At 41.6% G+C, this 283,194-nt stretch overlaps 2 protein-coding genes and 1 pseudogene across 8 annotated transcripts in view; 2 read left to right on the forward strand and 1 right to left on the reverse strand.

The window, feature by feature from the left end:
* Positions 1-41,258: 41,258 nt before the first annotated feature.
* On the forward strand, positions 41,259-236,135 carry chd1 (chromodomain helicase DNA binding protein 1). 2 transcript variants are annotated; one of them, XM_043709918.2, is made up of 37 exons: positions 41,259-41,454; positions 42,461-42,661; positions 120,823-121,033; positions 121,132-121,233; positions 122,118-122,194; positions 129,828-129,956; positions 146,807-147,069; positions 147,865-148,090; positions 149,537-149,637; positions 153,782-153,960; positions 161,008-161,135; positions 166,799-167,015; positions 170,421-170,510; positions 172,497-172,687; positions 174,640-174,828; positions 175,365-175,527; positions 177,044-177,196; positions 179,141-179,212; positions 182,528-182,677; positions 182,953-183,101; positions 191,174-191,270; positions 192,592-192,687; positions 194,479-194,646; positions 200,908-201,065; positions 203,108-203,149; positions 203,277-203,404; positions 206,146-206,284; positions 211,341-211,491; positions 213,352-213,471; positions 215,425-215,559; positions 215,974-216,231; positions 219,644-219,775; positions 222,199-222,377; positions 227,090-227,189; positions 230,097-230,148; positions 230,327-230,543; positions 233,295-236,135. In XM_043709918.2, the coding sequence occupies exons 2-37, from the start codon at positions 42,609-42,611 to the stop codon at positions 233,656-233,658; spliced, it is 5,379 nt and encodes a 1,792-aa protein (XP_043565853.2). In that variant the 5' UTR covers positions 41,259-41,454; positions 42,461-42,608; the 3' UTR covers positions 233,659-236,135. The 2 variants fall into 2 exon arrangements, with proteins under 2 accessions (XP_043565853.2, XP_043565860.2); XM_043709925.2 differs by having other exon boundaries at positions 122,121-122,194.
* Positions 236,136-264,168: 28,033 nt separating this feature from the next.
* Positions 264,169-264,410, forward strand: LOC148151946 (Nuclear RNase P; annotated as a pseudogene).
* Positions 264,411-266,077: 1,667 nt separating this feature from the next.
* rgmb (repulsive guidance molecule BMP co-receptor b) overlaps positions 266,078-283,194 on the reverse strand; it is a 191,389-nt gene continuing 174,272 nt past the window's right edge. For all 6 annotated transcript variants that reach the window (XM_087998938.1, XM_087998927.1, XM_087998929.1 and 3 more), the window contains 3 exons: positions 272,067-272,239; positions 270,570-271,108; positions 266,078-268,536 (listed from right to left, as the gene is read on the reverse strand). In XM_087998938.1, the coding sequence (XP_087855064.1) occupies positions 267,871-268,536; positions 270,570-271,108; positions 272,067-272,239 (1,378 nt within the window). In that variant the 3' untranslated portion in view covers positions 266,078-267,870. The remainder of the gene's footprint in view (positions 268,537-270,569; positions 271,109-272,066; positions 272,240-283,194) is intronic.

Here is a 283,194-nt window from a genome sequence, read left to right on the forward strand (position 1 = left end):
CAGAACATTACAGTGCTGTACAGGCCCTTTGGCCCTCGATGTTGTGCAGACCTGTGAAACCAATATGAAGCCCATCTAACCTATACTATTCCATTCTCATCCATATGCCTATCCAATGACCATTTAAAGTTGGCAAGTCTAATACTGTTGTAGGCAGTGCTTTCCACGTCCCTACTTCTCTCTGAGTAAAGATACTGCTCCGACATCTGTCCTATACCTATCACCCCTCAATTTAAAACTATGTGACCTCGTACTAGCCATGGCCATCTGATGAAAAAGGCTCTCACTGTCCACCCTATCTAACCCTCTGATTATCTTATATGTCTCGATTAAGTCACCTCTCAATTTACTCTTTAACAAAAACAATCTCATGTCCCTTAGCCTTTCCTCATAAGACCTTCCCTCCATACCAGGCAACATCCTAGTAAATCTCCTCTGAACCCTTTCTAAAGCTTCCACATCCTTCCTCTAATGCAGTGACCAGAACTGTACGCAATACTCCAAGTGTGGCCACACGAGAGTTTTGTATAGCTGTAGCATGACCTTGTGGCTCCGAAATTCAGTCCCTCTATAAAAGTTAACACACCATATGCCTTCTTAACAATCCTATCAACCTGGGTGGCAACTTTCAAGGTTCGATGGACCTGGACACTGAGATCCTCTGTTCATCTACACTACCAAGAAGCTTAGCATTAGCCCAGTACTCTGCATTCCTGTTACTCCTTCCAAAGTGAATCACCTCACACGTTTCCACATAAAACTCCATTTGCCACCTCTCACTCAGCTCTGCAGCTTATGTATGTCCCTCTGTAACCTATAACATCTTTTGCCACTATCCACATCTATACCAATATTAGTGTCATCTGCAAATTTACTAATTCATCCTTCTAGCCCTCATTCAGGTCATTTATAAAAATGACAAACAGCAGTGGACCCAAAATAGATCCTTGCAGTACACCACTTGTAACTGAACTCCAGGATGAATATTTCCCATCAACCACCACTTTCTGTCTTCTTTCAGCTAGCCAATTTCTGACTGAAACCGCTAAATCACCCTCAATTCCATGCCCCCATATTTGGGCAATAGCTTAACGTGGGGAATGTTATCAAACACCTTACTGAAATCCATATACACCACATCAACTGCTTTAAACCTCATCCACCTTCTCAAAGAACTCAATAAGGTTTGTGAGGCACGACCTACCCTTCACAAAATCATGTTGACTATCCCTAATCAATTTATTCCTTTCTAAATGATTATAAATCCTAATTCTTATAACCTTTTCCAATACTTTACCGGAGAAAGTGAGGTCTGCAGATGCTGGAGATCAAAGTTGAAACTTTATTGCTGGAACAGCACAGCAGGTCAGGCAGCATCCAGGGAACAGGAGATTCGACGTTTCGGGCACAGGCCCTTCTTCAGGAATAAAAATGACAAACAGCAGTGGACCCAAAATAGATCCTTGCAGTACACCACTTGTAACTGAACTCCAGGATGAATATTTCCCATCAACCACCACTTTCTGTCTTCTTTCAGCTAGCCAATCCTGAAGAAGGGCCCTCCTGAAGAAGGGCCTGTGCCCGAAACGTCGAATCTCCTGTTCCCTGGATGCTGCCTGACCTGCTGTGCTGTTCCAGCAATAAAGTTTCAACCAATACTTTACCCACAACCGAAGTAAAGCTCACGGGTCTATAATTACCAGGGTTGTCTCTACTCCCCTTCTTGAACATTTGCTATCCTCCAGTCTTCTGGCACTATTCCTGTAAACAATGATGACATAAAGATCAAAGGCAAAGGCTCTGCAATCTCCTCCCTGGGTTCCCAGAGAACCCTGGGATAAATCCCATCTGGCCCAGGGGACCTATCCATTTTCACACTTTCCAGAATTGCTAACACCTTGTCCTTGTGAACCTCCATCCCATCTTGTCTAGTAGCCTGTATCTCAGTATTCTCCTTGTCAACATTGTCTTTTTCTAGCGCTTCCCCCTCTCCTCTGACTCCATACACAACTTCACAGTACTATATTTGATTGGCCCTAATCTTATTCTTGTCATTCTTTTATTCCTAAAATACCAAAAGAAAGCCTTAGGGTTCTCCTTGATCCTAACAGCCAACAACATCTCATGTCCCCCGGCTCTTCTTAGCTCTCTCTTTGGGTCTTTTTTGGCTAACTTGTAACTCTTAAGCATCCTAAATGAGCCATCATAGATCATCCTAACATAAGCCTTCATCTTCCTCTTGACAAGAGATTCAACTTCCTTAGTAAACCATGGCTCCCGCACTCGACAACTTCCTTCCTGCCTGACAGGTACATACTTATCAAGGGCCCGCTGTAGCTGTTCCTTGAATAAGCTGCACATTTTAATTGTGTCCATCCACTGCAGTTTCCTTCCCCATCCTATGCATCCTAAACCCTGACTAATCGCATCATAATTGCCTTTCCCCCAATTATAACTCTTGCCCTGCGGTATATACCTTTCCATCACTAAAGTAAACATAACTGAATTGTGGTCACTATCACCAAAGTGTTCGCCTACCTCCAAATCTAACACCTATCCAGGTTCATTACCCAGTACTAAAACTAATGTGGCCTTGCCCCTTGTTGGCCTGCCTACATCCAGTGTCATGAAACTCTCCTACACACATTGGACAAAGACTAACCCATCTAAAGTTCTTGAACTATAGTATGTCCAGTTAATATTTGGAAAGTTAAAGTCTCCCATAAAAACTATCCTGTCACTCTTGCTCCTATTGAGGATCATCTTTGCTATCCTAATCTTAAGGGCAGCACGGTGGCTCAGTGGTTAGCACTGCTGCCTCACAGCACCAGGGACTTGGGTTCAGTTCCCGCTTTGGGTGACTGTGTGGAGTTTGTACATTCTCCCCGTGTCTGCATGGGTTTCCTCCGGGTGCTGTGGTTTCCTCTCACATTCCAAAAGATGTGCAGGCCAGGTGAATTAACCATGCTAAGTTGTCCATAGTGTTGGTGCATTAGTCAGGAGTAAGTGTAGGTAAGTGTGTCTGCGTGGATTACTCTTCAGAGGGTCGGTATGGACTTGTTCCACACTTAGGGAATCTAATCTTCTGCATCTCTGGAATTATTCAGAAGCCTATAGAAAACTCCTGACAGGGTAACCTCTCCTTTCCTGTTTCCAACCTCAGCCCAAACTACCTCAGTAGACAATGCCTCAAACGTCCTTTCTGCAACCGTCATACTGTCTTTGACTAACAATGCCACAGCCACTGCCCCCCCACTTGACTATTTTCTATATTCTTACTGAAACATTGAAATCCCAGAACCTGCAATAACCATTCCTGTCCCTGCTCTACCCATGTCTCCGAAGTGGCCACAACATCGAAATCCCAGTACCAACCCATGCTGCAAGCTCACCCCCCCTTATTCCGGATGCTTCTGGTGTTGAAGTAGACACACTTCAAACCAACTTCTTGCTTGCCAGTGCCTTCTTGCGACCCTGCAACTTTATTTTGGACCTCACTACTTTCAACCTCCTATATACTCAAACTGCAATTTAGGTTCCCACCCCCCTGTTGAACTATTTTAAACCCACCCGAACAGCATTAGAAAATTAGTCCCCAGGATATTGGTACCCCTCTGGTTCAGGTGAAGACTGTCCTGTTTGTAGAGGTCCCAGAAAGACCACCAATTATCCAGGTATCCAAAACCCTCCCTCCTGCACCATCCCTGTAGCCATGTATTCAACTCCTCTCTCTCCCTATTCCTTGATTGGCTTGTACGTGGCTTAGGCAACAAACCAGAGATAACAATTCTGTTTGTTCTAGCTCTAAGCTTCCACCCGAGTTCCCTGAATTTCTGCCTAAAATCCTACCTTCTCTTCCTACCTATGTCATTGGTGCCTATGTGGATCACGACTTGAGGCTGTTCCCTGTCCCCCAAGGATCCCGAAAACATGATCCGAGACGTCACGAACCCTGGCACCTGGGAGGCAACACACCAACCATGAGCCTTGTTCACACATAACCTCCTATCTGTCCCTGTAACTATGGAGTCCCCAATGACTAAAGCTCTGCTCCTCTTCCCTCTTCCCTTCTGAGCAACAAGGACAGACTCTGTACCCCATTGCTTACCTCTGGTAAGTCATCCCCCCCCAACAGTACCAACAGTACCAACAGTATCCAAAACAGTATACATGTTGCTGAGGGTACATCCACAGGGGTTCCCTCCATTGCCTGTCGGTTCCTTTCCATTCCCTGACAGTAATATCTACCTTCTTCTTTTACCTGAGGTGTGACTACCTTCCTGCAACTCCTCTCAATAACACCTTCCGCCTTCCAATGATCTGAAGTTCATGCATCTCCAGCTCCAGTTCCCTAATGCAGTTTTTGAAGAGCTGGAGTTGGGTGCACTTCCCACAGATGCAGTGAGCAGGGACACGAGTGGTCACCCTTACCTCCCACATTCTGCAGGAGGAACATTCAACTGCCCTAACCTCCATTCCCAATGTTGTAAATTCCCAACGAGACTATTGAAACTAGTCACCTTACCAATCCAGCACACCGAACCTTTTTTTATTGTTTGAGGATGAGGATGGGCAGTAGTCACTTCCCGAGTAGTGTTTCGGGTAAAGCAACCACCCAAATATAAAGCCTCACTTACCCAGCAGTCCTGCGTCCACTCCTGCTCAGACTAACGCACATCTTTGAATACTGTGGGCAATTTAGCATGGCCAATTCACCGAACCTGCACATCTTTGGACTGTAGGAGGAAACCCATGCAGACAGTCGCCCGAGGTTGGAATTGAACCCGGGTCCCTGATGCTGTGAGACAGCAGTGCTAACCACTGTGCCACCCTAATAACATATGAATATTAATGAAAAGATAGATTAAAAGCAAATTTGAATTTGCTTTTGGGGAAAACACGTCCCCAAGGCTTTGCGCAAAATCACAATGAGCTGGGTGAAATTACGATTATTATGGAATAAATGCACTGATACCTTATTCAAAATCTAAGGAGAGATGAGAGAAAAGAAGCCCATATGAACATGCAATCAAACAAACTATAAAGGATATGGGGGAAGAAAAGCCAGAGGGACTGCCATTTGTAAAGTTTGTCTTCGTCAAGGGCACTTCTGAAGTTTGTGGTTGGAAGGGGAGGGGTTTATAGGGGATGTGAAGAGATATATATTCAAATAACAAAAAAACACTTGGGGAGACATACTGCTTCACAGTCACTAGTTGCCAGTGTTTGTGCCACCAGAGATAAGAAATTAAACCAAGAAAATATTGTGAAATCAGTCATGAACAGGAGAAATGATTTTAAAAATTCACGATGAATACCCTGAAACATGATAAATTGGAGTGTCCCAAGTGAATCATAAAATACAGTACTGACTTCATCTGCTAATGAGTGCAAATACAAGTCCTCTTCAATGTGTGTAAATAAGCTGAAGAATATTTTGGTCTCCCATGTCAATTATACAATTAATGCACAATGGGTCCCAAGGGTAAAAATCACTTGTGAAACTCGTTTTGAAATACATCATCGGGGGAGAATTATAATGACAGGATTAAATAAAATGTTCAACTGATGTCACCTGCAAATTTATCTTAGCTTAAAAATGATAGTGCTTGTGGTTTTCTTGTAATTGAGGAATGTTTAAATGGGATATTGTGATATGAGAAATGAATTATACATTGACTTTGGAATCCTCTGATTCAGAATGCAGTGTCGACAGGATAATTGAGTATTTTAAAGACGGATCAAAAGGTTTTGTGTTTTAGGCAGGCAATCAAGGGTTAAGGGGGTAGATGGGAATGTGGAATTTGAAACAGTTATTCATGATCTTATTGAATGGCAGAGCATGCTCAAGGGGAAAATAGTCTACATCTGACCTTGTTTTGTTTATTCACATACTTGTAAAAATAAAAAAAGTATAAGATGAATCACACAACCAACCTTTGCATTCCTCTCAAAATTTGTGAGATGCAGACCAAGTCCTCACAAAGGATTTCGGCCTGAAACATTGACTCTCCTGCTCCTTGGATGCTGTCTGACCTGTTGTGCTTTTCTAGCTTCACATCTATTGACTCTGGCTTCCAGCATCTGCAGTCCTTACTGCTTCCACAGACTAAGTCCATCCTTCTCTTCCTGGCAATTTTTGATATTTAATGTTATATTTGACACTGAAATAAACTTGCAGCTATAAATCTAGGGTGTCACCAAGACTACCTACTTTGACACCCTTTACATGACCCAACATGTGTCAGGTGGTCTACTGCTGAAATTTTTGCCCATGTCTAAGTTACATTTGGGGTCAATTATTCCAATGAACTCTAAGGTCCCTTCCCACATTCTATACTCCATAATCTCTGAGGTCAACCAAACCTCTGTGGTCCATGTCCTAACTCGCAATAAGCTCTATTCACATATCAACTTCATGTTTACAATGGCTCCTTGATTTTAAAATTCTCGTCCTTGTTTTGAAATCCCTTCTTGACTTCACCATTCCCTATCTGCTATCTTCTTTAGCCCTATAACCCTCGGAAATATTGTCTTTCCTCCAATTATGGCCCCTTGAACATTTCTTAGTCATTCAGCACTGGCTTCAGCTGCAAGATCCAAAGCTCTGTAATTCTCTCCCTGAGCTACTCAACCTTTACATCTCTCTTCACATTCTTGATCATCAGGTTTACTAGGCTTGGTGTCAAAATTTGTTTGATACTGCTCCTTGTGAATAATCTTAATATGCATGACCACATTAAAGATATTAAATATACTGGCAAGTCGGTCTTGTTAGCTCTATTGCCTGAATATTGCTATATAAAACAAGTTCACTAAGCTAGCATATTAGCATCAAGGAACATTGAGAAAAAAATACAGAAGTCATAGAATCATAGTCATCTCTTTAGTTGTCCATGACTGTTATTTTTTTCTGTGAAATAGAACATTTCCCTCTCAGGGTATAAACTACTTTAAATAGTTAATTAAACATCCTCCATTTGATCTTCAATTGTTTATCCCATTAGTAGATTTTCCCACTTTACTGCGAATATTCTCTGTCTCATCTCATTAAAGTCAGCCTTATCTAAATGTAAAAATCCAAGTAGCTGTTTTGTGCTTTTCACTTTCAAATGCAACATTGAACTCAATATGATCACCATTTGATAAATGTTCTTGCACAAACAAGTTACTAACATTGGATCATCATTCATTATTAAATCCAATGCAGCTTTCTCCTTGTTTCATTCAGGACATATCGCTAAAGGAAATTATACCGGACACATTCCAGAAATTCACTACCTTTCACACTCCTTGTCTATTTCTCCTAAACTAGCATAATAATATCATAAGAAATAAGAACAGTAGTAGGCCTTTCTGTCTCTCGAGCCTGCTCTGCTATTCAATAGGATCATGGCTGATCCGACATTCGTCACATCTACTTTCCTACCTATTCCCCATAAAGACTAAATTCCCTGACTGACCAAGAATCTATCTATTATAGCCTTAGATACATATTATTCTCTGTGGCAAAGAGTTCTAAAGACACTCAACCCTCTGAGAGAAGAAATTGCCCTCTGGTCCTGGACTCTTCCATGAGGGGAAACATCCTCTCAGCATTTACTTTGAAAAGCCTCTTATGTTTCAACATATATTTCAATGAGATCAACGCTCATCCCTCTAAACTCTAATGAGTAGAGTCTCAACCAGTTTAACCTCGGCTCATAAAATAATCCTGCCATTCCAGGATTATCCTAGTGAACCTTCTCTGAATTGCCTGCAGTGAAACAGTATCTTTCCTCAAATAAAGGGAACAAACTGCTCACCATACTCCAGCACCTTGTACCATTGCAGTGAGAATTCCCTACTCTTATACTCCACGCCCTTTGAAATAAGGACCAACAACCCATTTGCCTTCCTGATGACTGCTGCACCTATGTGCTAGCTTTCTGTCTTTCATGTACAAGTACCTTCTGCAGCTTGTCTCGATTTAAATAATACTGTTCTTTTGTTCTCCCTTCCAAAATGATTAACTTCCCATTTTCGCACATTATAGTTTGTCAACTTTTTTGCCCACTTACTCAACCTATTATTATCTCTGTAAATGTTTGTACCCCTTTCTCACCTTGCTTTCCCACATATTTTTAAAATCACATTCTCTCATGGCTGTCCCAGGAAATACTAATTCAAAGGCACCACTGCACTTCACCCCTCTAGAATAATATGGTCAAGAGTGTTTGAGGCCTATTGACATACTCCAGTGAGTGAGGTTCACCTATCAATATCTCTGTAAACTGTTTGTATCCTCCTGTCACTTGTCTTTCCACCAATTTTTGTGGCAGCTACAAATTTAGCTATATTACCTTTGCTTTCTTCCTCCAAGTTATTAATATATATTGTAAACAGTTGTGGTCCCACTGGTTACAGGTTGCCAAGTTGAAAAAGAACCATTTTCCCCATATGCTGTTTTCTGCCCATGAGCCAATTCTCTATCTATGGCGTTACCTGTGACTTAAAGTTATGTGAAGTACCTTGCTGAAAGTCTTCTGGAAGTCATAACACAACAAATGTGCTTGTTTCCCGTTATCCCTCTGGAGATTTCCTTGAAAAATTAGTCAGACACGATTTACCTTTCATGGATTTAGTTCCCAGTCTCAACCTGCATCCATGTTTCAGTAGTAGCTACTGCATCATAACTTCCGAATTTATGTCTGCAGCTCATTTAATTTATTCCTTACACTCCATGCGGTTATATCTAGAACTCTCATTTGGGCCATACACTGTAATCTATCCCTCAGTACTGATGCTTTATTCACCTATTTATTATTTCTCTCATCTGGTTTAACCAATGTACTTCTTCTGTACTATTTACCTGCCATACCTAAAGTAGGATTCCTGACTCTTTCTTTACTCTCTGTCCTGTTACTTGTTTTTGAAACTGTATTGACCTCCCCAAGCCGTCCCTCCCATTTACTAGTTTAATGTCCATGTGATCACAATTGAAATGGCTCACTGATAGCAAAGGACAAACAGGATGTTAGCATGGAGTGTGTTGATCTTATTAAAGTTGTGAAGGTACCATCCTATGCTATAGCCAAAGTGTTAGGGAACACTTCCTTGAGATTTCCCTCAATTTCTTCTAATCTATTTTCCTTCTGAAGATTCCTGAAGAGGACTACCCCCTCCAAGGATCACCTGACGATGACTGCCCTCTGACCCTGAGCCCCTATTTCTAAGGGCTAGTAGTTTACATTGTCTGAACCATCCATTTAATCCTCCTAACCAATGTACATGGGACTGCAACTCATGATGTCAAGATAACCATTCCCCATATATGGTGCCATATAGTCCTTTAATCTCAGCGACTGGAACATTGTGGCCTTGGCGGTTTTCATTGTCACCTTTCTTTTGACTTATTTATGATAAACTCTTTAGATTTGAGGTAAGCTAACAGCAGTTAAGTGAGATCTCATGCTATATAGGAAATACTGGAAGAAAACCTGCTTTGAAAGGACACCAATTTCCAACCGATCTCATTTAATACTAATTGGAAAATCTAGTCATGTCTGGTATGACTACAAGCTGTTTGTTCACTTAAATAAAAATAGTAACCTATTGGCATTTTCACAAATGTAAGTACAGGGGAGCAGGAATGTGGTGTGGATGTTGATGGGAAAATTAAGAATGTTGACCTATTGGTAGCTATCACTATTGAAGTTGCAGCCACTGCAAAAGAAACCTAAGTGAAGCAAGCCCAGCTCCTGTTTCATTGCTCAAAGGCTAGTTTTATACAATGAATCTTAGGCCACTCATTAATTTATGCAAAGGCCGAAGGTTTGTGTTAGCTTGCTGTCTCAGATGTTGGGAAAATAGGCCATTTAGCAGCAGTGCAAACACAAAGGAGATGAGTACTAAAACTTCCCAGTTTTAGAATTGGCATTCTTGTCTTTGTTTTACAAGAGATAAACAGATGTAATGCACAGTGGTTTTTTAACGCCGTATGGGTGCCTATGACTGTAAAATAAATTACTGCTGACAACCTTTGCAACAGCAAATCATAGGAGAAACCAAGGACTCCAGATGCTGGAGGGTCGGAGTTTGATAAAGTGTGGCACTGGAAAAAAAACAGTAAGTCAGGACTGAAGAAGGGTCCTGCCTGAAACGTCGATGCACATGCTCCTTGGATGTTGCCTGAGCTGCTTTGCTTTTTCCAGCACCATGCTTAATAATCAGCAATTCATTTGAAGCGCCCACAGGGCATCTCTGCAATAACCCACGGGTCTGGTTATGCATTTGGCAGTTTATTGGCACCAGCCTGAATCGACATGGAGCAGCAATCATTGTCAGATTGTCACTCTGCTCCAATTGTTTTTCCACAATAATGCAATAGAGATCCACATTTCTCACTGGAACTTCCAAACACGACTCTTCCAAGACACAGAATATAATTCAATTCAGAGTACTTCCTCATCATTGGTTCATTGGAGAAAACCATGCCACATTTAAAAATATAGGCCTATATTGGTAAACTTATTAACTAATACATTGCAAAGCTTTGGGATATTTGGACAACTTTTCACTGTGTTGATGAATGAGATGATTACATAAATGGATCTAATGGTGGTGAGGTTAGGTAAGAGGGAAGGAGGATCCAGGCGATATGAGTTGAGTGACTATGGGTGGGGAAAGAATCAGTGGGGGTTGAGGCAGACAATCAAGTATTCTTGGTACAAGTCAGGATTACAGGGAGTTGGAAGGAGAATCATAGATTGGTGGATGAGCATTTGGAGGGTTGGAGTTAGAGGGTCAGGGTGTGAATTGGAGGTTAAGGGTTTGGAGTAAGAGTTTGTAGTATGGGGAAACTTAGAGGGTCAGTGGAAGTCGGGGAAGGGGGTAGGTTTGGTGGTTTATGGGGCCTTAGGGGAGGGGTGTCTGAGGAGGAGCTCTGGGAGAGTCAGCTGCTCAAGATTTGGACATGATTTTAACCTGTCTTATATTTCCAGGATAATTATCCAGGTAAGTAGATCAGAATTATTTGAAGAGTGTCAGAGACCTTTTTTAAAGAGTCCCAGGTGGCAATATAATTTTGAACATAAGGTCAAATTTCCAGAGCAATTCCCATGGGAATACTATGGATCCTATGTCTGGACTCCAACTATCTGAAAGCCAGAAAACGTGGGTCACCATTTTTGGGAGCACAACAGAGTAAATTCAACTTTGCGTGAACACCAGGTAGTAACATTACAGTGTGCAATAAATGACAACCAGTTGATCTCCCCCAGTAAACTGCAGAAACTTTACACTTGCTTAATGTACTGTTCTTATGTGGCCATTATGCAATTAATTTATGTATCAAAGTTAAACATGATATTTTTATTTGGGGCAGCACGGTGGCACAGTGGTTAGCACTGCTGCCTCACAGCGCCAGAGACCTGGGTTCAATTCCCGCCTCAGGCAACTGTCTGTGTGAAGTTTGCACATTCTCCCTGTGTCTGTGTGGGTTTCTTCCGGGTGCTCCGGTTTCCTCCCACAGTCCAAAGATGTTAGGTGAACTGGCCATGCTGAATTGCCCGTAGTGTAAGGTGAAGGGGTAAATGTAGGGGAATGAGTCTGGGTGGGTTGCTCTTCGGAGGGTTGGTGTGGACTTGTTGGGCCGAAGGGCCTGTTTCCACACTGTAAGGAAGCTAATCTAAAATTCTGGTCTCTTCAGAAGAATTTGATGCAAATTGATGGCATGGATGGTATTACAAGATGATTAGGGGTTTAGATAGGGTCGACAGTGAGAATCTTTTTCCACGTGTGGAGTCAGCTATTACAAGGGGGCATAGCTTTAAATTAAGGGGGGGTAGGTATAGGACAGATGCTAGGGGTAGGTTCTTTACTCAGCGAGTCGTGAATTCATGGAATGCCCTGCCAGTAGCAGTGGTGGACTCTCCCTCATTATGGGCATTTAAGCGGGCATTGGATAGGCATATGGAGGATAGTGGGCTAGTGTAGGTTAGGTGGGCTTGGATCGGCGCAACATCGAGGGCCGAAGGGCCTGTACTGCGCTGTATTCTTCTATGTTCTATGTTCTATAATGCTTGCAATGATCCGTAAATGGAAGAACCAAATTTACTGAATGGCCCCCAAGAAATTAATAACAAGTTTTGAACTTTTGTAACTTTTAATTTAACATGAACAGGAATGAGTATGAATTAAATTGAATAAGCAAATCACAGTCAGTATGAACTATGAAATGCACATAGAATTGCCAGTAATCAAAGCTTATCTCATGATGTTAATCGGTAGTCTATATGTTCCCTTTGTCAGCCCCATAATCAATCAAGCAGAACTCCAGTCACTTTCCTTCAAGCTCTGAGGTGATACTCCTCAGTTAGTGGTTCATTTGTAAATAGAATTTAGCCGATGCAATTTCCCCTATATAGTTTAGAACTTTGTGGACCCTCCTAACCTCTTAGCTCCTGCTGGTCATGATTTCCTTCCTGCGGTTACTGTTTCCAGATCAAGGGTGACCAGGTTACATGTAAAAGTCTTCCTTTTGATCCAAAAATTACAATTGATCCCTTTACAAGTGATACAAACTCTCAAAATTCTTTTTCAATTTTTTCCTTTTACAAACAATTGCAATTGAGTTAACTCATTTGTTTTACAAACATCAATTGGTTTCTGTTTGGATTACTCTCCCCATGGCAAGCTGATCAGATGGGTGTGTTTCCAAGTTAAGGTATTTATCTAAATGCCCTGCTTTAATTTACATAAGATGTGTATTTCAAACCATGACCAGCTTGAAAAGTTCAGTATGTATGATAACAAGAAAACTTACTTCTTGCTGGAATGGATCTTAAGCACTTTGTGAATTGCAAGATGACAAGTTGAGGACTTTAAGGATTACCAAGATACAAGATTTGGAGGTAGGTGAGCACTTTGGTGATAGTGACCACAATTCAGTTATTTTTATTTTAGCAATGGAAAGGGATAGGTATATACCCCAAGGCAAGAGTTATAGCTGGGGTAAAGGGAATTCTGATGTGATCAGGCAAGATTTAGGATTCATAGGATGGGGAAGGAATCTGCAGGGGATGGGCACAAATGAAATGTGGAGCTTATTCAAGGTACAGCTACCTTGTGTCCTTGATAAGTATGTACCTGTCAGGCAGGGAGGAAGTGGTCAAGCAAGGGAACTGTGGTTTACTAAAGATTTGAAGCTCTTGTCAAGAAGAAGAAGGCAGCTTATGTTAGGATGAGACATAAAAACTCAGTTAAGGCACTTGAGAGATACAAGTCAGCCAGGAAAGACCTAAAGAGAGAGCTAAGAAGAGCCAGGAGGGGACATGAGAAGTCATTGGCAGATAGGATCAAGGAAAACCATAAGGCTTTCTATAGGCATATCAGGAATAAAAGAATGATGAGAGTAAGACTCGGGCCAATTAAGGATAGTAGTGGGAAGTTGTGCATGGAGTTAGAGGAGATGGGGAAGTGCTGCATGAATATTTTTTGTCAGTGTTCACACTGGAAAAAAACAATGTTGTTGAGGAGAATACTGAGATACAGGCTACTAGACGAGATAGGATTGAGACTCACAAGGATGAGGTTTTAGCAATTCGAGGAAGTGTGAAAATAGATAAGACTCCTGGGCCAGATGGGATTTATCCTAGAATTCTCTGCGAAGCCAGGGAGGAGATTACCAAGCCTATGCCTTTGATCTTTACATCGTCATTGTCTACAGGAATAGTGTCAGAAGACTGGAGGATAGCAAATGTTGTTTCCTTGTTCAAGAAGGGGAGTAGAGACAACCCTGGTAATTATAGAGCAGTGAGCCTTACTTCAGTTCTGGGTAAAGTTATAAGAGACAGGATTTATAATCATCTAAAAAGGAATACGTTGATTAGAGATAGTGAACACAATTTTGTGAAGGGTAGGTCATACCTCACAAATCTTATTGAGTTCCTGGAGAAGGTGCCCAAACAGGTGGATGAGGGTAAAGCGGTTGATGTGGCGTATATGGATTTCCATTAAGGTTCCCCACAGTAGGCTATTGTACAAAATATGGAGGTGTGAGATTGAGGGTGATTTAGCAATTTGGATCAGAAATTGGCTAGCTGAAAGAAGACAAAGAGTGGTGGTTGATGGGAAATGTTCATCCGAGAGTTCAATTACTAGTGGTGTACCGCAAGGATCTGTTTTGGGGCCCCTGCTGTTTGTCATTTTTATAAAAAACCTAGATGAGAGCGTAGAAGGATGGGTTACTAAATTTGCCGATGACATTAAGGTCGGTGGAGTAGTAGATAGTGTGGAAGGATGTTGTAGGTTACAGAGGGATATGTAGATAAGCTGTGGAGCTGGGCGGAGAGATGGCAAATGGAGATTAATGTCGAAAAGTGTGAGGTGATTCACTTTGGAAGGAGCAACAGGAATGCAGAGTACTGGGCTCATGCTAAGGCTCTTGATAGTGTAAATGAGCAGAGAGATCTCAGTGTCCATGTACATAGATCCCTGCAAGTTACCACCCAGTTTGATAGGATTGTTAAGAAGGCATACGGTGTGTTCGCTTTTATTGTTAGAGCGATTAAGTTTCGAAGCCATGAGGTCATGCTGCAGCTGTACAAAACTCTGGTGTGGCCACACTTGGAGTATTGCTTACAGTTCTGGTTACCACATTATAGGAAGGATGTGGAAGCTTTGGAAAGGGTACAGAAGAGATTTACTAGGATGTTGCCTGGTATGGCGGGAAGGTCTTATGAGGAAAGGCTGAGGGCCTTGAGGCTGTTTTTGTTAGTGAGAAGAAGGTTGAGAGGTGACTTAATTGAAACATGTAAGATAATCAGAGGGTTAGATAGGGTGGACTATGAGAGTCTTTTTCCTCAGATGGTGATGGCTAGCACGAGGGGACATAGCTTTAAGTTAATGGGTAATAGATATAAGAGAGATGTCAGATGTAGTTTCTTTACTCAGAGAGTAGTAGGGGTGTAGAACGCACTGCCTGCAACAGTAGTAGACTCAACAACTTTAAGGGCATTTAAATGGTCATTGGATAAACATATGGATGAAAATGGAATAGTGTAGGATAGATAGGCTTTAAATTGGTTCCTCAGGTCAGCGCAACATCGAGGGCTGAAGGGGCCTATTCTGCATTGTAATGTTATATAAGAAGTATATATAAGAATCTCCACGTTCTTAATGAAACACTTTTGTTTTCTTCATTGAACTAAAAGTGCTGTGCAATGCATTTGTCATACCCTTCATTATTTTGGAGTCCAAAAGATTTGACCATAGAAGTAAATTGGAAACGACCCTAGCTGTGGCATATAGCTCAGAAGGATTAATATTGATTGGGTACTGTAAGTACCACACACTGTGGTGATGACATGGAGGCTGGAGGAGAGATTAATCTTGAATCTGTCAGATCGAAGACCATTCTCTGCATTTATACCATGTCCTTGTAACATCTAAATATTTGCATAAATACAATAAAGAATATCTCATTTTCTGCAACAGACTCCTCTAATTAGATCTGAAAGTATCTATCCTCATCTCCAAATGAGCATGCAGGGCCTGAGGAATTGTATCAGTGTCAGCACATACAAATGGTGAGGATCTGAAGATTTCTTCCGTACAGCATGGTGAGAAGCATTGGTGATCTGAATGGAATCTGAAGACAGATCTGCCTCTTCATACAACATAAGAGCAACTATTGAAGATCATCAGTAGAGACTTGAAGTTCAGATAACCACAGAGAAGGAAACCTTGAGGCAACACTGAAGAATACTGCAGAGAATAACTGAAAGCATTTGAAACCAGATAAAATAATTGCTGGATCAGAAAAAATCTGCAGGTCAAAAGCAGAGGTACAGGCTACATTGCAAAATGATAGTTTGTAGGAGCAGTCCTGAACTTGAGATAAGCCAGTGAGTGAATGAACATTGGAGAATACATGAGTCAAAGTTAAGAATTTCTTGTATAAAGGGGAAATGTTGAACAATGCCAGTAAAAATGACAAGAATTCCTTGTATAAAGGGGAAATGTTGAACAATGCCAGCTAAAATGACAAGAATTTTTTTTTGAAGTGCAGCTCAAATTCACCATTGCTGCCAAAGTATGCAGATACCACAATGTATGGCAAGAGAAAATGGAAGAAAGAGAACGAATGAGAAACTCAACGTGAGATTGGAGAGTTGGAAATATCACAAAATCAGTTGTTAAAAGCAGATTTGCTTTGGGCAAATGAAAGATATGAGCAATCCTTGTCTAACAGAATTTTTTCGGAATCTTTCATTAAATCAGTGAAAAATGGAAATCATCTGGTAAAATCACAAAAAAAGCACAAAAGGAAACCACAGCATCAGAAATAGATTTAATTTCAGGGATCGACCAACTAGAACATAACATTAGACATCATGAAGAAAACATTTTTTGAGATATATCGAAGCTTCTAAATTAAATACCAAATGAAGTTCAAAAAAGTTGTATTTATTGATCATTTGGGAGTACAACAGATGACTCACTAAATTGCCAAGGAAGAAATAAACATATTCAAAGAAATAAAAAAACCAAAAGAACTGTGGATGCTGGAAATCTGAAACAAAGACAGAAATTGCTGGAAGATCTCGGCAGGTCTGGCAGCATCAGTGGAGAGAAATCAGAGTTAACATTTTGGATCCAGTCACTCTTCTTCAGAACTGATGGAGGCTAGGAAAAGGATGGTTTATGTACAGAAGGCTAGGGGGAAGTGATTCCTGATGAAGGGCTTTTGCCTGAAACATCGATTTTCCTGCTCCTCGGTTGCTGCCTGACCTGCTGTGCTTTTCCAGCATCACTCTAATCTAGGGGGAAGTGAGCAGAGTAAACAATAGATAGAGAGCCCAAAAAGAAAGAAACACATTCGGACAGACAAAAGGGTGGCTAAAGGTCAGTTTTTGGGAATGAGTAACTGTTAATGGGGACAATTAAGGTCTGACAATGGATAGTATGTGATAGCAATACATGTGTAATTACCAGGTCTTGTGTGTGGTGTGGGGGAAAGTATCCACTACAAATCAACCAACTCCCACAGTTACCTTGACTGCACATCCCCATGCCCTGCTTGCAGACTCTATTCCATTCTCCCAGTTCCTTCATCCCCATTGCATCTGTTCTGATTATGTGAACTTCGGCAAGGAGCCCTCCAAAATGTACACCTTCTTCCTCAACTGCGGATTCCCCAGCACTGCAGTTGACAGGGTTTTCAGCTGGATCCAACACATCTCCTGCACTTCAGCCCTTACCCTTCTCTTCCCACCCACAGCAGAGATAGGGTCCCCCTTGTCCTTCCATTCCACTAGCATCCACATCCAAAGGATCATTAGCTACCATTTCTGCCATCTCCAGCAGGATGCCACCATCAGAGACACATTCCCCTTCCTTCCCTTTTCTGCCTTCTGTAAGGACCATGGCTCCAGGACACCCTGATTCACTCCTCCTTCACTCCCAACATATCCCCAAATTCACATGATACCTTCCCCTGTAATCATTTACTTCCTCCCTCCTCACTATCCAAGGTTCCAGATACATCTTTCAGGTGAAGCAATGCTTTACCTGCACTTCACTCAATCTTTTCCGATGTATTCGCTGCTCAAACTGTAGTCTCCTCTACATTGGGGAAATGAAGCCTGGTCTGGGTGACTGCTTTGCAAAATATCTATGTTCTGTCCACAAAAAAAACCCTGAGCTTCCAGTTGCTTGCCATGTCAACACACAACCATGTTCTCTGGCCAACATCTCCATCTCAGACTTGCTGCTGTGCTCCAGTGAAGCTGAATGCAAGCTGGAAGAACAAACCTTATTTTCCGCTTGGAAACTCTACAGCCTTCTGGACCTAATATCGAGTTCAACAATATTAGGGCTTGAGCACCTTTCCCCTTACTTTCCCCCAACCCCATACACCAAGTCTTGTCATCACATGGGCTTCTATTACACACTACCCATTGTTAGCCATTAATAGTCCCAATTAACAACTATGCATTCCCTCAGACTGACCTTTAGCCACTCCTTTGTCTGTTCAACTATATTTCTCTCCCTTTGGGGTCTATCTCCACCTATTGTTATTCTCCACACTCCCCTATCCACCCCATCTTCTGTCCAAAAACTATCTTTTTCCTCGCTACCGTCAGTTCTGAAGGAGGGTGACTGAACCTGAAATGTTAACTCTGATTTCTCTCCATTGATGCTGCCAGACCTGCTGAGATTTTCCAGCACATTTGAAGAGATGCTGAAAGCTTTTGACAATTATTTCAACCTCAGAACTAATAATTTTTACTCTTCCAGGAAATTTAACCACAGAATGAAGCATCCAGGGGAGTCCATAGATGACTGCATTCATAATTCTACAGACTAGCAGCATTCTTCTAATTTTCTTTCCAACTGCACAGCCTCCGAGGTGGGTATGCAACAGCCTTTCTGTTCCGAAGTCAGTGCTGTCATTCACATAGGTGGAGCAGCTGTGGCAGCTTAGAAGGAACATTGCAGACTAGTAGATAATTACTTTGTTAGAAGTTGTAACCATACCTGTATCAAAGAAATATTTTCTGATGCTGCCACCACTGAAGAGAGTTCAAACTCCAAGAGCCAGCAAGCCAACTTAAGCAAATAGAATCAATAAACTGCATACTTGAGACAATTGAAGCATCTGCAACTGAATTAAGTCAGATTGCAGCAAAGCACAGTGAACAACTAGTTACGACAGTCTGACACAAGATGTTAAGGAGACTTGGAAGGCACAAATTCAAGTGAATATCTGACCTCCTTAACTTCTGCAGGAGGATCTCTAATACCAATTATGGAGATGACATGAAGCATTGAGGAATTGAACATGTTGATTTAACAGAGTATTCAATTGTTAAAGGTAAATAAAAAAGTCCAAAATAAATAACAAGTTTGAATAAAAAGTCGATCACCTTCTGCACAAATCTACAGGCAGATTGAAACAGAGATCCATGAACACAGATTTAAGATGTGGTGCATATAGCTCCATGGAAGATACCACTAAGAAGACACAATAAATGTGCAAAGATTTGAGATACTGCAAAGAAAAAAGAATGCCTGCTATACAAGGGACCACAACAATAGCAGTAAAGAGTAGGGTAATTAATGAAGTCTTCTGGGAAAGAAATATGAGGTTAAAGATCCTTCAGTTGAAGGGAGAACTACAGATATCAGACAACCAGGAAGAAAGTCCAAATCAAATAACACCTACCCAACAAAGTGCTGTTATTCCACGTCTGAAAAGTGAACATTCTGGGAGAATCTAAATTTGTGTAGATTTAGGGAGAGATGGGTTGGTAGTGAATGTAAAAACATAAATAAATAAATAATATGAAGGCGGTGGAAAAAGACTTGGGGTAGCGGAAATATTTGCCTGAAAAGATATGGAAGGGTTTAATAGATGATTACAGTAACCCCATACACTGATCATGTCACAGAACATGAGCAGAAGAAAAGGAGCTGGTTGGAGACAGACATAAGGGTAGTGGGCTGCTAGTACTCAGTAACATGACAGTCAATTCATGTAATCTGTAAGTAGTTTCAGTGATGCAAAAAGCTTCATATTATTTACTGAACAAAACTCTCTTGTTAGATTAGAAAGATAGCTATCCTATTTCTTGTTGGACAATTTAAGGCATGAAGGAACTCACTCACACAACAGCTTGACTTTTCAAACCAGCACCCTTTGACCGAACATAAGAGGTACAGTTGGCTATTTTTAAAGGTCTGGTTCGTGGAGATTGGAATTCTTCCACCTCTACCCACCCCAGCTGGAGCTGCAGAGTATGCTGATGGATAGATTGTCTCTAAACAGTGGCTGAAGGTCGAGTGAGAGGATAAAGTCTACTTTGTGAAAGGGGCTGGATGTAAGTGTGCACATGTACTGTAACGACTGGTAAGAAGCATGTTGAATATTTATGAAAATATACATTTTGCCAAAGCTTTTCATTTTGCACTCATTGGGAAAAATGCAAGACTACCACATTTTAAGTCAATACAACAATTTATACTGGAGGAGAAAAGTGTACTAATTGGTTCATAAGTTGACTCTGGCCCTTGCTTTGCTATGGAGAAATTAATGGGGAACTATAGGCTCATCAAGCTCCTGGCAATTCAAAATGGTGCAAATCTAGGAGATAGTTATTTGATGAAGAATTGGTCCCTGTGTACGAATCTATGGCAGTTCTTGCATGCATAAATGAACTATATAACAAGTTGATTATCTTAAATTGTTTGTAAGTGTAATTAATAGAATGAGTGACACTTGCTGAATAATCATACAATCACATTGAACAATAAATATTTTAATTTGGATCTTGCAAGTGTAGACTGGCGGAGCATGATCTGTACTTTGTCTATCATAATTAATCAAAGGACAGTGCTGTTTAATTTGATCAGCCAATCATTGGGATATATAGGCTATTATCTGGCACTAGCACTGAAATTAACATACCTGATATTGCTCAGTTGTACAGTAGGCATAATGTATCTGAGTTATCTGCAAAACCATTGATATCCTGATATGATCATTGTTTTCTATATTGTACAAACTCAAATATGAGCTAAACTCTGTCTCTTGAGGGCTCGAAAAGTGCCAGCTGTACCTCAAATTATCCTGGAAAGGCGAACTATCTCAAAGATCTGATGATCATCTTAAACAAGCACATTGCTACTGTCAATAGTCGCATAACTGGTGTTTTCACTATCAGGTCCAAAAAAGATATTTGGCATACCACAATATTGAACAACATTGTAGATAAATTTCCATATCAGTGAGGTGTTGTGTGTAGGTTGTACATACCAACAATTCATTGAATCAAACAGCATATTCCTTCAGTCTTTGTATTCAACAAACCCAAACTTACAAAACTTGAAATAAAATGCTTCCTAATATTTCATTAGGATTATGCAGCATTTGCTGAATAACCCTGCATATGCTTAAAAAAATACACTAATGACCATTTTAACATAATTAGTCAACTTCTAAGGTGGCTCATTTATACTCTATAGGCATTCATTCCTACGCAGGGATTTGTTCTCTGCAAGTATTATGTTAACATCTTTTTTTAAATTATCTAGGAGCTGTGCTCGACTATTTGAGGAGTTCCTTGTTGTTTCCATTGAAACATCTGAGCCAATCATAGCTTACACCAAAAGTGTAAACCTTTGAGATTGTTTGTTTGAAATTTGACATTCTTGTCTTTGCCCTAATAAATGCAAAAAGCACAGCAATATTCGGGTTTTGGGCTAGCATTGATTTTTTTTCTATGAGACTATGTTTGGAGGTCAATCTCAAACAGGAATTAGAGCTTTTTCTCTATCTCCTATACCTAACTTGAGCAAATCTCTTCTACAAGGTCTGTGGTGTCTACAACAAATCTTTTTTTTAAGTTACATCGCTCATTTAATGTAATAAAATATCCTAAAGCAATTTATCAGAGAATTTGAAACCAAATTTTCGCTGAGCTAAACAAGACAACATAAGGACAGAAGGCCAAAGCTTGGTCCAAGAGGTAGATTTTGTCTTCAAGGAGGGAAAAAAAAGTTGAGGCAGACTGATTTAAGGAGGAACTTTCAGAGCTTGGGCTTAGACAGCTGAAAATAGTTGGTTATTCCTAGGTGTTCATCTTTTATATTTCCTTATCTTTCAAGCCTCCGTCATTTAATCTTCCCTTGTTTCTTTCATGCCTCGATTGTGAAAATATATATGGAACTGACAAACCCATGTTAACAGATTTGTGTCAGAGGATAAGGAGCAAAACATTTCCCCAGCTGCTGATTGATAGCTTGCCAAAGTGCTTTCTTGGTAGCAGAACTGTGAAAATATTTTTTTTAATTGCTTCAGGCAAAGCCAACGTCTCTGACAGTTTGCGGACAATAAACCACTTCCTGGTTTAACAAGTCATGCAGGTAAGCAGTCTCCTTTTCTGCGAGCTTAACTTGAAACAGGTGCAATTCTGATGTAAACGGCATGATTTCTGGGTCAGAAAATGCTCTCCTCATCAACCTATCATTTTGCTATGTACACAGCATAGCTCCTTAGAGACAGCAACTGTTTTGCCAGTAACTGCTTCTGCAGAAATTGGGGTGTATTTTCAAATACGTGTATTTGCGTCATATCAGTCTGTCAACCTAAATTCCAGTCCTGCACATCAGAAGCACATCACTTGTATATAAATAACTATTACATGTACAGAAATCTTTAATGTTTTCACATTAATGCCTTTCAAAACCGATTTGTGTGACTTCCTGCCTCTTTTGGAAATGTGTCACATAAGAGAAACGAAAGAAGTAACATGAGAACCAGAATGACATTGTCGCAAATACCTAGTTCAGTGCCTATGTTCTGCAAATAGGAAGTGAGCATAATGGAAGTTAATTTTAGGGAAGAAAGCCCAACACCAAAACAAGTGTGAAAGATATCCAAGCACACATTGGATTGGGTTATTTTTCGGCTATACCAGATGACAATCTAAAACAATTGTTCAGCCCTTTACCCTTGTAATTCAAGTGATTAATGCCTGTTTAGTAGCCTTATTGGATTGCAATGACTGACCCAGACCCAAACCAACTTTGCTCAGAATATTTTAGGAGCTGAGACACTAGCAAGCAATGACTCTTTTTTTCACAAAATACTTCTAAACTTTATGTTGTGGGAGCCATTAGGACTGTACTCAATTAGCTTTTCCCTGTACCTGCAAGCTACTGGGCCACACTTAGAAGCCTTGAGCCAAACAAGCTGACATTCATCCATTTAAAATAATCAAGCTGCCAGCAGAGGCAATGACATGTGGTAACAAGTTGCATGAGTAATGTAAATTAAGTTGGAGGCTTAATTTTGGCCTTTTTGTTTTTATGCCTGGAATAGGTTCAAATCAATTTTGATCACCAAACTTTTCTTATATTGCACTTTTTTTTTACAATTTAACACATGAAGGCTGTTTTTATTTGCAAAATAAAAACAGCTACTGATGTTAGAGGAACATGAAAGTGGAACCAAAAGAATTGTATTTTCTTCAAGTACAAATATTATGGATATCCAATATTCAATTGGAGAAATTTTAGGAAGTTTATAATAAATAACTACGAGAAAATAGATTACTTTAATCTATTACATATGTGTGTGTATCTTTTATGTATATGTGTGTGTGTGTGTATTTTTTTTATCCATTTGTGAGATGTGGGTATCGATAGCTGCCAGCATGTTTTGGCCGTCCCTAGTTGGCCTTGAGAAGGTAGTGGTGAGTTGCCTTCTTGAGCCGCTGCAGTCTACCTTCTATGTGTTGACCCACAATGCCATTAGGGAGGCAATTCCAGAATTTTGACTCAGTGATAGTGAAGGATCAGCGAAGTATTTCCTAATCACGATGATGAGCAACTTGGAGGAGAACATAAAGTTGGTGGTGTTCCCATATACAGTATCTGCCACCCTTTTTCTAGATGGAAGTATTGTAGGTTTGGAAGGTGCTATCTGAGGATCTTTGCTTAATTTCTGCTGTGCTTCTTTTAGATAGTACACACTGTTGCGTTGGTAGTGGAGGGAATAGATGCTTGTGGATGTAGAGCCAATCAAGTGGGCTACTTTGTCTTGGGTGGTGTCAAGCTTCTTAAGTGTCCTTAGAGCTGCACTCATCCAGGCAAGTGGGGAGTATTCTATCACAGTCTTGACTTGTGTCTGGTAGATGGTGGACAGGCTTTGGGGATTCAGGAGGTTTGTTACTTGCCTAGTATTCCTAGCCCCTGACCTGCTCTTATAGTCACTCTATTTATGTGGTGAGTCCAGTTGAGCTTCTGATCAATAATAACCCCCAGGATATTGATAGTGGGATTTCACTGATGGTAATGCCATTGAATGTCAAGGGGTAGTGGTTGGATTGTCTCTTATTGGTGCGGTTATAGTCTGGCATTTGTGTGGTGCGAATGTTACTTGCCAGTTGTCAGCCCAGGCCTGGATATTGTCCAGGTCTTGCTGCATTTGGACAATGACTGCTTCAGTGTCTGAGGAGTTGTGAATGGTGCTGAACGTCGTGCAATCATAGTGAATATCCCCACTTCTGAACTTGTGATGGAGGGAAGGTCATAGATGAATCAGCTGAAGATGGATGGGCCGAGGATACGATCCAGAGGAATTCCTGCAGAGATGTACTGGAGCTGAGATGACTGACCTCCAGCAACCATGACCATCTTCCTATGTGTCAGGTATGACTCTAACCACTGAAGAGTTTGCCCCCAAAACCTATTTGCTAGGATTCCTTGATGCCATACTCAGTCAAATGCAGCCTTGATGTCAAGAGCTGTCATTCTCTTTCATGCCTGGAATGCAGCTCTTCTGTCCATGTTTGAGCCAGGGCTGTAATGAGGTCAGGAGCTAAGTGACCCTGGTGGAACCCACCTGAGTATCACTGAGCAAGTTATTGCTGAGCAGGATCTGCCTGATAGCACTGGATGACACCTTCCATCACTTTACTATCATATATATGTTTACATATATAGAAAAGCGCAATTTAGTAGCTCACTGATCCACTTGTTTAGAATAGGGGACCCTCGCCAGCATTAGTGCACGAGTGCTCATTTCTGTTTTTGATTGACTCTGAAGACACAAGCAATGTGGTTGTTATCTTCTTAGCATACTATCTGCAGGCATGTACTCAAAACCTGCTGAGGAAAGAGAGGTGGAAGATGATGTGAAATGTGGCACCAGTGCCCAGTTGGCAATAGTTCTAACAGATCCTCTGATATTAAGGCAGCTCACACAGTCAATCTCTGTATGAAAAGGTTAGGTGAGGTTTCAAGATGTTTTCCAGACTCTGATCTTGGCATGGAACCCCCAGTTGGAACCATGCACATCTCTGTATACAGTGACCTGTATGCCATGTTGTTCCTAGCATCTAAATCACAGGACACAAAGTCTGCAACTGAGGAATGTCCTTGCATGTCAAGCAACCACCCCCCTCCCCACCTCTGCATCCATTTCCTCTGCAATCAGGAGTTATCTTTGGTGTATACAGCATTATAGAGTTGAAAATCATACAACATGAAAACAGACCCTTAGGTCCAACGCATCCACATCAACCAGACATCCTAAACTGATCCAGTCCCATTTGCCCAGCATTTGACCCATATCCCGCTAAAGTCTTCCTATTCCTATAGCAATCCAGGTGCTTTTTAAATGTTGTAATTGAAGCCCCCTCCACCACATCCTCGGCACCTTGTTCCATACACCCATCACCCTCTGCATGAAAACATTACTCCTCAGGTCCTTTGTAAATCTTTCCTCTCACAATTTAAATCTCTGCCCTCTAGTTTTGGACTCTCTCACCCTTGGCTATTCACCCTATCCACATCCCTCACTATTTTATAAAGCTCTAAGGTTACCCCTCAGTCTCCGGTCCAGAGAAAATAGCCCCAGCCTGTTTAGTCTCTCCATGTAGCTCAAACTCTCCAGTCCTTGCAACATCCTTGTAAATCGTTTCGGCACCATCTCAAGTTTAATAAAATCCTTCCTCTAGGAGGCTGACCAGAACTGTATGCAGTGTTCTAAAAGTGGTCACACCAATGTCCTGTTCAGCTGCAACATGACGTTCCAACTCCTATACTCAATATTCTAACCAATGAAGGCAAACATGCTAAATGCTTTCTTCACCACTCTGTTCACTTGCGACTCCACTTTCAAAGAACTATGCACCTGCACCCCTAAGTCATTTTGTTCGGCAACATTTCCCAGGGCCCTGTCATTAACTGTATAAGTCATGCCCTGTTTGCTAAATGCAACACCTCACACTTATCTAAATTAAACTCCATCTGCCTCTCTTCAACCCAGTGGCCCGTTGTACTCTGAGATAATCTTCACTCTCCACTAAACCATCTATTTTGGTGTCATCTGCAAACTTACTAACCATACCTCCTATATTCACATCCAAATCATTTATATGATTGACAAAAAGCATGATGGGACCCTTCTCGTCCTCCCATCACCACACCCCATCTCATCCCACAACATAAAGAATTTGTGCTAATGCTTAACTTCACTAAGAAACTTCACTTAGTATCATGGCTTATTTCAGGTGAAGAAAAACACTTCTTTAAAATGGTTTAAAAATTAATTCATACAAATGGAATGACATGCTTGTAAGATCACACAGATATAATGATCTTGGAGAACACTGTTTAAAAGCTTGTGTTCACAGGTTCTTCGGTTGCTTCCAAAAAAAGTAAATTCTTATCAATCCCCACATCCTCAAATATCTCTAACAGTTCTGCCACCTCAGGCTTCAACACAAATTTCCTGCCTTTAGCCTTACAAAAAAGATTTTATTATGGACATAGCCCAAATTGCTGATAGGAACCTCGGAACAGGATTTGGCCATTCATGTCATTAAGGCTGACACACCATTCAGTATAATCGTGGCTGATTATGCACTTTAATGCATTTTACTCATAACCTTATAGGCCACCACTGATAATCAGAAATCTATCAATCTGTACCCTAAACCTACTCAAAGACTGAACTTCCACACCCCTCTGTGATAGAGAATTCCAAAGGTTCACAGCCCTTTGGATAAAAAAAATCCTGCTCAGCTTCAACCTTAGTGGCATCCCCTTTATTTTTTAATTATGCTTCCTGCCTCTTGATTTGCAGCCTGGGGAAATATTCTACCTGTATCTACCTTGTCTATACCTTTGAGTATTTTGTGAGATCATTATCTCATTCAAAACTCTCGAGAGTGTAGGTTTAATTTGTCAAATCTCTATATAGGACAATCTCACCATTTGGGAACATGTATAGTGAACCTTTGTTGCACTTCCTTTATAACAATAACATCTTTACTGAGATAAGGAGATTACACTGCATACAGTGTTCCATATGCAGTTTAACCAGCTTCTTTAAATTTGAAGCAAGATTTTATTATTCCTATACGGTGGCTCAATGGTTAGCACTGCTGCCTCACAGTGTCAGGGACCCGGTTACAATCACAGCCTCGGGTGACTGTCCGTGTGGAATTTACGCACTCTTCTTGTGTCTGTATGGGTTTTCTCCAGGTGCTACAGTTTCTTCCCACAGTCCAAAGATGTGCAGGTTAGGTGAATTGGCCATGCTAAATTGCCCATAGTGTTCAGGACTGTGTAGGCTAGGTGCATTACTGAGGGGAAATGTAGAGTAATGGCTTAGGGGAATGGGTCTGGGTGGGATACTCTTCGGAGGGTCTGTGTGAACTTGTTGGGCCAAATGGCCCGTTTCCACACTGTGGGGATTCTATGAAATTATCTTGCAAAAAAGACTGATATTCCATTAGTCTTCCTAATAGCTTATTGCACTACACAATAGGCTTTAGAGACTTAGCAACAAGGGAACCTATTCCTCTTTATCTATATTTTCCAGCCTCTTACCATTGAAGAAAACTCTGTAGATCTGTTCTTCCTACTAAAGGGGATAACCTCACATTGAGTTTATACGGGATAAAGGTGAGAATCTAATGTGGAAAACATGATAATCCATTTGTTATGCTCTTGACGACTCATTTAGCCCATGCAAATCCTGCTGTAGCTGTTTCACATCTTTCTTACAATATATGTTCCCACTTAGCATTGTATAGCCGCAAACTTGGAAATATTATATTTGGTCCCGGACTGCCAATCATTGATATATATTGTGAACAGTTGGGACCCAATACAGATCCTTGCAGTACCTCACTAATCAGAGTCTGCCAATGCAAGAATGACTCAGTTTTTCATATTCTCTTTCCTGTACATTAGCCAATCATTAATCCTTGCCAGTACATTGCCTCCTAGCCTACATTCTCTCTAAGCTCTGAGCCTCACAGCTGCTCTGCTGTTCCGTACACAGTCATTGGCATGCCAAAGTGGATCGCAGCATTGATTTCCTGTTCCAGAAATTGTTGCTGGGCATGGAACTTGGAGGTCAGCACAGAAGAAAAAATATGGAGAGACTGCTGCTTCTATCCTATGTGCTTTAATTTTTCTAACCAGTCGCCTATGGGGGAGGATGTGCTTTGTGAAAAGCTATGTCCCTAGGCTCTCCTTTATCAATTTTGCTAATAACATCTTGAAAACTAATTTGTTAAACTTGATTTTCCATTCACGAATCCATGCTGACTGCACAATCTAATTATTATCAATCTGCTGTCTATTTTTCCCATTCTTTATGATACATCCTAGCAATTTCCCTACAACTGATGTAAGGATAACTAATCCATAGTTTCTTTTTTCTCTCTCATTCCCTTCTTAAAAGTTGAGGAGATATTTTCTACCTTCTAAATTGCAGAATCTGTAGAATATTAGAAGATAATCACCAGTGCATGACTATCTCTACATCTACTTCCTTCAACACTTTGGTCCTGAGGATTTATCACAGCTAATGTTAGCCACTGTCTATCAATTTTTGCAAACATGGCCTGATTGGGTATGATTAGTATCGTGCAAACAGCCAAATGGACATGCTGTTCAATATGATCTACCAGTCTTTGGGACGGTCAGCCTATATGCCTGGCATCACACCAGCACTGAGATTCACATACCACATTACTCATTTGATTGATAAGCGGGCTATTTGTATTACTACTGCTATTTGCCAACTAGTCAAAATTCTCATCTCATGCAGCATAAATGCTGGTTTTCACTTTGAATTTTATACTTGAAAAATGTCCTGATGAGTTCAAAATGAAAAGCTTAAACAATATGTTTTTTTTTCAGTAACACTCTAGTTCTGTACTACCAAACAACTATTTGTAAGCATCATCTTTTTTAAAACAAGTGTTTCTTCTTGTTAAACTACAGGGTTTTTTTTCACTACCACATGCCCTTTTGATCCCAAATATCTTTTCATCAAATTGCCTGTGGTGAGGATCCATGATACAACATGATACCTGAAAATGTTTACTCTCTTTTTCTCATTAAGGAGAAAATGTTCTGCGTTTATCTTAAATTTCCAATGCACCTTTCTCTTACACTATGCCTGTAAAGCATTTAAGGGTTCCTCCATTGTTCCTTCTCTATTCTGTTCCTTTTAATCTTTGTATCTTCTTTGACCACTTGCATTTGTTTTCCATTTCTCTCCTTTTTGCTCAATGCCAACAATTTAATTTTATATCATATTACCTCAAAAACCTTATGTATCTTTATTTTTGCACCACACTATTCTTTCCTCCCTTTTCTACTCTCTTGTTTCCTCTTTCCTCTCTTTTTCCAGCATTTTTTTTTTCATTTCCGTCTCCACTTACATTTTAAGGTCCTTTCACTGGCATAATCAGTATATTCTTTCTCATGTGTCACTTAAGCTCATTTAATGCATTGTGTTGGTTATTATTGCACTGTTATTTGTAGGACCTTACAGGAAAGCTACCATGTATATGATATTACAAAAATGATTATACTTGAAAATATACTTTCTTGGATATAAAGTGTTTTTGGACATAGAGTTATTGTTGGATGGATAAAGAACAAGGTCCATTTGGTTCACTTTCTACCATAATGATGGCTATGTAATACAATGTTAATATAATGCTGACTAATCATAGCAATTAATCTTTATTGATTGACCTGCAACAGACCCAGAAACAGAACAAAGAAAACTTGAGGATAGTATGTTGTCTCCCTGGTAACAGGGTAAATTATGTTACTGAGTAACTGGAATCCACTTTCAGGGGAGACTGTGTGAACAGCCAGAGATTATGGTTTATATTTCTACTAACAACATGGTAGAAAGAGGGTAGCAGTCCAGAGCTAGAGTTTGCAGTGTTACGAATGAAAAAAATTACTGGTTACTCTTGGTACCGTGCATCATTTTTGTATACAGACAGAGGAAAAGAGCAGAAGAATTTGTGGCTGAAGAAATGGTGTAGGAGGGAGGGCTCTAGATTATTGGGATAAAGGGACTGGGGAGGTGGGGGTGATAATTGGCGGGGAGTGGGGGGGCTGGTCTGCTGCATAAATCAGGACTCAAAGTTTAAAATCCCTTCCAAAAAGCCGTGAAATGTCCTGGAAAATTCAATCGTGGGGTGATCAATTAAAGAAAAATCACCTCCACAAGTAGAATGGACAGAGTTAGTGAGGAGATGCTCCTCCAATCATAGGTTCACTATAGAGAAACACAGGAGGCTGGCAGTCACAAACATGGGAGAGAAACAGTCTGTGATTAGAGGAGTAGCAAATACAGAAAAGAGTTAGTGAGGGAGTTAGCCAGGTAGCCAGAGTCGCTTTTGAACCTGGTGCAGGGCCTTATGAGGCTCTTGTGGGGAGTTCTCAGGGTTTTTGCATTGGGCTGTGCCTTTTGCCAGACTGATTGGGGGTGGGGGGATCATCTGCCATGAGTTGTTGGAGGAGTGGGGAAGCTGTAACACTGAGGGGAGGAAGCTGTGAGGGGCAGGGAGAAGAGAGGGTGGCTGCAAGGGGGTTGGGGATGGGAGAGAAGCTGCAAAAGAGGAGGAAGAAGAAACTGTAAGTGGGAGGCAACGTAAAGCCAAAACGCTTGGTCAAATCTTCAACTCACTTCAAATGTAGCAGAAATGGAAAGCCAACACAAAATGAGTAAATTCAAAACAGAACTTCCTAACTTAAAGGCCTTGAGAACCTGAAAAGAACCTTTCATGTCACCTTGATACTAAATGCCAATCTGTTATGTTCACTCCAAAAAATGTTCCATTTCCATTTTTACAGGAGGTGAAGCAAGAAATTGTACCATTGCTGCATCAAAACCTATAAGGTGGTGTTCAGACATGGTTCCAGGCTGAAATCAAAGATTTCCCTGCAAACCCATGTTGACTTCACACAATTAATCAAAGCAATGGTAAGGCAGAATCACCCAATGGCCTCTGTGGATGACAATCCAACAAAAAGCCTATTTTTTACAATTTCCACCATTTGTATTCCATGAATAGTTTGGACAGGGAATCCAAACTACTAATAACCTTTATCACACTACTCTGAAGGTACTGTTTCAATCTTTAGTATAACATCAGCAAAAAAGATTTTTCAGGGAATTATGACAAGGTGCTATATGGTAGACTCGGAGCCAGGGGCAGTTGCAGTAGAGTCTGGGCCTCCTGGTCGTGGGGCGAATGTGGGTCCAGCATGGGATTCAGTATCGGCAGCCCATCAGCGAGATGGCGAAAGTGAGGACTGCAGATGCTGGAGATTAGAGTCAAGATTAGAATGATGCTGGAAAAGCACAGCCGGTCAGGCAGCATCCGAGGAGCAGGAAAATCGACGTTTCGGGCAGGAGCCCTTAATCAGGAATGAAGGGCTCCCGCCCAAAACTGCTGTGCTTTTTCAGCACTACTCTAATCTAGACATCAGCGAGGTGGCCCAGCGATGAAGAGATGGCACCTGAATAGTGGTGACTCCATTGGTGGGTTCAATGCAGGCGAACAGAGGGGTGACTGCGTAGGTGTCATCGGTCAGCTCAGAGCTCAGGACCCATGGCAGAGGCAGCAGACAGTTGAAACTTGCCATTGTATTTTACTGTGTTGTTCATTGTAGAGTACAGGTGACAATAAATCATCATTCATCATTCATTTCAAGTCTTCTTGAAGGATTAGAAGGGACATATTGGTGATATCCTGATTCATTGTTCCACTACATTACAGCATGATTACAGAATCAGAGCAGTGTTGCAAAGCTTACAAGAAGTAAGATTTATCCTCCACAACAAACCTGGGTTCTTGCAAGTAATCATTCATTTTCTGGCACACATTGTTTATGCTCAGGCATCAGGACTGATTCTCCATAAACAAAAGCAATCAAGATTTTTGACCGTGTCTCAATGTCCTGATCTTCAATGATTTATGGGAAAATAGGAAAGTTCTTATTCAATTTATCCCCGTAATTGAACACTGTGACAACTGTTTTACAATTGCATGGTGCTGGGAAGAAAATCAGCAAATTTTCTTTGAAAAAATAAAAGTGATATTCATTTCAACAGATATGTATGGCTCATTATGACCCAGAACAACTGTTAAAAGTTGCTGAGGGTATATCAACTAGTAGGATCTTAGTACATTTTCAAATTCAGAAAGATGAGAAACGTAGACTGGTGTACAGCACATTTTAGATTTGTGACTGAAACAGAAAATATACACAGCAATTGAAAGGAAACATTACCAGTTACGTGGACTCATAAGATGATTGCAGACTGTGTCTTAGGTCTAAAGTTCACCATTGAAGCAGACACAAGTGCTCTTTCACATTGTTAAATACCAAAGTGTTAGTAAAGATGCTGCCAAGAGTGAAAGAATTTTGATACAGATTGGTGAAATTTTATTCTAAAGCTTAATATATTCAAAGAAGAAACCAAACTTAAGCAGGTTCATTGTTGCAAATTCCAGTTGCAAATCAGACAAGAGGACATAAGTTTTGTTGAAGATGTGGAGTCATATTCTTAATTAACCATAAAAAAATCTATCATACAAAAAGTTTAAGAGTTAGGTAGATGGTGGCATCGTGGCAAAGTTACTAGACTAATAATTCAGAACCCCAGGCTAATGTTCTGGGCGCATGGATTGAAATCTCATTTTGCCAATGCTAAACTTAAAATTGAATAAAACATCTAGAATAAGCAACTAGCCAATGGTGACTGCCAACGATTGTAATTCAGAACCCATCTGATTTACTCACACGCTTTAGGAAAGCTGCTGTTATTACCTGGACTGGCTTACATGTGTAGATCCACAGCAATGTGGATGATGTTTAATGAGAAATGCTGGCCATCAGCAATGCCCACATCTCATTAATGAATGATTTAAGAGAAAACATTGAGAACTTGAATCATCAGCTTTCTCCAAAACAGTTGATACCAAGATCCAGGAGATTGGTGAAACATCAATAGTCATCTCAGTAAAGCAGAAATGAAGTCAGAAACATGGAGGTGGGTGTAGCGTGCAGAGTTAATGTTAAATTTGGAAATGAGACTGTCTACATCATCAAACGTGTGAGATTTCATGACAGCAGAATCAATTGAGAGACGTGATGCCTCATATTGAGCCTTGGATTATATGTAGTTAGGAGAGAGTGCTCAATGAAAGTTAAATTATGCCAGCAAATTCACATCCCACAGTGTCTCTATCAATTCTAATCAAGGGCATAACCTAAACCAAAAAGCAAAACAAAGATGACAGAGAGTCATGTGTTTAGATTAGATTAGATTAGATTACTTACAGTGCGGAAACAGGCCCTTCGGCCCAACAAGTCCACACCGACCCGCCGAAGCGCAACCCACCCATTCCCCTACATTAATCCCTTTTACCTAACACTATGGGCAATTTAGCCTGGCCAATTCACCTGACCTGCACATCTTTGGACTGTGGGAGGAAACCGGAGCACCCGGAGGAAACCCACGCAGACACAGGGAGAACGTGCAAACTCCACACAGTCAGTCGCCTGAGTCGGGAATTGAACCCGGGTCTCTGGCACTGTGAGGCATAACAATCCAAGGATAAATGTCCTTGTGGGTTGTCTTGATACTACTATGGGGAAAGATTTAATCTAACTTGACAAATGATTGGATACCAGGATATAACGTCAGAAAGGAAAAGCAAAATGCAGAAAGGACTGGGAGAGACTGTTAGCACTAATGGAAGAAATAGTAGGTGCTGGGGGTGGGGGGGTGGGGGTGGTGGTGGGGGCGTGGGAGGGAATGTTCAGAAGAAGCAAGACTAAAATATGGTTTCAATTGTGTTTACAATGCAGGTACGTGGATACATGCAGTGTCGTGAATAAAATTGGTGAGCTGTAGACACTAGAGTACAATAGGAGAAAGTGAGGACTGCAGATGCTGGAGATCAGAGTCAAGAGTGTGGTGCTGGAAAAGCACAGAAGGTCAGGCAGCATACAAGGAGCAGGAGAATTGACATTTGGGGCAAGAGCCCTTCAGCAGGAATGGAATTGTATATGGATGGTTTGGTATATAGGAGACCTAAAACAAAAAGGGAAAATTGGAAACTAAATACTCTTGGGTACGATAGGCTGGATTTTGTTTCAGGGCCCCAACATCAGGACCAAATGGAGCTCCCGAGCTTTTTTAAAAATATTCATTCATGGGGTGTGAGTGTTGCTGGGTAGACCAACATTTATTACTTATCTCGAATTGCCAAAAGGGCAGTTAAACATTAACCACATTGTTGTGAGTTTGGAGTCATATGTAGGCTAGACCAGGTAAGGATGACAGATTTCCTTCTCTGAAGGATATCAGTGAATCAGATGAGTTCTTCAAATGATTTCATGGTCATTGTTAGACTCTTTATTCCAGAATTGTTTTCAACTTGAATTCAGTTTCCACCATCTGTCATGGCATGATTCAAACTTGGCCCAAAGAACATTACCTGGGTCTCTAGATTAATAGTATAGCAAAAATATCATTAGGCCATCGCTTCCCCCTTCACTTCCTGGTGATGAAACTAGCAGAAAGGCATCAGGGAACCATCACAACATGGCTTTCTCTATTTTGCGGACCCTCCTGCCTTGAAAGCTGCGTGAACTTAGCTCAAAGTGTTGAGGAAAAATAGGAAAGGAAAAGGAGGAAGATTTAAAGAAAATATCACAGTACTGGGGAGAGGGATATTCAATTGGGGTCAGAGACAGAATCTATTTGGTTTGAGCTAACAAAAATAGAGGTACCTCCACAGGGTATACTTCATAGGACATCAACAAGTGGGAAAGATATAAATGAACAAAATTACAAGGAAGTTATAGAGAGGAGCATGAAATATATGTTATTTTCGGGAACGCTTCTTATCCTAATATAGAATGGGATGGTTATAGTGTAACGAGTAGAGAAGGGGTCAGGTTTCTGAAGTGAGAAAGTCAAGACAAATTTCTATATCAGCGTTTTTCTGGCCTAATGAGTAAGGAGCCATTGCTCGATCTGGTTGTGGGGAATGAGGGAAGTGTCAGATGAATATTTATGGGGCAGTGGTCATAATATTATAAGATTTAGGTTAGCCAGAGAGAAGAACAAGGATCAATTCTGCGGAAAACAACATTAATTGGTTATGGAAAATTTTGGCAGGACTGGTCTGTCCTGGTTAAATTGGAATAGAATATTGGTAGATAAAATGTTCAGAAAAAATGGGCTGCCTTCACATAGTTCAGATACAGTCAAGGTGCACTTCCGTGTGTGGAGCAAGTCAGACAAGTACAGCAGAGCTCTCTCACTGATGAAAGAGACAGATAAAACAAAAAAAGACGCAATGTCAGATGTCATAGGAATAACATAAGTGAGAACATAGCTAAATATCAACAATTTAGAATGGAAGAGATAAAGTAATTATTGGGGCAAAGGGAAAATAAGAGAAGACAGTGATAGCCAATAGAAAAGAAAATCCAAAACTCAATGAAAGTGGCAGGAGAGATTAATGAGGTGATTCTAAAGATGTTCAAGATCCTGGGCTTTAGAAATATCAGCTTATAGTATAAAATAGAAGCTATCAGGAGCCTTTTATAAAGGTCTGTTCTGGTATCATTTGGAGTATTGTATTCTATTCTGTGTACTTCACGTTAAGAATGATGTTAAGGTATAGCATGGATGCAAAAACGATTTATGAGCACTTCAACACGAAGATAGATTGGAGAAATTGTGGCTGTTTGCCTTAGAGAATGTTGAAAGAAGAGTTAGATTTGTTTAAATGAAGAGGGATTCATACAAAAGGAGAAACCATTTGCATTTGCAGGGGGGGTTGACAGCCAGAGAATATTGACATCAGGTGAAGAACAAGGAATCAAAGGTGACATGAGGAAACACAATTTTGTGCAGTGAGTGGGATGAACTGACTGAAAGTATAGTCAAAGCAGATTCAACTGTAGCTTTCAAAAGGGAATTGGATAATTATTTGAAGGAAAAATAATTGCAGGCTCGGGAGAAAAAGCTGTGAGCTATGGGAGTAGTTAATTTGCTCTTGAGGAAAGCTGGCTTGAACATAATGGCCAAATAGTCTCCTTCTGTACTGCAAATACCTTATGATTGTAGTGGAGTGATTTTGAAACTACAGGTCCCTTCCCCCAACCCCAAATCTTTTTACTTTTGGTTAGCGGGAACAGCTTCTCTTCCTCACATAAACCTGTCATAATCTTGTATGCCCTGATCAGATCTCTTTTCAATCTCCTTTGCCTATAAGAATAACCCAAGATTCTCCATCTACCCTTTATAGTTAAATCGTCTCATTCCTGTCATCATTCTGGCAAATCTCCTGTCACCTCTTAAAGGTCTTCACACCTTTCCTTGAGTAAAGTGACCAGACTGAACACAATGCTCCAGCTGTGATTTAAAAAAAACTTTGTTTTATATTTAGTATCTCCTATTTATGAAGTTTGAGATCCCATATACTTCCTAATGACTCCCTCAATGTATCTTACCACCTTTAAAACAACATACACCAACCCCTAAAGTTCTTCAAGTCTACTGTTTAGAACAGAGCTATTAAGTAATTATTACTTCATTGTAACCATTCTGTTGACTGTATCCCCTCACACTTCTCTGTATTAAACTCAAACTGCCTGTCATCTGCTCATTCTGCTAAACTATCTACATTCTTTTTCAGTTGACTGATATTGTCCTCAACTCTTTATCCCACCTCAAAGCTTATCATTTACAATTTTAAAATGTATATTCTATTACAGTATCCAAGTAGTTTATATAGATCAAAAAAGCATTGAACCTTAGGGAATACCACTGTCTCCACTTCCATGTTCGAAAAATAATAATTTACCATGACTGTGTTTCTCTCCTTTAAAGTAATTTTGATCCAAACTTACAATGACCCTCCTATTCCATAAGCCTCAATTTTGTTAACCAATGTTTTAGGTGGTACTTTGTCAAATGCTTTCTTAAAATCTATATAGACAAAATCCACTCAATTCTCTTAAGAAATCTTTTTTGTAACTTTATCAAAAATTCAATTAAATAAGTCAAACACAATCTGCCTTTTACAAATCTATGTGGACATTTCTTCATTATTCCATACCTTTTCCAAGTGATTGTTTTCTTTCTATTTGATTATTTCTGTATCTTACCCAACATTGATGTTAAATTTACTGGCCTGTTGTTGTTAGGAATTTTCTTCGATCCTTTCTTGAACAATATGCCCTACTTGCCACTTTTCAATCCCTTACACCTTTCCATATAGAGTTATACAGCATGGAAACAGACCGTTTGGTCCAACTCGTCTTTGCAGACCAGGTTTTCCAAACTAAAATTGTCCCACTTGCCTGCATATGACCCATATCCCTTCAAACCTTTCTTATTCATGTACCTATCCAAATGTTGTAACATTACCTGCATCTACAACTTCCTCTGGCAGTTCATTCCACATATGAACCACACTGTGTGAAAAAGTTGCCCCTCGGGTCCTTTTTAAAATATTTCTCCTCCTATGTTAAAAATACACCCCCTAATTTTGAATTCCCCCATCGAATGGAAAAGATCTTGGATATTCACCTTATCTAGACCCCTCATGACTTTATAAAACTTCTAAAAGCTCACCTCTCAACCTCCTCCGCTGCAGTGAAAAAAAAAGTCCCAGCCTATCCAGCCTCTCCTTATATCTCAAACCCTTCAGTCCCAGCAACATTCTTGTTAATCTCTTCTGACGCACTTCAGTTTATTAATATCCTTCTTATAGAATGGCGGCCAGAACTGTAGACAGTACTCCAAAGCTGGCCTCACCAACCTTCCCACTCCTCACATCTCCTTAAGCAAATTGGGATAGAAATCATCAGGATCAAGCAATCTCTCCATTCTAAGCACTTGTGGCATTTCTGTACATCATGCCTATTAATTTTTATTTTTGCTTAAAAATGTGTTGCTGGAAAAGCGCAGCAGGTCAGGCAGTATCAAAGGAGAAGGAGAATCGATGTTTCGGGCTTAAGCCCTTCTTTAGGAAAGGCTTCCTGAATAAGGGCTTATGCCCGAAACGTCGATTCTCCTTCACCTTTGATGCTGCCTGACCTGCTGCGCTTTTCCAGCAACACATTTTTAAACTCTGATCTCCAGCATCTGCAGTCCTCACTTTCTCCTTATTAATTTTTATTCTCAGTTATTTCTAGCATCTACTGATACTTCATTTCACATCCATCTCTTCCATAGCAAATCAATTATAACATATTCCAGCCTTACCTTGTATACCAAAGCACATATCATTTTTTTCTTTAATAGGCCAACATCCCTGCCTTACCACCTGCTTACTATTTACTTGATGTAGTAGATTTTTGGGTTATATTTTTATAATGACTGCCATTCTATTTTCACATTCTCTCTTAGCCAGTCTTTACTTCTTTACCTCTATTTTCAATGTACTGTATTTGATTTTAGTTCTCATGTGAATAATTCACTTGAAGTACATTATGCACTTTTTTTTGTTTCAGCATATTCTTTGTTTTTCTTGTCATCTATAGATACTTGGCTTTCATTCTCCTATATTTCTATCTTATTAGAATGTATGTCCAGTTTCAGGAGTCTACTCCTGGAAAGATTTATTTCTAAAAGACCATGATCGAACCTCTTCATGATCTTTGATTTGATTTATTACTGTCATGTGCACCGAGGTACAGTGAAAAGTGTTCTCTTACATGCTTTACTGGCAGATCACACTATGCAGGTACATCAGGGTAATAGAACAAAGTGCAGAATAAAATGTTACAGCCACTGAGAAGATGCAGAGAGAGGTTAACACTGAAGAGATCCATCCAAAAGTCTGATAACAGTGGGGAAGAAGCTGTTCTTGAATCTGATCATATGTGTTATCAATTTTTTTTACCTTTTGCCCAATGGAAGAGGATGGAAGAGAGTACAACTGAGGTGGGAGGGGTGTTTGATTATGTTGGTTGCTTTCCTGATGCTGGAAAAGCACAGCAGGTCAGACAGTATCTGAGAAGCAGGATAATTGATGTTTCGGGCATTAGCCCTTCATCATTCCTGATTCTTATGCCCAAAACGTTGATTCTCCTGCTTCTCAGATGCTGCCTGACCTGCTGTGCTTTTCCAGCACCACACTCTTGACTCTGATCTCCAGCATCTGCAGTCCTCACTTTCTCCTGCTTTCCTGATGTAACAAGAAGTATAGATGAAGTCAACGGATGGGAGCCTGGTTTGCATGATGGACTGGGCTGTGTTCACAACTCTCTGTAGTTTCTTTTGGTCTTGGGAAGAGGAGTTGCAACCCATGCTGTGATGCATCCAGATAAGATACTTTCTATGGTGCAAGTATAAACATTTGTAAGAGTCTTTATGGTCATGCCAAATTTTCTTAGCCTCCTGAGGAAGTTGAGGTGTCGCTGTACTTTGTGAACAGTAGTAGCAACAAGGTTTGTGAAGGTTTGCAGCTCAAGTTGAGGTTTAGTGTGTAGGTTTGCTCGCTGAGCTGTAGGTTTGATATCCAGACGTGTCATTACCTGGCTTGGTAACATCATCAGTGGCGACCTCCAAGTGAAGCGAAGCTGTTGTCTCCTGCTTTCTATTTATATGTTTGTCCTGGATGGGGTTCCTGGGGTTTGTGGTGCTGTCATTTCCTGTTCATTTTCTGAGGGGTTGATAGATGGGATCTAGATCTATGTGTTTGTTTATGGCATTGTGGTTGGAGTGCCAGGCCTCTAGAAATTCTCTGGCATGTCTTTGCTTAGCCTGTCCCAGGATAGATGTGTTGTCCCAGTCGAAATGGTGTTTTTTTTCTCTGTGTATAGGGGTACGAGGGAGAGAGAGTTGTGTCTTTTTGTGGCTAGCCTGGTGTTCGTGTATCCTGGTGGCTAACTTTCTTCCTGTTTGTCCCACATAGCGTTTCTGGCAGTCCTTGCATGAACTTTTGTCCATGGGATGTACTGAGTATTTTAAGTTTGTTAGTTTTTGTTTGAGAGTGTTGGTGGGTTTGTGTGCTACTAGGATTCCGAGGGGTCTTAGTAGTCTGGCTGTCATTTCTGGGACAACACATCTATCCTGGGACAGGCTAAGCAAAGACGTGCCAGAGAATTCCTAGAGGCCTGGCACTCCAACCACAACGCCATAAACAAACACACAGATCTGGATACCATCTATCAACCCCTCAGAAAACAACAGGAAATGACATCACCACAAACCCCAGGAACCCCATCCAGGACAAACATATAAATAGAAAGCAGGAGACAACAGCTTTGCTTCACTTGGAGGTCGCCACTGATGATGTTACCTAGCTAGGTAATGAAATGTCTGAATATCAAACCTACAGCTCAGCGAGCAAACCTACACCCTAAAGTAGTAGCAATGTGGGTGGACCAGGACAAATTGTTTGTGATTGTCACACCTAGGAACTTGACAATCTCCACCTTGGCACCATGGTGCAGTCACAAGCGTGCCATCCGCTTTGTTTCCTGAAGTCAATGATCAGCTCCTTTATTTTGCTGATGCTGGTGCAGAAATTGTTGTCTCTACACCATGCCATCAAGCACGCTATCTCCTTCCTATATCCTGTCCAGTCTTTGTTTGAAATCTGACCAACAATGACAGTGTAGTTTTGAGTTCTTAAGTTCTGTACATAAAAGGCGAGATCTTGGCAATTATTTTCTGATCCATGGATAAGTAGGGTGATTCTTTTGGTGTTAATTTGATCTCCACATGAGCTGGGGAGCCAACTGGGTTGAGTGGTAAACAGCTGGTAACTCCTCATGTGCCTAATGAACAGTCTGTTTGATTTTCTTTTCTGTTGATTTTGGGCTTTAGGTTGAACAAAAATCAAAGATTTTGTAAGTTCCATACATCAAGCTGAATCCAGGTTGATCTATTATGTTACATTATCTCCAATTTTTTTAAAGTGGCATTCTTTAAACATACAAGCTGGTAGTCAACACTGGGTCGGTTCTGTTATCGCTGGCCAAATCACAAATTTATTGGTACACTTCATTTGTTTTTTTTGGGGGGGGGGGGTGGAAATTGGCAACGATGAAATCTTGAGGTGCAGCGGCTGAATTCAATGTCTGTGCAGGTGGCAATGACTGACATGGGTGTGGAATTCGACTTGGGGATCCGTGCCCTAAAAGACTTGTTACCAGCGCCTATTTTAAATACTCTTTCCCCCCTATCAGTTTGCAATATTTCAGTGCAGGGTTATGAGAGAGTAAAGTTGGATGTTGCTGGCACTGTCTTGCGAGTTAATGTTCGGCTGCTGGAGCTTGCAGCCCCTCCCCTGCCTGTCAGCCCCGGGCAGTGGCTCCGTCCCTCGGCGTGCGGGTGACGTCATTGCCTAGCCCGTCACCGTCCCGTCCTGGCCCGAAGTGTGAACGCGAGTCATGGCGGCGGTGCCTACCGGCAGGGACAGACTATAGTGGATGTGTACAGGGGGTATTGGGTACACAAAACTAAAAAAAAAAGACTGTTGTGGTCGACAGTCCAACTGAACAATAAAGAGGGAGAAATAATACGAAGGAAAACAAAAACAAAGTAGAAACAGGGACACGGCAGATAAGGAGAAGAACCAGAGGCGCCGGGTGAGCAATATCCTTCCTCGCTTCCTGCTGGAGTTTACCTCCGATTCCACCCCCCCCCCCCCGGGTTCACGCAGACGGAGGGACAGGGAACAGGCAGATGGAACTAGAGGAGTGGGGCGCGAGCTCCGGGCCAGCGTTCGGCCGGGGGAGGGTGGGCGTTCGAATGGAACGCGCCGGCTCTCGTGCCCCAACACGGCTCGCGCACATTCCATCAGCTGCAAAGCGTCTCCTTGGCCTTGTGCGCCGGCGGCGGGGGGTGGAGAGGCAGGCGGATTGCTCCCCGGCACAAGCTCATACACACTCACACACACACTCTCTCTGTGTCTGCCCCGACCACCACCAGCCGCTCTACAGCGCACTAGGCCCCAGCCCCGGGCCTGGGGATGGATGTACACTGTAATCACACTGCCTGACCCAGGCAGGCGCTTTGTTGGCTACCGAAGGCCCAGCATACAACCGCGCCGATATTACACCACGATGTTTTTAAAGAAAGACTGCAGGCGTTTACAAAAACGATATAACACCCCCCTTCTCCCCCCCTCCCAGTTCTGAGATTTCTGTCTCCACACCACCTTTTTGTCTGTCTTGTTTTCTTGCCCGGAATCGGGGAAGCTGTGCTCGATGACGAGCGAATGTGGTATTGCTGTTCTCCTGCAAAATGACTATTTTCGTTAGACACTAATGGTGGAAACGACATTTACAAGGTGGTCATTTGTTGCGATTATCGAGATTGTCTTTTACAATTACATTTATTCAGCAAGTCGCAGTCAACAATCGGCATGGTAATCTCACACCGTATGAAAACGAAACCTAGACAATTGGAATCGATCGATAAACGAAAGCAGCACATTTCCCCCCCCCCCCCCCCCCATGACCTGTATGCTCACAATCGATGCCAGTGACTTGGTTTTGTCAGACAGCGATTACTGTGTCATAATACGCGATCCGCGCTCATCTGTAATTTGAGACGGTCGAATCCTAAAGTCCTAAATGTCTCTTCCTACAGAAACGTGGGATTTTCATTTGGAGGATAAGCAGAAGTTTCAGAATCACTTTGGAACGAAATATAAGTTTTTTGTTTCGGAGGAGGATCTTAGAAGTTTCCAAGCTTCAGTGAAGGTTTTCCTGTGATAGTTTCCTTTTCAGCCCTGGAAATGGAGGGTCACGGTGACGAGGACAGCGTCAGTAACAGCAGTGGAGACTCCAGGTATTAGACGCTTTATTGTAGAGTTTGTAAGCAGTTGAAATGTGTTCTGTACTTAATGCACGACAGCAGTCGGATGTAAATCTGTTTTAGTGGCAGATTTGTGGCTGTGCATATTAAACGAGCTTCTCAGTGCCTAGTAACTAATACAGTTCAACACTACAGCAAATTCTACATTACAGTAAATATTAATGTGGATACTGATGTCAGAAGAAGATGCAAACTTTGGTGTAATTGGCACTGAAAAACATCAAAACATATTTGTCTCCAACACTATATTGCTATTTTAGGTTTGTTTGCTATTATAATTGGACATAATGTCCCTGCAAGTATTATTGTCAGACATCAGGAGTTAGAAGTAGGCAATTCAGCCCCTCAACTTGCTCTACCATGTATGTTCTCATTGATCTCATTTCTACTTTCCTACCTGTTGTCTGAAACCCTTTAGCCCATTACTAATTTAAAATCTATCTCCACAAATTTATTTCGTGTCCCAGCATCCATTGTACTCTGGGGTAGTGAATTCCACAGATACATAACCTTTTGAGAGAAATAATGCTTCCTCATCTCTTTTAAAAATGCCAACCTTAGCCTAAAACTATTACCTCTCGTTCTCGAGGGTCATTGAGATTTTTAAAGCACCAAAAGAGGCCCATCGTGTCCATGCAGATATCAAACATCCACGTATTCTAATCCCATTTTCCAGCACTTGTTTCAAGTGTTTATTTAAATAGTTCCTAAGTGTCTTGAGTGTTTTTGTCTCTACCACGCTTTTTAGACAATGAGTTCCAACTACCTACAACCTTCTGGATGAAAAACATGCTCAAATCCCCTCAAAGCCTCCTTTTCCTTAACATAAAAGTTCCCTTAGTTATTGACCCCTCTACTAAGAGGACAAGTTTCACTCTATTTACCCGGTCTATTCGCTCAGAACCTTATACTGCAATCAGATCCCTCTTCGTCTTTCTCTGCTGTATGGAAAACAACACAGCCTATCTAGTCTCTCTTCATAGCTGAATTGCTTCAACCAGGGCAACATCCTAATCAATTTCTTGTGCATAAGCTCCAGTGTAATCACATCATTCCTGTTGTATGGTGATTAGAATTGTACAGTATTTCAGCTGTGGCATTACTAATATAATATACTCCATTATAACTGACTTGCTCTTATATTCATTGCCTTGACTAATAAAGGTAAGTATCCCATATGCATTCTTAACCACCTTGCCTACCTATCCTGCTGTCTTCATGGCTTTCTGGACATACACATCCAAGATCCCTCTGATCATCTGTATTTCTTAGGGTACTAACATTTAATGTATACTTCCTTGCCTTGTTACTCCTCTCAAAGGTATCATCTCAAGCTTTTTGGGATTTTGCTTTCCACTGTTTAACCATCTGTCCAGTACATCTATATCGTTCTGTAGTTAAGGATTTCATCCTTGCTATTTACCACACCAAGAATTTTCATGTCATCTGCAAACTTTGTGATTTAATTTCTGCATTTATGTCTGGATCATTTAAAAAACAAGGGATCCAGCACTGAATCTTCTATTAATGCCACTGGGCATAGGGTTCCATCACAAATTGCATTTGAGCATCACCCTCTGCTTCGTGCCACCATGCCAATGTTGGATCAATGTTGCAAATTGCCTTGGGACCCATGGGCTCTTAGCTTCTTATTCAGTCTGTTACGCGAGTCCTCGTCAAGAGTCTTAATGAGGTTCATGGAGACTACATTAGCTGCACTACCTTTAATTATACACCTAGTTACATCCTCACAAAATGCTATCAAATCTTTGATTAGTCCTTGCTTTTCCAAGTGGAGATTAATTTTATCCCTGTATTTTTTCCTATAGTTTCCTCATCACAGCTATTAGATCACGGGTGTAGTTTCCTGATTTATCCCTACCACCCTTCTTGAAAAATGGTATAGCATTACCTGTCCCCCAGTTTGATGGTACCCTTCCTGTGGCCAGAGCGGATTTGAAAATTAATGTCCACATTTTTGCGATCTCTTCACTTGCTTCCCAAAACAGTCTGGGATTCATGTCATCTTAAGCCTGGGGATTTATCCACTTGTAAACCTGCTGAAAATAATCTTCTAAATCTACAATGCTAATTTGTAATATTATGGTCCTCCTCCCTGATTTCTATACCTACACTGTCCTTTTTTTTTCTCTCTTCAGATATTGAATTGAATTGCACCCACAGGTATGATTTGTCAGAAACAGTATTCTTGTATTCGCCATTCTTGGTGGAAAATTGCTGACTGGGCCATTCAGAACTTTTTCTGGCTTTCTTGCAACTTCAGCATCTGGCTACTTTGTTCACTGACTTCTGAGATCTGACCTTGCAATGCTTTGGCAAAATATTTCAGCAGCTTCTCATCAAGCAAACAAGAAATCATTGATGTGGGCCTTTTGCTCCTTCCTCATAATTTAAATAAATTCATGGGGTGAGAGATTAAATCATGAAAATGGGTTGTTACAGAGTCTAGAAACAGAACTTTCAGCTCACTGTGCTTATGTCAACCAAAAAAACACCAAACTACACTAATCCCATTTACCTGAACTTGGTCCGTAGCCATACTATGCCCTGACATTTTAAGTATTCATACAGATGCTTCATAAATGTTGAGATGCTTTCCTCTCAGGTGGAAATTTCTTTATCAGATCTCCTTTAAACACTTAATCCTCACCTTCAACATCTGCTTTCTAGTCTTAGACATGTCTGCCATGGGGAAGAGATTCTCTATCTCTCTACTCTGCCTATGCCTCTCATAACTTTGTATACTTCAATCAGATCACCTTTTAGCTTCCTCTGCTCCAATGAAAATAAACCCAGCTTATCTAGTCTTTCCTCATAGCTGAAACATTTCATCACAGCCAATTTTGGATTTTACCTTTTGGAGCAGCATTCCATGTGGCACTTTGTCCAGAGGCCTTACTGACGTCCATGTAAACCGCATCAGCTGCACTAACCTAGTCAGTATATTTGTCACCTTTTCAAAGACTCAATTAATTTAGTTAGACAGGATTTCCCTCTAACAAATTCTGTCGATCTCTGATTAATCCTTGCCTTTCCAAGTATTGGTTAATTTTTTTTAAGATTCCCTACAGTGTGGAAACAGGCCCTTCGGCTCAACAAGTCCACACCGACACTCCGAAGAGTAACCCACCCAGTCCCGTTTTCCTCTGACTAATGCACCTCACACTATGGGCAATTTAGCGTGGCCAATTCAACTGACCTGTACATCTTTGGACTGAGGAAACCGGAGCACATGGAGGGGACCCATGCAGACAGTGGGAAAACATGCAAACTCCACGCTGCCAGTGCTAACCACTGAGCCACCATGCCACCCCATTTGAGTGAAACAGCTGAGTGATGTGAATGTGGCACACCCTAAACATGTTAACTCCTGCAGCTGGGTATTGCCTCTATAATATCCTGTGATCTATGTAAATTCAAGTTTCAAGTCACCAAGCAATAAGATTTTTTCAATAATCTACTGACTATTTTACCTAAATTCCCAACCCAGTGCCACACCACTCCCCTTGCAGGTTGAATAAGACCATTACAAATTCTCAGAAATACATACCTGAACATTTATAAATTTAAATATAGCTGTTCTTAGGCTTCAGTCACATGAAACTGTTATACATTTGCTCTCATATTGCCATACGTTTAGTGAATTTGTGGTCCTGTGACACAATCATGGTTGCTGTAGTTGCTTCTATGGGCAAGCACTATGGGCAATTTAGCATGGCCAGTTCACCTGACCTGCACATCTTTGCATTGTGGGAGGAAACCCATGCAGACATGGGAAGAATGTGCAAACTCCACACAGACAGTCGTCCGAGGTGGGAATCGAACCCGGGTCCCTGGCACTGTTGCGCAGCATTGCTAACCACTGAGCCACCATGCTGCCACTGTCCTCAATAATCCTGTCCCTAAGATTTTTTTCCAATAACTCCTCTAACTTTGACATCACACTAATTGGTCTATAATTCATTGGCTTATTCCTGTTGCCCTTTTTGAATGAAGGAATTACATTAGCTATCCTCCAATCATCTGGCAGTTCACCTGTGGCCAGTGAAGTATCTGCCAGAACCCCAGTAATCTCTTCCCTTGCCTCTATGGCAGCTTGGGATACATCTCATCAGGACCAAGGGATTTATGTGTCTGTATGCCCATATATAAAGCATCTGATACCTCCTATTAATTGTAATGTTCTCTGGAACCTCACCATTCCAGCTGAAATCCGCAGCTACACTGTCTTTCTCCTCTGTGAGTACAGATGAAAAGTATTTATTTAAGACCTCACTCACACTCATTGGCTCCACACATAGGTTGCCCCTTGGGTTTCTAATAGGTTCCATTCTTCGCTGGTAATCTTTTAACTATTAGAAAGCCTTCAGGTTTTCCTTTATCCCATCTGCCAAAGATATTTTGTGGCCTCTCTTTGCCCTCCTAATTTCTTTTTTAAGCACTACACCCTTCATACTTTTGAAGGATTTCACCTGTGTTTAAAGCTCTTTAAATAAGCTTCCTTCTTTATCGAACTCTTGATATCTCTTGACCTCCAAGGTTCCCTGGTCCTTCCCATAAGAGGAAAATGCTGGATCTGAATTCACATTATACTACTTTTTAAAAAAATAACTTCCATTTTCCAAATGTAGACTTACCTGCAAGAAGCTGGTCGCAGTCTTTGTTTGCCAGGTCCTGACTAATGATACTGAGGTCTATCTTCCGCCAATTTAAACGCAACTTCTGCGCTGTCCTCGTCCCTTTCCATAATGATTTTGAAATTCAGTTATGGCCACTATCCTGAAATCCTCACCCACTGAAACTTCAACCACTTGACCAGCTTCATTCCCTAGGATAGCTCTAGCACTGCCAATCTCTGGTAGGACTATTTACATATTGACACAAAAAGCTGTCCTAAATGCACTTTAAAAATTCCACCATGTGTAATCCTTTCTCACTAAGGTGATCCCGGTTAATTGGGGGATGTTTCCTGATGAAGAGCTTATGCTTGAAATGTCGACTGTCCTGCTCCTCAGATGCTGCCTGACCTGCTGTGCTTTTCCAGCAACACACTTTTTTACTCTGATCCCAGTTAATGTTAGCACAGTTCAAGTACCCTACAACTATAACCCTGTTTCTCTTGTACCTTTCCGTGATTTGCCTACATGTCTGCTCCTCTATCTCCTTCTGTCTGTTGGAAGGCCTGTTGTATAATCCCAGCAACTTAATCACCCCTTTATTTTATTTCTGAGCTATACCCAGGTGGTCCCATGATGGTTTCCTTGATCAATAATGCCTCCCTTATCTAGCTTATTTCTCTCACTGTGCCTGAAACCTCTATACACTTGAATGTTGAGCTGCCAATCCTGTCTTTCCTTCAGACATGACTGTGATTGAAACAATATCATATTCACACCTGTTGATCAAAACTGTAAGTTCTGCCTTGCTAGTCAAGGTTCTTGAATTAAAATGGATAACTTTAGCTTTCTAGATCTCCCATGTGCCTTAGTGTGCTTACTGGACCAACCTAATATTCCTCCTTTATCTGGTTGGACCTTGCTCCTGACTTTTCAATTACTCTGTGCACCCTCCCCCTTCCAGATCAATTTCAAACCTTCTAGCAAGGATATTGGACCCATTCCAATTCAGGTGCAGCCCATCTTGCTTGCACAGCTCCCACCTACCCAAGAAGCTGTCCCAATGATCCAAAAATCTAAATCCTTCCATCCTATACCATCCATTTGGCCACACATTCATATGACTTAGCAGGAATGACAGTGGAGGAACAATGGCAGATATTTCTGTGTATAATGCAGAAGATGCAGGATCAGTACATTCCAAAAAGGAAGAAAGATCCTAGGAGGAGGCATGGGTGGCCATGGCTGACAAGGGAAGTTAAGAAACATATAAAGTTAAAAGAGGAAAAAGTATAACATTAGCAAAGATGAGTGGGAAAACGGAGGACTGGGAAGCTTTTAAAGAACAACAGAGGATTACTAAGAAGGAAATACGCAGAGAAAAAATGAGGTTCGAAGGTAAACTGGCCAAAAATATAAAGGAGGATAGTAAAAGCTTTTTTAGGTATGTGAAAGGAAAAAAAATGGTTAAGACTAAAATTGGACCCTTGAAGACAGAAACAGGGGAATATATTACGGGGAACAAAGAAATGGCAGAAGAATTGAATTGGTACTTCAGATCTGTGTTCACTGGAGAAGACACAAGCAATCTCCCTGAGGTAACAGTGGCTGAAGGACCTGAACTTAAGGGAATTTATATTTGCCAGGAATTGGTGTTGGAGAGACTGTTAGGCCTGAAGGTTGATAAGTCCCCGGGGCCTGATGGTCTACATCCCAGGGTACTGAAGGAGGTGGCTTGAGAAAACATGGATGCGTTGGTGATTATTTTCCAGAGTTCGATAGATTCGGGATCAGTTCCTGCGGATTGGAGGGTGGCTAATGTTGTACCACTTTTTAAGAAAGGTGGGAGAGAGAAAGCAGGAAATTATAGACCAGTTCGTCTGACCTCAGTGGTGGGAAAGATGCTGGAGTTAATTATGGCACATCTGGATAGTAGTAACAGGATAGGTCAGTCAGCATGGATTTATGAAGGGGAAATCATGCTTGACTAATCCTCTGGAATTTTGTGAGGATGTAACTCTGAAGATCGACGAGGGAGATCCAGTAGATGTAGTGTATCTGGACTTTCAGAAAGCTTTTTATAAAGTCCCACATAGGAGGTTGGTGAGCAAAATTAGGGCGGATGGTATTGGGGGCAAAGTACTAACTTGGATTGAAAGTTGGTTGGCTGACAGGAAACAAAGAGTAGTGATAAACGGCTCCATTTCGGAATGGCAGGCAGTGATCAGTGGGGTACTGCAGGGATCAGTGCTGAGACCACAGCTTTTTACAATATATATTGATGATATAGAAGATGGTATTAGTAATAACATTAGCAAATTTGCTGATGATACTAAGCTGGGTGGCAGGGTGAAATGTGAGGAGCATGTTAGGAGATTACAGGGTGACCTGGACAGGTTAGGTGAGTGGTCAGATGCAATCAATTTAGGTAAAGGGGCAGTACAAAGAGATTTGGGTGTTCTTGTACACTAGTCAATGAAGGTAAGCATGCAGATACAGCAGGTAGTGAAGAAGGCTAATAGCATGCTGGCCTTCATAACAAGAGGAATTGAGTATAGAAGCAAAGAGGTTCTTCTGAGCTGTACAGGGCCCTGGTGAGACTACACCTGGAGTATTGTGTGCAGTTCTGGTCTCCAAATTTGAGGAAAGACATTCTGGCTATTGAGGGAGTGCAGTGTAGGTTCACGAGGTCAATTCCTGGAATGGCGGGACTACCTTACGCTGAAAGACTGGAGCAACTGGGCTTATATACCCTTGAGTTTAGAAGACTGAGAGGGGATCTGATTGAGACATATAAGATCATTAAAGGATTGGACACTCTGGAGGCAGGAAACATGTTTCCGCTGATGGGTGAGTGCCGACCCAGAGGACACAGCTTAAAAATACGGGGTAGACCATTTAGGACAGAGATGAGGAGAAACTTCTTCACCCAGAGAGTGGTGGCTGTGTGGAATGCTCTGCCCCAAAGGGCAGTGGAGGCCCAGTCTCTGGATTCATTTAAGAAAGAGTTGGATAGAGCTCTCAAGGATAGTGGAATCAAGGGTTATGGAGCTAAGGCAGGAACAGGATACTGATTAAGGATGATCAGCCATGATCATATTGAATGGTGGTGCAGGCTCGAAGGGCAGAATGGCCTACTCCTGCACCTATTGTCTATTGACTTATCTTCCTATTTCCAGACTCAGTACCATGTGGCGCTGGAAGTAATCCAGAGATTACAACTTTAGCAGTCTTCATCTTTAATCAATATCTAATTCTTTCAATTCCTGTTGCAGGACTTTATTTTTAAAAATTCATGTTGTTGGTACTGATGTACCATGACAGCTGGCTGTTCACTGTCTCCTTTCAGAATGTCACACAGCCACTCTGGAACGTCCCTGACCTTGGCACCAGGGAGGCAACATATCTTTGCTGTTGCTGCAGAGCCATCTTTTTCTCATTTGTGTGCGCTCCTGGCTGGCCGGCCAGCAATTTTTGCCCATCCTAGTTGCCCTTGATAAAGTGGTGGTGAGCTGTCATCTTGAATTGTTGCAATCCATTTGCTGTGGGTTTTCCCACAATGCCCTTCGGGAAGGAATTCCAGAATTTTGAGCCAGTGAGTATGAAGGATGGCGATATATTTCCCAGTCAGGTTGGTGAATGGCTTGGAGGGAATCTAGCAGGTCGTGGTGTTCCCATGTATCTGCTGTCCTTGTCCTTGCAGATGCTATGTAAGGATCTTCGGTGAATTATGACGGTGCATCCTGTAGATAGTACACACAGCTGTTATTGAGCATTGGTCGAGGGAGTGGCTGCTTGTGGATGTGCCAATCAAGTGGGCTGCTTTGGATAGCTTTAGGCTTCTTGAATGTTGTCAGCGCTGCATTCATCCAGGCAAATTGGGTGTATTCCATCTCACTCTTGACTTGTGCCTTGTCGACGCTGAATGCGCTTTGGGGAGTGGGAAGGTGATTTACCCACTACAGTATTCCTTGCCTCTGACCTGTTCATGTAACCACTGTGTTTATGTAGCAACTCCAGTTGAGTTTCTCCACTTAGAATTGAATTTCCTATCACCAAAGCTCTCCCAGTCGTCTTCCTGTGTTGCTGTGCAGTAGAGACAACCGTGGTGCCACAAACCTGGCTGTTGCTGCTTTCCCTCGAGAGGGGTTTTCCCCAACAGTATCCAAAATTTATATCTGTTCGAGGGGGGAATGACCCCAGAAAGCTCCTGCACCTCCTACCCACACTTGAGTCTTTCTGGTGGTCACGCTTTTCTGCCTGTGTAGCCCTTACTTATAGATGCTAATCATGCTATTCATGACATCCTCAGCATCACGGATGCTCCATGGTGAGACCATCTGCAGCTCTGGCTGTTTCATGTGATCAATCGGGCCACTAAGGGTACTGATTTCCCACATGTTGCAGGAGGAGAATTCCATGGGGTAGAGTTTTCCCACTATGAACCTTATCAACTACAAACGTTAAACTAGAAACCAGTTACCTAAACTTGTCTGCTACTCACTAAAAGCAGATTTCTTTCTCTAACTCAATTCTCGTCCAACTACAAACCACAACTCTCTTACTTCTTGGATGCTGCGTGACCAGCTTTGCTTTTCCAGCACCACATTTTTTGACATAAACCATAAAATTAAAGATATTACCCAGTCTTTAAAGTTGGTCCCTAAACAGCAAACCCATCACTGACCCTTGACTTTGTCTCTCCTTCTGGATTCAGATTCATTCCACACCCCTCCCATTGCTGCTCTGACCGAGTTTAAACTGACCCCAGATGGTTTTTTTTGTGGAATTTATTTATTTTACTGGTAAATAAAACACAATTGTAGTCAAGCTATCATTATATATATGTGTTCATTATTTGCAGTATCTTTGACAGATTGTAAAATATCATATTACTTTAGGCCATATCATGCTAATGCATGGGCTTTATATAACTTTATTTGTGGTTTAGAATGTCAAAAGCCAGAAAATGTCCCATGTCTGCAACCTAATTTTTTACTTGAAAACAAAAAATGTTACATATATGCAGGTGATGCAGCATCTCTGAAAAGAGAGGCAGAATTAATGTTTAGGGTCATTGTTTCATTTCAATTTTACTCACTTCAGCTAATTTCATTTGCTGCTTTGAAAGTATATATTTTTGTTTGATGCAGACTTTCCTTTAATTTTAAAATGAAGAAAATTAGATGTTTAATTAGGGAATGTGGGTGTCAGAGGCAGCAGTGTGTCTCTTAGCCAACATACGTGTCATATTAAACTTCTATTTAAATTCTGCTACCACTAGTTGAGAATGAGTGTTATATCACTTTCAAGTTCTGGAATATGACATTGTCGCAAGGTTTATTTTCTCAGAAGTAGGAAATAAAAATCTACAGCTCTTTTTATTGTAATTAAGAAAGCATTGGAGACTCTGTGGAGAAGTGTGTACTTCAGGGTAATGTGTACAGAAGGCACCTCCCAAACTAATGGTTATTGCTATAATGAGAGGAGAGGGAAAGCAACCTTGTTTCTGTTCTTCTTTTTCCTATCTTAAGCAAAAATCAAGAACCAGTGGCCACTTGAATAATGTGCTGGAGGATATGGTATTGTGGAACACCCTTATGTGAAATCGGAGTCATAGAGGTATACAGCACAGAAACAGACCCTTCAGTCAAGCTCATCCATGCCCATCAGATATCCTAAACTAATCTAGTCCTATTAGCCGTTTGGCCCTTATCCCTCTAAACCCTTCCTATTCACATACCCATCCAAGTGCCTTTTAAATGTTGCAATTGTACCAGCCTCCACCACTTCCTCCAGCAGCTCATTCCATACACTCACCATCCTCTTGGGTCCCTTTTATATCTTTCCCCTCTAACTTGAAACTTATGCCCTCTAGTTCTGGACGCCCCCACCCCAGGGAAAAGACTTTGTCTATTTATCCTACCTATGCCCATCATGATTTTATAAACCTCTATAAGGTCACCCCTCAGACTCTGATACTCCAGGGAAATCAGCCCCAGACTATTCAGTCTTTGCCTGTAGCTCAAATACTTCAACCCTGGCAACACCCTTGTAGATCTTTTCTGAACCTTTCCACATTTCACAACATCCTTCCAATAGGAAGGAGACCAGAACTGCATGCAATATTTGTGCCTAACCGACATCTTGTAGAGCTGCAACACGACCTCCCAACTCCTATACTCATATGTGCTGATGAAGAGAGAATATTGCTCATGGCTGTTGCTTTTTTTTTGGGGCGGTGGACCTACTGTCATTTTAAATAGGAAGAGGTGTATTAGGGTTATTATACAGATAATTTCTGCATTTGTAGTTATCCATAAATATACATTGTAAATATAAGGCAATAACTAATAAGTCATGCAATAAATTCAGGAGAGTTCCCCTCTTCCCAGAGATTGGCTAGAAAGTAGAACTTGATTGCAAATGGAGTGATTGAGATAAATAACATACATAAATTTAAGGGAAAGCAAATGAAGCACAAGGAGAACACTAATGGAATCTTAGGAGTGGAGGCTCATGTGGAGCATAACACTCTTGTAGTCAAGTTGTGCCAAAAGGATATTTTTGAACTGTTACTTCTATGAAATCCCATGATTTATTCACAAATTGGTTCAAATGATTCTTTTTGTTTATTCCTGTGGATCTACTCTATATCAAAGGGAAGAGAAATATTGGATGCATTATTAATGATGCGTCAGTTAATTAAAAAAAGGCATCACTGTTTTGAACAAAGGCCTGTGGGGAGGGGTGGGTTTGAAACAAAAAAAAATCAGGTAATGCTCTCAAATAATTTACTGAATTGATACTGGCAATGGACCACTACTCTAAAACAACTGAATATGATTGAAGTAAATGCTAAAATAAGGATGCACAGAATAACTGTGTATACTATTTGGGTATTTCAGTATACAAATGTATCTCCTCTCGAAGGGCAACAGTTTACTACAATATTTATCAAAACACAATCAGTACTTTCACACTTCAGCTACGTTCAACTAACAATGTAGCGATTTAATTTAAAATCTACTTATTTACAAAACAATATTAGTTCTCGCAAGGATATTCTCTTTCACTTCTTAAGATACCAGAAGGGTTCAGAAAAGATTTACAATGATGTTGCCGCGATTGGAGGGATTGAGCTACAGAGAGAGGCCGAATAAGCTGGGCTATTTTCCATTGAGTGTTGGAGGTTTATAAAATCATGAGGGGTAGATAAGCTGAATAGTCAAGGCCTTTTCCCCAGAGTTTCCCCATGAGGGGGTATAGGTAAACTGGGAGGGGAAAAATTTAAAAGGAACTGAAGGGACAACTGTTTCAAACAGAGGATGGTGCATGTATTTAATGAACTGTCGGAGGAAGTGGAGGAGGATGGTGCAATTACAACATTTAAAAGGCATCTGGATAAGTTCATGAATAGGAAGGGTTTAGAGGGATAAGGGCCAAACGGCTGGCAAATGGGACTAAATTAGGTTAGGATATTGAGTCAGCATGGACGAGTTGGACCGAAGGTCTGTTTCCGTGCTATGACTCTATGTCAAGATTCTTTCAGGAAAAGAAATGTCATGAAAATAAAGTTGGGTTTGAGTATTTCAGGGTTTAATATAAAAAACAAAATCTTGTGGATGCTGTAAATCTGATTTGAAACAGGAAATCCTGGCAATATTTAGGTCAGTTAAGATGAAGAGAAAACTAGAAGTTGTTTCAAGTTATCCTTTAATCAGAACCTCTTTGAGAATTCATTGGCCTCAAACAGCAACTCTCTCTCTCCATCAGATAATCCCTGACCTACTGAGTATGTCCAATATTTTTTTAATTTAAAATTTGGTGCATTCTGATGGTATGCAGAATGATGACATTAATTTTAAGGTAGAAACATGTTTCAGTTAACTCCAGAGTTGCATCACAGCTTGTAACTTGTTGCATCATGAAGGTTTTGTATATTATATATTGGCTGAATTAACTTTTTAATCTTTTTTATCATTTATAATTATGGTTATTGTTACGTCACTAAGTATTTTCAACACTGACAGCGACAGATTTTTAATGCTAAGGAAATCAAGGTTTGTAGGGAAAAGACCAGAAAGTAGAGTTGAGACTGTTAGATTAGCCAGGATCTCATTGAATGGCAGAGCAGTATTGATGGGTTGAATGGTCTCCTTCTGTTTTTGTGTGTTATGGCCTTATAGAGCTTTGGATTCTATCAGAAGATGCCATCAGAAGGTGGCATATTTTGAGGCTTCTGGAACAAGACAGTACAGTCATAATTCAGAAGGATTTCTGATAAAACCAGATGTATGATAGGATGTCATTAGTTATATTGATGGGTAATTACAGAACTACCATGTAATGAAGTTGATTTGGCTTATTTAACACATTACTCTTCAGTTGTGTATTGCTTTTGACCATGAACGACTAATAAACTTGATCAGCAATTTAAAGTATTGTCTAGCAGAGTAACGATCAGGATTTCATCTGAGAAATTGAACTCTTGTCGTAAGTGTTGTAGGTGTGTCTACACCAAATCAATTGTGATGATTCAACAAAGTAACTCGCAACTGCCTTCTCAAGGGCAGTTAAGAATAAGGAATGAATGCTGGTTCAGCCAATGGTGCTCACAACTTGTCAAAGAATGAAAAGATTCTTTAGGAACGCTTAGTATTGCTAGTAACATTATGGTGAAAGATCTTCTAAAAGGTTTGTTGTACATTTTTCTTTGACAATAAACATTTGATAATTTGCATGCTTTTTGTTTATTTCACTGTAAAAAAAAATGGTATTCTAAATGTTACAATACTTTATCTTTGTTGGTTCATGCATTCTTTATATATTTAAAGACTTGAGCAATTTGATTATGTAGAGTAATGAAGTTCTGTGAAGAGGTTGAACTGATGTGCATGGACTTCTGAAAGGCATACAACAGACTTGTAAACAATTCAGGCTTGAATACAAAGGACAGAAGTAATGTGGCTAAATGGGTTGAGTTAAAAGAAATCCATCTTGGGTCGGTGGGTTTGTTTATGCTGTTGGGAATTGAAACAAGCTTGGCAGGGAGAGGGAATCGGAATGTTCATAAAATAAGTGCACATCATACTTTAGTAAAGGAACCAAGGCCCAGGAAGTTCAGCCTTGTTGAGCTTAAAGGGAATAAGGCAAGACTAGATGGCCCCAACTTCAATGTGAGGCATATTATAGGTACAATAGATGAGTTAAGAGCCTGGATTGACATGTGGAATTGTGATGTTGTCCTAACAGATATGGTTGAGGGAGGGCGAGGCAACTCTGGGGTATAAGATCTTCGGGCAGGACAGGGGCAAGTGTAAAAGGAGTAATGTCAAATTATTTATTAAGGATTCAAAGTTTGTGCGAAGATTTGTAGCTCGGGTGCTCGTTGTTGTGGTTCTGTTCGCCAAGCTGGAAGTTTTTGTTGCAAACGTTTCATCCCCTGGTTAGGCGACATCATCAGTGCTTGGGAGCCTCCTGTAAAGCGCTTCTTTGATGTTTCCTCCAGTGTTTATAGTGGTCTGTCCCTGCCTCTTCCGGTTGTCAGTTTCAGCTGTCCGCTGTAGTGGTTGGTATATTGGGTCCAGGTCGATGTGTTTGTTGATGGAGTTTGTGGATGAATGCCATGCCTCTAGGAATTCCCTGGCTGTTCTCTGTCTGGCTTGCCCTATGATAGTAGTGTTGTCCCAGTCGAATTCATGTTGCTTGTTGTCTGCGTGTGTGGCTACTAAGGATAGCTGGTCGTGTCGTTTCGTGGCTAGTTGATGTTCATGTATGCGGATTGTTAGCTGTCTTCCTGTTTGTCCTATATAGTGTTTAGTGCAGTCCTTGCATGGTATTTTGTACACTACATTCGTCTTGCTCATGTTGGGTATCGGGTCCTTCGTTCTGGTGAGTTGTTGTCTGAGCGTGGCTGTTGGTTTGTGTGCCGTTATGAGTCCTAGGGGTCGCAGTAGTCTGGCAGTCAGTTCCGAGATGCTCTTGATGTATGGTAGTGTGGCTAGTCCTTTTGGTTGTGGTATGTCCTCGTTCCGTGGTCTTTCTCTTAGGCATCTGCTGATGAAGTTGCGCGGGTATCCGTTTTTGGCGAATACCTTGTATAGGTGTTCCTCTCCTTCTTTTTGCAGTCCTGGTGTACTGCAGTGTGTTGTGGCCCTTTTGAATAGTGTCCTGCTGCAGCTTCGTTTGTGTGTGTTGGGGTGGTTACTTTCATAGTTTAGGACTTGGTCTGTGTGTGTGGCTTTCCTGTATACTCTTGTAGTGAATTCTCCAAGAATTGGTAAGAGTATAGGCCCTTTCGAGTAAGACGTAGGAGCAACAAACCCGGAGAACCCTGGATGTCCAGGAATGTTCAGGACTTGTTAATAGGAAAAGAGGGGGTTTTAAGGGAACAAATCAACAACAACCTCTGGAGTATAGAAAGTGCAGGAGAATCTCAAAGCAATTAAGACAGCAAAGAAGGAGCGTAAGATATTGGCGAATTTCAAGGTAATCTGTAAGTATATGAAGGGAAATGGGAAACAGGGAAAAAGAGGACCCACTAGAGACTAAGGGGATAATCTGTGCATGGAGGTGGAGGACATTGGTTGAGATTAAAGGAGTACATTACATCTGTTTTTCCTTTGGGCTGACTGGCTGTCTCATTTGCCATCACAATTCAATGTATGACAATTGGTGAGCTGTGTGTTTTTAAAAAAAATGTTTTGTCATGAAATTCCAAAATCCTAGCTGAGTTTCTGTCATCTTGAAAGGGATGTTGGCAATGGTGGAGCTGTTGGGGAGAGGGTGTGGTGATGAATCTGGTAGTGCTACGTAGTTTAACCCAATGTAACTTTGGCCTCTCACTGCTTCACTCTTAATGCTCTCTGGATTAAGCTCAAGCTATGTCACTGAAAAGACAGCTGACCGTTACTTTCTTTGAACAACGTCGGGGTGGACATGAAATGTAGCCGTGCTGTTCCTGATTTAAAAGAAACAAGCAATTGCATCTATTACTTTGGGAAAACACATGCAGGCTCAGGTACTAAATTACTAATTTGTATCGGTCACCAGTAAATGAGAATGCAGCAGTGTGGCACTAAGAGAGGAATATCAGTGTTGGATAGGATGATAATGGATAAGGAGGAAATGCTTAAAGGTGGCAGTGGCCTGTTGGTCCATTGGATCAAAATTGTGGTGTTAATTCTTTACACTAAATTAGATATGTTAGCACTTGTGCCCACAAAGCATCATGCTTCCCCTGCTTGAGACTGCTGTGTTGCTGTCTCTGTCTAGCAGCCTCACACTTCCTTTGGCGATCATCTTGCCTTGCCTTCCCCTTCTGTTCTATCTCATGAGCTTTAGGCCATATAAATACCACATCATACTGTATGCATGTTGACATAGTTGTTGTTCGTGGCCTTGTGGCATCCCTACCTGCTGTATTGCTTGAGCATTAGCTTGAACAAAGAAAATTGCAGCACAGGAACAGACCCTTCGGCCCTCCAAGTCTGTGCTGATCCAGATCTCTATCTAAACCTGTTGCCTATTTTCTAAAGATGAGTATCCCTCTGCTCCCTGCCCATTCATGTATCTGTCTAGATACATCTTAAATGACGCTATTGTGCCCGCATCTACCACCTCCACTAGCAACACGTTCCAGGCACCCAACATCCTCTGCGTAACGAACTTTCCATGCATATCTCCCTTAAACTTTTCCCCTCTCACCTTGAACTTGTGACCCATAGTAATGGAGTCCCCCACTCTGGAGAAAAAACTTCTTGCTATCCACTGTGTCTGTATCTCATGACCTTGTAGACCTTAATCAGGTCTCACCTCAACCCCTGTCTTTCTAATGAAAATAATCCTAATCTACTCAACCTCTCCTCATAGCTCATGCCCTCCACATCAGATAACATCCTGGTCAACCTCCTCTGCACCCTCTCCAAAGCATCCACATTCTTTTGGTAATGTGACAACCAGAACTGTACGCAGTATTCCGAATGTGGCCGAATCAAAGTCTTACACAACTGTAACATGACCTGCCAACTCTTGTACTCAATACCCATCTGATGAAGGAAAGCGTGCCGTATGCCTTCTTGACAATTTTAGCAACCGGTGTTGCCACCTTCAGGGTACAGTGGACCTTAACACCCAGATGTCCCTGTACGTTAATCTTTCCGAGGGCTTTTCCATTTACTGTATAGTTCTCTCATGAATTGGATCTTCCAAAATGCATCACCACGCATTTGCCCGGATTGAATTCCATTTGCCATTTCTCCGTTCAACTCTTCAATCTATCTATATTCTGCTGCATTCTTTGACAGTCCCCTTCACTATCTGCTGCTCCACCAATCTTAGTGTCATCTGCAAATTTGCTAATCAGATCACTTATGCCTTCCTTATATCACAAATAACGGTGGTCCTAGCACGGATCCCTGTGAAGTACCAGTGGTCACTGTTCTCCATTTTGAGAAATTCCCTTCCACTACTACTCTCTTTCTCCTGTTGCCCAGCCAGTTCTCTATCATTCTAACTAGTGCACCCTGAACCCCATGCAACTTCATTTTCCCATGAGCCTACCATGGGGAACCTTATCAAACGCCTTCCTGAAGTCCATGTATATGACATCTACAGCCCATCCCTCATCAATCACTCAAATAATTCTATTAGGTTGGTAAGACATGATCTTCACTGCGCAAAACCATGTTGCCTATCACTGATAAGTCCGTTTTCTTTCAAATGGGAATAGATTCTATTCCTCAGTAACTTCTCCAGCAACTTCCTGACCACTGATTTCAGGCTCACTGGTAATTACCTGGATTATCTCTGCAACTCTTCTTAAATAAGGGGACATTGTTAGCAATTCTTCAGTCCTCCAAGACCTCACTTTTCACCAAGTTGCAGATGGTTTTGGGCCAGATATATTCTCTGGTGCAAGACTCTGCTGTTGGTCAGGTATTGTGCAGGAGATGCCTCAATACCATCTTTCTGTGAAATTTGCTCATTTGGCCTCTTAGCTCTGCATGAGTAGTTTAGCCTCTCCATCCTGCCTTGCAAGATGCTCTCACAAACAAAGCAAAGAATTCACACTTTAGTCAGATTACACTTGTGTACTTTTGTCTAACTTTGCATGTACTATGTCTAAATCAACTACCAAGGATTACTCACATAGCCAATGAAGTACGGGCTAGTTTAAAAATGATCCACATCTGTAACAGGAAGATCAAGTGTTGCAGCAGAAACAGCAGCAATGCTGCATAGAACCATGATGTTGTCACAGATATTCCTCCATGTTCTTGCCTGACCCGCTGTGGTCTTCAGCATCTGTTGTTTTCAGTACAGATTCCAGTATCTGCAGTAATTTGTTTCTAATCTTTCTTCTTGGCTGTCTGGAAGAAGTATGCTCCATTTTCTTCAAATATTGATTGAAAAGAACCCTTCATTGGGAAAAGCAAGTGATGCACTCCTATCGCAGCTTTCTGCCTTCAGTAATTTTGAAATTTTAATTGTTTTCTTACTTAAACCATTCCTGCACTTGGCATTGTTCCAAGTGCAGTCCATAATGGCTAATGCAGTGCTTAAAAAAAAATTGATGCAGTGAAAATTCCTCTAAATCCAGGGATTATGGTTGGAAGTCATGGTAATCAGTTTGGTGCATCACACTTCCCTTTGGAAAGCCCCAGTAAAGCCCTGTTTGTATTCCCGCACCAAAACTGGTTTTGCTAACCATTTATTTTGAGGATTATGGTAGTTGAATTTTAATTAGCCTAATCAACTCTGATCATGACGATCATTTTGCAGTGTCGCGCTCCACGTCAAAAAGCGCTCGTAGTACTCCACAGAAAATGCGCTATTTCCATGCTGTATCATTCAATGAATCCACACGCACACTTCATCTACATGGAAGATTCAAAGCAGAAAGTCATGTGGTTTGGCTAGGATGCATCCTCGATTACTGCATAGAGTAAGGATAGGAATTGCAGAGATTACAGTTTTTCAATTCAGCATGAATATGTAGATCATGCCAAAGGGCTGAAGAGTTGTAAATGTTTATACCTTTTAACAAAAAAGGTAATGAAGGCGACCTAATGGAGAGTTAGGGGAACATTAATGTAAAATAAATTAAAGTTAGTATGAATTGTTCAAGGCAAATTGTGTTTAACTTACCTGAGTGATTTCTTTGAGGTAATAGTGTTATTGGAGGAGTGTGGTTGATGATGTGTGTACCTTTATGTTGGCATCTAATGGGCATTTGACAAAGTAGCGTATAGACTTGTTAACATAATTAAAGCCCATGTGATTAATTGTGTAGATAATTATGTAATTGTATTTTTAAGAATTTAAGTGAAAAGCTAAGGGTTGACTTCACATCAGTAATATTTTTGAGATTGCATGTGTGCTTGATTGGGCCTATGTTAGTGTTCTGTAGATGGATTGCCTAATTAATTGAATCTATTAATTGACCATTTATCTATAGTCTGTTTGTATGATATGGATGAGTCCCTCTGGTGAGGATTGGTCAGCCACAGTTGTAAAAATTGTTTTTAACTTGTTGAGTTTAGGTCAGTAGGTTGAGGTCATTAGGTTGCTCAGTTGTGGTTGTGCCTCCTTGGGAGCACTGTGGTTTAGGTTGTCCATGAAGGTGGTGTTACTTGAACATCAGTTTATGCAGTTCCTGGTGGACAAGCAGATTGATGGTAGGCCTTTCCTCAACACTATCTCCTGACTGCCACTGCTTTGTTTTGTGTGAGAAAGGACCTCGAAGTCTTGGGAAAGGAAAGGCATCAGAACAACCGATAGACTTTATGTCAACTTTTACTTGAACTCTCTGATCAACTGCAAAATTATAAACTAAAGTTCATGGATTGGCTTTTACATGAGCTCGATTAAATGCGATAAATGGATGGGGTGGCAATATGGCAGCAGCATTGGCTGGAAACATTATTTTCCAGGCATCGATATTAGGATCACTGATCTTTGTGATTTAAATTAATGACCTAGCTTTGAGTATACAGGGAATAACTTCAAAGCTTGCAGGTGGACGTGAAATATCGATATGTAGTAAATAATGAGAAGAGTGGGAACAAGCTTCGGGAGGACCTGGATAAGCAGATAAAACGGGCAGACACAACAGATAATTGTGCAACTTTTAAAGGGTGTACAGGAACAGGGAGGTAGAGAATCGGATGATACAAAAAAAGGTTGGTGATGCATAGCAGGTGAATACTTCAGGTAAGAGGCGGCACGATCGCTCACTGGTTAGCACTGCTGCCTCACAGTGCCGGGGACCCAGGTTTGATTCCAGCCTCTGGTGATTGTCTGTGTGGAGTTTTTACATTCTCCCTGTGTCTGCGTAAGTTTCCTCCGGGTGCTCCCACAGTCCAAAGATGTGCAGGTCAGGTGAATTGGCCATACTAAATTGCCCGTAGTGATAAGTGCATTAGTCAGGGGTAAATGTAGGGGAAATAGGTCTGGGTGGGTTATTCTTCAGAGGGTTGGTGTGGACTTGTTGGGTCGAAGGGCCTGTTTCCACACTGTAGGGAATCTTTTAAAAAAAAAGAGCCACGCCAAGTATGATAGGTTGACAGAAAAAATGATGAGGCAAGTAAAACTGGCAGAGAGTGAAGATAAGAATCAAACAGTGGATAACCTCGGTTGAGAAGTTTCAACTTTTGGGCAGAATTCAGACTTTTGTACCTGGAATTCTGACTTTTGAAATGTTTTACTACTTCCCTACTGTATAGTCCCTTATTTTGCTTCACATGCATAATCAGCATTTCTGTGTTCTCTTGTTATTATGGACATATTTTACATGAATGCACTAACTGAATTGACTTCTGAAATAATGTGGTCACTTTGCTGAATTAATGCAGGTACATGGGTCCACAGTCTTGATAATAGAAGGTACGCAAAGGGAAATTAATATTTCTATCCACTTGAAGTAGCCCAGGATAATTTGCATTCATTACAGATCATAAAATGTGTGACAATTTTCTGACTCCTCACACTGCAGTCACTTTGAAGCTTTGTGCTCAAAATTGATTTGTGATTCCTTATCACAAAATTTTCAGACTTTTATGACTTTCATCCCTATAAAAGTGAATGCAACACTCTATCACCATCTAAATTGTAAAAGGGGAATAAGAGGTGGGTTGGAACCAATTATGAACAAAGAATCTGCTTTGTACTTAAAGATGCAAATCATGGCAAGATATTTACTGAGTATTTTGTTTTACTGTTTTCTAAAAGGATGCTGAAACTAATATTTGTTGAATGGGCGATAGTAGAGCTAATACATGGGATGAAAGTTGATGGGCAGGATGTATTTCTACTAGAAGAAAGTAGAGAGGATAAAGTTGGCTGGTCTTTCTGGCTTGAATCCCAGGTTGCGAAGGAAGATGCAGTTGAAGAAGGTGGATGGGCTTTCTATAATAATCCTGTCCTCTCTATGTTCCTGGAAAGTATTGGAGGATTTAAGTGCATGTGGGTGATGGGGTGAGGTTTTATAACTATAATCAACGAAAAAACTAAAGAGGCACTTAGAGGTTTGAGTTTGTTAAAGGGTACCACATGGCTTTTTAAAAGGTTTGTTATGTATGATTGATGACATTTTTGTTGGAGTAGTCTGGAAGGTTAAGAGAAATACTGTGGGTATTGTCTAAGTAAATTTTAAGAGGGTTTGACAAAGTATTTCATGAAAAACCAATTAACAAAACAGAGGTTCACAGGTCAGTGTCAACTTTGAGAAAAAGTTGGCTCAAGGACAAAAGCATTAAGTTGTGATCGTCACTTTTCATCCCACCAGCCTCCACACTCAAAGGATCGTTCTCCGCCATTTCAGACAACTCCAGTAAAACACGGCCAGCAAGCATGTCTTCCCCTTACTCCCCCTGTCTGCATTTTGCAGGGATAGTTTCCTCTCGGACACCCTAGTCCATTCCTCCACCACCAACACCACCCTCCCTTCCCATGTAACCACAACACCTGCCCTTTCACCACCTCTCTGCTCACCATCTAAGGGCCTAAACCACCTTTCATCTGTACCTCCTCCAATCTTGTGTATTGTATTCGCTTCATCCAATGTAGCCTACTCTACAGTGGGGAAACCAAACGCAGACTTGATGACGGCTTTGTAGAAGATCTCTGGTCAATGTGCAAGCATTGTGCAAGATCTTCCTATAGCCACTCACTTTAACACAATGTCCTTGCTCACGTGCCCAGATGTCTGTTTTCGGCATGCTGCAAGGCTCCGATGAATCACAGTACAAACTGGAAGAGCAAGATCTCATCTTCACACTAGGCACTTTACAACCTTCTGGATTTAATATTGAATTCAACACCTTCAAATTTTGAACCTACCCCCATTCCTTTCTTTTAGTTACATTCTCTGTTGCCATGTGTAGCATTCTCTCCATGAGTGCTGCCTGACCCACTGTAACCTCCAGCAATGTTTATGTTTAGAGTTGTGGTAAATGGTTGATATTAACTGAGGGATAGTAGGCAGTGGTGTACACAAAGGGCCACAGCTTATAACTATCTTGGGTATGGAAACAGTGAAATTTTAAAATTTGGCAAAGAGTGGAGATGATACCTATCAACTGCAGCAGGAGTAGACAAGCAGATTGGCTGATTGTGGTTGATGAGATTTAATTCTGAGAAAATAAAGCATGGCAGAAGGTTTAGTAAGCGACAATATCATGGGTATGCAAGATCGTAGTGAGGAAGGGGTTCTTGTGCACACTTTTTGGTGGAACAACATATTGAGGGAATAGTTAACAATGCATATGGATTTTGGTCCTTCATAAATAGTGATGTTGTATACAAAAGTAGCAAAGTTAATGTTTATTATAAACTGCTCTCTATGGCTGCATTCTATGAATGATGTGAGGGTGTACTGGAAATTTATCAGAAATTTTCCAGAGGTGAGGGATCTCGCTACAAGAATAGGTTGGAGATACTGGGGTTCTTGACCTTAAGACAAAGCACGTTGGGGGGACATTCTTATTGAGGTGTACAAGTTTAAGTAAGGTACAAGTAGTTAAACTGTTCACGGAAGCTGATGGTACAAGGTCTAGGGGACACTGGTTTAGGGATTTTGTCAAGCAGTTTGAGGGGGAATGTGCAAAAGAATATTTATTATACAATGAGTGAGTCCTCCAATCTGAGTCTAGTTAAAGTGGAGATGATCATCAATTCCAAAGGAAATTTGAATGGGCACTTAAGGAATGTAAATTTTTCAGGATACAAGGATAGTATGTAGGAATGGAACTGACTCTGATTGCTCTACAGAAATTCTTTGGGTTGAATAGCTGCCTGTTGTATCCTTATGGCTATGAGTAGAGAGACCTAGAGTTATATGTACTCAAATCGTTGAAGCTGTCTTTAAGTCTGTTAAAAAGCACAAGATATCCTTGATTACTCTCATAGAGTCAAGTGGAGGTGAGGAAATTAGTTATAGTAATGTGGGGTCACCGGGCTAGGGTGGAATGTTGTGCCGAGTGTTGGTGCAGACTTGATGAGCTGAATGGCTTTTTTCTGCACTGTCAAGGTTCTATGAAGTGCAGGGAGGATATGTTTTATAACAGCAGTTAGATCTCAGCTGGAGTGTCGTGTTCTGGTTTGGATAGCACAGTTTGGGTTGTACATTTTGGAACCGAGAGAATTATGAGATTTGATCAGCATGTTTGAAATTGTGAATGAGATTCTCACTAAGGGGAAGCTATTTCTTGTGACCGAAGAGCTATTAATTAGAAGACAGAGTTAAAGTGAACGGCATATGATAAACAATAGAAATTAACTTTTCATGAGCTCATTGCTTTCAATCACAACTCTGGAATGCACTGCCTGAATGAGTGGTGAAAACAAATTCATCAATTTTCAGAAGATAATTGGATAAACACCTGAATGGGATAAGATACTGGTTTGTAGGGAGATGCATAAGGTGGGTTTAATTGGATAACTCTACTAAAGAGGCAGTGATGAAGCATTAATGTCCCAGGATTTGTAATCCAGGGATCCAGTCTAATGTTCCAAAGGACTGGTTCAAATCCTACCAGACAGCTGCTGAATTTAAATCTGGAACGTAAAACTATTCTTAGTCATGGTGACCAGGAAACCTTCATTGAGTTTCATAAAAAACCATCTGGTTCACTTAATGTGCATATGAAGTGGTCTGGTCTGCATATGGCTCCAAACCAACAACAATCTAGTTGATGCTTAACTGCCTTCTGAACTAGCCGAGCATGCCAATCAGCTGAAGGGCATTTAGGGACTGACAACACATGGCATCTGCAGTCCCTGAAAGAACAGGTTAGGGAAAAGACCTGGCACAGGTAAAATGGCAGCCGAGCAGATTATTTCTTGTGTAACAAGGTAGCGATAGAAATGTTGTGTTTTTGATTGGATTAAGTTAAAACTTTTCTAATGAATAACCCAGTGTATATTTTGGCATCTTTTAGCCATAAAAGATTAGTTAAATTTCTTAACTTGGATAAGAAATTTCTGACCTGTTTTTATTTAAATTGTGGCCATTTCCTATTGTGTATTAATCTTGTATTAAACAGGTTCATAACTCCTTGAAAGTGCAGACACAGGTAGATAGGAAAGTGAAGGCGGCATTTGGTGTGCTTTCCTTTATCGGTCAGAGAATTGTGTACATTGGGAGGTCATGTTGCGGCTGTACAGGACATTGGTTAGGCCACTGTTGGAAATATTGCATGCAATTCTGGTCTCCTTCCTATCGGAAAGATGTTGTGAAATCAGAAAGGGTTCAGAAAAGATTTACAAGGACAGGGTTGGAGGATTTGAGTTATAGGGAGAGGCTGAACAGGGTGGGGCTGTTTTCCCTGGAGCGTCGGAGGATGTGGGGTGACCTTTTATAGAGGTTTGCAAAATTGAGGGGGTTGGATAGGATAAATAGACAAAGTCTTTTCCCTAGGATGGGGGAGTCCAGAACTAGAGGGCATAGGTTTAGGGGGAGAGGGGAAAGATATAAAAGAGACCTAAGGGGCAACGTTTTCATGCAGAGGATGATACATGTATGGAATGAGCTGCCTGAGGAAGTGGTGGAGGCTGGTACAATTGCAACATTTAAAAGATATTTGGATGGGTGTATGAATAGGAAGGGTTTGGAGGGATATGGGCTGCGTGCTGGCAGGTGGAACTAGATTGGGTTGGGATATCTGGTTGGCATGGATGGGTTGGACCGAAGGGTCTGTTTCCATGCTGTACATCTTAGACGGAGCATGTGCATTTCACAAATAATTTTTTAATACGGCAAATAGATCAGGGTGTCTGATCAGCATATTCAGCATTTACTAGTAGGATATGACTTTGAATCTCTGATCTCTTCTGTGGTAATATCTGGTTTACACTCATATTTGCAAGAATAACACCTGACTCCAAATGAAGGCCTTTTTTTTAAATGAACAAGTTAGTTTCTGTTTTAGTACCTTATCTACCTTCCTTCCTGCTGCTCAACACCATATTCCACAAATTCACTTCCACTATTGAAGCTCAGTAGCAGCAGTGTGTATTAACTACAAGACTCCCTGCAATATTCACCATGGTTCCTTAAAAAGCAAAACCCAACATATGACTACTATCATCATGAAGGACAAGGACCACAGATACAAGACAACACTACCACCTGCAATTTCCCCCTTAAATCACTCACTATCCTGACTTGGAAATATCATTGCCATTCCTTTAGAGTGCAGCTTTGTCCTGGATGGAGTCAAGCTTCTTGACTGTTCCTGGAGCTGCACTCATCCATGCACGTGGGGAGTATTCCATCACACTCCTGACATGTGCCTTGTAGATTGTGGATAGGCTTTGGGGAGTCAGAATGTAAGTCACACTCTGCAGTATTCCTATAGTCTGACCCGCTCTTGTAGCCATCGCATTTGTATTGCTGCTCTAGTCCAGTGTTTGGTCAATCGTAACACATAGTCTCTTGGGAGTTTCAGTGATAATATTGCAATTGAATGTCAACGGGGTGATGGTTAGATTCTTTGATGATGATTACTGCCTAGTGTTTGTATGACAAATGTTACTTTTCACTTGTCAGCCCAGGCCTGGATGTTATCCAGGTCTTGCTGCGTTTGGACATAATGGGCGGCACGGTGGCACAGTGGTTAGCACTGCTGCCTCACAGCGCCAGAGACCCAGGTTCAATTCCTGCCTCAGGCGACTTTCTGTGTGGAGTTTGCAATTCTCCCCCTGACTGCGTGGGTTTCCTCCGGGTGCTCTGGTTTCCTCCCACAGTCCAAAAATGTGCAGGTTAGGTGGATTGGCCACGCTAAATTGCCCGTAGTGTTAGGTGAAGGGTTAAATGTAGGGGAATGGGTCTGGGTGGGTTGGTGTGTACTTGTTGGGCCGAAGGGCCTGTTTCCACACTAAGTAATCTAATTTAACTAGACATGGACCACTTCAGTATCTGAGGAGTTAAGACTGGTTCTGAACATTGTGCAATAACCAGTGAACATCCCCACTTAGAGCCATAAAGATGTACAGCCCATCCAGATGTCTTTTAAATATTGTAATTGTACTAGCCTCCACCACTTCCTTCTGACATTTTATGATGAAAGAAAGGTTATTGAAGTAAGTGAAGATGGTTGGGTCGAAGACACAACCCTGAGAAAAACCTGCAGGTGTCCTGGATCTGAGATGACTGACCTCCAACGGCCACAAACAGTTTCCTTTGTTCCAAGTATGGCTTCAATCAGTAGAATGGTTTTTCCCTCATTTCCATTGACTGCAGTTTTGCTAGGGTTCCTTGATGCCTCTCTGTCTCAAAACCACCCTTGATGTCAAGGGCAGTTACTCTTATCTCGCCTCTGGACTTTAGTTCTTTTTGTCCATATTTGAACTAAGGCAATAATGAGGTCAGGAGCTGCTTGGTTCTGGCAGAACCCAAAAAGTCATCAGTGGAGTTACTGAGAAGCAAGTAATATTTGGTGACACCTTCCATCATTTTAGACTGATGGGGTGGTAATTGACCAGGTTGGATTTGTACTGCCTTTTGAATGCAGTATTTACCTGGGGATATTGTAAACATTTCAGGACTTGCATCCTCTTACAGGTTTCTAAAATCGACACACCTTTGACTGAGAGTTAGAAACTGGACATCGTGACACAGGATACGTGCTTTAAAGCAGATATGCCAACTTCAAACCGTCTTTTTAAAAAAATCACTTTTTTCAGCTAGTTCAGTTAGTTTCCTCAATCTTGACAACTTGAAAAATTATATGGCAATTGTAGCAATAAAGCTGATTAAAAATCGGGCATCGGAATTTTTGCAAAGGAGAGATGGTTAACCAAAGAAAAATCCTCCTCCTTGTGCTTTGAGGACAACTGCACATATTTATTGATGCCATCAGAACAATGAAATAATTCTCCATTTAAGATAATACAAATGGAGCTGTAACATAGCTATTGTAAAGTTTATAACAAAAGGAAGGTGTAGTACTATCAGCTGGAGTCAATGGAAATGAGGGAAAAACCATTCTACTGATTGAAGCCATACTTGGAACAAAGGAAACTGTTTGTGGCCGTTGGAGGTCAGTCATCTCAGATCCAGGACACCTGCAGGTGTTTCTCAGGGTTGTGTCTTCGACCCAACCATCTTCACTTACTTCAATAACCTTTCTTTCATCATAAAATGTCAGAAGGAAGTGGTGGAGGCTAGTACAATTACAATATTTAAAAGACATCTGGATGGGCTGTACATCTTTATGGCTCCTTGGAAGAGCTAGACTGATAAGGTCTGTTTGAAGTCTGAACTACTTGCAATGAGAAAAAGGGAAGAAGCTTGTGTTTTAAAACTATTTTTTTAAAAAGATAAAAGTCTTTAAAACATGCGCAGTCTGAACATTCAAGAAGTTAATCTTTGAGATATTTTTGAAACGTGGGCCTCACTGACAAGATCAGCAATAATTATGCATTTCTAATTGTCCTTCAAAAGTTCTGCTGAACCACCTTCTTGAACCACTTTAGGAAGGTATTTTCAGGATTAAGATGTATGACGGTGAAGGAATAGCAATTATAGCTCCAAATCAGATTGGTGAATGATTTGGAGGTAAACTTGGAGATGATGACATTCCCGTGTGCCTACTGCCCTTATTCTTCAATGTGATAAAGATTGCAGGTTTGCAAAGTGCTGTGAAAGAGCTGAGTTGATACAATGTAGCTTATAGATCATGCACACTGTTACCACTCTGTTAGCAGCGGAGGGTAGGAATATTTTTTCTTTTATAATATTCACTCTTGGTCATGAGTGTCATCAGCATTTATTGCCCATCCTCAGTTACCTTTGAGAAGGTGGTTGTGTGCTGCCTTTTGAGCTACTGCAGTCTATTTGGTGTATGTAGACCCACAATGCCATTAGGGAGGGAGTCTCAGGATGGCGGTGAATGCATGCTAATCCAGCACAGTTTTGCCCCAAATGGACTTCAGCTCCTTTATATGTTGTTGGAACTGCACTAATCCAGGAAAGTGGAGACTATTCCCCCACTTTCCTGAAATAAAAACAAAGAGCTGGAGTCATTCAGCGCGTCTGGCATCATCTGTGAAGAGAGAAACAGAGTTAACATTTCAAGTCTCACTGGTCTGCAGAACATTCCTGACTTGTGCCTCATGGTGGTAGTCGATTTGGAACATCAGACAGAGTTACTAGCTACTTAATTCCCAGCATCTGGCCTGCTCTCATAGCTACAGTATTTATATAGTTGCTGCTTCAGTTAAATTTCTCATCTGTTGTTACCCCAGGATTTTGGTGGTACGGGATTCAATGGTAATATTGCTGTTCAGTGTCGGGGTATTTGACCATCTTGTATATTGTTGGAGCTGAGGATCATTTTCTGGCATGGTTGCTACTTGGTACCTATCAGATCAAATTCTGATGTTATCTAGTCTTGCTGTATTTGGACAGTGAGTGCTTCAGTATCTGAGGGTTTGCAAATGATCTTGAAGATTGTGCAATCATTGAATGTCTCCACTGGTATGAGCCACTTCTTGTCAGCATGCACAGTGTCCTGGTGCTGAGATAGTTGACTTCTGTCATCTAATGCCTGTCTTGATGACAAAGCCAAATGATCCAAAACAAGCTCTGTCTAATGGTCCAAAAACCAAAGCAATCCTCTTTAGTCCAGTGAACATTTGTAAACCTCTGGCTTTGACTGTCACCATCACACAAAATGTAACACAAATGTAGCCAATATGTACAGAACCTAGGCTTGTTGTTTGACCATGATCTCTAACTCTTCCCTCATATCTATCTGTCAAAAAAGTCTCATTTCTATTGCCTCCCAGAGATCCTACACTATTTGAGACCCTCACTATAATACTTATCTGCCTCTTGTGTTTGTAAATTTCAAATTATTCATAGTTTTGTAGCCTCTGTTCTCAGCTGTACTTTGATTTGCATTCATATCCTTCTTGCCGTCCAGAAATCCAAACTTCAAAGACAGTATGTGCCTGTAGAATTGACTTGAAGCCTATTGTTTTGCTTTCAAATTGCTCCACAGCTTCCTTGATCTGTTTGTCTGTACTCTCTGGACTCCAACCAACTGCTTCCTGTCCCATGATGCTTTGCTCCACTGTAATCTAATTACTGGAACTTCCTCCCACAGAATTTTCTAGTGGTTTTTCACTCTGCCTTTTAAACTTTAAATCTTTTGCCTGCTTTGCTGTCAACTTGCTCGCAAAGCATTCTGAAACCTGCGTATCCATGTGATACTCATCCAGGTTAGACTTAAAAGTAAGGTATATTGAGTATCCTAAATTGCCTTACAGCAAGATCTGGTAATCACACCTATGTACTCAGTAAATACATATTCATTGCAGATAGAATAAACTAATTTCGCTTTTTATACTGAGGTGTATTGATATTTCTCACTCCATGGACATCATGAGAACTCGCGGTATCAGTCAAACGTAGGCAAGGAGATATCCTGCTGATATTAACCCCACATCACTCCTGTGGCAGCTGATGAAATCTGCTCTTCCATGTTGAACACTACTTGGGGAAGCAAGAAGGGTAGAAATGGCACAAGTTGTTCTCTGGGTGGAGGACCTGAGTGTCTCAGCATCACTACTGACAGCTGCTAAAGAGTGTTGCAGCTGGACTGGTTTGTGACAAATGTTGAGGGAACCAACGAAGGAAAACCATACTTGGCCGCATTCTCATCAACATGCCTTCCCACAGATGTGTCTGTCAATGACGGTATAATTAATAATGAACACTGTATAATTTTTGTGAAGCTGAAGTCCCCACTTCCCAGTGAGAATACCCTTTGTGTTATGCAGCAATATCACCGTACTAGTCTTTGAACAGATTAAACAACTTAAGGCTGGGCACGCATGAGGCATTGTGGGTCAACAAAACCAACAGAATTGTATTCCAACATAACTTGTAACCGAATGGCCCAGCATATCCCTTACTCTATCATGACTATCTAAATCAGAGAATCAACCATGGTTGAATTGCCATCAGTGTTTGTGACAAATGGTCTGCTCGAATTGAAAACCCTGCATGTAAGCTGAATAGCAAAAATATTTAATGCTAAGCCACTGAATATAGTATGTACCATTAGGTCCTGATGAAGAGCTACTGGACTCGAAACATCAACTTTTGCTTTCTTCCCACAGATGTTGCCAGAACTGCTTGGTTTCTACTGAAAATTCTGTTTTGTTTCAAATCTCCTGCATAACATTAGCTCTGGTTTGTTGGCTGTGATCAGTGATTTTAGCTTAATACCATTTTGAAGGAAATGCTTTGAAATATTTTGGCTTTGAAGTTTGGAACTTTTGGAATATTACTCAATGACAGGGCGCCAGGAAACTCAGAAGAAGAGAGGGATATTGGGGTGCTCGTCCACAGATCCCTGAAGGCAGCAGAACAGGGTAATAGGTTAATTTAAAAGGCATATGGGATTGTAATGCAGGGAAGTTACGCCGGAGCCGTACAAAACTTCTGTTAGGCCACAGCTGGACTAAGTGTGTGAGGTCTGGTCCTGTACTATATGGAGGATTGCACTGGAGGGAGTGCAGAGGAAATTCGCCAGTATGTTGCTTGAGATGGAGCAGTTTGGTTGTGAAGAGAGGCTGGACAATCTCAGGCAGTTGTCCTTAAAGCAGAGAAGGTTGAGCCGGGTGTATAAGCTTATGAGTGGCCTGGACCAGGTGGGTAGAAAGTAGTTGTTGCCCTTTGTTGTAAGCTCAGTAACAAGGGGCATCATTTAAAGTGAAATTCAGGAAGTATAGAAGGGTTTTGAGGAGAAGAAATTTGCTCACAGGATGGTAAGCATGTGTAATGTACTGCTTGGGAGGATAATTGAGGCAGGAACTCTCTCAATCTCTAAACAAGATGCAAATGAGCACTAGAAATGTCACAGCCTTCAAGCCTCTAGGCCAAGTGTTAGAAAGTGGGCTTAGTGTAGATAGGTTGGTATAGACATGACTGATTGAAGACCCAAGCAAAGATAGCAATTGTTCTGTCCCAATAAAATGCCACAAACACACCAGATAAATGGCTTGTTGATTGGTATTTTTAGAAATGTGTTGGCCTTGTAGTGTGGTGGATTTGCATGTGTTAGAAGCTACAGGACCTTGATTTACATTGGCAAAAGAAATTTGTACATACATTGCACCTTTTCATAAAACAGAATAGATCGTGGTGAAAGCCAATCTCTGTTGTAGTCCCATAGCACCCACCCTGACCAATGAGAATCTTGGTCACTGGCTAGTCTCAGAAATAGTTGACTGTTTTGGTAGAATTTCCATGCCAATGATAGTCCAATCAATGGTGCCCTTTTCTTAAGCTGCATATAATGATTCCCCTTTCTTCAAGTCTCTTTGTTGTATCATACTCCTGATGAGTGCAAGACAAAGCAACTTCACCTTGTCACCTTTTAGCAAAGTTTAAGTTCTGTACTGCCAGACAGTCATGGATATGTGATGGGGGAAAAAGTGTTCGCTAGGTTGCTGAAATTTTTTGATCCTTTCGAAATGGCACTTTAGGTTCGACCTATGGAAGCAGATGGAGAATAGTAGCCCTAACAATATCACATTCACCTACTGCTGTATTGAAGTGTCATCAGCAGGTTTATCTGCATGAATCCTGATTTGTGGCTAGACCCTACAACCTGTGACCCAGGGGTGTTTTGATCAGCAGCAGCAATGTTATTACTGGTATAATGCACGACAGTATTCCAGTAGCAGCACCAGTCTATTTGCTGTGGCCTCTCTTCATACTACTATTTGTGGCAGATTTTACATAATGCTTCAACTGATATATGGTTAGGCTGTTCTAAGTTTCTAATCAATTAATCAAGCAATTGCTTTCATTCACTATGGAACATGCAACTTTTGTAGTTTTGTTCTAAGTTTAAACCTTGACACTGTTGATGACAATATGACTATATCTGAAACTCATTTTAAAGTATTTGGAATACTATTTTAATTCTTTAAAGATGCAGATAAATTAGATTATTTTCCCCTCAGAATGGTTTTTCTAAGTAGGAAATAAATTTGTTTCATAATGCAGTTTGTATTTTGGAAAATAAATCAGTGGTCAAAAACTTTACCGTGAATTGGAGAATTTCAGTGACTGTCTTAATTTCCGAGCTGTTGCATCCTCTACTCCATATTGTTGGGCATATTGCTACTGAAACTCTATGGCTAGTGAAGAAGGCACAATTCTATTGGGAATAAAGTTAACTGATAGAGATAGGTGAATACTCATGCGAAATGTTAATTTGAGACTATATTGCTTATGGTATCTGTGGCAGGGGCTCCAAATTTGTTGCGAAGAAATTGCATCCACAGTTAAATTTTGTTTACGTTAATGACATTAACTAGGAAGAAGTAAATCATTTTTTAAAATTGTTGATTGCTGTGCAGTAGCTGAAGGCACTCTCCATTTTTTACAAAGAAATGTTGCTGTGACATTGAGTCGGGGCAGATTCACAGGTAAACTAGGAGGTCCAAGAGTTCTTGTCCGGTTTGCACAGTTTCATTGGTGGCTTCATGATTATGGTATCTCATTGTCGAACACACTATTGAAATATACTAAATGGAGCAAACCTGCTTGATTTGAGTATGTACTTGACATCTAGTTCACGGTAGCAATTTTGTAAATTATAAATAATCAACATGAGAATTGTTGGTTGTGTGGAATGATGATCTGCCTATTTCTGATAACTAGTCTCAGAATGAAGCATTTCAGGTCAGGTTAGGTACGGCTTCCTGAAGAATGTTGGTTTAACACAATAGCAGATGAATAGCTTCTGTTTGTACCAGCGTGATGTTTGTTTTCCCCATTTCCCCCACGAGCCATCAGTGTGGAATTCAGATGTTTTGTACTGTCAGCGAATCATGGTTTCAACTAATTTCACAAGATCCTTATTGTCATTTTAATCTGCATTAGACTTGAATCTAGGTCACAAAGAACAATACAAGAGCAGGACTGTTACGCATATGCCAGTTCTGGCAAAGGGTAATCTGATCTGAAATATTACGTCTCTTTTTCTCACTCCCGGTAGATGCTGTCTGACTCCGTATTTCTGCGATTTTCAGATTTTATTTTACAGATCAAGATTCAACTAACTCCACAGCTCCATGGCCTTTATATGAGCTTGTAACTGGCCAGTTCTGTTAAGCAGACTGTATGACCCATAACAACAGAGGGACATGAGATTATATCCTGCTTGATTTCTGAGGACACCAATGTTTGCAGATAGCTTCCACTAGCCTCCAAAGAACATTAACCTAATACTTATGGCTCAGATTCTATTCTCGAAACACATTGTTTCCTGCTTGTACCCTCATTGTCCATCATACCTCCATCCTGTAGCTTTTGCAGCTGTCATCCTTCTGATTTAAACACAATTAACAATCAGTTCGAATGTTAGTTTCTGTTTATTAGACTGACTCTCTACCTATGACGCCATTGTTATCTTTCAAACAGCACTTTGTTGCTTGGATGGGGTGATACGATTTCTAGCCTTTCATTCCTTTTCCTCCACAGTGTCGCACCAGATAAATGATTCCATTTTTCTTTAGCTTTGTTCATTATTCTGTTCATGCTGCCTTTGGAGGGAAAATATTTTTTCAGGAGGTTGACATGTAGTAAGTGTTGAGACTTGTTTGGACCTTCCATGTTAGATAGCTGCTATTCATTTTCAGTTTCTGGAGTACAGTGATGCCATGTAAATGTCATTAGTAATCTAGAGGCCCAGGCCATTGCTCTGGGGACGAGCTCAAATCCCAACATAGTAGCTAGGAGAATTTAAATTCAATTAATAAATATGGAATATGAATCTAGTTTTACTGATGGTGAGCAAGAAACTATAATCAGTTATCATAAAAACCATCTCAATCATGCATAGCCTTTTGAGAAGGAAATCTGCCATCCTTACTTGGTCTGGCCTACGTGACTAGGTTTACATCACTCTGGTTGCATTTTAGCTGCTGTCTGAAATGGCAGCTGGGTTCAGTGACAATTGATGGGCTCAATTACCAGCAACGTTTGGAATCTTGACATCACATACTATTTTTAATAAACAATCGATTCATTAAATGTACATATAGTGTCTTGGAGTATTACTCTTGCTAACTTGGAAGCTCGTATTATAATTACTGGAAAAAAAAGTCTAGTTATAGTTAGACTTTAAAATTATATTTAGTTTTAATACAATTGTAAAGTAATAATGATCCACAATTATCATAATCCTTTCAGTATACTGAGTACAAGCTCCAAACAGCGAGGCTAGAGCTTTATATATTCAATGCTGTATCTCAATTAGTGAGACCAGGAATTTACTGGGAAGATGAAAATGTTACAAATAATCATTCTAGCAATATATTCAGTTTTAAAAACTTTGATTAGTCAAAATTAATGTATTCTATTCAGAATGGCTGTTGAGGTAAAGATGTGTTTATTATCCACCAGTTTACTGTGTATTTGCTGACTGTTTTTATTGGTGTACTAATAGCTGGGAGTAGAATAATGTACTGTGCTACACTGAAATCTAAATTCACTCAGTAATAGCAAAAAAAAACTTTAACAAAGCAAAGGCAGTTAAACCAGTAGAATACAATCAGACGATACCTTGCTAAAACTGTACATTACTCTGTTCATATAACACTTGGATTACTGTGCAGAGTTTGGCCACTGGAACATAAAGGCGACAGTCAGACACTGGTGATGACCGATACTGATGAATAATATTAGATGTTGAACTATGTCAGAGAAAACAGAGAAACTTCAGCTTTTTATCCTCTTAAGTGAGGTGATGACGACGGTAAAATTGACATTTCAAGGAAACACAAGATCAGATTGGCAACTGGCTGTCAGGAAGTTTTTTGCAGTGTGTGAGATGGAATTGAATTCTGGGTGAAGTACTGGAAACAAAAGCACTTGAGTCATTTCAGAAGTAGGCATTATGGTGATGTTACTTTGTTTCCCTATGGATCAGCTACAGTGGGTCTTTTGGCACTTCTTACCAGTGAAAGGGAAATTTCTTGTTGGGTTGCACTTTTATCGAGATAAGATGCTTATATTAAAGGATTTCTCTGATAGATGATTGTTAGTGAAACACTTTTATTACAAATAACCTGCCAGGGCTGTTGAACTGTAATTAATATTTTGAAAATTGTTAAAGACTATGGCATTGCATTGTAGGGAATTTTTTAATACTGTCTTCTTTAACAATTTACTCTAAAATTTTATTCTTGACCTACTGCCTATTACAAGTGGCAAATTGTGTTAATTTACAGATGGATTTAGACATAAGTAAGCCTTGGACTGGCTTATTTATGTAAGGATATCAATCAGAAAGATCATTGGTATTTGTTTTTCACTTCCTGGCTGTATTCAGAATGAAGAAGAAATATCAAAATAAGTCTGTGTGCAAGACTTTTGTTACAACGCTGGTAATAAGCTAGACCAAATCAGACTCACTAACACTGGATTTGCAACAAAGTAAAGTTAAAATATTCAGTGGCTTGCCAAATTGCCCAATGGTTCCTAAGATGTTAAGAGTAACAGATATCAATTTTATAACTTGAAATTAAAGTAACTATAAGATATTGTTATTGTAGCAGAGTAATGCTGAATAACAAGGTACTCCAGTTAAGGTCTGTGATTTAAACAAAATATACTTTGATTGTACCCCCCACTCTTGCAGTCAAACAAATAGACATAGTTAAGGGATAAATTGAAAAGAAAATAAGAATTGTAATTTGCCAGATCGAAGTAACTTCACTGCATTGTTTAACTACTTTTGAAATGATTGCAATGATTTTGTTTCCAGTACTTCACCCAGAATTCAATCCCATCACACATTCTGCAAAGAACTTCCTGACAGCCAGTTGCCATCCTGATCTTGTGCTTCCTTGAAATCTCACTTCTGTTTGATATTGTGTTCTCTACTCGTTGCTATCACCTCACTTCGAGGGTCAAGAGCCCAAGTAAATTAATGTTTCAACCACAAGTACGAGGCTTTCTGGAATCTTTGAGCGATGTGTTGTATTACAGTCGCATGGGATTGTATTTTACTTAAATTCAGTCAATTCAAATTGCTTCCTGCAGGTTCTGAAGAATATTCACTTCTTTTTCAACTGAGATTGTTTCTCAGAGCATTTACCACTTCTTTAATTGAATATATAACTAGCAGAGTAAAACTCAAACACAGCTTCTCAGTCCAGCAGCTTCTGAGTACACAGCCTTCTATCCAAAAAACCTGTCAAAATCAGTTCAATTTATTGTTTGTCTTTCTCAACATCCTCTAGGTTTTAATCTGTCTAACATTTTCGTAAGTCTCTGACTGTAATGCTGAGATATTCATGGAGAATTCTGGAAGTAGGGCAATTGCTCAATGGGAGTTTAAATTTCCCAGGCAATTCCCACTTGGGTTTGTGCGCTAGGACTTTGGCAGGGTCCTAGCATGCACCTTCTCTCTCACATCTGGTCTCTGACAATCCAGATACCAGAATATTTGAGCTATGGTCTTGTATCATTTGGTGTTAATGTTTATCTGATTACATTGCCATGAAGTGGTTTGGGCATCTTGTAATATTAAAGTTTCTGTATAAATGTTGTCAATAGGTAGGGATATTTTGATAGGTTCTGATTCTCCAAACTCTTCCACATTATTTGATCTTCACTTATTGAGACTAAAGTCAGTTTTCAAAAATATTACATTACAATACTCATTGAAGTCATTGGCTATGAAGATCGGCGATGTTGGCTCCAGATGTAGGGATGTGGGAGGACTTATTAAAAAAATGCCTTGCGTAAAGTATTTTTCTGATCCCACCTATTTACTGGACCAGTCAGATCCCAGATTGCAATCAGGCTTGCTAATCACTTTTTTCTGTTTGACAAGATGATCTTTACTGAAACACCACACAATGCTGCAGATTTCGTTTTAACAAGTTTACTGTACAAAAAAATTAATAATAAAATAGAACAAATTAAACTTAATTATAAATAACACAAGATTAAAGATTTAAATCCCATTAATAGCAATAGCACAACTTTGCTGACACCAGAATGAACTCTTTTCCATCATAGCTGTTGAGCTTGACTCAACTGTGATTTGAATTCCCAGCCTTGAAAATCTAGTAGTCTTTTCCTTTGAATCTTTGTGCAACTGAGCTTAGCTGTTAAACAGCTTCAAGTAACGCCTTTAGTGTTTTAACTACCATTTCTAGTCTGAAACTTTCAAACTAAATTGAGGTCACCTATTTCTTAACAGTTCTAAACTGTCTTCCTTCTTCAGCACATCCAGCTTCAAACAAGACTTCAGCGAACCTGAAACCCCAAAGGGCTTTCCCAAGTCAAAAGCAATTCCAGAATCTTCTAACTGAAGCCAAATTCGCATCACTGCCTATTCTGTTAATTTGTAAAACTCTCCCAATGTAAACAAAACCCAGTAACTCTCCAGGAAGTCTATCTCATGCTGCGTTTTCAAAGACGTATTTACAAGTTGGTCCTTAAACCCCTTCATTGACAAACAGATCAAATCCAATATGCCACAGATTCACAAAATATGAATAATTCATACACCTTGTGTCATTATATACACCTTCATTTTTAGTTTGGTCTTCAAATCTGGACGTGTCTCACAAGGCTGCATATATTGTCCATCTTTGTAGCTAGCCATAACAAGGTTAGTGAGTTCTGTTTAGCTAATTCGTTTGTGTCAATAAGAAATGTTTAAAATGAGAATTCCTGTGAACTGTTTTCTTCTCCATTTGTTCTTAAATTTCTGGCTAGGTTTTCTTTCACTTTTCAAAAAATATCCCCTGTCTTGGTATTTTGTACACGGCTTTCTGCTGATCTCTGCTTCCTTTCTGAACCTAAGCAGCTGCTTTGCTCTCCTATCTTAAACAGTTTTAAAAAAAAGTATGTTCCTCCAACCATTGTTCTCTTTGCACAGCAGCACTTTTATCAGTTATGAAACTGCAAATATCAGGTGGACTTGCGGAAAGAAACAAGTGTCTTGAGGACAATACCTCAGATTCGTTACCAGACAAACATATTGGGGCATACAATAGATAGCAACATGTTTCCTGGAAAATGTTAAAGAGTAGAAAGAGTTGAATATGTGTCACCCAGTTCAGGTGACTTCTGTCACATAATCACTGTAAAGCCACTTGTTTCCTTTCCTTGTAGAAGCTGCTTTTCCTCCTTTGTTCTTTTTCTTTCTTACAATAAGTTTTCATGAATGGCTGTACCAGAAGTGTGAATATTGTTCCTTTATTTTATTGATGCTGCCAGCCATGTTGTGTGTTTCCTATATTTTCTGTTTTTGTTCAATTGGAAACTTTGTTTGATTATCAATTTAAATTCTATTTTGACTGGGAACTGGAAAGATTAATTACTGCTTTACTCAAATAGTAGTTTCCCACCAAGATTCACTTGGGGTACCAAGAGAAACCTGTAAGACATTGCCTCTGGTTGTTCCATGCCTTTGATGACGAGGGCTTGATCTTATGGTAGTATTTTATTTTATGGACTTCAGCAACTTGAGTCTTCAACAAAGATTGATGTACAGCATGAGTAATGATTCTTAATTTCTGACAACTTGGTATAAATTTATGAAGAATAGCAAATTGTTTTCATAAATTTGGAGAAGATTGAACAATGAAGCAAAAATACTCAGCATTTGTGGACAGTTTAGATATTAGTGTTTTATGATCCTAGCTGATGGTACTGCTGAGCAAGCTAGATCCAAGAATGAAATATGGCTAGATTGTAAAGTTTTAGTTAATGTGAACTAATTCACTGAAATTTAGGCCGAGAATGCTGCAAATTTCCTTTAAAAACGAAGCAGGTCATTAATGAAACATAAAAGGAATACTGTAAAATAAAACAAACTAAGCCTACTAAATACAGTGGAACCTCGATTATCCGAACGTAATGGGCGGGTGCTATTGTGTTCGGATAATCAATTATTTGATTAATCGATTAAATGCGTTTCCTGTAGGACTCAGTTTTTTAAAGTCTGCTCCTCGTTCAGAAGACTGCAGCAGCACACAGCGCGCGAGACCCCCCCTCAACACTGCCCACCGCACCCAACACTGCCCCTGCCCCCAAAACTGCCCCCAACCCCATCCAAGCCCCCCGCTTCCAACACCACACCCCCCACCCCCATCCAACACCACCCCTGGCCAACGTGCCCCCCCCCCCCCCCCACCCCAAAATCCCTGTATACACACCTGCCCCCTCTCCGGGCAGCTGGACTGGACACCAACAACAAGATTGCTGCAGCTGCTTTTGTGGGGGTAAGTCTCCAAACAGTACACACACACAGCCACAGTCACGCACACAACTTTTTACTGCAACTTTTTGGCAGGTTCCACCTTTGCCCTGTACAGGGCAATGTTGGAGAGATTATGTGCCGAAGGGGGGTTTAGGGTACACCCCTCCGTAGAACTCCAGGGAAAGTGTGGGAAGAGAGAGGGCGGGAGGTCAGTCATTTGGAGACCGTGCCTGGTTAATCATTGTAAACAAAAGACGCGATCACTGTTGGAAACACATCTTTGATGTAATGTTTCCGTTGGGACCTCGAGATCTCCTTCGGATAATCCAATTTTCAGATAATTGGTATTCAGATAATCGAGGTTCCTTGTATAGAACACAATTTGTAAGATTGTAAAACACGCAACAAAACAAACTCTCATTATGTCCCTAACATTATCACTTCACAGAATTTCAAATCCAACAAAATTACCTTTCTCCATCAACTCTTTAACTCAACTGCTTCTCCCTGGTTAAGTCCTGTGGACTAGGAAATCACCTTATATAAATGCTCACAAAAAGAAAAAGCTTACACTTTTTCTCCAATCTTTTAATAAACTGCTGATTTCTAGCCAAGCATTCCTGGTCTGAAAGTTTTGTGACTGAAACTTTCATGACCAGGTGTGGTGTAAAATTATGTCCCAATACATGTGTGAATCATAATGTAACACATGTATTGGGCCAAGCAGTGGAATGTGGTGAAACGGTTAAAAATTATGTCCCAATACATGTGTGAATCTAACCGGAATGAAGGTGTTGCTTAGTCCCGTGTGAATCTTATTACACACCTCCCTGTGTGAATCTTCTTATCTGTATGTAACCAGAATGGAATGTGTTTTTTAGCCTTGCTCTGCTGTTCACATGAATGTTTATATCTGGAAAAGAGTATATCAGCTGGAAAAGTCTCCAGTTCGGTGAGTCTGCTCCGGGGTTACGTTTAAACGCCGAGCGTGGGTTGTTGGCAACCGCTCTACGAGAACTGACGGCTCCCAGTTCCGGTAACATGTAGAGTGAGTATAAGCCAGACCCGGGAGTCTGCTCCGGGGTTACGTTTAACCGCCGAGCGTGGGTTGTTGGCAACCGCTCTACGAGAACTGACGGCTCCCAGTTCCGGTAACATGTAGAGTGAGTATAAGCCAGACCCGTTGTAAGTATGAGACCTGGTTGTGGCGACGCTGCGGGGAATAAAATGCTCATATTCTAGCAGACTCGCCTCTTGGTCGTTTGTTCTGTGTCAGACTACTCTCCTACGAACCTGACCTTGAGAATTTTTTAAAACACCAGGTAACTGAGCTTTTCCTAAACTGTCCTATATTCTTTTCAAAGAGAGAAACTATATTTGTTTCTGACCCGACTCAGGTCTCTTCCAAAATTACCCCAGAATTTTCAGTGTCTGGGTTTTCTAAGCTAATATCAATCCTTGATTGATCGTAATTAAAAGTAAGCCTTCCAATGTTTATATTCCTTGTTGTAAACCCCACAATTTTCTATTAACACTCCAAGGGGTTTTGAAGTCAACTGCTTTTGACACATTCTGGATTAGATCATGGCTCTGGAAAGGGCTTAACCTTTACCTTAAAAAAAATCCTTCAGGTAATCAATAGCCATATCCCAACTAGTTTGAAATCCAAACTCTCAAAAATGATAATATACGTTATATCATGTGCCTTTTATTGTCGTGTTGAAAATGCATTAGGGTTTTTGATCATTTACAATCAGGTCTTGAAATTAAGACCACAGAACTGATGTCTGATTTTTTTTTTTAAAAATGCTCAATTTTTGTACTGTGTACTCCTCATGTACCTGGACATAGTTTGTCCTCATAGAAGTGTGTGTGCCCTGATATATTAATGTTTGTACTATTCGTGTGTTGTAGAAAAGTTGTTCTTGCTAAAGTTGCAATCTGAAGATCCATTGGTATTCTTCTTAGGTCAGTTACCAGCAGTGCAGATACAGGCATAATTCTTAATTATTTTTAGGTTATGTTTATTTGTGCTGCAACACTAGGAGAGCACTTCTTATACATGTGCAGAGCAGTGTAAATTGCAGTAATTGAGAGATGCTTTGAAATGTAGCTGCTGTCTTATAACTCATTTTATCACTTGCAACAAGAAGGCATTCTCAATTGAGATTTGAGATGCAAACTGAAGCCTGGTAATAAGGATTAAATTAGAACAGAATTATATTAAGATGCAATGTTCTCCAAAATGTTCTGTTCATTTGCTTGGGATCATAATTAAAATTCTTATCAGAAATGCATTGGAGTGTTGTTTTTATTAATAAGACTTTGACAAGATGCTATGAAACAGACCTATTCCATTATTAGTAATATTTGGATAATGTTAATTTTTAGTATTTACTATAATGAATGTATTGTTAGTTGGGCTGTCCTGTCCTAAGAATGCCCGTTAACTCTTTATAATTCTGGTGCCTGAGATTATTACCTTGATTCACCAGAAAAATAATAAAAAAGATACTCACCCAGTGCAAGGTTTCCGAGAATGACTTTCAGATTAAAAACCCCATTAACTGTCAAATGTTATCTGGGTAGTACAGAAATTGGGCTTTGATTTGATTTATTATTGTCGTATGTGCCTCGGTACATTGTAAAGTTTTAACTTGCATTCAGTACAGTCAGATCAAAGTGTGTAAGGGTAATAGAACAGAACAAAGAATACAATGTAGGTCTGCAGAGAAAGCAGAGATCAACGTTACATTTAAAATTTGTGAGGTCTATTCAGAGGTCTAATAATAGCGGAGAAGAAGCTGCTCTTGAATTTGAATGTGTATGGAAACTTTTATATCTTCTGCCTGATGGAGGAAGGTGGGAGAGAGTATAACCGGGATGGGAGAGGTATTTGATGACGTTGGCAGTTTTTCCGAGGCAGCAGGAAGTATAGATGGAGTCAGTGGATTGAAGGCTGACTTGTGGATGGACTGGGCTGTGATGTCTTTCTGTAGTTTCTGGGGGGCTTGGGAAGAGCAGTTGCCAACCCTTGCTGTGATACATTGAATAGGATACTTTGAATGGTGCATGTATAAAAAATGGTAATTTTCCATAACACTGTTCTACCTACTGCTGATAGGAAAGGTGTTGGATTCAGTTGCACGTGTGCTGGTGCCCACAATTCAAATGGTAAGCAGCAGGAGACAGTGTCATTGGTTTCTGTGTCAGATGTTTATTACCAGCAATAGTGTCTTGCTGTGTGCAAGGTGTTCAGCCAGTTTGTAATTGGGCACAAGGATCAGTTGGATTTGATTTTTTTCAATAGCAAACATTTATATAAAACAGAAGTTTCATTTCAATTTCTGGCATGCAATAAGGTTTTCACCTGTAATGACTGAAGATACAGTATACTGGTTTGTCTAATACTTATTTACAGGTCTCAACCAATCTGTTGTTCACTGGCTAAGTTAGACTGTAGTAGTTGTAATTGTTTGGTTCTTTTCCTGAGGATTCTCTCACGAGATGCAATTCGTGCACACAACTTCTGCAAACAGTTAAAGTTTAATAAAGCCTGTACAGGCTAGGTGAACCCCTTGGACATGCTTCACAGGCGTGTGAAGTTGAGTCAAAAGAGGCTCCGAACAAAGGAAACACATCCCCTTTAACAGGTCAGTTGGTAATGCTCCCAGGTAGTCTTTTTCTCCCCCATCTCCTCCCTCCCCCCCCCCCCCCCCCCCCCCCCCAAAAAAAGAACACGTTACCCCAGGTACAATGGTAGTATGAGATCATCCTTAGAGGTAATGTAAGTGCCCTAATCCTGGGGAATCATTATGCAAACAATTTCCTGAACCAGTGATTCCCCAAGACAATCCAGGTGTGATATGTCCAAGCTTTGGGGTGGCCCTGCAAACGTGTTCTGGCTGTGCTGGTTCCTCGGACAGTGAAGGTGTAATATACTTTGCTGTCCCATTTCCTCCCTCAGTCGAAGCAAAACACTCAGAGGCACAGTATGGTTTTACCTCCTTCATCTTTATTCCAGGCCCTGGAGGGAGAGAGAACGATCGCCCACGTGCACAGGGCCATGGGTTCCTAGTCTTCTCTGGAACAGCAATTTCTCATTGAACTTATATAGTCATTTTGTCCCAGATGGGAAAAACATTCACCAGTAGAGTTCTTAAATCCGTAGTCCTTTGGGACCACTCCACCCCTCCAAGTCGAGTGGAAACGAGCCAGTTCTCCCAAATCTCCTTCAATAAAGTCCAAACTGAAAACAAAATTTAGTCTGTCCTTGTGTGTCACTTGACGGAGAAATCTGAATTCTTAGATAAGGGCAGTTAAATATTTAACAAAGCTGACGAAACTTGCATCCTTAGATGGAGGATACCAGTGCATCTGAGCATGCAGTGCAGCAGCAGGCTAGGTGAACACAGCATTTTCTGCTGCTTCTGCTCCTGCCCTGCTGTTAAGTGTAACAAAGCCAACCGGCTGTTGTGGTATTAGCTTGATCAGTGAACCTTCACATCCCTTAAATGATCAAAAGACAAGGTAAAGTTCATGTGGTTTAATGTCCATAGGAAGGCCACTGACATAAAGCGTGCCAATCTCCTCTTCACTATTGCTAGCTTCTTCGCTTTTCATGCTCATGACTGAGGAACTGATTGAATCTGTTGGATCAGGTTGTGGAGGGGTGGGCGGTGGTCCGAAGGCCAGATTTATGTGTGAATGGAGAAACTGGAGAGAAGGTGTTAACTGATGAAAGTATCCTTGCATTTCCTCTCTCATTCCTTACTTACCAAGGTGGAAATCAGTATAAAGACAGTCACACATTTATTTACACTAAATTGTGTCTGCCTATTTCAACATTCTTTGAATTCTTGAAGTCTATTATCTGTTCACTATTTATGACATTATCAAGTTTTATACAATCCATAAACTTCTAAATTGTACTGTCTAAACAATTCTGTCAATTATAAACAACAATCAATCGTCCTAAAATCAAATGCCCAGAGATACCACATTCCGGTTATTCAAAACTTATTTTCTTTTAACAAATTGATACTTGGCTAATGTGAAAGCTGAAAATGTGTTGCTGGAAAAGCTCAGCAGGTCAGGCAGCATCCAAGGAACAGGAGAATCGACGTTTCAGGCATAAGCCCTTCTTCAGGAATCGAAGGGCTCATGCCCGAAACGTCGATTCTCCTGCTCCTTGGATGCTGCCTGACCTGCTGCGCTTTTCCAGCAACACATTTTCAGCTTTGATCTCCAGCATCTGCAGTCCTCACTTTCTCCTAATGTGAAAGCTGTCAGGAAAAGTATTTAAAAAGCCTGGAACAGCAAGAAAACAACAAAATGTTTCCCTGTGCTTTAGCAATTAAAGAGGCAGTTTCAGTTCAGATTTAAATCTCAAATATTCGTGGAAAACAAATGGTGAATATTTTAAAATATGTTCTCCAAATGAAATTTCCCAAATAAAACAGTCGGAATTACAGTGGCAACTTTGGTAGGGATTGACATTCTTTGAGTTTGTAATATGAAGGGGGCCAATGAAGTCTTAACAATAATTAACAGAACTGAAACAGCTCAGCCTCAAGTTCTCATATTCTCTTGAATCTTAAAACATAAAACTCAAAATGCACCCTTCTTTTTGTGAATACTCGGCAATAAAAACACAGCAGCAAAGATATCTTCAGTCAATACTCTTATTTGGCTAAAGCATGGCTACTGACCCAAGGTTTTTAAAACGGGCATTGTAGAATTTCAAGGAAATCAGGGGCTCAAGGCACTCAATCAATTTGTTTTAAGGTTGCAATTTTGATAATTTTAAAAAAAAACATAATGTTGTACAATTTCAATGTGAAAACAAAATCTGCCCCATTCCATACCCGCAAAGAATATTGAATTGAGATCTTGATTCAAATAAGGCATAACAGGGTTTTCTAAACCAGTATTTTAATAAAACAAAGGTTTTTAAACATCAAGCACTCTCAGCATGGCGCAGTTTACATTGAAACTTTCCTTTTTCAACCCAAGTCTTTGTACAGCCTTAGTTTCAGCGTTTCTCATTTTTTGTTTGCATCCTCGCGATGAAATGACACTTATAAAAAGAGTCCACGTGGCATCGCACTCCAAGCCACTCTCTTCCCCAGAACAAAGACTTGCAGAGCCTCAAATTTTGCCACTAGGGGACTTTAACCCCTTTCTCACTTTGCTCGAATTCCAATCAAACACATGGAGTTCGAAGCTCACTTAAACACAAAAAGCTTGAACTTCAAACACAGAGCTCGAAGCTCAGAATAGTGCGGAGGACATGAACCTCAAATCTACCCACCCAGTGGACTTGAATCCCAGTACTGCACAGAGGACTTGAACTTCAACCGAACCCACCCCAGGGGACTTATACCCCAGTACAGAGTAGACTACTCTAACTTCAGTCATTTCAACCCCCCCCCGGCACTCGAACCCCAGTAATGCGTAGAGGACATAAACCTCAATCACACTCCTCTCCCCCCAATGTAGCACAGAGGACTTGAACCTCTGCCTGCCAGCACACTTGCGAAACTGTGTCTCTCGACCGAACTGATTACTGTTCAAGAAATCCATATATAGAGCGTGATTGAGTGAGGGGACCATTTCCGGCACACACGAAGATCAAGAGGGACCAAGATTTAAAATCTTACCTCGTGGGCCCTTGTGTCTCGAGACACTGATGTTCCAGGCAGCCATTGACACTGTTCGATCGTAACTATCCGTTTGGATCCTGCTAACTATGCCAATATTGTCCCGTTTTCCCCCCTCAGTCGAAGCAAAATGCTCAGAGAGACAGTATGGTTTTACCTCCTTCATCTTTATTCCAGGCTCTGGAGGTAGAGAGAACAATTGCCCACGTGCACAGGGACATGGGTTCCTGGTCTTCTCTTGAACAGCAGTTTCTCAGTGAGCTTATTTTACAGGGAGGAGCATTCAGATAAGGCAACATATGTATTGATTGGGTGACCATTACAATCAGCTAGCATCAACAATAAAGATTAAGCCATCTGCTGTTACACAATAAATAACTGGCTTCACATAATGAATACTTTTAACCTTATTAACTGACGTTACATACTGAATGCTTCTAATATTGTTAAATGGCTCTACATAATGAATGCTTTTCCACCTTGTAAACCTATTACACTTGCTTCCAACACCCCATTGTTAACTAAGTTTTTATCTGATCTGAGTCATGCTCAGCTGAGTCTCTTATTTCACAAAACCCTGATCTGAGTCACGCTCTTGTTTCAGAAGACTCAGAACTTAACTCTTTCCCTGCCTGCTTATACCCTGGACATGTTCTCAACTTCAGTATTGGGTGATGATCACGCAAACAAATTTGATTGGCTGGGGGATGGCTCCGAAAGAATTTCTGAATGGAAGGCACTGAATGAGTTTAATTTGATAATAGCAGTAGAATAGTAGTAAATGACTACTGGAATGAAGTGTGGATTACAATGGAGAGTCATCCACATTCCTGCATGCTTTCTGTCACCCCACACCCACTTCCAGAATGTTCAGCTTCTTGAAGAAAAACAGTAGTTTAACCCTTTAACATATATTAATGTCCAGAGAGAGAGTACAATTTAATCTTTTAATATTACGTAATCATCTGTTATCATCTGTAATGTGGAGTTGCCCTTTTTAAATTGTATCCCAAATTTTATAGGAATGGTATATCAGGATTTTCAATGCATGTCTTTCCTTGGAACATTGTGGCTGAATGTAGTGCTTTAATGATTCTAAAGTCAGCGGCAGTTGGTGGTGGGGCCACTTTTTGAGGTTGGAATCATACCTAGCACAAAGGAAGATGGTTGCAGTTGCTGGAGGTCAGTCATTTCAGGGCATTTTTGTAGGGTAGAGTGTTCATTTCCAATCAGCCAGTTCAGAACTGCTATTTCCTACCTCTTGAGCAGGTGGGTCTTGAACTGAGGCCTCCTAACGCCGAGGGATACTACCATTGCATTACAAGAGCCCCTAAGTTCCACATAAACAAAGAAAATAGAAACAAGAGTAGGCCATTCGGTTCTTTTGAGCCTGCTGTGCCATTCAGTATGATCATGGCTGATCATCCTACTCAGTGGACTGTTCCTGCTTTCACCCCACACCCTTTTTCCCTAAGGACTATATCTAACTCCTCCTTGAAATGTTCACTGTTTAGTGCTCAACTATTTTATGTGGCAGAGAATTCCACAGGCTCACCACTTTATGGCTGAAGAAATTTCTCCTCATCTCAATGCAAATTGGTCTACCTATATCCTCAGACTGTGATCCCTGGCTCGGGATTTCCAGTCATGGGGAACATCATTCCTGTGTTTTCCCGTCCAGTCCTGTTCCAGTTTCATACATTCCAAAAAGCTCCCCCTCATTCTTCTAAACTTCACTGAATGCATCCCTAACTGATTGTCTTTTTTCAGATGTCAGTCCTGCTGAGAATTTGTACAGGGTATAAGGAGGAAGGGAAAGAGTTAAGTTTTGAGTTTTGTGAAACAGGAAGTTTGGCTGAGCATAACTCAGATCAGATAAGAACTTAGGCAGCAGTGAGTACTGCAGATGCTGGAAATCAGAGTCTAAATTAGAGTGGCGCTGGAAAAGCACAGCAAGTCAGGCAGCATCCAAGGAGCAAGAAAATTGACGTTTTGGGCAAAAGCCCTTCATCAGGAATGAAGCCCTGATGAAGGGCTTTTGCCCGAAATGTCAATCTTCTTGTACCTCGGATGCTGCCTGACCTGCTGTGCTTTTCCAGCACTACTCTAATCTAGACTCAGATAAGAACTTAGTTAACAATGGGGTTCTGGAGGCAAGGGAAATGGGTTAACAAGGTGGAAAAGCATTCACTATGTAGAACTATTTAACAATATTAGAAGCATTCAGTATGTAAGGTCAGTTTAACAAGATGAAAAGTATTCATTATTTGAAGCCATTTAAGGTTTAGAGCATTCATTGTGTAACAGCAGATGGTTAAATCTTTACTGTTGATACTCGCTGATTGTAATGGTCACCCAATCAATATGTATGTTGCCTTATCTGGATGCCCCTCCCTGTAAAATGACTATATAATTCATTACGAAACTGCCATTCCAGAGAAGACCGAGAACGCATGTCTCTGTGCACATGGATGATCGTTTTCTCTCCCTCCCAGGGCCCGGAATGAAGATGAAGGAGGTAAAACTACACTGTGTCTGAGCGTTTTGCTTCGACTGAGGGGGGGAAACGGGACGACCATGCCAGGAGTAGCCATGGGCACCCTCATGGGCCCCAGCTATGCGTGCATCTTCGGAAATGTGGAATAGTCCATCTTTTGCAGCTACACTGGCACCAACCCCCATCTTTTCCTCCGCTACATTGATGATTGTATTGGCGCTACCTCGTGCTCCCACGAGGAGGTTGAACAGTTCATCCACTTTACTAACACCTTCCACCCTGACCTCAAATTTACCTGGACCATCTCAGACTCCTCCCTCCCCTTCCTAGACCTCTCCATTTCTATCTCGGGCGACCGACTCAACACAGACATTTACTACAAACCGATGACTCCCACAGTTACCTAGATTACACCTCCTCCCACCCTGCCCCCCTGTAAAAACACCATCCCATATTCCCAATTCCTTCGCCTCCGCCGCATCTGCTCCCAGGAGGACCAATTCCACTACTGAATAACTCAAATGGCCTCCTTCTTCAAAGACCGCAATTTCCCCTCCGTGGTCGATGATGTTCTCCACCGCATCTCCTCCACTTCCCGTACCTCCACCTTGAACCCCGCCCCTCCAATCGCCACCAGGACAGAACCCCACTGGTCCTCACCTTCCACCCCACCAACCTCCGGATACACCATATCATCCTCTGTCATTTCCGCCAGCTCTAAACAGACCCCACCACCAGGGATATATTTCCCTCCCCACTCCTATCAGCGTTCCGGAGAGACCACTCCCTCCGCGACTCCCTCGTCAGGTCTACACATCCCACCAACCCAAGAGAAGATCCATTAAATTTATCTTGACTATAGAGGCATTTTCATGTGAGGAGAGGTTGAATATGTTGGGGCTGTACTCAGTAGAGTTAAGAATAAAAGATGACCTATTTGACACATGAAAGCATCTAAGAGGGCTTTGCAGGGTAAATGTGAAGAGATTGTTTCTGAGAGAGTCTTGGACTAGAGAGTATAATTTCGGAGTGAAGTGTTGTCCATTTAAGACAGTATGGAGGAAGAATTGCTTCTTTTCGAGGGTACTGAATCTGTGGAATTCTTCACTGCAGAGAACTGCAGAGGTTGTATTATGAATAATATTCAAGGCTGATCTATGCAGATTTTTAATTGGGGAAAAGCTAAAAAGAGTTGAGGATTATTAGATCAACCATGATCTCATTGAATTGCAGAGTAGACTGAATGAGCTGAATGGCCTACATCTGCTCCTATGCCTTATTGTTCTTATGGTCTTACCAACCAAGCTGGCTGAATCCTAAAGGACAACACTGTTAGACTGGGCCTGTGGCATATAGAGAGGGAACCACTGAGAAGGGAAAAACTCACGAGATCTCATCTTCACCAGTCTAACTGCAACAGATGCATCTATTCATGACAGTATCTGTAGGGGTGGTTAACACTCAGTCCTTCTGGATTCACAGTCCTGTGTTATGGAGACCCTCCATTGTGTTGTGGGACAAAAGCTGAATGGAATAGATTTTGAACAGGGCAAGCAACTCAAGTCAGGGATTAGAGGGATATGGGCCAAATGCTAACAAATAGGACTAGATTCATTTTGGATATCTGGGGGGCATGGATGAGTTGGCCCGAAGGGTCTGTTTTCACGTTGTTCATGTCTATGACTTTGTGTCAATTGACCAACAGCTTTGCCCTGGATGGCGTTGAGTTTCTGCAGTATTGTTGTATTCAGTGATGTTCACATCACTAAATCTGCTACTATTAACACTGAAGGGTCAGGATCGTTCAGAAACCCAATGTCAGCTGTCATAAGTCACTATGGCTGCAAGGATAGATCAAGAGCTGGATATTATCAGGGTCTCTCACATTTTCCTTTTTAATGTGTAAACTGACTTAGGGTCAGGCACAGCTCTATAGTGAGAATTCTAGGAATGTTTTGCAACTTGAAATATCAAATGCGATTGTGATGTCCATTTTCAGCTGGACTAGACTGCTGCTTTGAAGCAGTGATGTTATTACATTATTGAGACATGGCATGCCAGGAGTCATTGATTTTTAGGAAGATTAGCTTGATGATAGCCCTCAGATTGATCCAGTTGCAGTTTAATACATATCTGAGGGCAGTGCAGTCTGAAACATACAGATCTGACAAACTGAGAGCATATCTCTCTATCACTCCCCCTTGTTTCTGAGTAAAAAGTTTAAAAAATAACTAGAAACTCAAAAGAAAAAGTTTGAATTCAAGAAAAGAACAAGGTTCACCCATCAGCTAGCAAATTAAAGAACACCTGTCACTTTATGCATAATATTGTGTTATCATTGCTAAAATCAAAAAACCTACGAAATAATTATCCATCTCCTGGATCTGGACCTTTGCACCACAGAAGTAGTTTTCCCTGTCTACATTTGTCCATCTGAAATATTTGTGTCAAACTGTCTTTTGCCTGTATTATTCTGTGTTGGGAATTTATAGAGGTATAGTTTAAGTCGCATAACTTTGATGTTTCCCTTCTCCCATTTGTTAAATAATTTTATTCACAATAAAGTTAGTTTCCTGTTAATTGCAAAACCTGATTTGAATTACTTTTGTCCTGAATAGCAGTCAGTCTGGCAAATCAGTCAGCTTTGTTCTATAGTTGGATATTTACACATTGTGATAGCTTGTGGAACAGCAGGGCAATTATCAGTGCACTTTTTTCCATTGATTTACAACACTTTTTTTCAGTAGGCGTCTTACCACCTCAGTTTCCAAAGTTTCACTGCAATTTACAAGTGATTGCTGTGGGATACTCTGAACTTGCCTTGACAAGTAGTAAATTCTCTTTTATTGGATATATAATTGACAGGTACTTGTGTGACATGAATATTAATTGGCACCTGCAGTCCAGCTCTGGGTATTGTCTTGGCGTTGGTGCATGTGAACATGGACAGTATATAACTAAACACTGAGGTAAAAACAATGACTGCAGATGCTGGAAATCAGATTCTGGATCAGTGGTGCTGGAAGAGCACAGCAATTCAGGCAGCATCCGACGAGCAGCAAAATCGACGTTTCGGGCAAAAGCCCTTCAGGAATAAAGGCAGAGAGCCTGAAGCGTGGAGAGATAAGCTAGAGGAGGGTGGGGGTGGGGAGAAAGTAGCATAGAGTACAATAGGTGAGTGGGGGAGGAGATGAAGATGATAGGTCAGGGAGGAGAGGGTGGAGTGGATAGGTGGAAAAGGAGCTGGGCAGGTCGGACAAGTCAAGAGGACAGTGCGGAGCTGGAAGTTTGAAACTAGGATGAGGTAGGGGAAATGAGGAAGCTGTTGAAGTCCACATTGATGCCCTGGGGTTGAAGTGTTCCGAGGCGGAAGATGAGGCGTTCTTCCTCCAGGCGTCTGGTGATGAGGGAGCGGCGGTGAAGGAGGCCCAGGACCTCCATGTCCTCGGCAGAGTGGGAGGGGGAGTTGAAATGTTGGGCCACGGGGCGGTTTGGTTGATTGGTGCGGGTGTCTCGGAGATGTTCCCTAAAGCACTCTGCTAGGAGGCGCCCAGTCTCCCCAATGTAGAGGAGACCGCATCGGGAGCAACGGATACAATAAATGATATTAGTGGATGTGCAGGTAAAACTTGCCTCCTTCACCGCCGCTCCCTCACCACCAGACGCCTGGAGGAAGAACGCCTCATCTTCCGCCTCGGAACACTTCAACCCCAGGGCATCAATGTGGACTTCAACAGCTTCCTCATTTCCCCTTCCCCCACCTCATCCTAGTTTCAAACTTCCAGCTCCGCACTGTCCCCTTGACTTGTCCGGACTTGTCCGACCTGCCTCGCTCCTTTTCCACCTATCCACTCAACCCTCTCCTCCCTGACCTATCACCTTCATCTCCTCCCCCACTCACCTATTGTACTCTACGCTACTTTCTCCCCACCCCCACCCTCCTCTAGCTTATCTCTCCACGCTTCAGGCTCTCTGCCTTTATTCCTGATGAAGGGCTTTTGCCCGAAACGTCGATTTTGCTGCTCGTCGGATGCTGCCTGAATTGCTGTGCTCTTCCAGCACCACTGATCCAGAATATAACTAAACACTATTCTATAATGAGGTTGTAAACAACCTTTTGCAAAACAAATCTTCTCCAAAATCTCAAGCTGTTCCATACTGTTGGATAAGTCTTATTGCTGTCTGGAATTGAAGCCTACAAGTTGTTCTGGAGTATATGTCTTCAAAGCTATAGCTGGAATGTTAACAGGACCTATAGCCTTCATATTCAAGTGCAGTAGACCTTCTCCTGTTACCACGTTGAGTGAATCAAGTTAGGTTAAGGCTGATCTTTGTGATAGAAAGTTAACAACTAGGAGCAGGAGTCGGCCGTTTGGCCCTTTTTGAGCCTACTCTGCTATTCGTTATGATTGTAGCTGATCCTCTATTTCAATGTCATTTTTTTTTGCTTTCTCCACTTACCCCTTGGTGTCTTAATAGCTAAAAACTTATCAGTTTCTTTCTAGAATATATTCAGTGACTTGGCTTCTACAGCATTGTGTGGAAGAGATTTCCACAGGTTCACTACCCTTTGAGTGATAAAATCTTTCCTCATCTCAGACCTAAATGTCTACCCCATATCCTGAGACTGTGTCCCCTGGTTCTAGAGTCTCCAACCAGGGCAAACATCCTCCCTGAATGTTATCTGTCCAACCCTGTTCTAAATTTATAAATTTCAATCAGAGCCTCTCTCATCTTGCTAAATTCGAATGAATACAGGCCCAGTAAAGCCAATCTCTCCTCATAGTTATGCCATCTTCGGTATCACCCAAGTGAATCTCTGCCCCATCTGTGACAAAAATAATCTTTCCGAGGTAGCAGAACCAAAACCAAACCCACTATTCCAGGCACGATGTCACTAAGGCCCAGTATAACTGCATTAAGGCATCCCTACTTCTGAACACACATCCTCTTGCAGAGAAGGCCACTATACCATTTGCCTTCTGAATTCCTTGCTGTACTGGCTGGACACTTAGGTCCCTTTGTATAGTACATCACTGTTTAAGTAATACTCATTCTTGGGTCTGAAGAACAGAAAAAAAATAACTTGGAGATGTATTGCATTTGCCATGTGCTTGCTCACTTGCTGAACTTGTGTAAATCTCCTTGAATTTGCCTCACAACTCATAATCCTGTCTCAGCAAACTTGGAAATGTTGTATTTGGTTCCCTCATCCAAGTAATTCGTGTATATCATAAATAGTTGGAACCCAAGCACTGATCCTTGTGGAACCCTACTAGTCACTGCCTGCTATTTGAAAAAAGATCCATTTATTCCTACTCTATTTCCTGTCTGTCAACCAATTCTCAATCCATGCCAATATATTTATCTCCTATCCTGCGTGCTTTAACTTTGCCTACTGCTTCTGAGGAACTGTTGTCAAAAGCCTTCTGAAAATCCAAATACACCACGTCCAGTGGTTACCATTATATATTCTTCTAGTTACATCCACAAAAACACCAGTAGATTTGTTGAGCATAATTCACCTTTCATAAACCCATACTCACCTTGTCCAATCCTGATAATGCTTTCCAAATGTCTGTTATCACATCTTTTGTACAAGGCTCAAATATTTCCTCCATTACTGATGTTAGGCTTCTGTATTTTTTTCCTCTTCCGGCCTTCTACATAGTAGGGTTACATTTTCCATTCCCCAATCTGTAGGAACTGCCTCAGGCTGTATAGAATTGTGGAAGATGACCCCCAATGTATCCAGTATTTCAAGGCCACTTCCTTTTCTTACTCTGGGATATGGATAGGCTGTGTTGATTTAGCAGCCTGTAACCCCAGTAATCTCCCCAGCACAATAATTTTACCAATACAGATTTCCTTCACTTGTACTGTCACTACACTCTTAATTCCTTAACATTTTTGGAAGGTTGTTGTATTCTCATTTGTGAAGATAAAACCAATGTATGTGTTCTTCTGCTACTACTATGTTCTCTTTTACAATTTCCCCGACTTCAGATTGTATGGGCCTGCAATTATTTTACTCATTTTTTTCTTCACATATTTAAGAAGTTTTAATTGGTCTGTTTCTATGTTCCCTGCAATTCTTACTCTCACTCTATTTTGCCCTCTTGATCAAAGATTTTGTTCTCTTTTGCAGAATTCTAAAATAATTCTAATCTCTAGGCTTGCTGCTTTTTCTGGCAATTTTGTATGTCTCTAATGCAATCCCTAATTTCTTTTGTAAGTCATGATTAAGCTACCTTTCCTCTTTTAATTTTGAGGTATACAGGATGAATAATTATTGTAATTCATGCACACATTCTTTAAATATGAATCATATACCTATCTACCATTAACCCCTTTAGATTCCCCAATTCATTCTTGCCAGTTTGCACCTCATACCCTTATAGTTGCCTTTTCATGCAGTACCTGAGTTGAGAATGAGTCACAATGCAGCTCACTATAAAGTAGCTGTTCGTAAGTCAGTGAAGTGTTCCTGGGGAATCTTTAAAATCGCACCCTTGTATAGGGTTGAGTTTGTAAGTATGAGGATTTGTAGGTCGGACATTGGTAAATCTGGGGCATCCTGTATTTAGTTTAGAACCCTTGTGTCTGATTCAAAAGAACTCTATCATGTTATGGTTGCCTTCCCCAAGGAGCCCTGTACAACAAGATTGCCAGTTAGTCATAGAGTCATAAGAGTCATAGAGATGTACAGCATGGAAACAGACCCTTCGGTCCAACCTGTCCATACCGACCAGATATCCCAACCCAATCTCGTCCCATCCACTAGCACCCGGCCCATATCTCTCCAAACCCTTCCTATTCATATACCCATCCAGATGCCTTTTAAATGTTGCAATTATACCAGCCTCCACCACTTCCTCTGGCAGCTCATTCCATAGATGTACCACCCTCTGTGTGAAAAAGTCGCCCCTGAGGTCTCTTTTATATCTTTCCCCTCTCACCCTAAACCTATGCAATCTAGTTCTGGACTCCCTGACCCCAGGGAAAAGACTTTGACTATTTATCCTATCCATGCCCCTCATGATTTTGTAAACCTCTATAAGGTCACCCCTCAACCTCCAACGCTCCAGGGAAAACAGCCCCAACCTGTTCAACCTCTCTCTAGAGCTCAAATCCTCCAACATCCTTGTAAATCTTTTCTGAACCCTTTCAAGTTTCACAACATCTTTCTGATAGGAGGGAGACCAGAATTGCACGCAATATTCCAACAGTGGCCTAACCAATGTCCTGTACAGCCACAACATGACCTCCCAACTCCTGTACTCAATACTCTGACCAATAAAAGAAAGCATACCAAACACCTTCTTCACTGTCGTATCTACCTGCAACTCCATGTTCAGGGAGCTATGAACATGCACTCCAAGGTCTCTTTGTTCAGCAACACTCCCTAGGACCTTACCATTAAGTGTATAAGTCCTGCTAAGATTTGCTTTCCCAAAATGCAGCACCTCGCATTTATCTGAATTAACTTCCATCTGCCACTTCTCAGCCCATTGGCCCATCTGGTCCAGATCCTGTTGTAATCTGAGGTGACCTCCTTCGCTGTCCACTACACCTCCAATTTTGGTGTCATCTGCAAACTCACTAACTGTACTTCTTATGCTCACATCCAAATCATTTATGTAAATGACAAAAAGTAGTGGACCCAGCACTGATCCTTGTGGCACTCCACTGGTCACAGGCCTCCAGTCTGAAAAACAACCTCCACCACCACCCTCTGTCTTCTCCGTTTGAGCCAGTTCTGTATCCAAATGGCTAGTTCTCCCTGTATTCCGTGAGATCTAACCTTGCTAATCAGTCTCCCATGGGGAACCTTGTCGAACACCTTACTGAAGTCCATATAGATCACATCTTCTGCTCTGCCCTCATCAATCGTCTTTGTACTTCTTCAAAAAACTCAAATCAAGTTTGTGAGACATGATTTCCCACACACAAAGCCATGTTGACTATCCCTAATCAATCCTTGCCTTTCCAAACACGTGTACATCCTGTCCCTCAGGATTCCCTCCAACAACTTGCCCACCACTGAGGTTAGGCTCACTGGTCTATATTTCTCTGGTTTGTCCTTACCACTCTTCTTAAACAGTGGCACCACGTTAGCCAACCTCCAGCCTTTCTCATTGTGCAGTCTACCATAGTCAGTTCTCTAGTTGGTTCCTTAATGTGTGGTCCATTAAATCCTCCTTCACAGTACCGTTGCTAGTTTGGTCTTTCCAATCTGTATATGGTTGTGGTGCACACAGGAGGAGACAAAGAAGGTTGATCTGTTTTGACACACTTTGTTGAAGGTGGCTGTAACCATTGAGCCTTGTATTTTACATGTGTTGGACTCATATCTATTTTTATAAAAAAAGAGGATGATTATGGGCTTCGTCACCCCATTTGCTCTGAATTATCTTCCTCCATTCATGATGACGCTGACTGGGTTGGAGAACCTTGACCTGGTCTGTTGGTCGCTTAACATTGCTGTGTATGTTCTGTCTAAACTTTTTTTTGGTTAACCATCTCTGTGATCCTGTGTTTTGGTTTCATCATGTTGGCAATTCATTTTTAGTTCAGTTGGTTCTTCTACTGGCATGCTTTTCAATACAGGCTGATATTTTTGATCCTGTCATGTGAATGTAAATATAAAAGGCAATGGATTGTTCTTTCGAAGCTACAGAGAGAACTCACCGTGATGTTGCCTGGGATGGAGCCTTTCTGTTATGATGAAATTGTTTTCCACAAGGCAGAGAAGGCTGAGGGATCCTGGTTGATTTATATAAAATAATGAGCATGATAAATAGGAATAAACTTTCCCCTTAGTAAAGAGCCCAATAAATAGGAGCCATAGATTTACAGTAAAGTGCTGGAGATTTAAGGATTAATGTTTTTTGCATCTAAAAGCTTGTGGGGTTATCCGGAACTCAATGTCTGAAAGGGTGGGAGAGGAGGGAACTATCTCAGTATTTAAGAAATAATTCTATGAAATGGCAAGTGTTGGAAAATGGGACTAGAGCCGATAAGTGACTGGTGCGGACATGATGGAGCTGGAGGGCCAGTTTCCACGTTGTAAAACTCTGTTGAACAGTGGGCCGAAATTTGAAAGCTTTACCCAGATATTACTGAGGAATACTTTCCAGGATCGACTTGTGTCCTCTCCTTGCTGTCTCTACTGTTTTATTCTTGTTTGTACTAGCTTACTGTGGCTTAATTGCTGGATTGGCCATCTCAGAGAGCAGTTAAAGAATGTATTGCATTCGTGTTGGGCAGGAGTTGCAGGTTGACCATACTAGCTAAGATAACAGGTTTCTTTCCTTCATTTTTGAAGAAAATTACTTAAATATTATCAGCACGTTCCAGGATCAGCTAATGACGCTGCCAGATCCCAAGGAAAGGAGATGGGCAGATCTGGAACGTATTCCAAATTCAGAGCAGCAAGCAGCACTGTACTTGATTTTCTTTATTTACTGTGTTCAGAAGTTGTATTGCAGCAAATAATTGAGGTTTGTGAAAGTTAGGTCAGTACATGATGAAAAAAGGAATAGCAAGTTTTACTGATTAAAGTTGGATGAGCGGAGGCTTAGTTGTGCCAATGACTTATTTCTCTTCGGTAAATTCTATTATTAATACTTTAAAATATATGACTGTGGTTTTGTAAACTTTTTAAGTGGTATCTCGTTATATTGTATTTTCTCTATGGAAATTGAAAGTGGCATTTTAGTGTTTGGGTCTGGATTAAATTATGAAACAGGAAATGTGCACAATGTTTGCCTGCAAAGTTTAAATAGGAGAAGTAGCTAAATACAAAACATGTTAGAATGGATTTTTGACTAGTTCTTTATTATTCTCAGGCCATTTTCTAACTTAGAATTTTAATCATTTGATGTTTATATCGTATTCCATTTCGTCTATTGTGTAATGCTGTCAAATTTCATCTGCAAGCTGTCCAGTTCCTCTAAATATTTCCCTGAAATTATGATGATTCATGGGTCTAGTGAGAGTACGGAACAGAATAAATGAATATTAATAAAAGAAAGCAGTATTGAGAAAATTAATGGGACTGAAAATTGACAAATCCCTGGGACCCGATAATCTTCACCGAAGTGTTGAAAGAGACAGAGATAGAAGAGGCCTTGGTGACCTTGCAGGTATTCATTCTGCAACAGTTGCAAATGTAACACTGTGGTTTAAGAAGGAAAGGAGAAAACAAAAGGAACTGCGCACTGCTGGCTTGATGTCAGAATAAGGGGAAATACTAGAATCTGTTATAAAGGATGTGATTACTGGATATTTAGGAAATAATTGTCTGATTTGACAAAGCATGAATTAATGATAGAGAAATCATATTTAACAAACATGATAGATATTTTTGAGGATGTTACCAGCAGATTCAATAAGTAGGAACCAGTGGATGTGGTGTATTTGATTTTTTGGGAGAATCTTGATAAAGTTCCTTACAGGAGGTTAACAAACAAAACTGCAGCTCGTGGACTGGATACTATTTTTGCATGGATTGAAGATTCAGTAACAAGCAGAAAGCAAATGGTGGGAATAAATGTCATTTTCAGGGGGACAGGCTCTGACAACTGGGATACGACAAAAATCAGTGCTTGAGCCCCAGTTGTTTGCAATCTATAACAAAAATGTGGATGGGCAGACCAGTTGTATTCTTCCAAGCTTGCAGATGAAAATAAAGCTTGGTGGGGATGTGACTTGTGTGAAGGATGCAAAGAGGCTTCAAGTGCATTTAGACAGGTTCAATGAGTCTGCAAGAGGATAGCAGGTGGAATATAATGTGGCTATGTATGTAGTTAATCACTTTGGAAGGAGAAACAAAAATGCAGCTTATTTCTTAAATAATGAGAGTTTGGGAAGTGTTGATGTTCCAAGGGAGTTGTGTGTCCATGTTCATTAATCATTGAAAACTAGCATGCAGGTGCAGCGAGCAATTCAGAAGGCAAGTAGTATGTTAATCTTTGTCATGAGATGATGTGTGTACAGGAGAGAAGTCATCTTTCTTCAGTTGTACGGACCACAAGTGAGACTGCACTCAGAATATTTTGCACATTTCTGGTCTCTTTTCCTAATGAACAATATGGTTGCTGTTGAAGGAATGAAGTAGAGGTTTATCAGGCTGACTCCTGAGATATTGGCACGGTCCCATGAGGAGAGATTGAGGAGACTGGCCTTGCACTCTCTGGAGTTGAGAAAATTGAAGCAGTTGTAGAAAAACACATGCATTTCTTAAAACAGCCAGACAGAGTAGATGCAAAAAAGGCTATTGTTTCTAGCTGTGGGACAGGGCTCAGAATAAAAGGCAGACAATTTACAATTGAGATGAAAAGGAACTTCAGTTGGTATGTGGTGATTCTTTGGAATTTTTCATCTGTGAGCACTATAGAAGCTCAGTCATTAAGGCCATTGAAGACAGATATGGCTAGAGTTTTATTTACTTATGACATCAGGGGATATGGGAAGTGAGTGGGAATGTGGCATTGAGGTAGATGATCATTTATGATCTATAATTGAGGAACCAGGCTATAGGTGCTGAATGGTCCACTACTGCTGCTCCGTGTTCCTATAAATGATCTAAATCTTTTTGCACCTTTACCCACTTTTCTTGGTTGTCACAGGTCTCATTATTTAGCGATTTATAAATCTGACAGTCTTACAATATACAGTGAGAGTGAAGCTGTTGTTTGCCAGATCAGTCTGATATTTTGTTTATATCTGCAATGACTTTTTAAGCATGCATCATAACTAGTTATTCTAACTTTAAGTTAAGCCACATTTTAGAATATGTGGTTTAACATTTTGAGCAATTTACTCGTGCTAACGAGTGTTCTCAAAACTGCAGGGAAAGAACTGGAACCTTTAATTTGAACTTTAATTCTCTTTATTTTAAAGGACAGTTCTAAATCTTGCCAACTTCAAGGTAGGTGTTAGAAATATAAAATAGGAGCAGGAGGAGGCCACCTGGCCTTTTGAGCCAGCTCCACCAGTCATTATGATAATATCTGATTGTGCAGCTCAATAGCCTTCCTTGCTTCCCACCACTCCCCCATCCTTTGTTCCTGTTAGTCCACAGTGCTGTATTTAACTCCTTTGTGAAATCATACAATGTTTTGGCCATGACCACTTTCTGTGGTAGCAAATACCACAGGCTCAACACTCTCTGGGAGAAGAAATGTCTCCCATGTTAGTCCTCAATGGTTTACCCCATATCCTGAGACTGAGACTCCAGGTGCTGCATTTCTCTGCCACTGGAGACACTCTTCCTGCCTCTACCCTGTCCAGTCCTCTTAGAATTTTATAGGTTTCTTTGAGATTCTCTCCTCATTAATCTGATTTCCAGTATATAAAGTCATCACCAGTTTAACCTCTGCTCATATATCAGTCGCTAGAAAGAGTGGCTTTAGAAATATATGGTTGAAATAGATGTCTGCAGGGTGTTTGTGGGGGGTGGGGGGTGGGGGGTGGTGGTGGTGTGTGCTGGTGCCGGGTTTGACCTGTCAATAAACAAAGCTAAAGGATAGGATTGACCAATTATAACAAGCTTAGAGCAGAATTTAATATTTGCTTTTAAGTATGGATTAGAATCTCTGCTAAAGCCATTTGTCAGTTCGTATCTATAAAATGACCAAGTGCATGCCTTCTAATAGCTTATGAATAATAAGGATAGATAAAATGCATATAAAGGTAAAATTGTATATTGACTATAATGGCTAATGAACTGACAATGCAAGAATTTCAAGCCATTTTTCTCTGTTAGAACTGAAAACTCTTGTATCGTCCACTGCACTAGCTTGAGCTTTTTTCATTCTTGTCTCTGTTCAAGCCACTTGCCACAGTTGAAGTAGAATTGTCAAGCACGAAAAGAGTCTGTTTGGTCCTTTGAGTCCATGCTGTACAATCTTGCAATCTAAAATGTGCAGTGGAGACTTATAAATGAATATGTCTGTTTTAGCACAGATATGACAACTTTTATTTTTGCTTGTTCCTTTGGAAGGTGAGATATACTAGTTTGATATTGCAAAATAGCTATAGAATTTGAGGTGAGGAGCAAATCCTGGACTTCTATTTGACTGCTACAGTATGCACAGGTGAATATTATCCTATTGGGTCACTTCCGAATGACTCTTCTATAGCTAACTCATTTTACACGATGCAGTGCAGTAGAGTAAAACGGGTCAGTTATCTCAAGTCAGCTGGATGATTGGTTTATGATACCAAGTGACTCCAGCGTGGGTTCAATTCCTGCACCAGCTGAGGTTACAGTGAAGGATTCTCCTTCTTAACCTCTCCCTTTGCCTGAGATGTGATGACCCTCAGGTTAAACTGCCACTAGCCTTCTCTAACGAAGGAGCAGCCCTTTGCCCCAGTAAGACTGTGACAACTATGTTAAAGTCCTTTTAACAGAGATATCATTATTCTTCATCAGAAGTTTCTGTGGGGTTATGAGTTTAGTCTTAGGTAGTTGAGCACAATTGCTACGCTCTCTTTTCCCATTTAAAAAAATACATTGTGTGCTGGCAGGCAATAGCATTTAAGATGTTTTATCTGGAAAAATGTCAATTGTTAATTTTGGTATATACAAAGCAATAATTCATTTTTGTTGAAAATATCCTTGAAATTTAAGTTGTAAAGTTGAACACTTGTACTTTTTGACAGTTTAATTCTGTCTGGAGCAAAACGGTTAATTCTGCAATAACTTAGCATGTTTTCCTTATCAATAAAGTTGTGCTTCTGAAATGTTTCTCAGCTTTTGAAAAATGCATAATATTGAAGCCCTGTTTACTTATTCACTAATTCAAGTGAAGACTAAAATTGATCTTTGATAGATTTGGTATGAAGCAGAACATTTATCTCCTTTTCTGGTTAATTATTGATACTTGGCCAATGCCAGCAAACAAATAAAACTGACAATGCACTATCACCACCCTTTCTCCCACAGCAATCCACTCCCCCATCCACTCCCCATAATTGCATAGATATTGTCCCCTCCATACCTCGAGTCATCTAGAATTGAAATATTAGTTTGCTCATTCTCTATGGATGTTGACTGACTCGCTGTGATCTCCAGCAGTTTTTGTTTTCAGTACAGATTCCAATATCTGCAGTTATTTGCTCCTAAATTGATTATTTCATTTACATTGTATTTTGATAAAAGAAAATTGCATTATTGGAGGAAATTCATTGAAGGATTCTGAGGAAGATAGAGGACAGCATTATGTGGGCACTGGCATAATCTTCTGATCTCCTTAAATGTAAGGGCAGTACCAGAGTACTAAATAATGCTAAAGTTTACACCCTTGTCCAAAAGAGGGTGTAGGAATAAAATTAGCAACCAGAAACCAATCAGTTTAACCTTGATGATAATCTGGGGCAAAACTGATAGTGACTTGAACAAGTGTGGATTGCTGAGGAAAAGCCAGCTCAGATTTGTTAAAAGCAAATTCTGTTTAACTGAATTGACAAAGTTACATGCGCAAACAAAAATTTAAATTGCTGGAAAAACTCAGCAAGTCTGGCAGCATCTGTAATGAGAAATCAGAGTTAACGTTTTGGATCTGGTGACCCTTCTTTAGAACTTGAGACAAAGATACATAGAAGATTGATAAGAGTAATGTTGAAGCTATGTGTGTGGACTTAGAAAATGTATTTGATAAAGCAACACATTGTAGCCTTGTCAGAAAAGATGAAACCACTGGCTCAAAATTGACTGTGGTAGTGTGGATATGAACTTGTTTGAGTAATAAGAAATGATGAGGAATGTGCATGGTGGTTTTTCAAACTGGAGATGCTATTCGTTGTGGTTTCCCAGGGGTTGGTATGACGACCATTTACTTTTCTTGATCTTATATTGATGACCTATACTTTGCCATACAGGCCGTAATCTTAAAGTTTGCAAGTGAGACAGCATTTCAAACTGTTGTGAACTATGAAGAGAGTAGGGATCGTCTTCAATTGTGTTTTTTAGAAGGAAGTTGGATGAGCACCTGTGGAGCTGTAGTGGAGAAGCAGAGCAATGGGATTAGCTGAATTGCTCGTGCAGTAAACCAACATGGGCACAAAAGGCCAAATAACTGCCAGTTCTGTAAGAATTGCGTATTTCTAAGATTGTAAATGCTTTGGGAGCTGCAATGTTCTAGTAATCTGAAAGCTGCTGATGGTTTGTGTGTTAAGTTAAACAAAAGAAGACTGATGCGAAGCAACTCTAAAGTTAAAAAGATCGCAAGCATCAGGGTATATCCAACACGTTTAATTGAAAGCACTAGCTTTGGAGTGCTGCTCCTTCGTCAGCCACTGTGACCTGGACTGTAACCTGGTGTTTTGTGATTTTTAATTTTGTACACCCCAGTCCAACACCGACACCTCCAAATCATGAAGCAACTTGACTTCTATTTTGTTGAATGAGGAGAAAGTAAGTTTATTGAGCAGTTTATTTTTGTTCTTTCTATATTTTATTCTGTCATTAGATGAAGTGAAAATGCACTTTTTATTTCATTTATCAAACACCTGGAAGTGCATTCTTGCTTCCAGCATTGATTGCTTTGAAGGATATTGAGGAAGAGAGTCATTCGTGTTGTATTGCAATAAACTAGGCAGAGCTGGGGCTGGGACAGAAAGTGCATCTGTAAATTAGTTTGCTAAGAAATCAATCTTTTTTCCTTCTAAAGAAGGGTTTTTATTTTATGCTGAAGTATGTGCCCACTGGGTTAACGCAGTGATTATTTTTTAAGATGCTGCATTAGCTCATAATCTATTCTCAGGTGTTAAATAAGTTTAAATTCATAAGACCATAAGATACAGGAGGATAGTTAAACTTTGGAGAAGTGTGTACAGAAGGCACCTCCCAAACTAATGGATATTGCTATAATGAGAGGAGAGGGAAAACAACCTTGTTTCTGTTCTTCTTTTTCCTATCTTAAGCAAAAATCAAGCTATGAACAGAACCAGTGGCCACTTGAATAATGTGCTAGAGGATATGGTATTGTGGAACCTTACCCTTTTATGTGAAATCAGAGTCATAGAGATATGCAGCACAATAACAGACCCTTCTGTCAAACTCATCCATGCCGACCAGATATCCTAAACTAATCTAGTCCTATTAGCCAGCGTTTACCCCATATCCCTCTAAACCCTTCCTATTCGTGAACTCCTCCAGATGCCTTTTAAATGTTGTAATTGCACCATTTCCTCTGGCAGTTCATTAAATACATGCACCATCCTCTGTGTGAAACAGTTGTCCCTTCAGTCCCTTTTAAATTTTTTCCCTCCCAGTTTACCCAGTATACCCCCTTGTAGGGAAACTCTGGGGAAAAGGCCTTGACTATTCAGCCTATCTACTCCTCGTAATTTTATAAACCTCTTTTAGGTGCCCCTTGGCCTCCGACACTCCATGGAAAGTAGCCCCAGCTTATTCGGCCTCTCCCTGTAGCTCAATCCCTCCAATCCCGGCAACATCATTGTAAATCTTTTCTGAACCCTTTCAGGTATCTGAGGAAGTGAAAGAGAAATAATATTAGTTTGTAGATAAGTAGATTTTAAATTAAATCACAGTGAGTAGTTAGGGTGTAGAGTGCACCGCTGGTAATGTGGTGAGGGCAAGTTTAATTGAGGGATTCAAGAGGACATTGGATGATTATTTGCATAGAAATGGTGTGCAGAAATATGGAGAAAAGGCAGGAGGTCAGTACAGTGGAATAGAGGTGTTGCTGACATAGGCTGAATGGCCTCCTGTGCTGTAACAATTCTATAACTTTGTGAAAGTTAAGCAGAAATGCAAGCTATGAGAAGGACAATAAGAGGCTGCAAAGAGATTTGAATAGATTAAATAAATGGGCAACAAGTTGAAAAATGGAATGTAACAAGGAAAACTGATATTGATCACCAAGAAAAGAGAAGCAGAATATTGTTTGGAAGGTGTGAAATGTGTACACGATGTTCAGAGAGGTGTGCTTGTACAAAGAACACCCAACTAACATTCAGTTACAGTAAGAAATTAGAAAAACAAATGGTGTGTTGGCTTTTATGGCAAAAGGATTGGAGTAAAAGAATATAGAAGCCTTGCTACAGTTGTGTGGGGTTTTGGCGATATCATTTAAAAAAAAATTAACCTACTTTTCTAATCAATCTATTCAGAGATGTTACTACACACCTCTGGAACATAGAACATAGAAGAGTACAGCACAATACAGGCCCTGCGGCCCATGATGTTGTGCCAAGCATTTCTCTTAATCTAAGATCAACCTAAGCTACACACCCCTCAATTTACTGCCATCCATGTGCTTGTCCAGCAATTGCTTAAATGTCCTTAATGTCTCTGACTCTCCTACCATCGCTGGCAGTGCATTCCATGCACCCACCACACTCTGCGTAAAGAACCTGTCTCTGACATCTCCCCATACCTTCCTTCATTCCTTGAAAATTATGACCCTTTGTGACAGCCATTTCTGCCCTGGAGAGGAGTCTCTGGCTATCTACTCTATCCATGCCTCTTGTAACTTTGTACATGTCTGTCAAGTCACCTTGCTTCCTTAGTCTCTCCAATGTGAAAAGCCCTAGCTCACTCAACCTCTCTTCATAAGACGAGCCTTCCAATCCTGGTAAATTTCCTCTGCACCTTTCTAAAGCAACATGTGATTGTAGGTAACTGGGAACAGTATTCCAAGTGTGGTCTAACCACGGCTTTATAGAGCTGCAGCATAACCTTGCGGCTCTTAAACTCAAATCCCCCTGTTAATGAAAGCCAAAACACCATACGCCTCCTTAACAACCCTAACAACTTAGATGGCAACTTTGAGGGACCTGTGTACGTGGACCCCAAGATCCTACTGTTGGACTTAAACCCAGGTCTCCTTGTCAAGGGGTACAGGCACTATTTGGAAACCAATATTTTCACTGCATAGAAAGCAGGGCAGTCAGGAGCTGTACATATTGCTGTTGGCAGGATGTCTAAACACACGGAGCACGGAGTATCCACAGTGTTCAGACTGTACCATGTCTGGAATGCTCTGTGAAGTTTGTTTTAATTGGAGGCAGTACAGGTTTATAAAATCATGAAGGGCATGCATTGGGTGAATAGCCAATGTCTTTTTTTCCCCCCCAAGGTCAGGGAGTCCAAAACTAGAAGGCATAGGGTGAGAGGGGCCAGATATGAAAGAGACCTGAGGGGTGTCTCTTTTTCACACACAAAGTAGTGCATGTATGGAATGAGCTGTTAAAGGAGAAGGTAGAAGTGGGTACAATTACAACATTTAACTGGATGAGGACATGAATAGGAAGGGTCGAGAGGGATATGGGCCCAATGCTGCCAAATTGGTTTAGATCAGTTTATGATTCTGGTCAGTGAGGACAAGTTTGACCACAGGGTCTGTTTCCATGCTGTATAACTCTGGCTGGTTTCTAGGTAAGAGGTCCTGCTACAAGATGCTGAGTAAACTGAGTCTATATTTTCTGGAGTTTAGGAGCATAAGAATTGATCTGATTGAGTTGAATTTAGCTTTTGTTGTCACATGAACTCAAATCAGTACAATGAAGAGTTTGTAAGTCGCCACTTTCAGTGGAATCTTAGATACAAAAGGTGCCTTGGTACAATCCTTAGTTACAGAATAGAGAAGCAAAGAAAAAATGTTGAATTTCAGCTAACATTCAAGATTAGGAAAGGTCTTGATAGCCTAAACTGAGACATGTTTCTCGTGGCTGGGGGATTGAGGACAAGGGGGCATAATTTCAGGATGAGGGATTGTTGATTTAGGACTGAGATGAGATACCGCTTCATTCAAAAGGTCGCAATTCTTTGAAACGCTCTATCCTCAAAGATTGTGGATGCTCCTTCATTGAATATATTTAAGATGTGGATGTGCAAGTGTTGGCTTGGGGGTGGACAGAGTCAGATGTCACATGATACCAGGTTACAGTCTAACAAGTGATGGAGGAGCAGTGCTCCAAAAGCTTGTGATTCCAAATAAACATATAGGACTATAACCTTGTGTCGTAGGACTTCTGAATATATTCAAGACTGAGATATACACATTGTTGGATCTCCCTTGAAAAATAAGAGATCTAATTGAGTGAGTTGGAAAGTGAAGTTGAAGCTGAGGACCAGTCAAGACCATGTTGAATGCCGGAGCATTCCTGATGGGTTATAGATTCTTTTCCTGCCCTTATTTTTTCAGTTCATATCTTTATTTTTCATGAGATGTGGATGATGCTGGCAAGCCCAATGCATGTTGCCCATCCTAATTGCCCTTGAGATAAGTGGTTTGATAGGCCATTTCAGAAGATAGAGGGGATAGTGCTGTGGGGATAGTCACAAAGGTGAAATCTAGGCTAAATTTCTGACCTGAAGAACTTTAATAGAACATAGAACGTTACAACACAGTACAGGCCCTTCAGCCTGCAATGTTGCACCAACCTGTGAAACCAATTTGAAGCCTATCTGTCATACTCTATTCCATTTCATCCATATGTTTATCCAATGAGCATTTAAATGCCCTTAAAGTTGGCGAGTCTACTACTGATGCACGCAGGGCATTCCATGCTCCTACTACTCTTAGAGTAAAGAAACTATCAATTTAAAGCTATGTCCCCTTGTGCTCGCCATCACCATCCGTGGAAAAAGGCTCACTGTCTCTCTTCCCCTCCATCTAACCCTCTGATTATCTCTTATGTGTCAATTAAGTCACCTCTCAACCACCTTCTCTCTAATAAAAACAGCCTCAAGTCCCTCAGCCTTTCCTCATAAGACCTTTGCTCCATACCAGGCAACATCCTAGTAAATCTCCTCTGAACCCTTTCCAAAACTTCCATATCCTTCCTATAATGTGGTTACCAGAACTGTGCACAGTACTCCAAGTGTGGTCGCACCAGAGTTTTCTACTACTGCAGCGTGACCTCATGGCTCTGAAACTCAATCCCTCTACTAATAAAAGCTAACACACACATGCCTTCTTACCAACCCTGTCAACTTTGCAGGGATCTAGGTACGTGGGCACAGATCTCTCTGCTCATCTACACTACCAAGAATCTTACTATTCACCCAATACTCGTTATTCCTGTTGCTTCTTCCAAAGTGAATCACCTCACACTTCTCCACATTAAACTCCATTTGCCACCTCTCAGCCCAGCTCTGCAGCTTACCTACATCCCTCCGTAACCTGCAACATCCTTCAGCACTATCCACAACTCCACCGACTTTAGTGTCATCCACAAATTTACTAATCCATCCTTCTATGCCCTCATATAAGTCATTTATAAAAATGACAAACAGCAGGGGCCCCAAAACAGATCCTTGTAGTATACCACCAGTAACTGAACTCCAGGATAGACATTTCCCATCAATCATCACCTTTTTTTAAGCTAGCCAATTTCTGTTCCAAGCCTCTAAATCACACTCAATCTCATGCAACCCTATTTTGTGCAGTAGCCTACTGTGGGGAACCTTATCAAAAATCAACGCTTTACCCTCATCCACCTGTTTGATCACCTTCTCAAAGAACTCAATAAGGCTTGTGAGGCACAAACTACCCTTCACAAGACTCTGTTGATTACCCCAAATCAACTTATTCCTCTAAAATGATTATAAATCCTATCTCTTAAACCTTTTCCAACACTTTACCCATAACCGAAGTAAGGGTCATTGGTCTATAATTACCAGGGTTGTCTCTACTCCCCTTCTTGAACAAGGGGACAACATTTGCTATCCTCCAGTCTTCTGGCACTATTCCTGTAGACAATGATGACATAAAGATCAAAGGCAAAGGCTCTACAGTCTCTGCCCTGGCTTCCCAGAGAATCCTAGGATAAATCCCATCTTGCCCAGGGGACTTATCTGTTTTCATACTTTACAGAATTGCTAACACCTCCTCCTTGTGAACCTTAATCCCGTCTAGTCTGGTAGCCTGTATCCCAGTATTCTCCTCAACAACATTGTCTTTTTCCAGTGTGAATACTGATGAAAAATATTCATTTAGTGCTTCCCCTATTTCTTTAGACTCCACGCACAACTTTCCACTCCTGTTCCTGATTGGTCCTAATCTTACTCAAGTCATTCTTTTATTCCTGATATACTTATAGAAAGCTTTAGGGGTTTCTTTGATCCTATCTGCCAACGACTTCTCATGACCCTGGCTGCTCTTAGCTCTTTGTTTAGGTCTTTCCTGACTAACCTGTAACTTTCAAGCACCCTAACTGCGCCATCAATCCTCATCCTAACATAAGTCACCTTCTTCCTCTTGACAAGAGCTTCAACTTCTTTAGTAAACCATGGCTCCCTCGCTCAACCACTTCCTGCCTGCCTGACAGGTACATACTTATCAAGGACACGCAGTAGCCGCTCCTTGAAAAAGCCCGCAATTTGATTGTGCCGATCCACTGCAGTTTCCTTTCCCGTGACGTGCATCCTGAATCTTGCCTCATTGCATTATAATTGTCTTTCCCCAGCAATAACATTTTGCCCGCGTTATAGACCTATCCCTTTCCATCGCTAAAGTAAATATAACCGAAATGTGGTAACTATCATCAAAGTGTTTCCCTACCTCCAAATCTAACACCTGGCCGGTTTCATTACCCAGAATCAAGTCCAATGTGGCGTCGCCCCTTGTTGGCTTGTAAACATACTATGTCAGGAAACCCTCCTACACACACTGGACAAAATCTGACCCATCTAAAGTACTCAAGCTGTAATATTCCCAGTCAATATTTGGAAAGTTAAAGTCCCCCATAACAACTGCCCTGTTACTCTCACTCCTATCGAGAATTAGCTTTGCTGTCCTTTCCTCTACATCTCTGGAACTATTCAGAGGCCTATAGTTGAGGATTCATCTACAGGCTATACTACCTTGGTAGATGAATCCTCAAACACCTTTTCTGCCACATAATACTAACAATGCCACTCCTTCCCCTCTTTTACCACCACCTCTGTTCTTACTGAAGCATCTAAATTCCAGAATCTGCAGCAATCATTCCTGTCCTGGATCTATCCATGTCTCCAAAATGGCCACTACATCGAAGTCCCAGGTACCAACCCATGCTGCAAGTTCACCCATCTTGTTGTGAATGCTCCTGGCATTAAAGTGGACACACTTCAAACCACCTTCCTGCTTGCCAGTGAACTTTTGCGACCTTGAAACTTTGTTTCTGGTCTTGCTACTCATAACCTACTAGACACTGGAACTACAATTTAGGTTCCCATCCCCCTAATGAATTAGTTTAAACCCACCCAAAGGCCATTAGCAAATTCCATTCCCCAGGTTCAGGTGTAGACCATCCTGTTGGTAGAGGTTCCACCTATCCCAGAATAAGCGTCAATTATCCAGTTATCTGAAACCCTCCCTCCTGCGCCATCCCTGTAGCCACATGTTCAACTCCTCTCTCTCTCCCTATTCCTTACCTCGCTAACATGTGGTACAGGCAACTAACTAGAGATGTCTGTTCTAGCATTAAGCTTCCACCCTAGCTCCCTGATTTTCCATCTTAAATCCCCATCCTACCTATGTCATTGGTGCCTATGTGGACCACGACTTGGGGCTAAAAACATGATCCAAGACATCATGAACCCTGGCACCTAGGAGGCAACACACCAACCGTGAGTCTCTCTCGTTCCCACAGACCTCCTATCTGTCCCCCTAACTATGGAGTCCCCAATGACTAAGCTCTGCTCCCCTTCCATCTTCCCTTCTGAACAACAGGGACAGACGCTGTGCCTGAGACCCGAGCCCCACTGCTTACCCCTGTTAAGTCGTGTCTCCTCCCTCCTCTCTCTCCCCCCCCCCCCCCCCCCGTCCCCAAACAGTATCCAAAACGGTATACTTGTTATTCAGGGGAATGGCCACAGGGGTTTCCCTGCACTGCCTGTCAGTTCCCTTTCCATCCTCTGACTGTAAACCATCTGCCTTTTTCTTTTACCTGAGGTATGATTACTCCTCTCAACCCCCTCCACCTCCCGAATGATCTGAAGTTCCTCCAGCTCTAGTTCCCTAACACAGTTCTCGAGGCGCTGGAGTTGGGTGCACTTCCTGTAGGTGATGTCAGCAGGGACCCTTCCCACATTCTGCAGGAAGACCATTCAACTGCCCTAACTGCCATACCCCACTGTTGTAAATTCCCAAAGGACTGTCGAAAAATAAAGAATAAAAAAAACTAGTTACCTGACCAATCCAGTGCACAGAACCTTTTTATTGGTTAGAGGAGGAGGATGGGTGGGAGACACTACCTACGTAGTCTTTTGGGTAACACAACCACCCAAATATATTACTTCACTTAGCAGTCCCATGTCCTCTCCTGCTCAGCGTGCGCTCCCCCTCTTCATGAGAGAATTTTTTAACTCAGTGATTCACCTTCCCGTCAGCCCCTGGTCAATGCTCTTGTCCATATTTGTTTCAGCAGCAGAAAGGAGGGTGAACCAGATGGATTTTTATGAATTGATGATGCCATTACTGAGACTAGTGGTAGTGAGAATTGAATTCCTGTACCTACAGCATTAGCCTTGGCCTTTAGATTGCTAGTGCAGTGACATTGACAATATGTCATATTCCTATTAATTTGCACTGTCAGACTTCCTGTCCAATGTGACCCAGTTGAGCTTCAGGTTTTACTATTATGGAGGCAAACACCTCTTTTCACCCCTTTTCAATCTCCTCCATTGGCTGCAACAAAAAAATTTGTTAATAAAAGCAAAATGCTGCAGATGGTGGAAATCTGAAAAAAAAGGAGAAACTCAGCAGATCAGGCCGTATCTGTAAAGAAACGTATAGTGGTAACATTTCATTTAAATCCAATATCTGCCAGACCGGCTGAATATCTTCAACATTTTCTATTTGTTCAATGTTTTATGTTCTATTTTGTCTGTGACTATACCTTTCTCCAATAAAACTGTAGTTACCCAATGTCCACTGTATCGGTCAATAAGCCAGTGAACAGGATATTTTTGAATGAAAGATCAATTTTGTTATCTGCTCACTCTGAGAAAAACTATAAAGATGCAGTGTCAAGCATGTGTGCGTACTTTTACACATATGGACAAGCACACGTTCAGAGTTGGAGGGATAATGTCCATGACACAAGGAGAATTAAACAGTTCATAGTTTAAAGTTATTAGGATGTCCTTTTAAGGTGGTACTGTTTTAACCTGAGACCATGGTTGTCTAATTGATATTTTGTGGATTCAGTGCATGCGAATATTGCAGTTTTTTATTGTACTAATTTATTTTATCAATCTGTCACTGGGCACTTTTCTTTTTTTGAGAGGCTGGTTAAGTGTTTTCTCCAGCTGGTTCCAGTCATAAATTGATCTCCTGAGCACTGTGTCCTGAAGGCTATAAAATGCCAAGCTGAAAATGAGATCCGATAGGAGAAAGTGAGGGCTGCAGATGCTAGAGATCAGAGTCGAGAGTGTGTTGTTGGCAAAGCACAGCAGGTCAGGCAGCATCCAAGGAGCAGAATCGACATTTCGGGCATAAGCGCTTCATCAGGATTGAGGCTTGTAGGCTGGGGCTAAGAAATAAATTGGGGTGGAGTGGATAGCTGAGAAAACGACAGGTGGATGAAGGTGAGAGAGACAGTGATAGGTCAGAAGGGGGAGTGATGGACAGGTCCGGAGGGTGGTGCCAAGTTGACCCTTCCTCCAAACCAAAGAGGTAGCCATGGGCCCCCGCATGGGACCCAATTATGCCTGCCTGTTTGTCGGATATGTGAAACAGTTCATCATCAGCAGTAACACCGACACCACCCCCCCACCTGTTCCTCCGCTACATCGATGACTATATTGGCACCGCCTCGTGCTCCCATGAGGGGGTTAAAGAGTTTATCAACACCTTCCACCCTGACCTCGAATTCACCTGGACCATCTCGGACACCTCCCTCCCCTTCCTGGACTTCTCCATCACCGTCTCTGGTGATCGAGTAGCCACAGACAATATACCACGAGCCCACTGACTTCCACGGCAACCTAGACTACACCTCCTCCCACCCTACCTCCTGTAAAAATGCCATCCCTTATTCCAAATCCTCCACTGCATCTGTTCCCAGGATGACCAATTCCACCTCAAAGTCCCAGATGGCCTCCTTCCGTGATCGTAATTTCCCTTCCCACGTGGTTGATGATGCCCTCCAACACATCTCCTCCACTTCATGCACCACTACCCTTGAACCGCACCCCTCTCAATGCAACAAGGACAGAAACGCCTTGATCCTCACCTTCCACACTAACAAACTCCGCATACATCGCATCGTCTTCTGCCACCTCTGGCACCTCCAAATGGACCTCACCACAAAAGACGTATTTCCCTTGCCACCCTTACCAGCGTTATGGACAGACCATTCCCTCTGCGACACCCTGGTCAGCTCCACTCCCCTCAACAGCCCACACAGATTCCTGGCACCTTTCCCTGCCACTGCATGAAGTGAAAAACCTGCACCCTTACCACTCCCCTCACCTCCGTCCAAGGCCCTAAGGGATCCTTCCACACCCGTCAGATATTTACCTGTACCTCCACCAATGTCATCTACTGCATCCGTTCCATCCGGTGTGGTCTTCCCTACACTGGGGAGACAGGACGCCTTCTTGTGGATCATTTCAGAGAACATCTTTGCGACACCCGCACCCACCAACCCCACCACCCCGTAGCTGAATACTTCAACTCCCCCTCTCACTTCATCAACGACATGCAGGACCTGGGCCTCCTCCATCACCAAACTGTTATCACCCGCGCCTGGAGGAAGAATGTTTTGTATTCCGCCATTGGACCCTGCAACCACACGGGATCAATGTGGATTTCAACAGCTTCCTCATTTCCCCATCCCTCTCACTATCTCAGTCCCAAGCTTCTAACTTGGCAGTGCCCTCCTGACCTGTCCGTCACTCCCCCTCTGACCTATCACCTTTGCCCTCACCTCCATCCACCTATCGCTTTCTCAGCAGCCCACCCCACCCCCTCCCATTTATCTCTCACCTCTGGCCCACTCTCCTTATTCCTGATGACCGGCTTATGCCCGAAATGTCAATGCTGCCTGACGTATGTTTCCCCAAAATACACACAACTGAAAATGAGATATGAAGAAAAATGTAAATTCTGTTTCTCTTTCCATAAATGCTGCCACATCTGAATTTCTCCAGCATTTTCTGTTTTTATATTTTAGATGTACAGCTTTGTTGGAGAGGACAGCACAGATATATTTCAATTTTTTATTATTTAAAGATGCAAGCGAGCAACATTCATTCTAAAATTTGGACAAAATATGTTTGGGAGCAACAAGAAGTTTTGGTCTCGTTCTATTCTTCACTCCTGCTTAATTTCCACCACCCTCATTACGATATCTTATGCTTTAAGCCAATGATGCTACTTGCAAACTGAGATCAGGCTGTGCATGGGATTCTCCTTGAGGCTGCTAGCTCCTCATTTCCAGGCAAGGCTGTTCACCTCATGTACTGTAGTACTCCTTATATTTATATCAATACATGGATCATTAAATACAGCTTGCCAGTATAGTGTCTGCGAACTCTCTTCACATGTTCATTCTAGGCTTGTTTTCTCTTGTGGTCAGTTACATCATGATTTGCATAAATCACATTATATAACACTCGCCCAAATTGTCTGTCTGTAATTGCCCCACTGTAGGCACTAAGTGAGCTCTTAATTACTTTTAAGGAAAATCTCCCACTCAGCCTGCATTTTCAGAGGAGTTCAAGAGCTATAGGAGGTGGGGAGGCCCTCAAATTAACACTGCTCAGCCCATCGTGCAGGTCACCTCAATCAGCATCGGGCATCCCCACATCATCACCACAATGACTGCCTCCCCGTGAATACTCCCTCCCTCTTTGTCTCTCCGTTGACACCCCCACATTTTAGGTCCTTCAGTTTCTTCCCTGCTCTGAGACTTCCCGCATGTACCTGGTCCTGAACTTCAGGACTTGAATTGATGGACTATATAGAGTCTCAAACCGAAACAAAATTTACTGGAAAAGCTCAGCAGGTCTGGCAGCATCTGTGGATGGAAATCGGAGTAAGTGTTTTGGATTGAGTGACCCTTCCTGGTGTTGCTAAGCAGTGAAGTGTCCAACATCCAAATAATATGGTGCTGTGTGCGCAAACTGACCTGTGTTTGGCTGCAGAATGATGATGTAGATCCTTCAAAAGAAGAAGCTGATTAAAGTGAGACATTGTGATATTTGTTATTACCTGTGCTATGCCCAATCCTTTAATCTTTTCTCCGATGACAAGTTTGTATTTTTTGCTAACTTGCTCTTGTTTAGTGAGTGAAGATAGCCATTTATATTTGTCAGTTTAAACTATTTAATTTTGTGGTGAATTATCTTGCTAAATCAATTGTGCTGCAATACTGTCAAGTTGATGTGGTGTAAGTAATAAGCATTTCCTGTTTCATCATATTTTTAAGATTGAGACTAATTAAACATCACAGGTTATTTATTACACAATTTTTTGAAAAAAAAACGCAGTTGATATAAATTGGTTATTTGGGCTCCTGCCTATTTAGTTTTCCATTAAAACATTTAGATCTCAAGACAGTTTTCTAAAGAGGGAATACAAAATGTATGTTTGGAATGAGGGTGTGCATCTTAATTGTGTAGAACTTACTGGTCATTCAGGAGGTCAAAGTTTCTTCACTGGACATCAAGCAGATTAGATGACCATTTATATCTCGCTCTGCTTGAGGGACTACTACGTAGAGCCTGCTGGCACCTTCCATCTAGATGAGGAGATGGGCATGCAGCAATCAGCTTTAGATGGTGTGTCGTCTTGAGCTGCACCTTCACTTGGCCCTTGTTGTCAAACTGCTGTAGCCACGCCCTGTCCTCTGTCTAGAGTGTAGACTATGCATTCTATTCGTAATGGCATGTGACTTTGGGCAGAAGTATGAACCGAGATTCCAGGTTTTTGGGAAAGCTTGAGGCTTTCACATGGAAAGAACATTAGGTTGTTAAAAGATAAAAGCAACACTGAATACATTTAGTCATAGTAAATTTTAATTTCTGTTTAAGCCATTGTTTTGACAACTTATCAAAAAAAATCAGTTTATTTGTGGGAACCTGGTGGTGCCATTAAATAGTCTTGAGGTGCTATTGTGTGCCACAATCTGTTAACAATAAAAATACACTCTACCAAATTTAGGTTCTTCTATTGACTAAAGATCCTAGAGATTTCACTATGTTAGATTTAAGAATGTGAATTCAGTAAATATCTTCATTTGTGCATTAGCAGCTGAGAACAATTACCTTGAAAGTTGCTAAATTATTTTAAGAATTTTTCAAATTTAGCATTACAAGTCTGGCCTACATATGACTCAGGTTTCACATTATGCAGTTAACTCAGGGGCTAGGGGTGGAATATAGATATAAAAATAGAAATTGCTGGAAAAGCTCAGGAGATCTGGCAGCATCTGTGGAGAGAAATCAGCGTTAACGTTTCGGGTCAAGTGATCCTTGCTCAGAATGTTCTGGTTTACAGCATCCGCATTTCTTTTGGTTTTTATTGGATAATAGATGCTGGCTTGTTGGAGTTGACCACATTCCAAGGCTAAATAAAAAAAGAGCTTTTGCTGAAACTAGTGACTCTGATTGTAAATTTAATATTACCATATATATGTTATCTACATTTGAATGGATAACTGAGAAATACTTGTTGAGGATGATATCACTTAATGTGCTCAACTTTCCTTTGTTGTGCAACTGAATGGAGTTGACTTGCACAGTTCTTTTGCGTATTTAGTCATAGCTAGAGAAGCTCAAGCAGTGGTTTCACTTGAGCCTTGCACCATTACTCATGCTTGGCCTCAACCATCACCTTATGAATGTGTGGCCTAACTTCACACACACTTCACAAGTACACTCCATTCTACCTCACCACCACCATTCATATCTCCTTCATTGCCCTGTTGTCAGATACCTTGACTGGTATTCAGTCCTGAATGTGAAGATACTTTCATGAGTCAAATATTAGGAAACTTGCAGCCCGTTTCTTTGCTTCCCATCATGAGTTCTGTATCAAGCCAATGTTGGCCAGTTTCCTATCTGCCCTAGAACTAATCTCATCCAAAACGCTGTTTACAAAATCTTAACTTGCACCAGCCCTGTTCACTCTTTATACCTGTGTTCATAGATGTTTATTAGATTTGCGATCTGTGGTATGTTGTGTTAAAATCTCTGATATGCTATCTTTGTAACCTCCTACAGCCTTCCAAGACCACATCCCTCTAGTTTTGGCAACTTCTGCATCTCTCATTTAGTTCACCCCACTATTGATAGAGCTTTTAGGCCATTTAGCTCTTGATCTCTGGAATTCTTTCCCTATATCTCTTCTCACTTCTCACTCTTGTCTGTGAAATACCTGTTAGGCCACATTTTTTGTCCAAGCTTCCTCCTTTAGTTCATTATTTTGTCCGGTTATGCTTGTGTGAAGCACCTTGGATTGTTTGTTTGTTAAACAAATGCATATTTTGTTCGTATTTCCATATGAGTTTGCAGTAATCGATTTCAAAATATTGTGCAAAGTTTAGTTGTAGATATGGTTCAATCAAAGATGTGTCATTGTTGAAGGAGTAAAATTCTGAATTTTCGTTTTAGCCAATCTGACAAAGAATCTGGTTCAAGTTCCGGGAGCAGCAGTGATGGAAGCAGCAGTCAATCAGATAGCAATGACTCCAGTGACTCTGATAGTGAATCTGACTCTGGCAGCCAGTCTGATTCTGATTCATCTGGTTCAGGAAGCAACACGTCATCATCCAAAGGAAAAAGAACAGTTGAGAGCAAAGTTCCAAAAACTGATGGAGCAGAGGTAATTATATAATTACTTATTCATATTTGGCTAACTTTTAATTTAAATAAAAAGGGCCTGTTATGAAGTTTGACCCTTTTCCCCCTATTCTGTTGCAGTTTTGGAAATCCAATCCAAGTATTTTAACTGTTCAGCGATCTGCCATGATCAGAAAGCAGCAACAACTACAACAGCAACAGCTTTCTTCAAACAGTTCAGAGGTTTGAAATTTAATTAAAATAAGTGGGTGCGGGGCTTTTTATTAAATCTGAGCGCATAATTATTGAATTGTGATATGACTACCAGCATGATCTTCATGCAGCAATGAGTTTGTAGCAGTGTAACACAGGAACCTGGGAATTTACAGGATTGAAGCAGAATTGTTCATTTCATATTGGAGATTAAATCATTAGCTATAGGATCATGCCAAATTTATTACAATTAAAAATTCCAAATAAAGTCCATCTTGTTTGTCTCTTTCTTGCCATTAATTGCAAATAAAAAATGAGCATTCGATATTAGGCATAATAAAAGGTCAGTAAAGGTTACTGGAATTCTGTGCAGTGCCTGTGCAGTAACACAGTTCTGTAAGAAACAGCCTGATGATAATATGGTGATATCTAACTTTGCAAAAAGTGCTCAACTAATATGGAAATGTTAATAGAGAAGTATTACTTGGGATCTTTTCTTGACATGTGAAGTATCTCCAGCACTGGCTACTCTGCCTGTCTGTCATCTCAAAAAGTCTTCTATAGATTTCATCACAGTGAAATTTGCTAAAGAACTAAAAATTACTTTTGTAATGTGACTGTGAAAATTCATTTTTAAATAAACCAACAATAATTATTATGGTTGCTCAAATTAGATTTGAGCTAGATTTTTTTGTGAATCATAGTATTAAATACATAATTATAAGTTTTATATCTCACGAATGCCTGTTTAAGATTTTTTGTTAGGCGGGAGCAATCATATCTCCAAGAAGAGTCTGTGTAGAAGTTTTATTATCATTTTACAAAATAATTTAAATTGGTCCAAGTAACATTGACTCCTCAATTGTTTTTTTTTTGCAACTGTTGAGTACAATTTTTGTTGTCTTACTTTTCAGCAGGAGTCATCAAGTAGTGAAGATTCTGATGATGATTCATCCTCTGAGAACACTGCCAAACATGTGAAACGCAGAGAGTAAGTCAGTATTTCAATAGCTGGCTCTTAGCCAAGTGGTGGCTTTTGTTATTATTCGTAGCAGGTCTGTGTTCCTTGTAAAGCAATCTTAGAGAAAGTTTGCTGAAGTCATTGTATGGCGAAAGAAATTTTGAATACAATTTACCATAGAAACACAGATAAATCCAAACAGAGATACACCAATCATTAATTAACTCTTCCCACAACGCTTTGAATGCTGTCTCCAAGAGTCAGTGCTCCAAAGATGTCACCTGAAAAGCAAATTTTCTTGCACACTGCTATTCACTCACCCTTCAACCAAGCTTAATTACCCATTTCAAAATTGATGGGGGGGGTGGAATTCAAGATGGCGGCAATCTAGAAAGATCGTGTTGCAGAGCTCTGCACCACATCGCATGGGGGACCTAACCCGCCCTACCTGATTCACTGCGATATCCTGGGATTCTAGAAAGATCATGGAGTCCCAGTAAACTGTTAGGGAACAACGTAGCTCGATTTTTGCTGTCCAGGGATGCCGAAGAAGGGAGCAGGTACGTCCAAGGCCGGGTCCGCGGCCCAGCCTTCAGGATTCTCGGGCTCAATTTCCTACCAGGTCCTGGTAAAGGAGCTCGCGAAGTCTTTCAAGCTGTTGGGGAAGCAGCTAGAGGAGAAGCTGGCTCCGATCTCTAACATGCTGCAGATGTATGAACAGCAGCTGGGACACCTCAAGAAAAGGACAGATGAGGTAGAATGCAGAGTCACAGTGGTGGAAGCTGATACCGATTCCTCCAAGGAGAGGATCCCGGACCTGGAGACGCAGGTCCATAATTTGCTTGACCAGGTTGATGACCTCAAGAGCAGAGGCAGGAGAAAAAAATATTCAGATTGTCAGTTTGCCGGAGGGTAAGGAAGGTGACTGACCAGTGGAATTTATTGAGGACTGGTTGCCGAAATTCCTTAACCTAGAGGCTGAATTGGGAAGCTTGTAGATTGAGAGGGTTCACCAGGTCATGGCGCAGAGGTCAGATCTGGACCAACGTCCTCGTCCTATCTTGATGCAGTTTCATCATTATAGAGATAAGGAGAGAATCGTGGAAGCTCCCAGAATCCAGGGGAAGGGTCCGAAGGCCCCAGTTCATGAGGGCTCTAGGATAATGTTCTTCCAGGACTTCTCAGCGGCGGTGATCCGGTAAAAAAAATCCTATGATGGTGAGAATGTGTAAAGGGTATGAGCAGGTAGGGAAATAGTTAAGTTTTGCATTTTGTGAAACAGAAGATTCAGCTAAGCATGACTTGAATCAGATAAGACCTTGCAGTAAACAATGGGATGACAATGGCATCAAGAAAAGACTGAGGGAGCTCGGGATCCAGTACTCTGAGATACCCAGCGGTGCTTCGGATCACCTGAGATGGATCTGTCCATATCTTTCACATATCGGAGAAGGCAAGAGACATTGTGAACAAATTAACTTAATCTGAACTATTTAGTATGTACAAATAGTAGTGTTGTTTGGGTATATATCTACTTTTCTTTTGAAAGAAAGAGGAAGTTTTGTCAGGGCTTTCTTTTCTGTTTTTTAAATTGGTAATAATCTGGTCTAAACAATGCTGGGGGCTGGCTGGGATGATTACTTTCAGTTTCTAAGTTAAGTTATACCAAAGGATGGCTGGGGTACTTTTTTTCAAAATGTCTTTGTTCACATTGTTATTCCATGGTGTATTTTCTTTCTTTGCTGCTTGTGTTTGTGGTTTGGCTCTAGCTAGGAGAAGAGAAAATGGTTGGGATGGTTAGATGCCTACTTACAGGCAGTTAATGCCCGGTTCAGGTATTTAAATGCCCTGGCTGCTGTATTGGCAGTGGATGTTGGGTTTTGGAATGTGTAGATGCCCCTTGGGCAGGGGGTGAGTTCTGCTATTCAGTGCCATTGGCACTTTATATATTGGGTTTTTTTTTGGTTTTTGTTGTACATGGTCTTTGATAGCTTTATAGGTTTGTTAACTGGAATGGTTTTAGTTTATGTAGTTTTTTTGTTTGATGGATCTTGCGACACTAAGGCTCAGCAATTTGTAGTTCGAGTTCCTCCTCTCTGGAATCTAAATGTTACTGCAGAAGGTTATGGCTAATCACTTGATTAAGTGGTGTATCTGGAACATTAAGGGGAGTCACTCATCAATTAAGAGGAAGAAGGTACTCTTGGGCCTTAGAAAGGAGAAGGTTGATATTGTTTTATTACAGGAGAGACACTTGGATGATAGGGAGCATTTGAAACTACAGCAGAATGGCTTTGATTGGGTTTACGTTTCATCTTTTAATACCAGAAGTAGGGGAGTGGCTATATTGGTGAGGAGGAATCTCCCTTTGAAGTTGCGAGAGTGTGTTAAAGACACACATGGGAGGTTTGTAATCATCAAAGTCCTGATAAACTGCGAAGATTATGGTGTTTTAAATGTTTACTCCGGCCCAAGCCCTCAAATTTCTCGTAGGTGCGTTCTCTAAACCGATCAGTCTCAAGTCTCGGCATGTCATCATGGGGAAGCTTTTAATTGTCATATGGATTCCATGGTAGACAGGTTGCCCAAAGGCCCCCCGATACTCTCTGTACAAACTAAACAATTAGTGGATCTGTGTGTGGAGTTAGGGGTTGGTGGACGTCTGGAAGCGTCTCTACCCGACATGTTTTTTCCAATCCACGCAGGTGTCACACCAGGATTGACTATTTTTCTGACCCCTGTGGCAACCCTGGACTTGGTGGCATCTTGTACGGTTGGTAATAGTACCATCTCCCATCATGCTCCAGTGTACCCGTTGGTTAAGATTAAGGACACTATAGTGGGCCCGAGACACTGGTGAATAGATCCCTTTATCCTTCAGGATAATAAGTTTTTATGGAGTACTTCTCTGAGGAATTTAGGGCATTCCTAGACATTCATTCAGACTCGGTTAGTAGCCCGTCCGTCCTTTGGGAAACCGTCAACGCCTATGCCAGGGGGTTAGTTATCTCCTAGGAAACGGCATAAGGACAAGCAGCAGTGTCTACTTGAAGTATGGTTGAAGGCAGCGGAGAAGGCTTATTTTGACAGGCCCTCGTTGGCCAAGCTACACAGGATTATGACGCTCTAATTTCTGCTGTCTCCACAGAAACAAGAGTTTTGTCATGGCATGTAGGAGAAGCACCCTGAGGAAATATATGGTTTGATCATTCCTACTTGGTTCTGTATTCAGCTTTGATCTGAAATATAATACCAGATTTTTAAGAGCTTTCTGAAGGCAGTCTAACTGTTGGATTAGATAATACTTTTGCCCCTCAGTGAAACTCTTCTACAGAGACCTTCATAGGAATTAAACCAAAAGCACCTTAGTAATTTTTACATTTCATGAGCTCTCATTCTGCTCAGGGATAGTTCTGGTGCTGAGCAACAAGATCAAAGAGTTTGAGCGGTCAGAGTCACCTTGGTGTGCATGTCCATAGATTATTGAATGTAGCAGGATAGGTGGTTAAGGAGACATGAGATGCTATTATTAGTCAAAGCATTGAATGTAAGAGCAGGGATGTTATAATGAAGCTGCATATAACATTAGTTAGGCACTTTGGGAGTACTGTGTGCAATCCTGGTCACTACATGCCAGGAAGAATATGATTATACTAGAGAGGGTGCAGAAGAGCTACACTAGGATGTGGTCTGGGCTAGAGCAATTCAGCTTTGAAGAGACATGAGATAGGCTGGTGTAGATTTTCTCAGAGCAGAGAAGGCTGAGGCAGGGGATTTGATTGAGGTACAGAAAATTCGAAGGGGTGTTGACAGAGTAAATAGAGATAAATTTTTCCCCTTAGAGGGGTTAATAACCATGGGACTTAGTTTTAAGGTAAGCCACAGGAGGTTTGGAGGGCTTTGAGGAAATGTTTTGACCCAATGGGTTGTTGGCATCTGAAAGTCACTGCCTGAAAGGCTGGAAGCCGTCTAGACATTTAAGAACTATTTAGGAATGCCTTAACATACAAAGCTATGGGATAAGTGCTAAAAAATGGCATTGGAACAGATGGATATTTGACTGGTGCAAACGTGTTGGGCCAAGGAGCTTTCTTCCATGTTGTAAAATCTCTACATTATGACTCTTGTAGGAGAAAGTGAGGACTGCAGGTGCTGGAGATCAGAGTCAAAAAGTCCAGCACTGGAAAAGCACAGCTGCATGGGCAGCATCCACAGAACAGGAGAGTCGACGTTTCGAGCGTGAGCTCTTGATCAGAAATTATGTAGAGCTTATGTTTGAATTACAACTCTCCTGCTTCTCGGATACTGCCTGACCGGCTGTGATTTTCCATTGTCACACGTTTGATGATGACTCTGTCAGATCTGGGATTTGAGTTACATTTTCAACAAGCTTAAACCAGAAAGGTTTGAATTGTTTGTAGTGTTATGTCCCCGACACACAACATAGCACATAGGATTGAGTGAATGAATATCTGAACTTGCATGTTGCAGAACCGGTATGGATTCCTCCCAAATATCAGTTTTATGTAAGTAACTTGCTAACTAAGCTTTAAAAGCCTACCTGTTGCAAATGTATGGGTTTTACAAAGTGAGAGTGCTTTAGGAGTCATCCATTTCTGTTGACAAGAATACAGTGGAGTAGAAAAATAAGCATGGTATATTATTGGAAAAAACTATTGATATTGGAAAGAAAAACTTGTTAATATTACACGTTTATGAGGGCTAAATAAATGTTGATCTTGGCAAGTTGTTTTTTCTTGCTGCTCTCTGGGGATGAACAATGTTCAGACAGTTATATTTGTAGTCTTTTCCTACTCTTGAGAAGTTGGTGGAGGTGAACTGTATTGAACCAGTGCAGATTTTCTTATGGAGCTTCCTTAAGTGAATAAACTATTCTAGATATTGGCCCAACAACAGTGAAGGAGTTGGTCCAACTTGTCCATGCCAACCTATTATCCTAACCGAATTTAGTCCCATTTGCCAACACGTGGCACATATCCCGCTCAACCCTTCCTATTCATATACAGATCTAGATGAGTTTTAAATGCTGTAATTGTACCAGCCTCCACCACTTCCTCTGGCAGGTCATTTCACACAAGCACTACCCTCTGTGTGAAAAAGCAGCCCCTTACGTCCCTTTTATATCTTTCCCCTCTCACCCGAAACCTATGCCCTCTAGTTCTGGAGTCCCCACCTCAGGGAAAATACCTTGTCTATATATCCTATCCATGCCCCTCATGATTTTATAAACCTCTATAAGGTCACCCCGTGGCGTCTGACACTCCGGGGAAAGCAGCCCAGCCTATTCAGCCTCTCCCTATAGCACAAATCCTCCAACCCTGGCAACATTCTTGTAAATATTTTCTGAAACCTTCCAAGTTTCCCAATATCCAATGGAAAGGAGACCAGAATTGCACGCAATATTCCAAAAGTGGCCTGCCAGTGTCCTGTACAGCTGTAATATGACCTCCCAACTCCTATACTCAATGCTCTGACCAATAAAGAAAAGCATACCAAACGCCACCTTCACTATCTTATCTAACTGCGACTCCACTTTCAAGGAACTATGAATGTGTACTCCAAGGTTTCTTTGTTTAGCAACACTCCCTTGGACCTTACCATTAAGTGTAAAGGTCCTCCTCTGATTTGCTTTTCCAAAACACAGCATCTCACATTTATCTAAATTAAACTCCATCTGCCACTCCTCAGTCCATTGACTCATCTGATCAAGATCCCTTTATAATCTGAGGTAACCTCGTTTTGCTGTCCATTGCACCTCTAGTTTTGATGTAATCTGCAATCTTTTTTTGTTTACATCCAAATCATTTATATAAATGGCGAAAAGTAGTGGACCCAGCACCTATTGTTATGGCACACCACTGGTTACAGGCTTCCAGTTTGAAAAGCAATCCTCCACCACCACCCTCTGTCTTCCACCTTTGAGCCAGTTCTGTATCCACATGGCTATTTTACCCTGTATTTCATGAGATCTAACCTTGCTAAACTAGTCTCCCTTGAGGAACCTTGTCGAACGTCTTACTGAAGTCCACATAGACCACATCTGCCACTCAGCCCTCATCAATCAAGTTCGTGAGACATGACTTTTCACGCACAAAGCCATGTTGACTATCCCTAATCAGTCTTTGCCTTCCCAAGTACGTATAAATCCTGCCCTTCAGGATTCCCTCCAACAACTTGCCCACCACTGATGTCAGGCTCACGGGTCTTTAGTTCCCTGGCTTTTCCTCACTACCTTTCTTAAATAATAACACCACGTTAGCCAATCTCCAGTCTTCTGGCACCTCACCTGTGACTATCAATGATTGAGATATCTTAGCCAAAGGCACTGCAATCACTCACATAGCTTCCCACAGAGTTCGAGGGTACACCTGATCACGTCCTGGATTTTATCCACTTTTATGCGGTTTAAGACATCCAGACCACCACCTCTGTAATATGGATGTTTTTAAAGATGTCACCATCTATTTTCCCATATTCTATATCTTCTATCTCCTTCTCCACAGTAAAGACTGATGCATCTCCTCATTCTCCTGTGGCTCCACTTGTAGGCTGCCTTGCTGATCTTTGAGAAGCCCTATTCTCTCCCTAGTTACCCTTTTGTCCTTAATGTATTTATAAAAACTCTTTGGATTCTCCTTAACCTTTTTGCCAAAGCTATCTCGTCCCCTTTTTGTCCTCCTGATTTCCCACTTAAGTATCCTCCTGCTGCCTTTATACTCTTCTAAGGAGTCATTCAATCTATCTTGTCTATACCTGAAATATGCTCCCTTTTTCTTAACCAAAACCTCAATTTTGTTAGTCATCCAGCATTCCCTACACCTACCAGCCTTTCCTTTCACCCTAACAGGAATATATTGTCTCTGGACTCTTGTTATCTCATTTCTGAAGGCTTCCCATTTTCCAGCCGTCCCTTTACCTGCAAATATCTACCCACAATCAGCTTTTGAAAGTTCTTGCCTGATACCGTCAAAATTAGTCTTCCTCCAATTTAGAACTTCAACTTTTAGATCTGGTCTATCCATTTCCACCACTATTTAACACTAATAGAATTATGGTCGCTGGCCCCAAAGTGCTCCCCCACTGACACCTTAGTCACCTACCCTGCCTTATTTCCCAAGAGTAGGTCAAGTTTTGCACCTTTTCCATTTGGTAAATCCACATACTGAATCAGAAATTTTTCTTGTACACACTTAACAAATTCCACTCCACCTAAATCCTTAACACTATGGCAGTCCCAGTCTATGTTTGGAAAGTTAATATCCCCCACTATAACCACCCTATTATTCTTAGAGATAACTGAGATCTCCTTACAAGTTTGTTTCTCAATTTCCCGCTGACTATTAGGGGCTCTATAATACAATCCCAATAAGGTGATCATCCCTTTCTTATTTCTCAGTTCCACACAAATAACTTCCCTGGATGTATTTCTAGGAATATCCTCCTTCGGGGTATTCCTGAAAATACATGCAACATTCATACATGAACATGCAACTGGGATATTGCTAAAATACCCCAGTTGCGTGTTCCTAACCATACCCTGAGTTAATCTGCCTTCTCTGTTAGCTTTCAGAAACTCAAGCTTTTCTCATAACATTGTAGTATTATGAAAATTGCCCCTTGTAATGCATTTTCATTTCTCTAGTGAAGACTGGCAGATGTCTGGGTCTGGTTCTGAGGAGGAGGAGGAAGAGCGAGAGAAAAGTACCTCAGGAGACAGTGAGTCTGACTACCAACCCCACAACAAAGTAAAAAGCAGGAAACCTCAGAACAGGTAACCATTTAAAGCTCCAGTTATTAAATCCCGCCACGGTTGACTAAATAGCTCAGTCATCCAGCAGATAGATCACTTCTCTGTGCTGCTAACCAACCTTTACTGAGACATCATTAATGGTCCCAGACTCGGGGGACAAAAGGGTTTTTCACTACATTGTTCACTTTATTTTGGCACTTCTGTGTTAATTAAACTTGTGTCAATGTCAGCTGAATGCAAAGTTGTGCATGAATATTATACCCTCTCCAATGGTTGGTGGAGGTTCTGATAGTCCAGCTTTGGAGCTATGTCAAACAAGGAACTAAACCTTGCAGAGATGATGGGAAGAACAGAAAACTTCGAATTACTTGGTAGTACCCAACTTGAATTTTGTTGAAAGTTATGTTGTTGAAGCTTTTCCTCTTACATTTATTAGCTCAAATTCAAGAATGCCAAATTTAAAACAAGTGCAATTTCTATTACAGCAGAAAGGGGAACTGATTGATATACAAGTCGCCTGTACTCGACTGAGGAATCGTCAAGTACATGAGTAATTCAAAATGAGATGCAAAGCTTGAACATATCCCTTTAATTTGCAAAGAATTGGTTTCTGCACATGCTTATATTACTTAACACAAGTATATGTGAGCCACATTGAGCTGGGCTATTTCTTTTAGATTAGTTATCTGTGTAACAATTAGTACACTAAGGATGGTTCAAGTACCTCCCATATTCTTGTATTAATCTTGAGTGCAGAACAAAAAGCTTCAACAACATATTCTCTTTTTAGCAATATGCAAAAGAAAATGTATAGTAAGGCGTACGATAGTTCATATTATTTAATTTGTGATTTTCAGTGCTGGCAGATTTATGTTTAAAGGCGTATAATTTATGTGCTGTTGATAAAATATTTTCTGGAATTTTTATGAATTTGAGGAAATGTACGAAAGGGAAATCTGGTAGACAGTTAATGTTCAAAAGTTAATAGCAGACTCCAAATTAGCATCCTTTGAACGGGAAGGTAATGTCATTGGACAAGTATTCCAGAGCCTTAGAGTAGTGCTGTTAGGGTCGAGAATGTGGCTCTGGAAAAGGGCAGCAGGTCCGGCAGCAGCAGGAAAATCGACATTAGCCCTTCATCAGGAACCAGTCCACAACATCGTCTCCATCACGTGACATCACTTCCGCCCCCATGGACACTTCTGTTGGCCCCACTTGCACCCCCATTGTTGATTTAGATTAATTTCTTACAGTATGGAAACAGGCCCTTCGGTTGAACAAGTCCACACTGACCCTCCAAAGAGTAACCCACCCAGACCCATTACCCCTGACTAATGCACCTACACATTCCTGAACATGATGGGCAATTTAGCATGGCCAAATCACCTAAAACCTGCACATCTTTGGATTGTGGGAGAAAACCAGGGAACCCGGAGGAAACCCTCGCAGACACTGGGAGAATGTGCAAACTCCACATAAACAGTCGCCCGAGGCAGGAATTGAACTCGGGTCCCTGGCGCTATGAGGCAGCAGTGCTAACCACTGAGCATCACTTCTGTTGGTGATGTCACTCCTGATCCTACATTCATGCCCACTGAAGTGATTGTCTCTGCCCCCATGCCCAGCTCCAGCCCCACCCCAGGTCCTAGCTCCCAGCCCTGCCATGTCTTTACTATTTCCCCAGACCTCCCCTTCTCTGAGGATGAACGTTCAGTCCTCAGCAAAGGCCTCACCTTCATTCCTTTATGCTCCCAGATGAATGAGTTCGACACGCTCTATTCTTGATGAAGGACTTATGCCCGAAGCGTTGATACTACTGCTCCTCAGATGCTGCCTGACCTGCTGAGCTTTTCCAGCACCACACTCTCAGCTCAGACCTCCAGTATCTGCAGTCCTCACTTTCTCCTAGTAATGCTTTTAAGCCATGGTTTTGCATCCCACAATAGCAGATGGCGAAACTTAAATTCATTAAAATCTAGAATTAAAATTGTTGTAAAAACGCATGCAGTTCATAAGTTTTTTTTTTAACAGAAAACAGCAATGGCAAATTTGCAAAGCCTTTCTTGCTAACGTATGGGGGCATGATGGCAAAATTGTGATTGCTGGCCCTAAGATAAGACAAAAGAAAATGTCTGATATAGTGATGGTCTGTAAGGTATAATTCTGTGAATATGTCCCAGACACTCACATCGCTCAGTAGCATGTCAAATACATCAGAGGTGGTGGATCAATAATACACAGTTGGCAGAGATTGTCTTGGGAGTCCTCAATATAACTTTGGGTCTCATGGAGGCTCATGGTATCAAGTCAAACAAACATCCTGTTGAGACGCCTACTGACTGAGCTAGATGTGTCTTGAGTGGCATAGCTGCTTGACTGGGTTTGTGGCAGGTGGTAATTCAAAAACTTACTTGATCTTGTCCTTACCAGTCTGTCTGTATACAGATGTACCTATCTAAGGCAGTATCCATTGCACTGTTCTAATGGTTGAGATGAAATCCTAGTTTCACATTGAGGGTATCCCATCTAGCAATCTAAGTTGGGTGTCCCTTAAGCTCTGCCAGCTGCCATCATCAGCATTGTATTCAGCTACTGTCTATAACTTAATGGACCAGCATATTCCCCTGCAAACCAAGGGATTAACCCTGGTTCAGTGATAAGTGCAGGAAAGCATGTCAAGATCAGCGGCACGGTGGCACAGTGGTTAGCACTGCTGCCTCACAGCGCCAGAGACCTGGGTTCAATTCCCGATTCAGGTGACTGACTGTGTGGAGTTTGCACATTCTCCCCGTGTCCGCGTGGGTTTCCTCCGGGTGCTCCGGTTTCCTCCCACAGTCCAAAGATGTGCAGGTGAGGTGAATTGGCCATGCTAAATTGCCCGTAGTGTTAGGTAAAAGGGGTAAATGTAGGGGAATGGGTGGGTTGCGCTTCGGCGGGTCGGTGTGGACTTGTTGGGCCGAAGGGCCTGTTTCCACACTGTAAGTAATCTAATCTAATCTAATCTAATCTAATCTAATCTAATCTAATCAGCACCAAGCATACGGTGCCAAATTGGTGAAGCTACAACACAAGACTACATCTGGTGAACAGCAGAAACAACATGCAATAATCAGAGCTACGCAATCTCACTATCTGTGGTCCTGCCAAATTCATTTGTGGTTGGTGATGCACGATTAAACAACTTACAGGAGAAGAGGCCTCCATAAACATTTCCACCTTCAAACTTGGGCACATAATGTAAAAGACAAGTCTGTAGCATTTGCATCTGTCTTCAACCAAATGCAGATTACAGTCTAGTTGCCACAATGTAAAAATTCAGATGAATCAAATTGAGACTGGAAATAAAATGCTGGATAAGAGGATAATGAGGCTTGGAGGGGGTCAGGTTTTAGGAATAGTGGATAAAAAGGTCAAAGCTAGCAATACAGTTTATAGATGTCTACAGCATAGAAGGTGGCCCTTTGGCCTTTCGACTTGTACAGAAAGCATCCGCTAAAGTCAGCAGGATAGATTGAAAAAATATCATCTTAGAAAATGCAAAGGAAAGCCTTGGTATCATTAAAGGACCAAGTCTTAGATAGCCAAGGGTCTCAGATAAAATGCTCATGAAAACAGATTAGTGAAGACCACACAAAAGTAAAATTAATAAGTTAAATATGTAAAAAAAAGTAATGAAGTGAGACTAACTAGGCAAATGAGACTCAGTGGGGCAAGCAGTATAGTGAATTTTTAAAAAAGGGCACACTCAGAAAATGAAGGCATTGGAGAAGAACAGGAACATCAGAAATACGGAGCAAAAGCAGACTGTTCGACCCATTGACTCTGTTCTGCCGTTCAACTAGATTGTAACTACTGGAATGTTAGATGTATGTAAGCATAGAGGAATTGATGATAGAGACAATCTGCTACTTTTAGATCATGAGCATGTAAAGAATTGATGGGAAAAGACATTGAAGACCTGTGTGTTAAGGATGACAGGACAGCAAAACTGGAGAAAGAAAACATTTGGAGCTGTCAGCTAGACTAAATTAGATTAGATTACATTCCCTATAGTGTGGAAACAGAGCCTTCGGCCCAACAAGTCCACACTGACCCTCCGAAAAGCAATCCACCCAGACCCCTTCCCCTACATTTACCCCTGACTAATGCACCTAATGCTATGGGCAATTTAGCATGGCCAATTCACCTTTGGACTGTGGGAGGAAACCCACACAGACATTGAGAGAATGTGTAAACCCCGCACAGTTGCCAGAAGTTGGAATCAAACGTGGGTTCCTGGCACTGAGAGGCAGCAGTGCTAACCACTGAACTATAAAATAACTGAAATCCGGAAAAGCATTAGGAAGTGATTGGATCTCTGCAGGAGACAACAAAAGAATTGAGTAACTTGTGTAAAGGAGACTTATGCGAGATAGAATAGTGGCGCATGTTTTGAGGATTGTAGTCTCATCCCATTGGAGAAGAAGGCATGTTTCCACAAATGTGAAGAGAATTATATTATAACATTTGATCATGATTTGTTTAAGGAAATGATTAAGGTCAAAGCAAATAGATTGAAAGTTTGTGCAGGTCATTTTATTGGCTGGAATCAGTTTTTTTTAAAGAAGCATCATGAAACTAGAAAGGCTACGACAGATCAGTGTTAGGCAGAAGAAGCATACAAAACCACAAGAAGTGTACACCTGCCCTTTGAATTAGAACAAAAGTGACTGGGTGAACTGGCAAAAGTTGTTTGAGGTATTGGAGATGATACAGTTGATTGGAGAGATTTAAAAAGTGAGTGCATCACAGTACATAAAACAGACTTCTACAAATGGTACAGTGCTGGATGGGGGTGCAGGCGGGGGTGGGGTATGTTGGATGGTGTTGGGGGCGGGGCCTCTTGCGCTGTGTGCTGCTGCAGTCTCCTGAACGGGGAGCAGATTTTAAAAACTCCGAGCCCCAGAGGAAAGGCATTTAATTGATTAACAGAATAATCGATTGTCCAAACGAAACAGTGCGCCCTCATCTCGTTTGGATAATTGAGGTTCCCCTGTACATAGATCCCTGAAAGTTGCCATCCAGGTTGATAATGCTGTCAAGAAGGCATATGGTGTGTTAAGTTTAATTGGTAGAGGTATTGAGTTGTGGAGCTGTAATGTCATGCTGCAACTGTACAAAACGCTTGTGCGGCCGCATTTGGAATATTGTGTACAGTTCTGGTCGTCCCATTTCAGGAAGGATGTGGAAGCATTGGAAAAGGTACAGAAGAGATTTAGCAGGATATTGCCTGGTTTGGAGCGAAGGTCTTATGAGCAAAGGCTGAGGAACTTGAGTTTCTTCTCGTTGGAGAGAAGAAGCTAAGAGGGGATTTGGTAGAGACATACAAGATCATTAGAGGATTAGATAGGGTGGACGGTGAGAGTCTTTTTCCTAGGATGATGACGTCAGCTTGTACGAGGGGGCATACCTGTAAATTAAGGGGTATAGATTTAAGACAGATGTCAGAGGCAGGTTCTTTACTCAGAATGGTAAGGGTGTGGAATGCCCTGCTTGCAAATGTAGTTAACTCAGCAACATTAGGGGCATTCAAATAATCCTTGGATAAGCAAATGGATGATGATGGGACAATGTCAGGGGGATGGGCTGACATTAGTTCACAAGTCGACGCAACATCAAGGGCCGAAGGGCCTGTTTTTAAAAAAAAAATCTTATTCAGTGGTAGAGTAAGCTATAGGGGCCAAATATTCCTCTTCATTCATGTGTTCATATGTTATGACAAGGTTGATAGAGGACTCGTATGAATCTGGATAAGGTGGTTTATTCAGAGGGGAAACTAATTAAAAGAATAAAAACTGATAATACCTTCTTGAAATGTAAAAAGGAAGAGAGCAGTCAAAGTGAACGTATATGCCTTGGAAAATGAATCTGGAAAGATTGTTATGAGGAACAAGGAAATAGCTGAGCAGTTGAATAGATATTTTGCATCAGTCTTTATGGTGGAAGTTACTTTGAAATGCCATTACTACTGAAGAATACTGGGAGTGGGGAGTGTGGAATTAAGTATCATCTTTAGTGTAGTAGTGTTGACAAACTAACAGGGCTAAAGACAACTAAGTCTCGCTGGTCGTGATGCCTTGATTCCAAGCATCCTAAAAGGAGCTACAGAGAAGGTGGGTGTGTTGGTTTTAATTTTCCACAAATCCTTTGATTTGAAGTACCAGAGGGTCGGAAACTGCCAATGTGACACCAATATTCAAAAAAGGAGAGAGGTAAAACATGGGTAACCATAGGATGATCAACATAATATTCATTGTTGGAAAAATGTTGGAATTAAGGAAGTAACAACAACATATTTGGTAAGTCATAATTTGAGTCAGCATGGCTACATGAAAGGGAAATTGTATCTCTCTAATTTATTAGATTTTATCGAGAGAGGCTGGTAGGTATAGGAAATGCTGGGTGACTAGAGAAATTGAGGTTTTTGTTCAGAAAAAGAAGAAAGCATATGTCAGATATAGGCAGGAGAGAGAGAGTGAATCTTTAGAAGAGCATAAAGGCAGTAGGAGTACACTTAAGGGGGACATCAAGAGGGCAAAAAAGGGTCATAGCTTTGGTAAATAGGGTTAACAAGAGTCCAAAGGGTTTTTTTTTTACAAATACATTAAGGATGAAAGGGTAACTAGGGAGAGAATAGTGCCCCTCAAAGATCAGCAAGGCAGCCTATGTGTGGAGCCGCAAGAGATGGGGGTGATATTAAACAAGTATTTTCCATCAGTGTTTACTGTGGAGAAGGACGTGAAACATACAGAATATGGGGAAATAGATGGTGACATCTTGAAAAATGTCCATATTACAGAGGAGGTGGTGTTGGATGTCTTGCAACACATAAAGGTGGGTAAATCCCCAGGACCTGATCAGGTGTGTCCTAAAACTCTATGGGAAGCTAGGGAAGTGATTGCTGGGCCCCTTGCTGAGATATTTGTATCATCAAAAGTCTCAGGTGAGGTGCTAGAAAATTGGAGATTTAAGAAAGGTAATAAAGAAAAGCCAGGGAACTATAGACCGGTGAGCCTGACATTTGTGGTGGGCAAGTTGTTGGAGGGAATCCTGAGGGATAGGATTTACATGTATTTGGAAAGGCAAGGACTGATTAGGGGCAGTCAACATGGAAATCATGTCTCATGAACTTGATTGAGTTTTTTGGATAAGTAACAGAGAGGATTGATAAGAGTAGAGCGGTAGACATGATCTGTATCGACTTCAGTAAGGCATTTGACAAAGCTCCTCGTGGGAGACTGGTTAGCAAGGTTAGATCATATGCAACACAGAGAGAACTAGTCAAGTGGATACAGAACTGGCTCAAAGGTGGAAGAAGAGGGTGGTAGTGGAGGGTTTTTCAAATTGCAAGCCTGTGACCAGTGGTGTGCCAGAAGGATCTGTGCTGAATCCACTACGTTTTGATATTTATATAAATGATTTGGATGTGAAGAAAGGAGGTATAGTGAGTAAGTTTGCAGATGACACCAAAACTGGGGGTGTAGTGGACAGCGGAGAAGGTTACCTCAGATTACCATAAGACATAGGAGCGGAAGTAAGGCCATTTGGCCCATCGAGTCCACTCCGCCATTCAATCATGGCTGATGGGCATTTCAACTCCACTTACCTGCATTCTCCCCATAGCCCTTAATTCCTTGTGACATCAAGAATTTATCAATTTCTGCCTTGAAGACATTTAGCGTCCCGGCCTCCATTGCACTCTGCGGCAATGAATTCCACAGGCCCACCACTCTCTGGCTGAAGAAATGTCTCCGCATTTCTGTTCTGAATTTGCCCCCTCTAATTCTAAGGCTGTGTCCACGGGTCCTAGTCTCCTCGCCTAACGGAAACAATTTCCTAGCGTCTATTACAATGGGATCTTGATCAGATGAGCCATTGGGCTGAGGAGTGGCAGATGGTGTTTAATTTTGATAAATGAGAGGTGCTGCATTTTGGAAAAGCAAATCAGAGCAGGGCTTATACACATACCTGGGGAGTGTTGCTGACCAAAAAGACCTTGGAATGCAGTTCATAGTTCCTTGAAAGTAGAGTCGCAGGTAGATAGCATAGTGAAGAAGGCATTTGGTATGCTTTCCTTTATTGGTCAGACCATGTAGGACTTGGGAGGTCATGTTACAGCTATACAGGACATTGGTTCGGCTACTTTTGGAATATTGCGTGCAGTTCTGGTCTCCTTCCTATCGGAAGGATGTCGGGAAACTTGAAAGCGTTCAGAAAAGATTTACAAGGATGTTGTCAGGGTTGGAGGATTTGAGCAATAGGGAGAGGCTGAACAGGCTGGGGCTGTTTTCCCTGGAGCATTGGAGGCTGAGGGGTGATCTTATAGAGGTTTATAAAATCGTGAGGGGCATGATAGAATAAATAGACCAAGTATTTTCCCTGGAGTGGGAAAGTCCAGAACTAGCAGGCCAAGGTTCAGGGTGAGCGGGGAAAGATATAACAGAGCTAAGGGGCAACTTTTTCATGCAAAGGGTGGAATGAGCTGCCAGAGGAAGTGGTGGAGGCTAGTACAATTACATCATTTAAAAGGCATTTGGATGGGTATATGAATTGGAAGGGTTTGGAGAGTTATGGGCCAAGTGCTAGCAAATGAGACCAGATTAGGTTAGGATATCAGGTCGGCATGGACAGATTGAACTGAAGGTTCTGTTTCCATGCTCAATCAAGAGTCAATAGAGGGGAACCAGTAGATTTGACTTGGATTGCCAGAAGGTGTTCGACAAGGTTTTCACAAAAGATAAGGTAGTAAACTGACATTGGTAGAGAATTGAATAATGGGCAATTGAATAATTGGGGATAAAGAGTTCTTTTTCGGGTCGGTGACTGGTCTACAGGGATCAGTACTGGGACCACAACTGTTCACAACTTAAATGACTTGGAGGAAGAAAGCGGAACTAATGTAGCTATATTTACAGGTGGCACAAAAATATGTGGAAACGCATATTATGAAGTGGATAGAACCAGTTTACAGAGCGATATTGATAGGTTAAGTAAGTGGGCAAAAGGTTCTTAAATGGATATAATGTGGGAAATGGGTTGTCAATTTTTGAATGGAGAGCAAAAGAAAAGTATTATTTAATCGGAGAAAAGCTGTAGGAACCTGCCAAATGAAGGGAGTTAGGGATACTTGTGCGTGAAACACAGATAGCTACACACAGGCGCAACAGGTAAAATGGAAATTGCTGGAGAAACTTGGGTCTGGTGATATCTGTGGAGAGAAAGCAGAGTTAATGTTTCAGGCATAGTGACCCTTCAGAAGAAGGACTCTGAAGAAGGGTCACTTGCCTTGAAATATTAACTCTGCTTTCTCTCCACGGATGCTACCAGACTTGCTGAGTTTCTCCGTCAATTTCTGTTTTTGTTGCAGATTTCCAGCATCTGCAGTTATGTTTTATTTACGATTAATGGAATGTTGTCACTTATATCAAGTATGGACTATTGGAATATGAAAATAGGGAAGTCTTACTGCAACTCTACAAGGTGCAAATGAGAATACATCTGGAGTACTGAGAGCAGTTTTGGTCCCCTTATTTAAGGAAAGATATTTCATTGGAGGCAGTTCAGGCAAGATTTACTCGGTTGATCCCTGTTATGGAGGGATTGTCTTCTGAGCTTTGCTCCTCACTCCGGGACTTGCTCCGCAACTCATTCCCTTTGTTTCACCTCCATTCTCCAGGTAGGGTAGTTTAAGAAAGAGAAAAGAGGAAAAACAAAGAAAGGAAAAGGAATTGGCGAGCAGAGAAACTCCAACTGGAGCGTCTTACTCTGCTGTCTTCTTGCATTGAGGGCGTAGTCTCAGAATAAAGGGGCACCAATTTAAGATTGAAATAAAGAAGAATTTCTTCTGAGGGTTGAGTGTCTTTGGAATTACTCATCACAGGGAGCTGTGGGGATAGAGTCCTCCTGTATATTTGAGCAGAGTCCTTCTGTATATTAAAGGCTGAGATAGATTCTGGATCAGGAGGCGAATCAAGGGCAGTAAGGAAAAGGTAGGCAAGTGCTCGTAAGAAATATCAGTTCAGCCGTGATCTTATTGAATGGCAGAGCAGGCTTGATAGACTGAACAGTCTACTCCTGTTTCTATTTCTTTTGATCTTGCAGATTTGTACTCAGATGTTGCAGAGAACTTCAGATAAATGATTCAAACTCATTTAACCTGAACAGGACAAAACTGTAAGCTAACAAAATGTTTTGAGTTACAGATGTTCTAGGATCCAAGCAAGTACAGCAAACAGCATAAGTTTTATTTTAAGCCCAGTTCTCGAAATCTGAAGCTGGGACCTCATGGTAGGAACATCAAGGATGACAGTTTTAGTTTTCTGTCTTTATTTTGTGGGCAGTGTGGTGTGCTGGAGTCTGGAATGGAATCCCTCCGATACTCTGTCTTAGTGACTGTTTCTCATGTGAGATTCTGTGCTGAGGTGCTTGAGCACTGGACCTAAATGTTGCATCTCCCAGCACCCATACACACTCTCAGACTGGCTTGATAGCTCTCAGGAGCAGAAACCAACCAGATTTTTGCCCCTTGCAAACCCCATTATCTTTCAGAAAAGGATAAAATAGTAATTTTTTTTAACTTCAAGAATAGGAATGATCATCCATCCAAGACTAGGGTATCATCTGCAGTGTGCTAGTCAGGATGGGTTAAAATGGATGTGGAGGGAAAGGATTAATTGCCTTTTGGAAAAGATTAGTCGTCATTTCCAAATGAAACCTGTGTAATGTGTCAAATGTGGTTGTTGATTCAGTTAATCTATTCAGAAGTTAGTTTTTCCCAGGTTTTGTTTTTAAGAAAAGCTTGTTTTGGAAAAATAAGCTGTGTCAATAATTTAGATTTTTTCTTTTTTGCCAAGCTTTACATTCCACATTTTCAAAGTTTTTGACTTGTCTGCTCTAAGGATTGAGCATTAAAAGATGCTCTGAGTATTTGTAATTTCTTTCCAAGTTTATTTTTGAGATTAAAATATAGGTCATAGAGTACTTATTCTTAACTAATTAGAATCCTTTGTGTTTTATGTTAAGGTGTCTCCTTTTGGTTAAAGCAAGTTAAACCCCCTGGATCAAGGGTTCTATAGTCTTATAAGTTATGCAAGGTGTTTGGTAAGAAGCAGGGTCACTTTAATTGTATGTCTTGCAGACTTGTTTTTAAAATAAAATGATGTGAATGTTGAAGATCTGAAATAAAAACAAATTGCTGGAAAACTTCTGTCTGGCAGCATCTTTGTCGAGAAAAAAATGTTAATGTTTCAAGTCTAATATAACTTCAAGTCATATTAGAGTCGAAATGTTAACTCTACTTCTCTCTTCGCAGATGGTGCCAGACTTAACTTATTTGGAATATAATATGAAGGTAAGGATATCTTTACTAGAAGAATTAAGAGAAAAGTTTATTCCTTTTGCCTAGCTATTTATGGATGTTGTAAATTTTTATTCATTTGAATTACATTTCAAAACAACAATAAATTTGAAATAAAAAAACCCATGTTTCTCACCAAGCCCGTACTTCTGTTATGGATTCTAACTTCCTGGGGACAAGCAGTCACCCATGGGTTAACAACACCATGGTCCCCAAAACGTTTTTCAAAATTACATGCAGTTAATCATTCTTCAAGAATACTGATTCAATCAATCAATCAAGCTATCAAAAAAAATTGATCATCTACAAACCGAGAACTGTCAATTTCTGCTCTTCAGATCCTACATTGTTTTTCTTTTAGCAAGTTTTATGATCTCTGTAAAGATCAGGAATGTTTTAATTTTTTTGGAAATCTGGAACCCAGGTATGTAATAAAAATGGTTCACAGTTTAAACAAAATTCCTTTATAGTACTAAAATCGAATAATGAATTCTAATAATACTCAATTTTTAATAGTTATGCTAAAATGTTCAAAGTACAATGCAGGCAGTTACTCATTCTATAAACCACAACCTATTAACGCATCTTTCCATTAGGCCAGTTTGACTTATGCCCCAAAAATCTAAGTCAGGTATTCATTCGAAATTGGAAGTTTAACATCTTTGTCTGAGTATTATTTCAAAGGTTTCCATTAGTACTGAAATATCTTGCCCCTTCTGCTTACCAGTGCAAGGTTCTCCTTTTAAGTCTCCTTCAATCGTTCCAAAGTTGCAGCCTTTAGGACATTGTGGACATTACTAGAGTGTTACATGTCGACAGCATGGGTCAGACCTCTCCTGGTTCTAATATTTAACTTTGGCATCTTGCATCGAGGAAATCTCTCCTTCTGCTCAATTTAGAAAATCCAGAAGTTCAATTCATTGTTTGGAGTTCTTTAGTAAATAGTTGTATTCCCACCAAACAGCATATAGGATTTCAGCTGATCTTTATTGAAATAAATATGTCATGCAGCAAGCTTGTTCTAAAATGATACCTTAAATTGCTTGCAAGATATATTCCTGTTTGAGATCAGAGCCATATCTATGAATCTACTAACCCCTATAAAGTCGCTATAGTCTTACCAGATTACAAGGCTGCTCTTTCATAATAGAGAGAGATGATTGGTTTAATGTGAGGGTTACTATGCCTGCGCTGAGGGAAGAGATGGAGAAGGTGTATCCTTCATGATAATTTCAGCCAGTATACCGGCTCTGCATACCGGCTAGACTGAGCTAACTGACCATCAGACTCAAATTACAAAAAGGCCACGTGGCCCTTCAAGACCATTTCACCATTCTTCATGATCATGGGTGATCATCCAACTCGGTAGCAAATTCTTGTTTTTTCCACATGTCCTGTGATAATTTCGCCCCAATTGCTCAATCTAATGCCTCCCTGAAGTCGTGCAGTGATTTTGTCGAGGCTCACCACTCTGAGTGAAGATGATTTCCTCATATCAGACTTAAATGATTTAGCCATATCCTTAGACTGTGTCTCCTGGTTCTGGACTCCCCTGTCATTGAGACATCCATTCTGCATCTACCCTGTCTAGTCCTCTTAGATTTTTGTAGCTTTCTATTGGATCCCCTTCTCATTTTTCTGATCTCCAGTGTATATAATACTAACTATGGGTGGTCAGAAGGACTTTAAACTTCTGAGTTGGGGGGAAGGGAAAGTGAAAGCAGCAGGGAGTATGAAGTTAAATGGAAAGATAAGCAGCAGGATAGCATGTGTGCAGGCGATTTAAACTTGAGGCAGACTGGGAATGCAGCAAAAAGGAAGGATAACTTAGGACATCTTATGACTTCCAATATCTCTAATGATAAGAAAGTTAGCATTAAGGCACTTTACCTGAATGCTCATAGCATTCGTAACAAAGCAGATGAATAATGGCACAGATCATCGTGAATGATTAAGATGTGGAAGCCATCACAGAGACGTGGTTACAGGGGGGTCAGGACTAGCAGTTAAACATCCAAGGATTTTCAACTTATCGAAAAGACAGGGAGGCGGGCAGAGGGGGCAGGGTGTCTTGTTAGTTAAGAACAAAATTTAAATCTATGGCACTGAATGACATAGCGTCGGATGATGTGGAGTCTGTGTGGGTGGAATTGAGGAACCACAAAGGCAAAAGACCATAATTAGAGTTGTGTACAGACCTCCTAACAGTGGTCAGGACCAGGGGCGCAACATGTACCGGGAAGTAGAGAAGGCATGTCAGAAAGGCAAGGTCACGGTGATCATGGGAGACTTCAATTTGCAGGTGGACTGGGTAAATAATGTTGCCAATGGATCCAAAGAAAGGGATTTCATGGAATGCTTACAGGATGGCTTTTTGGAACAGCTTGTCATGGAGCCCACAAGGGAGCAGGCTATTCTGGGCCTAGTGCTATATAATGAACCAGACTTTATAAAAAATCTTAAAGTAAGGGAACACTTAGGAAGCAGCGATCATAATATGGTAGAATTCAGTCTGCAGTTTGAAAGAGAGAAGGCAAAATCGGATGTAATGGTGTTACAGTTAAATAAAGGTAATTATGAGGGCATGAGAGAGGAACTGACGAAAATAGACTGGAAGCAGAGCCTAGCGGGGAAGACAGTAGAGCAAAAATGGCAGGAGTTTGTGGGTATAATTGAGGACACTGTACAGAGGTTCATCCCTAAGAAAAGAAAGATTATCCGGGGAGGGATTAGACAGCCATGGCTGACAAAGGAAGTCAGGAAATGTATTAAAGAAAAAGAGAGATCCTATAAAGTGACCAAGAGCAGTGGGAAATCAGAAGATTGGGAAGGCTACAAAAACAAACAGAGGATAACAAAGAGAGAAATAAGGAAGGAGAGGATCAAATATGAAGGTAGGCTAGCCAGTAACATTAGAAATGATAGTAAAAGTTTCTTTCAATACATAAGAAACAAGCGACAGGCAAGAGTAGACATTGGGCCACTTCAAACTGATGCTGGAAGCCTAGTGATAGGAGATAAGGAAATAGCTGGAGAACTTAATAAGTACTTTGCGTCAGTCTTCACAGTAGAAGACATGAGTAATATCCCAACAATTAAAGGGAGTCAGGGGGCTGAGTTGAGTATGGTTGCGATTACAAAAGAGAAAGTGCTAGAAAAGCTAAAAGGTCTTAAAATTGATAAACCTCCTGGCCCCGATGGGCTACATCCTAGAGTTCTGAGGGAAGTGGCTGAGGAAATAGCGGAAGCATTGGTTGAGATCTTTCAAACATCACTGGAGTCAGGGAAAGTCCCAGACGATTGGAAAATTGCGGTTGTAACCCCATTGTTCAAGAAAGGATCAAGACAAAAGATGGAAAATTATAGACCAATTAGCCTAACCTCGGTTGTTGGTAAAATTCTAGAATCCATCATTAAGGATGAGGTTTCTAAATTCTTGGAAGAGCAGGGTCGGATTAGAACAAGTCAACATGGATTTAGTAAGGGGAGGTCGTGCCTGACAAACCTGTTGGAGTTCTTTGAAGAGGTGACAAGTAGGTTAGACCAGGGAAACCCAGTGGATGTGGTCTATCTAGATTTCCAAAAGGCCTTTGATAAAGTGCCACACGGGAGGCTGCTGAGCAAGGTGAGGGCCCATGGTGTTCGAGGTGAGCTGCTGGTATGGATTGAGGATTGGCTGTCTGACAGAAGGCAGAGTGTTGGGATAAAAGGTTCTTTTTCGGAATGGCAGCCGGTGACAAGCGGTGTCCCGCAGGGTTCAGTGTTGGGGCCGCAGCTGTTCACATTATATATTAATGATCTGAATGAAGGGACTGGGGGCATTATAGCGAAGTTTGCTGATGATACGAAGTTAGGTGGACAGGCAGGTAGGACTGAGGAAGTGGGTTGGCTGCAGAAGGATCTAGACAGTTTGGGAGAGTGGTCTAGAAAATGGCTGATGGAATTCAATGTGAACAAATGTGAGGTCTTGCCCTTTGGAAAAAAGAATACAAGCATGGACTACTTTCTAAACAGTGAGAAAATGCATAAAGCCAAAGTACAAAGGGATCTGGGAATGCTAGTCGAGGATTCTCTAAAGGTAAACATGCAGGTTGCGTCTGTGATTAAGAAAGCGAATATTTCAAGAGGGTTGGAATATAAAAGCACTGTTGTGCTACTGAGACTTTGTAAAGCTCTGGTTAGGCCCCATTTGGAGTACTGTGTCCAGTTTTGGTCCCCACACTTCAGGAAGGACATACTGGCACTGGAGCGTGTTCAGCGGTGATTCACACGGATGATCCCTGGAATGGTAGGTCTAACATACGAGGAACGGCTGAGGATCCTGGGATTGTATTCATTGGAGTTTAGAAGATTAAGGGAGATCTAATAGAAACTTACAAGATAATACATGGCTTGGAAAGGGTGGACGCTAGGAAATTGTTTCCGTTAGGCGAGGAGACTAGGACCTGTGGACACAGCCTTAGAATTAGAGGGGTTAAATTCAGAACAGAAATGCGGAGACATTTCTTCAGCCAGAGAGTGGTGGGCCTGTGGAATTCATTGCCACAGAGTGCAGTGGAGGCCGGGACGCTAAATGTCATTGATAAATTCTTGATGTCACAAGGAATTAAGGGCTATGGGGAGAATGCGGGTAAGTGGAGTTGAAATGCCCAACAGCCATGATTGAATGGCGGAGTGGACTCGATGGGCCGAATGGCCTTACTTCCACTCCTATGTCTTATGGTCTTATTGTCTAACTAGTTTAACCTCTACTCATGCTTAGAAATAGTGTCTTCAGAAATATATTGTTAAAGTAGATGTCTATAAGGTGTTTGACCTGACAATGAACAAAGCTAGAAAATAAGATTGACCAATCATAACAGCTGAGAGCAAAATTTAATATTTGCTGTTTAATGCAGATTAAACTCTCTGTTAAAGCCATTTATCTATTGCTACCTATACAATGACCAGGTGCATGCCTCTTTAATAATTAAATTGTGCATTGGAATCCCCTCCCCTTTCTTAACACCAGCTAATATAATCAGATGTGAGCCAAACCTTCCTCATATATTAGTCCTGCCATCCGAAGAGTCGGTCTGCATTTGCTCTGTAGCGAACATATCCTTCCTCCGATAAGAAGACCAAAACTTCTCAGTGTTTTGGGTGTGGTCTCACTAAGGCTGTGTATCATTGTAGCAAGACATCCCTGCTCCTATACTAATTTAGTAAAGGGTCAACTATAAATTAATCTACTGTTCCCTGGTAACTTGGTCACATGATTAGTTCCAAGATGAAAGGTAATTTGCCACAGCTCCCCTTTCAGAGAAATAGAGTTCTTAATGGGGCCATTACTGCAACATAGTTTTATTTTTGCCCAAAAGCACGTTGAGCATATAGCAAATAAATAAAAATTTACACTATTAATGAAGTTCATACCCAAAGTATGCTGCATTAAATATACATGGAAAGTGACAATTGTATTTTTTTATAATTAAAGGATCAAAACAAAAAAAATGAAGAAAGGAAAGGGACTGAAGAGACCAGCTGATTCATCAGATGACGATGATGAAGAACATGATAAGAGGGGTTCTCGTCGTCAGGCAACAGTTAATGTCAGTTACAAGGAAGATGAGGATGCTAAAACGGATTCTGATGACTTACTTGAAATCTGTGGGGAGGATCTCCCCCCTCCAGCCGAGGAAGAAGAAGAATTTGAAACATTAGAGAGAGTAATGGAGTCACGAGTAGGACGGAAAGGAGGTATTTAATTAATTTTTAAAGGAAAATTAAAATTATTTAAACATGATTTTATATATTATTGGTTTGCAAGCTAGTTAATTAATTCTGTTTATTTAAATTTAATTTAGCCATATTGTGTATCACCTGATGAAAATGGTCATGTAATGAATTAACCTTCCTTTCTAACATTTGGATTAGATATCAGGAAAAACTAGCTTTATTTGTTTCCCATTACAACATTATGAATTGAAGACTTCACACATTTTAGTAAATCATTGAAAAACAACAGATTTTGAGCCATGAGAAAGGAGGGTATCAGTGCTGTTTGAATATTATAGGTTTCTGTTGGATTCTGTAGCCGCCATTTCGTTTTTCTGAATGCCAGTGAATATAATCCTAACTAATTCAAAGTTTCCTTGTATGTAAGTCTTGCCATCCCAGCAATCAGTCTGCACTCGCTCTATAGCAAGAATGTCCTTGCTCAGGTAAGGAAATGCCTTAATGACAAGGCACTGTAGAATTAATATTATTCTCTCTAGATATTTGTCCTATGCTGTCTTACAGCCTTGTAGGCAGTGTGCAATCCTATGATCTTACTGTGCCTAGTTGGTACATATGAGTGGTCTGTTGTATAGCAGTTAGTATTAGCAGGCAAGCACATTCAAACAGAGGTTATTGGATGGTGATTGGGGATGATTCTGTGTTGCCTTATTTGATTGGTACAGCATTCAATTAAATTTTAGACACTTGACAATGATTTTATTTACAGCATCAATTAAATTTCTTTAGTTTTAACTATTTACTCTTGTTATTTAGCAACTGGTGCCACTACCACTACCTATGCAGTTGAGGCTGAGGGTAATCCTAATGCTGGGTTTGACCCTTTGAGGGAGGTAGGAGAGCAACAGTACCTGATTAAATGGAAGGGCTGGTCCCACCTCCACAACACCTGGGAAAGTGAGGAAACACTTTTACAGCAGAATACAAAAGGAATGAAAAAATTAGAGAACTACAAAAAAAAGGAAGAGGAAACCAAACGATGGTATGTAATGGAGCTGAGACTCTTGCCTTCTAACCGACGCAAACTCGCAGAAATAATTTTGCTTTATTCTGTTGAAACTGCAAACTTCTTTTCCTGTTCACATTCAATGTTGTAGCCCTAACAATATTTTCTTACGTAGTAGTGGGAAACAGGCTTTTCCTACTTTAGGTCATTTTACTACTTTACCTGTGGTTCATTAGCACATAACAGTACTTTTAAGGAAGCAGTATAGTTTTCCTCTGGACTGTCGGAAGAATATAGAACATAGAAGAATACAGCGCAGTACAGGCCCTTTGGCCCTCGATGTTGCGCCGATCCAAGCCCACCTAACCTATACTAACCCACTATCCTCCATATACCTATCCAATGCCCGCTTAAATGCCCATAAAGAGGGAGAGTCCACCACTGCTACTGGCAGGGCATTCCATGAACTTACGACTCGCTGAGTGAAGAACCTACCCCTAACTTCAGTCCTATATCTACCCCCCCTTAATTTAAAGCTATGCCCCCTTGTAATACCCGACTCCATACGCGGGAAAAGGTTCACACTGTCAACCCTATCTAACCCCCTAATCATCTTGTACACCTCAATCAAGTCACCCCTAAACCTTCTTTTCTCTAATGAAAACAGCCCCAAATGGATATTTGTCCTATGCTGTCTTACAGCCTTGTAGGCAGTGTGCAATCCTATGATCTTACTGTGCCTAGTTGGTACATATGAGTGGTCTGTTGTATAGCAGTTAGTATTAGCAGGCAAGCACATTCAAACAGAGGTTATTGGATGGTGATTGGGGATGGTTATGGAAATAATTAAAATCACACACCACCAGATTATAGTCCAACAGGTTTATTTGGAAGTACAAGCTTTTGGAGCGATGTTCCTTCGTCAGGTAGCTCAAAAGCTTGTACTGCCAAATAAACGTGTTGGACTATTACCTGGTGCCATGCGATTTTTAACTTTGTCCACCCGCGTCGAACACCACACCTCCACTTTATGGAAATGCATTTTCCAGGTTCCTGGCAATTTCAGCATTTGATAAATCAGCCCCTTTTAAGTAACAAAATCAAAGTTCTCTTTGGTAGGTTTTGTGGGCTTTAATTTTTGGATATATTTTTGAAACATGACATTGTTAAAGACAATTATTCAATCAGTTGAGTGCAGGAACAGTCCTCAGGATATAAACTAACTTTGTTTAATCTACCTGGAATGAGTTATTTAACTTAAGCTTCAGCACATTATTGGTAGCTTGATGTAAAAAGCTTTGTGCCAGCCAAGAAATATTATGCGAAATTCAAAGTATTTTACGAGGGGATGAGCATTAAGGTAGTAAGGGAGAGAAAATCTTTTCAACCAAAACTTTAGTTGATTCATCTCCAAGTCATTTGTACTGAGTATTTTTAAACAACTTTCATCTTCTTTTATAATGTTTAAAATTAACTTTATAGGTTAAAAATGGCATCTCCTGAAGATATAGAATACTTCAACTGTCAACAGGAATTAGTTGATGACTTGCATCGGCAATATCAATTTGTGGAACGAATAATTGGTAAGAGTTCATAGCAGAAACTTTTAATAGGCTTAACAGGTACTTTGTTCATTTCATACCCTAATTAGTGTTTAAATATTGTCAGTTTTGATCAGCTTGTTCATCTTGCTTCAGTAATATCATGTACCTCTGGCTATGAATTCAAACCACAGCTCAGACTTCAAAATATAAGCAGCGTGTGCATTTCCACTGTAGTATCACGAGAATGCAGGGTTGTTGGAATGTTGCAATTAGACAATGAACTGAAAACTTGACCAGTTCTGGTTCAGGTAGATGTGAAAGATCTTGAGGAAACCTGGGGAATTAACTTGGTGACCTGACTAATATTGCTTCTCCCCACATTATTGTAAAAACAATATCTCTATATTTTTCTGCATTTTGATTTATGCATGTGAAAGGGAAAATGACTACTGTGGAAGCGATTGTCTCACTTTTATTACCCAAGCTATCGGCACTTACTTTAAATGCTATTTATACTGTTGCTCGTTCAGGCTGTGGGGAATGTTATTACTGACACCAGAAGGTGCATACAAAGTGAGATTCAGTCAACAACAAATATCTGATTGACTTCTGGAGTTGTGAACTGGTTATTGAAGACAAAGCCTTTTTGCCAACGACTATATGATTGGCTGCTTGGTCGCTTGAACAGCTTGTGGGTGTGAATGATATAACTAGAAGACTTTGGATCTCTGGAAATGGAGGTAGTGTCTTTCTCTCTGCAGTAAAAAAAAACCTGAAGAAAGTCAATTTATTTTGATTCACCAGTTGTTAGAAGATGTGATCTTTAACCAGTAGTTAAGGGACTTTGTAATTTGTGAACTAGAGACTCTGCTGCCTGCAAGGAGAAGAGAGATTGAAGATCAGTAAAAGGATCACCTTGACAAACCTTGTGGACAGGGATCATTTTTCCCTCCATCTGTGCTTAATTTCCTTTATCTGACTGGGTATGTGGAAGCAGTTTTATAAGGGGGTTAAAAGTTTCACGCAGTGGAGTTACATGTTGACAGTTCCAAGGTGTTTACTGTGGCTAGAAACTGTATTCTTAACTACAGAAATTGGTCGGTGCTGTCTGTTTTGTTGGATCTAAAAAAGTAATGTATATTGCAGAACTTAGTATTTTTTTGATAACTTGATAATGGAGAAGAAATTGGTGATGGTGGTTGAAGATCACTATCTCTTTCTCTTATTCAAATGATCATTACTTGATTAATCTCTGCAGCTTGTCAGTTGAAGCATGGACAATGTCTAGTTCATACTGAAGGCTGACTTACATGACTTTGTTGTCGAAGGAATTGTGAATGAACCTATAGCATTGTCAGACATTTGCCTTCCTGGTCTAATGATAGAAAGGAAATGACTGATGAAAATGCTGAAGAATGTTTGGACTTAAGGACATTTTCTGGAATAACAGTGTTGCAATATCATGGGGTTGTGATGACTGGCTAGTAACCACCATAATTATCATCTTTGTTCCTGGTGTGATTCCAGCCAAGGAAGTGTTTTCATTTTGATCTCCACTAACTTTGGTTTTACTAAGATTTTTAAAGGCATGCTTAACTAAGTAATGGTGATACAAAGAGGTAATATTATTTTTCTACATCATTGAGATTGTATCCATGTCTGGATGAAGACTCATGTTACAGTTTGGAGATGCATTGTTCTGGTGGAACTCGAGCAGAGTGTCTGCAGTTTTTGAGTTTACGTGTTGCTTGATGGCCCTCTTGATGTCCTGTGCTATAATTTTGTAGGTGGCTAGGAGGAGGTAGGTGAGGTTGCAGTTGCATAGATTAGATTCTGCCTTATTGATTTTGTACATTAATAGATGAATACCAGAGGCATAATTGTATTGGACCAGTTTGACTGGAGGTTTGGCTAATTCTGGTGTGCTGGTTTTCAGCACCACAATTGTAAGTAAGAGGAAATTCAGCAAGTTATTTACAAGCCCACTGAGATTGTTTTGCGATTCGCGGTAACCAAAGACTGCTTGGGGATAATAAATCATTTCATGATCCTTAATACTAAATAGGCTTGCAACATCTGGTCATGTCTTTGGCAAGAAATCCATGTAAAATTACAATGATATGATCATAACAGTAGTCTATTTTAATGTAATTTAAGATAAAATGACCTTTTATTGATTCTTTATCTATTCAAGCTTGTTAAGTTTTCTTTTGTAGTTGAATCAATTGCTATTGTATTGTGCTCTTGCTCCCTGTGACTTTGCTTAGTAAATCACCCCCAAGTGTTTTCATGTTTCTGTTGACTTGTGTATGTTGCCCATTTTTCATCTCATTAATGCTTTTTTTAGTGATGCCACCTAAGAAAGTCAGATTTTCTTCATTCTTGTAATCAGATTTATTATGTGTCTTTTGCTGATTATTTTCATAAAGCCCTTCTTTAAGAAACAAATGTTTATTCCAGTCTTGAGGTCTAAAGACACTTGCGCTGTCATGTTATAGAACAGATGTTGGAGGGAGAATTTCTTTGGCATAAACCCTTGAAATATGTGTGCTTATTAAGCTAAGGCAGTTATTGAAACGTGATAATTTGTTGAACATAGTTATTAATAATCAGCTGTACCTGTTACTTCAGTTGAATAGTTAATCCATTTCAAGAGGAAATATGTTTTGTCAAAGTTTTCATCTTCCACTCACCAGAGCAATTTGCAACAAATACCAAAGTCAAAAGAAAAGTACAGGTTTTGCTGTATGAGAGGAGAATGCTGATTTGTTGTCAGGTGGATTTAGGTTGGTAGAGGCATGGAACATGACTCATATTTTATTACGCCCGCATAAAAGATCTTTGAAATGTCATAGCCACAAATTTAAAACACAAATGAAATCATGAGTGGCAAAGACAATTAACGCAAGATACCTGTGACCATAATTTAAAAGAAAGTATACCTACATGATTAGGACTGAAACTTGAGACCTCCTGAGCTGAATGTAGCCAGTGGAGAGTAATATGATCAAGAATCACTTGACATGCCAGAGAATTAGCAAAAGGTTAATTAAAACCAGAACTTTATTTGAATAAATCTAATTGGAGGGTCTGAACACCATTCCATAGAGTTAAAATTGATCTAATTATAAAATACAAGTTTGAGCTTGGATGACCAGTTCCTTATAATGGGATAAATGTAAGTTTTGACGATGAAAAGTGCAGTTGGCTACATTCCTGCTGCTGATTTGCAAGGTTCCGGTTTTAAATCACATTCCAGGACCTGAGCACAAAAGGCAAGGCTGATACTCTGATGCAGTGCTGTGAATGAGCTGCTAATCTTTCAGGTACCGTCTTTTAGATGAGGCATTGGACTAAAGCCCTGGCTGCCCTTACAAGTGGATATAAAAGATCCTTGGCACTATTGCGAAGTGGAGCCCTTGCATTGAGTATGTGCTTCTACAGGAACTGCTGCCTATGGAATGGAAGTTGTGTTTCAATGGAAAGTTAGCCGTTCTGCAGTCTAACATGGAGAAAAACATCCTGTTTTAAAAGTGTTGCAACTTCAAATTTTTTCAAAAAATCACTAACTGAAAATTTTATTCAGTTTTGTGATTCACGCTATGGGAAGAAGTTTGAGGCAACAGCTAAGATATGGTGTAGATTCACTCATTCTGCCTGCTCTAAAGAAATGCAAATATGAAGAAAAATTTGAAAAAGTTGTGGTATCTTTGATAGGATAGAAGTGATTATGAAATGATTTGGTAGAGCAGGTTCCGTTTTCCAATGTTGAGGTACTGGACAGATTTAAATTCAAATGTAAACTATTAAGGACAAAATGCCGTAGGAACATTTTTGTTGAATAAGGAGAACATTCTTGAGGGGAGGGAGTGATTGAAGCAGAAACTATATTAAAATATAAAAATAATTTGGTTAGATGGTTGAAGGAAAGGGATTATAAGGAAAATATTGCTGTAAAGTCACTTAGATTAGGACTACTCACATAGAGGTTAAATGCCAGTGTGGACTGTTGCAGGAGAGTTGACTTTTTTTTGTAGTTCTAATTTGTGCAGTACTTTGTAAAAGTCTTTAATTCTGAAATCTATGGATAAAAACAAATATGAAGAGTGAGTCTTCTGAGATTTGTGTAATGTTGTCATTGTATCAAGAAAGTCTTCATTTTAAATCACGAATTTGCTTTCAGCACATTCGAACCAGAAATCTGCTTCAGGGCATCCAGACTACCTGTGCAAATGGCAAGGCCTTTCATACTCTGAGTGTAGCTGGGAGGATGGCGCTCTTATATCCAGAAAGTTTCAGTCACACATCGATGCATATACAAACCGAAATCAATCCAGATGCATCCCCATGAAGGAGTGCAAGGTACTTAAATTTAAATATTTACATTGGTACAAGTAAAACTATTTTGACAAAGCTACCTGATTTAATCTGGGGGAGGCGATGGCCTAGTCATATTAATGTTAGGCTATTAATCCAGAAACTGAACTAATGTGCGTGGTGAGCCTGGGTTCGAAACCCGCCACGTCAGATGGTGCAATTTGAATTCGATATACACTATCCAAAACCTTTGTTGATAGTCAGGATACTCCATGTTGCTCACCAATGTCCTTCAGAGAAGGACATCTGCCGTCTTCTCGTCTAGCCCAAATGTGACTCCAAACCCTTAGCAATGTGGTTGTCTCTCAACTCTCCTCTGAAATGGTAGAGGAAGCCACTCGGTTATATCATTGCTATGAAGCCTCAATAAAGAAATCATGACCTGGCATTGACCTGGGCACCATAAAACACAATGGCAGAAATGGTCTTGTTGACTCTGTAAAGTCCTCCTTACTAACATAAGGGAGCTTCTGCCAAAATTGGGAGAGCTGTCTCACCGCCTAGTCGAGCAACAGCCTCACATAGTCAGACATTTGGATTCATACCTTACAGAAAATGTCCTAGACACCACCATCACCATCCCTGGAACCCACTGGCAGGACAGACCCACCAAAGGTAGCCGCACAGTGGTTATACAGTTGACTCTGGACCTCATTAAGTCACCTGGCTTCAGATTAAACATCTGGGTTTCTCCAGTGTCCTGTGTTTATTTAAACATTTCCAACATCTGAAGTATTTTGTCGTCTTTATAATAATTCTTTAAAGATGATCCCTTGCCTATGTACCGTCAAAGCTTTTAATGTATTTTCTTAATCCAAGCCCTCTTTATTTATTTCCTTTGCTTGACTTTAACACTCTGGATGGAAATTGAACGACTTCATTTACAAACATTATCGTCACCCATTCCTTACAATAATGTTATTCATTATCTCTTTATTATTACATACCACTATATCTATAATAGCTTGTCCTACAGTTGGTTCTTAAACTGCTCCAGAAAACTAATCCTAACACATTGCAGAAACTCATCCTTTATAATTGGTGTTCATTTGGTTTACAGTGTTTGCAAATTGAAATCACCCATGATTACTTTCTTACCTGTGTTACACGTTCCTGTAATCTATTCATTATCCATGTGTATATGTGTATTTCTTTAAATGAAATATATTTGGAAATTGTGTTTAGTTGGTTTCTCTGATTTCAGAGTGGCCCTTTAATTGGTAGTTTGTAACTTAATATACCAATGATTCCAACAGCTTTTGAGTCTTAAATTTTCTTTTTTTTTCAGCTAAAGCAGGGCTGTTGATGGTTTTGATTTGTGAATTTAATACAAGACCGGTTATGACATTCTGACATCAGAAAACCACTTTGGGCTAAAAATTCACCTATGCAATGAAAAATTGCCCCAATATTTTACCCAATTAGGTGGAAATGACATTTCTATTGTCAGATGTTTGAAGAGCTCTAAATAGGCATTTTTTCCAGGAGCAATTTAGGACCTAGAAGCTCTATAAACATCCGTATACAAATAGCACAAAGGAGGCTATTCTGTTCATTATAACCTTTTACAGATACAGAGTCATTGATCTGTAAAGCATGGAAATAGAACCTTTGATCCAACTTGTCCAGGCCAACCAGATATCCTAAATTAATCTAGTCACGTTTGCCAGCATTTGGCCCATATCCCTCTAAACCTTTCCTATTCAAATACCCTTTTAAATCTAGTAACTGTACCAGCCTCCTCCACCACCTCTGGCAGCTCATTGCAAACAAGCAGCACCCTCTGTATGAAAACATTGCCCCTTAGGTCCCTTTTATATCTTTCCGCTCTCACCATAAACCTATGCCCTCTAGTTTTGGTCTCCATCCCAGGGAAAAGACCATGACTATTCAACTTATCTATGCCCCTCATAATTTTATAAACTTCCATAGGTCATCCTTAGCCTCCAACGCTCCTGGGAAAATAGCCCCAACCTATTCAGCCTCTGCCTATTGTTCATATCCTTCAACCCTGGCAATATCTTTGTAAATCTTTTCTGAAGCCTTTCAAGTTTCACAACATCCTTCCAATAGGAGGGAGACCAGAATTGAACGCTGATTCCATGGCCAAACCAATATCCTGTACAGCCCCAACATGACCTCCCAACTCCTAAACTAAACGCATTGACCAATAAAGTCAAGCATGCCAAATGCTGCCTTCACTATCCTGTCTGCCTATGACTCCACTTGCAAATAACTATGAACCTACACTCCACAACCTCTTTGTTCAACAACAATCCCCAGGATTTTACCCTTATTTGTATAAGTCCTACCCTGATTTGCCTTTTCAAAATGCAGCACCTCACATTTATCTAGATTAAACTACATCTGCCACTCCTCGGCCCATCTGATCATGATCCTGTTGTACTCTGAAGTTACATTTTTTCCTGTCCACCACGCTTCCAATTGTGGTGTCATCTGCAAACATACTAACCAAGCCTCCCATATTCACATCCAAATCATTTATATAAATGATGAAAAGCAGTGCAGCCAGCGCCGATCTTTGTGGCACCCCGCTGGTCTTAGGTCTCCAGTCTGAAAAGTGCCCCTCTACTACCACTCCCTGTCTCCTATCTTCAAGCCAATTCTGTCTCCAAATGGCCAGTTCTCCCTGTATTCCGTGAGATCTAACTTGCTAACCAGTTTCCTATGAGGAACCTTGTCAAATGCCTTACTGAAGTCCATATCAATCATGTCCACTGCTCTGCCCTCATCAATCCTCTTTGTTACTACTTCAAAAACTCAATCAAGTTCATGAGACATGATTTGCAAGACATAAAGCCATGTTGACTGTCCCTAATCAGTCGCTGTCTTTCCAGACACACGTAAATCCTGTCCCTCAGGACACCCTCCAACAACTTGCCCACCACCAATGTCAAGGCTCACTGGTCTATAGTTCCTTGGTTTTTTCTTACCACTTTTCTTAAATAGTGGTACCATGTTAGCCAACCTCCAATCGTCCGGCACCTCACCTGTGACTGTCACTGATGCAAATATCCCAGCAAAGGACCCAGCAATCATTTCCCTAGCTTCCCACAGAGTTCTGGGGTTATACCTGATCAGGTCCAGGGAATTTATCCACCTTGATGCGTTTTCAGCTGTCCAGCACTACCGTCTATGTAATACAGAGGAACCTCGCTTATCCGAAAATCATATTATCTGAAGGAGATCTCCAGTTCCCGATGGAAACATTACATCAAAGACGTGTTTCCAACAGTCATCGCGTCTTTTGTTTACAATGATTAAACAGGCACTGTCTCCAAATGACTGATTGCCCGCCCTCTCTCTCCACACATTTTCCCTGGAGTTCTAACAAGGGTGTACCCTAAATCCCCCTTCCCCACATAATATCTCCAACATTGTCCTGGCAGGGCAGAGGTGGAACCGGTCAAAAAACATTGCGGTAAAATGTGTGTGAGGCTGTGGCTGTTGTGTGTGCGCGCTATTTGGAGACTAATCCCACAAGGATACCGACAGCAGTCTTATTGTTGGTGTCCAGTCCAACTGCCCCAGAGAGGGGACGGGTGTGTATGGGATTGGGTGGTGGTGTTGGACCGGGTTAGGGGCGGGGGCTGGTGTTGCACAGGGCTAGGGTTTAGAGGGGGCGGTATTGGGGGCGGGAGGGCGGTGTTGCACGGGGCTTGGGGGGAGGCGGTGTTGCACGGGGCTTGGGGGGGGGCGGTGTTGCACGGGGCTTCGGGGGGAGGCGGTGTTGCACGGGGCTTGGGGGGGAGGCGGTGTTGCACGGGGCTTGGGGGGGAGGCGGTGTTGCACGGGGCTTGGGGGGGAGGCGGTGTTGCACGGGGCTTGGGGGGGAGGCGGTGTTGCACGGGGCTTGGGGGGGGCGGTGTTGCACGGGGCTTGGGGGGGGCGGTGTTGCACGGGGCTTGGGGGGGAGGCGGTGTTGCACGGGGCTTGGGGGGGAGGCGGTGTTGCACGGGGCTTGGGGGGGGGCGGTGTTGCACGGGGCTTGGGGGGGAGGCGGTGTTGCACGGGGCTTGGGGGGGAGGCGGTGTTGCACGGGGCTTGGGGAGAGGCGGTGTTGCACGGGGTTTGGGCGCGGGGCCTTGCCTATTTAAATGCCCCTAATGATGGCGAGTCTACAAATGTGCATGTAGGCCATTCCATGCTCCTACCACTCTGTGTAAAGAAACTATCCCTGATATCTGTCCAAAATCTACTACCCCTCAATTTAAAGCTATGTCCCCTCCTGTTAGCCTTCACCATCTGAGGAAAGAAGCTCTCACTGTCCACCCTATCTAACCCTCTTATTATCTTATACGTCTCTATTAAGTCAACTCTCAACTTTCTCTCCAACGAAAACAGCCTTAGTTCCCTCAGCCTTTCCTTGTAAGGCCTACCTTCCATCGATTAACCAAATAATTAATTATCCGAACGATATAGTGCCCACCCATCATGTTTGGATAATCGAGGTTCCCCTGTATGGAGATTTTTCAATATGTTGCTGATTTATTTCCACATGCTCTTTATCTTCCATATCTTTCTCCACAGTAAACACTGATGCAAAATAATTCATTTAGTATCTCCCTCATCTCCTGCGGGTTCACATATAGTTGGCATTGTATATTTTTCAGGCACCCTATTCTGTCCCTAGTTACTCTTTTGTCTTTAATATATTTATAAAATCCCTTTGGATTCTCCTTGACCCTATTTGCCGAAGCTATCTTTTTGCCCTCCTGATTTCCCTCTTGGGTATACTCCTACTGCCTTTATAATTTTCTAGGGATTCTACTGTCTAAACCTGACATATGCTTGCTTCTTATTCTTGACCAAAACCTCAATTTCTTTTGTCATCCAACATTCCCTACACCTTACAAGTCTTGCCCTTCACCGTAACAGGAACATACTGTCTCTGAACTCTTGTTATCTCATTTTTGAAGGCTTCCCATCTTCCAGTTCTCTCTATACCTGCAAATGTCTGCCCCCAGTCAACTTTTGAAACTACTTGCCTAATACCATCAAAATTGGCCTTCGTCCAATTTATAGCATTCCAATTCATTCACAACATTACAGCGCAGTACAGGCCATGTGACCCTCAATGTTGTGCCAACCTGTGGAACCAATCTGAAGCCTATCTAACCTACACTATTCTATTTCCAACCAAACATTTATCCAATGACCATTTAAATGCCCTGAAAGTTGGTGAGTCTACTCTGAGTAAAGAAACTACCTCTGTCCTATATCTAACACCCCTCAATTTTATGCTATATCCCCTTGTGCGAATCATCACCATCAGAGGAAAAAGGCTCTCTCTGTCCACTCTATATAACCCTCTGATTATCTTATATGTCTCAATTAAGTCACCTCTCAACCGTATCTCTGACGAAAACAGCCTCAAGTCCCTCAGCCTTTCCTCATTGGACCTTCCCACCATACAGGCAACATTCCAGTAAGTTGCCTCTGAACCCTTTCCAAAGCTTCCACATCCTTCCTATAATGCAGTGACCAGAATTGTACGCAGAGCGACCGTGCCAGAGTTTTGTACAGCTGCAACATGACCTCATGATTCTGAAACTCAGTCCCTCTACCATTAAATGCTAACACACCGTATGCCGCCTTAACAACCCTATCAACCTGGGTGGCGACTTTCAGGGATCTATGTACATGGACACAGAGGTCTCTCTGCTCGTCTACACTACCAAGAATCTTACCATTAGCCCAGTACTCTTTATTCCTGTTGCTCCTTTTCCACATTAAACTCTATTTTCCAGCGCTGCAGCTTATTTATGTCCCTCTGTAACCTGCAACATCCTTCAGCACTGTCCACAACTCCACCGACCTTAGTGTCATCCACAAATTTACTACCCATCCTTCTACGCACTCATCCAGGTTATTTATAAAAATGACAAACAGCAATGGACCCAGCACAGACCCACTAGTAACTGAACTCCAGAATGAACGTTTCCTATCAACCACCATTCTGTCGCCTTTAGCTAGCAAATGTCTGATCCAAACCGCTAAATCTCCTTCAATCCCATGCCTCCCTATTTTGTGTGATAGTTTACCGTGGGGAACCTTATCAAATGCCTTACTGAAAACCATATACATCGCACCAACTGCTTTACCCTCATCCACCTGTTTAGTTGCCTTCTCAAAGAACTCAACACAAACCTTAGTGGGTCACGACCTACCCTTCACAAAACTGTGTTGACTATCCCTAATCAACTTATTCCTTTTAAAATTCAAATTAAAAATTAAACTTTTAAAATTTTAACTTTTATGTCCAGTCTATCCTTTTCTGTCACTATCCTTTTCCAAAGTGCTCCTGCACTGACACCTCAGTTACCTGCTCTGCCTTATTTCCCAAGAAAAGGTCAAGTTTTGTACCTTCTCTAGTAGGTACATCCACATACTGAATCAGAAAATTTTCTTGTACACACTTAACAAATTCCTCTCCGTCCAAGTTCTTAACACTATGGGAGTCCCAGTCTGTGTTTGGAAAATAAAAATCCCTGACCCTATTATTCTTACAGATGACTGATATCTCCTTACAAATTTGTTTCTCAATTTCCAGTAGACTGTTGTGGGGTAGAGTTGGGGGCATGGGGGTTCTATAGTATAATCCCATTAAGGTGATCATCTCTTTCTTATTTCTCAGTTCCACCCAAATAATGCTTCTGGATATATTCCCAGGAATATCCTTTCTCAGTATAGCCATAATGTTATCCGTAATCCTAAAAGACAGTCCCCCTCCTCTCTTGTGTCCCTTTCTATCCTTCCTATAGCATCTCTACCATGGAACATTAAGCTGCCAGTCCTGTCCATCCCAGAGCCACGTCTCTGTAATCGCTATGATATCTAGTCCCATGTTCCCGACCATGCCTGACTTCATCTGCCTTATGTGTTAGGCCTCTTATTTGGTTGTTTTCAATCCTGCTCCTTTGGTATCTGTTCATAACTAGCAATTGATGGTATATGGCAAATCTGCTTCATGGAGCACTGTTTAGTGTTTTTTTTTTGTTGTTTATGCAGGTTTTAAAGCAAAGACCGAGGTTTGTCACACTAAAGAAGCAGCCGAGCTATATAGGAAGTGCTGATGTGTTGGAACTCCGAGATTATCAATTGAATGGTTTAAATTGGTTGGCACACTCCTGGTGCAAGTAAGTAATTTTGAATCCATGTATGAAATTAAGATAATTTCCACTTTAGGCTCAATGGAAAATTGGACATACTTTTTGTCAGTTATGTTACAGTTAAAAGTTTCTGCTAAATACATTTGCATTATAGCAAATGTGAACTCCACATGAATCTGTGACTGAAGTAGAACAAATTCATTGCTTAACTTGCATTGCAAAGCATTTACTGAATTTAAGGCTGGTAGTCCGGTAGCTATATTGCTAGAGGTAAAATGTGTTTATCACAGAATAGGAATAGACATTTGAATAAGAATTTGGTTCTCCATTTGGTTCTAAACTACTGAAAACTACTTTTAAGAATATTTTGACCTGTCATTTTCTTCACTCATAAATATTTAAAACATAACATTAATGCCGACATACCTAAGCAAATTAGCACAATTTGAAGAGCTATGTTATACTGAAAATTATTAGCCTTGTAATTTTGATTGTGGATATAGCAGTTTTATGGGTGAAGCTAACTTCTGGCAATATTTTTATTAAACTAACACTAACCACAATGAATATTCACTTAAAGTTTTGAAGCTTAACGTAATTGAAATTTAAAATTCCAAAACTCAGTTTAGTTGCTTTGTATTAATTACACATTTAATTGTATGTAGGTGCTGGGCACTGAGGATTAATCTTCATACCTTTAAATAGGAGCAGACTGAAGCTGTGCTAGCTAACTTTTATTTATTTCTGTAAATAAAGCTTATAACATTGACAAAGATTGATTTCAGGTCTATCTTCTTTCACCTACCTATCTACGAAGTACTCATTATGAAATGTTATATCTTCATTTGTAATTGTTTCACTTGCTAACATTTCTTGGAATTTTAATCTTAGATCCAAGGGAGACAATTCTGATTTTAAACTTTTGGCCTGTATTATCCAGAAAAATTACATTAATCATATGCAAATTTAATAGTATTGTGATTTTTTTTCTTATGAGATTCTGATGAGTTTAGCATGTTACTTATCATACATGTGCAAGATTATTTAATAGTCAAATCTCATAATTTTTTAATTTTGTGAAGTTTTTTGAGAATTCCTATCATTTTTACTTGTTTCTATATTATAGCATCTATAGGGATGTTTAAGCACATATGGAAAGAATTCAGCCCTTAATTTATACGCTAACTCACCTAATCCCACTCCTGTACCTTTTCCCCAAGCACTACAATTATTTCTATTCAGATAATAGCCTGCAGAGAGCATAACTGAACCTGTCTCACCTTACTCCCCAGCAGTTCCTTACGGATTCTAAACACTAAATTCATGAAAATATTTTTATCGTCACCTTTGCTTCTTTTGTCACTCACTTTAAATTGATGCAAGAGGAACCTCGATTATCCGAATATCAGTTGTCCGAATTTCGGATTATCGGAAGAAGATCTCAAGGTCCCTATAGAAACATTCCATCAAAGAGGTGTTTCCAACACTGATCGTGTCTTTTTGTTTACAATGATTAAAAATGAAGATGGCTTAATGAAATGCTGTCGAGAACAGTCCTGGACATCAATGGGAGCCCTGGAACTGTCTCCAAATGACTGACCACCTGCCCACTCTCTTGCCATACTTTCCCTGGAGTTACACACAGGGGTGTGCCCTAAACTCCACCCTCTCTTCCCCAGATAATATCGGCAACATTGTCCTGTACAGGGCAAAGGTATTAGAAAGTTGCAGTAAAAATTGTGTGTGGGGCTGCGTGTGTGTGTGTGTCTGTGTGCTGTTTTGAGACTCCCTCTCTCCCTCCCCCCCCCCCCCCCCCCCACCAACCAAAGGCAACAGTAGTCTTGCTGTTGGTGTCCAGTCCAGTCTGCCCCCACCCCATGGGCAGGGAGTGGGAATGGTATTAGACAGGGTTTTGGGGTGTGGAGGAGACTGCTGCCTAGTCTCCTGAATGGGGAGCGGACTTAGCAAGTGCTCACTGTGTCAATCCCATTGAACTGATGGGAGGAGGGGGGGGAGGAACGGGAGGCTTCAGCAATGCTGGAGGTCCCTCACACACACGTGTGTCTGCTCAGAAACAAACCCTGAGACAGAGAAGGAGCAAGGCAGGCAGAGCGAGGAAAAAGGAAATTTCAGAAAGCTCCGATCTTCAGAGGGCAGGCATTGAATCAATTAATCGAATAATCAGTTATCCGAGCGAAATAATGTTTGCCCATCTCGTTCAGATAATCGAGGTTCGTTTGTACTTAGGTTCATTGACCACTCCACCAATGGGAACACTTTTTTTTCTTCCTTATCCCAATGTACCATGACTTTAACAGTCCTATTAAATCTCCATTAATCTTCAAGGCGAAGAACTCCAGTCTTTTAAATCTATCCACATTCTTGGAATCCCTCATCCATGAAACTTATCATAAATATTTTCTGCATCCTTCCTAATACTATCAATTTTTCTGAAGTGTTGTGCCCAGAATTAGATATAATCGGTCCTCCTTTTGTTGTAAACCTCCCAATCCAGATTTACAGCTACTCCTGGCAACTTTGTCAAACTCTTTCTTTAAATCTTACGCATTCCTCAACTATTTTTGTTGTCCACAGTAGATTAAACGTTTTTGAGTATTTGCAGTTTGGAATGTGTAGTTGCTGTGAGTCATGTAATAGTTCTTTACAAACTATCCATTGCCTATGTATAGTCATGCCTTTTGAACTATTTTTCTAATCCAGCTCAGTCAATTTGTGCTTCGTTTTTTCATAATTTCCCTTATTCAAATTTATTCAGCTTGCTTCAAAATGAACCACTACACTTTTGAACTCAATGTAAACTTCTATCTTATTGTTGATCACTCATCCCTAAAGGTTATTTTGCAATATTGGCAATCAGTCCTTTTTCATTACATAATTCTACATCTAAATTAGCAAGCCCTCCATTTGGTTATTCAACATATTGCTCCAGAAAAATATCCCTGTCACATACCATAAATATACCTTCCATAGTTTTAGTGCTCAATTGGTTTGCACAATCTTTTTGCAGATTGAAGTCAACCTGTGCTACAGCTGCTAATTTATACCTTATCCCACACTACCATACTACTTGATGGCCGATATAACTTCAACCAATATCTGCTGTTTCAGAGCTTAACCCAAACAGATTTCACACATTGTTCTTCCAATCTGAGATCCTCCCTAACTAATATGTTGATTCCCATCTTGTATTGTCAGCACAACTCCACCTCCTTCTCCTCCTTAAGTTTCCTTCCTAAATGTCAAATATCCTTGAATATTTAGTGTACAGTCCTGGTCATCATGCAGTCATGTTTCTGCAATCGCAATTATATCATAACCATTTACCTCTAAATGTGCATTTAGACTTAGCAATTTTGTGAATGCTGTGTGCATCCAACAGTGTGCCCTTAACTTTCTCTCTGCGTCACTCCATGTTGGAGGCATACACTATCCTCAGCTTGCTTTCTTTGTTCTAACTCCCTTGCAGCTTTTCTACTTCCTATTACTAGCTCAATTCCCTTCCAATTTGAGTTACCTCACAGGTACCCATTGCCCTGATAAACTAGTTTAAACCAACCCCAACAGACACCGGAAGTGTCAGGAGCTGCACAGACCTGAGCTCTGGGCTTTAGAGCTTGAGGAACAGCTCATTTTTCTGCATCCTCAAGGCAAAGGACACCATGGATAACACGTACAGCGAGATAATCATACCAAAGACTGGAACTGAATAGGCAGAAAGGAAACTACAAGGCTGTCTACAAAGAAAAGTGAGGTAATGCAGGAGTCCCTGCAGGAATCTTCATCTTTACAGGTCCTACTTGCCCCAGTACCAAAACAAATGCCTCAGAAATCTGATACCCTCCCTCCTACACCGGTTTCCCAGCCATGTGTTCAGTTAATCCTCCTGGTCTTATCACTCACTAGCATTTGATACTGGGAATAAAGTTGAAATCATTGCTTTTGAGGGACTGCTTTTTAATGTTCCTAATTTCCTGAAATAAACTTTCATGACCATATCCATCTTCCCGCCTATGTCATTAATACCATTGTGCACCACGACTGGCTTATCTCCCTCCTCCAGAAAGATGTCCTACAACCCCTTCTTGATATCTTTAACCCTGGCATTAGGCAAGCAGCGCACTATCTTGGAGTCTTGTTTAGCTCTTCCATTCTTCTTTCACCCCCTACGTACAGCTGAGTCATTTGTGGTGTTAAGGCCATTGGCTCTGGATGCACTTAGCTGAGATTCATCACAAGTTCAAAAATAGAATACTGATGAGCAAGCAAGAAAGACTTGGGGGACTCCTGCATTACCTGCCTTTTTTTTGTAGACAGCCTTGTAGTTACCTGTTTCCTTTCTGCCTATTCAGTTCCAGTCTTTGGTATGATTACCTCGCTGCACATGTTATCCACGTTGTCCTTTAACTTGAGGATGCAGAGAAAAATGAGCTGTTCCTCAAGCTCCAAAACCCAGAGCTCAGGTTTGTGCAGCTCCTGACATTTCCGGTGTCTGTCTGAAACACTGACTTCACACATACTGCAGGATGTACATTTAGCCATTCTGACCAGCTATCCCATAATTCTGAAATATATTTGTTGCCCTAAGAATAACTCCGAACTTGCTAAGTTGTTGTTTTTCTCAGGAAATGAGAGAAAAAAAGACGAGAGACTTAAACGCAAATTAAGTACTTAACATTCACTTTAAATACTATAAGTGCTAATCCTACTCACCAGCTGCCTTCCCAACACTCATGATAACAAGCTGCCGTTGTTCTCAGTGCAGGTAGGCCCCTCAATCTACATCTTATTTCCTCTCTGAATCACCTCTCACTTCGGAGACTGTATTTCTTGCAGTAAACCTCCATTTAAAGCACTCTTTCCCCCTAAGCTCTAAATCCCACTTTGGCTTAAATTCCCAGATACTCATTCTATCATTAGCTCATTCTGGTGAAGTCACTTGCTCTGACTACATGGCTTATTCTCTGTTTTTTTGAACAACCTAGTGTGTCGCGATGAATCACTTGGTTTTCTTAACTTTCTGATATAGTAATCAACATCTAATTCAGACAAGGAACTGACTGTCATCCAGCTGCCTGTTTAATTAGACTATCTTACCTTATTTAAGAATATTGTTCTAGACCTGATTAGGACTTTTACTTTTGCCCGTCTCCTGAAGAAAGGAAATTGCCATGTGAATAATTAACAACCTTACTTCCTGGATAATCTCAGCAAGAGGTGGTCTGACCCTAATTGGAAACAATTCTTATATCTTGCTGTTCAGATCTGGTGTTGCTATGTGATCCTAGCCACTTATTTATTTGCCTTGGATGCCTATTTTGTTGGTTCTCTGCATTTCTCTTTTTTTTTCCTGTTCTGTCTTTTTTTGCTACCTCTCCTCCTCCTCCTTCATTTCTTTCATTTCAGGATGTAGGCAATTAGAACGTCCCCTTTATTCATATTTTGCTCAACTTGTGCATTCCCATTGTATCAAGTTTTCTCTAAAAGTATTCCGTGTTTTAATGTCCCTTCTTATCACAACTCTTACTTTTTAAATACTTAAGCTAAAATGAAAAAAGTGTCATAGTTTAAAGAGCTTTCCCTGCATTAAAGTTTTTGACAATTTAGAAAGATGTAAATGAGTTAAGGTATGCTAATTTGCAACAATAATTTACTGCTGTCTTTTTTCATAGGAACAATAGTGTTATTCTTGCTGATGAAATGGGTCTTGGGAAAACCATACAAACCATCTCCTTTCTCAGCTATGTGTTCCACGAGCACCAGCTGTATGGCCCATTTCTATTAGTAGTTCCGCTCTCAACGCTCACTTCCTGGCAACGAGAAATTGAAATGTGGGCGCCTGAAATGAACGTCGTAGTTTACTTGGGGGACATCAGTAGCCGTAATATGGTAACTTGTTATTTGATGTTATGTGTTGCCGCATCTAGCAACTAGGTTATTTTTATGCAGCTCAACTTTAGCTGTATATTCAGAAAAGTATAGTCAGTTTAAAACAATGCATTGTCTGAGCTTCTTGCGGTTGAGCAAGAAATCCATTTACTTAATGTAAACTTGAAAGCCAAATCAATATCAGGTGCAACATATCTTGTAGCTCTTATAATTTCTTTCAGCAACAAAAGTAATATAGTGTCTTTACTTAAATATCCCAAAGTACTTCACAGGAGCAGTATCAAGCAAAATTTGATCTAAGTCACATAAGGCGGTGTCAGATTGGAAGTTCTAAGTAGGAATTTAGAGAGTAAAGAGATGCTGAAACATTCAAGGAATAAATTTGCTTTGGTAGCTGAAAGCACAACCACTAAAGTTGGATTGATTGATACTGATAATGAATAGGAGGCCAGAAATAGAGGCAAACATCTTGGAGGTTTGTTACCTGGATTAACAAAAGAAAACTTGGGTTGTGGAAGGATTTGAAAACAGGGATAAAAATTTTAAAACTGAGCCAATGTATGTCGATAAGAACAGAAGTAATGGTGAATAAATTTGGTGAGAGTTAGCATCTAGACATTAGAATGTTGGATGTCCTCAAGTTTGCAAAGTAGAACATGGCAGGCTGACCAGGAGTGCTTTGCAACAGTCAATTCTAGAAGTAACAAAGATGTGGATAACGTGGGTTTCAAAAACAGATATGTGCTGAGCCAGGACAGATTTGTACACTGTTACTGCAGTGGAAGATGCAATCTTAAGATGGCATAATTATGTGATCAGAAGCTTCTATCTGGGTTGAACAGTTTGTTGCAGCCAAAGATAGCTGGGTGGAGTTGGTGACTAAGTCGTGAGAATCAAAGATAATAGCTTCTGTCTAATCTTTGGAGAAAATTTCTGCTCATCTAGTACAGTGTGTTGGATGGACACAGACAATTTAGAAGCAATAAAGCGTTGGTGGATTGTATCAGTGCACTGCTGGTAGCTTTTGGATGGTAACATTAAGAGGCAGAGCTGAAAATGTGTTGCTGGAAAAGTGCAGCAGGTCAGGTAGCATCCAAGGAGCAGGAGAATCGACGTTTCAGGCATGAGCCCTTCAGGAATGAGGAGAGTGTGTCAAGCAGGCTAAGATAAAAGGTAGGGAGGAGAGACTTGGGGGAGGGGCGTTGGACATGCGATAGGTGGAAGGAGGTTAAGGTGAGGGTGATAGGCCAGAGTGGGGGTGGGGGCGGAGAGGTCAGGAAGAAGATTGCAGGTTAGGAAGGTGGTGCTGAGTTCGAGGGTTGGGACTGAGACAAGGTTGGGGGAGGGGAAATGAGGAAACTGGAGAAATTTGAGTTCATCCCTTGTGGTTGGAGGGTTCCTAGGTGGAAGATGAGGCGCTCTTCCTCCAGCCGTCGTGTTGCTGTGGTCTGGAGGAAGAGCGCCTCATCTTCCACCTAGGAACCCGCCAACCACAAAGGATGAACTCAGATTTCTCCGGTTTCCTCATTTCCCCTCCCCCCACCTTGTCTCAGTCAAATCCCGCGAACTCGGCACCACCTTCCTAACCTGCAATCTTCTTCCTGACCTCTCCGCCCCCACCCCCACTCCGGCCTATCACCCTCACCTTGACCTCCTTCCACCTATCGCATTTCCAACACCCCTCCCCCAAGTCCCTCCTCCCTACCTTTTGTCTTAGCCTGCTTGGCACACTCTCCTCATTCCTGAAGAAGGGCTCATGCCCGAAACGTCGATTCTCCTGCTCCTTGGATGCTGCCTGACCTGCTGCACTTTTCTAGCATCACATTTTCAGCTCTGATCTCCAGCATCTGCAGTCCTCACTTTCTCCTAGAAAACATTAAGAGGCAGCATATAAATGAGAAATATCTATGAATCCTTGCTGTCATTGCAAGTGACAGATGGTGTAGGAGTAGGAAGATAAACCATTACAGATGATCCTTTGATAATAACTGGAACTAGATGAGTGTGCTTTCAAGGAGTTTGATGACTTTGGAGGAGGATGTTGCAGTTAGCGATGCCAAATGCTGCTGTTGCAAAGGGTGAAGAGGGATAGTTTACCTTTGTCACAAGCACAGAGAATGCCACTCTGATTCTGAGAAGAGTTATCTAGGTGATGCAGCATGGGTAAAGTTCTGGCTGGAGGAATTCAACGATCAAGTCCAATGGAAGACAAACAAAAATAAAAATGAAAATTGCTGCAGAAACTCAGCAGGCCTGACAGCATCTTTGGAAGAAAGCAGAGTCACCATTTCGAGTCCGGTGATCCTTCTGGTTTGGGAAGCAACAATGTGTTCAAGGAATTTGGAGATGAAGAGATAGTTAGCAACGTGTGGTTGATCTACAATGACAGGATCAAATTCTTTTTCTTTGTTTGTGGAGATAGGTGACAAAAACAGATGTGAAGAAGAGTCGCAAGGGAAGTTGGGTGGGCACCAGTTAAATGGAAGTGGGGTGAGACAACAGGATTTGGCAGGATGAGTTCTGAGGGGGCACAAAGAGAAACAGGAGAAAACTCGAGAGATGAGAGTTCAAGTTATAGGAAATGTATCTTGGAAGAATTTGGTCATGTGGGCTATGGTGAAGGAGGCAGATAATCTCAGGGACAAAGAATTTCAAGCAATAGGTGTGCAATTTAAGCATACGATTCGCAGTAGGGTAAAGAAACCAGAAATGGTCATCGGTTTTAGCAGAAGATAGCAGAATCCAATAATACTTTGTTAGAACTAGTGCATCATTGCTAAGCCTGTATTTTTGTGTGAAGAAGGTAGTTACTTAATGGAGATTTCAGTAAAAAACATTGCATGTAGTAATTTCCATGTTTGAACGTAGAAACATTTTGGTCTGGAAATGGACTTCAATACTTGTCATGCACCAGTAGCCACTTGACAGAGGCAAAATCCCAGGGCGATAAAGGAGATGAAATTTTTCACCCCCTCCAATTGAAACCACTTAAATAGATTACAGTGGCCATTGGTTTTTAACTTAAAATAAAAATGTAATTAAAGTACTAGAGAAACTCAGCAGGTGGAGAAGAAACAGCAGTAATGCTTTGAGTCCAATATGGCTCTTTTTCAGAACCACATTACATTAAATTATCCATATAAGCTTAATTACATCATGTATTCTCTGTCCCAATGAAAAGCCAGTCCAACTTCATTTTAAAAGTGTCAAGAGTAAACAAACTGCAAGCTGGTAACACATTGCAGAGGCTCATTACTATCTGAGAAGTGAACGGCCTATTTTAGCCTGTATTCATTCTCAAGTATTTTAAACGCGTGCTCCTTAATTCTTGTCAGTGCACAATGATTGATCAGTAAACATGCAGACTTAAGTTTCTTGACTATCATAAATTTGCTTTGATGCCAGATAAGAACATATGAATGGATGCATCCTCAGACCAAACGGTTGAAATTCAATATATTATTAACAACATACGAAATCTTGCTAAAGGACAAGGTGAGTACTTAACCAGCTCTGTAGTTTTTTAATTTCAAGTTGTAATTGTCACAAATGTTTTCAGTGCAAGTCTCCACTATACTCAACCAACTGTCAAGTATTTTGTAAGGACGGTATGTTGCGAACATACTTTTACATTTGTAGAGATTTTCCCAATTTATATGATTAGCTGATGAAATCAATATGTATAATTATACTAACAATCAAAAAAATCTCAAAGATGATGTTGGGTTCAGAAATTCAGAATATTCAGTCATTCTGGTAGCATCTGTGAAGGGACACCATTCAGAGTTTCATGACAATGACCAGAACTGCTTTTTGATTTGAAAAAAAAATTAACGCTTGATTTTAAAATATTGCATTACCATTTGTGTATTGTCAGCACATTTTTAAAATTTCACCTTTCCAGCATTAATAAATGTGAAGTCATCCATTTTGGTAGGAATAACAGCAAAAAGGACAATTATTTGAATGGTAAAAAATTGCAGCATCCAGCTGTGCAGAGGGACCTGGGTGTCTTTATGCATGAATCACAAAAAGTTGGTCTGCAGATTCAACAGGTAATTAAGAAGGCAAATAGGATTTTGTCTTTCATTGCTAAAGGGATTGAGTTTAAAAGCAGGGAGGTTATGTTGCAGCTGTACGGGGTGCTGATGAGGCCACACCTGGAGGTACTGTGTGCAGTATCGATCTCTTTACTTGAGAAAGGATGCACAAAAAAGGGGCGCAGAGGAGGTTCACTAGGTTGATTCTGAGTTGAGGGGATTGGCTTATGAGGAGAGACTGAGTATTTTCATTGGGATTTAGAAGAATGAGGGGGGGGGGGATCTTATAGAAACATATAAAATTATGAAGGGAATAGATAAGCTACAAGTAAAGAGGATTTTTTCACTAGTGGGTGAAACTAGAACAAGAGGGCATAGCCACAAAATTAGGGGAAGCAGATGTAGGACCAAATTGAGAAGGAACTTCTTCACCCACAGGGTTGTGATTTTGTGGAATTCCCTGCCCAGTGAAGTAGTTGAGGCTTCCTCATTGAATGTTTTTAAAGCTAAGATAATTTTTTAAACAATAAAGGAATATTAAGGGTTATGGTGAGAGGGTGGGTAAGTGGTGCTGAGGTCACAAAAAGATCAGCCATGATCTAACTGAATGGTGGAGTGGACTCAAAGGGCCAGATAGCCTACTCCTGCTCCTGGTTCTTATGTTACGTTCTCAAGAGCAGTTATGGATTGGTAATAATGTGCCACAAATAACTGAAAGAGAACATACTAGAGAAAAGACTGCCTACTAACAATGTAGTTTAATTCATAGATCAGATAGTTGCAATGGAAAAATAGGAAGTCACATTAGTAAAGAATATTTTTCAGACAGTCCGAATGCAATACATTACGAGGGCAAGATAAGCAAATATCCACCTTGAAACCATCTAATTTTGAGTATTTAAATATTTGTTAAGCTTCATTGGGGAAGCATGCTGGAAACCAAGCCCCCGCTATTCCTGGAGTATGTATGGAAGGTCAGGATCAGGCAGAGCTGTGAAAACACTGCAAAATAGCTGTTGATCATTGCCTGTGATGACCCACAATCTACTAGCTAAATCTCTAACCCCCATATTTACTCCCCTCTGTGTATACACAAACAGTGGAAAAAATTGGGTATTACTGCTGGAAGGCAAAACTGGAAAGGTAATTCATTGGTCCTGTTAGATGATTCTCATGTTGATCAGACACCGTCATCTATCATTTGGGTGATTGATTGGTGGATTGCCACCCTTTACAATTATATCGTACCATAATGTAGTGGATTCTATAGTTCATTAGTTTTTATGATGCATGATTAGCCCACTGAATAAAAACATCTGCACAGTTAACTGTTGATAAAATCCATCCCAAGATATTCCAGATAGAGGTTCAAAATGTGAAACCTTTAATTAATGTGTGTTTAAAATACTTATAAATGTTATGATTTGTTATTCTATTTCAGTCATTCCTCGGAGGTGTAAACTGGGCTTTCATTGGAGTAGATGAAGCCCATCGTCTGAAGAATGATGACTCGCTCCTGTATAAAACCATGATTGACTTCAAGTCAAATCACAGGCTACTCATAACTGGGACTCCACTCCAAAACTCACTCAAAGAACTCTGGTCCCTTCTTCACTTCATCATGCCAGAAAAGTAAGTGTAAAGAAGAATTTAGATTTTGGTAATATAGGTGCTAAATTAGGGATAAATTGTGTTACAGTGGGAAGGTTTCATTTCTTTGAGAAAATACCCTCACTCAGTGTCCTGGTCAATTTTATGTTAGCCGCTGTCATGAAAACAGATTTCTGATCATTATCGCATTGCTGTTTTGTAAGATGTTATTGAATGCAAATTCGCTGCTTGTCCTAAAACATACTTCATTTGTTGTAATACACTTTGAGGCATCGTGTAAGCATAGGGTTTTTCTTTCATGATTACTTTTTATTTGCCAGGCAATGTTATTTCGTTGTATGGAATGTTCAAAGATGTGTAGATTAGGTAGGTTGGCCAATGCTAAATTGCCCACAGTGTTTTGGAATGTGCAGGCTACATGAATTAGTCATGGGAAATGCAAGGTTACAAGGTTGGGTTGGCAGGGGGAGGGATGCTCTTCAGAGGTTCGGAGTGGGCTCGATGGGCCGAATGACCTGCTTCCACACTGTAGGGGATTCGATATTGTGTGCAAGACTGTTACCTTTTCTGACACCAGAATTAAAAGAAGATAAATAATTTGTGCTAACATTTGGTGGCTCATTCTTGACAGCTCCAACTTCTGCAGGCTCTGAATAAAAATAATCAGTATTTCACAAAATTATAGCTACGGAATAAAAGAGTTCATCACTTGTGAGGCAGAGGCTGCTTTCAACCTCGTGGTCTTGACTGTATTTTGTAGTAATTACAGACATCATTTGAAGTTAGCAACTTAACCCATTGAATTTTCAATACAGGTTCTATGCTTTTAATAATTCACATTCTGGATGTAGGTTTGCTCGCTGAACTGGAAAGTTCATTTTTCACATTTCATCACCGTCAGTGAGCCTCCGGATGAAGCACTGGTGGCATGGCCTGCTTTTTATTTATGTTTAGATTTCCTTGAGTCGGTGATGTCATTTCCTGTTCTTCTCTGGATGGTGAATGGGACCCAAGTCAATGTGTTTGTTGATAGAGTTCCAGTTGGAATGCCATGCTTCTAGGAATTCTCGTGAGTGTCTCTGTTTGATTAGATTAGATTACATTACAGTGTGGAAACAGGCCCTTCGGCCCAACAAGTCCACACCGACCCGCCGAAGCGCAACCTACCCATACCCCTACATTTACTCCTTTAACCTAACACTACGGGCAATTTAGCATGGCCAATTCACCTTACCTGCACATCTTTGTGATGTGGGAGGAAACCGGAGCACCTGGAGGAAACCCACGCAGACACGGGGAGAACGTTGCAACTCCACACAGTCAGTCGCCCGAGGCGGGAATTGTACCCGGGTCTCTGGCGCTGTGAGGCAGCAGTGCTAACCACTGTGCCACCGTGCCGCCCACCAAGTTGGCTTGTCCTAGGAAGGGTGTGTTCTCCCAGTCGAAGTGGTGTCCTTCCTCATCTGTATGTAAAAACGAATCTTCCAGATGAGTGAACAAACCTACATCCAGAACCTCAATCTGAGCTACAAATCTTTTCAAAACTCGCTAATTCAAATTCTGTAATTTCTATCTCTGAAGTGAACCTCTGCAGCTGGATTTTGTTTTGGGCATGTGATCATAAATAGCCTATGAATTATCATGATTGTATTTCTTAATTTTGACACTTTAAATTGTTGCAGGAATTAATTTTTGAGAAAAGTGTCATAATTAATTTTTAGGTGAAAAATTGTTAATTTAAAAGTATGTCAGGTGAATCTTTACTGGGTTTAAGTGACCTCAGAAGTTTGGCAATGCTGTAAAACAGCTGTTCAACAATATAAAGATTTTTGAAATTATTAGGCGCATTTACTATTAGATTCAATGCTTCCAGGTATTTGTATTATCGATTTAATGCTTTGAAGTAGTTTTATTTATCAATAGCTGATCCATGCTACTAAATAAAAGTGCTATTTCTGTTTGTGGGGGAAAAGATTTTCTTCCTGGGAAGTGTTTGAAGAGGAACATGGTAAAGGAAGAGAAGTTGGATACACAAGCCTTCATCGAGAACTTGAGCCATTCTTGCTGCGACGAGTGAAAAAAGATGTTGAAAAGTCTCTACCTGCTAAAGTTGAACAAATCTTGCGAGTAGAGATGAGTGCAGTCCAAAAGCAATACTACAAGTAAGCAACTCCCATGAATAAATATGTTCAAACGTTTTATTAATAATAGTAAATGAAAATCAATTTGAATTGACCACAACAGATAATTGAACATTATTTATAGATAATTTCTAAAAATGATCATTTTCACTAAACTAATGAAAAAGAGATATTGAGACTTTTAGAGCATATAACCTGCTTTGTATTCTGCAGAAAGGCATGATGTGTATTTATGTCTTGCCTTTATGAGCACTGACAGATTTGCAAAATAAAAGGCAAAAGTTTATAAAGGAAATTCTTGTGGAGATGTATAATACAAAACTCCTCTTGTTAGGCATGCTGAATTGATAAATGGTTGCATATGAAACTTGTGACTATTTGATTTCAATGTGCTATGGGGTGATATTATGTTTAGAACCATTAAAACTTCTTAAATAATATCTGTATATTAAATCTTGATACCTAATTAATAGTTCAGTTAGTTGGCAGTCCTTACTGTTAATTGATATTATAATGTTGATACTAATTGCCAATATTTTTATCTTACAATGCAATAGATGGATTTTAACCAGGAATTATAAAGCCCTGAGCAAAGGGTGTAAAGGCAGCACTTCTGGCTTTCTCAATATCATGATGGAACTTAAAAAATGTTGTAACCATTGCTACCTCATTAAAATTCCAGAAGATAATAATTTCTGTAACAGACAGGAGGCCTTACAGGTATGATATGTGAGGTAACCATGTATGTGTACATTTATGATCTACTTGTGCATATGGATTAGATTAATTCCAGCACGTGTGGATAATGTTTTAATCTAAATATTTAAGACTTGACTATTAAACAATTGTGTTGATTTGTTTTTGTTTTACTGGGTCAAAAGAACTGAATTGATGCCCAAACACCTCATTCAGATGAGTTTAAAATATCTTTCACATTGCCATTTCTGATACTAGGAAACAATAATAACATAATCAAAGGTTAAATATAACAAATTATGTTTGTAAATGATGGAAGCTGTATATTAATAGAATGTGGGCAGAGTTGGCAAGTGTAGCACTCATTACATCCCTATTTACACTGAAGTGTGGGCTGCTGTACCGAATCATTATTCGCGAATCACTTTTATGTGTTTGAGTGGTTTACTAAGCTGCTTCAGGACGTACGATGGTGTGGAATTCGTATCAGTTAAGAGGGGCAGGTTTCTGTCCCTGAAGGGTTTCTGTGAGCCAGTCGGATTTTGTTTAAATGCAGTTTGGCAGTTCCACAGTCACTTTCATTTTTACAGATGCTAATTTTTTTGTTTCACAACTTTCAGGTGAGGCAGTATTTTAGTTGTAATGTCACTGGATTGGAAACAATCCAAAGGCCCAGGATAATGGTGTTGAGACTAAAATAGAAATTGCTAGAGCAACTCAGCAGGTCCAACAGCAACTGTTGAGAGAAAACAGAGTCAACATTTTTGAGTCCAGTGATACTACTTTAGAACCTGGTTCTGAAGAACTGGACTTAAAATGTTAACTCTGCTTTCTGTCCCCAAATGCTGTTGGACTTGCTGAGTTTCTCCATCAATTTCTGTTTCTGTTTAGTGTCTTCAGCATCTACAATTCTTTGTTTTATTTTAATGTTCTTGCAACTTGGATTAAAATCCTACCTTGGAAGTTGATGGAATTTAAATTAGATTTATAAATTTGGAAATTAAAGAAAAAGCCAGTGCCTGTAATAGTGACCTTGGTACCCTGGTTGAATGTCATAAAAACCCATCTATTAGACATAGGAACAGAAGTAGACCATTCAACCCACTGAGTCTTCTCAGCCATTCAGTGAGATCATGGGCTGATCTGATCATCCTCAACTCTACTTTCCTGCCTTTTCCCTATAACCCTTGATTCTCTTGCTGATTAAATTTGTTCTTGTCCTTTCGGAAGGAAATCAGATTACTGAGGTATAACTCTCAATGAAACCTATATAATCATCTTGACGATTTGCTTATTGATATTCAAAGCAGTGGCATGCATTTTTTATGATCAGTTTCATTTTAACTCTTAACAGGGAATAATATGAGTAAAAATGCAATATCCATTTATGAATTTGAAATTAATGTAATTATAATGTGGCAGACTTTGGTGAGATTAGCCATTGTCTTTGTAGAACATTCAATTGATTGTGTTTACCTATTTATTAAAAGGCATGCAGGTCTCTTGTTTGAATTACTTTCTGATTTTTTTGTTTTCCTAGCATTTGATCCGTAATAGCGGGAAGCTGATACTGTTGGACAAGTTGCTTTGTCGACTAAAGGAGCGAGGCCACAGAGTTCTTATCTTCTCCCAAATGGTTCGGATGCTGGATATTTTAGCAGAATATTTGAAATGCCGACAGTTTTGTTTCCAGGTCAGTTTCCCACTCTGGATTTATAAGCTGCTGGAAAAGTTCACACATGAATGTTGATGACAGTACATTTGATCATGCATGCTACTCCTCTTCAGACACGTGGGATTCTGTATCGACAATAGTAGATCAGAACTAGAGAAAAATCAACTGATAAGTTCCTGCTTGGGGCGAGGTGTGGTATTAGTGATATAGGTGCAAGTGCAGAATCAAAAAAGGATTTCCAAAGAGGGGAATTATTTGCAAATAAAAAAAGCGACCTTAAATGTTGCGGCGTGTTTGGAAGTGCATTTTAAAAGTGTTATTGTCCAAATCTATCAAACTTATTATTGGTATGAATCTTGAAAATCTTAAATTACCTGTTTGCTGACAGTCTTGAATTGCAGCAGATTGTTAGTAGCATTGGTCATTCACCATAAAGAGTGTGCCTGAGCTCATCTGGGCTCTGAGCGAAGAAATACACAGAGGGAAAACAAATTAACCTTGAGTTACCATTGCAGTGATCTAAGTACTTTACAAGCATTGAAATAGGTCTGAAGTATTGCAATGTTGGAGAATACATTGGAAAGGTGCAGAGCAGATTTACTGGAAGTGTTTCAGGGATGAAGAACTTCAGTAATATGGAGCAACTAGTGAACTTGAGGTTGTTTCCCTTAAGTGTAGGAAAGGAAGTTAGGTAAAGTTTGAGAGTTTTGGGAGGATATTATTTGCACTGCCATGAAGGTCAGTAACTGAAAGAAAGATGTATAAAGAACTGGAGAGACTATTAGAGTTTATTTTTATGCAGTGTTAAAGTGATCTGGAATGCACAGCTGGAAATCCAATGGAAGCAGCTTTATTTATCACACTCAAAAGAGAATTGAACAAATACTTGAAAAGGAAATGTTTTCCAGCCAGTTGGAGAGGCCACTAAATACAGAGCATCTTAACTCGTGTCACTTAACTCTCTGAGCCTTATTCTGTTTTTATTCTGCCTAAGGATCACTGTTGTGAATGACAAAAACTCATTTTAAAGTGCATTGTAATAAGTGCGTACCATTTATTTACAGCAAGTTCGTGTTTTACAGAATTCTTGTAGTTCCACCACTTTATTTTAGGTAATCAAAGTGAAGAGTTTGCGAGTTTTTTTCTAAGCACCAATTTTCTCTTAAACGTTATTTTTCCTGTTTTAATATGTGAATCTCCCATCACAAACCAAGCATATGGTCAAGTTAATTGAAAGGGTCAGACTATTGTACAGTCTCTCTTCTGGCATAAGAATGACAGAGAGATTGCCAGTACATGTTCGATCTAAAATTAGGGATTAGAAGTAAAGTGGGAATTTGTATAGCTTGTTGCATTCATGAACACTAGGCTGCTCTTTCTTTGAGCTCGTGTTCTAAAGGTATGAAATGATATTCACTTCCAACTTCAAATCCAGACTTATTTCATAGCCATTGTACAAATTGGTTGTAATAAGTTATTATTGTTTATTCAGTTAATCAAAAATTGCTCTGTGTAACATTGACTGTGCTATGTTCAATCAAGTTTTTATTTCAATGTAAAACCAATTAAGTTTGAGAATTCAAAATAAACAAAAACAGCTATGGCTAGCAAAACTCTGGAGACAAAACAGAGTTAATGTTTCAAGTCCTGTGACTCTTCTGAAAGATGTCTCCAGACCTGAGTTTCTTCGACAGTTTCTGTTTTAATTTGCCTCAAATGTCCAATATCTGCAGTTCTTTGTTTTACTTTAAGTTTGAGAAATAGTTAGTAAGCCTTTGAGCCAGTTATCCTTTTGCATCCTTAATTTATGTTCTGTGCAGCAGATTAAATTGAATGATCTACAAAGACAAATGGCAGTGTCCATCAGCAAAAGACAAATCTGTAGGATATAGTTAATATAAGTGTTTTCTGTATTTTGCTATAGTCTGCCACACAGTAATGGTGACTATTTTTCTCTCTCAGCGACTAGATGGATCTATTAAGGGCGAGTTAAGGAAGCAAGCGCTGGACCATTTCAATGCAGAAGGATCAGATGTAAGATATAATGTGTGTGTGTGTGTGTGTGTGTGTGTGAGAGAGAGAGAAAACATGCATGGGATAGTAAGAAGTAAACATTGAGTAAGACATAAAGAGAATGCCTGTGCTTGAATCCTAGGGCAAGAGTCTGTCCATTTTGTTCAGCTGAGAATTACATGATCATGTCTAGGCTGTTTGAGAGATAAACGATGCACATCATTGAATCAATGCAGTTTTTTAACAAGACAATTGGACTTGCACAACTTTACTGAGAGGCAAACCCATGGCTCAGTTAATCCTCCATTCACTACCGATGGTGAACAGAGAGAAATAATTATTCAAAGGAAAGCGATAAATGGATGAAGGTGAGGGAAAGAGGATAGGTCACAGGGGCGCTGATGGATGGGTCCGGAGGGCGGTGCTGAGTTGGAGGCTTGGGACTGGGATAATGTGGGAGGCGGGGAAATGAGGAAGCTGTTGAAATCCACATTGCAAACACACAGGATCAGGGTCCCAAGGCAGAATATGAGATGTTCCTCCTCCAGGCGTCAGTGATTAGGGTTTGGTGTGGAGGAGACCCAGGACCTACATGTCCTTGACACAGTGGGAGGGGGTGTTGAAGTGTTCAGTCATGGGGGGGTGGGGTTTGTGGATGTGGGTGTCCCAAAGATGTTCTCTGAAATGATCCACAAGAAGGCATCCTGTCTCCCTGATGTAGAGGAGAACACATTGGGTGCAACAGATAGAGTAGATGATGTTGGGAGAGGTGTAGGTGAATTTCTAATGGATGTGGACAAAGGTGAGGGTAGTGGTGTGGGTGCAGGTTTTGCATTTCCTGCGGTGGCAGAGAAACCTACTACGAGGGGGGTGTGGACCTGACGAGGGGGTCGCAGAGGGAATGGTCTTTTGGGAACGCTGATAGGGGTGGGGAGGGAAATATATATGTGGTGGGATCCGTTTGGAGGTGGCAGAAGTGGCGGAGAATGATGTGATGTATGTGGAGTTTAGTGGGCTGGAAGGTGAGGACCGGGGGGGGGGGGGGGGGGGGGGGGGGTTCTGTCCTTGTTGCGTTGGGAGGGTTGGGGTTCAAGGGTGGCGGTGCGTGAAATGGAGGAGATGCGCTGGAGGGCATCGTCAACCACGTGGGAAGGGAAAAGGCGATCTTAGAAGAAGGAGGCCATCTGGGACATTCTGAGGTGGAATTGGTCATCTCGGGAACAGAAGGCAGAGGCAGAGCAATTGGGAATAAGGGATGGCGTTTTTACAGGAGGTAGGGTGGGAGGAGTTGTAGTCTAGATAACTGTGAGAGTTGGTGGCTTGTATATATCTGTGGTTAGTCGGTTGCCAGATACTGTGATGGAGAGGTCCAGGAAGGGGAGAGAGGTTGCTGAGATGGTCCAGGTGAATTTGAGGTTGGGGTGGATGTATTGGTGAAGTTGATGAACTGTTCAACCTCCTTGTGGGAGTACGAGGCAGCGCCAATACAGTCATCGATAAAGCGGAGGAACCGATGGGGGGGCTGCACGTATCTGACAAACAGGCAGGCATAGCTGGGTTCCATGCGGGTGCCCTTTGGTTTGGAGGAAGTAGGAGGATTGGAAGGAGAAGTTGTTGACCTCCTCCACTGCCAAACCATGACCACCTGATGCCTGGAGAAGAAATGCCTCATATTCCACCTTGGGATCCTGCAACCACATGGGATAAATGTGGATTTCAACAGCTCCCTCATTTCCCCTCCCCTCACACTATCCCAGTCCCAAGCTTCCAATTCGGTACCGCTCTCCGGACTGTCCATCACTGGCCCCCCTCTGACCTATCACCTTCTCCCTCACCTTCATCCACCTGTCGCTTTCCCAGCTACCTCCCCCCACCCTCACCCCCCTCCCATTTATCTTTCAGCCCCTACCCACAAGCCTCATTCCTGATGAAGGGCTTGTGCCCGAAACACCGATTCTCCTGATCCTGGGATGCTTCCTGACCTGCTGTGCTTTTCCAGCACCACACTGTTAACGCTGATCTCCAGCATCTGCAGTCCTCACTTTCTCCATATAAAAGCAATCCCACATACCTCCACAAAGATCCATCCAAATTGTTTAAAGGGTAGTTTCTAGCAAATAGCAGGATACTGAAATATCTACTTCTAGTATAGTGGCAGAAGAAATAAGACTGGAAAGAATTCTGTCTTAATGTTGATTTGCCCATCAAGACTGTGCTAACTCTTTGAGAGAGCTATCTAATTAGTTCTACTTGCTTTCCCTTTCTCTATTACCAAATTTCCTCCTTCCAGTTTTATTTAATACCATTTGAAAATGCTTATTGAATCTGCTGCCACCACTCTCTTCAGGCAGTGCACTCAAAATCCTCAAATTGCTTCAGTAAATAAATTTCTTTTTTTAAACCTTTAATTCATTTCCTAGTAACCTTAAATTTGTTACTTTTCATCATTGACCCAGCTCAATTGGATAAGTCTTTCCAAGCTATTCCATTAAACCACTCAGCTAAATCTCTCCTTAACATTTCTATGCTGAGAACATTGCAAGTTTTTCTAATCTTTCGATGTAACTGAAGTCTTTCATTCTTGGTATCATTCGAGTAAATTTCCCCTGTATTATCTTAACAAAAGTGTATTACCAGAAGTGGACTCTAGTTGGCTCCTGAGACCTAACCACTAATTTACATTGTTTATAAATGTGAATATTCTGTTCCTTTATAAAGTAAATACGTGCACCCCAGTCATCCCAATATTCTGATACTTCCTTCAGTGAGACCTTCCTAACCATCTTCTAAGTGATTATCACACATCCTGTACCTATTTGATCAAGCTTAATGAAATAATCAGAACTAATTTGATATTTTTGTAACCCACAAGAATCAAACACGTGTTTTTCATAAACAGTCTTGTCAGAGCAGGTATTGAATTGGGTACTTGTTGTGTCTGTATAAAACAATCCCAGATAAATCACTTGCAAGTTGCTGATGTTACTTTTTTACGGAATGACAGTTCTATTCAGCAACTTCCATACATCTGAGAGATGGATGGTGAGAGATTATTTGGATGCGTTCATAAGAGCTATTAAAGTAAACGTAATTGATTCTTTAATTATGTTTCAATTTGCAGAATTCTGTCAATTTGTCAATTTGTGTGTTATTTCCACATTGTATATAGACATTTGTTGAAATGTTGAGAGAGCACACAATCAAATGTCTAACCAATTGTTCAAACTGGAGAAGAAAATGTATGAATATCCATTTTCCCTTTTTATTACTGGGAAATTGTGTTTGTGAGCTGTTGTGAAGAATCTGCTTTTGGGATTTGTCTCCTTTTGACCACAGGATTTCTGCTTTCTGCTATCAACCAGAGCAGGAGGGTTGGGTATAAACCTGGCATCTGCAGACACTGTAGTTATTTTCGATTCAGACTGGAATCCACAGAATGATTTACAGGCACAAGCAAGAGCTCACAGAATTGGTCAGAAAAAGCAGGTAATTAAATTTCTTTTCTGTTGGTCACACTATAGTGGAATTTTAATTTTTAACCATGCTGAATGTAATTTTAACTTTTAACATTCTTCACAAAGACTGACTTTACACTTAAAAAGGCTTACTCCAAGTTCAGAGCAGTTTTATCAAAGATGCAATATTTTCTGAGACTTGAATGGTATACCTGAAAGAATCTTGCTCACCAACATCCTTGTAAATATAAAAGTTTGATTTTAAAATTAATCTGAGGATATAATGTACATAATACATCTTTTCAGGTTAATATATATCGGCTAGTTACAAAGGGAACAGTGGAAGAAGAAATCATTGAAAGAGCAAAGAAAAAGATGGTGCTGGATCACCTTGTTATACAACGAATGGATACAACAGGGAAAACTGTGCTACATACTGGTTCCAATCCTACAAAGTAGGTAGCTACATTTTCCTGTGAAGTATCATTTATGGTCCAAGAACGATTAGCTAAAAGAAGTCATTTATTATTTGACAATTCCATGAGTATCTTGCCTTTGATTCTTTGTTGTTAATATCTCTGCTTTAACAGTTCACCTGAGAAAAGAAGGGTTTTTCCATTCTGACAGTTTCTTGAAGCCCAATTGTAGTGTGTAGTATTTCTTGACTCAAGTTGCCTTTATTCTTTTCAACTTTGTTACTGATGCATAATATGTACTGTCGCCCTGAACCTACTTCTCCTAATATTTTAGAAACCCTTTCATTGTTTTATTTTTGATTTTGGAAAATAAATACGTAAGTTTATTTGTTTAAACCACACTGAGTACTAAATTGCTTTTGGGCAGAAACCAAAAGTAGTGTCAAATGAAAATTTAGTCTTCCCTATGAGTATCTTGCCTTTTATTAATAGAGGGATAGAGTTCCAGAATCATGAGGTTATGCTGCAGCTGTACAAAACTCTGGTGCGGCCGCCCTTGGAGTATTGTGTACAGTTCTGGTCACCGCATTATAAGAAGGATGTGGAAGCTTTGGAAAGGTTGCAGAGGAGATTTACTTGGATGTTGCCTGGTATGGAGGGAAGGTCTTACGAGGAAAGGCTGAGGGACTTGAGGCTGTTTTCATTAGAGAGAAGAAGGTTGAGAGGTGACTTAATAGAGACATATAAGATAATCAGAGGGTTAGATAGGGTGGATAGGGAGAGCCTTTTTCCAAGTATGGTGACGGGGAGCATGAGGGGGCATAGCTTTAAATTGAGGGGTGATAGATATAGGACAGATATCAGAGGTAGTTTCTTTACTCAGAGTAGTGAGGGTAAGGAATGCTTTGCAACGGTAGTAGATTTGCCAACTTTAAGTACGTTTAAGTCGTCATTGGACAAGCATATGGATGTACATGGAATAGTGTAGGGTAGATGGGCTTAAGATTGGTATGACAGGTCGACGTTGAAACTTTATTGCTGGAACAGCACAGCAGGTCAGGCAGCATCCAGGGAACAGGAGATTCGACGTTTCGGGCACAGGCCCTTCTTCTTCCTGAAGAAGGGCCTGTGCCCGAAACGTCGAATCTCCTGTTCCCTGGATGCTGCCTGACCTGCTGTGCTGTTCCAGCAATAAAGTTTCAACTTTGATCTCCAGCATCTGCAGACCTCACTTTCTCCATGACAGGTCGACGCAACATCAAGGGCCGAAGGGCCTGTACTGCGTTGTAATGTTCTATATTCTTACATGGCAGTGTGGTAAGTGAAGAAGTAATAAAGAGGATTGATGAGGGCAGTGCATTAGACACGACCTATATGGACTTCAGTATGGCGTTTGACAAAGTTCCCCATGGGAGACTGGATAGCAAGATTAGATCTCATGGAATACAGGGAGAACTAGCCACTTGGATACAGAACTGGCTCAAAGGTAGAAGACAGGGTGGTGGTGGAGGGTTGTTTTTCAGACTGGAGACCTGTGTCCAGTGGAGTGCCACAAGGATCAGTGATGGGTCCACTATTTTTCGTCATTTTTAGAAATAATTTGGATGTGAGCATAAGAGGTATAGTTAGTGAGTTTGCAGATTACACCAAAATTGTAGGTGCAGTGGACAGCGAAGAGGGTTACCTCAGATTTCAGTAGGATCTTGATCAGATGGGCCAATGGGCTGAGAAGTGGCAGATGGCAGTTTAATTTAGATAAATACGAGGTGCTGCATTTTGGGAAAGCAAACCTTAGCAGGACTTATACACTTAATGGTAAGGTCCTAGGGAGTGTTGCTGAACAAAGAGACCTTGTAGTGTAGGTGCATATTTCCTTGAAAGTAGAGTCACAGGTAGATAGGATAGTGAAGAAGGCGTTTGGTATGCTTTCCTTTATTAGTCGGAGTACTGAGTACACGAGTTGCAAGGTCATGTTGCAACTGTACAGGATATTGGTTAGGCCACTTTTAGAATATTGTATGCAATTCTGGTCTCCTTCCTATCGGAAAGATGTTGTGAAACTTGACAGGGTTCAGAAAAGATTTACAAGGATATTGCCAGGGTTGGAGGATTTGAGCTATAGGGAGAGGCTGAACAGGCTGGGACTGTTTTCCCTGGAGCGTCGGAGGCTGAGGGGTGACCTTATAGATGTTTATAGAATCATGAGGATCATGGATAGGATAAATAGAATGTCCCTTTCCTGGGGTCGGGGAGTCCATACCTAGAGGATGTAGGTTTAAGGTGAGAGGGGAACGATATAAAAGAGACCTAAGGGGCAACATTTTTACACACAGGGTGGTGCGTGTATGGAATGAGCTGCCAGAGGAAGTGATGGAGGCTGGTACAGTTGCAACATTTAAAAGGCATCTGGATGGGTATATGAATAAGAAGGGTTTGGAGAGAATATGGGCCAGGTGCTGGCAGGTGGGACTAGATTGGGTTGGGATATCTGGTCGGCATGGAGGGGTTGGACCGAAAGGCCTGTTTCTGAGCTGTGCATCTCTGACTCTAAATCACTGGAGCAGTAATTCAATGATTCTGTCATCATGCTAATTGATGGAGTAAAATATGATGATCAAAAAACTATTGTCGTAAAAACCATCGAGCTTCCTTTGGGGAAGGACATTTGCCGTCCTTGCATCCTCTGGGTTATTCGTGACTCAACAGCAGTATCACAAGAATGTCCACCATACAGTCTTTCTGGGGATGAAGTCCTGCCTTCACATTGATAATACCCTCCATTGTGTTGTGTGGCAATATTAGAGTGCTATTTGCAATAGGATTTGAACAGATCTAGCAACTTGAGACTGGGCATTCGTGAGGCATTGTGGGCCATCAAAAGCAGCAGAATCATACTCCAACTCAATCTAAAACCTCATGGTCTGACATATACCCCAGTCAATCATTACTGTGGAACCAATGAATCAACCCTGGTTCAGTGAAAAGTGCAGGCAGGCATGCCACGAGCAACATCACACATTCCTAAAAATGAAGTCAACCTGGTAAAGTTAGTAAACAGGACTACTTGCGTGTTGAACAGCATGAGCGAAGCAAGCTCACAACCACATCCAGCCATACTTAACTTCAGTAAGGCCTTTGATAATGTTCCACATGGTAGGCTGTTGGAGAAAATGCAGGGGCACGGGATTAAGGGTGATTTAGCAGTTTTGATTAGAAACTGGCTTTCTGTAGGAAGACAGCGCATGGTGGTTGATGGAAGATATTCAGCCTGGTGTCTGGTTACTAGTGGTGTTTCACAAGGATCTTTTTGGGACCACTGCTGTTTGTCATTTTTATAAATGACTTGGACTCAGGCATAGGTGGAGTAGTGGACAGTGTGGAAGAATGTTGCAGGGGGACTTGGATAAACTGCAGAATTGGGCTGAGAGGTGACAAATGGCATTCAATGCAGATAAATGTGAGGTGATTCACTTTGGGAAAAATCACAGGAAGACAGAATACTGGATCAGTGGAAAGATTCTTGGTAGTGTGGATGTGCAGAGAGATCTTGGAGTCCATTACATCGATCCCTGAAAGTTGCCACCCAGGTTGATAGTGCTGTTAAGAAGGCATACGGTATTTATTGGTAGAGGGATTGAGTTCGGGAGCCGTAATGTCATGCTGCAACTGTACAAAACGCTAGTGCGGCCTCACTTGGTGTATTGTGTACAGTTCTGCTCACCCCATTACAGGAAGGATGTGGAAGTATTGGAAAAGGTGCAGAGGAGACTTACCAGGATGTTGCCTGGTTTTGGATGGAAGGTCTTCTGAGGAAAGTCTGAGAGACTTGGGTCTGTTCTCATTGGAAAGAAGAAGTCTTAGAGGGGATTTGACAGAGACATACAAGATGATCAGAGGATTAGATAGGGTAAGACAGTGAAAATCTTTTTTCCTAGGATAATGTCAGCTTGTATGAGGGAGCAAAGCTACATATTGAGGAGTGATAGATTTAAGAAGGATGTCAGAGGCAGGTTCTTTACTCAGAGGGTGGTAAGGGTGTGGAATGCCCTGCCTGCCAATGTAGTTAACTCAGCCACATTAGTGAGATTTAAACAATCCTTGGATAAGCACACGGATGGTGATGGGATAGTGTAGGGGGATGGGCTTAGATTAGTTCACATGTCGGTGCAACATCGAGGGCTGAATGGCCTGTTCTGTGCTGTATTGTTCTATGAATGCTGGTGTGCAGTTTAACAAGTCACTGGAGGCTTCACAAATAGCCCATCCTCAATGATGGAAGAGCCGAGCATGTCTGTGCAAACAGTAAGGCTGAAACATTCACAATAATCTTTAATTGAGAGTGTGGTGCCAGAAAAGCACAGCTTCTCGGATGCTGCCTGACCCGCTGTGCTTTTCCAGCACCGCACTCTCGACTCATTTCTCTAGCATCTGCACTCCTCACTTTCTCCACAATAATCTTTAGCTATTAAAGCTGAGTGGATGATCCATCTTGGTCTCCTGTAGTGGTTCCCAGTAAAACAGATACCAGTCTTCAGCCAATTCAGTTTACTCCACATGATATCAAGAAACAGTTGGAGGCATTAGGTACTGCAGCGGTTCACGAAGGCAACTCACCACCATCTTAAGGGCATCCTAGGCTGTCCTATGTGGGGAAACATACTTTCAGCATTAACCCTGTCAAGACCCTTTAGAATTCTATATGTAGCAGCCAGTAAGAAGATAGTTATCATTTGTTGATTGATGGATTGTGAATGTTACTGACAAACTCAGCATTTATTGCTTGGCCCTCAAAACATCTGACTAGATGGGTGTGAGCTATTATCTTGAATCACCGCTATTTATATGGTGAAAGTGCTTCTACTGTGCTGTTAGGAAGGGAGTTTTTTGTTGATGAGGAGCAGTGACATATATGGAAATGTAGAAAATAGGAGGTGAGGCCATTATGTCTATTGAACCATCTCTGCCATTCAACACGACCATAGCTGATCCTCTATCTCCCCACCAGACTCCCACTGTTCCCTTACCCTTGACACCTTTAAACTCTGCCAATCTATGTTCTTTTTCTAAATGTATTTATCGATTTTTGCCTCCATATCTTCCTATGATAGGGAATTCCACAGGCTCACCACCCTCTGAGTAATATATTTTTCCTCATCTCTGTGGGAAATGGCCTATTGCATATCATGAGATGGTGACCCCTTCGAGACACCCCCGCCAGCCCCACTCTGAGCAGCATCACTGCATTTGTTTTGTCCAGCCCTGTCAAGAGTTTTGTACATTTCAACGAGGTCCCCTTCCATTTTTCTAAACTCCAGTGCATACAGGCCCAGTTGACCTGCACTTCCCTCATACATCAAAATTGCTACCTCAGAAATTGGTCTGGTGAGCATCTAGCATTTTTCTCAAAGGCAAGATGTTATACTAGCTGGCCTATAATTTCCTGTTTTGTATCTCCTGCTTTGGATGGGAGCATTACGTTTGCGATTTTCCATTTTGCTGGGACCTTTTGTGAATCTAGGAACCTTTGCAAGATTACAATCAACGGATCAGTATTTCCATAATCATTCCTAGCATGCAGGCCATCCAGTCTAGAGACTTGTCAGCCTTTGGTTGCATTAGTTTCTCTCCCTCATTTTTGCCTTTTGATTTACTACTATTCTTGTGATGTTTCCATTGTCTTCTACTCTAAGGACGTGTGCAAAATAATTATTCAGAGTCTCTCTCATTTCCTTGTTTCACATTATTAATAATCTAATATTTAGATTTCTCTCTCTGGTCAAGAAAATAACTGTGTGTGGAAAGCCTGCTCTCAAGCATGGTAGCACAGGAAGATCAATTGCCAAACTGCAGGTTACTCCAACACTGCTTATTTTTTCACACCTTAACAAAGGAAACCTAGGTTTCAAAGATCCTTGTTTGAAAATTTACTATTCTATTTAAAGTTTCCCCTTCAAGTTTAACCAACACAGAACGCTATAGAGCATCTGTTAAATGGATTACATTTCAAAGCTACTGATGACAGTCGCAACATTGTCACTAGGGGTTCAGAGAGAGCTAATGGGTGTGTAAAATCTTTGTACCGTACCAACTGGACTATGGGAAGCATCTAACCTTTATAAAAATCTTTCAAGTACATAAAATTATAGTCAAGCTTTATGACTCTCTATGGGAGGCAATGATGAGAGCAATTTTATGACTTAGCAGTACTATACAAAAGTAAAATGCATTCCAAGTTGGTGCCTGAAACTGCAGCTACTATTATAGTACACTATTAAAAAAAAAAGTGATTTTAACACATTTGATTCTCCAATGCTTCCCTGTCACAGTAGCACGGATAGTAAAATGAGTTCTGACCAAACATCAATTAACTTTTGTGATAATTCAATACAATTCTGCAGAATTATATTTTCTTTGAAATATATTACAAATCACTATAAGCATAACTTATTAATATAACATGATGTTATCATGTTATTGGGGTGATAATTGAGGCATGAATTTGTATCCCAGCACAATTGTTGGGGACTTGAAATTCAAAAAATGAAATAAATTAGAATAAAGCAGCTTTGTATCAGCAATAGCAACCACATGACTGCCAGATTGTCATAAAACCCAACTGGTTCACAAGTGCACCTTAGCAAAGGAAACCAGTTATTACACTGTCTGACTCTGAGGTGCTTATATGTCGACAGGAATGTGTTTGGCTTTAATGCTGCTCTGTTGCTGGTTGATGCTCGAATTCTTCTGGAATTGCTGCTCTCCTATAGCCTATCAGTCAGGTCAGCATGAGATTAGGTCACTTTCCCACAACTGATGAGCAACATCAGGAACCTTGTTTAAGCTTCCTCTCCTTTAGCACATATAAATGAAGATGTAATTCCGCCTCAGCTGTTGATAGTTGTACCTGTCTGCTGACTTTGCCACTGATTTAGGTTTGAAAACAGTATCAGCAATTCTTGAAATTTGAAATGTTCAGTCGAAAGAGTTTCAAAGCAACAAATCAAACATGGACAAGCTTGCTAATTACTAACTGCAGTTACTCAGCTGATGTATTAGTGCTTCTCCACATTGGATATCATTTGGAAGTAACATTTAGAGTATCAAGAGCAAATAATGTCCTCTGCATGACAACTTCAGCACGCAGTATTAACCAGGCTGGCCAAGGCCTGATAAGTAAATTGGTGGTGGCTGTGAAGAGAATAAACAATGGTGGAAAGAAACCTACTTGATTTTGTCCTTGCAAATCTACTTAATGTATCTGACTGTGACAGCATTAGTAGGAGTAACTTACATTGTGGATGCAGAAAAGCAGTTCTTCCTCCCCTCTTTCTCAAATTTATTGCTTAATCATTGAACGTTTGACCCATGTTCTTGTGCTGTCAGTTATCAGAAACAGAATTTCGTTGCCAACCTAGTCTAAATCTGTCATAATCTTGTACACACCTATTAAATCTCTGCCCTTCTGTTGTAAAGAGAACAGTCCACTTGACTGGCATCCTATCCACCATCATCCCCACCAGTACACAGAGACAAGCAGTGTGTACCACTTTCAAGTTGTGCTGCATTAACTTGCCAAAGTCCCTTGGAATCACAGAATCCCTACCGTTTAGCCGACCTGGGACATCTAATATGCAGAAGGATAAGAGCAGCATAACATGGCAATACTATCACCTGCAAGTATCCCTCCAAGCTACACATCCTCCTGACTGGAAGCTATGATGCCTTTTTTTTGCTCATCTGCTCAAAATCCCAGAATTCCTTTCCCAGGAATTAGTTGTGTGACAATTCAAGAAGGCAGCTCACAATTTCCTTTTCAAATGCAGTTGAACAGTGAATGCTGGTCTTGTCAATAATTCCCATGTCCAAAGAACAAATACAATAAGAAAATCTCCACTGTAAATGGCTAATCAGAAATTTGAATCCGCTTTCATCTTTATAAATTCAGCAGAAAACTGAGAAGGATTCTTGTCTGAATGGGACTCAGCTGTGGAAGGTAGTGTTGTAGACTGTGCACCAGAATTTCAGTTCATTTCTAAATCTATCGAGAGTGCTTTTTGTAGGATTTGGTCAAGAATTCCCAATATTATTTGGTTTATCGCTTCTAATTTCAGTTCTACACCTTTTAATAAAGAAGAGCTGGCAGCTATCCTGAAGTTTGGAGCTGAGGAACTTTTTAAAGAACCAGAAGGAGAGGAAGAAGAACCACAGGTAACTAAACAACAAGGAGTGACCTTTTATCTGCTCATAATACTTCTGAAATTAAATGTTTTTAAGCAAATTGCTGGAAATACTCCTCCCTTCTGTCTGATATGTTTACTATTTTTCATTTCAGTGTATTGCAAATATCTTAGTTGATCTATTCAGGTTTTGTTACTAATCTTATCAATGTAGACTCTGATTTCTTAAGATCAGAAGGTTATGTTTCCTAACATTTCAGTTATCCCTAAGCATTGAAGATGACTTCCAAAATATCATGGCTTAGGTTTTTCCCTAATAATGATAATTTAACTGGAACCTCTCTATGGTTCTTCCTACTTGTGAATGTCTATGTTGCACTCTTACAGAGTCACTGTTAAGCAGTCATTATGACCCAGATTCTCTGACTCCAACTTAATTTGCTAATGCACTGCAGGATGCTGAACTCCTGACCTGTGCGCTTCCACAGTTCTTATGTGAAATTTAAAGTTCCAGTTGCTGGCTTTATCCTCCTGACAGGGGGGTCAGATAGCCAAAAGCTTGGAGGATTGGATTGGGTGTGCTATATGTATCATTGCTTTTACATTGATTTACTTAAGAGCTTTTGTAACAGGCGTAAGACCAACAAATCTGGCAAGTAAATCGGCTGGAGTGTCAGCCCACAGCAATAGTGAGTTCCTTGACTGGTATTACAGGAATACCATCCTCCACAACAGACAGAGCTCATCCTCTCCTGCACCCCAGACCTATGTACCCTCTCTCCCAACTCACCTTCCACAAACTCTGAGTGGCATCTGTTTATTCATTCCATCTTCCTGACCTATCTTTCTCCACATGCAATGCATACCACTGAGAGCAGTAGTCCAGGGAAAATGTCCCACCTGACTACAACTCAAAAAGTGATGTCAAAATGGAAGAAACTGTAGGCCTGTACATTTCAAACTAAGCAACAGCTTTTGGAGATTGAAGTTAAGTAAAAATGAGTTATTTTAGATTTTACAAGACAAAGTCTTGCTTTCTTGCCAATACTTCAAATCCAATTTAAAACATCCTTCTGAGGAAGGGTCACTGAACCCAAAACATTAATTCTGATTTCTCTTTACAGATGCTGCAAGATTTCTGAGCCTTTCCAGTAGTTTCTGTTTTTGTTTAAAACATCTTTATGCTATTTTTGCCGAGCATTTGCTCCTTAATGTTGCTGTAAAGGCACAAGAGGAAAACAAGTTTGAAATGTTTTAACACGATTTAAAAGCTCACTGTAATAATTTTGGAAATCAGATGAATACGTTATTAACAATACAGTTATATTTAAAAAGGTAAAATGTATTTGTAGGAAATGGATATTGATGAAATCCTTTGTCGTGCTGAAACTCGTGAGAATGAACCTGGGCCTACCACTGTGGGAGAAGAGCTGCTATCCCAGTTCAAGGTATCAGAAACTACTTCGTGTTGCATTCACTTGGATATGCTAACCTGCATACAATACCCGGAGATTTAGCAAGAACCTGTGCTGCTAGGCTATTGTTAACTTGTTAATAATACTAATGGTATCACCAGTCTGAAAGTAAAGCAAGAATTGCAGTTGTTCTAGTTTGAAGGCCAAGTCAAACAGTATCTGAATCTTCGGGCAGCTACAGTTCTGGGTCTGGGACCAAGATTGTAAGCACTCAAATTTTTGGTATGTTTCAGAATGAGCCTTGAAATTCCAAGGGTATGTGAGATGTTACTTACGTTTGAAGTAAAGCTTTAATAAAAATGAGGAAGAGTTGTCATAAATGTCGTTATGTGAGGAGTGGAAGAAGGTTTCGGGAATTTGCCAGTTTTTAGTTTGGGAAGCTGTAATTTTCTTAACATTAACACATACACTGCCTTTGGCAGTCAGCCTTTTTAATGATTGCAATAGCTTGCATAGATTAAAGGCCCCAATGCTAGAATACAGCTTGCCATGACACGAGTCTGTCAGCAGACTAAGCGAAAATTATTTCTGGGGAAAAAAATGGTCAAGATGTTCTTTACAGAAATAGTCCAGTTTTTGAATCGCTACCCTTGAGATCCTGCCCCTGTGTTCTATTGATATTGCTGTCCTAACAGCACACATGTAAAAATGTATGTTCACGTTAGGGTAAACTGGTTAGTTTAATTTGTTACTGTCATTCTAAACATTGCGAGCTCTTAATATTGATTTTTTTTAAATGCAGTATGTTATATGTATGATTAACTGATACCTATTCACAAACTTTAAAATCAGCCATTTAGGACCTTGGCACAGTCAGAAGCGCTCTCAATGTGCTCTCCAGTTGATCTCATTCTTGCTTATCTTTTTACTATCTTCTTTCTCTTCATATTGTCCACCTATTTAGAAACAATAGGGTTCACTGGATAACTGCACGTATGAGAATTAAGTATCTGGTTTCTTCAAGTACAATAGTAAATGTGTAATCTGAAAGGATATGGAGGGTTAGTTGAATGTTTTATTTTTTGAGGATGCAGAAGTGCAGTGCCGTGAATTCGGGAAACATTGCCTGTGGTGTTCTGTTTTAGTCTTTTAAGAGACGTGGGTATCTCTGACAGTGCAGTCATTTGTTGTCCATTCCTAATTGCCCTTGACCTGATTAGCTTGCTTCTCCATTTCAGAAGGCAATTTTGAGTCAGCTACATATCTGAGAGTCTGGAAATGCCTGCAGGCCAGACCAGATAAAGGTGGCAAATTTCCTTCCCTAAAGTGTTTGTGAAGTTGCTTCTTGTTTTTTAGGTAATCATGCCTAATTGTTGGTGTCCTGAATCAACCAGCCTGCTATATCCAAAAGCTTAGCTCATAATTTGTAAAAGTTACAGCAAGAAAGCAATGTGCAATAGTTTAAATTGTCTATTTGTAGTATAAGCGATTTAACCACCTACCTACTCAAACCTCCTATTTATATCACGAAAGGCGAGTGGGTAGCTTGGATCCCAGCTCTGCTTACACCCTATAGTCACCAACAGAAGAATTAGATGTCAGTTTAGTGGTACATTTGCCAATGCTGAAAGAGGTTTGAGCTTCAAGTATACCTTTTGTTACATATAATGATCGTTAATTGCAAAGGATTTACTGCTGAATTTTATTCATAATTTTAACCATTCTTTTTCTAGTTTAGTTTTCAGTTTATAAATTAAGCCCAACAAAATTTATTCCATGTGATCCTGTAAAAATCATCTGGAACTTCCTCCTCTTGCCCATTAGGTAGCAAACTTTTCCACAATGGACGATGACCTTGAGCCTCAGCGTAATATCAAGGATTGGGATGACATTATTCCAGAAACACAACGGAGAAGGATGGAAGAGGAAGAACGACAGAAAGAACTTGAAGAGATCTACTTGCTTCCTCGAATGCGTAACTGTGCCAAACAGGTAAGTGTTAAAGTACAGGGCTCAGGGCAAAGTGTGGGAAATCTGGGGAAGAGGAGAGAGCTCTGGAAGACTGGGAAACTGGCAGCAGTAGTTGTGAGACTTCCACTTTGTGATTCTGGTGCACATTATCAGCACCTCTTAAGATCTGCAGTTGTTAGATTCAGAGTTAAAGCCAGAAAGATGTAACCAATAATTGTATATTTGAAACTTTTCCTTGAGCTTGACTGGAACAGTTGGAAAGGGCTGGAAAATTAAAAGTAGCAAAGAATTGATAGGTTGGTGTCATGATTGGTGGCTGGACAGAGGTGGGATCACACAATCGGCATTTCATCTCCAACATATTGAGGAGACTACTCTGTGAGAAGTGACGGAGGTAGAGACAGTAGGACAGCATATAGGACATTCTGATCCTCCAGTATGGAATCAAATTGGGTATTCGTACAGGTCTGTGTTAGGACTTTGTTTTGGTTTATGACAGAAAGGTCATTCACTACTTTAAACACTGCAAGATGAAACTTAACTGTACCATGAAAGTGCACTGGTGCCATCCCCTGGCTAAAATTTGTATTGCAGTAACAAGTAACAACATAAAAACAGGCATAAGGCATTCTGTTTATCAAACCACCTCTGCCATTTAATACGATTATGGCTGTTCAACACTTAAATGTCTTTTGACTACACAATCCCCATAATCATTTATGCCATTTCTAATCAAAAGTCTATCAACATTGACTTTAAAAATAGTCAAAGATTGAGCTTCCGGAATCCTATGGGATAAAGAGTTCTCAAGTTTCACCACCTTACAAGGGGGGCAAAAATTCCTCCTGAGTTCTAAATGGTATCCCTCTATTTTTCAATTGTACTCCCTGGTTCTAGACTCCCCATTTACCATGTCTATCCCTTTAAGTGTTTTTAAATTTTCAATGACATCGCTTCTTATTCTTCTGAACTTTAGAGAATATAGATCCAGTTTGCCCAATGTCTTTTCATAGAACAGTTCTGCCATCCTGGGAGCAAGTCTAGTGAACCTTCATTGCACTTCCTCTGTGGCAATAGTATCTTTCCTGAGTTGAGGAAGCCATAATTTCACATAATACTCTAGATACGGTTTAACCAAGCTTTTATACAATTGAAGCAAAACTTCACTACTCCTGAACTCTCAGCCTCTTGTAACAAAATATAACATGCCATTAATCTTCCTTCCTAATAGTTTGCTGTATGTGCAAATTAACCTTCAGCAATTTATTGATCAGGGCATCCAAGTCCCTCTGCACTTTAAACTCACTGTTTAAAAAAATTCTCTGCATGTCTGTTCTTCCTATCAAAGTGGATAATCTTAATTTTTTCCACATTACATTCCATCTGCCAAGTTCTTCCCAATCACTATGCCTGTCCAGATCCTCCTGAAAATATTTTACATATTCATCCACACACATTACTGCTCAGCTTTGTATCATCTACAAATTTGGAAAGATTATATTTGGTCCACATGATTACTGTGTTTCACATACTACAAGCTTCTCTCACCTCCTGACTTATACCTTTCCCTACACTGCACTGCCATTTGGAGGACTCTTAATCACTTCATCTAATGTCTCTGTCTCTTTGTGTTTCTTACCTGTATCCAAACAGATTTCAAACATTGTCTTCCTGCTCAGAGATCAATCCTTGAATAATTTATTGATCATGACTTCTGCATAATTTCACTTCCTGTTCATTTTTGTTTGTTATTCCTAAATTTTAAGTGTGCTTGAATGTTCAAATCCTAGTTCCGATCACTGTACAGCCATACTTCTGTAATGGCAATTAGGTCATACCTATGTATCTTTATTTTGTATCTATTGATCATTTCCCTTCTGGTGAATGCTGCGTGCAATCAGGTAGACTGCCCTTAACTTTATCTTTTTGGCATAATTCCGCATTCAAGACATGCTCAATGCTCAGCTTTGTGTCTGTTCTCTTCTAATCTCTCTCATAGTTTTTCTGCTTCCAGCTCAGGCCCCCATTTGGGTTACCCCTCAGGCTGCCATTCCCTGGCAAGCTGGTTTAAACTAACCCCGACTGCACTAGCACATTTAGCTGCGGGGCTATCAGTCCCAGTCTGGTTAAGGTATAACCTTTTCACCTTATCTAGGTTGTACTCATCCAGAACTGGCCCCAGTGCCTCAGACGTATGGCTTCCTTCCTCTAACACACATTCTCCAGCCATGCATTCAAATGATTGGTCCTCTCATTTTTAAACTCCTTAGCATGTGGCACTGGAAATAATCGTGAGATTACTGGTCTTGAGGTCCAGCCTTTTAATTTTCTTACAGACTCTCCGAATTCTCCTTTTAGGATCCCTCTGCCTGCCTATACATTCACACCCATGTGGACCATCACTTCTGGCTGATCAATCTCACCTGAAGGATGTACCACAATTTGCATTTTCTTTCACTCTGATCTTGCTGCTAGGAATGCAACAATTGACAATGTCAAATTCTTCATAATGTTCCATTTGACTTAGATGAAAAGTTGAATAGTAGCCTGTTTTCAGAATCATTAGACCATAATCATAAGATATAAGAGCAAAATTTGGCCATTTGACATATCAAGTATATTCCACAATTTGATCATGGCTGATATGTTTCTCAACCCCATTCTCCTGCCTTCTCCCTCTATGGTCTAGATCCCCTTTACTAATGAAGAACCTATCGATGTGTCTTAAATAAACCCAATGATTTGGCCTCCACAGCACTCTGTGTCAATGAGTTCCACAGATTAACCACATTTTGGCTGAAGAAATTCCTCCTCATCTCGGCTCAAAAGGGTCTTCTCTTCACCCTGAGTCTGTATACCCTGGTTCTAGTCTGCCCTACCCTCCTGGAAACATCTTCTCCATGTCCACTCTATCCTAACCTTTCAGTATTCTGTAAGTTTGAGATGAGATCTCCCTTCATCCCAGGGATCACTCTTGTAAACCTCCTCTGGACCCTATCCAACACCAACACATCTTTTCTCAGATACGGGGCCTAAAACTGCTCAATATTCCAAATGCAGTCTGTCCAGAGCCTTATACATCTCTGCTCTTGTATTTGAGCCATCTTGAAATGAATGCTCACATTACATTTGCCTTCCTAACTGCCACCTGAACCTGCATGTTAACATTGAGGGAATCCTGAATTGGGTCTTCAGTTCCTTTGTGCTTCAGACTTGTGAAGCTTTTTCCTGTTTGGAAAATAGTCTACGCCTCTATACTCCTACCAAAGTGCATAACCTCACACTTTCCCATGTTGTGGGCGGCACGGTGGCACAGTGGTTAGCACTGCTGCCTCACAGCGCCAGAGACCCGGGTTCAATTCCCGCCTTAGGCGACTGACTGTGGAGTTTGCACGTTCTCCCCGTGTCTGCGTGGGTTTCCTCCGGGTGCTCCGGTTTCCTCCCAGAGTCCAAAGATGTGCAGGGTCAGGTGAATTGGCCATGCTAAATTGCCCGTAGTCTTAGGTAAGGGGTAAATGTAGGGGTATGGGTGGGTTTCGCTTCGGCGGGTCGGTGTGGACTTGTTGGGCCGAAGGGCCTGTTTCCACACTGTAATCTAATCTAATCTAATTGTATTCTGTCTGCCGCGACTTTGTCCAATCTTTAGCCTGTCTAAGTTCTTCTGCAGCATCCTCACTTCCTCATCATTATCTGCACCTCCACTATATTTGTGTCATATGCAAATTTAGCAACAACACCCTCCGTTCCTTTGTCCACATTGTCAATGTATAACATGCATAGTTAGGATCCCAACACCGACCCCGCCCCGGAACTCCACTAGTTTCTGGTTGCCATCATTTATCTTCACACTTTGCCTTCTTTCCCTCAGCTAGTCCTCTATGTATGCTAATACCTTGCCCCGAACGCCTTGGGCTCTTATTTAGTGGCATCCTGTGCGAAATCTTGTCACCTTAAGATCCAAAATCCCAATCTGCCTCATTACACAACACCAAATCGAGAATTGCCTGTTTCCTAATGGACTGCACCACAAGTTGCTGTTTAAACAAAAAACACCTTGTGGACATTTCATAAATTGTTCTTCTTGAGTTTGCTGCCAGCCTGGTTTTCCCAGTCCACCTGCATATGAATTTTGTATGAATGCTTTTCTTACATGCCTTTTCTATTTCCTGATTTACTTTGTTACCCACATCTAGTATTTTCCCCAATATCAGCATCAGGGTGACTGGTGTCTAATTGTCAATTTTCACTGCCTACTTTCTTAAATAGAGGGGTTACATTTACTGTAATGAATTTCCTGATTTACTTTGTTATCCACATCCTGATTACTGCTTGAAGGCCTTTACACAACTCGCATCAGGGTCTTTTTTCCCTTTTGTTGTTACTCAACTCTACCCACACCGATTCTTTGCCTTCTGGTTCGGTATCACTTCTTGCTATCAACTTAATTTTATTTCGTGTCTTACAAATAAGGCAACCCTGCACCCTCCCATACCCCTACCACCTGCCTATCCTTTCAATGGGCCCCATCTCCTTGCATCAATGTCTCTTATGCCTACAATTGCATACCTGCCAATTTCCGTCTGCACTACAGGCTCATGTACCTTGTGTCTTATACTGCACGCATTTAATTGCAACACCCTTGGTACTGTATTGACTGCCTCCTTCTCAATGTTGTCTCTTCATCTGCTGTGTCTAATATTCGATTCCTGAAACTTGCCATAACCTCTGTCCTGTTACTGGTTCTGAAAACTTTAATAACCTTTCCTAAGCCCCCTCCCCATCTTTAGCTTCCAATTTTACTCAGCTGAACCCACCTCCCCCTTCTCCTCTATCCCACTCACTATTTCGTGTAAAGCCCAGTCAAACCCTAGTTATTAGATTCACCAGGACTCTTGTCCCAGTGTGACTCGAGTGGAGCACATCGCTTCGGAACAGCTCCCTCCTTCCTCAGTACTGCTGCCAAGGTCCAATGAATTTCTCCCAGACCAATCTTTGAGCCATGTGTTTACTACTTTAAGCTTGTTGATCCTGTACCAATTTGCTCATGGTTTAGGTTGTAATCCAGAGATTATTACCTTTTTGGCTCTGATTTTTAATATAGCCTCTAGTGGCTCATATTCCCTCAGTAGAACCTATTTCCTCTGCAACCTAGATGAGAGATCCTGAACCTGGGCAGTAGGCAGGCAACACAGCCTTGGGGACTCTTGATCCTGGCCACAGAGATCAATGTCTGTCCTTTCCGATTACAACTGCATTTCTCTTGAATGGTTCCCTGTACCACAGTACTTTGGTTAGTTTGCTCATCTTCACTACAGTCTCCACTTTCACCCGCACAAGGAGCAAGAATCTCCAACCTGTTAGACAAGCTCAAGGGTTGAGACTTCTCCAGCACTATCTCCTGGATCTCTCCACCTGCCTCGCTTGTCATCATATCCTCCTGTCCCTGATCACCTGAATTTGATGTAGTTTATTTAAGGAGCGTGACCTAACGAAGGAGCTGCGTTCCAAAAGCTAGTGCTTCCAGATAAACTTGTTGGACTGTAACCTGGTGTTGTGTGATTTTTAACTTTGCCTTCTGAAACACAGGTAACTCTCCTCTTCCCTGATGTGTCATAACATTCGAAACTCAGGATCCAGCTCATCAATTCTGAGCCGGAGTTGGTCAAGCAACTAAGTTTTTCACTGTTGAACAACACTGGGGTCCACCAGTTCCCACATCATACCGGCATAATACATTACCTGCCTGGCAACTCTATTTTAATAACTTAGTTCTTATTTTGATTTGTAAAAATTTCGTACTGGTCTTTGACTTGCTAGCCTGTAAGTATTTCCCTTATTTACCATGAATCTGAAAGCAACCTATAATTGTCAAATTAGATGCTATTACCTACCAGTGAACTTCGAGTTTATCTGTGATGTCACCCTTTTGTGCTGAGTCCCTGATCCTGGCCTGCAATTTATCCTATTTCCCCAGGACAAAACCCTTACAAGCCATGGGCCAAAATAAAAAGCAAAAAGCACCTCTACCCCTCTGCACTGAATTCCCACGCTGCCCCCAAACTACGTTCTCGGGCTGTCTCACTCTCGATGTGATTTCTCCTTCCTGAAGCTTACTGATCCATCGGTGAGGAATTGGAGTGGGTGAAGAATGTAGTTTGAGATTCTTAACTGATTTCAGTAATATAGTTTGTAGTTTATTCAGCTCCTAATAAAGTGCTTTGCCTGTGGCTAGATGGAATGTCAGATTAGTGTTTTGCTCATGTGTTTCACTTTGTGCTTTAGATTAGTTTTAATGGCAGTGAAGGGAGGCGAAGAAGAAGGCGTTCTTCAGAATCAGATAGTGACTCCGTTTCTGAAGGGAAACGTCCGAAAAAACGTGGGAGACCGCGAACAATTCCCCGTGAAAATATTAAAGGTTTTAGTGATGCTGAAATTCGAAGGTATGTTCTAAATGATACTAATTTAATGGAACTCATTCTCTTTCATTATATTACACTAATTGCTTTTATCTCCTCTTTAAAGTTTATTTTGTTAAATATTAGTTTCAAGTTTAGTGGAAATATGTACTCTCTCTATCCTTCTCCAAATCGTGTAATGTTTCGGCTTCAACTGCTTTCTGTGCTAACAATTTTCACAGGTTCACCGCTCTGGGTGAAGAAATTTCTCCTCATCTTGGTCCTAAATGGTTTATCCTGCATCGTCAGACTGATTTCTGAGTCTGGACTTCCCTGCTATGGGGAGCATCCTTCCTCCATTTACCCTATGTAGTGCTCTTAGAATTTTACAGGTTTTTATGAGATCCCCACTTATTCTACTGAACTCCAGCAAATGTAATCCCAAATGATTCAACCTCTCCTCATACATCAAGTCTGGTAAACCTTCATTGCACTTCCCCTACAGCAAGAGTATTTGCCCTCCGATAGGGAGACCAAAACTGCACGTAATATTTCAGGTATGGTCTCACCAAGATCCTGTATAATTGCAGCAAAGCATCCCTGCTCCTTATTTGAAGCACAACATACCATTTTCCTTCTAGGTCACCTGTTCACTGTATGCTTATCCTTGGCAGCTAGTGTGCTAGGGCATCTGGGTCTTCTCTCGCATTCCCCTCTCTCAATTTATAGCCATTCAGATGATCTGCCTTCCTGATTTCGATACTATGTTTGTCCACATTACACTGCATCTGCCATTAATTTGTCCATTTAGCTTGTCCAAATAATACTGAAGCATTTCTGCATTCCCCTCACAACTTACCCTCACACCCTCTTATACCCTTTGTGGCATGTTCAAATTTGGGGATATTGCATTTAATTCACTCATCCAAATCATTAACACACATTGTGAATAGCTGCGATCCAACCCTGATTTTTTTGCAACATCCCACTATCCACTGCCTACCATTTGGATAAAGATCCATTTATTCCAACTCTTGGTTTCCTATCTGCTAGCCATCTGTTTCAGTTTTAGACATTAATCCCTTACATGGAACTTTGTAGAAATCCATCTGAAATTCCAAATAAACCACATTCACTGGCTTCCCTTCTTCAATTGTATTAGTTACATTCCTGATGAATTCCCATATATTCCCTGAGTGATTTCAGGAAGCATGTTTTTCCTTTTGTAAATCCATGTTAACCGTGTCCGCTCTGCTGCTGTTTTCCAAATGCTTAGTTATTATTCTTTTATAATGAACTCTAGTATTTTCCCCAATTTCAGCATCAGGGTGACTGGTGTGTAGGTGTCAATTATCACTGCCTACTTTCTTAAGTAGAGGGGTTACATTCGCTACCCTCCAATTTGTAGGAACTGTTCCACAGTCCATAAAATCTTAGAAGATGGCCACCAATGTATCTGCTATTTTTAGGGTCATTTTTTCTCGTATTACTGATTTCTTTCAGTACTACCACCTCGTTAAACCCTGTGTTCCCCAACATTTCTCGTATGTTATTTATGTCCTAATTTATCAAGGTAGAGCTAAAATACATTGTTGATTGGTCAGCCAATTTTTCTTACCCGTGATAAATCCTCCTTGTCTTCAATATTTTCCCTTCACATGTTTATAAAAATTTTTACTGTCAGTTTTAATTTTCTCTGAAGGCTTACTCTCATACTCTATTTTCTCTTTTTTAATCAATCCCTTTGTCCTGCTTTGCGGAATTCTAGACTGTTCCTACTCCTCAGGTATATTGTTTCTTTTTGGCCAATTTCTATGCCTTGTATATGGATCTAATACTCTGTCTAATTTCCCCTGTGAGCCATGTTTTGGCTAACATTCCCTTTACTTTAATGCATACATTCTAATCTTCAGTGTTTTTTGGCCAAATAAAAATTAAATTTCAGTTGACTTGAGTTTGAAATTAGTGATTTGGGTTGAAGGTACACAGTTAATCATATCTGAAAATAGTGAGAAATACGTGATTGTGCCCATTCGAAGTTGTATATGATCTGGCTGAATGTGTCAATGCTATTTTGTGTTTATTAGATTTATCAAGAGCTACAAGAAGTTTGGCGGACCTCTGGAAAGGTATGCAAATGCAGTTTGTGTACAAGTGGAACAACTTATCCTGAATTTGGTTTTTTCCATTACTTATATCAGTTACAAAACTATAAATAGAACTATGCATTGTAACCTAATGGATCTTTCATTTCAGGTTAGAAGCAATTGCACGCGATGCTGAACTGGTAGATAAGTCAGAGGTTGATCTCAGGCGGTTAGGAGAGATGGTGCACAATGGCTGTATCAAAGCTCTGCGAGAGTCCACAGGCCAGGAGAAAACAGGTATCCTTTATAGTTCACAATTCATTTCAGAATTATCAATGTGAGTAGAAGGATTAACTAAACTTGAACAAATTATAAATATTATAGGTCAATGAGTAGCCCTCTCACCTCCCAGAAGGCTGTGGGCATATGTCTTAGACATCAAAATTGAAGCCCTACCCACTTCAGCTCAGGTTGACATTAAATTCTCCCCATTTTGAAGAAGATCAAGGTAGTCAATCCCTGTGAGTGGGCCAGTATTCATCTATGAACTGGTACCACTAAAACAGACCAACTGGTCGTCATAATATTGCTGTTTTTGATAAATTGACTGCCAAATTTCCTGCATTGCAACAATGGCTACACTTAAAACCAGTGGAACACCTTTCGGGCCATCCTAATTTTATGAAAGGTACTATAAAATGGATGAGGAGAAAGTGAGGTCTGCAGATGCTGGAGATCAGAGCTGGAAATGTGTTGCTGGAAAAGCGCAGCAGGTCAGGCAGCATCCAGGGAACAGGAGAATCGACGTTTCGGGCATAAGCCCTTCCTGAAGAAGGGCTTATGCCCGAACGTCGATTCTCCTGTTCCCTGGATGGTGCCTGACCTGCTGTGCTTTTCCAGCAACACATTTCCAACTATAAAATGGATGCCTTTCTTCCTAATCTTGTAGTAGAACTGCCCAGGGAGAAGATAAACACAAGTATTGTAGGGAAAACCTTTAGTGGTAAACAGCCTATTTTGCAGGCTCTTCATTGTGATGCATATATAGAGCTCTATGTTCTGCCTTTTTTTTAATGCATTCCACTTAAAATATATGTTTATCATATTGATTTCATAAACGTTGAAGGCCAAATAGTACTTTCAGCTTCCAATTTTCACCAAACATTGAGTGATTGTATTTTGTGTTCAAATTTTCCTTGTTTTGAAAACTTACCACACAAGTTCTTGGGAGATTATTTTTATCAAAAAGTGGAAACTGGAAATGCTGTATTTTCTAGTAGCTGAGCGAATTTAGTTTAAACTTCTTGAGTATGTTCACTGGTCTGACCTTTTGGTGTGAAGTACAATTTAAATTAAGAAATTGACGTCTTGAAATGACAGCTGTCCACCACCTTTCGAAACAACCAGGGATGAGCAAGAAATAGTAGCAAGTCTCGCATCCCAAGAATAAGGCAGAAAACGATAGCAGGCTATTTACCCCTGCAATTACCATTTCGCTTCGGTTTCTTTCCTAACTTAAAGCAAAGACAAGACATATTTAGTTTCTATTCACCTCACCCGTATCCATGAGATAGCCCGGCCAAGAATTGGTCAAGAGTAACTAAGGCAAAAATTAAAATGTTTGTTACTTATGGAACCTGATTCTTAATGTTATTTTCTGGATTGAATGTGTATTGTTATACTGTTAGTCAAGCTTTCTGGTATTATTGCTGATCTCCTGCTCTTCAAGCATGCAAAAGGTCAGTCATGGAGTCATACAGCACGGAAACAAACCCTTTTGTCCAGCTCATCCTATCTGACCAAATCCCTGCCTGCATTTGGCCCAAATCCCTCTAAACCTTTCCTATTCATGTACTTGTCCAAATGTCTTCTAAATGTTGTAACTGTCACAGCATCTACCACTTCTTCTGGCAGTTCATTGTACAAACGAACCACCCACCGTGTGAAAAGGCTACCCTCCGGTTCCTTTTAAATTTTTCTCTTACCTTAAAAATATGCCCCCTAGTTTTGAACTCCCCCACCATAGGAAGAAGACCTTTTGCGATTCATCTTATTTATGTCTCATGATTTTATAAACCTCTGTAAGGTCACCCCTCAACCTACTGCACTCCAGTGAAGTAAGTCCCGGTCTATCCAGCCACTCCCTGTAACTCAAATCATCCAGTCCTGGCAGCATTCTTGCAAATCTTTTCTGAATCTTCTCCAATTTACTAATTTCCTTCATACAGCAAGGCTACCAGAACTGTACACAGTAAAGAACTCCAAAGATGGTCTCACCAGTGTCCTATACAACCGCAACACATCGTCCCAGCTCCCATCCTCAATGGTCTGAGCAATGAAGGCAAGCGTGCTAAACGCTGCCTTAATCACCTGTCTACCTGTGATGCAACTTCCAAGGAACTAAGTACTTGAAACTCTAGGTGTCTCTGTTTGACAGCGATCTACCCAGGGCCCTACCATCAACTGGCTTTGTTCGTCTTAGGAAAATGCAATACCTTGCATTTATGCAACTTAAACTCCATCTGCCATTCCTCAGCCCATTGGCCCAATTGATCAAATTCCCTTTGTAATCTTAGATAACCCTTCTATCAGTATACTATACCACCAATTTTGGTGTCATCCACAGAACTTACTAACTATGCTAAATTTTCATCCAAATTATTTATATAAGGGACAAACAACACTGGACTCTGCACTGATCCTTGTGGAACACTGCTGGTCACAGGCCTCCAGTCCGAAAAACAACCCTCCACCGGCACCCCCTCTCCTACTTTCAAGCCAGTTTTGAACTTGCTAAGCTCTGTCTGAATCCCATATGATCTAACTTCTCTAGCCAGTCTACTATGCTGAACCTTGTCAAAGACCTTGCATGTAGGCAACATCTACTGCTCTGCTCTCATCTATCTTTTTGATCACAACTTGAAAATCAGTTCCTTTAATATAACTGAATCCAAATATGATGTTTGGTCTTGAAAAAGAGTTTTTGAAATGTGTTCTATATCAGTAATGAAAGTATCTGAATATTGTATTTGAAACAGCTGCAAGGCGTGGGAAAGTAAAGGGGCCAACATTCCGAATCTCGGGTGTTCAGGTGAACGCTAAGCTCGTCATTGCTCATGAAGAGGAACTGGCACCTTTGCACAAATCCATTCCACCAGATCCAGAGGACAGGAAGAAGTAAGTTTTTGTATTAATTAAATACTATGCTGAATTATTATTACTGCTGTCACTCAGTGTTTCACATTCTGAAGCAATAGTTATGTATCTCAGAAATTACATTTTACAGAAAGAAAATTCCATGTGATATTCAGTGATCTGCTCAACTAAGCTAATTGGACTTCATTAAAAAATTGTCTCTTACATGATACGTTTATATGTTTTAAGCTGAACTGATTTCAAGCAGTCCTATTGGTGTAAGTTCACTGATTGAATTGATTGATTGAATCTTGCATTCAGTTTGAGTGAGGGAAGAGTTGATCCACAGTTAGTATGTTAAATTTAAATAATGGTGACTTCAAAGGCATGAATGCAGGAGTATCTAATGTGGACTTGCGGATTAGTTTAAGGGTTAAGCTAGTAGCAATCCTTGTGCAGACATCCTAGATGATGTTTCAGAATTCATAAAATAGATACATTCCAAGAAACAAAATTCCATCAGTAGGACACTCCTTCTCTGGTTATCTGAAAAAATTAATGTGATAAGTCTTCATGATATGTTATTTGGAAGCTAGTTTTAAAGTGGGCAGATCCTTGATAAACTTTAAGGGTGATTTGTTTCATTCTAGTAAACCTTTCTTGTGCTCCCTCCATGGCCAGAAGATCCTTCATCAAGTGTGGAGGTTCTCTAGTTGTAGTCTTGCCTGGACATTCCTGCTCTTGTACTTGAACCTTTTCACTGTGACATACCATTTGCTTTCTTCACTGTCTGCTGCACCTGCATACTAACCTTCATCGACCTGTGCACCTGAACACCCAGGTCTCGCTGCACCTGCCCCTCCCCAAACTATTGTCATTCGGGTAATAATCTGCCTTCCTGTTTTTGCTAGCAGAGTGGATAACGTCATATTTATCCACATGTTATCTGTCATTTAGTTGTCCATTCTGTCAACTTATCCAAATTGCACTGAAGCATCTCTGCATCCTCCTCACAGCTCACCTTCCCCACCCAGGTTTGTGTCAACCAAAGCTTGGAGATATTACATTTAGTTCCCTCATGACACCCAATTACCTTGAATCGCATATTCTTTAGTTTTAAATGCTAACCTCTAATATGTTCTCCCTATCAATGGGCGGCATGGTGGCACAGTGGTTAAGCACTGCTGCCTCACAATGCCAGAGACCCGGGTTCAATTCCCGCCTCAGGCGACTGACTGTGTGGAGTTTGCACATTCTCCCCGTGTCTGTGTGGGTTTTCTCCAGGTGCTCTGGTTTCCTCCCACAGTCCAAAAATGTGCAGGTTAGGTGAATTGGCCAAGCTAAATTGCCCGTAGTGTTAGGTGAAGGGGTAAATGTAGAAGAATGGGTCTGGATGGGTTGCGCTTCGGTGGGCCGGTGTGGACTTGTTGGACCAAAGGGCCTGTTTCTTTAGTTTTAAATGCTAACCTCTAATATGTTCCCCCTATCAATTCTATTGGTCCTCGAAAAATTCCAGTAGATTAGTTGAGCATGGTTTCCCTTTCACAAATCTATGCTGACTCTGAATGCTCCTGTCAATGTTTTCCAAGTGCTCAACTAATAAATCTTTTATATTGGACACTAGGATTTTCCCCACTAACGATATCCGTCTAACCTGTCTATAGTTTCCTTTTTATCTCTGCCTTTTTTATATAATGCAGTTATATTAGCTACTCTCTAATCTATAGGAATGGTTCCAGAATCTAGAGTTTTGAAATACGATCACCGATGTATCCACTGTTTCTAGGGGCCCCTTCCTTAAGTACTCTGGGATGTAAATCATTGGATCACGGCATCTATCAGCCTTTTATCCCATCAGTTTCCTCAGCAACATTTCCCTACTTATACTGATGGCCTCTAGTTCCTCCCTCTGATGAGAATCTGTATTCCCCAATGTTTTTGTGATGTTATTTGTATCCGACCTTGTGCAGATCAAAGCACAGATCATTGAGAGCATTGGCCTGCCATCTCTATTCTTTCCCTGCTTCTGGCTGTAGGAAGCATGCATTTTCACAAAACATCTTTCGATCTGCACACACCTTAGAAGCTTTTACAACCCGTTTGTATGTTTCCCTCAAGATTACTCTCGTACTCTTTTTGTTTTCCTCTTAATCAGTTCTTTCGTTCTCTTCTGCTGAAATCTAAGCTGCTTTGAATCTGTGGGTATGTGATATTTTTTTGTCCATTTTGTACACCCTTCCTTGGATCTAATACCATCTTTAATTTCCCTTGTTAGCTATGGTCAGGCCACCTTTCCTGTTTGTTTTGTACCACATAGAATGAAAATTCTTGCAGTTTCTTCATTCACTGTTTAAATGTTTTCTGTCACCTATTCTTATGCATCCCTTAAGTTATATTCTGCAATTAATCATAAACAATCAATTCATACAGTCAGCATTTCCTTGATTTAGATTCAGGACTGTAATCTTATAATCAACTAGGTCGCTCTCCATCTTAATGAAGAACTCTATCGTACTATGGTCACTTTTCCCCAAGAGGGCCTATCACAGTTAGATTGCCAATTATTGCTTTCGCTTTACACAATACCCAGTCTATGATGGCCTGTTCTCTAGTTTGTTCATCAACGTATTGATTCAGCAAGCCATCCTGCACTTACCTGAGGAATTCTTCCTCTATGACATTGTTACTGATTTGATTGGCTTAATTTATATGCATATTAAAATCGTTCATAATTCCAGCTGTACCTTTTATAGCTTGCATCTCAGACACAAGTTATTTTTGGAAAGAGAGCCATCTAGAAGGTTAGCAAGTGTGCAAGTTTCTTTCAAACTTATACACAGGTCTTTTGGAGAAAAAAAGCTTATGAGAGCAGCGATGCAGGTTAGCAGCCTCCAGAAGGGCTACAGAAAGGAAGCCCTGGATGTTTTTCAAGTTAATCAGAAAAAAGCTCCAGAAACAAAAGTGTCACTGTGGAAGATATGCAGCAAGGCTATTAAATGAATGGGTTTAAGGAACACACGTTGAGTAAATGAGCTGTCTTAACAGTTTAAATAAATGTCCTGTGAAGAGCCCTTAACTGAAGAAGTTAGCATTAAGTGGATAAGGAAGTTTGCTAGTATACCAAGTATAGCTGTTTTCTCTGAACAAGGAACATGAAAGTTGCAATGGAGTGACACTTCACTAAGGTTTAAGGTTGTTGCTGAGGGTGAAAGGGTTGAAGCTTAATTAGATTAACAATTATTCAAAAAGGAGGAAGGTGAAATGCAGGGAGCTACAGTCCATTAGCCTGTCTGTGATAGGGAAGATGTTGAAAGCTGTAACAATTCGACACTTTGAAGAGCTTGAGGTAATCAAGGTAAACAAACTTTGTGAGAGGAAAATCACGTGTAACCAATTTATTGGAGTCCTTTGAGGAAGTAGCATGTGCTGTGGATAAAGGGAACCAGTGGATTTACTGTACTTAGATTTCCAGAAGGCATTTCATAAGGTTCCATGACACAGATTGTTTGGAAATCTCATAGTGTAGGGTGTCACTTATTGGCCTGGAGGACGATTGGCAAGCTAACAGCAAACAAGAGAGTAGGCATAAATGGATCTTTTTCTGATTTAGCAAAATGTAATGAGTGGTTTGCCATAGGGATCACTGCTGGGTTCAACTTTTTATAATTCATGTCAATAGCTTGGATGAAGGGACTGAAGATATGGTTGCTAAATATGCTGATGATCCAGCAATAAATAGTAAGATAAGTTGTGAAGGAGGCTTGAGGCCAGAAAGGAATGTGGATTGGTTAAATGAAGGCACAGAGATCTAATAAATGCAGTATAATGTGTAAAAATGCAAAATTGAATGGTGAGAGCTCTGAGATGTAAAGGGAGCTGGGTGTTTTAGTACATGAATTGCACAAGATTACTATGCAGGTTTGGCAAGTAATTAGGAAAGCTAATAGGATGTTAATGTTTGTTGCGAAGGAAAATTTTGCTGAAATAAGCAGGTTATGCTTCAGTCTTACAAGGCATTGTCTAAACCACACCTGGAGTACTGTGCAGAGTATTGGTCCCCTTATTTATGGAAGGATATAACTGCAGTGGGGGCAATTCATGGACATTTGCAAGATTAATACCTGGGACGGGCAAGTTGTCTAATGAGGAAAAAGTGGACAGGTTAGTCTCATATCCACAGGAGTTCAGAACTTAAGAGGCAGCTTGTTTGACATATTTAAGATCCTAAGGGGCCTGAACAGTGTGCATGAGGAAAGTCCACTCCCTATGGTGGGAAAATGTTGCACTTTGGGGGAATCATCATTTAAAAATAAGGGGTCACCATTTAAGACACAGATGAGAATCAATCCTCGAATATTTGTTAAAGCAGAGTAGATAGATTTATAATAAGCAAGAAGGTGAATCATTACTGAGTTAAATAGGAATATGGAATAATCAGATAAACCCACGATCTTAGTGAATGGTGGAGGATGCCAAGGGACTGAGTAGCCTACTCCTTCTACTTTCTAAGTTTGTAGGACCAAGAGATAGCTATTAAATATAGCCTCCAAGTATTGGGTCTCCCATGATCTGTGCTACTGAGAAGAAATACAATGATGTAGGAGCGCTACCATCTTTGTGTCCACCCTGACTTGTATCATTTGCTATTCCTTCATTGTCACAATCCTCAATTTCACAGTGTAACAGCATTTGAGGATGACCTTGACCATACAGGCTGCATTGGTTTAAAGACAAAGTGTACTATCTGGCTAAAGATGGACATTGCCTGCAGCCTGTTAACAGCCCCTATCCTGAGAACAAATGGGGGAAAAGAATTAATAATAAAATTAAACTCAATTTTGGATTTTCTTAATATAATGTAGTATAGTTTTCTAATGTCCCTGATCATGAGTCCCATACGCAATAAGTCGTTGTTTCTGCTTATTTTGAAAATAATAGTAAAATGTAGATCGAACACCTATTGCTCTTTTTTCAAAGAGAACCTACCCATCTCTCAGTAATCATTTAACCAAAAGATAATGGCGAGTGGTGCCAGACAGTAGAAACAATTATGTTGTTGAACTGTAGTTCCATGTATTTATTTTTTTTCTTTCCAAAGGTACACTATCCCATGTCATACTAAAGCAGCTCACTTTGATGTGGATTGGAACAAGGAAGATGACTCCAATCTTTTAATAGGCATCTATGAATATGGCTATGGTAGCTGGGAAATGATTAAGATGGATCCTGATCTCAGTTTAACACACAAGGTGAAAAATTTATCATTTCAGTTAATAGTTTGCAACAAAATTATTATGCAAAAGGTCAAAATTATTCATAGTTACCAAGCCAAAATGGTTGTCAGAAGTTAAATTTACGTTTATTAAACATTGATCCTGTGGTACAACTATGACGCTAAAGTGAAGGTGCAAGATATCTTAGCCTGGGCCCTCATGTCCTTTGTAAGCCTGTGTATGGCCAAATCTTTTAATGGGGCATGCATGGAATGAGTGGTGTCAGTTATTAAAAAATTCTTTTTGATGTGTTGTTACTTTACTCCAAACATGATACAAGTTGCTGCTTTGTCTTTGAGGAGTGGGGGAGTCAAAGGTCCCAGCATAAAAGTGCATCACCATAAAACTGCCACAAATGAAATGAAGACAAGATTGACACCACAGCTGATAACACAATGACAATCTTTTATAAAAATCAAGCTGTCATTTTCGCTGACAGTGGTTTGGGGTGGTACATCTTTGTTCAGGCACGATAGCCAAATTGACCCAATAATATGAGCATGAACCAAAGAACCACTTATGCAGATATATAATGTACTGGTACAATTATTAGTTTTTGTGAAACACTAAAGATTGCATTATCTGAACATTGAAAATGTCCAGCTTTTTAAAAAAAAATCCAGCTGTCAAACTTTAATCAGTTTGGTTAACTATGTGTGAGACAGCATGTCTCTCTTTAAAAAATAAATCACACATCTATTATAAAATCATCATAGAATCCCTGCAGTGTGGAAACAGGCTATTTGGCTTAACAAGTCCACATTGACCCTCCAAAAAGTATCCCATCCAGACCCATTCCCCTGTTTTATTATTCTACATTTCCCCTCACTGATGCACCTAACCTGCACATTCCTGAAGACTATGGACAATTTAGCTTGGCCAATTCACCTAACTTGCACATCTTTGGACTATCTATTTGAGCACACCTGTTTCCATCTACTAAATAAACTTGTTCCAGGATAGTTTGTGGAAAGCTGACTTTTTAAATTCAGTCACAGCATATGGGTGCAACTGGCAAATCCAGCATTTTGTTGCCCATCCCTAATTGGCCAGAGGGCAGTTAAAACTCAATTGTATTGCTTTCAGTCTGGAGTTGCATGTTGGCCAGATCAAGTAAGGGTGACCGTTTCCTTCCCTAAAGTACATTGGTGAACCAGGTGGGTTTTTCAATAAATAACAATGATGATTTCATGCTTGTCATTTATTCTGAATTCTAGATTTTTATTGAAATCAAATTCCACCATCTACCATGGCAGGATTCAAACCCAGGTGGACAGAACATTACCTGGGTTTTTAGATCAACAGTACCACTGGGCCATCACCTCTCCCAAATTTTGCATTTGTAGTTTCCAGTCAAGTTGCACTGCTGATGACTCTTTGCTGTGGTTTCACTTATCGCTGTTAATATCACCCTACAGAATAAACAAATATATTTCTGGCTGAAACAGCTGCTTAAATCAGTTTTGTTTTTGGGATGAGCATGTCACTGGTTAGTCTAGCCCATATTACCCATCCCTATTGCCCTCGAACATGTTAGTGGGCTGTCTCCTACAAACATGCATCATCTTGGAAAATTAATGCTGCTTCTGTTGCTCATTTTAAATGTAAAGAGGTTTTGTACTGTTTTTGTGAAATGGCTGACAGAAAGCGAAATCTTGCAGTAAGCTCAGTTGATTTAAAACTAGAAAGCTCGTTTGGAGATAACTAGGTGTGTTAAAAATATCTCAATTTTTATCAGTTGCAGAAACTTTCTACTTAGTTCCCTGGCTACTTTTGGTTAGGAACATGTTTCAGGTTCTTTTGCTTTTGCTAATTGTAGACATTGTCTTTATTAAGATTTTACCTGATGACCCAGATAAGAAGCCTCAGGCCAAACAATTGCAGACCAGAGCTGACTACCTCATCAAATTACTTAGTAAAGACCTGGCCAGAAAGGAGGCGCAAAGGCTTGCTGAGGTACATGATATACTGAAGTGATTTTTGTTTCCACTTGCATGATTTGTACATAATTTCGGAAGCCGTTGACGTTGTGATTTCTAACGAAGGTCTTTATTTTCTTGGGGTATGAGTGATATTAACAAGACTGCATTTATTGTCCATCCCTAATTGGCCTGAATTGGTAATGCTGGTAAGCTGCCTCTTTGAGCTACCTCAGAATTTGTGATCCAGCAATGATATTAATTAGAGAACTCCAACATTTTGACAATGAAAGAGCAACTTTATAAGTCCTATTTGTTATTTCATGATTCATTTGTTGGAGAGTTGAACATATGATTTTAAGTCAGTTTCTAATCCTCCTGGTTGTATCATAGATTTCAGTCTGAAGAAGGAAAGAAGGATTGACGTGGGGCATAAGTATTCCTGTCAAGGTGCCATAAAGGCACTGTTCCTAATCTCCAGGAATTCTTTCTAATTTTTAGTGGCTACAGAACAGCCTCCTGCCAGATTTTTACATCTACCAGGAGGCAGCCCTTATTCCTCCTCAATTTCAGTAAAAACAAAAATGTGACGCCAATAATGTCATTGGGCTGCAAATTTTACATCTCAGCCCAGACTCCTCTCTGCCTGTAATGGAAGCTTTGACTGACTGGACCTTTGATACATGATGAGGAGATGGGAGCAACCGGCCAACCTCAGTTTGGCAAGTCAGCTTGTCTGATTCAAAAAGTGTGGCACTAGAAAAGCAGGGCAGGTCAGGTAGCATCTAAGGGGCAGGAGAGTTGATGTTTTGGGCATAAGCCTCTCCTGACGTTGACTCTCCTGCTCCTCGGATGCTGCCTGATCCGCTCTGCTTTTACAGCGCCACACTTCTCAACTTTGATCTCCAGTGTCTGCTGTCCTCACTTTCACCTTATCTGATTGCCTGCCTTTTGCTTTAGCATTCCGCAAATTACTTGAAGAAGACAAAGTTGGCAGACAGTTGTTTGTGTAACAAATTAAGATATTTAATTGAGTAATAAAGCAATACTTAACCAGAGGATGGATTGTACATCTCAATGCCATAACTCTCCAGAGCAGCTCGGATGCAGGCTGACATTAGTTTCAATCTGACTTCTTTCTTCAGTTTCATTTCTTAACCTTTCTTTTGTGAATCTGTACTATGGTAGCTTGCACTCTTTTGGAGAGTTCTGTTTTGTCCCTTTAGCTTTGGTATCCAGGATTTCTCCCACCATATTTGGCAAAAGCGACTGATTCACATCCATCATAGCACAATAAATGTGATCAGGGCACCATTTCATGGAACCATTGATAATAAATAGTTTCATCCTGAATTACAGTTAACAAAGCCTAAATCATGCACCTTTCACTCCAAGTAAAAGCACAGTTTGGCAATAGAATTAATGATGCAAGCAACTTAGCTATTTTGATATGTCCTTTCCTTGTCTCTTGTTAAACTGAACATTCAGTCACTTATTTTAACCTGTTCTAATTTCCATTTAAACGTTCTGAAATGTTTTAACCTCTCACCCTTTGTCTCTATAAATATTTAGTTTCATACAATGTGTTATGGCCTAATCACTAGTGACATCCTTTTTTATGCCAAACCACATTTCAGGTAATATTTATGAAATATAGCAATAATTCCAGTTCTTTCTTCATTTGCAAAACAATTATGTGCCTTAGTATCGATTTTGCCAGCTTCAAGATATAAACTTCATGTGTTAGCAGTGGAGTGATTTGTTATTTGTGAGCAGCTGTAGAATGCATTCAAGGTGATTTAGTTACAGGATTCACAAGGTTATAATGTGATTTCCAAAAGTCATGGACCATCGTGATGAAAAGAAAGGGATTGAGCTTATTTGATTATTGTGAAGGAACGGTATTGACCCCTTCATTAAATTTGCTTATATTGAGCTTTTTTTTTTAACTCAAGTGATTAAATTTGGCTTTGTGATTTATTTTAAAAAGGCTAATTCAAAAAAAAGGAAGCCAAGGAATAAAAGGAGTAAAAATGTAAAAATTGTGAAAGTAGAAGAGGTTCAAAGTGATTCATCAGCACCATCACCTTCAGGCAAAAGTTCAGATGAAGAAGGAGAGATCAAGGTAAGGATTGCTCTGTTGTATAATTTATTTTTACTTAAACTGGAAATTTTTACTTGACTTTATGCCGTTCGATCCATCATTGTCCTGTTCAGCATCAACAGTGATAAATCTGAACCTTCTGTATAAACATCAGCAAGACCAAAGTTATTCTGTTTTATTGTCATCAGAGAATCTGCATCCTTACCATCTATTCAATCTTTCTCTCAATTACTCAGTCAAGATCTGCAATTTGTAACCTTTTCTTGTTCATGCTGAGCTGATGGAGATGGGAAAGGCTATAAAAATAAGAGGCATTTTGGAGACTAGAAGTCACTCTAGCATACCACGTACAGAGGTGTTAAGTAATAGGGGCATGATGTCGGGTAGGATACGGGCAGCAGCATTTTTGATTAACTGTGTTTGCTTTCTTGGTAGGATGATGCTGCAGGAACAAAGTCTGCAAAAAAGAAATTGAGGTCAGAAAAAGAAAATGAAGAGAAGTTAGACCAAGAAATGGCAACTAAGAAAGATGTTGAAGAGAAAGAAATCAAAAAAGAGCCAAAAGAAATGAGAAAAGACAAAAAAGAAAAGGAGGAAAAGAAAGAAACAAAAGAAAAAGATATCAAAAAAGATATGAAAGACAAAGAGGATAAAGAATTTATTTATAAAGATAAAGAAGTAAAAGAAGAAAAGGTAAATTATGTTTAATAATATGATTGATATGCATATTTGCAGAGGTTTGTTGTAAGTATTAGGAGGAGAAAGTGAGGTCTGCAGATGCTGGAGATCAGAGCTGGAAATGTATAGCTGGAAAAGCGCAGCAGGTCAGGCAGCATCCAGGGAACAGGAGAATCGACGTTTCGGGCATAAGCCCTTCTTCAGGAATGAGGAAAGTTTGTCCAGCAGGCTAAGGTAAAAGGTAGGGAGGAGGGACTTGGGGGAGGGGCGTCGGAAATGTGATAGGTGGAAAGAGGTCAAGGTGAGGGTGATAGGTCAGACTGGGGTGGGGGCGGAGAGGTCGGGAAGAAGATTGCAGGTTAGGAAGGCGGTGCTGAATTTGATGGATTTGACTGAGACAGGGTGGGGGGAGGGGAAATGAGGAAACTGGTGAAATCCGAGTTCATCCCTTGTGGTTGGAGGGTTCCTAGCCGGAAGATGAGGCATTCTTCCTCCAACCGTCGTTTTGTTGTGGTCTGACGATGGAGGAGTCCAAAGACCTGCATATCCTTGGTGGAGTGGGAGGGGGAATTGAAATGTTGAGCTACAGGGTGGTTGGGTTGGTTGGTCCGGGTGTCCCAGAGGTGTTCTCTGAAACGCTCCGCAAGTAGCCAGCCTGTCTCCCCAATATAGAGGAGGCCACATCGGGTGCAGAGGATGCAATAGATGATATGTGTGGAGGTGCAGGTGAATCTGTGGCGGATATGGAAGTTTCCTTTGGGGCCTTGGAGGGAGGTGAGGGGGGAGGTGTGGGCGCAAGTCTTGCACCTCCTGCGGTTGCAGGGGAAGGTGCCGGGAGTGGAGGTTGGGTTGGTGGGGGGTGTGGATCTGACGAGGGAGTCACGGAGGGAGTGGTCTTTACGGAATGCTGATAGGGGAGGGGAGGGAAATATATCCTTGGTGGTGGGGTCCGTTTGGAGGTAGCGGAAATGACGGCGGATGATGCGCTGTACATGGAGATTGGTGGGGTGGTAGGTGAGGACCAGTGGGGTTCTGTCCTGGTGGCGGTTGGAGGTTGAAATATCTGTACAATTTGACAATAGCCAACTTATTATATCCAGCTGAGCAACACATAGCATGAATTGGGGATGGGGTACAAATATTGGGGGTGAACTGGAGTGAGATAGTAGAAGTAAGTGCAGTGAAATGACAAAGCAGCTTCATGGGGACTCAAGGGTATAAGAAGATAACTGAAGCAAAATAGAAGTGAACCTATCAAAGATCAGCAATTGATATGTTTACTTGCAAATACAAAAGAAGTTAAAAATAAAAGTTGAAGAACTGGAGGCATTAATTTAGAATGGAGCAACATGATAATGCAGTTTTGGAAATTAGGCTTCAGTTGAGGTAAGACCAGAATTTAAATAACATTTTTGGTAAAGATGAAGAAGGAAAAATTTAATAATTTAAGGCACAACTACAGCTGTAGAAAAGCAAACCAATTTTGGTACTATTGCTGATTTAAATTCCATCTTGACTGAGTTCAGAAAGAAAAAGGAACCTGTTACTTTATTTTGAGTACTGTACATTACAGTCTGCTGAAAGGAGCCACAATAGAGATTTGTACAAGTTTACAACAGTTGGATCCTAAAATAGACTGAGAAAAGACGGGGGTTTGTGGTGAAAATAGGGAACAATTTATGAATGCATCCCCAAAACCATTTTTTTAATCAGATTATCAAATGTCAACAACAAAAGGTGGTTCAAGGAGCAAAGAAATGAGAGTAAGCAACCAATAGATCGGAAAATTCCTGCAAATAAAGATCACCATCTAATTCGGGTTACATTGAATTTGAATATCAGTAAAATTGAAGCTCATGGTTTTGGACTGGACTTGCACCTCTTAAATGAGCTGAAAAGGGCCTTAGCCCATGTATAACTTGTTGGTGTAGTCACAGATCAAACAGTAGCAGTGAGGTGATTGGATAATGTGAAAGCTGCAAATTAACTGCAAGTAATGGTGATGCATCAATAGCTGGCAATACATGAATTGATCAAAACTCGTAGGTTAGGAGAACCATATAATAATGTACAGAGAAATATACAGGCAAATTATCTATAATATTAAACAAGCAAGAGGAAGAATCATGCTGCACAGTATTTTGCCTTAATTCAGATGAAAAAATTAAAATATTCAATCACAATTAAAGGGACAGAGAAGAAGGATGACCTTACATTACGAAACCCTTTATTGCAAATGTGTAGTGATGCCAAAATTATAATGGGTCGCATTCTGTGGCTTTTAAAAAAAACACAGCAAAGCTGTCAGCATTTGCTGTCATTACTCTGAAGCTGATGGAATATGGGCTTTACACATCCACAGATAAACGTGGAAACCAGAAGTTGCTATCAGTTTTTTTAAAAAAAAACATGTTTTCATGCTATACTACTGAAGTCCCTGCAGACTACAGTAAATTAGGAATCTCTGAATTTCCCCTTTTCACTGTAATATTGCTGTTTAAACCCCCCCCGCCCAAAAAAAGACGTTAGATCATGTTAGTAGTATGTAATTGAATTTAACAGTGAAATAATTCCTTGTTTTGTTGAAGAACCTTTCTAGATCTGAAAAAAAAAATTCTATTTGTGTGATGTCAGTGTTTTCCATTTTGATATTAAAAGCTTATTTAGATATTTAGCTTTTATTGTGTAATTCACTTCTTTTCACTGTTAAAAGCAAATTACTGTGGATGCTGGAATCTGAAACCAAAAGAGAAAATGCTGGAAAATCTCAGCAGGGTCTGGCAGCATCTGTAAGGAGAGAAAAGAGCTGACGTTTAGAGTCTAACTGACCCTTTGTCAAAGCTCATTTTTCCAACAGCTTTGACAATGGGTCAGTTAGATTCGAAATGTCAGCTCTTTTCTCTCCTTACAGATGCTGCCAGACCTGCTGAGATTTTCCAGCATTTTCTCTTTTGGTTTCTATTCACCGTTAGTTGACTTTAAATGGGAGTGAAGGATAATCAGTGTTTTAGCCTGGCTTCCTACTTATAAAAACACTTCTGTGTGATTGTTGGCTTATTCTGCTTGAAGATATCATTGTTGGTGAATGAGGGGAGAATCGCTTGATATGGCACCATTTTCAAAATTAATATGTGGAAAGAGGAATTCCACATGCAAGGCCATTAAACCTGGGTGGTCGGCTTTCTTTGTCATTGGTGAGCAGCATCACTTTGCAAAATTCAAAATCTAGACCAATTTGAAAATGAATTGGATATATTTGTAAAGCATAGAATGATTCAAGAAAAGGGTAGGAAAATTACAGTTGATAGCTCTGTGTGAAGAGCTATTTGTGTTATCAATGTGAGAGATGAATGACCCCTTTAACTTGTTCTGCAATTTGTATTGATTCTTTTCTCTTTTGACTAATGCTGTTACTGGTTGATTGTAGGTAATTGAAGCTAAGTCAGAGATGAAGGAGAAGTCTAAAAAGACTGATGTCCCAGTTCATATCACAGCAAGCAGTGATCCAGTTCCCATCACAGAGGAGGCAGAAGAACTTGATCAAAACACATTTAGTATTGTAAGTATAGTTGTTAATGACCTATGCTGACATTTGTAATACATTTGACTTTGCTGTTTCTTAAGAGTTCCAGATGAAGATATCTACCTGTGCCATGCTTCTTTTAATTCTATTTTCTTGGGCATATTTTTCTCATTTCCTCCTGCCATAACTTAGATGAAGATTTGCTGAATTGGTATAACTTTTGTTGTTCAACTGCAACTATCTGTTGAAGCATTCTTGACCATTTACTTGACTCATTTTAGTGGTGGTTGAACATCTCTGGAGATGGTAGGACCAATTAAAAATATGGGATCTTTGGTTTCATAAATAGAGACATGTTAGCACAAAAGCAGAGGCACTATTCTGAACCATTGTTTAGGTCTCAGCTGGTGTACTGTGCACATTTCAGATATCTCACTTCAGGAACAATGTTGTCTTCTTGAAGAGAGTACAGTTGAAATTTACTTGAATTCCACCAGGGATGAGGAACTTAAGTTGCGTGGAGAGACCAGGGAAGCTGCTCTTTCTTAGGTTTTCCCTTAACCTATTGTGCCCTAGTAAAAGCAATCAAAATTTTGAAGATTAAGGAAGGAGAAACTATTTCTACTGGCAGAGGGGTTGGTAGTCAGAGTACAAATTAAAATTTGCAAAATAAATAGGGAAAAGGAGGTGGAGACTTTTTTAATACCACAAATTATGATCTTGAATACATTGTCTGAAGAATGATGGAAGCAGATTCAGCAGAAACTTCCAAAAGACAACGGACCTTAAAATATATCACCAGATCAAACTTTTAGAACACACTTCTGAGCAGTGTTTTAACTATTCAATACCATATGGTCAGCAGTGGTTTAAGAAGGTGGCTCATAACCACTTTCTGAATGGAACTTCTGATTAGGTTACGAATACCTATTCTCATGTCTGATAAAAGAATTTTTAAAAGGATATCATCTTGAAAAGTATAATGTTTGGGAAATGAGCAGTGCGTTGGCACGAACCAGATAGTTTAAAGAGCTATCACAGGCAAGTACTGAATGACCTTTTTTTATTCAGAGGATGAGAGCTTCGTTAGTTGAGTCACCATTTATTGCTCACATAAAAGCAAAATACTTCAGATGCTAGAACTCTCAAATAAATACAACGTGCTGGAGAAGTTCAGCAAATTTGGCAGTGTCTGTGAGGGGAAACATTTGATGTTTTGAGTTTGATATGACTTTATTGTCCATCTGTAGTTGCCCTTGAGTTGGAAGCTTTGGTGAATACCTGGAATGTCTCTTCTGGCCTTAGAATCATAAAATCACTGCAATGCAAAAAGAGGTCATTTGACCCAACGAGACTGCACCGACCTTCTGATGAACATCCCAACCAGACCCAGCTTCCCACCCATTACCCATAACCTGGAATTTACCATGACTAAATCATTTAGCCTGCACATATCAGGACACTGTGGAATAATTTAGCATGGCCGATCAATCTAAGCTGCACATCTTTGGACTGTGGGAGGAATGCCATGCAGACACAGGGAGAAAATGCAAACTCCACGCAGACAGCCACCCAAGCCTGGAATCAAAGGGAGTGTCTGGCGCTGTGGGGCAGCACTGCCAACTGCTGAGCCCTTTTTTTGTGCTCTGATTCTACTATTAATGATTGAAAGTGAGGATTAATTGTGACTTTGTACCAAATAACCTTGCAGGGAAAGCACTTTCTGCTAGTTTAGTTGAATCCAGAATGTTAAGGCTCGTCCAAGATACTTGTATCCAAAACGAGATTCTCATTTACAACAAAGCACCATACTGAAGACAGGTTACCTTCGAAAAACAGCTGATTGATTTTTTTCTTAAAGAAATGTAGTGGTTCCCCTTCCCAGTGTTGTTTGAAGAGTGTGTTCATAATAAAAACGTATTGTCCAAAATAAAGGATGATCAAGTTTCGATCTGATGGGAATCTGCTAATCTTGATTTTCTTTTCACTATGTTTAATCATTAAATTAATGAAATAATCGTGTCTCTCCCAATTTGGCCCTACTTACTTATTTCAAGACTGGCACTTGGATTTGCAGAGGGGTAGTTCTCAACTGATACTCTGTTCCTCTTGGGGTTAATTCATTTCTAAGCAAGTCCTATAGTTATCATAGAGCCATAGAGCTGCAGAGGATACAAACAGACCTTTCAGTCCAACTTGTCCATACTGACCAGATATCCGAAATTAATTGAGTCCCATTTGCCAGCATTTGACCATATCCTTTGTAAAATGAGTCACAGGTGTAGAAACAAGAACTAGACATCCCTAAAGGGAGTCTCAAATTTCCTAAGTGTGGCACTAAGGTAGCTATTGTCATGTCACCTGTCTGTATAAGTATTGAGAATATAAGTTCATGTCTTCTCCAACACTGTTGCTGTAATGTATCAAATCACTGTAATTTTGTTGTTTATGCTTTTCAGTGTAAAGAAAGAATGAGACCTGTAAAGGCAGCATTAAAGCAGTTGGACAGGCCTGAAAAAGGCCTCTCAGAAAAGGAGCAACTAGAACATACCAGGCAGTGCCTGATTAAAATTGGAGACCACATCACTGAATGTTTGAAAGAGTACTCAAATCCAGAACAAATCAAGCAATGGCGAAAGTAAGCAACTCCAGTTGTTCCTTCTTATCATAATATAAAACTGAAGAGATCAGTAGTTGCTGGGAAATAAATCACATGAATGATTCGTGCTAAATTTGAATTTTATAGAATTATGCAAAATGTATTCACTTTGCCTAACAGTAATTTCCTTAATAAATATTGAAGGGATATTATCGGTTTTGTTTTCATGACAAGAAATAGACTTTGTGTACAGTTGATGATACTAAAATCTATTTTCTTATACCTATTTAATAATTATGGGATAAACTGCAGTGGTGAACATTGTGCTTATGGAAGAGATTGGAGAAGACGTGAGCAGGAATTGTGTTAAACCTGCATAACTATGAAATCATATTTTATATTTTAATGAAGCACTACTTAAAGTGCATTTTTAAAATTACGCTTATTGCAATGGAATCATGCTGCATGTGGGTGAATGTAAACACCCATAAACACTTGCAATAGTGACTGCACCTCAAGGGAACTTCATTGGACTTAATAATTGGAAATGTACAGTGATCCTGAAAAACGCTACATAAGTGCCAGGACTTTTGTGGAGACAGTTGCTTGTGAATTTTGGATTGAAATAAAAGTTCAGCACTTCAAATAGGGTATTATATTAGGTACAGTATTTAAATGTCTGAACCCATATCTGAGATGTGATTACCAGAAGACCAGTTGCAAATAAAGAGGAGGCAATGTTGAGTAAATAGATGTAAACGATATAGTAGAATTTCAACTCAGTTCAGCAGTCCTTGCAGAATAGTACAAAAACAAAACTGAAATTTGACAATATTGATACCACATCATGAGTGAGTTTTTGGTTTTGTGATGGATTCCTGCTTCTAAATTAAAAGATTGCAGGCTTAATGGATGTGCAAAGTTGCAAAGAGACATTGATAGATTAAACAATTAGATGATATCTTGGCAAAGGAATTTCAGTGAGGGAAAACTGAGGTCCCTTCCTAATGACATAGTAGGTGTTCCTACACGCCAAGGACTGCAGCAGTTCAAGAAGACAGCTCACTCCTGCCTTCTCCATAGCTATTTGGGATAAGCTAGGCATGCTGGCCTAGCCAGCGACACATGCATCCCATGAACAAATTACAAAAATTTGGACCTCCCCTGTTTGGAGGAGAAAGTGAGGACTGCAGATGCTGGAGATCAGAGCTGAAAATGTGTTGCTGGAAAAGCGCAGCATGTGAGGTACAAAAATTTGGACCTCCCCTGTTTCCCAACTTTTTACCATTTAGGAAGTGCTCTGTTCTATTCTTTCTCAGTCCAAAGAGGCTTGATTGTCCACATTCATAATTAAAATATGAGGAACAAGTATAGATAATCAAAACTAATAGAATGAGCATTACAATTTTTTTTTGCAAGAGGTAAAAACATAGCGGGTACTTGCATGTCCATCACCTCCAGTGCCTCAGCAGCATCACTACTAACTTGAGTTGATTGAATCCTAATGGGTCTGTGGCGAGTGGTGAGGAAACCAATAAGAGGGAGAAGCATATTTGATCACTTATTCACCAAGGTGTCTGTCTCAGATGCATCTGTCTATGACAGGATCGGTAAAAGTGACCATTGCACAGTCTATGTGGAAGTATTAAGAAATATCCTCCATCTATTCTGTGGCACTACCTTCATTTTAAATGGGATAAACTTTAAACAGATGTAGCAACTCAAAGCTGTTATCAATGAGGTGCTGTGAGCCATCAACAGCAGCAGAATCTGTGTCCTCATGTCCTGATATATCCCCCTGCCACTCTGCCATTACCATCAAGCCAGGGGATCATCCCTCGTTCCAGGAAAGTGCAGGATTGCATACCTAAAAATGAGGTTTCAGCCTGGTGAACCTACAAAAAAGATCACAAATTCTTGTGCCAAACAGCATAAGCAGCAAAACGAGATTCTCATTTACAACAAAACGCAAGACTTGGTTCGCACCATAATGAAGACAAAATCTGTTGAGATCCAAACTCCGCAGTCCTGTGAGTCCAGTTATAAATATTGGTGGACAATTAAACGACTCACTGGAGGAAACAAATCCACAAATATTTCCATCCTCAGTTATGAGGGAACAGGGAACCTCAGTGCAAAAGAGAAGTCTGAAACACTTGCAGCGATCTTCAGCTAATTCAATTTCCTCCATGTAAAGAAATGGCAGGAAGCACTGAATACTGCAAAGGCTATCGGCCCTGACAACATTCCATTAACAATACTGAAAATTTCTACTCCAGAACATACTGTTCCACTACCTGAGCTGAGCTGTTCTAGTACAGCCACAAAACTGACAATATGGAAAATTGACCAGGTATGTTCTGTATAGAAAAATAGGATAAATCCATCTTGGCCAAGTACTAATCCATCTTCTACTCTTAATCATCAGTAAAATAATGGACGATGTTATTAACAGTGCTATCAAGCAGTACTTAGCAGTAACCTGTTCAGTGATATCCAGTTTGGGTTCTGCCAGGGCCATTCAGCTCCTGACCTCATTACAGCCTTGGTTCAAATATGGGTAGGAGTTGAAATCCAGACGTGAGGTCAGAGTGACTGCTGCAGGCATCAAGGCCATATTTGATGGCGTCAAGGAACTTGAGGAAAGCTGGAGATGATGGGAATCGGAAAAACTTACTGTTGGCCATACTTAGCACAAAGAAAGATGGTTGTGTTTATTGAAGGTTAATCATCTCAGCTGCGGGACATGTCTGCAGGAATTCCTCAGGGTAGTGCCCTTGTCTGAATCATCTTCAGCTGCTTCTTCACTGACCTTCCCTCCATCAAAAAATTACAAGTGAGGATGTTCAATTATTGTACAGTGTGTACAGTACCATTTGTAACTCCTCAAATACTGAAGCAGCCCATGTTCAAATGCAGCAAGACCTGGACCATATTTGTGCTCGTCTCTAACAACACTGAATGTAACCAGTCCCCTTGACATTTGACGGCATTACCATTGCTGAATACCCAAAAATTCTTGGAATTATCATTACTTTGACCACAAGAGCAGGTCAAGTAGCAACTAAGCCATCACCTGTCTCCCCAAAGCCTGTCTACCATGTACAAGGTGCAAGTCAGGAGCACGAAGGAATGCTCCCCACTTGCTTGAATGAGTGTAACTACAGAAACACTCAAAGCTTGACACCATCCAAGACAAAGTGGTCCATTTGATTGGCACCACATCCACAAATATTCCGTCTCTCCATCACTGACTCTCAGTCGCAGCAGTGTATGCCACTTACAAGGTGGTTCTGCAGAAATTCACCAAGGATCCTTAGACAGCACTTTCCAAACCCATACCGTTTAGAAGGACGAGTGCAACATATACCCGGGAAAACCATCAGCACATTCACCTCCATGCCAGTCACCATTCTGTCTTTGAAATATTTCACTGTTCCTTCGATGTCACTGGATCCAAATCCTCGAACACCTTTTCAAGAGAGTATAAGTTATTTTTGAGCTATATCAATCTTTCTGGGTTAGAACACTGAACACTTGGTCAGAGTACTGAGAGTAATTTTTAGAAAATTACAGGATAATTTAGTGGAAGTCTTTAAGATAATAAGAGGAACAGAGACTAAATTTCCAAGGAAAGTATTTAATTTATCTGGGGGTCTGTAACTCCAGGGGGACTGTCAAAATATTATAGGAGGATGTTTCATGATGAAAATACCCTTCAGGTGTGGTGGAAATTTAGAACACTTCTGCAACAATAGTTGATGCCGGGCCAACTAAGATTGATAGGTATGCAAGAACAATGATTACACAGTAGAAGTGTTCAGGTTATAAATCTGTCAATTACACCAAACAGTGCAAAGGGGTTTGGGCACAGTGGTCGGTGCTCTAATCATCCTGTGTTTCTAGAAGCCCCTCCAAGGTTGAACATAACTCAAGCAAAGTAATTCAAACGAAGTTTGGAAACATGTTTGGCATGGACTGATTAGGCTGAAGAGTCTGTTTTCATGCTGTATGACTCCATGATTCTATAATGCACTCTCCACCCTGCCCCAACGAGTTATATTGGCTTCAGTCCTTTTCCATTTTCTCCATGAGCTATACAGAACCTGCGTGTCAGTGCCATTGCGAGTTAGCATTAAATTACGTTTCATATTCTAAACCCTCTGCAGTCTTTCAGTTTAAAATGACAACTTGACCTTGTCAGAAGTCGCACAACACCAGGTTGATTCCTGAAGAAGGGCCTGTGCCCGAAACGTCGAATCTCCTGTTCCCTGGATGCTGCCTGACCTGCTGTGCTGTTCCAGCAATAAAGTTTCAACTTTGATCTCCAGCATCTGCAGACCTCACTTTCTCCACCAGGTTATAGTCCAACAGGTTTATTTGAAATCACAAGCTTTCGGGACGCTACTCCTTCATCAGGAACACTCCGAAAGCTTGTGGTTTTAAGTAAACTTGTTGGACTGTAACATGGTGTCATATTGCTTCTAACCTTATCTACCCCAGTCCAACACCAGCACCATCACATCATAGCTACCTCACTTAGTGAGGACGCAAAGAGAACATTAATCTGTTAATATTGGCTGGATTTTAATCAGCTCCCAGCAGTGAGAGGCCAAATCCCTGATCTCCCAAGTCACTGGAGTTTAAATGTTTGCATTCTTGACATGTCAGTAGTCTTCTCATAAGTCAATATCTAACATTGTTATTGTTGTCTGCTATTAATCCTGTTTAACCAATTTTATTTTGTTTAGAAATCTCTGGATCTTTGTTTCAAAGTTCACAGAATTTGATGCAAGAAAGCTTCACAAACTATACAAACATGCAATCAAGAAACGACTGGAGAACTCTCGGGTATGTGAGCAATGATACATTTGCAAAATATTACTTAGAATATTAGACTCTGGACAATTCAAAAAAACTGATCTCATTGTGCCAGATGATTGGTATATTTTGATCAACCTGCTCAAACATCCGATTATCAGGCTTTCCTTTAAATTAAAGTATCCTGTGCCCCTCTCCCATCAGTCCTTTTCCTGTGACCTTTTTGTTTTCACTTTAATTTGACTTTCTTTGTTGAATCTTTTCCCTTGAGTAACTTTAACAACCCTCCTGATTGTTCATTTTGAAGGCGAGAACAACTTTTGATGCGGAGTTATATTAGTGGAAATAGACTTCAAAAGATTTTATTTAGCAAATTAAGGTCAGAGACCTGTGGACACAGTGCATGGCCATGTTTCTTTTTCGGAAAATCGCAGTAAACCATTAAAGGGTGCAGAAACTAGGCATGCTCACTGGTGGGATATGTTTCAATACTTCAATAGTTCAGAGTGTAGCCTATAAATTTATATAAGGATTGTATTATTAGCAATGCTCTTTTAAAATGAAGTACAGAGTGCAAATATTTGACAAATCAAGCCTACTTTTTAGAGACCAATCACAATGTTATCTCTTATGTGGGATATTAGTTAATCTCTTAGCCATGTAAATTGGTTTGCAAAACATCCGTTTCTGCCAGTCTGTTGCACAGGAGGCGTTTTCATATTTCAACTAGCTAAAAAGATTATTTGCGTCTGTCAATACTAGAACTTAACAACATTGTTAATTAAGCTAAGTGTTTCTTTTTGAGTATTTAATCTACCCTTTATCTTTTCAAGCACTAAATAACATACTACATATTTCTCACATTTATCATTAATATTTCAGATTTACAATATTTGCAGTTTTTTCATTTCATAGCAATGTTTAGAAATTAAATAAGATCTATTGGTATTTGGAGGACCTTTTCATACTTCAACATCACCTAACTTCTCTCATTTTCTATTTGTTGTTGCAAAAGGTGTCTACCTTCATCATAAAGAAAATCTGGCAGACAAATTAAATACAGCAAGATCTGAAAAGCCCCCAAATAATAAATAACATGTTCTGTTTTCCTTTAAGTTGTTTGAGGGAGTAAACTCTGACCAAAAAATGGTCTAGGATTTTTTATCAGCATTGAGAATGTGGTGCTGTAAATTGTGATAGGTTCGCAAGCACCTGTCACATCATGGCTACCTCACGCACAAGCACCAGAAATCTGTCACATGGTGCTGAAATTAACACATCTCAAAATCATCACACTGAGTAAAGGTATGGCGCAACAACAACCTGACAGAACAATAAGCTCTGCATTTAACCAGTTTGTGTCCTAATTTAATCTTCTACAAGTGGTAAGACCTGGACAACATGTTATCCAGGGGGAAAAACTGAACAGTTTCCACATTTGCTGTTCAGATGTATTCTTGGCAGGACGAGTGCACCAACTAGCTCGTTCCAACAGTATATAATTCCATCATTGCTAAGTCAACAATATCTGTGCTGGCTTGACCATGTTTGCTGGATGAATGATGGCCCAAAGAACTGGCCATTAAGTCACTATTTCCTGAGTATCAGAACCTCTGCTACAAGGACATCTTCAAGTATGATGTGAAGATGGTGGACATTGAATGTCTCCCAGCCATCCATGCCAATGACGACAATAATCTCTGGAGGCTGATTGTTTGCAAGGGCATTGGTAGAGGCAGCAGAAATAAAACATTCAGCTGTTTAAGGAGTGGGCCCAGAGAAGAGTCCAGCAAATTGTCTCTTCTCAGTCCTCCTATCTTCTCTTGCTGTATGGCAAATGTGACTGATGTGGTGTCTTCTAAAGATGGCACCTCTAATTTAAATAATTACTGTGATGTTACCATAGATCAGGGGTTGGCAAGCTTTCAAGTGTCACTATTTAAATTTAGTTGAAAATGCAATATTTTAAAGTTTTCTATGTCAAAGACCAATTAAAGAGAGCATTTGATTATTACCTTAAATATTTTAAAGGACAATGTTTAAACAAAATCATTGTTCAACAACTGAGATTCTCAGAAGTAAATGTTGACAAAACTCTTAAAAACAAATCTGAACCATTTAATTGCTCTCAAAATAAATTCACTTGATCAAAATTGGGAGCTGCATGTGAGTTGTTAAAAAGATGCTAGTGGCTCCAGAATACAGGTTGTAGACTCTAAATGTTCAAGTGTCTGGAGTGGGATTTGAACCTATCACTTGCTGAGTCAGAATGAGTGTTATATTACGTGAAAGCTGACAGTTAAGTATTCATGCATCAACCAGTAACTGTTCTAGGAAAGAAAAGCTGAACAAAAAGGACTAAGACTCTTGAAGTAATACCAGTGTGTGAACTGGACACTAAATAAGAGGTCTGCAGGTACATCAGCATCATAACAGAAAGGTTTGTAGCTGCACATCAGGTCACCATCTCTTCAAAATGCTACAAACAAAGCCACATACAGTAACTAATTTTGAAATGCAGTGACTAAAGGTTGAACCTGATTTGAATCCAGCAGAATACCACAAAAAATAGTTAGCCAGTTATTCTGCTTTGTTGGCATTGATTGACAAAATATACATTTGACAGCAACAAAGAATTGACGTCTATTCACTATCTGAAATGAAGTATGGCCTTGCCATTAATGTGACATCTGTTCAACACTACACTAAAGGATTAAGCTGGTTCATTATCTCAATCCCAGAATAGGATTTAAATCCAGGATTTTGAGGCACTTGTCCAGCAATTTGACATCATATCAACAACTTACTAAGCATTAACAAGCGGGTCTTGAAAGATAATACAAATTGGACTGATGCTTAAAAATTATGAAAAACTCTGTGTTGCCAGATGGCCTGGATTCGTTCTTTGTGGCTAACATTTGTGTTTTGTCTTTGCAGCATAATGATCAACACAGTAGTAGCCTCAACATGCATAATGCCAAACACACGGGTAAGCTTTCTGATTTCGTTTCTGATTTCGTTTGTGTAAATTATTGAATTTTCTCTCTAAGCTACAATTTGCAGTGAAAGATCAGGAGTGAGCTTTATATTGATGAATTTTTTAAGTGATTGTTGTGAAAGAAATTTGAATCTGTCAACAAGATAATGATTCTATTTTTATTGAACAGAATCTGAAAAACCTAAAGAGAATTCTCACCATGATGATAGCAGTAGGGATAGCCATTCATCTGAACGACACCACTCCTCACATTATCACGACCACCACAGAGATCGACATCATGGGGATTCCTATCGAAAAGGCGATCCCTCAAGAAAGAGACCATATTCCTCATTTAGCAATGGCAAAGACCATCGAGACAGAGATCATTACCGGTCAGATGGCAGGTAGGTTGAAGCAGCTGCATTCGATCGAAGATACCACTTCAACTGTAACATATTTTAGCTTTTGAGGATTTTTGGAGTCGTACGAGCTTTTATTTAATGTAGAAAAAAGGTGTTGAATGGACTTTTCAAGCCTGTTCCACTATTCAATATAATTATGCCTGATTGTCTAACTTAGTGTCTTCCTGCTTTCTCCCCACACCCTTTGATCCCTTTAACCCTAAGAGCTATATCTCCTTTTTCGAAAACATTTAGTTATGGCCTCAACTACTTTCCGTTGCAGAGAATTTTGCAGGCTCATCACTTTCTTGGTGGAGACATTTCTCCTCATCTCAGTCGTAAATGGCCTACTTCATATCCCTAGACTGACTCCTGCTCATTGGGAATATTCTTCCTGTATTTATCCTGTCTAGTCCTGTTATAGTTTTATAGGTTTCTGGGAGAGTCATAAAGATGTACAGCATGGAAACAGACCCTTCGGTCTAACTTGTCCATGCCAACCAAATATCCCAACCTAATCTAATCCCACTTGCCAGCACTTGGCCCATATCCCTCTGAGCTCTTCCTATTCCCTTTTAAATGCTGTAATTGTGCCAGCCTCCTCCTCTTGCCCTGGCACTCATTCCATGCACGCACCACCCTCTGTTTGAAACGTTGCGCCTTAGGTGCCTTTCCCCTCCGTCCCTAAACCTACGCCCTCTAGTTCTGGACTCCCCCACCCCAGGGAAAAGACCTTGTCTACTTATCCTATCCGCCCCCCTCATGATTTTATAAATGTCCTCATTCTTCTAAACTCCCGAGAATATAGGTCCTAACTGATTCAGTCTTTCTTCTGCCATCCCAAGAATCAGTCTGGTAAATCTTCATTGCTCTCCCTCCATATCCAGAACATCTTTCCTCAGATAAAGAGACCAAAACAGCATGCAATATCTCAGGTGTAGTCTCACCAAGGCCCTGCGTGATTTCAGCAAGACATCCCTGCTCCTGTACTCAAATTCTCTCACTGCAAGACCAACATACCATTTGTCATCTTCACCACCTGCTGCATCTGCATGTTTAGATCTAGTTACTCCTGCCCCCTTCCAAATTTATTGCCGTGCAGATAATAATCTGCCTTCCTGTTGCTGTTATAGTGGATAACGTCTCATCCACATTATACTTGCTGTGCATTTGCCAATCACTGTTTGTCCAAATCACACTAGCATTTCTGCACACTTGCCATAGTTTTTCCTTCCACCTAGCTTTGTGTCATCTGCAAATTTGGAGATACTGCATTACATTTAGTTACATTATCTAAATTATCAATGTATTTTGTGAATAACTGGGATCCAAGCACTGATCCCTGTGGTACCCCACTGCCAGAGGGCAGTGGAGGCCCAGTCTCTGGATTCATTTAAGAAAGAGTTGGATAGAGCTCTCAAAGATAGTGGAATCAAGGGTTATGGAGATAAGGCAGGAACAGGATACTGATTAGGAATGATCAGCCATGATCATGTTGAATGGCGGTGCAGGCTCGAAGGGCTGAATGGCCTACTCCTGCTCCTATTGTCTAGTCACTGGCCAGCACTCAGAAAATGACCCCTTTATTCCTCCCTGTTGTTCGCTGGCTACTGGCCAATTGTCAGTCCATATCAGTATGTTATCCCCAATCCTATGAGCTTTAGTTTTACATCCCGTTCTCTTATGTAGTGCCGTATTTAAAAAATTAAGTTTAATTTAGACAAGACATGATGTAAAATTATTGTGGTTTCCAGTGATAATGGGACTGCACAGAATAGTTTAATAGTTGTTTGGTGTACATCTTAATGAAAGTGGATCAGTTTAGTAGTCGGTTTAAGGTTTGGTAATTTTGTCAGAGCAGAGTAGTCCATTCATCTCGTGTTGGGTCAGTTAATATAACTTTGTCCTTTTCACCAAATGTTAATAGCATTTTTACTTAAAATGATGCATTGGCATTAGTCTCAACTACTTCAGGTACCAAAACATATCATGCTTATCAGTTCCAAATATTTCTCCTGCCCTAATTCTTAAACAACCATTTCAAATTGATGGCACTGTTTGTTGACTCCTGAGCTGGTTGTAAAACATAGTTGCAAGCAGATGTACAGCACGGAAACAGACCCTTCCGTCCAACTTGTCCATGCTGACCAGATATCCCTTGTACCCAGCACTTTACCCATATCCCTCTAAACTCTTCCTAATCATGGACCCATCCAGATGCCTTTTAAATGTTGTAATTGTACCAGCTTCCACCACCCCCGCTGGCAACTCACTCCATACACGCACCATCCTCTACATGAAAAAAATTGCCCCTTAGATCTCTTTATAAATCTTTTACCCTCCATAAACCTATGCCTTCTGGTTTTAGACTTCCCCCACCCCAAGGAAAAGACCTTGTCTATTTACCCTATCTATGTCCCTCGTGTTTTTAGAAACCTCTATATAGTCACCCTTCAGCCTACGATACTCTAGGGAAAACAGCCCCAACCGATTCAGCCTCTCCCTATAGCTCAAACCTTCCAACACTATTAATCTAGGCTGCATGAAAAGAAATTTTATTTATAGAGACACCTCAGGGCATCTCAAAGTACTCTTGAATTATATTTTAAATCGTACCCATTATTGAAACACAACAGCCACTTTCAAGATACTCAGATCTCATCAACTGTGGTGAACCTTGGTTGAATTAGCATCATGTCACATAATTAAGTGTAAATCAATGTGGACTGAATGTTCTCTTTTCCAATTTTTCAGGTACTACAGTGAAAGCAAACACAGAAAACTTGATCACAGAAATCGTGAACACCGGTCTGGCATGGAGGCCACTTCAAAGGAGAGTAAATCACACGTAGATCACAGATCCAGCTCAGAGCATCGATCGCATTCAGATCACCGATCCAGTTCAGAATACTCAGGCCATCACAAATCCTCCAGGGATTATAGATACCACTCAGACTGGCCAGTGGACCACAGACCATCTAGCAGTGGACCAAGGTCACCCTTGGACCAGAAGTCCCCTTATGACTCCAGATCACCATTGGAACACAGATCTCCCCTTGAGTATTCCTCTGATCACAAAAGTACCCCTGAGCACATCTGGAACAGCCGTAAAACATAACAGGGCATGTGATGCCAGGTCTTCACCCAATGCAGCCATAAAAACGTGAACACAGTAAATGCCTTATGTGACTTAAAATGTGCAGACTAGATCTGCTTCTCGAGCAGTAGTATTATTACTCCTCCTTACAGGTTTCAAGGTTGTTATCTCAAGAAGAAAATATTTTTGTATTGAGGTTAAAGCTGTATTGTGCTGCAACCTTTGGCGTGTTTTGTTCCTTATTTTTACTTTAAAGATGGACATGTTTACTACTGCATTATTGGAAAACTGCCCCAAACACACTGGATCGTAGTATTCATTCTTCTCCGATCTGGCAGCGTCAGACCCCTGAATTATGTGTTGTAGAGCAACAAATTTAAATCCATTTTTAACAACGATTATGCAGGAACGTAGGAACGGAGTAAGAATTTAGACTGTTCAAAAGGCAGAAGACTCTGGTTCACCTTCCAAAGTTATTTGTATTGAGTCTGTTTACATTTTACACTGCGACCACATTGCCCGTTCTTGGCAAGCTTGAATATTTAAATTCTGTACTTACAACTGTAAAATATTTTTTTGTTGATCAATTGTAATGCCTTTGAAGATATAATACTGTAAATTATTGTAAATTTAGTGGATCGAATCTGAACTTTTTATCTTCTCAGGCTTTTTTGACAACTTTCCTTTCCCCACCAACTCAGGCCTTCACATCATGAGTATAAAATCCGTGTAGTACAGTTTTTAATAAATTGTCATTGATAAAATTGCTATTTAGAATGTAAAAGGGGAAAGGGAAGATCAGTTCCATTATATTTAGTCTATTAGTGCTTTTTTTATTGATAACTTGTATTAGAAATGTGTTTATTTACTTTAAAAAGTCAGTGTTGTGATTGCCGTAGTAACTAAATAGTGCAAAAAAACTTACAAATCCAGATGTCAGATTATAGTTTGAGATACATTTTATAAACAAATAGAAACTTTTCCCTCCCCTTAAGATTAAATCTGCAACGAGAACGATAAAATGAGCTGAATTTGGTATAAAACCTTCCCTATTCTTGTTTTCCCTATAAAAATGGGCAATAAAATGAAATGATGTGCTATGCATAAAATGAACTTTCAGTGTATTGGTAAACTAGGGAAGCTAGGTGTTGTTAAAATGCACCCCAATTGTAAATATATACTATATATTACAAATTAAATTTACGGAAAAATGTGTGGATTTCTCACATTGTTTTCACCGTGCAAGCAAGATGTCAGATTTGTACAAACCAACAAATTCATAAATCTCTGTTCCCATCCTTTTTGTTTTGCCAGAACATATCGAAGACTTTTTAATAAAGTAATTTTGTAACTCTCCCATACAGATGAGTGGTTCAAATTGGTAAGCATTGGCAGATCTGCCAAGTGACAATACAGTTGGCAACTTAACTGTGAAAAAGTAATTACACAGAACTGTTAAAGAGATGTACATATAATTTTATATGCAAATATATTCTAATCTGAAAAATGTGTCATCTATGCCATTCAATCTCATCTTCCCACCCCTACAAAAGTGGTAATTCAAGGAGAAATGATCAATACTGTTCTTTTACTTGAGCTCAAAGTATTTTTGTAGTTCCACAAAATAATTGGATTAATGTGTCATTAAAGGGCTGAATAAATTATATTCTATTACATAATTATGATATAGAATAAAGCATGGGAAGGCTGTACCTCAATCAAAAGATTGTGATGAAGAATTAAATGTTGAGAGCGAATTTTTCTCTCTGTTCCTGGGTGTTGTTTGAAAGCCTTGATAATTGAGTACCACAGTGTTCTTTCAACATCTGCCTGTGATCTTATGTGGCAGACAATACACAATTAATAATCCATTTCCTGAAGTCTTTGAATATTCATGAAAATGCACTGCTATTAATGGTTCTTTCAAAGTATACTCATCAGTAATCATGTTGAACTCATTGTTTTTATTCTCTAAACAGAAATTTATCTTTTTGTTTGCTGAATCCTTTATCCTGTTAAGTAATGCAGGTTTGTTGCACTAAATCTGTGATTTTTTAAAAATAATTTTGCAATTAATGTTTTAAAGTAGAATGTGGTAAGGATTCAAACCCATAATTTATTTCAAATATTCTCTGAATAGCTGGTACACTGTTGGTTTTATTTAATTCAATTCTTGACAGGTTAAGTAATGTTTCATGTACGTAGTATCCATCACAAATCATACAATGGTTGAGACTGTAATGATGTAAGCCGGATTGACTCTACATCACTGGAATCTTAATTTTAAGATAAAGTACCTTTTGAAGCTGCAGCATTTCCTAGATTCAGTCTCAACAATGTGTTCAGCCCCATTATTAACCTGATCCAGAGATGAATTTATTACCTACTGACCTAAGTTGGAACAGCATTCTCTGCGATGCACTGAGAGCCTGTAGTGTTTTGGTGATCCAAGCTGTAATATAAGACACTGGGGAATAAAAAATGTCAGCAAAAGAGGGGATCATTCTAGACTAGTGTCATGTACTGATTTTGGAATGGTAATATTCATGTCCTAGGAGAAGATTGCTTCTCACCACACTATTCAGTTATAGAATATTACACAAAAGGTGGTCATCACCCATTGAGTCAACACTAACTTTTAAAATGCAATTCTGCTAGACTTAGGTCCTTGCTGTGTTCTTTCTTCCAACTGTCTTATGGAGCACTTGTTTATGGAATGGGCTGTGCTTAAATATATGCAAACATGATTTAGGAATTAAACTATTACTGAAGAATAGTATGCAGTTCAGGAATCTAAAGCAGGAAAAACAATGTAAAAATGGGAAAATATATTTAAGTTAAAATTAGGACTATTCAAATTCTAAACCCAAGTGTCTCAAACCCAACTATTTATTCTGAGTTGTGAGTTAATATCACTAATGGAAGGAGTTGGTGACAGTTGTTTCAAGCACCACTTGCACAGAAGTAAGTTGCCCACGGCCCAGTTTGGATTCTACTAGGGTCCCTCAGCTTCTGATCTCTTCTAGCCTTGATGAAAACATGGACAAAAGAGCTCAATTCTCGAGGTGAGTTCTTATTGCCCTTGACATCAAGGCAGTATTTGACCAAGTGGCAATGTGATAATGGTTCTTTCCGCTGGTTGGAGTCATACCCGACATTAAGAAGACAATTATGGTTGATGGAGATCATTTGTCTGAGCTCCAGAACAGAGTCATAGAGAGTTACAGCACAGAAACTGACCCTTAGTCCAACTCTTCCAAGCCAACCAGACATCCTAAACCAATCTGGTCCTGTTTGCCATCTAGTACTGTTGCCACTTGGCCCATATCTCTCTTAAACTCTTATTCGTACACCCATCCAGATGCCTTTTAAATGTTGTAATTGTACTAGCCTCCACCACTTCCACTGGCAGCTCATACGATTCATGCACCACCCTCTGCATGAAAAAGTTGCCCCTTAGATCCTTGGTAAAATTTTCCCCTTTCACCCTAAACCTATGTCCTTTAATTCTGGACGCCCCCACCCCAGGGGAAAAAACTTTATCTATTTACTCTATCATCTCTTCAAGAATTGCTTAGAGCAGTGGTGTAGGCCTAACCATCTGAAGTATTTCACCAATGACCTTTCCTCCATCAAAGGTCAGAAGTGGGGAGGTTTGTTGATTGTACAATGCTCAGCACCATTTGTGACTCCTCAGTTACTGAAACAGGCAGTGTCCTTGTGTTGTAAAACCTGGACAGCATTCAAGTTTAGGCTGGTAAGTGGCAAGTGATATTTGTGCCACACCAACACCAAGCAGTAGCCTTCCCATTCAAAAGCATTAATGTTGCTCAGTTCCCCCGCTGTTAACATCCTGGGTGTTACTATCAACATGAAACCGAAATAGGCTGGTAGTGTAAATATTGTGACTGCAAGGACAAGTCGGAGACTGGAATTCTTGCATAGCAACCTCCTGACCCCAAAGCCTGTCCACCATCTAAATGGAACAAGTCAGGAGTGGGACAGTATACTTTCAAATTGCTCTGAATGAATGAAGCTCCAGCAGTAGTGAAGAAGCTTGATATCACACAAGACAAAGCAGTACAGTTGGTTGACCCTTCCTTTGCCACGTGAAACATTCAATCCTTCCACCAGCCAAATACAATGGCAGCAGTCTAGCATCTAGAATATTCATTGCAACAACTCACCTAGGCTCCTTTGACTGTATCTCCAAACCAGCAACCTTTAACCCTGAGAAGGACAAGGACAGCAAATGTATGGGAAACAACACCACCCATGCAATCCCCTCCAAGCTGAATACTATTCTGACTTGGAAATTATTGAACAACTTTAACTCTGGCTGGGCCAAAACCATGGGATTAACTGACAGCACTGTGAATGTACCAATATCTCTCAGACTGCAGCAATTGAAGGAGGTGCCTGTCTGCTATCTTCTCAAGGGTTATTAGGGGTGGGCAATAAATACTGACTTAGCCAGTGATACATACATGCTATGAATGAATAACTATCCCCTGATAGTGATAATTGAATTTCAGTACCTTAATGAGAGATCCATATTCTGTACAGATCTGAAATACTTTCCTAATTTTATTTCTTCCCTAAACATTATGATGTCAATGTTATAAACTGTATATATAAAACTGAAGGACTAATTACTGCAGATGTTGGAATCTCTACTGAAAACAAGTAATGCTGGAGATCAGAGTGGGTCAGACAGCATCCATGGAGAGAGAGCAAGCTAACATTTCTAGTCTAGCAGCATTTCACCTGTACCTCCTCCAATCTTGCATATTGTATTCACTGCACCCAATGTGACGACCTCTACATTGAAGAAACCAAACACAGGCTGGGTGTCTGCTTTGCAGAACATCTTCGGTCTGTACGCAAGCAGGAGCCCAACCTTGCTGTCACTGGTCATTTTAACACAGCATTCTATTCACATGCCCAGATGTCTGTCGTTTGGTATGCTGTAGTTTTCCACAGTGCCAACTGGAGGAATAGCATCTCATCTTCAGGATAGGCACTTAATAGCCTTCTGGATTTAATGTTGAGTTCAAAACCTTCAAATTCTGAACCATTTCTTCCATTTTTAGCCTGTTACATTCTGTTGTTATGTCCTCTCTCTCCTTACCCAATCCCAGTGGGACTGTCCTTTCAATTCTGGCAGGAGTCACATCTCTGTTCTGCTATTCTCACATTCTAATCCATTAATCTGAATCAATATATTTTCTCCACCAGCACCTTACACCCATTACCCCTACACACAACCCCCACCCCCTCTTCAAATTATAGCATAAATGCTGTCCCTTCCACATTTCACTTCAGCTCAGATGAAGAGTCATTTAGACTCGAAACGTTAGTTTGCTCTATCTCTATGGATGCTGTCTGATCCACTGTGATCTTCAGTATTGGTTTCTAGTATAAATGTCAAGCCTGAGCATGTGACTGGTGGAGTATTTGAAATAAAAACTCAACACCAGGTCTTTAGGTCAATAATTCAAATAGTCTTTAGTTTTACAACGGGGGGGGGGAGGCAATCCTCTACTGGTCAGTGGTGGACTCTCCCTCTTTATGGGCATTTAAGCGGGCATTGGATAGGTATATGGAGGATAGTGGGTTAGTATAGGTTAGGTGGGCTTGGATCGGCGCAACATCGAGGGCCAAAGGGCCTGTACTGCGCTGTATTCTTCTATGTTCTATGGTCATGGTCACGCTAGCAGGCTTCGATAATAGAACGAATACCATAAAGGAGGAGGAGTTTGGTATGCTTGCCTTTATTGGTCAGAGCATTGAGTAAAGGAGTCATGTTGTGGCCGTACAGAACATTGGTTAAGCCACATTTGTAAGATTATGTGCATTTCTGGTCTTCCTCCCATTGGAAGGATTTTGTGAAACTTGCAAGGGTTCAGAAAAGATTTACAAGGATATTGCCTGGGTTTGTGAGTTTGAGCTATAAGGAGGGGCTCAATAGGCTGGGGCTGTTTCTCGTGGAGCATCAGGGGCTGAGGGGTGACCTTATAGCGGTTTATAAAAATGTGAGGAGCATGGATAGGATAAATAGACAAGATCTTTTCCCTGGGATGGGAGAGTCCAGGACTAGAAGGTATAGATTTAGAGAGGTGAAGCATTTAAAAGGGACCTAAGTGTAAACTTTCTTCACACAGGGTGGTACGTGTATGGAATGAGCTGCCAGAGGAAATGATGGAGACTAGTACAATTACAACATTTAAAAGGCATCTTGATGGGTATATGAATAGAAAGGGTTTAGAGGGATAGGGGCCGGGTGCTGGCAAATGGGACTAGATTAATTTAGGATATCTGGTCGTCATGGGTGAGTTGGACTGAAGGGTCTATATCTGTGCTGTGTATCTCTGACTGGAATTTAGGACATCACAACAAAGACACAGGATGACCACCATCACATAACCTTGTTAAGAAATGGAAGAGGCCGTTGCCGCAACCACATTGCTCCAGATGGCATCTATTCATCCCTATCACGGAGGGAGAGAAACGCCACATAAAGTGTAGCCTTGGAGCGAGAGACAGTTCCCCTTGACAGGCTCCCTTATTTTCAGTTGTAGAAATTACATTAGTGTCTGTCCCGAGCAGGATCAAAATGGATTCAAAACACCAATCATCCAATAGAATGTCCTCAGGAGATAAATATGTGATATTGTTTACTAGAACAAACTGCGTGACTCTCTTATCTACAATAAAGTCACTTTGTTGTCTTTGCACTTTAGAAGGTTACGGAGTTAAAATAATTCTTGGGCATTAATTGCTGTAGGGCACAAAAGCCCTACTTCAGTGATTGAAAAACAAAAGCACTTAACTCAACGAGTCACTAGAAGTATCTCTCCACAATTACTGCATTAATTAATCAGTAGTGAACAACATGCTCAGGTTTTGCAAAGAATGCCACTCTATTATAAAATAAGTTTCTAGTGTGACAATAAATATGCCAAATATGTTATTGAATTAAATGTCTTTGGTAGTAATTGATTTGAATGAAATTGCACACTATCAAATGAAAAAAAATATTTTCTATTCTTTCTTTCTTATCTGATTGTATGATTAGACAATGTGAAAGGAAAAGGCCAATGCGTGCTGTCCTGGTTGCCTTGACCTCTTGTCAACAGGCATTCATTGCTGCTAATATAATTTACTTTTGTCTCTGTTTGTCAACAGGTTACACTTCCAATATCATCTCATGATGATGGACTTCAGGACTGCTTTACAGAGTAGCAAATGGGCATTGATCAAGAGGTAGAAACTTATAAGCATATTGGCACATAAATTCTTGAGTCTTTTGTGAACTGCTTTGTTATTTTGTGTCTCTGTGATTTCTTGTTGTTATATTATCAACCATTCATTTAACACCTCTCAAAATGTAATGCATGATGGCCCATGGGTACCATTGCGATATGGAAGAAGAGAGAGTAAGTTACTCTATTGCCAGCTCTCCAGGCACAGAACTCATGCTGTGACAAAAATATCAGGGTTCTGTTTGGTGCCAGCATCCAGCAGAGAGCTTTGGGTTACCTGTTATGTTCCACATAATTTCTGGGCCTGAACAGTAAGACTGCAAAATAGAGAGAGCAGACTGCTGGTCTGTGCTGTCAGTTGTGAAATTGATCAAATGTAAAGAAGGATGTGTAATTTGTTAAAATGAATGTGATTTTTAAAAATTTCATATCATAAATTTTAACTGCAGACTTACAGTAAACAAATGTAAATCTTAAAATTAACATATAATTTAGTGGATGCTTTTAGAATTCCAGGATAGCACTTATTAAAATTTGTTTTTCAAGTGATGCCTACGTTCCTATCTAGGCCAGCATTTATTGCCTATCTCTAATTGTGTTGGAGAAAGGATATTTCTTCTGAAGTTACTACAATCCTTGTGGAATGGGGACTCCGATAACGTTGTTGGAAGTTCCAGGATTTTGATCCAGTGACACTGAAGAAATTACAATATAATTCCAAGTCAGGATAGTGTATGTGTTTGGAGCAGATCTTGCAAGTGGTGGATGGTTCCAAGCATCCGATTCCGGTGTCCTTCTGGGTGGTAGGTCCTGTTGAAAGTAACTTGAAATTTACTGCAGTGCACTTTATGGATGGTATACACTGCTATGACTGTGCATTGATGGTGTAAGGAGTGAATGTTGAAAGTGATGAATTGTGGTTTTAAGCAAACAGACGCTTTGTTCTGAATGGTAATGTCCAGATTCTTGAGTGTTGTTGGAGTTAACAGCCACTTAACAGCCAAGTTTTGAATATTGTCCATGTTTCGCTGCCTTTGGACATGGACTGCTTTAGTAGCTGAGGATTTGCGATGGTGCTGAACATTGTGTAGTCACAGCAAACAACCCCACTTCTCACCTTCAGATGGAGGGCAAATCAGATGGAGGAGTCTGAGACGGTCCAGGTGAATTTGAGGTCGGGGTGGAAGGTGTTGGTAAAGTGGATGAACTGTTCAACCTCCTCGTGGGAGCACGAGGCAGTGCCGATACAGTCATCGATGTAGCGGAGGAAGTCTCAGACTCCTCCCTCCCCTTCCTAGACCTTTCCATTTCTATCTCGGGAGACCGAATCGACACGGACATTTACTATAAACCGACCGACTCCCACAGCTACCTAGACTACACCTCCTCCCACCCTGCCCCCTGAAAAAACGCCATCCCATATTCCCAATTCCTTCGTCTCTGCCGCATCTGCTCCCAGGAGGACCAGTTCCAAAACCGTACAACCCAGATGGCCTCCTCCTTCAAGGACTGCAATTTCCCGCCACCAGACGTAGTCGACAATGCCCTCCATCGCATCTCTTCCACTTCCCGCTCCTCCACCCTTGAGCCCTGCCCCTCCAATCCCCACCAGGACAGAACCCCACTGTTCCTCACCTACCACCCCACCAACCTCCATGTACACCGTATCATCCGCCGTCATTTCTGCCACCTCCAAACAGACCTCACCACCAGGGATATATTTCCCTCCCCTCCCCTATCAGCGTTCCAAAAAGACCACTCCCTCCGTGACTCCCTCGTCAGGTCCACACCCCCCACCAACCCAACCTCCACTCCCGGCACCTTCCCCTGCAACCGCAAGAAATGCAAAACTTGCGCCCACACCTACCCCCTTCTCTCCAAGGCCCCAAGGGACACTTCCATATCCACCACAAATTCACCTGCACCTCCACACACATCATCTATTGCATCCGCTGCACCCGATGTGGCCTCCCCCATATTGGGGAGACAGGCCGCCTACTTGCGGAACGTTTGAGAGAACACCTCTGGGACACCCGGACCAACCAACCCAACCACCCCGTAGCCCAACACTTTAACTCCCCCTCCCACTCCACCAAGGACATGCAGGTCCTTGGACTCCTCCATCGCCAGACCATGGCAACACGATGATTGGAGGAAGAGCGCCTCTTTCACTGCCTGGGAACCCTACAACCACAAGGGATGAACTCAGATTTCTCCAGTTTCCTCATTTCCCCTCCCCCCACCTTGTCTCAGTCAAATCCCTCGAACTCAGCACCGCCTTCCTAACCTGCAATCTTCTTCCTGACCTCTCCGCCCCCACCCCACTCCGGCCTATCACCCTCACCTTGACCTCCCTCCACCTATCGCAATTCCAACGCCCCTCCCCCAAGTCCCTCCGCCCTACCTTTTATCTTAGCCTGCTGGACACACTTTCCTCATTCCTGAAGAAGGGCTTATGCCCGAAACGTCGATTCTCCTGTTCCTTGGATGCTGCCTGACCTGCTGCGCTTTTCCAGCAACACATTTTTCAGCTCTGATCTCCAGCATCTGCAGTCCTCACTTTCTCCTCAGGTCCAACTCGTCAATACCGACCAGATATCCTAGTTGATCTAGTCCCATTTACCAGCACTTGGCCCATATCCCTCTAAACCCTTTCTATTCATGTACAATCCAGATGCCTTTTAAATATTGTAATTGTCCCAGCCACCACCACTTCCTCTGGCAGTTCATTCCATACACACACCACCCTTTGCATGAAAAAGGTTATGCCTTTGTGCCTTTTAAATCTTTCTCTCTCATTCTAAATGTATGCTCTCTAATCCTGGACTCCCCTACCCCAGGGAAAAGACCCCTCATGATTTTATAAATCTTAATAAGTTCACCCCTCTGCCTTTGCTCCTGGGAAAACAGCCCCAGCCTATTCAGCCTCTACCTATAGCTCAAGCCCTCCAACCCTGGCAACATCCTTGTGAATCGTATCACATAGGTTGAAGACTGACATCTGTAATGCTGGTGACCTCCAGAGAGGACTGAAACGGATTGACCCCTCTGGCTGAAGATGGAGACAAATACTCTTAAGTGCTGGACTGTTTCATCATTCAGGCTGGTGGTATAGTTGTGGAGACCCAGCTCCTGTTGTTTAATCGCCCACCACTATTACAACTGGATGTGCAGGACAGCAGAGCATTATGGGTTCACGTAGCCCTATATGTTTGGGTTGTGTGAAATCTCTACCCTATGTTCTTCATTTCCCAGCAACTCTACCTCTACGTTTGGTATTTTTAAAAAAATTCTGAACTTTAACCCCACATTATTCTAAATCAATTGTATTGATTTTGTTATCTGCGTTTACCATCAGGGTAATTGTTGTATCTCAATAACATAAACAATCTTCAAAACCTATTGATTGTAAAACTGTATTACCCCAAGGACAGAAAGTTTCAAGTCTGTGAATGTGAAAAGTGGAGTCATGTGTTGACAAATCTACAACCTGTACAAGAAATATCTAAGTCTGCTTCTGTGCATAGATATTTTAAGCAGTAGATATTGCGTGCAATTCTGGTCTTCCTATCGGAATGATGTTGTGAAACTTGAAAGGGTTCAGAAAAGATTTATAAGGATGTTGCCAGGATTGGAGGATCTGATCTACAGGGAGAGGCTGACCAGGCTGGGACTGTTTTCCCTGGAGCGTCAGAAGCTGAGGGGTGACCTTATAGTGGTTTATAAAATCATGACGGGCATGGATAGGGTAAATAGGCAAAGTCTTTTCCCTGGGATCGGGGAATCCAGAACTAGAGGGCATAGGTTTAGTGTGAGAAGGGAAAGATATAAAAGGAACCTAACTCTTTCACGCAGAGCATGGTGCCTGTATGGAATGAGCTGCCAGAGAAAGTGGTGGAGACTAGTACAATTATAGCACTTAAAAGGCATCTGGATGGGTATATGAATAGGAAGGGTTGAGAGAGATATGGGCCAAGTGCTGGCAAATGGGACTAGATTAGGTTAGGATATCTGGTTGGCATGGACGAATTGGACCGAAGGGTCTGTTTCCGTGTTGTATATCTCCATGACTCCATGACCATTAAAAAATGCAGATAATAAAAATAAAAGTTCTAACTTAGGCCAAGATTCAGTGTACAGATGGTTGTCTATAATGCAATGGCTGCATTCTTGTGTAACTCTGCATTATAGAAAAATCGCACTTTAGAAGCAGCGCCTAAAGTGTTGGTAGTGTAATCGCATTGTGGCTAGCACATGTTTCTAAAGTTCGCACTTTAGAAAGAGTGCCCCCAATTTGTCAATCATGTTATAGCGAATTCGTATTAATGAAACATGCACTTTAACAGACCAACCTGTATCAGAAATAAGGTGGGTGAGTATCAGAAATAAGGTGGGTGAACTTAAGGCGTGGATCGGTACCTGGGACTACGATGTTGTGGCCATCACGGAAACGTGGATAGATGAGGGACAGGAATGGCTGTTGGAGGTTCCTGGTTACAGGTGTTTCAGTAAGATTAGGGAGGGTGGGAAAAAAGGAGGGGGGGTGGCATTGCTAATTAGAAATGGTATAACGGCTGCAGAAAGGAAGTTTGAGGGGGATCTGCCTCTGGAGGTAGTATGGGCTGAAGTCAGAAATAGGAAAGGTGCAGTCACCTTGTTGGGTGTTTACTATAGGCCCCCCAATAGCAGCAGAGATGTGGAGAAACAGATTGGGAAACAGATTTTGGAAAGGTGCAGAAGCCACAGGGTCGTAGTCATGGGCGACTTCAACTTCCCAAATATTGATTGGAAGCTCTTTAGATCAAGAAGATTGGATGGGGCGGTGTTTGTGCAATGTGTCCAGGAAGCTTTTCTAACACAGTATGTAGATTGTCCAACCAGAGGGGAGGCCATATTGGATTTGGTACTCGGTAATGAACCGGGACAAGTGGTGGGCTTGTTAGTGGGTGAACATTTTGGTGATGGTGACCACAATTCTGTGACTTTCACCTTGGTTATGGAGAGAGATAGGTGCGCACAACAAGGTAGATTTTATAATTGGGGGAAGGGAAATTACGATGCTGTAAGGCAGGATTTGAGGAGCATACATTGGGAGCATAGGCTGTCAGGGAAGGATGTGGTGGAAATGTGGAACTTTTTCAAAGAGCAGATACGACGTGTCCATGATATGTATGTACCTATCAGGCAGGAAAGAAATGGTCGTGTGAGGGAGCCTTGGTTGACGAGAGAGGTTGAATGTCTGGTAAAGAGGAAGAAGGAGGCTTACATAAGGTTGAGGAAACAGGATTCAGACAGAGCAGTGGAGGGATACAGGATAGCCAGAAGGGACCTGAAGAAAGGGATTAGGAGAGCTAAGAGAGGGCATGAAAAATCGTTGGCGGATAGGATCAAGGATAACCCCAAGGCATTTTATGCGTATGTGAGAAACCTGAGAATGACGAGAACGAGGGTAGGTCCGATCAAGGACAGTAGTGGGAGACTGTGTATTGAGTCGGAAGAGATAGGAGAGGTCTTGAACAAGTACTTCTCTTCAGTATTTACGAACGAGAGGGACCGTATTGTAGAAGAGGAGAGTGTGAAATGGACTGGTAAGCTAGAAGAGATACTTGTTAGGAAGGAAGATGTGTTGGACATTTTGAACAACTTGAGGATAGACAAGTCCCCCGGGCCTGACGGGATATATCCTAGGATTATGTGGGAAGCAAGAGAGGAAATTGCAGTACCGTTGGCAATGATCTTCTCGTCTTCACTGGCAACGGGGGTGGTACCAGGGGACTGGAGAGTAGCGAATGTTGTGCCCCTGTTCAAAAAAGGGAATAGGGATAACCCCGGGAATTACAGGCCTGTTAGTCTTACTTCTGTGGTAGGCAAAGTAATGGAAAGGGTACTGAGGGATAGGATTTATGAGTATCTGGAAAGACACTGCTTGATTAGGGACAGCCAGCACGGATTTGTGAAGGGTAGGTCTTGCCTTACAAGTCTTATTGAATTCTTCGAGGAGGTGACCAAGCATGTGGATGAGGGTAGAGCAGTGGATGTAGTGTACATGGATTTTAGTAAGGCATTTGATAAGGTTCCCCATGGTAGGCTTATGCGGAAAGTCAGGAGGCATGGGATAGAGGGAAATTTGGCCAATTGGATAGAAAACTGGCTAACCGGTCGAAGGCAGAGAGTGGTGGTAGATGGTAAATATTCAGCCTGGAGCCCAGTTACAAGTGGAGTTCCGCAGGGATCAGTTCTGGGTCCTCTGCTGTTTGTAATTTTTATTAATGACTTAGATGAGGGAGTCGAAGGGTGGGTCAGTAAATTTGCAGATGATACGAAGATAGGTGGAGTTGTGGATAGTGAGGAGGGCTGTTGTCGGCTGCAGAGGGACTTAGATATGATGCAGAGCTGGGCTGAGGAGTGGCAGATGGAGTTCAACCTTGCCAAGTGTGAGGTTGTCCATTTTGGAAGAACAAATAAGAATGCGGAATACAGGGTTAATGGTAGGGTTCTTAGTCAGGTGGAGGAACAGAGGGATCTTGGGGTCTATGTACATAGATCTTTGAAGGTTGCCACTCAGGTGGATAGAGTTTGTAAGAAGGCCTATGGAGTATTATCGTTCATTAGCAGAGGGATTGAATTCAAGAGTCGTGAAGTGATGTTGCAGCTGTACAGGACTTTGGTTAGGCCACAGTTGGAGTACTGTGTGCAGTTCTGGTCGCCTCACTTTAGGAAAGATGTGGAAGCTTTGGAGAGGGTGCAGAGAAGATTTACCAGGATGTTGCCTGGAATGGAGAGGAAGTCGTACGAGGATAGGTTGAGAGTTCTCGGCCTTTTCTCGTTGGAACGGCGAAGGATGAGGGGTGACTTGATAGAGGTTTATAAGATGATCAGAGGAATAGATAGAGTAGACAGTCAGAAACTTTTTCCCCGGGTACAACAGAGTGTTACAAGGGGACATAAATTTAAGGTGAAGGGTGGAAGGTATAGGGGAGATGTCCAGAGACATCTCCTTTACCTTTACCCAGAGAGTGGTGGGGGCATGGAATGCGCTGCCCGTGGGAGTGGTAGAGTCGGAATCATTGGCGACCTTTAAGCGGCATTTGGATAGGTACATGGATGGGTACTTAATCTAGGTTAGAAGTTCGGCACAACATCGTGGGCCGAAGGGCCTGTTCTGTGCTGTATTGTTCTATGTTCTATGTTCTATGTAGCTTCTCTGAATTCTGACAGTTGCATTTCTGACCAGATGTGCCAGCTTAAAAACCTTCAATTTAAAAAGAAGAAAGCCTTATAATTATGGGAGGTTGCATATTAGAATAAGTGTTTGAGGATCACTGTAGGGTCTTTTCTGGGAGAGTTCCTTTGCCAGTCTATGAGCATCAATATTAGAACTGTTGTAAAATACTTGTTTGAATAGCCTTGTTCTGTATCTCCTGAAACACAAAGAGTGCCATAAACCTTGCACAAGATGTGTCTGACAGGACACAACAGAAAGCTCTTCTTAGGAATTTCATTTCATTTATGGCCCTGTAAAATTAGACAAAATATGTGGCTTTTAAGTAGGATTATTAAAATGTTCGGTGAAAGTTGGCGATCTCATCTCTATTGCCAAATGAGCCTTTTTTGAAAGCTCAGTGCTTGATATTTCAAGTTTAAATTGAGGGGTTTTTTTTCCCCACAAACTAGTTCATCATTTTAACTTACTACAAACCTGTTGTGACCTACAGTATTTCACTGCCCCTAACAATTGAGCACTGCACTGAAGATAGTTATATCTTTGCTCTCATCTGTTATATATTCGTGAAATTAAGTCCATTACAATTCAGACTTCTAAGTCACTTGTGTGAAAATCTTGTACTGTTCAACTAACTAAAGACAGACAAAATTCAGCAGTGCTTTGGGATATTTAAAAAAAAAATGAAAGCAAGTTCCCTGTTGGTTTTTTCCTATCTGCTAATTACTATTTAAAATACTATTAAATGACTCTCACTGGTGGTATAATAGATCTCAGTCTTTATACTTAGATAATACTAATGTTCAAAATGACCCTGCTTGGCTGGGATTAAGAATCCAGTATATTGTACTACTTTTAAAGAACTTTTGACATTCTTATGCTAGGAGACAGCGCAGTGCTGTGAAACAGCATCCAAACTGGTGTATTACAATCCTAGTCTCATTTTTGTGTCGATTCTCCTGTTCCCTGGATGCTGCCTGACCTGCTGCGCTTTTCCAGCAACACATTTTCAGCTCTGATCTCCAGCATCTGCAGACCTCACTTTCTCCTCATCATTCAGCAAATGTCCACTTACGGACTCACATGTAATGCTGGAACACTATGTTATGCATTTTGCAAGCTTGACCTGATTGGGTACAGACCGTGCCACTGCAATTATATAACATTTTCTGGATAGTTCTGGATGTGTGAAGAATTATCACAGAACTATTATGGTTAAGAAGAAGGCTAGTCAGTCCATCGTACCTGCACCAGCTCTTCAAACAAGTATCTTTACCTCGTGCCTGCCTCCTATTTTACCCCATCTTGTGCTAAAATAATACTGATTGACAATTATAAATCGGTTTGGCAGTATAGTGCATTTGTGTGTACTGAAAGCTACGAACATTAATATATAAGGACAGATAGACAACATGTGCATGCACTCTATCTGTTACAATGCATCAAAATAGGGTACAGACATTCACTAGTTAATTTCACAAGGAAATGCCTGGACTAATCAGAATCAACTTGTCTGGTGTGTTAGCTAAAACAAACCTTAGTGGTTAACTGTCAGTCATCGCTAATGTTGCATTTTTGTCACAATATCTACAGATGCCTGAAGAAATCACCACTCTCCGTTCATACAAAACATTTTTTTCCTTTATTTCTTGCAAATTGTATTAATGAATGCAAGATGAAAATCTATTGTATTTGTCCCGCAATACTCAAGTTCTATTCAAGTCTGACCAAATGACTATTTGTAGTGTGTTTGCAGGTGTTTGATTGCTGGAAAAAAATGATTTGCAGTAATTTTATCAAGAGTAATTTTATGCTAACATCCCTGTATTGATTCCATATTATTTACAATTGTACTTTTTAACCCTGTAAATCCCAAAAGATTTTTTGCTCATTGTGGGATTCTGTTTCAATCACTAAAGACTGTATCGCAATCTATAACAAGGCTAAAATAAAAACATTATTAAGGCTTTATTGCTGGATGGACAAAAAAGTGGAAAGTTACGCTAAGTCTATCTCAGTGCTTTGTTAGATAATACGTTTGGTATTTCATGTCATTCTGGTTGTCATATTGTAGAGAAAGTATAGAGACACTAAAGAGGGGGTAGGGATATTTGCAAGGATAATCTCAGAAACAAATGGGAATACATGGCAGCAATCTCTTTTTCTTGATAAAGCTGAAGATTGATGTGTTAGAAGTTTTTAAAATTATGTAATGTTTTACTAAAGTGGATACAGAGAGGATGTTTCATCTTAAATTGAAGAATATAACCAGAAACCATCAATATAAGTTAACCACCAAGAAATCCAATCAGAAATTCAGAAGACACGTCTTTCCCCAAAGAGTAATGAGACTGTGGAACTTACAAAGGCAGTTGGTTAGGTAAATGCTATTGATGCATTTAGTTAGACAAACATTTGAAGGCTAGGGATAGTTTTGTGATAGATTTAGAGGACAGCTGGAAGTGTGTATGAGTAGATCAGAAATGTCAGCATGGCCAAGTGGCTGTTCTGTGCCATTTATCTGATGTAATCCAACTGTCAGCAGACATCAAGGGTACAGTTTACTGCTTTCTATTTAATGTGACACGTAGAGGCCCAAGGCAAATTGTGTGTCAGAGTTGAAAAGATAAGATTAATCAAGAAGTAATGGTCAATTGACACAGTAGGTTTTATAAACTGCAGGTTGCAGGATGATAGAATATAAACAAGAAAAAGAATCTTGCATACTTCAAACTGCTGTAATATGCATCAAATAAGTGTCAACAGTCAACATTTCCTGTGTAAAATGTCTCTGGAAAATTCAGTGCTCATTTATTTCTTAGTTGATACCACATACTTCAAATGCAGAAAATTCATCTTTTCAGTTATTTTCTACAGCTGAGATATAAGTTCAATTACAGACACATTTTTTAAAAATCAGTATGTAGGCTCTAAGGTCTGTTAAATCACAACAGAAGAACACAAGGTACATTTACTCTGGGTCATTTTATCTGTTCTTTGTAATCAGGAGAGTAAGTACCTAATTATGAGTACCCTAAAACAGTTTTTTTTAGGCTTCCTTACAGTTCCTTTTAGAGTTAGATATATCCTGCCCACTGTTCCCCCTCCACGCCCACCCCCCGAACACACACACACAAAACCTGTCACCATTTTCAATCCTGTAGTTTCCAGCAATCACCACAAGGTGCCACTCTGTGATTGAGAACTGAGTATTTCAGCACCCCAATTAGTGATCGGCCTGTTGATTTGTGCAAGATTTTTTATATTACTTTCTGATTTTTATCTCACAATGACTTCAGTAACGGAGCACTGTTCCTAGAATTGCTGCAGTCTTCCAATGAAGCTCAATATTAAGTTTACCAGTTTCAGACCGTTACCTCCAAAGGAGTAATATCGAATACGACCTGTTAACTCTCTTTCTGTCCCCAGAGCAGCTGCCAGACCTGCTGAGTTTCTGCACTATGTTTATATTTCTTGTAAATATTTAATCCTTTGAGTATTTGTTTAAGGACAGTATCCAACATATCAAAATGAAAGCCGAAGTTCTTTTTCTATATGTATGAGTATTAATATCTTTAAGCAGTAACCTACCAACATTTTTATTCATTTTTAAGATTTATTCATGGGGTGCGTGTGTCACTGGCTGGCCGTTATTTATTACCCACCCCTAATTGTCCATATGATGAGCTGCCTTCTTGGAACGCTGCAGTCCTTGAGCTATCGGTAAACTCACAATGCTATTAGGGAGGGAATTCCAGGATTTTTACTCAGTGATGTTGAAAAATTGTGATATTATTTTCAAGTCAGGATGATGAATAGCTTGAAGCAAAATTTAAAGGTGTTGGTGTTCCTGTGCCTGATGCCCTTGCCGTAGTAGATGAAAGTGGTTTGGAAGGTGCTGTCTAAGGATCTTTGCTGAAATTCTGCTTCTTGTACATACTGCTGCTACTGGGCATCTGTGGTGAAGAGATTGAATGTTCTGGGTATGGTGCAGATGAAATGCTGGTGTCAAACTTCTTGAAGTTGTGTTGGAGCTGCAGTCATTGAGGCAAGTGGGAGGTTTTCCATCACATTCCAACTTGTGCTTTGTAGATGGTGGACAGGCTTTGGGAGTCAAGAGGTGAGTTACTTGAGTAGGAATTCTACCCTTTGAGATTCCTAGTCTCTGACCTGCTGTTGTAGCCACGGTAATTACATAAATAGTTCATTTAACTTTCTGGTCAGTGGTAACCTGCCCAGCATGTTGTTATGGGGGGATTCAGCAATGGCAATGCTATTGAATGTCAAGGGGCAGTGGTCATTGGAGATTGTTATTGACTTTTATGTGACATAAATGTTATTTTCTAATTGTCAGACAACACCTGGACATTGTCCAGATCTTGTTGCATTTAGACATGGACTGCTTCAGTGTCTGAGGAATCGTGAATGGTGCTGAACATAGTGCAATTATCAGCAAACATCCCCACTTCTGACTTTATGTGGAGGGTGGTCATTGATGAAGCAGCTGAAGATGGTTGGGCCAAGGACACTACCCTGCAGAACTGCTGCAGAGATATTCTGGAGCTGAGATAACTGACCTCCAACAACCACCTCCATCTTCCAATGTGCCAAGTATGACTCGAACCAGCCGACATTTTCCCCCCTGATTTGCCATGACTCCAGTTTTGCTAAGGCTCTTTGATGCCCGACTCAGTCAAATTCAGCCTTGATGTCAAGCATTGTTTTCTCTCACCTCCCCTCCCCTCTGGAATTGAGCTTGTTTGTCCATGTTTGAACCAAGACTAGAATGAGATCAGGAGCTGAGTGGTAATAGTTGAGCCCAAACTGGGCATCACTGAGCAAGTTATTGCTGAGCAGGTTCTGCTTGATAGTACTGTTAGTGACACCTTCCATCACTTTATTGATGATCAAGAGTAGATTGATGGGACAGCAATTGGCTGGGTTGGATTTTCCTGCTTTTTGTGTACAGGACATAATTGGGCAACTTTCCACATTGTTGGATAGATGTGAATGTTGTAGCTGTGCTGGAACAGTTTGGCTAGGGGAGTAGCATGTTCTGGAGCACCAGACTTCAGTATTATTGGCAGAATGTTGCCCACAAGCTTTGCAGGATCCAATCCCTCCAGCATTTTATTGACACTGTGTGAAGTGAATCAAATTGGCTGAAGACTGTATCTGTGAGGCTGGGGAGCTATCGTCCACTCACTATTTATTGCTGTAGATTGTTGTGATTGCTTCACCCTTTTCATTTGCAATGATGTGTTGAGCTCCTCCATCACTGGGGATATTGTGAAGCTTCCTCCTTCTCCACTGTGTTGTTTAATTTTTATCATCATTCTCAGTTGGATGTGGCAGGACTGCAGAGCTTAGATCCATTAGTTGAATCATTTAGCTCCATCTATCACTCGCTGTTTATTCTGTTTGACATGCAGGTAACCCTGTTTGATAGTTCACCAGGTTGTCACCTTACTTTTAGGTAGGCCTAGTGTTGCTCATGTCATGCCCTCCCGTACTCTTCATTGATCCAGGACTGACAGTAATTGTAGAGTGTGGTTTGGGGGAGGGGCACATGCAGTCCATGAGTACAATTGAGTGCTGGAGTACAATTCTGCTCCTGTTGATGATGCACAACACTCAGTTTGTTGAGTTGCTAGATCTGTTCACCAATGGCATGGTGATGATGCCATCAGCATGATGGATGATATCCTGAATGTGAAAAACAGCATTTTGTTTCCACAGGGACTGTGGAGTGGTCACTCTTGCTGATACTTATATGGGCAGATGTATCTACTGGAGACGGATTGGTGAGGATGGGATGAAGTATACTTTACCCCCTTGCTTCCTCACCATCTGCCACAGACCCAATTTAACAGCTTTCTGTACATTTTGTACCCTTTATCACCCTTCATGCCCTCTCCAAGTCATATTCAACATGGAGGAGGACTGATTCAGCAGCTGATTGGAGGGGGATGCTGGGATATGTGGTAATCAGCAGGAGGTTTCCTACCTCCTGTTTTAACCTGATGCTATGAGACTTCAAGTTAATGATGAAGACTCCCAGAAGAGTTCTCTCCCGACTTTATACAAGCATGCTGCCACCCTGCTGGTCTTCGGAAGTCATTAGTGAACCAAAACCTTTTAGGAAAAAAAGATTTAAGTGTTTTAAGAAATTAGAAAACCAGTACAAAATAGTGTAACAACTTTATAATAACAATAATAGGAAACAAACTGCGACTCTACTCCACAAACGACTGAAACACGAAAAAAAAAGCCAAATAAACCTCTACAAAAACCACAATACAATAAATAACCAAGGAAAAAGAAGAAAAATAAATAAACAAACAAAATAAAATTAAACCAAGTTATAGCAAGGTAACTCAAATTATATTCAATTAAATTCCTACACGCAGTGCAATCTCACCGAAGCTCCCCACCACTGGGAGCAATAATAAGCAAACCCGTATTTGTTCAGGATTCTTCCCACCTCCCCACCCCCCACCCCCCACCCCAACCCTGGCCCCTGGACTGCCAGACACAACCCTCACCGCTACACAAAGGCCCTGGATAACACAGCCGATATATCTGCATCAATATACTTAAAAAAAAGGCTGCCATGTTCCGTTTTCTGGTGCACCATAGTCATAAGGAAGTCCAGGGGGATGTGTTCCATAACTAACCTATGCCAGCTCGAAAGTCCTGAGGGATTCTCTGACACCCAGCTCATTCTAATGTTCTTCCTTCCACAGAATGAAAGAATATTAAACAATTTCTTCTCACAGACATCCGAAGAAAGGTGTTTTGGAAGACCCAAGAGGAGGGACACCAGATCCAAACTTATCCTCAGTTCCCAAAACCTTTTCCAAATCACTTGCCAAGGCGTCCCAATACCCGTGAAGCTTGTGGCATGACCACAAGCAATGAGTAAGAGTGCCAGCTTCCATTTTACACTGGGGCACATTGGGGACACTCCTGTCTTGAATTTCTCAAGCCGTTCCAGTGCCAAGTGAGCCCTATGGGGTACCTTCAGTTGAATAGCCTGGGTCCTATTGCAAATAGAGATCTTCCTAACATTTTCCCAGATATCCTCCCATATCTCTGATGAGATTTCCACCCCCAGTTCTTGAGTCCAGGTTCTGCATAGCTGTTCAATGTCCTTCGAAACATTACTTCCTAACAAGTGATAGACAATGTTAACCGAGAGGGTGCCCATAGACTGGGCACTCTCCTCTCCATATCCAACTTGTAGGGACTAGCCATCAATGTAGTCTTTTTTTGCATGAACTCTCTCACCTGGAAGTAATGGAAGAGATCTCTCCTAGGTAGCTCAAATTTCTGACTCAGCTGCTCGAAGGACATCATGACCTCCCCGTCAAATAGATCTCCCAAACAGGAGATTCCTCTGGTTTTCCAGAACTTAAAGCCAGAGTCTATCGACCCCGGCTGGAATCCCAACATTCCCACTATAGGAGTGAAAGGGGAAGTTTTTTTTGTAAATTGCCCGCGCCCTGCCACGTCATTCTCCATGGTTTAACTGTGATTAGGACAAATGGGTTTCTGCAGTGATCCATAACAGTCCTCATCTCGTCCATAAACAACAAATTAATGAGGAGGCGTTTTGTCTGGGAGGCCTCAATGTCCAACTAGATTGATCGTGGGTCATGACAGGCCCATTCAGCCACATAGGATAGTAAAGAGCTGAATTGGTATTTCTTAAAGTCCGGAAAATCTAGACCCTCCCTTCCCCCCCACCCCCTGTGAAAGCTGCAATTTATCCAGCTTAATAAGAGGCCGCCTGTGATGCCAGATAAAAGATCCAAGTCAGCTGTAAAGCCTGCATAGTGCTTGCCTTGGCAGCATCAAAGGGAGCATTCACACGGGATATAATAAGCAAGGAAGAACATTCATTTTAACCAGAGCTATTCTGCCCAACCAAGATATCGGAAGATCTTCCCAGCACTGAAGGTCCTGCCTTATCTTCTCTAGCAGCTGCTCATAGTTGCCTTTATATAATTGATCAAAGACCGGGGTGACAAAAATACCTAAACACAGAAAACCTCCCTGTGATCACCCTAAAGGGAAAAGGGTTCCATCCCCAAAGTTGGATATACTAGTAAAGCCCTCCCACAGGCATGGCCTCTGATTTCATGAAATTACTTTTATACCCTGAAAACAAACCAAATAGATTAATCACTTGTATTAAGCGGGGCACAGGTGTCATTGGATCAGTTAAAAAGAGAAGGGTGTCACCCACATAGAGGGTGATTTTATGCCTGCCTGACCCTACCTCCAGGGCAGCTATACTGGGATCCGTCCGAATGGTTTCCGCCAGTGGCTCGATCACTAATGTCAATAGCAGTGGTGAGAGAGGGCACCCTTGATGGCAGCCTCTGCCGATACTAAAACTATCTGACCTTACACCATCAGTGAGGACCACTGCCTTTGGCTCACTATACACCCATTTGGTAAAAACCTCTCCAAGACCAAACTGTTCCATGACATAAAAGAGGTACGGCCACTCCACCTGATCGAATGCTTTCTCTGCATCTAGGGAGACAACCAAACCCAGGATCACTCTTTGCTGGCATATTTAGACCATATTTAATACTCTTCTGATATTGTTGGTAGACCTACAACCCTTAATAAAACCTGTCTGGTCCTCCTTTATAATAAAAGGCAATACCCTCTCCAGTTTTAATGCCAGCATTTTCAATAGGATTTTAAAATCCACATTCAATAACGATATGGGCCTGTACGAAGGCAATCTGGGGCTTTTCCGTTCTTAAGAATAAGGTAAGTATTTGCTTCTCTCAAAGATGATGGGAGGCAGCCCTGACTGAATGAGTAATTATACAGATCCAAGAGTGGCCCGGCCAACTTGTCTATAAACTCTTTTTAAACTCACTTTGAAATCCATCTGATCCGGGTGCTTTACCACTCTGGAGCAGCGAAACCACCAGTATTTCCTGAATTGTCAGAGGGGCATTCAGAAAGGACGCCTGCTCTGAGGTTACACCCGGAACGTCCAGGGTCTTTAAAAAAAGGATTCCATCTTCAGCATTCTGTCCTTATAGCTCTCCGACTGGTACAGCTCAGAGTCAAATTTTCTAACTGCTGCATTAATCTTTCTAGTATTGCAAGTAAGAAAACTTGCACTCTCTCTGATGGATGTAATAGATTGGGGACTATTCTTCTTTCTGGCCACTTAAGTTCGATATCTACCCAGTTTATCACCAAACTTAAGCAATCTCTGATTAACAAGGGAGTTTTTCCCCTTTGCTGTCTGGGTGAGTGCAGCATTCAGAGTAGCTCTAAGGGCTGTAATCCGGTGCAATTTGGTTACCAACGGTCTGTCAAAGTATGCTGTCTCAGCTGCCTTCAGGCGAGCCTTTACAAATGCTGCTGTTCTCCCCTCTGTCGTTTCCGGGTCGCAGAGTAAGAAATAATCAAACCCCGTGCATAGGCCTTGGCAGTCTCCCACAGCGCTGATGGGTTACTGGCCGTACACAAAAGATTTTAAACTCCCGCGAAAAATACTCCATAAGCTTGCAATCTTTCGAGAGGAAAGGGTCCATGCAGCAGTGCAGGGAGCCCATCCCGTCACCACCGGCCTTGATCTCCATGTATACTGCCGCATGATCAGAAATGGCCATATTCCCTATTCTGCAAGCCAGCACAGAGTTCAAAAAGGTCGATGGGACAAAAAAATGTCAATTCTAATATAGCACTTCTGTGGATTAGACATCTCCACACGTCCACCAACCCCAACTCCCTGGATTGCAGGGACATACCCGCAAGGCCCCTAGGCATCCTGTCCACTTCGGGGTCAATAATACGATTAAAGTCTCCCCTTATAATTGTATGACACGCCCAAGGCCCATCAATCTAGAAAGCACATCCGTTAAGAATTTAAGGGGATGTGCCAGGGGGCAATATACACATTAGGAATCCCATATTCCTCTCCGTGTATTAAAGCTTTAAGAATTATGAATCGCCCACAGTCATCCTTAATTTGGCCTGGCATATGAAATGGGAGGTTCTTCCGGATGAGAATAGCCAGTCCTCGTCTTTATGAATTAAAGGATGAGAAAAACACCTGGCTGAATCCTCTCTGTTGCAACTTCAAATGCTCCTTATCGGTTAAATGCGTTTCTTGTAACAAGGCTATATCAACCCTCTGTTTTTCCCTAAGGCCTGACAGTTTCTTTTTTTCTCTTAATTGGTGAATGACTCCATTAACATTCCAGGTGCACCATTTAAATGAATGGCTAGCCATGATCGTGTGAAACAGTTCATGACCTCCCAGAGGAAGAATCCCACTCATAACGCGTCGAGTGAAAACCGTAAACACTTGGTATAAGTTTAAAAATGCAACTTCTAAAACTACCAAATCCAAACTTCTAACAGCTACTTCTACAACATACCAACGTATAACACAAATGAAAGGAGACTCCCCCCACCCTTGTCCACAGGAGGCGCTCCATATCACCCAGTAACCTCTCCATGGCTCCTTCTGGCTGAAGCCATGCCCCCTCCCCAGACAATGCAAAGTAAGGAAAAAAAACAACGTAACAAGTAAGTTAAAAGTGGGCACTCAACCCGTCCTCACCATACTGTAACCCTAGCCACTCCTGGTAGAACAAAAAAGTATATATAACCTCTTCCCACTTCCTCCCACTGCCCCCCCCCTCATTCCAAACCCGAAAAGATGAACCAAAAGGTAATAATAAAAAACCCAGGAAAGCAAAGGATGACAGGAAGAGAGAGGAGAGGGGGAGAAAAGGAAAATAATTATGCCCCCGACATATATTAAAATAAAACACGACCACCCCCCCCCCAACAACCAGGTAAACAGGGCAAATTACAGAGAAAAAACAAAATAAACATAATTGTCCATATTATTCAAGCAAGTCAGTCTGTTTTAAAGCATCCAAGAGTCTTTTGCCTTTTCCGGTGAATCAAAATTGGACACGGACCCTCCGTGGCTGAAACACAGTATATCAATATCTAATGGAATACTGGATATTCGAGTCCCTCAGCTGCCTTTTACCTCATCAAAGGCCTTCCTCTTACAAATCACGACTGGAGAGAAGTCCCAGAAAAGTATAATTTGTGATCCTTTATATTATCAGAGCCTAAGGATCATTCCCCAGTGCTGTAAGGTTTCCAGCATCATTTGTTTGTCTCTATAATGCTGGAGTCGCACTAGGACCGGGTGGGGGTACTGGTCCAATCCGGGCCAGCGCACTGCGGCTCGGTGGACCCGCATGACTCGCACCTGGCCTACTTTGACTTCCAGCTTCAGAAACTGCAGGAACCATTGCTCCAAGAAGCTGATGAGCTGGCCGCCTTCCTCCCACTCTGGCAGCCCGACCAGACGGATGTTCTTCTGGCAGCCTCGATTTTTGAGGTTGTCAAGCTGCTTCTCCAAGGCCTGCACTCGCCGTTCCAGGACCTGAGCCTGACCCACTGAGGATTCCGCCGTGGTTTCGGAGGCTGCGGCCTGTTGCTCCACTTCCCAACACACTGCCCGAGGTGCTGGATCTCCAGGTCATGTTTCTGCAGCATGACCGAGATCGGTTCAAACCTGGCCTGGGTCTCCTCCATCAACGAATCAATCTTCTCTCGGAGTTTCACGAACTCCAAGAACAGGCTCTGCTCTGCAGGTGAGACCCCTGGGGTGGTCACAGAGGCCAACGCTGCGGCCACGGGTATGTCCGTTGTTGCGGGGAGGGGGAGGTCCCTACCTGATGCGATCCTTGTGCTCCCTTCCCTTTGGTCATTATCTTAACAATTTCAAACTAATACTAGGTAGTTCTAGGGGTCAAGAAATGGTTATTTCCAGCACATTAAGTAGTAAAGGGAGGGTGAGTACCCCACTTTGTCTGGATTCTGGTGCAGAGCTCAGCAAAACAGACCTTCTGGGTCACCACCATCTTGAATCCCAGATATATTTTTAATGATAATTGACAGTGGGTTTTGTGGTCATTGTTCCGCTTTTTAATTCCCTGATTTGTATTGAATTCAAATTCCACCCTCTGCCAAGGTTGAATATAAACCCAGGACCCCAGGACATTTCCTGGCTCTCGGTGTTACTAGTCCCATGATGATACCAGTCGGCCTTCGCCTCTCCAACAATAATTAGGTTAGATGTCACAGATAATGTCATTAATGGGCAGTAGCACATTGCACGTTGAGCCTGTTCCTTCATTTTAAGAGATTGTAGCAAATCTGTGATCTAACTCCATGTAACTGTCCCATTGTCCCTTAATACCTTTGATTAAGACAGGTCATAAATCTTAACAATTGACCAAGCAACAATTACAACTTGCAAAAAGAAAATTCCAACCTTCTATAACTCTTGAATGTGGAAGTATTTTCTAACTTCACTTCTGAAAGATCCAGCTCTAAGTATTTTGCCCAATAATTGTAGAGGTATGATTGATGTGAATCTGCATTGCGCACACTCTCAAGCTTAAATATATCTCTTCTTCCTAAAATACTCTATGCAGAAGTGCACACAGTGACCCAGACGACATCCAATTAGGTTTTGAAGAAATGGTAACAGTCTCAAAAGGGTAATTTTGTTTGTCTCCACAGATGGTGTCAGACCTGCGCAGTCTCTCCAGTATTCTTTGTTTTGCACTTCCAACATCTGTAGTATTTTGTTTTCACCAGCTGACCAGGACTTTATAAAGTTCCTTCTGATGCTGTTGTTGGAGATAATAATACTTCCTTAATTAAATTGTGAAATGTTGTTAAATCCTTGCAAATATCAAACCCATCCTCTAATCTACTTTCTGACCAATTTTATTTTTTGGCAAATTGACTTGTTCGTATAATATCAGCATGATTGTCAGCTAGTGACTGTTTTCCTTTCTTTTTATGTCCAGCATCGGTACCTAGCATTTCCAAAGTGTGCACAATAGTTGAAGAGTAAAGGTATTTTTAACTGCCTGAACAAAGTTACTTAATCATGACCCTGCCCTAACTAGGGCATCCAGGACTGACCCACTAACAATTTATACTGGTCTGTTCACTTTAAAAGGCATGCATTCACAAAAGGAAAAAAAAAATGCAATGATTTGAATGTGAATATCATAGGCATGGTAACTAAGTTTGCAGGTGACACCAAAATAGGTGGTGTAGTGGACACTAAATATTACCTCAGACTACAATGGGACCTTAATCAGATGGACCAATAGGCCAAAGAATGGCAGATGGAGTTTAATTTAGCTGAATGTGAGGTGTTGCATTTTGGTAAGGCAAACCAGAGCAAGACTTGCACGTTAATTGTAGAGCCCTGGGGAGTGTTGCCGAAAAGAGAGACCTACAAGTGCAGGTGCAAAGTTCCTTGAAAATTGAGTTATAGGTTCGACAGGGTGGCAGTGAAGGCATTTGACCCGCTTGCCTTCATTAGTCAGAACATTAAGTAGAGAAATTGTGAAGTCATATTGTGGCTGTACAGACATTGGTGAGGTCACTTTTAGATTGCTGTATACAATTCTTCTTTAAGAAGAAGGATGTTAAACTTGAGAGAATGCAGGAAAGATTTATAAGGATGCTGCTGTGACTGGAAAGTTTGAGGCTGAATAGGCTGTGGCTTTTTACCCCAGAGTGTCAGAGGCTGAGAGGTGACTTCTCGAGGTTTATAAAATCATGAGGGCCATGGATAGGGTAAATAGCCAAGGTCTTTGCCTTCGGTGGGGGAGTCCAAAATTAGATAGCATCAGTTTAAGATGAGAGGGGAATGATTTAAAAAGGACCTGAGGGGTAACATTTTTCACACTAATGGAATGAGTTGCCAGACGAAGTAGTATAGATGGGAAGAATTACAGTATTTAAAAGGCATCTGGATGCATATATGAATAGGTAGGGTTTAGATGAATAAGGGCCAAATGCTGGTAAGTGACACTAGGTCAGATTGGGATGTCTGGTCAGCATGGATGAGTTGGATCGAGTAGGGTCTGTTTCCTTACTGTATGACGATAGGTTTAAATCTGCAGGACCGGCTGCACGCCTTTAATTCTTTCAAAGTGAAAAGGCTGCAGTTCATCTTAAAAATGTTTGTGTCTGTCATCCTTGTTGCTTTATTTATTTATTTGCATCCTTTATGCTATTTTGGATTCGAAGTTAGATCTAATTTTTTCCACTTCTCTGTAGATGCAGCGGAGCAGCAATAAGTTGAAAACCTGCTGATCAGTGGAAATGGAGAAGACATAAAAGACTAAAGGTTTAAAGTAATACTTCACTGTATTCAGGTGAGTTGTGATTGACTTACTCCCCAGCATTCCCTGTTGCCTGTGAGACTTTTGTTGACATTGTCTTCCCAAAAGAGATAGCAGACTACCTTGTGAGTCGTCAATTACATGGAATGGAAAATAATTTATTCTAACTGGGAAACACTCCAGAGATGTTTTACTGATGTTTTATTAACTGATATATCCTCTATCATAACTAGCCTCCCAAACTTGCTGCATTTCTATTTAAAAGGGAAACATTTGCAGGGCACTGGGGAAAGAGAGGTGGAGCTGGACTAATTGGTAACCCGAAGTGAGCTGACACAGGATTTCAAATTACTTGATTTTGTTGCGTATGGTTCAATGAAGCATGCCTTTGCCTCAAACTTACCCCACCAATGAAATGCCTTTTGAATACAAGATAAATGTGTAAATACCAGTAAATAACCTTGTGCAGGTTATTCACCCTGGTAAATACCAGTCCAATTCACCTCAGCAATCCATAATCCTGTATGAAAGTTTGTGATTGTCATGATCTGGTGTACACTTGAAAGCACTTAAACTTGTTCATAAAAACCCTTTTTTCCATTAATTCATTCAAGCCTGAGAACACAGCTTCTTTCAAATTCCTCTCCAAGCCACTCACCATCCTGACTTGGAAATCTGTTGCTTGCTGTTCTTTCTGTTGCTGGATCAAAATCCTGGAATCCTTCCCTAATGGCATTGTGGGTATACCTACAGCATGTGTTACTGCAGTTGTTCAAAGCAGCTCGCCACCACCTTCTCAAGGACTATGGGTGAGCAATAAATGCTGGCCCAGCCACTGAAGCCCACGCCCCACGAGTGAATAAATAAGATAGAATGGAAGTTGAAGTGGACAAGGTTCCAATACTATTTCTTATTCTCTTATGTACATTATACTGCGATTTGAGATGGTATATGGTGAGTTCCCAAATAGGAAAACAATTTCAGTTGAAGCAATTTTTTCTGATCTTGACACTTAAAACCATGTTACTACACGACTTTCTAAACTTACACTCCAAAATTCTCCTAATTTTGTCAGTTTGATAATATGATTCAAAACCAAATATTACATAATAACTTTGTCATTTGAGATGGGGAGGTATTGAATATAAGAGCAGAGATTTAATGTTGGCACTATACAAGACACTGGTTACACCACAGCTGGTGTTTCGTATACATTTCTGGTCACCATGTTACAGGAAGAACATAATTGCTTTAGAGAGAGGGCAGAAAAGATCTATTAGAATGTTATCAGAGCTCAAATTTCAAATATAAAAAAAAGATTGGACAGGCTCGGGTTGGTTTTCTTAGAATTGAAGAGGCTAGGAGTAACTTAATCAAGATGTACAAACTAATGATGGACTTGGACAGGGTAAACAGGGAAGATCTATTTCCCTTAGCAGAGAAGTTAATTGCCAGCAGGATCACAGATTTTAACTAGTTCAAGGAACTGTAGACTAGCAAACCTGACATCGGTGGTGAGCAAGTTGTTGGAGGGAATCTTGAGGGATAAGATTTACATGTATTTGGAAAAGCAAAGACTGATTATGGATTGTCAACATGTCTCACAAACTTGATTGAGTTTTCTGAAGAAGGAACAAAGAGGATTGAGGAGGGAAGAGCGGTGGATGTGATCTATATGGACTTAAGTAAAGGGTTTGACAAGGTTCTTCATGGTAGACTGGTTAGCAAGGTTAGATCACATGGAATACAGGTAGAATTAGACATTTGGATAAAGAACTGGCTCAAAGGTACAAGACGGGGTGGTACAGGGTTGCTTTTCAGAATGGAGGCCTGTGACCAGTGGTGTACCATAAGAATCGATGCTTGGTCCACTGCTTCTCGTCATTTATAGTGAGGAAGTCACCAGGCATCTGGTCTGGGTAGTAGCAGTAAGCATGAGAAGCAATTCCAAGACAAACTTGGATGGTGTGGATGCAGCTTCTACCCAGAATGGGAAGAGCTTCTGGCTGGCCTTATGAGTTCAATGTGTGAGATGAGTCAAATAAGACTCACAACCCAATTCAGACTAATTGCAGATGACACTGAAATCGGCGATGTAGTGGACAGCAAAGGTTACCTCAAATGGACCAATAGGCCAAATAATGGCAGACGGAGTTTAATTTATATAAATGTGAGGTGCTGCATTTTGGAAAAGCATATCAGGATAGAATGCATACACTTAATGATGAGGTCCTGCAGAGTATTACTGAACAAAGAGACCTTGGAGTGCAGGTTCAAGTTCCTCGAAAGTAGTAACAGGTAGATAAGATTGTGAAGAAGGTGTTTGGGATGCTTGCCTTTGTTGGTCAGAGTACTGAGCACAGGAGTTGGGAGGTCATGTTGCAGCTGTACAAGACATTGGTTAGGCCACTGTTGGAATTCTGGTCTCCCCAATATACGATGTTATGAAACTTGAAAGGGTTCAGAATAGATTTGCAAACATGTTGCCAGGGTTGGAGGATTGGGCTATAGGGAGAGGCTAAATAGGCTGGGGCTATTTTCCCTGGAGCATCAGAAGCATGAGGGGTGACCTTATAGAGGTTTATAAAGTCATGAGGAGCATGGATAGGGTAAATAGACAAGGTATTTTCCCTGGGGTGGGAGAGTCCAGAACTAAAGGGCATAGGTTTAGGGTGAGAGGGAAAGAAATATAAGGGACCTAAGGGGCAACTTTTTCACGCAGAGGGTGGTGCATGTATGGAATGAGCTGCCAGAGGAAGTGGTGGAGGATGGTACAATTGCAACATTTAAAAGTCATCAGAATGGGTATATGAATAGGAAGGATTTGGAGGGATATGGGCCGGCTGCTGGCAGGTAGGACTAGATTGGGTTGGGATATCTGGTCTGCATGATTGGACCGAAGGGCCTTTTTCCGTGCTGTACATCTCTATGCCTCAATGATTAAAGGAGGTATGAAAAGAAACTTTCACTCAAAGTGAAAGGTCTAAAATTTGCAGCCCAGTTTGGTGGGAGAAAGTGAGGACTGCAGATGTTGGAGATCAGAGTCGAGAGTGTGGTGCTGGAAAAGCACAGCAGGTCAGGCAACATTCAAGCAGGAGAAACAGCCCTTCCTGATGAAGGGCTACACCAGAAACGTCGATTCTCCTTGGAGCTACCTGACCTGCTGTGCTTTTCCAGCACCACACTCTTGACTGCCCGGTTTGATGATTATTATATAAACCCAATATTCATTTTAAAGGAGCTTGGATCTGCATCAGACCAAGTGCTGATATTTGTGATTCAGGTGGTGCCGATACAATTGGCTGAATGGTCTTTTTGTGTTGTACATTTTCTGTTGTTTTAGTAGTTGTCTACTTCTGAGCGTCAACATGTACATTAGATTTACATTCCCAAATAAATCAGTTGTTAGTTCTTCCATATACGTGGTGTGCTACACTGATCAATTTACAGTAAACTTTGTTAATCACACTAGTAATCGGACTTCACAATTTGATACTTTTGTTTAAAAGCTGGTCACTTTCAGTACATTAATGCATTCTTTCATGGAACTGTTAATATTTTTTGAAGTACATAAAATGTTTAAACAAGTTTTGGTTATTGTGCCTGAACAAAGATACCGTTCAGAGCCAATCTGAAGGCTGTCGCGTCAGCCTGGTCTCTAGTTGAGGGTGTTTGGTGATAACAAAGATAAAGATTTTATTGTAATTAAGAAATAGACATCAGACATATACTTTCTAACAGAACTTTAATGCATGTTTCAACAGCATGTTTGACTTCAACAGGAATTTAAAATATACAAACTTGCAGGTTTTCCACTTTGATGGAATAGTAATGGTAGCTGCCTAATTTAAACACAAGAAATCTAGATAAATCATGTGGAACTTTCCTAAAGTAGAACGAGGAAAAGGCTTCCATATCACATGGCATCAGGGGTGGGGGCTCCTTTGTGTACAAGACATCAAGAAATAGTAAACCATTGTAGGGGATAGTGAGTGTGATCAATGGAAAACGGAGCATTGAATACCAACCTATTCTTCAAGTCCACCTACAGTAAAAGCTGCATTTAAGTTATTCATGGACATATGCAAGAACATTTATTTTGAGAGTTTATAAAATTTTGATGAGACCAATTTGCACGCAGCTGATTTTCACTTAGCAAGATCTCATTCCCAACTGAATTGCTCTGAATAGGTTTATAAATCTGAGCAGCCAAGATATTAATTCACTACTGCTATTCTACATTGTAGACCCATGGGAGAAAGTTAGACAGATGCAAAGCATAGTGATGGTCCAATGAATAATGGGACGACTAACTTTGCAGGTGTGACAACTCATACAAAGTGATTGATGAGGAAACTGTTTGTAACACACCTACCATTAGATTACTTACTTACAGTGTAGAAACAGGCCCTTCGGCCCGACAAGTCCACACCGACCCGCCGAAGCACAACCCACCCAGACTCATTCTCCTACATTTACCCCTTCACCTAACACTATGGGCAATTTAGCCTGGCCAATTCACCTAACCTGCACATTTTTGGACTGTGGGAGGAAACCAGAGCACCCAGAGGAAACTCACGCAGACACGGGGAGAATGTGCAAACTCCACACAGTCAGTCGCCTGAGGCGGGAATTGAACCCGGGTCTCTGGCGCTGTGAGGCAGCAGTGCTAACCACTGTGCCACCCCCATTAAAATGGAGATTAGCTAAAACCTGAGAGCAATTTTACTGGACCTATCAACCAGTGAAATTTTAAAAGTCAAAAGAGATTATTATATTTAAGAGTCAGATATCTCCACTACTGTTGAGCAGCAAAAGCATTGAAAAGACATTTGTGGAAATACCCAAGAAAACACATTTACTGCTTTGGGTTCTATGTCAAGTGCCAAACTTCTAACTTTTCCTTTTGTGGTGGGACAGAGGGAAGGGATTTCTTAACATACATCATGTAATACAACAGGCATTTAATGCTGTTTTTAAATCACTTGTCACCTGAACACTGAAGTAACTCAAGTGCAATCTACTAGGTGGCACCACTATCACAGCAGAGTGAACACAAATAGCACAGAAACTGCTCTAGGTTCTTCTAGTAGGACATTATTATAAATAAGTTAACTATTTACATATTTAAGCAATTACACTTACACAAAGTTATCTATTTCTAGCCAGGAAGCACAACTGGGAATCCTTCTGAGGCTGTATATCAAACTTCAATTTGATAAGACAGCAAAATAAATTTCAACACATTTATCGGTCATCATTTTAAGTGTCAGTTAGTAGAAACATAAAGTGCCCTTTGTAACAACACACCCTACTACAGGGCTAACACAACTTGCACAAAACAAAACTTTCACCAAAAGTACATAATACTACAACCAACTTTGTGTGAACTTACAAAACAAAATTACACAATATGTACAATCTTGTTTACTCAGGATTACCATCCAATCATATACTGTATATACATATATACTTCTGAATATATTATAACAATATATATTTAATTTTTATAAACAAAACCTTACAAAAACACAATTATAACAAAAGAAAACAGTCCAACATAAATGTTAAATAAGACATTGATGTTCTGGGCAACATTGCTACTTCTGGGGAAAATATGCCACCTGTCTTTCTTTGGGTGCAACGTCTCCAGGTCTTGGAGGGCACTGTAAGCTGCTGCTGTAAAGTTTACATCCCCAGTCGTTAGAAGGTCAAATACACAAGAATGAAAATAGACATCCTTAACTTGGATTTTCTCATGGCATTTGGCTGTCGCAGTCTCTAATGTATAAGCACCCTTTGGTGGAGCCTTAGGATGGTGCAGATGATTTGGACTATTGGTTGGAAGAGGGAGATGTCCACCTTCATCTATACGTTCATTTGTTGGGCAGCCACGGGCACAAAGCTGCAGTCCCTGGTTGTCATTCTCAGACAGGGCTAATATTTCAGGCATCCGCAATGCAAAGGTTAAATATGGTCCCACTTGGCGCACTATCACAGTCATTCCAATGTATTTTGCATGCACTTCCACATGTTTACCACTCACTTTCTCCACTATCCACAAAGTCTTTATCCAGCCATTTCCCACTGTTGTACCATCAATGAATGCTGCAGGCAGATCATCTGTCATTGCTTGATAAACCTTCTGATCTGTACAGTCATGGTAAGTTTTGAATATGATGGTTATCTGCAAGAAATGAAACCATATAGACTGTGTATATTAATAAATGAGAACAGAATAATTACACAAATCACCAAGAGTCTGATACAGTGTTCTTCATGAAACACTTATTAATGTATAATCCATGCAAGAGCAACAAAGTGTCCAAATTTTTAAAAAATGGACCATTCAAAATCTGGAACTATTATTTTTAGTCTTAAATAAAAATCTTGCAGAGTGCATCCTATAACAGAAGCAATCCTACTACAATGCTCCTCCCAACTTAGGTAAAATGACAAACCCAAAGCACTAAGTTTGTCACTTTCAGAGTTATATCAGTGAAAGTGGAAACCATGTTCCTGTCCAGATTAAGTTTCAAAAGGGCACACCTGACCACGAAACTAGCAAAAATTCTCCAACCCGAGGAATGATTTTCATCAACTATTTTTTTGCTTTCAAGCTGTTGTTGTTCTACATAATTAGGGGTGGAAGGTGTATAGTGGCTTCAATACAAAACTGGACAAGGCACTTCTTATGCACAAATCAAACTTCTCCATTTGTCAGTCATCCAGCTGTGAGATATGCTAAATTATTAATACCTTCAGAATCCATGTAGTGTAGCCATTTAGTTTTGAGATTTCTGCTTTAAGCCTATCTGTAGTTAGCAAGATCCCATACATGCCTCTACATCAATGAAAGGGTCTGTTGAACATTTATGATCACTTTTGCAGGGTCAAAGGCAGCCAGTCATACACATTTTAAACACTGCAGAGGATAACCAAACTGCTGTTATCTTTGACCATAAATTCAACAATAATGATATATGCATTATTCTTGTAAAATTGGGGATACCACTGCTTGATTCTTTTATGTATTTTGTTTCCTGAAGCAAATCTGGGAACTGTTGTGGCAGATCTTGATAAATTTTATCCAAAAATATGAAAATATCAATAACTGGGATTAAATGGATCAGTGTGCTCATTGGCTAATTGATAAGTACAATTCATATCTTTCAAATAACCAACTCAAAAAATTATAAACAATACAGCTACCAAAATGGTGGTGTTCAATTGAAATGGAAAAAGAAAACTCCTGAATTTGTGAATACAATACACAAAAATTAAAATAAATCAAGTGAGACTATGTTAGCATCGTTGAGTTCATATCTTGTTTGAAAGGGTCCCCGTCATTCACATCACAACTGCAGGCTTCTTTTTTCAGATGGTGTTATCTAACATGGAACGAATCTTAATGCACAGTTGGGTTTCTGATGCTCCTTTTCAAATATTTAAACAATGACCTGAAATTCTGCACTCCTTTGAGCTAACAATATTTCAGTGATTTCTCTGTTCTAATTATCCTTCAAGAAAGTGACAAGCAAATAATACAACTATAGTTTTCCAGTTAAAACATGTACCTTCCTATAGACGACACAGTGGTTAGCACTGCTGCCTCACAGTGCCAGACACCCGGGTTCAATTCCCACCTCAGGCAACTGACTGTGGAGTTTGCACATTCTCCCTGTGTCTGCGTGGGTTTCCTCCAGGTGCTCCAGTTTCCTCCCACAGTCCAAAAATGCGCAGGTTAGGTGAATTGGCCATGCTAAATTGCCCATAGTGTTAAGTGAAGGGGTAAATGTAGGGGAATGGGTCTGTGTGGGTTGCTCTTCAGAGGGTCAGCGTGGACTTGTTGGGCTGAAGGACCTGTTTCCACACTAAGTAATCTAATCTAGAGTCAAAGAAATATCCTCTGAAGTCATTGTCCACTATATAATCAGATAGGAAGTGTTATATAAACTGGAAATCTGATGGGAATGGAAAGTGAAGAGTTCTGAGATATTGCAGAAAGGGAGTACACAACAGTAGGTATTCTCCGACATGAATCCACCGATTCCTGGTAAACAGGATAATACGAACTCATGATGATGCTAACATGGTCTGTCTTGGCTTATTTTAATGTTTGTCTATTCAACAGCAGGAGATCACTCACTGAATTTCTTATAACCCCTACCCTTTCTCTTACTAAACTGAACCAAGCCAGCCCAGTAGATGATCCTGTACCTTGTTAGTAGCTGTGGCGCTAGAACCCTGTACAACAGGGACGTTGGTTACTTGCACTGACAAGTAGTCGTTATCAATCAGGGGCCAGGCTCCTTCCACTTTACAAGTTTGAAAGTGATCCCGGAAAGTTCTGAGATGCGGATCACCGAACAAGCCACAAAAGACATAACGGCGAGTGGACTGCAGTTCGGTGCCTGCTGCCATCCGGTGCCCCCGTACCACGCCAGCTCGGTTCTCGTAGTCACAGAAGCCCATGTTGTGACTGACAGGTACCAGGTCCTTGGCTGCGATTAAGGTCGGCCCTTCCCGGGAGCAGTTCCTCTGGCTCATCAGGTCATTGATGCCAAGCATAGCTGAGTGGAAGGCCAGGTTACCCCGGCACGCCTTGGCTGTGCGCTCAGTGCAGAGTGCATAAGCTCGGAGGGCGATGCAGAACTCTGAAGCGAAAACATTCAAGGCAGCATTCAGATGGGAAGTCAGGGCTACAAAGTCAGTGGTACACTTCTGGATCCTGCACTGATACTGCTGCTGGCAGTAGGCTGCAAAAAACAAGAAGCACAGTGTAAAACATAACGCACTTAGATTTGGTAAAATGGTGCATTCACAGAAATCTATAAAAAAAATCTAGTAGACCCTCCCCTACATTGGAAAAACACTGCATTCCTAAAGAATGAATCAATTTGCATAAAGAGCTTCGAATACGATTGAAGGTAATTATTGAAAAACTGTCTCCCTGGTGAAGTTGCAATGAGAGTAACTGCTCAAAACTTTGTTTGGCAATGGTCTACGTTTTTAAAGTTCAAGTGTGTTAGAAGGAGTAGGGTTGGTAGTTGTACCGCAATCCACAGTTAAAATGTTACAAAGACGTACAGAACACGGTGTCATCTTCGCATTATTTGTAATCGCGAGGGAACGTGGATGCAAACATGACCGAAAAGCCAACCAGCATCAGATTGATGAGACGAATTGATTTCCCTGCTGTATCCTTAGCATTTAAGTCAAGCGTTGACTCTAGGCTTAGACATGATTTAGTGACGAGTAAAACGGAAATATCGGAGGAGCTCGAATAGACAGAAAAATAAAGGCGTGCCAAGAAAAATGAAGCAAACGATCCGGCCATTTCGTGCAGTTTGTAACTCGAGCTCGTTTGCCGACTTTCAGTAAACACGATCGAAGGAAGGAATTATTTCTCGGTTCGGTTTCCCCCACTCTTCCCTCCAAAAACATTGAGATGAACTCCTTCCCCACGTGAACTGTTGTAATGAGTGTAAGCAGTTTAGATTTTAATCTAAATCGTGTATTTGCTTTAAATTGCCAAAGAAGAGTTAGCGATAAAAGATACAAACTCTAGCTGGGGGGGGGGGGAAGGGGGTGTTGCGCCAAACAAATACAAATCCCATCCCGAAAGCGGACGCAGTCACCAGGCTCTGCTTGAAGCCAGGCTCTTACACAAACAAACATTTCAATTTCCAACAATAAGACGGGCTTGGGGGTTACCTGTGTTGGCACACGTCGAAATGAAAAGCACCAGCAAAGTGAAGGCGGCGGAGGGGCTGTCAGCCCTGCACTGGGAAAATCCTGCTTTCCCCATTCCCATCCATTCAGGTCGCAGGCAGGTTCTCAAATACTTCAGCGAGAAGAGGCAGCGGCTGCAGCAACCTCTCCTCGTCCTGTGGGAGCCACAAACGCATGAAGGAAAATTACTCAAAGCAAGGCGAAACTGCAGCGCTGTGTCCCACTGAGTACAGTCTCCGTGAGGCTCAGTCCCAGTGAGTACAGTCTCCGTGAGGCTCAGTCCCAGTGAGTACAGTCTCCGTGAGGCTGTGTCCCAGTGAGTACAGTCTCCGTGAGGCTGTGTCCCAGTGAGTACAGTCTCCGTGAGGCTGTGTCCCAGTGAGTACAGTCTCCGTGAGGCTGTGTCCCAGTGAGTACAGTCTCCGTGAGGCTGTGTCCCAGTGAGTACAGTCTCCGTGAGGCTGTGTCCCAGTGAGTACAGTCTCCGTGAGGCTGTGTCCCAGTGAGTACAGTCTCCGTGAGGCTCAGTCCCAGTGAGTACAGTCTCCGTGAGGCTCAGTCCCAGTGAGTACAGTCTCCGTGAGGCTCAGTCCCACTGAGTACTGTGTCAGTGAGTACAGTGTAACACAGACACTGGGAGATGCTGCTGCTCCGGGACAACACGCTCCGCTCGCCAGTGCGCAACCAAACACACTGCTCCCCGATCTCTCCGCTTATTGGCTCAGGCGCCGGTCCACCCCCAAGCTCCAGCTCCTCTATTGGAGACAGGCGGCTTCCGCTAACAGGTTCGGCTGCACGGAACAGCATGACTTCATCAGGGGATGGGGGTGGGGGGGGGGGGGGGAGAGAGAGAGAGTGTGATGATGGGGGGGGGGGGGGGGGGAAGAGTGATGATGGGGGGGAGGAAAAAAGAGTGATGATGGGGGGGGGAGAGTGATGATGGGGGGGGGGAGGAAAAAAGAGTGATGATGGGGGGGGGGGAAGAGTGATGAGGGGGGGGGGAGGAAAAAAAGTGATGATGGGGGGAGGAAAAAAGAGTGATGATGGGGGGGGGGGGAAGAGTGATGATGGGGTGGGGGGGAAAAGAGTGATGATGGGGTGGGGGGAGGAGAAAAGAGTGATGATGGGGGGGAGGAGAAAAGAGTGATGATGGGGGGGAGGAGAAAAGAGTGATGATGGGGGGGAGGAGAAAAGAGTGATGATGGGGGGGAGGAGAAAAGAGTGATGATGGGGGGGGAGAGTGATGATGGGGGGGGAGGAAAAAAGAGTGATGATGGGGGGGGAGAGTGATGATGGGGGGGGGGGAGGAAAAAAAGTGATGATGGGGGGAGGAAAAAAGAGTGATGATGGGGGGGGAAGAGTGATGATGGGGGGGGAAGAGTGATGATGGGGTGGGGGGGAAAAGAGTGATGATGGGGTGGGGGGGAAAAAAGTGATGATGGGGTGGGGGGAGGAGAAAAGAGTGATGATGGTGTGGGGGGGAAAAAGAGTGATGATGGGGTGGGGGGGAAAAAAGAGTGATGATGGGGTGGGGGGAGGAGAAAAGAGTGATGATGGGGTGGGGGAGGAAAAAAGAGTGATGATGGGGGGGAGGAAAAAAAGAGTGATGATGGGGGGGGGAGGAAAAAAGAGTGATGATGGGGGTGGGGGGAGGAAAAAAAAGAGTGATGATGGGGGGAAGGAGAGAGAGAGAGAGAGTGATGATGGGGGGGAAAGAGTGATGATGGGGGGGAGGAAAAAGAGTGATGATGGGGGGGGAGGAAAAAAGAGTGATGATGGGGGGGGAGGAAAAAAGAGTAATGATGGGGGGGAGGAAAAAAGAGTAATGATGGGGGGGGAGGAAAAAAGAGTAATGATGGGGGGGAGGAAAAAAGAGTAATGATGGGGGGGAGGAAAAAAGAGTAATGATGGGGGGGAAGGAGAGAGAGAGTGATGATGGGGGGGAAAAGAGTGATGATGGGGGGGAGGAGAGAGAGAGTGATGATGGGGGGGGAGGAAAAAAGAGTGATGATGGGGGGGAGGAAAAAAGAGTGATGATGGGGGGAGGAGGAAAAAAGAGTGATGATGGGGGGGGAAGGAGAGAGAGAGTGATGATGGGGGGGAAAAGAGTGATGATGGGGGGGAGGAAAAAAGAGTGATGATGGGGGGGGGAAGGAGAGAGAGAGTGATGATGGGGGGGAAAAGAGTGATGATGGGTGGGGAGGAAAAAAGTGATGATGGGGGGAGGAAAAAAGAGTGATGATGGGGGGGAAGGAGAGAGAGAGTGATGATGGGGGGGAAAGAGTGATGATGGGGGAGGAAAAAAGAGTGATGATGGGGGGGAGGAGAGAGAGAGTGATGATGGGGGGGAAAGAGTGATGATGGGTGGGGAGGAAAAAAGAGTGATGATGGGGGGAGGAAAAAAGAGTGATGATGGGGGGGAAGGAGAGAGAGAGTGATGATGGGGGGGAAAGAGTGATGATGGGGGGGGGGAGGAAAAAAGAGTGATGATGGGGGGGGAGGAGAGAGAGAGTGATGATGGGGGGGGAAAGAGTGATGATGGGGGGGAGGAAAAAAGAGTGATGATGGGGGGGAGGAAAAAAGAGTGATGATGGGGGGGTGAGGAAAAAAGAGTGATGATGGGGGGGAGGAAAAAAGAGTGATGATGGGGGGGGAGGAAAAAAGAGTGATGATGGGGTGGGGGGGGAAAAGAGTGATGATGGGGTCGGGGGGAAAAAGAGTGATGATGGGGTGGGGGAGGAGAAAAGAGTGATGATGGGGGGGAGGAAAAAAGAGTGATGATGGGGTGGGGGGGAAAAAGAGTGATGATGGGGTGGGGGGAGGAGAAAAGAGTGATGATGGGGTGGGGGAGGAAAAAAGAGTGATGATGGGGGGGAGGAAAAAAAGAGTGATGATGGGGGGGGAGGAAAAAAGAGTGATGATGGGGGGGAAGGAGAGAGAGAGAGAGTGATGATGGGGGGGGAAAGAGTGATGATGGGGGGGAGGAAAAAAGAATGATGATGGGGGGGGAGGAAAAAAGAGTGATGATGGGGGGGAGGAAAAAAGAGTAATGATGGGGGGGAGGAAAAAAGAGTAATGATGGGGGGGAGGAAAAAAGAGTAATGATGGGGGGGAAGGAGAGAGAGAGTGATGATGGGGGGGAAAAGAGTGATGATTGGGGGGGGAGGAGAGAGAGAGTGATGATGGGGGGGAAAAGAGTGATGATTGGGGGGGGAGGAGAGAGAGAGTGATGATGGGGGGGAAAAGAGTGATGATGGGGGGGAGGAAAAAAGAGTGATGATGGGGGGGAGGAAAAAAGAGTGATGATGGGGGAGGAGGAAAAAAGAGTGATGATGGGGGGGGAAGAGTGATGATGGGGGGGGAGGAAAAAAGAGTGATGATGGGGGGGGAAGGAGAGAGAGAGTGATGATGGGGGGGAAAAGAGTGATGATGGGTGGGGAGGAAAAAAGAGTGATGATGGGGGGAGGAAAAAAGAGTGATGATGGGGGGGAAGGAGAGAGAGAGTGTTGATGGGGGGGGAAAGAGAGTGATGATGGGGGAGGAAAAAAGAGTGATGATGGGGGGGGGAGGAAAAAAGAGTGATGATGGGGGGGAGGAGAGAGAGAGTGATGATGGGGGGGAAAGAGTGATGATGGGGGGGGAGGAAAAAGAGTGATGATGGGGGGGAGGAAAAAGAGTGATGATGGAGGGGGGGAAAAGAGTGATGATGGGGGGGGGGAGAGTGATGATGGGGGGGGAAGAGTGATGATGGGGGGAGGAAAAAGAGTGATGATGGGGGGGGAGGAAAAAGAGTGATGATGGAGGGGGGGAAAAAGAGTGATGATGGGGGGTGGGAAAGAGAGTGATGATGGGGGGTGGAAAAGAGAGTGATGATGGGGGTGGGAAAAGAGAGTGATGATGGGGGTGGGAAAAGAGAGTGATGATGGTGGGTGGGAAATGAGAGTGATGATGGGGGTGGGTAAAGAGAGTGATGATGGGGGGGGTGGGAAGAGAGTGGATGGGGGGTGGGAAAGAGTGTGATGATGGGGGGGTGGAAAAAGAGTGATGATGGGGGGAGGAAAAAGAGTGATGATGGAGGGGGGGAAAAAGAGTGTGATGGTGGGGGGGAAGAGTGATGATGGGGGGGAAGAGTGATGATGGGGGGGGAAGAGTGATGATGGGGGGAGGAAAAAGAGTGATGATGGGGGGGAGGAAAAAAGAGTGATGATGGGGGGGGAGGAAAAAGAGTGATGATGGGGGGTGGGAAAAGAGAGTGATGATGGGGGGTGGAAAGAGAGTGAGGAGGGGGGTGGGAATGAGTGATGTTGGGGGGTGGGAAAGAGAGTGATGATGGGGGGTGGGATAAGAGAGTGATGATGGGAGGTGGGAAATGAGAGTGATGATGGGGGGTGGGAAAGAGAGTGATGTGGGTAGAGAGTGATGATGGGGAGTGGTGATGATGGGGGTGGGGAGTGAGTGATGATGGGGGGAAGTGGTGATGGGGGGAGTGGTGATGGGGGGAGTGATGATGGGGGGGAGTGATGATGGGGGGGGGAGTGTGGATGGGGGGGGGGTGGTGTGGGGGTGGGGTGATGATGGGGGTGGGGTGATGGTGGGGGGGTGGTGAGGGGGGAGTGATGGTGGGGGGGGTGGATGGGGGGGGGTGTGGGGGGGGGTGTGATGAGGGGGTGGTGGTGGGGGGGGTGTGGGGAGGGGGGGGTGGTGGGGGGGGTGGTGAGGGGGGGTGGTGGGGGGGGGTGAGGTGGGGGGGGTGATGGGGGGGGTGTGGTGTGGGGGGGGTGTGATGTGGGGGGGTGTGAATGGGGGGGTGTGATATGGGGGGGTGATATGGGGGGGTGTGATATGGGGGGTGTGATGGGGGGTGTGATATGGGGGGGTGTGATATGGGGGGGTGTGATAAGGGGGGGAAAGTGATATGGGGGGTTGTGGGTGTGATATGGGGGGGTGTGATATGGGGGGGTGTGATATGGGGGGTGTGTGTGAGATGAGGGGGTGTGTGAGATGAGGGGGTGTGATATGGGGGGTGTGATATGGGGGGTGTGATATGGGGGGTGTGATATGGGGGTGTGTGATATGGGGGGGTGATATGGGTCCTGATGATGGGGGGGTGACGATGGGGGGTGACGATGGGGGGGGGTGACGATGGGGGTGTGTGATATAGGGGGGGTGTGATATAGGGGGGGTGTGATATAGGGGGGGTGTGATATAGGGGGGGTGTGATATAGGGGGGGGTGTGATATAGGGGGGGTGTGATATAGGGGGGGGTGTGATATAGGGGGGGTGTGATATGGGGGGGGTGATGATGGGGGGGTGATGATGGGGGGGTGATGTTGGGGGGGGTGACGGGGGTGACGATGGGGGGGTGACGATGGGGGGGTGACGTTGGGGAGGGTGATGTTGGGGGGGGGTGATGTTGGGGGGGGTGACGATGGGGGGTGACGATGGGGGGGTGACGATGGGTGGGATGACGATGGGTGGGATGACGATGGGTGGGATGACGATGGGTGGGTGACGATGGGGGGGTGACGATGGGGGGGGTGTGATGGGGGGGTGATGGGGGTGTGATGGGGTGATGAGGGGGAGATGAGGCGGGGGGGTGATGAGGCGGGGGGAGATGGGGGGGATGAGGGGGGTGGTGAGGGGGGGAGATGAGGGTTAGTGGGGGGGTGATGGGGGGGGTGATGAGGGGGGGTGATGAGGGGGTGATGGGGGGGTGATTGGGGGGGATATGAGGGGGGATATGGGGGAGATGGGGGGGAATAGGGGGGGAAATGAGAGGGGGGAATGGGGGGGGAAATGAGAGGAGGGTGGAAATGAGAGGGGGGATGGAGAGGAGGAGAAAAATGAGAGGGGGGAATAGAGAGGGGGGGAAATGAGAGGGAGGGGGGAAATGAGAGGAGGGAGGGAAATGAGAGGAGGGAGGGAAATGAGAGGAGGGGGGGAATGAGAGGAGGGGGGGAAATGAGAGGGGGGAAATGAGAGGGGGGAAATGAGAGGGGGGGATGAGAGGAGAGGAGAGGGGGGAAATGAGAGGAGGAGAGAGGGGGGAAATGAGAGGAGGAGGAGGAGGAGGGGGGAAATGAGAGGAGGAGGAGGGGGGGAAATGAGAGGAGGAGGGGGGGAAATGAGAGGAGGAGGAGGAGGTGGGGAAATGAGAGGAGGAGGAGGTGGGGAAATGAGAGGAGGAGGAGGAGGGGAAATGAGAGGAGGAGGAGGGGGGGGAAATGAGGAGGAGGAGGAGGGGGGGAAATGAGAGGAGAAGGAGGGGGGGAAATGAGAGGAGGGGGAGGGGGGAAAATGAGAGGAGGAGGGGGGGAATGAGAGGAGGAGGAGGGGTGGAAATGAGAGGAGGAGGGGGGAAATGAGAGGAGGAGGGGGGGAATGAGAGGAGGAGGGGGGGAATAAGAGGAGGAGGAGGGGTGGAAAATGAGAAGAGGAGGGGAGGAGGGGGGAAAATGAGAGGAAGGAGGAGGAGGAGGGGGGAAATGAGAGGAGGAGGGGGGAAATGAGAGGAGGAGGAGGAGGGGGGGAAATGAGAGGAGGAGGAGGGGGGGGAAATGAGAGGAGGAGGAGGAGGAGGGGGGAAATGAGAGGAGGAGGAGGAGGGGAAATGAGAGGAGGAGGAGGAGGGGAAATGAGAGGAGGAGGATGAGGAGGAGATGGGGGGGATGGGAGGAGGAGGGGGGATGAGAGAGGGGAGAGATGAGAGAGGGGAGGGGGGAGGATGAGAGAGGGGAGGGGGGAGTTGAGAGAGGGGAGGGGGGAGTTGAGAGAGGGGAGGGGGGAGATGAGAGAGGGGAGGGGAGAATGAGGGGGGGATGAGAGAGGGGAGGGGGGATAGGGGAGGGGGGGATAGGGGAGGGGGGATAGGGGAGGGGGGGATAGGGGAGGGGGGATAGGGGAGGGGGGATAGGGGAGGGGGGATGGGGGGGGATAGGGGAGGGGGGATAGGGGAGGGGGGATAGGGGAGGGGGGATGGGGGAGGGGGGATAGGGGAGGGGGGATAGGGGAGGGGGGGATGGGGGGGGAGATAGGGGAGGAGGGGGATAGGGGAGGAGGGGGATAGGGGAGGGGGGGATAGGGGGAGATAGGGGCGGGGGGAATAGGGGAGAGGGGATGGGGAGGAGGGGATGGGGAGGAGGGGATGGGGAGGGGGGGAATAGGGGAGGGGGGGAATAGGGGAGGGGGGGAATAGGGGAGGGGGGAATAGGGGAGGGGGGGATAGGGGAGGGGGGGATAGGGGAGGGGGGGATAGGGGAGGGGGGAATAGGGGAGGGGGGGAATAGGGGAGGGGGGGAATAGGGGAGGGGGGAGAGAGGGGGGGATAGGGGAGGGGGACAGAGGGGGGGATAGGGGAGGGGGAGAGAGGGGGGGATAGGGGAGGGGGAGAGAGGGGGGGATAGGGGAGGGGGAGAGAGGGGGGGATAGGGGAGGGGGAGAGAGGGGGGGATAGGGGAGGGGGAGAAAGGGGGGGATAGGGGAGGGGAGAGAGGGGGGGATAGGGGAGGGGGAGAGAGAGGGGGGGGATGAGAGAGGGGGGGGATGAGAGAGGGGAGGGGGGGGATGAGAGAGGGGAGGGGGGGGATGAGAGAGGGGAGGGGGGGGATGAGAGAGGGGAGGGGGGGGATGAGAGAGGGGAAGGGGGGGATGAGAGAGGGGAGGGGGGGATGAGAGAGGGGAGGGGAGAGATGAGAGAGGGGAGGGGAGAGATGAGAGAGGGGAGGGGGGGATGAGAGAGGGGAGGGGAGAGATGAGAGAGGGGAGGGGGGGATGAGAGAGGGGAGGGGAGAGATGAGAGAGGGGAGGGGGGAGATGAGAGGGGGAGGGGGAGATGAGAGAGGGGAGGGGGGAGATGAGAGAGGGGAGGGGGGAGATGAGAGAGGGAGGGGGAGATGAGAGATGGGAGGGGGGATAGGGGAGTGGGGATAGGGGAGGGGGGATAGGGGAGTGGGGATAGGGGAGTGGGGATAGGGGAGTGGGGATAGGGGAGTGGGGATAGGGGAGTGGGGATAGGGGAGTGGGGATAGGGGAGGGGGGAATAGGGGAGGGGGAATAGGGGAGGGGGGAATAGGGGAGGGGGGATAGGGGAGTGGGGATAGGGGAGGGGGGATAGGGGAGTGGGCGATAGGGGAGGGGGGATAGGGGAGTGGGCGATAGGGGAGGGGGGATAGGGGAGGGGGGATAGGGGAGGGGGGATAGGGGAGGGGGCGATAGGGGAGGGGGCGATAGGGGAGGGGGCGATAGGGGAGTGGGCGATAGGGGAGGGGGGATAGGGGAGTGGGCGATAGGGGAGGGGGGATAGGGGAGGGGGGATAGGGGAGGGGGGATAGGGGAGGGGGCGATAGGGGAGGGGGGATAGGGGAGGGGGCGATAGGGGAGGGGGGATAGGGGAGGGGGCGATAGGGGAGGGGGGATAGGGGAGGGGGGATAGGGGAGGGGGGATAGGGGAGGGGGGATAGGGGAGGGGGGATAGGGGAGGGGGGGATAGGGGAGGGGGGGATAGGGGAGGGGGGGATAGGGGAGGGGGGGATAGGGGAGGGGGGGATAGGGGAGGGGGGGATAGGGGAGGGGGGGATAGGGGAGGGGGGGATAGGGGAGGGGGAGAGAGGGGGGTATGGGGAGGGGGAGAGAGGGGGGATAGGAGAGGGGGGGATAGGGGAGGGGGAGAGAGGGGGGATAGGGGAGGGGTAGAGAGGGGAGGGCGGATGAGAGAGGGGAGGGGGGGATGAGAGAGGGGAGGGGGGATGAGAGAGGGGAGGGGGGATGAGAGAGGGAGGGGGGAGATGAGAGGGGGAGGGGGGAGAGGAGAGAGGAGAGGGGGGAGATGAGAGAGGGGAGGGGGGAATGAGGGGGGGTGAGAGAGGGGAGGGGAGGAATGAGAGAGGGGAGGGGGGATGGGGGAATGAGAGAGGGGAGGGGGGATAGGGGAGGGGGGATAGTGGAGGGGGGAGGGGAGGGGAGGGGAGGGGGGATGGGGGGGTGAGAGAGGGGAGGGGGGGGATGAGAGTGGGAGGGGGGATGAGAGAGGGGAGGGGGGATGAGAGAGGGGAGGGGGGATGAGAGAGGGGAGGGGGGATGAGAGAGGGGAGGGGGGATGAGAGAGGGAGGGGGGAGATGAGAGGGGAGGGGAGAGGGGGGAGATGAGAGGGGGAGGGGAGAGGGGGGAGATGAGAGAGGGGAGGGGGGAATGAGGGGGGGTGAGAGAGGGGAGGGGGGATGGGGGAATGAGAGAGGGGAGGGGGGATGGGGAGGGGGGATAGTGGAGGGGGGAGGGGAGGGGAGGGGGGATGGGGGGGTGAGAGGGGGGAGGGGGGGATGAGAGTGGGAGGGGGGATGAGAGAGGGGAGGGGGGATGAGAGAGGGGGGGATGAGAGAGGGGAGGGGGGATGAGAGAGGGGAGGGGGGATGGGGGAGGGGGATGAGAGAGGGGAGGGGGGGAATGAGAGAGGGGAGAGGGGGATGAGAGAGGGGAGGGGGGGATGAGAGAGGGAGAGGGGGGGATGAGAGAGGGTAGGGGGGATGAGAGAGGGTAGGGGGGATGAGAGAGGGGAGGGGGGATGAGAGAGGGAGGGGGGGATGAGAGAGGGAGGGGGGGATGAGAGAGGGGAGGGGGGGATGAGAGAGGGGAGGGGGGGATGAGAGAGGGGAGGGGGGGGATGAGAGAGGGGAGAGGGGGATGAGAGAGGGGGGAGGGGGGATGAGAGAGGGGAGAGGGGGATGAGAGAGGGGAGAGGGGGGATGAGAGAGGGGAGGGGGGATGAGAGAGGGGAGGGGGGGATGAGAGAGGGGAGGGGGGATGAGAGAGGGGAGGGGGGAGAAAAGGGAGGAGCGAGGGGGGAGAAAAGGGAGGGGGGAGAAAAGGGAGGGGGGAGAAAAGGGGGGAGGGGGAGAAAAGGGGGGGGAGAGAAAAGGGGGGGAGAGAAAAGGGGGGAGAAAAGGGAGGGGAAGAAAAGGGGTGGAGGAGGGAGGGGGGGTGGGGGGAGGAGGGAGGGGGGATGAGTGAGGGAGGAAGGGGGGTGAGTGAGGGAGGGAGGGGGGTGAGTGAGGGAGGGAGGGGGGTGAGTGAGGGAGGGAGGGGGAAGAGTGAGGGAGGGAGGGGGAAGAGTGAGGGAGGGAGGGAGGCAGGGAGGGAGGCAGGGGGGGAAGAGTGAGGGAGGGAGGGGGATGAGGGAGAGAGGGGGGATGAGTGAGGGAGGGGGGGATTAGTGAGGGAGGGGGGATGAGTGAGGGAGGGGGGGATGAGTGAGGGAGGGGGATGAGTGAGGGAGGGAGGGTGAGTGAGGGAGGGGGGGTGAGTGAGGGGGGGGAAGAAGGACGTTGGGGATAAAAGTGAGGGGGCGAAAAAGGGGGAGAAGGGAAGGAGGGGGAGGAAAAGGGGGGGGAGGGGGAGGAAAAGGGAGGGGGGGAGGGAGGGGGAGGAAAAGGGAGGGAAGGAGGGAGGGGGAGGAAGAGGGGGAGGAAAGGGAGGGGGGTGGAAAAGGGAGGGAGGGAGGGAGGGAGGGGGGAAGGAGGAAAAGGGAGGGAGGGGGGGAAGGAGGAAAAGGGAGGAGAGGGGGGGAAGGAGGAAAAGGGAGGGAGGGGAGGGGGGGAAGGAGGAAAAGGGAGGGAGGGGGAGGAAAAGGGAGGGTGGGGAGGAAAAGGAGGGGGAGGAAAAGGAAGGGAGGGAGGGGGAGGAAAAGGAAGGGAGGGAGGGGGAGGAAAGGAAGGGAGGGAGGGGGAGGAAAAGGGAGGGAGGGAGGGGGAGGAAAAGGGAGGGAGGGAGGGGGGAGGAAAAGGGAGGAGGGGGGAAGGAGGGAGGGAGCGGGAGGAAAAGGGAGGAGGGTGGAGGGAGGAAAAGGGAGGGAGGGAGCGGGTGGAAAAGGAGGGAGGGAGCGGGAGGAAAAGGGAGGGAGGGAGGGGGAGGAAAGGGAGGGGAGGGAGAGGAAAAGGGAGGGAGGGGAGGAAAGGGAGGGAGGGAGGGAGAGGAAAAGGGAGGGAGGGAGGGAGAGGAAAAGGGAGGGAGGGAGGGAGAGGAAAAGGGAGGGAGGGAGGGAGAGGAAAAGGGAGGGAGGGAGGGAGAGGAAAAGGAGGGAGGGAGGGAGAGGAAAAGGAGGGAGGGAGGGAGAGGAAA

The sequence above is a fragment of the Chiloscyllium plagiosum genome, unplaced genomic scaffold, assembly GCF_037043375.1.
Source record: "Chiloscyllium plagiosum isolate Xiang-an unplaced genomic scaffold, Cpla_swu_hap1 HiC_scaffold_2, whole genome shotgun sequence".
Taxonomy (NCBI): domain Eukaryota; kingdom Metazoa; phylum Chordata; class Chondrichthyes; order Orectolobiformes; family Hemiscylliidae; genus Chiloscyllium; species Chiloscyllium plagiosum.

Coding starts and splice junctions, on each gene's coding strand:
- chd1 (XM_043709918.2), top strand. CDS start 42,609: ATGGAGGGTCACGGTGACGAGGACAGCGTCAGTAACAGCAGTGGAGAC. Junction 121,234..122,117: donor TTTCTTCAAACAGTTCAGAG/GTTTGAAATTTA, acceptor CTTACTTTTCAG/CAGGAGTCATCAAGTAGTGA. Junction 182,678..182,952: donor GAATTGGTCAGAAAAAGCAG/GTAATTAAATTT, acceptor ACATCTTTTCAG/GTTAATATATATCGGCTAGT.